This window comes from Heliconius melpomene, chromosome 6 (assembly GCF_056956725.1).
Source record: "Heliconius melpomene rosina isolate 202511_hmr_F chromosome 6, ASM5695672v1, whole genome shotgun sequence".
NCBI lineage: Eukaryota > Metazoa > Arthropoda > Insecta > Lepidoptera > Nymphalidae > Heliconius > Heliconius melpomene.
The window spans coordinates 11,794,059-12,028,904 of NC_140394.1; the positions used below are offsets into that span (position 1 = coordinate 11,794,059).

Genomic DNA, 234,846 nt, shown 5'->3' on the forward strand with positions numbered 1-234,846 from the left:
TGATAAAAAAAATAAAAAATATTTCATATTACATTTATACATTTATAAATAGATTTTCTTATATATCTTCTATGTACAGACAGCGACTAAATACAATTGTTTTATGTGTATAGTTAAAATAATCATAATAAATTGGAACGATAATTAAATATTCAATGTCATTGTGTTATTAAATACCATTTAATTAAACAATATTAATATTAAAATTTTACCCTATTTTAGATGTTAATTTAAACATTAATTTCATTTATTGCTAGGTATTTTTTTTTTATTTTTCATCTATTTACGTTCACACTGTACGCCACACATAGGACGCTAGTGTTAAGACACTCCGTGCTCATTGAAATACGGCTGTTTCCCTCTCCCCACCGGATTGTAGAGGCATTGTGTGTTGTACAGTTTGCTTAGTTACCAGAGAGAGAAAGTGAAAATGTTTAATATTTCATTCCCCCAAGTGGAAATCGAACCCACGTCTGTCGCGTTTACAGTCAGACGTTTGTCGTTCCTTGACCAATTGGATCGGAGTGTCTAAACACTAGGTTCTCAGGTTCTGTCTGCCTGCCCAGCTATGTGCGGGATACAGCATGAAGCTAAAAATCATTTAAGATTTTTCAGAAACGGTACCTTTTAAAGGTTTAAGCGCTTAAAGCTTGTTGATATTTCTTCTTATCTGAAGTTAAAATCGACTTTATTATATAGAAAATAAAGTATAAAATACTATAAAAGGGTTAGGAATGTGAACACAAAAAAGATTCAACCGGTTGCAGTGACGTCAGAATCATGTCGTGATATACAATATAAGTAACAGAAACCTCGCGTTTCTCCTGGCTGTATTCTAGTATGATCTTTGGCTTGCAGAAAATAGCTAAATACTTTTTTAATTATAAATAAAGTATAACTAAAGTAAATAAAATAGGAAAATAGGAAATAAAATATTGAATATTTTCATTTCTTCGCTCTGTTAAGGCAAAGCGCGGTGTTAAGTTCCGCCACTCATCACCTAATACCTCCAGAATTCGGCGCAAAATGGGGAGTTATTAGGTTATTAGTATTTAAGAGTGTATACTGAACACTAGGCTTCCTCTGTCTATGTACGGGACAAAATAAAAATATATTTTTTTATTTAATCGTAATTAATTTATTATTGTTTAGCAAATATTACTATTAATATTATTAACTATTAAACTTACTATATTTTATATAAAAAACTGCTTCACGTATCCCGCGCACAGCAGCATAAGCAGAGGGAACCTAGTGTTAAGATACTCCGTTTCTCATTATACGCGAACTCTGGAGGCATTGCTTGTTGAGTGAATATTTTATTATTATATTTCGTATAATAAATAAAATGATAGGTATAAGTCTATACGTTTTTTATTTTTTACTGTTTTAATATTCAATGGACTCATATGTAAACAATGTGTATAACATATGTGGAGTGAGTGTACTTTGGATTTCGCTCTGTTATAATAATACATACTAAATTAATTGAAATTGTTTCTTGAAAGAAAACATAAAAAAGAAAGAAAAAAATATTTTAATTTTAATAGCCATCCTTAATTCCAAAGGCATGTAATCTATAAAGCCTTATAAGGAGCCCACACAAACTTACATTTAAACTTCATCATCATCATCATCATCAGCCTGTCCTCGTCCACTGCTGGACATAGGCCTCTCCAAAAACTAAACTTAACTATAACAAATAAGTTTCACGCTGTATCACGCATTTAACAGAGTAGTTAGAGGCAACCTAGTGTAAAAACACTCCGATCCCCACACACCGCATCATTTCAAGACATTGCATGTAGAAAGCCAGAGCTACTAGTGCGGTAGAGATAATTTAAATATTTCATTCCCCCGAGTGGGACTCGAATCCACAACCATTATGTTTACAGTCACTCTGTTCCATCTATATTAAATTTAAATTTCCGTTACATTTTAAGATTTAAAACTATCTCACAGCGTCCAGGAAACCAGTTTTATTACACAAGTGTATGTAACTTTACTATACTACAACTACAATACGGCTGGTGAGTAATGGGCTCTGTAGGCTCATAGGCTCCCAATTTAATGTTAGGAAGCAAATATGAAATAAAATTAAAATAGACAGTAAATAAACAAAAATAAATAAACAGTCTCAACAGACATTCGTCAATCGTCCATTTTCTTAATTATAATTTAGTTTTCCAAATTTCAATAGACACAATAGAGTTAGATCCCTGATACGTAACAGTAAAACATTTTAATAATCTCTAAGAGGCCTCTCTGTGTTGGATCACCCAGGCAAACCTTTTAAATGACCAGGTTCCTTCCGCTTCAAGATCCTGGAGGAAAGACAAACATAATAACAGTAATAACGGAAAAAATTACCACACCACCTTTTTAATTATATTATTCCACAGTGTACAATGCACGAAAATACAGAAATCCTAACTTCAGGCCGGCCACGACTCGTCGACCGTACTGCACGTCCGTGTTCAAGTCGAGTCATTTGAAATTCGAATTTCGAATCACTTTTGTCCCGCCGCGGTCAGGACTGGCCGCTTACGTGCGTTAAAAGGATAGAAACTTGGCATAAAATCTAATTATAATATAAATTCATGACAAAAAGTATTTGTTATTTTAAATATTTCGTTTTATTTAGTGTCGTGCAGTGTTTTGTTCTGTTGTAAAGAAGTGAAATTTGTTTCTGGGATTACAAAAGTAGAGCGGAAGAATGGCGGTAAATATTTTTTTTTCATACATTTCCGATGTTACAGGATAAATTGCTAAATATAATTGGTTAAGTATTGTATTAAATTCTACGAAACGCGTTAAAGGGATAATAAATTACTTATGAAATCATAATAAAATAGATAAACTTAAGCATACATTTTCTAATTTAAAATATTAATTTTATTCTTAAGGTCGTATAATTTAAATCCTTTACCTTAATTAGAAATAAACATCGACGAGAAACATCGAAAACATATGATTACTATGAAACATATAAATTTATATTTATACCTACATACATAACAATAACAATACTACAATTAAGCATATTATTTTAATTTATAATTGTCACAATTATAATATACAAAGTCCACATATTAATTATTAAAATTGAATAATAACGTGAAATGAAGGCCTGATTACCAGAAAATAATTTTGTCTTATAGAATGGGATTACGGAATTAAATTAACACAAAAGGCGTCGTGGCGCAGTTGTAGAAGCGTGCGATTGTAACCGCTACTGCCGAGGGTTCGATTGCTACCCGGGAGAATGAAATATTTAATATTTTCATGTTCTCGAAGAAGAGCGGCTATAAGTTCCGCCACTCAACACGTAATGAGAATCGGCGGAAAGTGGGAAATAGAAATGTCATAAAGGGAACAAATTATTAAAACTAGGTTCCCAGCTTCCCTCTCCTTAGCTTAATACATGTGGGACACAACGTGAAGCTCTGAAAAAATCTACCAGTACTTCCTGAGATAAGCGCGATCAAGCAAACAATCTATTCAGCTTTTTAATATTAGTAAAATAGTAAAGATATCTCTTTAGTCTTGTTAACAAGAAACTTAAATGACCGTTGAGTTACAACCACTGGTGTGTAAATAACTTTCTCTTTTGTATACACATGTATGTACATTGTTCATTGTACAATTATATTTGTATTATAGCTTTTTAGAACGTATCGTAAATACTCATATTACTTATATACCTAGATAGTACTTCTTTTTTCTAAATATATATAGTAATAATATAGTAAAAAATTCGAAATTGAAAGACATTCGATGTTGAGAGGATGACAATAATATTTTTTGCTCCAACTACGTGGTTCTCTCTTGGTTCTTGACTCATCTATTGGCCGCGGTGCCAGTGACCTTCACCGTTGAACCTGAAGTTCAATACCACCTAGGGCTTGACATTGTAATGTTAGAGCAACTTTAAAATGGGTTTAATACAATCTATACTTCTGTACTTTTATCATTAAGCTGAACAGTGTGTTCGGTTGAACGTGTTAATCTCAGGAACTATTGGTTTTAATTAAAAAAATATTATTTGTTTTGGATAGTCCATTTATCGAGAAAGGCTTATATATAATATATAGCCTTACGTTATATGACGTTAACTGTTGTTGTTCGATGTAACACACTCTAACTTATTTAGTATTTACACAAGTCTTAGACTACTACATACTTAATAATTTCAACACGCAGGCGAAGTCGCAGATGAAAGTTAGTATCTAATATATATTTTAGAGAATAATGACTGAAACTACTTGTATGACGTTTTTCATATAATTTGTTGGGTAGTTCACTGACGTTATTTGACAATAGATTATTGTGAGACAGTATAAATAACGTGCGTCAGTGCCGTCAGTAGTGCGGGTTCCCTTCCGAGTCAGCTCCCGACTGTGCCGGTTGTGCACACTGCTCATGTCGACCGCGAACGACGACTATACTCTGGCATATATAACTCTTTCGTTACTGAGTGATTGAAGACAACGCAGTATATATTTAATGTTTTAATTTTCCTCGCTCTGGCAATGAAGTAAAATTGAAATTCAAATATTCAGCGCAATTTTTGATAATTTGGCGGTGCATGGTTTACGGAGTATACTCTTAATACTAGGTTCCCTCTCACTACCACGCTATATATGCGGTACAACGTAGAGCTATAAAAATAGAGAAATTAATAAAAGCTATAGCTTTTTTTCCACTGACCGTAACCGTATAAAAACTACCGATTTGCTTCATAGTAATGACGTCATACAAAATATATACATATTTACACATTCAATTACGTCCTCTGTTTTTGTAAGCTATCATATTTTTTAATAGAGTAAAAGATAAGATAAGACTTTTGCTTGTTCCTTCCCATATATGTAAGATGGTTTTAATGAAAATTTTATAAAAATTTGAATTTAAACGTTAGCGTTTGAGCAAATTAAAATTTGAGGCCGAAAACTTAGTTTATGTTAATTTGAAACGGTCGTGGTTCAGGGCACAATGGTGAGCCTGTAAACGCAAAGATTGTGGGTTTGATTTCCACTCGAAGGAATTAAATATTTAATGCATTTTTATCTAATGAAGGATAGCTGCCAGCTAATATAATAGTTAAACTATACCATTGAATTTAAAAAGAGCAACTGTTGAGTTTCTTGCCGGCTCTTCTCAGCAGAACCGGTAGTAGCTTTTTGTTGATAATATGTTTATTCAGCGATTCAAAATTGCTTATAATAATCTATTTCAATAAAGAATATTTTGAATTTGAATATTTTCATTTCTTAGCTTCTGGGGAACAGAAGTGTCTCAATGAGAACGGATTGTTTGACTGTTATGCTCTCGCATGTAGCGTGAAGCTAAAAAAATTAAGAGCTAAATTGAGATATACACATATATCTCGGTTTCCAATAAAAGTATAAGTCCATACTAATATTACAAAGCTGAAAAGTTAATTTGGTTGAACGCGCTAATCTCAGCAACTTCTGGTTCAGAATATACTTTTCTGTTGGTTAGGTAATCAATTTATATGGGTAGGCTATTTATTACATCTACCATATTAGGTACGTCATGACGTTAATTGTTTACCAGTAATCTTTTATTTCTGCGATCAGAGTTATCTTCCTATGAGCGTGGCAATAAGATAGCCCAGAATTGTCTTGTGCCCTAGAACCTAGAAATTTTGCTACCAAGTTATTAGCAGAAAGTTTTGAACCCGCTACTATCAGTTATAATCGACTTGGCTTGCCTCAGGGCCACTATGGCGCCAGTCATACAGCTATTTACTTAATTTGAAAACAATTTATTATACGTGTTTACGGCACTTGTTCTTTTCAATATAATTAATTTTCTGTACTTAATTTGTTTTCTTAGAGTTAGAGGCAGTCGTGGCGCAGCGGCACAAGAGTGTGACTATAACGCGACGGTTGTGAGTTCGATTCCCACCCGAGGAAGTGTAATATTTATTTACGTTTATATTTCCATTTCTTCGCTCTGGTGTCGAGGCAAAGCGCGGCGTTGAGTTCTGTCACTCAACACGCAATGCCTCCAGAATTCGGCAGAAAGTGGAGAACGGCGTGTCTTAACACTAGGTTTCCTCTACCTACCCCGCTGTGTGCGGCATACAGCGTGAAGCTGATACTAAGTCAATTCTATTATTACGCCGTCGTCGTCGCGAAGTGGGACAACGTTTTACTTTAAACGGAAAAAGGAATTAACTATTTATATTGCAGCGTTAAGTTTCGCCGTTCAACATGCGACGTATCGAAAGTTGGGTGGTGCGTGCGTCCGTATATCCGAAATGATTTAATACTCTCTTTGAACATTCTAGAAATAAACTGTAGTTGATATTTTTAAGAAAAAATATTTTTAAAAGAATACGTAATTTGATCGTACCGGAATTTTAACCTGTGCCTCTTGGCAACCATCCAAGCCCTCCACCACTTGGCCATACGTTTAGTAAGTGCATAATCTTTGTACATTTTCTAATAAAAAATTGACCATAATTTTACACAGATGTAATTCTTCTAATAGAAAGGATGGAGGAGGAGGAGGAGGAGGAGGAGGAGGAGGAGGAGGAGGAACGAAGAGGGATGGATTTGAATCTACTAATATAAATGTTGTCGTGTTGTAATTTTATCGTAAATACGTTAACAAAGAACGTTATAAATATTCATGTATTTGCAATTAGTTTTCCATTGAATTGTGCGTGTAAAGACCATTATACATACATAATTATATATATATGTATTATATATGTACTTATATAATTAATGTATTGATGATATAAGGTTGAGGTCAGTCGTGGCGTAGGGGCACAAGCATTCAACTGTCAACGTGACAGGTTGTGGATTCAAGTCCCACTCGAGGAAATTAAATATTTATTATTTTTATTTCTTCGCTCTGTTGTCAAGGCAAAGCGCGGCGTTAAGTTCAGCTATTCAACACGCAATGTCTTCAAGATTCGACGGAAAATGGAGAGCGGAGTGTCTTAACACTAGGCTACCTCTGCCTACCCTGGTAAATCCGAGATACAACTTTAATCTGAAAAAAAAGATTGAATATTTGGTGTTCACAACCTCAGAAGGAATGGATGCATTGTTTTCTATGAAAGCAAAGATATTCTTTGCTCAGTCAACAAGAGAAAACAAGGCGCTAAGTTGCATCTCAAAAAATGACTGGTGTCTGGGGAACGGAGTGACTAAACACTAAATGGTCCCTGTCTTCCCTGTTATATGCGGGATACAGAGTGAAGCTAAAAATAATAACAAACAAAAAAATCAACCAACTGTAAATCCTAAAACTTATCTATACATCGGGTTTTAATATGGAATGGGCTTCCGGTTAGATAAAACTATGGATAACTTTGTCCCGAAGCGGACACAGTTGCCATAAATTTTGACGTTAACAGAGACTCATTTAAATTAGTATAGTACGTGACAATGCTAGGGTCGCCAGTTCGAATCCTATTTATATTTATTTTATGATAAGAAGCGTGGGTGTATCTAGACGTAATTTCCGGACCTCCAGTGGTTTTATATTAATATGACACAAATTTTTAATACAATATAACTTTATGTTAAGACACTCCGTTTTCCATTATCATATTTCCGTTTTCTAATTTCCACCAAATTCTTGAGACATTGCCTGTTAAGTGGTGTAACTCAACGTCGCGTTTTGTCTCGTTACTTCAGCGAAGAAAATGAAAATGTTAAAAATGTCATTCCCCGAAATGGGGTCGAACTCACAACTGTCGAGGGACGAAGTGTGTTAATGTTAAAATAAAGCTAAAATTTTGGACTGGGTACAGACCACTCGGCTACCCCATCGATACGCATGAGCACAAGCGTGTAGCTGCAAAGGTCTACTCTGGGGAATAGAATGGAGTCATACTGGACTTCTCTGTCTACCCTGATTTACGGGAAAAAGTGTGAAACTGACAGTGAACATCTACTATATCAACTTTCGTTTTTGTAAATATTAGAAATCAAAATAAATTCTTTATTTCTTCCTTCTTTCCCTTCCCATTTTAGTAAAATTGCGCGATGATAGACTAAAGTAAATAACACTTTGTGTCTACCAGAGGGGAGAATTGAAAATTATTTAAATATAATCATTCCCACGAGTTAAAATCGAAACCATAACCACCACTTTTACAGTCAGTTGCAGCACTACTGCGTCCTTAATGTCAAATATATATTTTTAAAAATTTTTGTTCTAGTAAATACAGGAAATTGAAAACACTTAATTTTTTTTATTAGTCGACCACAACTTTCTTTGTATAGACTTTATTAAGATATAAATTTGAAAATTCTGTTTTCCCGTTACTGTTGTTACAAGAAATCCTATCTTAGAGCTACACAGGGTAGGTTGGGGAGTGTGGAGGTCCACAGGTCGTCTGTGCGTTGTCTGCCAATTTACTGAGTAACGAAAGAGTTTTATATATATGTATGTATGTATATGTGAACAGATCACCTTTCGCCATGTCTGTAAACAGGTTAGCCGCTGGAAGGTTGCGTGAAAATATTTACATAAATGATATAATATGTCGCTAGGGTGACTAATAATTTTCATATTTGGAGACGTTTTTTTTTTATTTTAGTTGTATAGAGAAAAATTTACTGAGATAATAACATTATTAAAATATTGGTTTTTTTTTAAATACATAAAATAATATAATGCACCCACATTAGATGTACATATATACTTTTTAGCTTCACGACGTATCCCGCATAGAATTAAGGCCTATAGTAGAGTACGCCTAATTTTCGAGTGGAACTAAACGTTAAACTTTGTCTTATTACCACGAGCGGAATTGAATCCACAACTGCCGCGCTTACACCTTTTGTTTTACCACAGAAACTGAAATATTTTAAATATACGCTTGCTTCCAAATAGAATCAAATTCCATAATAAATAATAATCCTTAGCAATATCCTATCCATATCCATATAAATAATCCAAGCAATTGTGTTTTTTTCCACAAAATTGGAACTTTTACTAGCGGAGAAACAAAAATAATAAATAATTACTAATTTTCGTATTTATCAAGTTTCTAAGACGTAGGTACGTATCTTGCGGCCACGTCTGATATGAATATGATTGACAAATGCAAATAGAACTTAGGTCTTAGCGTTATACTAACCCAATTTCAGTTCTAATTTTACTATTTATTACAAAAAAACAAGGTAGATAAAATGTTGTTACCGTTCTTGAGATTATAGTGTAATTTTTCTTTGTATTTATTTATTTAGGCCATATAATTATATACTAAATGATCCCCTAATTAAAAGTAATACTTTGTACTAGTAGTACTATATTTTGTTAGTAAAGTCCTTGTGGCCTTGTAACACTTCATAACAGGTTAAATTTTTCCTTATTTAAAGATGCATAGTGTTATATCAGAAGGCTCCAAGAAGTTGTCGTGGCGCTGCGGAATAACATCTGACTGTGAACTGCGGTGGCCGTAGGTTCAATTGCTACTTGGAGTGAAGAATTACATTCATCTCCTCGCTTTGAACAGTCTTAAAATTTAGAATACACCATGTCTTGAAATCTGGGCACTCTGTGAATGGAGTGCCTTAACACTAGGTTCCCTCGATCTACCCTGTTATAAACGGAATAGAGCGTGCAGCTAATAAAAACAATGTACGTTTATATTATTAATGTCAGGCTTTAATTTTTTTCCTTCTTTCGTAATTTTATACATATATTATAAATAAAACACAGAATGTTCCTGTGGTATATCTCGTCCTAGTTTATTTTTATTTATGAATATTCGTTTATATTATTTTAAGAAAAATATTTTTGCTCTATAAATATGTACTCGCTTAGTCACCCTACTGTCTATAAGCGCATTAACCTTGACGTTGCCATTTATGGCATTTTACGTCGGGCGACTTTTTAGTGACTTCTAAATATACTACGGAAGGTTCATGATGAATCCGGAAGATTCAATTTAAAATTCAAAAACAGACGGCCATTTAGTACTTCTTCGTTTTATAAACATTCTGTACCCCACTTTCCACCAAAATTTTCGTGTTTAGGGGGAAGCTCAACGCCGCGTTTTGTCCTGTCACTAAAGTTAAAAAAAAAAAAAAATTCATTCTGTGTTCAAAACACTGTATCCAGTATATGTTTTAGTATCAGTACATTAACTGTCGCAGTGCACAGCACTCGGCTGTAAAGGCGACATTTGTCGCTTCGATTCCCTCTCTTCAAGAATGATGAAGTTTGGCAGCTAGCATCTACAGATAGTACTAGTTCAGGAAAAAATCTGAAAACTATACATTTGTGGTTAAATCCTAACAAATAATTGCCTTAAAAAGGGGGCAAAATTTGGTATTAAAGCCGCTAGTTCAAGTGAGGTGAAGCTTGAATTTCAGAAAGAGCTCGAGACCTCCAATTTTTGTACGGAACTGTCGGTGGGCGAGCCCGACTCGCGCTTGTCACTCGTTTTAACGGAAACACATTGAAACCTAAGCTCTTTTGGTTACATACTATTATAAATATATATAGTTTTTTTATCTTTAGGTTTCCTTGATAAAACCACACTGTAACGTATCTTATTACATTAACTTTCACATTTAGTATCTAGTACTTTCGAATTGAGCTAGACTTTTGTATTACGTACCAACTTTTTAAGTAGGATATTTAATTGATGCAATACATTATTTTGTTTCTGTCAACAGGGAATGAACCTACGACTGGCATTTGCCATCGTATCCTCAGCGTGCTGGTCAGCTTTCCAACACGGCTATAACACTGGAGTTATAAATGCACCACAAACTGTAAGTTATTCTTCTTTGTAAAAGTCTTACGTTATAGTTCTTTTTAACATTTTGTTTTTGAGTGAACCCTTTTTAATATAGAAAATAATAATATTGAATGAAAATTGAAATATTAATACAAGCTTACGACAGGTTGTGGGTTCGATTCCCAGTCGAGGAAATCAAATATTTAATATTTCCATTTCTTCGGTCTGTAATTAGGCAAAGCACGGCGTTGAGTTCCACTACTCAACACGTAATATTTCTAAAATTCAGCGGAAAGTGGGGACAGAGTGTCTTAATAGTAGGTTCCCTCTGCCTACCCTGCAGTGTACGGGATACAGCGTGAAGCTGATTTTTTTTCTTCATTTTAAACATCTTTTACATCTTTTAAGATATTTTTATAATATATCGTTAATATACATGTTAACTTTTAAAACTGGAATATAAGCTTGCAACGTTTTTTTACCATTTATTTCATATATTTATATTACTCCCCTCTTTTTTTATCTTTCTCCAAAAGGTTATATCGGAATGGCTGCACAAACAAGCTTTATCCGATACAAACATAACTCTGGCAGCTCTAGACGACCCCAAAGTAACAACGATATGGTCTGTCGCTGTCTCCATATACTGCGTGGGCGGGATGATAGGAGGCATTATAACGGGGGTCGTAGCTGACAGGTGGGTGGTTTATTTTTTTTTTAATTTATTATTAACTTTCCAAAAATTCATGGGTTAAAAAGAGCTCGGTCTTTTGGAAGGCTGCGTGAGGGCACAAGTCCAATACTTAGAGGAACTTAAATTATAAGAATATATATTTTTAATGTTAACTTCTTTTGACGCGTAAGGGAAAAGTACCAAATAAGAGTATGAGTATATATAATGAATTCATCGAAACATAGTAAGCTATGTTGCCCAAGTTTAAATGGGCAAGGCCATACACATGATCTCAGATCCACACATGTGACCACATGTCCACACATATTATCACACATTTAATCACACGTCCACACATGTAATTTCCCCATCCAAATATATGAAACACAACTCACGGAGATGCTTCATACTTTTTTTCAGATTTGGTAGAAAAGGTGGTCTTCTACTCAACAATATATTGGTTTTTATAGCCGCAGCGTTACAAGGGAGTGCTAAAATAGCAAAGTCAGCTGAAATGCTGATTGTTGGGAGGTTTGTAATTATATTGTATTTTAATGAAAATGTTTTTGTAACTTCTGATTTTAAAAACACCAAAAATTTTAATTATTTGTGATAATTTCCCACAATAAAAAAATGAATATTTCTTGCAAGACAATGTGAAGCGTTGAGTTCCGCCACTCAACACGCAATGTTCCCAGAATTCGGCGGGAAGTGGGAAACGGAAGTATTTTTTCCTCGTTACTGATACTGTTGATTGAAATCGGACATGGGAAATAGTACTTGAAGCGTTTACGTACGCACGTACGTTGCCTCCGCGCAACGGTTGGTCTCTGATATAACACAAATATTTACTTACAAAAGAATCGAACTTGATATCCTCAAATAATAAGTGTTCTTTTACAGGCTAATAATCGGTATAAACAATGGTTTAAACGCCGGCTTAGCTCCGATGTACTTGGCTGAAATATCACCCATATCGTTACGTGGATCAGTGAGTTAATATTATTATATTTACTATAGTTTAATTTATGATTAACTTTTTTATCGTCATGCTGTATCCCGCATATAGCAGGGTAGACAGAGAAACCAAGTGTAAAGCACTCTATTCCTCCCTTTCCACCCAATTTACAAGATATTGCGTGTTGAGTGACGGAACCCATTGCCATGATCTGTCGTGCTACCAGAACGAGGAAAAGAAATTAATTCATTCTCCTGAGTGGGAATCACACCAACAACTGATTCTGTTCTGTCCTCATCTGGTCTATCAAGCCGTTGTGCCACCGCAAAATCGGCTCTGCTAGTTGAATTTATTAATTAATTATAATTTCAGAAAACGACGTAGCTCTAAAATTGCTAATTCGATTGTCGTAAAATAAATCTGAAAACTACCAAAATAAACAAGGTTTTTTTCGATTAAAAAAAAACCGCACTCGAATTGGTTCATTCATTTAGCAGCAACAGTGTCACAGACAAACACAGACAGACAGATGGATCAAACTTGCATGATGACGGTAGATAGATGAACCTACCCATATTTTTGCGTGGAAGTTAATAAAACTTTTACTCTCCTTCCTCCAACAATCTCCTTCGTGTGTTCTCCGTTCAACGTGACATTGGCGAAGTGATTAATGCATAACTGGCACGCTCGAACCGCCATAAATTAAGAACTGAACTGAACAGAAAACTTTTCCTAACTTTAATATTTTCTTCCAGATCGGTACAGTTTACCAGTTAGTGATAACCATAAGCATTCTTCTCTCACAAGTGTTGGGCTTAGAATCGGTCTTGGGTACAACCAATGGTTGGCAGTGGTTGTTCGTTATAACCGCGATACCTGCGGTTATACAGTGCTGCACTTTACCGTTGTGTCCTGAGTCGCCCAAGTATTTGCTGTTGAATCGTGGCGCGGAGTTGCATGCTCAGAGAGGTGACTTTTTATTTTTCTTTAAGTTACTCAGTGGTTGGGTGGAGTTTAACGCCGCATCTTGTTACGGTGGGATGAGATAATGAAAATAATTTTAATATAATCCTCTGATTGGGAATCCATGTCTATATCCATTGTGTTTATTAAAAATCTTAAGAGTTCCGAACCTCAAAAATTTGTTGTCTGTCTGTCCGTCTGTCAATACCATTATCTCAAGATCACGTGGGATATCAAGTTGAAAGAAATAAAAATAAATATCAAATACAATATTCCTTTGCAACGCAAAAAAAACGTCTAAGTAAGTCAACGCAATCAAAAGATACTAGCGGTAGTCACGCATTGTTTCTGCCGTATGTTGTATGCAATTTGCCACGTAATCAAAACCAGTACAAGCGCTTGACCAATTTTTTGTTTATAAATGGGTTTTTTTTTGTAATATTTCAGCACTGAATTGGTTGCGAGGTGATGTGGCGGTGCACGGAGAAATGGAGGAAATGCATCAAGTAATGTTGTTTTATATAATCTTACATAATTATTATTTTTGTATTAATTTCGGAAGTTTTGCACTGTGGCCAGCATATTATACCGCATATAGAAGAGTAGGCAGAGCGAGCAAAGTGTTAAGACACTCCGATCTTTACTTTCTGTTTAATTATTTCAAATTTTTCAAATTCAAAATATTCTTTATTCAAATAAACTTTTATAAGCACTTTTGAATCGTCGAATGAACATATGAAAAAGAAAAAAAGCTACCACCGGTTCGGAAGGCAGTTCTGCTGAGAAGAGCCGGCAAGAAACTCTATATTGAGATATTGAGATATTGATACTCTATATTGAGATGTATCAAGTGGCTAAATTAAATGTATCTAAATAATTTATTCCCCCATTGGGAATCGAACTCACATACACTACTGCGGACTTCAAATAGTACCTAATACATAAATTTATTTACTTCTAGGAAGCAGAAAAAAACAAAATAAGTAAAAAGGTGACACTACGCTCGTTGTTCGGTGACCGATCTCTCCGCCAGCCGCTACTTATAGCCATGGTGGTGATGGTCGCGCAGCAGCTGTCGGGGATCAACGCCGTTATATTCTTCTCTACAAGTATCTTTCAATCTGCCAATTTGAGTGAGAGCCAGAGCCAATATGCTACCTTGGGTAAGTCATGAAAAATAGTGGAAAAATATTTTTTATAGGGGTATGGGGGCGGTGTATTTTTTATATTTTTTAAAGGATGATTTTTTTGGTAATTTGATATAATTGAAAAAACAATCTTTAATTTCATGCATCTCCAACAACGAGAAACGTAACTTAACGCCACATTTTATCTCAATCTTACATTTATGTCTTCACAGGTATGGGCGCTATGAATGTAGTAATGACGGTAATATCACTTCTGTTAGTGGAGATCGCTGGAAGAAAAACTTTATTGTTGATAGGATTTTCTGCAATGTTCGTTTGCACTGTCGGTCTGTGTATTGCTCTTTCATATGTAAGTATTTTTTATTATTTTACTCTTTGGAACTAATTATTAAGTCAAAGAATTTAAGTCTGTCTTTTATTTATGTATATTATTAGTAGATATCTATTTTTTTAAGATTTTTTTTTTTGGAAGTTGAAAAAGTGATTCAGTGATTAAACACACACTTTTTTTGGTAAATTTAAGGGCATTTTGTTACTAGTCTGATAAGACAATAAATATTTATATTATGTTTATTTTTTTAGCTTCACGCCGCACATAGCGGGGTATACAGAAGGAACCTTGGAACGTAGTGTTACGACACTCCGTTCCCATTAAGGCACTTTTGCTTCCCACTTTCTATCATCAATGTCTCATAAATCTTGCGAGGTGGGCAGAGAGAACCTAGAGTGTCGAGACAAATTATATTATTTTTAATAAATTTTTTTTATATTTCTAAATAAAAACATACCTTATGTTGTAAACATAAAAAATCTTTTTTTTTTCACAGACAACCCACATGTGGGTATCTTATCTATGTATAGTGCTGGTCATTTTATTCGTGGTGACGTTTGCGGTTGGCCCAGGCTCGATTCCGTGGTTCCTTGTTACTGGTAAGTAGAATAGAATATAATTTTTACTTTATTGTATACTAATTGAATTTACAAAATAAAAATAAAATTAGCAGCTTCACTCTATATCCAGCATGTAGCAAAGAAAAGGAAACTTAATGAAAACTTAAGAGTGAGTATTTCACAATGCTAGAGATACTGTGCGTTGCGTTTTCTCTACCAGAGTGAAAAAAAATAAAATAATTTTAATATAATTTGCTCGAGACCGAATCGAACTCACAACCATCGCGTTTACAGTCAAAGAATTGAACCTATTCTAATGAAGTTTTTAGCTTTAAATCCATGCTTAACACCCATAACATTATTTGAGACATTGTCTTGTTACCAGAGCGAAGAAATGAACATAACTAATTATAATAACAACCAATTCGTTTACAATCACACGCTGTCACATTATCTAAATTAAAATTGGAACCCTTATTTTTTAGAATTATTCAACCAAACAGCTCGTCCGGCAGCGTCGTCAGTGGCTGTGACTGTGAACTGGACTGCTAACTTCTTAGTAGGACTTAGTTTCCTACCTTTAACTGTAAGTTTTTAATTATTTTATATAAAAAGTACTTTTTAATGTCGTCAAGTGGAAAATGAAATAATATTTCATGTGTGATATACTTAGGTACACATAAAATGAGATATTCAGGGAGGGGATGTGTGGGGGGTTAATTCTGACCGACTGACTCTGATAAGCCTTGATAAGATATAGCCTTGCTCGATAAATAAACACTAAAAAGTTTTTTATTTTCTAACCAGTAGTTCCTGAGATTAGCGCGTTCAACTAAATCAACACGTCAGCTATATAATATTATTATAAAAGTATAGATGTATGATGTACTTATAAGATTTTTTTTAATATAAATTAATTGACAAACACTAGATGTTTGTCGCATTTACACCCTTGTGCTACTGCGCCACAACGTCTTATTAAATCTTCAACATTATTCAAATTATTTAATAATAATTAAACCATTTTCTTTTTTTTTCAGCTAATCCTGCATTCGAACACGTTCGTAATATTTGCAATTTTACAATTCTTATTCATCTTATTCATATCGTTCAAAGTGCCGGAAACTAAAAATAAAACTGTTGAAGAAATAACCGCCATGTTTAGACAACAGATGTAAAAATATTTATATAATGTACTTATATTATTATTTTTTAAATGTCACTTTAGTGATAAAAAAACATTGGTGAAATTTACAAACATATTTATAAATATGTGTCGTAAAGTAAATTTTTGGTGAATATTGTATTTTTACAAATGGATTGAATTTTTATATATTCAATTGAAATTTTGTGATCAACTTATTATAAATTTTATGAAAATCATTATTTACAAAATAGATTTTTCTAATTTATCCTTAAAAGGTTTATTAAAGAATAGATAGATTTTTACATTTTGAATTGAATTCATTATTAACTTTTCATAAAATAAAAATTTCAAAAAATCATATACAAAATCGTTTTTGCAAAGCCGACGAAGACTTAAATTTTTAAGTTTTATATAATCTGTTAAATTTAATTGTTATAACATCACAAAAACGCTTTTTAGTTAAGAAATAAGTTTAAATATATAATTTCTCTAGTTTTCTTTTATGAAAGTATGGAAAAAAGCGAACAACGTAAAGTTGTAAGCATAATAATAAAATTATCCACTTATTTTTTTATATAAATAATTAATAAAATAAATAATATCTTCATAAAGCACAATGTTAAATTACACAGTTAAACTTACTAGGAATCGAACCCACCACCTTTCTTTCCAAGAGGTAGTTTAAAGAAACGTCCTTATTAGTTATTAATTAATACGTAAATAGTATGTTAAGATTTTTTTATTTTAGTTGCCTATGTACTTAAGCATTTACTATATTAAAAGCGAAATGAACAATGTTTTAATTTTTTTTTAATAAAAAACAAGTAATTATAAATATTTTTTTATTTCTCCATTTCCAGTTTTTCCATATTTATTTTTTCTTTATTCTTTTTAAGTTTTTTACATCCATCATAAAGAATCGAATATTTTCCTATTTAAACAGATCTATGCAATCAAACACTATCAAGTCCAAACTCACTAATCAATTATTTATTCATAGATTCCTTCATTTATACCCATATATATATATATAAAGTAATTTAAACTAAAAAATAGTTAAATGTCAAGATGAAACTGGGACCATTCTATCTTATTCTAATTTATATGCTTAATTAATTTATTTATTAATGAATTCATTTAATGCAGGCATATATTGTTTTCTCGATGCAGATAAGTTTAATTGTTTAAAGTAAAATCTATTTATTTGTGGATAAAATACAAGATCTAGGGCAGGACTGGACCAATTTTGAAGAAATTTTGAGAGCTGGAAATAAAAAAAATAACAAGTTATATGCTTATAAAAGAAGAAAAATAAAAACAATTGAGGCCGTCGTGGAGCATGTGACAGTGTTTGCCTGTAATCGTGATGGTAGTGTATTCGATTGTCCTGGGGGGGGGGAATTGAATGATGAATTGGAAGGTCCCCACCACGTGTATATATGAGATACAGCGTAAAACTAAAAATATATACATATAAGGCCGTCGTGCCACAGGGGGACAGGGTGTGACTGTAACGCGACGGTTGTGCGTTCAATCCCCACTCGCGGGAATGAAATGTTATTTAAGAATATATTTATTTCTTCGCTCTGGCACCAAGGCAAGCCCGGCGTTGAGTTCCGCCAATCAACACGCAATGCCTCAAAAAATTCGGTGTAAAGTGGAGAACGGAGTGTCTTAGTTGACACTAAGTTGCATACTCTAATGTGTAAGGGATACAGCGTGACTCCGATTTTTTTTATATGAAAAGACTCACTTCCTCTCCTTTTGTTTCTTCTTTAGATATAATCACTCCATCTCTCTTCAAGCCTTCGTTTAAATCCATTCCGAGTAACAAAGCTATAGTACAGTCTCTCTGTTCTAAGACTTTTGTCACGGATTCGATTGATTCCGATTTTTCAAGAAAATCCTTAAAAAATATATTTTTTTATATTTTTAAAGCCTTTTTCTACACTTATGAAATGTATTTTCACATTATTTAGAGTTATAAATACACTAAGCAAAGACCAATATGTTAAAAATACATAAAAAAATTAAATAGCGGGACTCGAACTCGCGCTTCTTGGAAATTGTTCAAACAGATGTATACGTTTCTAAAATATTTTACTTTACTTTAAATTTATTATCATTACTACGAGTGAGACGAACGAAGAATAGCGGGCGAAGCGAGCAGAGTGCAAAGCGAATAAAAGGCGAGACGCCCTTAATATTAGTACCTAACTAATACGTAAGAAAATTAACTTTATAAAACTCACCTTAGCCAATATAGGAAAGCTGGGCACTAAAATATAATTCACAATTTTCAAATCTTTTCTCAATAATTGTTCCGCTGATAATTTCGATACGTCACTTCTTGCTTTCACCAAATTTTCTAATAAAGTTTTTCTAAAAAAAAAGTATTATTAATATTAATTTAATAATTAATTTCTTAATTTAATATTGTCAAAACTTAGCGTTGAGTTCCTCCAAACAACGCGTATTTTCTCTAAATAATAAGAAAAACGGGCCAAGTGTGAGTCGGACTCGCGCACTCTTGGTTCCAAAACCTTTATCAGGTAGATTTAAAATATAATCATTATTTTTTTTGTTATTCAACCGACAACAGAAATATATAATCTGTGAGCATTTCAACAGTCTAACTATCATGGTTTATGCGATACCGCCTGGAGACTGGGCCTATCTTAGTAATAGGGTCCCGTTTCACCTTTTGGCTACGGAACCCTAAACAGTGGATGGCTTTGTACACCCTGTTATATCACAATAAATATTTCACAACTTTTCGCTCATTTAGAGATTTGTTGTTGTTTTTAGCTACCTAGCTTCACACTGTATTTCGCACATAGCAGGGTGAGGTACACCCATACATAGGGACCTAATGATAAGATATTCCGTTAAGATCCCATCCCATTAAGACACTTTTTTTCCTTACCTTCTCCAGAGTTCTTGAGGTATTGTTTGCCAAGTGGCGAAACTCAACGCCGCGCTTCGTTACTAGAAAGAGGAAATGAAAGTTATTAAATATTTCATTTTCCCGAGTGGAAATCGATCCAACAACCGTCGTTTACAGTTGCACGCTTGTGCCCCTGGCGCCATGACTGGCATGTAATTATCATTTCTACAAAACTGCTTATTTCTAAAAAAAAACTCTATTTACACTACGGTCTATGAGTCATGGGCTCTCTGAAGTTAGGCTTTCTGAACTTTTGTGCATTGTTCACTCGCAGTCAGAGAGAAAATGATCAAAAGTAAGAAAAAAATCTAAAATATAATCAGCGCCATCTACAGCTAACTTCAGGATCATAGTGTACCTACCTTTCATTCTCAAAATCATTTAATTTCAATAAACTCTCAAGATATACAACAATTTCATCATCAAGAGGTGTTGCTTTATTTACTTCTTTCGAAAAATTTACTGTATCTAATATAATAGCACCTAAAATAAAAAATAAATATTAATATTTAAATTACTGACAAAATATATATATTTTTTATAATTTTGCATACAAGTAGACATAAAAGATCCCATCCCTCCAAGAAAAGTAAATAAAAATTACTTACAATGCAACAAATTCACACATATTGGATATTTTTTAAAGAAATTTCCATTGTTTTCCTTTATTTTTTGACCAATCAATGTGGAGCAAGAACCTACTATGACTATTTTATATAATAAGTTGTCATTATATGACCATTTCTTTCTATCCAAAGGTCTATGATCAATGATTTCTTTGACAAATGGTAATAAAAAATCATATTTTGTTGATAAAACATGGTGATCTACTAAAATAAGTTTAATATTTTTAGTTTTCATTAAATTTTTGAAGTCAATTTCATTCCTGAAATAAAGCAATTATTATTTTATACATATATACATACAGAAATATACTGTAGGATTTACTGTCCATACTATGATTGTAAGTTTCGCAACATTGTGGATGATATTTGAATTTGATATATATAAAAATCATTGTACTTTTGCTGTTAATGCTGCACTGCTAGTGTTGGGTTAGATTTTTACTCATAGAGATGAATTTTTTTCATTGCTCCACTCTGGTAAACAGAGTGTGGAGTTGAGTTAAATAATATTAAATATAATACTGACCTAAACAACAAATAACTTTCAGATATATTGTATTTCTTCAAACAAAATTCCACTTCAGTTTTTAAAGGAAAATCTTCTCGTTCAACATCTAGGAATGGTATAAATAATTCTTTCTCTGTTTTCCCTCCATTTTTCCAGTTTAAGAATGAAGCATATACTATAGAACTTATAGCTGAATCTAAATCACAGCTTTCATTCCCCATAACAATTGTGAAGTCAGTGTAATCATTGGAATTCTGTAAAAAAAATAGGTGCATATTTTTGAAAAATTTTGCTTAGCTTTTTAAAGGTAGTTGTATTAAAATAAAAACTATATTTTTATTTATAAAACTATCAAATACTTACGAATCTATTGAACGATGATGATAAGAATTCTTCCATTTTTTACTCTTAAATTTTAAATTCTTTAATAAAATTATAAATCATTTAATTTATAACATATACGTTACTATATATTTATAAGTAAAATTTGATCTAATTTATTTTATATTTACAAAATATAACCTCTTGCTCATATTTGTCACATTGACGTTTTGACTTTTTGACAATTTCACTAGTTTTTTATTTCTATAAAAGGCAAAGGGTAACGAGTAAAAGTAATTAAAACTTAATATTAAATCATCAATCAATTTATGATGCACATTTAACATTTACTTTATTATGTTATTAAAGATATTCGGTACTTTTTTTTGTGTCATGTTGTATCCTGCACACGCAGGGTAGGCAGAGGAAACCTACAGCTTAATCGTCGTGTTACTGCGATATACTTGAGTGGTCTCTTGAGTTGTTGCGGTACTTAATAAGATAAGATTAGATAAGATAATAAGATGTTAAAGTTATTTATTTAGATTAACTATCGTAGGATACCAAATTACCGTATAATTGTATATCGCAATCATATTTATGAGCATAATTCATATTTGTATTGCATATATAATAAAAAAACATTTTATTTTATTTTTAATACTATTCAACAATATAGTTTCGCTTAACTTAACTATGCCTAGGCACTGAAACGAAAAGAGAAATTAAAAACCACAGTCGTAAACCGTTATCAAATACTATTGAGGCATGTCTTTTTATTATTCGTTTCGCAAAAAATACTTAAAAAAATGCAATTCCACTTTATAATAGTCTAAAATGCACTTTTTCTTATTAATTTATTTTATAAGTAAGTTAAGTTTTAAATAATTAATTCTATGTAAGCCTAACCATTTAGTTATATCACTTAATTCGAAATCAAATTAATTTTATATTAATCAGTAATTTTTCGTTATAAATGAGGTATTTAGAATCAAATCACTAAGTTCTTTTAAACTGAATGTGGTGTTATTAAAAAATAAATATTAGCGGGCTTAAATGAAAATTATTAAAGATCGTCATGCCACAGCGACAAAGCTCCCAGCGTAATACACGGTTGGTTGTGGGTTCCATTCTTACACAGGGACATGGTTTATTTTCATTTTCTCGCTCTGACAACAAGACAAAGCGCGGCATTCAGTTTCAACACTCAAACGTTCAGTAGAAAGAGAATAAAATGTCTAAACACTAGATTTTCTCTTCCTGTCTTGCTACATGCGATTAACATATGCGGAATTATTTATTTCAATTGTAATTTTATTTTACTTTCAGCAAATATATTCATATCAAGATCTGAAAATATAATGAAAATTAAAAATCTAAACACGTTCATTCAAATGAATCCGTTAAATTGTAAAAATATAAAAATACCACCCGTAGAGGATCCTGTTTGTGTAAAAATAAATTATAAAGACCACGGACAATTTAGAGAAATTTATGTTTTAGCGATTAATAAATATGAAATTGAATATACTAAGTGTAATCCAGGTAAGAAACAATACGATTCCATCATTAAAAATATACATTTTTTTATTTTTACCTTTATTTGTGTGTTAATTTTAATTTTTGTCGTTTTAGCAATACAAGCTGCTATAGTACCGATGCATAATTGTGATAACAAAAATACACGAAGTAAGTTCACAAATACATAGTATAAATATTATGGTTAGGTAATAAGTAAATAACATTTGGGAGCGAATATATTTTGAAATATCTATGCATATGAGCGGGAGTCAAATGTTATTACATAGCTTCACGCTGTATCTCGTACACGGCAGGGTAAGGCAGAGGGAACCTTTGAACCTAATCTTAAGACACTCCGTTCCTATTAAGACACTTCCGTTCCCCGCTTTACCGCCGACTTCTGGAGGCATTCTGTATTAAATGTTGGAACTTAATGCCGCGCATTGTCTTATTGCCAGAGCGAGGAAGTGAAAATGACGACGAAATGACGAAATGATGACGTATTTCGAATCTGGTAACAGATATGGACATGAGATATGGACAATGGAAATATAAAATTAAAAAAAATATATTGTTAACAATATATTTGTTTAATAAACAGATAGAATACACAGCAAACAGAGAGATATTAGAATTGGAAGTGGTTCTAATGAAAACAACGAAGATTTCGCACCACCTTTCATGGATGATTTAGAAGTCGAAGAAGAAGGAGAGACAGAAGTCTCTATGCCTCTTGTAGGCGCAGAATACGGAGATGGAGATGAAAATGATCCAGTTTATGATCAGGTATTATATATAAGCTATTATATTTAGATTACAGTAAAATATGGTAATACAGAGAATTGTCACCACCAGTTTAAATGAAACCACAATTTTAACTACTCTATAAAAGCCTAATACAATAAAAAGAAATTAGCCAAAAATAAAAAAATAATTTTTTCAAACAAAGTAATTTTAATAAGACTATCGTTGTAAAATAAAACACTATTTGTTAAGAACGACGCACGCACACATAAACCTATCCGCAGGGACACCGCCGCACACGCCTCATTCCGAAATCGAGTCGTAGGTAATGGCGATAAAGTTCAAAGTTGTTTAACCTTTAGTAGTATTTCTGTAATAGTAAGTGTTTACGTTATTGGTCTTTTAGGTATGTGTTTCAAATATTTTTCTCTATATGCTGCTCCCGTAAAAGGAGCGCAGACGCTTCCATCCTGTACAAATGCCGTCGTGTCAACTGTTGTGGATTCGATTCGGGGAAATGAAATATTTAATATTTTCATTTTTTGTCTTCCACATTTCCGCCACTCAACACATAATATCTCAAAAATTGAGCTGTGCTTGGTGAAAAGAATGTTTTAATACTGGTTTCCCCCTACCTTTGATTTTATATATGCAGGGTTACAGCGTGAAGTTAACAGATACTTAGTTATATTTTTTATTTGGTAGAACATACTTCTCGTATACGTTACTGATTACTCTTAATAAAAAAAAATACATAATAAATAATTTACATAAGGTCTATCTATTGCTTCAATTCGAACCAGTACCTACCTAGCTAGTACCTGAAATTAGAGCGTTAAACCAAACAAAGTCATCATCTTTATAATATTAATATAGAACTTTTGAATAGTATAGATAATAATTAATTCAAACCGTTTCAGGATAGCCAATCAAATATAGCGTTAACAAAATTTGAAAGTGGAAAAAATGAAGAAGATGAAGAAAATATAAAACAACTACCCGATGATTACGATCTTAATATTAAGGACTCTGGTATAATATTCATATTTTATATTTCCAACAGAACTTTTAGATTCTAGCAATGTTTCGGCTCATTGGACCAAAGAGCGGCGTTGGGTTCCGCCATCTCACACTTAGTGTTTCAAAAATTGAGCGGATAGACAGTAATGATTTAACTTTAACTCGTTCTTTATAATTATTATTCGTGTGTACAACGAGTTAAAGCTGACAACAAACAACAAGCGTTTGTGTGGATGATAGGTAATAGCTAAAATGTTATTTTTCCAATTTTCCCGTTCCTTTAGGAATTTCTAGAAATTCTCTGTTAGTGCTCTCCTACATCACAAGTCATGGAGGCAGCCATATAAAATGTTTTTAATACAAAAACGTCACTAGTAATGAGTAATTAAAAAGATTTCTCACAATATGTGAAATTATCTGTAAAAAGCGAAACTGCATACACTTGAGACATTTAATTTTAGCCTAAAAATGGGAATGTCTGGTAACGGTGATATAGACAAGTGGCCTGGGACTTTGGCCACAGGAACCTATAGTGTACAGCATCTACTTAACTCATATAGTCATATAACATGACGTTAAGTTATAACTCTCCTCCATAAATGCACTGTTCAACTCAACAATATTTTTTCAAATCGGACCACTAGTTACTGAGATTAGCGCGTTTAACCAAACACCCAATAGTATTAATTTATAAAAGAGAAAACGTAGTTTTTATATAAAATTTGATAATATTTTCAGTGGATTTCGATGAATACAAGAAAAGTTGTCCAACCGTCTGTCCATTCCGTAATAACATGGTTTGTGCAAAGTGTCAACACAATATATACAGATCTTTTCTAAGTGTCTGTCATCTTAGATCTTTTAGTTGCAAACATCCTGATGAAAGTAAGTTTCTTTTTTTATTTAAAATATTATTAAGAAGAGAGAGTGAGAACGTAAACGCGACAGGTTGTGGGTTCGATTTCCACTCGAGAGAATGAAATATTTAATACTTTCGTTTCTTGGATCTGGTAACTAAGCGCAGCGTTGAGTTCTCTCTTTACCCTACTAGGTTATATACGAGATACAGTGTAAAGCTAAAAATATTATTGAAATTTTCTTTTACTCCTTCTTTTTCGTCCGAATTACGACATAAGTTCTCACTACAACTTCACTAAGGGGGATGAATATAATATTTTCATTTCATCGCTCTGTTACCAACAAAACGCGAAGCGTTGGGTTCTGCCACTCAAGACGCAATTCCTCGAGAATTCGGTGGAAAGTGGGGAACGGAGTATCTTACTATATAATACTAGGTCCCCTCTGCTTACCCTTCCTGCTGTGTGCGGAATACAGCGTGAAGCTGATTTAATTTGATTTTAACTTATATTTATTAAACTTATTTTTATGTTTCAGAACTAGAATTAATAAAACGAGGCCCCTGTGTACAAGCATCTCCTTTCAACAACGATTTACCAAAACCAAAAGGAAAGTTGATAGAACCGAACGACGAAGATATTGTACTAAAATTCATAAATTGCAGGCAAAATGGAAAACTTTATAAGAGTAATAAATAGTCTTTTTAAGTGCTATTGATATTTTAGATTAAGTGAGAACATTTGATGGGATGGAGTGTATCACGTGGTCGTCGTTGTGTGGCAATAAACTTGACGGTTGTGGGTTCGATTCCCACACGGGGGAATGGAATATTTGATATTTTTATTTCCTTGTTCTGGTAACGGTAACGATGCAGAGCGCGGCGTTGAATTGAAAAGCAACGCGCTCGCATGATAAAACGTATTGGGATTTGAACTGAAAACAATTATACATCACTGTCTGTGGAGATGTTCAATGTACACAAAACCATTTCCTTTTTTATATTGAAATTTTAGTATTTGACTCAATGTTTGTTTACAGATGACCCAAGATGCAAATTTGAAGATGAAATTATAGAGACTCCTGCTCCTGAATAAAAAATATTAATTTATTTCTTCATCTTTTAATCCTATGTGGGATATCAATTTTTTTTAATTACCACCAAATTCACCATAGTGTTATCCTTTTTTAAATATTTTACAAAAACAGATCATTATTTTAAATTTACGTAAAGTTCTTCAATAACATAATTTATTTTCAATAATTGAATTTAAGTAATTTTAGCAAAGCTGAACTTTTGAGGAGTAATAGTCTAATATATAGTTAAGACTTACTAATATGAAAGGCCTTCTCAGAGGTAGCGCCAACTAAAAGTTTTAATTGTATTAGGATTTTATAAGTAGTGTGTACTGTGCTTTCATTTAAAGTGGTGAAGATAAAACACTGTATATTTATATAATTTTTTATTTCTTTTTATAAAAACTATGCAACACTAAATAATTCTACAAAATAATATAATGTTAAAAATATTAAGACATGCAATTATGTAGAATATAAATAAACTTTTTTATTGAATTTACTCTTAATTTGTTAGAAAGTGATAATTTTTTTTTATAAAGGTATCTAAAAATCACGACTCATATATCATTTCTGATTCAAATTTTATTTTGCAGGCCAATTTTTAAACAATTCCATTTACAATTAACTATAACAATTTAGCTATTTTTTAAATATTATATTTTTTGGGTTTGTCCCTTCCAGGCCCTTAATTTTTATTTTCTAAGGCACCTAATGTTATTGTTATCAATTAAGTTTTTTAAATCTATTTTTTTATCTTAGTTCTAGAGAAATTTCCAGATTAACAACTGTTTTTCTTTTTAAGTCTTTCACAATTGGTGATGTGCCTTATTTCATCACAATGTGATATTTCATCTTCACACAGAAAAGATAAATTACAAATTCTACACTCAATATGTTTACTATCAGTTCTATATAAAGAGTTTTCTCCAATAAATAATTCATAATTAATTTCATGTTTTAAATCTTTTATATGATCAAATTCATTTGAAGCTATATTTTTCTTACAAACTTTACAGTAAACGTAAAACTGTGTTACTTCTAAATGATGATGTACATTAGAAGGGGGTGAGTCTTCTTTATTAATGTTTATATTAATTTCATTTAAATTCTCATTTTTAACAACCTTTGTTTTATCTGTGAAAAATTCTGTATCTGTTTCACTGCTATATTTTGAACACTCAGAAATATGTGATTTATGTGTCAATATCTCTGTATTATTTCTTGTATTATATACATTTTTATCATTAATTTGTGAATCAGATTCTTTTTTTTTTATACTACATTCTATATTATCTGTAAAAAAATCGTCTCTATCTGTATACGTTGATATAGTATCAAATTGCATCATAAGTTTCTCATAGTTACGTGTTAAATCCTTTTCTAAAATGTCTACATTGCTTATTTTTTCACTATTTTGTATGTTCACATTTTTATTTTCTTGCACTGAATAATTCTTTTTGGAGATTTCATCACTTTTTTTGGCATTTTTATTGGATTTTTTCTTAATATTTTTTTTAATTGGTTTATCAATTTCATTTTCCGAATTATCCGAATCATCATCCTCACCATCTTTGGTGTATAAATTTGAAAACTCTGTAAATATTTTTTCAAGTTTCACCGCGTTTTTGTGTAACATTGATTTATTGTGCAATTTTTTCTCTTCCATTTTAACTGCTACTACACAAACTGGACAAAAATACAATGATTTGCAACTTTTTGTGCCTTTATTAAAAGTGTTTACAGACTTTTTTACTCTCTCAAGAGCAGTAGTTGCAATTTTCAAGTGAATTTTGTGTTTAGCACTATCATAGTGTTCATTTAGAAATGCCGAAGGTACATCTATATCACAGATATAACATGGCGAATAATGTATTTCCTCTACTACTTCAGTATCACTATCCTCAAAATTATCTTAAAATAAATTATGTATTATGTACTTTAATGGAAATTCGAAATATATTATATTCTCTATTACAGTAAAGTTTTTGATTGTACAAAGATAGATTGTGGGTTTGTTTCCTATTCTGGGCATTCGTTAAACTAATTTGATTAGAAATGAGTGGCGATGAGTTCCACCATCGAACTCATAATGACAACAAAAAGAATGATCATTAGGTTTTACATATCTTAAGAGAAATATTGAGCATTATGATGTTCTCGTTCAATCCTACGGACTCGCAATTGTGGGAAATTACCAGGTCGAAAAAAGAATATGGGGGAAAAACGTGAAGCTGAAAGAAATATGATTAAAAACCCATTATATTCAATGTAAACACAAACTATTATATAATTCTTTTTAGCCTCCCGTTGTATTCAGTACATAGAAGGTTAGGCAGAAGGAACCTAGCTTTCCTGTTCCCTACTTGTTTCCTACACTATTCCCTACTTTCCACTCAATTTTTTTGACTTTGCGTGTTAAGTGGCGGAATTGGACACTGCGTGTTGCTTTTGTTACCAAAGCAAGAAAATGGAAATAATTCGTTCCTCAGAGTGGGAATCGTACTCGCAACAGTTGCACATTTTTTTGATTAATAATATATATATCAAATATTTCTTACCATATTCATCTCTTTCGGTTGAACTAAATTTAAACTCGTAATAATCGTTTTTCCCCATATCAGAGTTGTTTTTGGTCCACAAAGGCTTTACTTTACCGTTTGGCATTTTGAAAGTAGTTTTTAAATAATTTAAATCAACACCATCCAATGATATTAGATACATATCATTTTGTTGATCCATTTTGTTTGTATCTATAGCCATAAATAGTAAATTCTACATTACTTCTTTAAGGTAAAAGTAATTTAATAGTCTTCTCTTATCCAGATATATCCAGACATTTAAGTTAAAATATTTATGAAATTCCTTAGAGAAATGAAACTGAAACAATATTTTAACCCATGCCTCTTGTATAATGCAAACATTAGACACTTAAGCTTACATTTTTTTAGCTTCACGCTTTATCCCTTTATCCCCTTAGCTGGGTAGGCAGAGGTAACCTAATGTTAAGGCATTCTGTTCCCATTAAGACATTTTCTTTATGAGCAATTTTATCATGATAATATGTTTTATTTGCTTAAACACATTCACTCAGTACATTTATACATCACATTATGTTGCGGTCAGTTGTGGCGCAGAAGCACAAGTGTGACTGTCGACGCATTTGGTTGTGAGATCGATCCCAACTCCAAAAAATGAAAAAAATATTTAAAATATATTTTTCATTTCTTCATTCCGAGTGTCGAGGCAAAGTGTGGCATTGAGTTCCGCCACCCAACACACAATGCCTCCGGAATTCAGTGGAAATTGGGGAATGGAGTTTCTAAACACTAGGTTCCCCCTACCTACTCAGACAGTGTAATACAAGTATTGTCACTACAGAGTATTTACATTCATACAAAAAAGTAACAGCAGTAACTAGTACAAATAGATTTTTTTAAATGATGGGCCATGGGCGTAGGAACGGGGAGGGGGAGCCTGGTGGTTCTTGCTCACCCGTGTGACCCATAGTCTTGTCATCCCTATGTGGCCCACCCCATAAATTTTACTTACAACAAAATTTACCCCGAAACATTGAAAAAACAACATTTATACAAGTCAATATCTATCTATCTATCAGTTCAAATCTAAAATCTGGGCCACCCCAGAAAATAATATTTTTAAAACTGATTTGGCATTTGATTTTACTTATTATTTCATTAATATTTAATAAGTTTTATGATAATAATCAAAAAAGCTTCATAATTTTTTTTGTCATACCTATTAATACTGAGACACAAAATCCTCAATAATGTAGGGTATCCGGCCTTTCTATTTAAATGTCCGGCCAAACTGGCTGATCTGTCTGGCTAATACACTTCGTGAACCCTAGAATAAAGTGTTTTGTTTACATTATGCGTAATGAATATTGAGATAAATATTTTAATCATCTACAACATTATATTTGCAAGCAATACTCATAAATTATCTTTTCTTTTATATCATAAACTATAACAAAGTTTATAGTTCTAAGGCTAAAATGAAAAGAAACGGTACCATACCATAATACCCAATAAATATTTTAAATTAAAATTGTTGTAGATACAAATACCTACTTTTACTGTTAATGTTGTATTTTTCAAGAAACAAAAGTATGTAAATTTGATTAAAAAATATATATATGCATTAAGTAAAAAACTAATGTAAAGCTTTAAAATTTAAAGCGTGATCAATTATTAGTTAAATTATAAAAGGATACTAACTTTTAAAAGTTAAGGATTTTTACAAGTACCTAGTTATAATATTCTAAAAACATTTGATAACTTCTCAATTGTTCTCAATATTATTTGAAGTTTGAACACTTTGAACACTTTGAAGGTAGGGACACGAAAAAAGTATCGATACTGTCGATACTCGATACCACAAGTATCGAGTACATTGCCTTTCGATAACGATACGTTTTATTCGATACTTGTACTTACCAAGTACTTTTTATAAGGTATCGTATCGAATAAATTATAAGCTTATTTGATTTTTACATTTCGGCTGGTTCGATCACGACGTGTGTTATGCTTATGGTAACGTAAAAGCGGAATGCCATCTTGTTGTTGATTAACTTCAATCTTCAGTCTTCCGGAATTCCGTACTCTTTCATCGTTGCTCGTCCGCTTGCTGTTGATAGGCTTGCTATCAACATATTAATGAAATGAAATATTGAATATTTCACTTTTTTTGAAATTGAATTCTAAAATAAACGAAACTTCAAAAACAAGCACTTTTCTTTTATCAATATATTGAAAATAAAATTAGTTGAGTAATTAAGAAAATGTTATAAGTGACTTACAATTTGAAATCTAAATAAATATGCAATATTATCATATTTTCATTTATTAACTGAACCAAATATATATTTATTATACTTATTAGTAACTACTAAACACTATACATTCTACTATTCCATCCATTAATATCGATAAAATATTTTTTTACGGGGATTACCCCAAAATACTAATATCTGACATGAGTAAAGCCTTACTTCCATTGCAAATAAGAAATGGACTGCAATGCTTAGGCGGCACGGACTTCTTTTAAACAAAATAGATTTACATTTCCACTAATAAAATTTTGTATTTTGCAATTAAAGCTAGGGAGCCCTAGCAGAGCGGAATGAGTTTATTTCAACTTTTTCTGATCGTTCGGTCATTTCCGTCCGACTCTTTATTGGTGAAAACAGAAGTATAGTATATAGTAGTATATAGTAGCTTACTCTTGTGCATCATCGTAGTTTTCATCCTCAATGGGTCCAGCATCCATCATATATAAAAATAGAATAAAAAATATATATTAGACAAGACAAAGCGTGGCATTTTTCTTTTTTTTTTTTCAATTTTACTTTGCTGTTGACCTGGACTGACAGCGTCACCAGGCGGCGAGAGTAGCTCACCCTTGAAGAAAAAGTTAGCGATTACAGGGAAATTTTCTGCGTAAAAAAAAGAGCGACATTGATTTGCGCCACTTTCCGTCTTTCTGTCGAATGGAACATTGCCTATAGGCAATGCCTCAACAATTCGGTGGAAAGTGGGGCACGGAAGTTTCTTAATAAGGACAAAATGTCTTAGTACTAGGTAACAATATTTTTTTTATATTAAATATTTTATAGTACAAAATTGATTACTGCACCGTACACTATATACCGTAAGCTATATATATGGTTAGCGTACAAGTGTAAATGTAGGTAGATTTAGGTGAAAAAGACAAAGCAGTAGAATTGTGTCAAACGGACACAGTTGCTTATAGGCGGAAGCCCTGATTGGCAGGTATCTAGTGTGTAGTGTATTATTGAGTGATACATGTCACTTATTGTAATTACGAGGAACCTCTATCCGAGAACGTTAAAAACATATAAACGGTATGTGTTTTTATCTTAAAACGTTTATTTAAAAACGTTAACCGCTTCCGTTTTCTAACAATATAATAATCTGTTACACTGAAATGTCACTGTCAGTTATCAATATAACTACGCTAGTCTCTATTGCTGTTGTTATTTATACGATTAATAAATAACATTTTTAATTAATTTCTTAAATTAAACAACGATGAGTTCTGTACAAGAACGTTTACAGTTAAAGCGCGTGCCACTAGATACATGGAATATACGTGAAAAGTTGTTTCTGGCATCCGCTGTAGTTCGAAGTGGTGATCAAAATTGGATGTCTGTCTCCAGAGCCTTGAAGACCATGGGAGAACCTAATAGGCCGCCTGACTGGTATTCTCAGAAAAGGTAATAATTATATATTTATCTTTATATTAATATTTATACCTCTATACTAATATTATAAAGCTAAAGAGTTTATTTGTTTGGAGTGTCTTATTTGTTTCACAGGAGCAAAGGAGTAAAGGAGTATATACTAAATAAAGAGATATGATTAGGTTATGCGTTTAGTTTAAAGTTCTTTGGAAAGCTGACTATTTTTTTAAGCTGCTTGAGAAATTAAGAAAATAATTATTTTCAGTTGTGCAGCCCAATATGGAGCACTACTGGAGCATGTTGAAACACCGAAACGCAAGAAACGTAATTCTGAAGGTGCAGTGGAGACTCCACAAGAAAGTATATTGAAACGTCTCATGCAACAAAGGGAGCATGAAATACAGGAGAATCTAAAAGAAATGGAAAAACAGTATGAACAATTAAAAGTAAATAATGTTCTACCTATTGTGATAAATTAGTTTTTAAGGCAATTTATATCTTTATGCTGTATGTTGCATATAGCAGGGTAGGCAGAAAGAACGTAGTGTTAACACACTCCATTTCCTGCTCATGACCCAATTTTTAAGATGTAGAAGAAATGTTAAATGGAGTAATTTGGTGCCCCATTGTCTACCAGAGTCGGAAAATGGCAATAATTTAAATATAATTATTCCCCCAAATAGGAAACAAACCCAGAGCCACCACATTTACCCTCACACACTGTCCTACTGCACTATAATGGCTTTAAATAATAAATATATATGTTAATCTGAATGGAGTGTCTAAATACAGGTTGCATCTGCCCACCCTGCTATGTGCAGAATATAGTTGGCGAACATGGCCTCGCACTGTATTCTGCACAGTGACAGGGCAAGGAGAGACAATGTTGAGACAATTAGTTTTACATTTTTCACTTAAATTTCTGATTGGGTGTAGGAATCTAATTTGATTATTTTGACTACTTAAAACTAAGCTTCAAAAAAACATTCTACTGGCAAAGTCCATAGAAACCTTTATAAATATGCCAATCTTTTATAAATATTTCACATGTATATGCCAGTCAGACACTATCTCGATTCATTACCAGAGCGAGGAAATGAAAATATTAAATATTTCATTCCCCCTCATGGGAACCCAACACCGTCGCCTTTATAGTTGCACACTTGTGCCACAATGCCCTTAATTTTAATTATATAATAAGTACATTTTTTTAGAATGAAATAATAGAACTTAGGAATCCACTAACCCCTGAAGACAAAATCCAACAATTATGGGCCGATATAGAAACAGCTAAACGGGCAAGAGAAAGAGAGAATGCAAGACGAGCTGCGTGGCTCAAAGAAAGGGAGGAAAGGAGAGCTAGGGCAGAGAGACCGTGGCGGCCAGCTCAGACACCGCCACCTAGTTCTCGTGAGTTTGATATTGTTTGCCTTAGTCTGCTTGAACTTATTGTTATATTATAGCCAAATTACAAATATGTTAACATTAATTTTAGCCTAAGAGAACAGAGGTTAAATTCGTGTTAAATTTTATTAAAATGTATTCAGTAGTTTTACCGTGAAAGTGAAACAAATATTCATTCTGATAAACTTTTAAATTTATTAAATCAGCTTCATGCTGTATCCCGAACGCAGCAGGGTAGGTTGAGTGGCAGAACTCAACGCCGCGCTTTTGCCTCGACACCAGAGCGAAGAAATGGAAATATAATCGTAAATAAATATTTCACTTCCTCGAGTGGGGATCGAACCCACAACCGTCGCGTTACAGTCACACACTTGTGCCGCTGCGCCACGACGGCCTCGATTTTAAATTTATATTAGTAGAATATTTAATTCTTCCCTCCTGAGTGCGGGATACAGCATGAAGCTGATTTTTGTTCAAAATAAAGGTATTTTGATAATTGACTTTCCCTTTCTAGCCACTACAGCACCGCCATCTTCACCTCTACTAACATCACTTCTCAAATCGTCACCAGTAGTGACAACACCACAACACATTCCGCACCCGGCGACAGTTGTCGGTAAGTGTATTTGTTAGTGCTTTGCTTGTGCTTGTGCTTGTTTTTTTTTATTTTCGGAAAAAAAAATCGTCTCTTTTTCCAGAAAAGACTATGATTTTTTTTTATCTATATGAATTGAATGATGGCATTAAGTCTTACAAATCGATTATTCTCCCCGCCCAACTCTTGAGGCGTTACGGTTGGAGTGATGGACTCAAGACCGCGTTTTGCCTCTTTTCCAGAGCGAAAAAAATTAAAATATTAAATATTTTATTTCCCCGAGTGGGATTCAAACGCACAATGATCGCATTTACTGTCGCACGTTAGTATCCCTGCGCCACGACGGCCATAAAATAAGGATCGATTAATTGATTTTTTATCACCCCATATTTTTTATGCCCTCCAGATTCCGTCTCACCATCAGCGGGTGCCCCCACTCTCTCTCTTCTGCTAGAACAACCTCACGCGGTTGAAAGTAAACACGCGGCAATAGAACATATAAAGAGTCAGCTGGTACAAATTGAGCATCAATTGAAAGGTTTGTTTTTATGATTTGTTTGTGCTTATTTAATAGGTATCATAAAGAATTTCATGAAAAAAATCGTTTGTAAATATTAAGTGTCGTTTATGAGTTATGATGTGTTCAACGCGTACTCGAGCGCAAAAGAGACTGACAGAGAGACACTTCCGTTCCCGACTTTCCGCCGAATTCTGAAGGCATTACGTGTTCTCATCCACATGTAATAACACATCCACGCATTCGAGCACAGACCACTACGACCTTCTTCTACTAGAGATCCTAGAATTATGACACTCCGTTCTTTCTTTCCATAAAATTTCTATACATTATGTCAACCAGTAATCAAAAACTTAACTCATAACTTAATAATAAATAACTATTTCCTCCATTTTTTTTTACAGCGAGCAGCCAATCAGGCGTGCCGTCAGTCGACATAGATGACATAGAAATAAAGGCGGAGGATGTTTACGCGTTCAGAGACATAGACATACACATACCGCCCGTTGCATTACATAAGGGCAGTGTACGGTAAGAATATTTTGTTTTTGATGTGTTTTTATATTTTTTCAGGTTATTTGGTTAATAGTGTGTATGTACTAGGTCTTCAAATGAGAATTGAACCTATTACCATTTTGTTTGTAGTCGTTTCTCCACTCTCTTACGCAAAGCACGGTGTTGAGTTACATTAATTAATTTTTGACTGTGTTAGGGGAGAGCGGGGCCAAAAGTTCCGATTTTTTTTTAACCTCAAATATTGCTACGAATACTTGATTTTAGTATTTATACAATATAATCAATTTCAACTTACATATCTAGACTTGCAATTAAAACAGTAATTTGGGGTATTCTTTGTAAGACTTTTTTATTATGATTTTTTTTATGACTGAAGTCGGAAAGTAACAACTTACCCCGACTTGGGGCAAGTTGTTAACAGACCGGGGTAAATTGTTACCATATTTTTAAAGCTATTATTTGCAAAATAAAAAACAATAAATAATCGAACAAAGCCTGTTTATTTAAGGAATAATCAACAGTATAATTATAACTACCAGGCGCAAAAGCAAATCTTTTGTAACCGACTTCTGTAAGAAAAGGAGATTATCAATTCGACTGTTTCTTTTTTTTATGTATGTTACTTCATAACTTTTGATTAGGTGAACCGATTTTGATGATTTTTTTTTTATTTGAAAGGTAGTGCTTCCCATGTGGGAACTAATTTTTATTTGGTCTATTTTTGACAATGGTATCTATGAGAAAATCACATAAGTATTAAATTTGTATTGGTACGTTTGCGACAAAATGACGAATAACTCAATATCACGCCAACCGATTCTAATGATTCTTTTCTTATTTCAAAGGATACACTTCAAGGACAGTTTGATGAAAGTTTGGTTAGGTTCTGATTATAAAATCCGGTCAAAATTAAGATTTTTTTTTTTTATTTTGGTAAATATTAATTATACTAGAATAGTAGAAAACAAGGGAAAACTTTGTTAAAATTATTGTCAGAAGTAAGATTCCCCATCGTTGCATTTCTTTTCAACCAACCTCAAAAAATAAGTTTTCATTTTCAACCGACTTCCAAAAAGGGAGAGGTTTCCAATTGGCCCGAATATTTTTTATGTATTTTCTTGTTAATATACCAAAATGTTAGTTTCCACAAAAATAATACCTAATTGAGTCAAGTATTACATATCACAACAAATGCCACTCGTTACCAACCACCACCACAACCAACACTCGTTTAAGAAGTATCCTTTTAAGGTTACTTATCTCTTAAAATCGTAAAAAGAATTAATTTTGAACAAAAAAAGCCGAACCGAAAAACAACGGGACTAAAAAGTAAAAGATAATTTTACATAAAATAAAACTTATTTTGATTTTGTTAAACCAAAATAATAAAATAAAATTTATACCTTTAGGTTTTCGCACTTAATATGTATATGTAATTCTTTGGTAACAGTTTTTATCTTATTCCTGCAATCTTTGAAAACTACATCCGCTGCTTTTTGCATCAACTCATATGACACATAACCTCGAGTTGATTTCCGAGCATAAGTCCGCATGTTACTAAATTACAATATTTTTTAGTATGAAAAATTACAATATTTACATCCCATTATTGGTACAAATGAATTGGCGAAAGTTTTTCGTCACAACAACAGGTCACAACATGCCCCAAAAAAAGGGAACATCTAGCCCCAAAAACACGTGTTGAAAAAAAAAATATAAATAAGATATAGAAAACAAAAATAGTTTACCAATAATGTTCCGAAATAGTAGGTAATATAATGTAAAAAAAACACTAACATACTCGAGGCTAATCGTTAAAATTTGTGAGATAGACCAAAAATATGAAATGCAAAAATATTTACAATCGTGCACCAACGACACCCGTGTGCTATTCCATTGGTTTCGGGTGCCACTGGATTGTTCAATATGCTGGCCATGGGTGCGCTATCACATTGCACTTCACTATATGTTTACTAAATATTCCCATCACTTTTCTCCGCGAAATTATTTCCATCGGAACAACTTACCTCGGTAACTTTTAGCCCCGCTCTCCCCTACTTTAGAAACTGTGTGTTACTTTTTTTAATTTTATTTTTTAATATAATCTGATAGCGGCGTCGAATTCCGCCGATCTTATCTTAACATAGAGGGGACATGAAAAAAATAAATTCCGCTCATTGGGATCGAACCTAGTACCGTCAGATGGTGTTCCATGATGGCCGTAACTTTTTTTTTAAATTTCAGTGTAACAGATAAACCTATTTCTAAAAAGGAGGAAGAAATTCAACCGGAACCGGAAGTTATTGCCGCTGTGGTGCAAGATATTAAGGTTTATACATATTTAAAATATATTTGCATAGTTGAAACTCGCGATGTCGCGCAGATCCCCTAGTTCGTTTCTTTCATCTTTAAGCAAGGATACGAACGATAATCGTATTTACTCAATTTATTTTTATGACAATGTCAATGATTTTATTTATTTAATAATTATTAATAATGTTTGTTATTTAGTTTTTTATCTAACGAAATTAAAAGAATACCTATAATCGTAATGCACGTTTTTTGTTTTTGAGTAAAGATTCGAATCCATGATTATAGTAAGTAGTGTGAACATTTTTTAAAAATATTTTTCCTCTTTGCTTATTTTGGCATATAGCAGGATTTTTAGCGTACAGAGCGTACCTACTCCGTTTCCACTGTTTTTTTAATCGTATCATTTTTAGAATCAAAATAAAATTATAAATTTAATTATTTTTATGAATAAAAAGGTTCAAATTGTGACAATTTGAATCTAAAGCTGAATTTAAACTTGTAGTAAACTTCACACTATATCCCACACATAGAAATGTTGAATGGCGAAACTCAACGCTGCGCTTTTGTCTCAACACCAGAACGAAAAAATGAAAATATACATTTAAATAAATATTTCATTTCTTCGAGTGGGAATCGAACTCACAACCATTCGCGTTTACAGACGCACTTTCTGCCCCTGTGCCACGACGCGATAAGTTTCTTTGAAATACTGATAAAGTTATTAGACTTCATTTTTAATTATCTCTTTGTTGACATAATTGAAAATTAATTAAAATTTTATTTTTTTACCTTTTTTGGTAGGAGGAACCAATTATAGAAAATCCTGTAGAAGATGAAGTGTTCACAAGTACCGACATTGAAATGGTATGATTTTTGACAGATATTTTTCGCTGGTTATATTTATATTAAAAAAAAATATATAAAAGTAAATAAAAAAATCGAATTTAACCTATCTATGCAGGGTTTCGTACCTCAAAAGTACCGCTTATAGTACCACTCTTGTTGACTATATGTCTATCAGTCTAATTCTCTGTCTGTTTTTTTAATCTATAAATCAGATTGTATTGTATAAATATACAATAATAACATTTTTCTAAATGCAGGCAGAACAATCAAAGGAGACAGAGAACGAAGAAAAACAACAAGAACAACAAGAAACACAACGACAAATTCAAATAGAAACGGAAATCAAGATAGCGTTCCCGGAAGTCAAATTTCCGACACCTGAGATTAAAGTCATACAGCCTGATGAACAAAAGGTATAAGAAATATATAAAAAAAACCATTTATAATAATTGAATATGAAAGAGATAAATTGTATTATATGCTGCTATATGCGAGATGCACCGTGATTATTCCTTTACGTATTAATATAGGTTATGAAAATTGTTTTCATCAACGTTTTTTATAAAAACTCTTTTAAAAGTAGTTCAATTTTTAAAACAAAATGCAATGCAAACAAAATTAATAATTAAAATCTTTTTGTAAGAATTTTTACTGTATTTTACATTCTCTTCTCATTTCAAGAATCATTAAACATGGCGGAGTTTACATTTCATTAATTTTGTTTTAAAAAATAATTATATAAAAATATTTCAGTATAAAAATCTGTAAATTTTAAACTTTGGGCTAACTTACATTTTATAAACAATTTAATTATGTAAATATAGATTAAAGAAGAAGTAAAAGAACCTGAAGAACCAGAAGAGAAAATCATAGAAAAGAAGGACGATGAAAAAAAAGCAGAAGACAATGTAGAAGAACCGTGAGTGTTATTATCATATGTATATATATTTTATACCCTAAAAGATATAACTAGCTTTTAGACTTTGGCAGCGTGGTCAAATGAAAATAATTAAGAATTGTGTATGGCACATGACACTTTGACACATTGACGCTGTATCTTAGGTGTATTCTAAGTATTTTTTTTAAATTTAACTCATTTTGTTTTTCGGGGCGAGGAATTGGAAAATTCCATACCTTAGAATTTAAACGAACCCACTACCGTTACGTTTACAGTTAGACACCGGTCCACCGCGCCACGACTGCCTCAAATAAATGTGTTATATATTTTAAAAAAAAAAGTCAAATTTATCTCTAGAACAACAACTATACAAGAAGAACAAAAAGAACAACCGCAACCAATAAACAACCAAGGAGAAATCAATAAACTGGAACCGGAAATTCTGGAACCGAAAAAACCGGAATTAGAAAAACCAGAAACGCAACCCGAACCGGAAACCAAGGAGGAAAAGGAAATAGAAACGGAAGTGGCTAAGCCAGAAAATATACCGTTACCGGAAGATAATGTAGAAGAGTTGGTAGAAAAAGAAGAAATAAAAGAAGGTAGTCTAATAATGTATAGTTTGATTATAATAGCGATAGTTGTTTGTTCGTTTCTCATTTGGGGGAATTATTATATTTAATCCCATGAATTTTGTCGCTGTGGCAGATTAAAAGTGGCGTTGAGTTTCGCCAGAACAGATAATATTTTGGGAATGGGATGGAGAATAAGGAATGACGTGTGTTAACACTAGGTTCCCTCTGTTTTATGTGTGAAAATGCTTTATTTAAATATAATTTTTACTTGTAATTTTTGTTTAGCTTTATGCTGTATTCCGCACGTAGCTGGGTAGGCAGAGGAGTCCTGGGAACCTAGTGTTAAGACGCTCCGATCCAACTAACACAATTTAGTTACCTACTTTCCGCTGTGTTTTGGGGGATTACGCAATTTCTAAAAACTCTTTTCATACTATGCATGTGTAAAAATTCAAACATAAAATAACAAATTGAAAAAAAAAAACATTAGGCTCTTACTTATTCTTTTTTTATTACATTAAATAATTATATGTTGTTAAAGATCAAAATCCTCCTCCAGAAGAAAATGTGAAACAAAAAGAACAAAACATACCAAAGGAAGAAATAAAAGAAGGAAAAGATGAGATAAAAAAAGAACCTGTAGATGATAACAAGGAAGTAATAGAAGAGAAAGAAGATGACGATAGCAAGAAAGAGGATGATGCTGAGGTATACTCTGATTTTTTTTATATTGTCTGTCTCTTGCCTTAGCCCTCCCCCGCACATAGCAAGGCAGAGGGAACCTGGACACCTAGTGCTAAAACACTCCGTCCCTCATTAAGACTCGTCTATTCTCAATATTCAGCTTCTTGATGCATTGCGTTTTGAGTAGCGTAACTCAACGCCGCGATCTATTCTTTTGATTAATTCTAAACGCTATATTATTATTATTACTTGATGATTGTACATTTCTGAAAATAAATGCAAAAAAGGCGATATTTATATATATACAGGGTGGAAGAGGCAGCGCTCCTTTTACTGAAACTGCATATAAAATATTTCAAACTCAGAACTAAAGAATTAATCAAGACCTCACAATTACCTAAACAGTCGTAGGATTTTTTTTTCATTTCACGATTTTTATCCATACCTGTATTTCGTGTGACGCACACATAAGTGTACGACGTTGCCGCTTTGAGAGGTGTGTGCGTGCCTATGTTATACTTTACAAACGGCGTTTTATTTTAAAACGATAATTTTATTATTTATTTTGTTTGAAAAAATATTTTTTCATTTTTGGGAATTATTTTTTTCTGAATTATATTAAGCTTTTATAGAGTAGTTAAAATTGTGGTTTCCTTTAAAGTGATGCTGACAATTCCACCCTGTATATTGTAGATAAATTTTCAAAATCGATTAAATTACAGGATTCGATTCCACTGAAGGAGATGATACGAGAAGAATTAGAATCGGTCAAGCGCGAAGTGGTTGAAGAAGACACTCACACTGAAACAGACGATGATACTCCCATGGAGGTAATTCGTTCACGAACGTCACGTACACGTTAGAAACCTAGTGTTAAGACACTTCCGTTCCTTTTCCACTCTCCACCGAATTGTTGAGTGTTGAAAATATTAAATATTTAATTTCCTTGAGTAGAAGTTAAACCCACAGCCGGTCGCGTTTATAGTCGCACGCTTGTGCCCATGTCCCACGGCTAGCTTCGGCACGAAATATAAGTTTTAATGTATCAGGATATATACCTGTACCTATTGTTTACAAGAATACAATAATATATTGGTTATTTTATATAAAAATATAGGTTAAAATTAAAATAAAATTAAAGACCTCAATTAATAACTTATTTATATGTATTATGTTCTTACTATTATTAGAATGATTTTCTTCTTTAGGGTTTTGTACCCATAGCGTAAAACAAGACCGCATTAACTAAGAGTCCGTTGTCTATCTGTCTGTCGCCAGGCTGCATCTCATGAAGTGTGATAATTAAACAGTTGACACTTTCACAAATTATTTGTATGTAAAAGAAAAATATTCTTATTATTTGAGCCCGTCAATCCCTCACCGCCTTATTTATTTATTTATTTATTTACACTTTATGTATGTCCTATGCTAAATATATATTTTACTTATATATATTATTAGTTTCTTAATATATAAATTTAAAATGAATTTCTTTTTGTTTACTTTTGTTTTATTTTTTTTTAATGGCAGAGAAGGAAATATTTGCTGTTTATTTATTTAGATTTCTTTAAAGTTTTCATTTGTTAAAATACAAATTTAGGACTCCACTATGGAAAGCTTGCCCGCACTAACCCCTGCAACATTCCATCCGCCATGTGCGCCTCTCGAGAAGTGGACAAACGAGGAATGTAAGAGGAGCCTCTGTGGGAACTCCGCCAGGGAAGCAGCGTGAATCTAAAAAGAATGTTTCGATCTAAATTGAAATAAAAGTACCTATTTCGATACTTTCTACATCTTAATTTGATTTAAAATATGTAGTTAATATATTTTTTAATTTTCAGTTAAGCAGGGAAGAAGAGAAAGACGGCAAAAAGAAAAGAGATTATTCCAGAAAGAAGAAATCTGATTCTAGAAGTGAGTTATGTTTTTTTAAATATTTATAATATATATCTTTAATTCCCAGGCTCCTTCTACCTACCCTGCTATATGCGGGATACAGCGTGAAGCTAAAAATATGATTAAGCCATAAAGCGTAACACTATTTAATCGTTTCATATACCAGAATTTATATAAAAATTCTTGCTCCCTAATAAGTATCGGAGCCACAACTCCTGAACAGTCACTAAGGGGCGCGATTTCGTGTTCCACTGCGATCAAAATTTTCATGTTTTCATTAAAATTTGTTATGATTAATTATATATTTTATTTCCCAGCGTGTTCGGGGTCAGAGAGCGCCCCGGAGTCGCCGAGCGGCAGTGACGCGGAGAGACAACACAGGCTGTGGAGGAAGAGCGTCATGCTCGTATACAGCAGGTTTGTGAAACTATATTAATTTTATTATAAAAAAAATAAATAGCTCTATACAGAATGTTTGTGAAACGATAATAGATTTTTTTAACTACTACTAATGAGTTGACCACTTAAACTTATTATATTATAGACAAATTATACGAAATGCTTACATAAATTGTAGCCTATGTGTTATTTTGGTATTAAGCTGAAGTTTCATCTGAATCGGTTCAGTAGTTTTTCGTTTTGCGTTTTGCGTGAAAGTTGAACAAGTTTATAATAGTAGGATATTTCAATATACGCTTAGAACTTTCAAACTGCAACATATTTTAATGCGGTTTTCACTAATAGAGAATGATCCAAAAAGTAGATTTATATGAAGATTTATGTGTATAGTAGTTTTTTCAATAATTTACGTGCATATTATATTTTAGTATTATGAATAAGTAGAGATTTTCAGATATTATTAATGTTTCGACGATTCAATAAAAAGTTTTTTCTTATAATTTTTGCTGGTTTTTTTACACTGATGAGTGGCGGTACTCAATGTCGCTTCTTGTATTCCAGCTCCGAGAAATAAGAAAAAAATATTCTTTCTCATGGGAATCGAACTCGCAAATTTCGCGTTTACACACAGACCCTATCTATCATTATTACTGATATTAATTTTCTATTTTCCCTTTCTTTTCAGATTATGTGCACACAAATATGCCTCACTGTTTCTACGACCCATAACGGATGAAGAGGCCCCGGGGTACAGCGCGGTCGTTAGGAGACCTATCGACCTCACGCATATACGCAGGGATATAGATGCGGGACATATACGGTGGGTGATGGCTTCCAAGATGGAATGGGGGTAGTTTTGAGGTCTTTTTGATTTGGTGGTGAAGTTCAGCGAAATAAAGTTAGTTTTAGTTAATTAGGATTTGATTAGTGATGGACAAAAGAGTTTATTATTACTGTGCTTTTTTTACATAAAGATAGTAAAGATGGGTGGCAGAATGTATTTGAACTCTTTTCGTGTTTTTTTTTAATGATTGTTTATTTGTTTTAAAAATATTTATCCTACACATGATAAGGGAAATAATCTTCGACCTGTCCTTCTATTTTCAGGACAACAGCGCAGTTTCAACGGGCAGTGCTGCTAATGTTAAGTAACGCGCTAATGTACAATAGCTCCTCGCACAGTGTGTACTCGATGGCTAAGGAAATGCATGAAGAGGTGGGTTTTGTTACTTTTTTTACATATTTTAAAGAATAATATCATAAGGTAAGGTGATTTGAAATGTATAAAAATGTTAACGTTACTAAATTTGAGTTCGCGCTTCTTACGTATTGCTTTAACCACTGAGCTATACGTTCTTTGTTTATCTTCACGCTGTACGCCGCCCGCGCCCACTTATAATAGAGTGAGCAGCCCACCGTGCGAATTTTAGGATTTACCTGTTAAGTGGCGGAACTTAACGCCGTTTGTTTTAGTAGAGCTAGAGAGATGAAAATAATTTAAGGAACCAACTCTCAATCGTCGTTTGTATGTTTGTCAGGTTAGACAGAAGAAAGTTTCACAGATAATGTTTTTTTAATATAAATATTTATTATATTTAAGGGGCTTCCATACAACAGACATGATTTTATTGCCGTTTTTATAAGATAACCGTGCGCGAGTCCGACCACCACTTGGACGGTTTTTGCTATGTTTTTATGATATTGTAACTTAAATTTTTTAATAAAATGTTTTTTCAATGTTTTAGGCGCACGGTCAACTAAGTATGTTGGTTGCTGCCCAAGCGCACGCCGGCCTCTGTGCGCCGAGACGTAAGCGACGAAGATACGCACTGGATTGAACCCACTACCACCTTGCTGTAATATGAAAATTGAAGATACATAGACTTTTGAATAAAAATATTAATTTTAAAATGTTTTCTTATTATTCTATACAATACGCTAGTAAGTAAAAATCACTAAAATTGTGTCAATACAGGGGCGAGGTTCTCTCGCCTCTCCCTCCCGGTGATACTGTAAACACCATTCAAGGTCAACAGCAGTTTAGCCCATCAGAAAAAAGCCATGATATGTTGTACCCTAGTTCGCGATTACGTCACACCTTGGTAAACAAATCAATTGACATTTTGTATTGGCAGATTACTCGGACGTCACAAGAGACGCCATGTAATTTCGATGCGTTTTGGTGCGATTTTTAAACATTAGATTAAAATTTATATTTTTATAGCAAATTTTCTTTTTAGAAATGTAAGGTTCCTCTGCCTACCTGCGATATCCCCTATATAGCGGGAAAATTATAATTATCAATTTGGGCTTTCAAGCACATGTGCTAAATTGAATATATTTTAATTGACTATGTACATAAAATATTGCAGAATGTAAAACACATCAAGACAGCCTTTTACATTTTAATGAGAGATTGCGTACCCCAATTTATTGGTACCTAGAAATCCAGTATTGGTGTGGGATATTGACGATCACGCATTTCTGGGGGGGATATTAATATAAACTATAGATTAATTGATAGATAGGTCAATCAAAAAGGCAGTTTAATCACTTATTATATAAATAAAACAAGTAATTCGTCTATAATATACACATTTGTTTATTTATTTAACGTTACAACCTTTATTTAGTGGTGGCGATACACGAAACATAACTCACGTACGACAGCTATTGATATAAATTCCTTACAAACTAACTCACTTCCAAAAATTAAATCCGTTGATTGATACATCAAGGAATTAATTAACCATTCAATTGTTCAATCGATTAACCATCTGATTTGATTGATCGATTAATTAATCAATCAATAAACCAAATAAGCCATTGGACAACCAATCAAAACTATGGTTGCCAAAAACAAATTATAATTATAATTAAAAAATTGTATTTGATATCTAAAATTTAATAATAAGCAGGAGTGGTTGTTTTTGACAACCACAGACGATTGATAAATTGAATAGGAATAGTCAATAATTTCGTCACAAACTATTAAGTATTTTCGTCAAAATCGTAATATATCTCTCATTTCTTTTATTTATTTCCTTCTTGCTTTTGTAAGTATGAGTCATCAATGACATTCAAGTCAACATTTCTCAAATGTATTTTTTTAGTCAAATCCTATTTATTACGTTTTTTTACAATCAGAGTATTATTTTTTTAATGCAAATAAACACTTTTCCTTATAATTAATGAAAAATAAAACTGAAAAACCGGTTTTTAAAACTATACATAACGTTTTGCTGTATATACATAGATAAATAATAGAATGATGATCAATATTATAAGAATTTAATCATTTTATATAACATTAAAATACCACTGTGTTTTCAAATAAAATGAATTTATATCGTTCATCCAATGAAAATATACTTGGACTTAACTATTAATTAATAAATAAATATTAACAACAAAAAAATTATAACATTATATATTGACCATTATATTTTATTTTTTATTAAGTTTCATTTTGATTTTAATATTAAAACACATGTATAAAGTAAATAACTGACAACTATATAAATTATACACCATGTATAATTTACTTTTCCTATTATATATATTTCTGTCTTAGGGCGTCCTACAAATATTATAATGTGACAGTTTGTGAGAATGTATGTCGGTTCCACTTTCTCAAAAACTACTGAACGGATTTAGATGGAACTTAGCTCCAGAGCAACACCTATGTGTTGCTACATTTTAAGTATACATTTTGTACAATTTGGATATAGTGAAACTATACTTTATGAGAACGAAGCCGCGTTTGGGTGGCTAGTTGACAATATTTTTATTGTTGGTTGTGTTCCAAGAAATAAAAAAAATGTCTAATTGGAAAGTATAGTAATTCAATTATACATGTATAATTATATATTTTTATTCCAATTTTTTTCTTCACTTCTGATTATGTCGCAACGCGTTAGCAATATCCCTAACGTCTAATTGAACCTTGGGTTTATGTTGTGGGGGCTCAAAATAGAAATCGAAACGCTTGAAAGACTCTATCTCTCTCTCTGATACTTCTAATGTTGATAGATTGGTTATTCTTCTGTCTGGATAGAATACGTTTGAATCTGAAAAAAAAGATATTATTAATTACATAATCTAAAAAAGCAAAAAAAGTGTAAATAGAGATAAAATTATGTAGAGACACTACATACTATACTTTTTTTTTCTAAAACGAGACATGTGTGTTGAGTAGCGGAATTTAACGTAGTACTTTGTTTTATCAAATCGGGAAATGAAAATAGTTCATTCCGCTTTTTAATATATGAATTCCCAATAATCGCGCTCGACATGAGAAAATAAATTGATTGTTTCAACAAAATAATCTACAGCATAATGCCCCAAAAAAGGATGTAGATTTTAGTAAATGGCATTTTTCCTTCTTTGCCTCATGCCCTTCCCCCTCTATCCCTACCCAATCGCAACCCCAATAATCTCCTCTACCTCACCTCATTCCCCGCAACACTGTCCTGTCCTGTCTTCCCCCTTCCTTTCTCTTTCCCCCCACTCACCTGGTCGGTGTTGTGGCGGAGAAGTCCCCCCACTGTCACCCGCGCTCTCGCAGTTGACAGACGACAGGGAAGATTGCATGCCTGGTCAAAAATAAATATACATATTTAGATTTAGCTTCGCGCTGTATCTCTCACAGAGCAGGGTATGTAAAGAGGTCTCTGGGAACGTAGTGTTGAGACACTCCATTACTATTAAGACACTTCCTGTCCCTGGAAGCAGGAGGAATTCTGGAGCCATTGCGAGTTGTATATTTAATTTCTATAATTATATTATGTTTACATATATTCAAATTTTTTATATTTGACTATTTTTATATCACCATTTTAAGGTCTTTTTTCATACTCATTTTATCATGTTATGTTAAATTAATTTCTTATTCGACGCTATTCACACCTTACCAGCAACAAATAAAAAAATATAAAAAATCCAATACTCACTATGATTATGATTAAGGTTGTGCACATGATTATGGTTGTGATTATGGTTATGGTTGTGGTTCATTTGCGGTTCAGGCCAGCATTGGGGTCTTGAGAAGAGAGATTCGTCGTTTCTAACTTCACATTGTTGCTCCTGAAAATAAAAGGTTTTTATAATGTTACAGTCTTGTGTATATTTTATTATATAATACTGCTAATAAAGGAGAACGGATTGTTTTGACATTAGGTTTTATTTTGTATAACTTGGTTAAAAAAAGGAAATGAGGCAAGACTAAAACACAATATACAGCAATATTTTTTTACTATTTGCAGCGTTTTCCTTAGTTATATTTTTTAACTTTCTTTCTTTATTAATCAGGTCAGAATACGTACTTTGTAATTTAAAATAAAAATAAGTGAAAACGTAAAATTTTGTCAAAACTCTCTCTTATGATATTGAAATCTATTTTTGAAAATTGATTAAGAATTATAGGCCGTCGTGTGACTGTAAACGCCACGCTTGTGGGTTCGATCGCCTTAAGAGCAAAATAAATAAAAAGGGAAAGTGAAATATTTAATATTTTCAGTTTTCGCTCTAGTAATGAACCAAACCGCTGCGTTGAGTTCCGCCACTCAACACGCAATGTCTCGAGAATTCTCCGTACAATACATCCATATAAATCTTTATTGCCAATAACACTGTCTGATTTGTTTTCTTAGCCCAACCCAAAATTAAAACCTACCTGCCCTTTATAAAACTTGGAGTCCGTCACGTAATGTATCGTCACCTCTTTATTCAACTTGGACCCAGCCCTCAACCTCTGAAAATACGGCAACTGGTCGCCATTCTCAAAATTATCATGGTTTATTTCGGTTTTATCATTAAATAAAGCATTTCTAAACACATTCCTGTCTTCTTGCCCGAATGGAGTGTAGAGACAGTATTGGTCATCTTTCTTTAATGGCGTCCCTATAGGTTCAGGTCGTATGGGATTAGTGAATAAGGAATTATTCTCAAAATTTCTATTTTGATCCGGCCTTGTACCTATGGGGTTTGGGGACACCACTTTCGGAGCTTTCTCGTCAAAATATTCTGGAGTCAGGAAACTTTTTTGGGTATTCTCTTCTGTGGTTTTGAATAGGGAGTACCCGTCATCATTTTTTTGGGTGAATGATGCCAAATTCATGATTCTATTTTGGAAGTCGTTTTCTTGGGGTTTTTGGGAGTAATTGGGATTGACGTAGTTGTACTGAGGTTGTTGGTACGGGTTCATTTGCCTCATGCCTATTAGGTTTTGTTGGTGCATCATAGACATCAACGGGTTTCGTATTGTATACATTCCGTTGGATGTAGGTGTTATCGTTGCTTGGCAAGGGGTCGGTGGCATAGGTATGGGGTCGGGAATTCGAATCTCGGACTTCTTCTGTGGTGGGGCAGTCGTTATTTGTACTGGAGGCAAGTTTGGATGGAACATTGGATTCCTAAGGGTAACCATTTTCGCTCCTTCTTGTTTTTGTTCGGTCGTTTCGTTCGCTTTTTTCGCTTTTTTCTTTGATTTCTTAGATTTTCCCGTTGATGGTTGTGGCGGTGGTGGTTCTGGGATAATAATGGTTTTTGCAGTTTCTGTAAAAGAAAAAAAATGTTATTCATAGAATTGAATATACAATCTTTGAAAAACATAAAGCGCGGCGTTGAGTTCCGCCATTCAACACGCAGTGCCGCTAGATTTTGGCGGAAAGTGGGGAACGCAGTGTGTTAACACTGTGCCGGAGTGTGTTAACACGTATACAGGCTTAGAACCGGCCATTCTGTATCCATCGTAAACAGGACAGCCACGACTCGTCGACAGTACTATACTAGTACTAAAAGTATATTTTTAAACTTTTATATTACTTACCGTTGGCAGGTGGCGTGTGGGCTGAGAACATCATGAGCGACGGGTCAGCGTTGATGACAGGCGGGGGACGCGACACGGGGGTGGGGGACGCTTCTAGTTGGTTGTGCTTCCAGAGGGGCTGGAAATAATTCAAATAAATATATCTTTAACTTGAACTATCATTTGTAGGTTTAATAATATATAAGTATGTTTCGAGAAAAAAAAATCGGGTATAAAAAGTAGCCTATATAATGTTCCATAACCTTTTCCATCTTTCAGTGAGTAAGGTGCCATAAAAATCGGTTACGCTATCGCATAAAACAGAAAAATTATAAAATTTTGTATAAATAACTATATACACTTGAAAATACAGTAGTAGTGATTTCAAATCACAGAGAAAATAATAAACATATAATAATTATGTACTACATATGTAAAACACCGCCTTTCTAAATACATTCGATTATCCAAATTCGTAAGGACAACAGTATTTATTAATACTTACAACAGATTTGATAGTGGGCTGTTCTTTCTTCTCGCTCGGTTGGACTCGCGTCAGTGTAATGCCGGGGGGTAGTTTTAGATCTGCCACCTTTATACAATAATATATATATTTAAATTAATATTATATTAATGTATTCAAAAAGGTTATTAGTTTCACGCTGCACGCTTTCAACTTCAGAGCTAAATCAATATGAATATTTCATAATATATTTAAGAAATTTATGAGATATTATAATTTTTCATACCATTACATTATTTTTTCTAGTGATTCTTATATATATTTTTTAAGTATACCTGAACGCCGCAACTAAGTTGTTCCATGATACTGCACGAAGCTGGCTTCTCCGGCTCAGTTGTGGACGGATTCTGAAGAGGAAATTAAAAACGTATAGCATTTAAAATCAAAATCCAGGGCTTTTTCTATAACAAGCAACCCGCTCGCGTCTTCGCTCGCCTGAACTACAGAATTCCTTATTTAATAATCTGAGTTACTTTCGTGTCCTAATACCTGTATCTATATATTGAAAACTAAAGCTTCAACTAATTAAATAAAACTGTTAATGTGTACTAATTTTGTCAACCAAAATATCTCATATTGGCCTAACTTTTTAAAAGCTTTTATTTATTTGTGAACCAATTTAAAGAAAACTAACACTAAATGTTAAGAGAAGATTCCGAAATACAGAAATCAATACTGTATTTAAATTTAAGAAATAACTGTAGTACTGTTTAACATAATAACAAACCAAAAAATTAACCAAAAAATTTAAATGGTAAAAGATATTTTTGGTAACAATTATATACAATGTTTTTGTCAGCACCACTTTAAATGAAACCATAGTTTTAACTTTTCTATAAAAGCCTAACGTATAAAGTACATATGTTAAAAGTACAGTCGAGTTCACACTATACGGTAGTCTGTACTTTTGTACTTTACTACTGTACTTTTGTACTCTACTGTACTTTTTACATTCAGGGTGTTTATATATAGAACAGCTGACTATTTTTTTTGTATAATTTTTATTTAGATATTTTTTTTGTATAATTGACCCTACCCTGCTGTTCGCGGGTACCTCCGACTATCATAACAATAAAAATATTATAACGAAAAACCCGACTGTTTAAAACTAAGAAGAAAAGAACAAGATAAAACAAGAAAAGCAACATTTTAAATGGTATAAGAAAGTTTTTATTTTATATTGATCTATTAACCCAAACACGGCTTCACTTAAATTTATGGTTGTATTATAGCTAATTTATATATTTTTTAGCTTTTGTAATTTTAGAGCGCGTGTAGCAGGGTGCCCAGTGTTAAGACATTCTGCTCCCCATTTTCTACGCACTTTTTACACGCAATGTCTCGAATTCTGGAGGCACTGCATGATGACTGGGGAAACTCAATGCCTGTGTTGTTCTGTGGTATAAACAATATTCTTGTAAAATTTCATCAAAATCTGTTCAGTAGTTTTTACATGAAAGTGGATACATACATCCTTACACATTTACAATTTTAAATAAAATATAAAATTTACCTGTTTATTAACAACTTCTATAGTAGTGTCGGCTGTTATATTGATAACTTGTGGTTTATTTTGATTATCTTTCTTCTTTTCTTTCTTATTATTGTTGTTTTGTGTTTGTTGACTTTTCGTTTTTGATACAGGCGGAGTAGCTGAAAATTTATATAAAATTTATAAGAATTTTTTGTCAGCCTTACGCTGTATCTCGCATATATCCGGGTTCGCATAGGAAATAGTTGGCCACTTTCCGCCGAATTTTTTGACGCATTGCGTATTGAGTGGCGAAATTCAACGCTGGGCTTTTGCCTAGTTGCCAGAGCGAACAAATAAAAATATTAATAAGCAAAAATTCGTTCCGAGTGGGGATGGAACAAATAATAACACTTGTGGTTCTGCGTCACGACGGCCTCAAATAAATGAAATTTTATAAAAGTTACTTTTTGTACGCATATCCTATAACTATAACGCACAAACCTAACGCCGAATCCTATAACTATTATAACAATCATTGCATCTAGCATACCATTCTTTTCTTGTTTATTCTCTTTCCCTTTCTTTTCTTCCTTCTTAACTTCCTTCTTTTCGTCTTTCTTCTTCTTAGTTTCTTCTTTCTTTATTTCTTTCTTATCTGTCTTTGTATTATCTACTTTTGTTGTTACTTCTGCCTTTTTCTCCTTTTTACTTTTAGTTTCTGGTTGTTGTTGCTGTTGTTTTTTTCTCTCTTCTTCTTCCGCCTGTGAATAAAAAAGAAAATTATATTTAAAAAAATAAAACTAAAAAACATTTGTAGAGTCGATACAGAAAATATAATAGTAACTTTGCTCTTATAAGTCGCATAGGCGCTTTGTGTGCTCTACCTTCTCTGCCATGTCAGAGGTACAGAGTGAGACTAAAAAAGACCCGTACCTGTTGTTTAGCAAGTGATTTCCTTTGTTTTTTGGACAATTGTTGTTCAGGTGTAGTCTTGTCACTCTGCTTGTCGTTTTGTTTATCTTTTTGTCGTGTTTGTTGTTGCTGTTGTTGAGCTTGCTGTTGCTGGGCTTGCTGTTGCTGGGCTTGCTGTTGTTGTTCTTTTTGTTTTTTCTGAAAATTGCATTTAAAAAATGCCATTGTTTATTTATGACCTTTAAAAAAAATAAAAGATCAATTTTAAGTAAAATATTCAGTAAATATAATAGGCGATTTTTAAGAGGCTCGAATTTAAATTTAATGTCAGGTGTCATGTAAAGCGCGTCGTTGAGCTCCGCCGTGACCACGCATTGTCTCTTAAATAGAATGGAGCGTGGAGTGTTGTAACACTAAGTTCCCTCTGCCTATCCCGGTAAATGATACAGCGTAAGATGAAATATGCCCTATTTCATCTAATAAAAAAAAAATATTTTTTACCTTTTCTTTAGCAGATCCTTTGGCTAATTGGTTGATATGCGCTATCGCTTGTTCCCATGTTTGTTTTTTTTGTGAGTCACTTTGTTTTTGATTGAATGCGTTTTGTGTGTCTTTATTTTGATTTATGGCTGACATTGCTGGAAAATAGACACACATTTTTGATTATACATTATATTTAATAAATATTGTACATTGTATAGAAACAATTTATTGAAAGCTATAAAGAAAATATCTCCACAGATTATTTTTTATATCGCTTCACCCCTGTATCCATCATTAGTAACAATAAAACGATTTTTTTAAAATAAAGAATAACATTCCGCTGTAGTAGCGCAGCGACAGCGTAAATTTACGAGTTCAATTCTCATGAAGGGGAACAAATTATTTATTATTTTCGTTTCCTCAGTATCATAATAAGACAAAGCATGGCGTTGAGTTCCGCCACTCCACAAGCAGTTTCGAAAATGCGCGTGGAACGGAGCGTCTTAGCACTAAGTAGCGTCTGTGGCTGCCGACAGACAGAATTACTAATTTGGTAGAGACATCTGAAGAGTCAGAATACTGCGTTCTACACTTTTCTTCGAAAACGCGTGTTGAGTGGCGGAACCTAACCAACCAACCAACGCATGCATAATTTATAAATATTCATTACACAACGTACCATTCATACTATTTCCAGATATAATAGACGCGATGGTCACCGGCGTTGCGGGAAGCGCTTTCAAATTCAGCGACGCTTGCATAATTTTCTCCTTTTCTCTCTCTTTAAGTTCGTGTATTCTCTGTTCGTATTGTTTTGATGGTTGTTCCGTCTGGAAAAAATAGATAGTAGATAGTTTTAAATCAAAATTAGAGTCTTAATAAAATAAGAATTTTAATTATTAATATCCATAGACATAGGTATACTAAGAACCCGGAATTGATAAGTGATATTAAATTGGTATTAGTGCAATGTATTTAGTTTTTTATTTTGTGTTATAATATCAGTTCAATAATATGAATAATATTTATATTTCCTTTTAAATCGCTTTTCATTCCTAAAATTTGTTTTTGTTAAATCATATATCGAACCTGTGTCTCCCCTCCTTTCCCTTGCAAGGCACGAGCTTCAGCCAATTCCCTCTCACACTCTTGCAATCTCTTAGTGCATTCCGCCACTCGTCTCTCAGCTATTTGTAGTTCCTGAAATAAACATAATTTTAAAACATTGGGACGGGTGTAGGTTCGGTTCCCACTTGGTGGAATTAATTATTATCATTTCCGCGCTCTGATAACAACACAAAGTGCAATATCTAGAAAACTGGGTGTGAGACACAGTGTCTAAACACTGAGTTCCCTGATTATCTTGCTATAAGGGGAATACAGCGTGAAACCAAGGAAAAATCTATGAAAAATATGAATCTCCATACCTTAGCAGTAGTGTTAACAAGTGAAGTACAGTCGGACAGTTGCTCGGCAACTTGTTGCATTTTCGCTTGCTGGGCGGGCGTCAATTTTTGTTTTTTACCTGTAAATAATAATTATATAGTTTGTATATGTAGATTTAATTTTTTTTAAAACATTTATACCAAATGTCAAAATAATTTATTTCCATGGATGGGAATCGAACTGTTATGCGGCCTTTTCATACAATCTTTTTTTAAACAAGGACCTTTTTACGACAAACTAATTATATTCACGAAAACACAAAACTAATAAATTACAATGGGTAGTGATGAGTGATGGGTATGATTACCCAAGATTAATGTGTAATCGCGACCGCGTCCAAGATCTAACTTACTTTATTAAAACCAGCTTCACGCTGTATCCCGCACATAGCAGGGTATGCAGAGAGAACCCAGTGTTAAGACATTCTGTTCCCCACTTTCCAAATATTTTATTTCCTCCAGTGGGGATCGAACCCACAACCGCCGCGTTACAGTGACACCCTAGTGCCGCTGCGCCACGACGGCCTTAAGCTAATATAAGCATGGCTAATCTCGAAATAAGGGTTGTAATAGAACCCACAAACGCCACTACGGCTTCAATAAAATATTAATACTAATAAAATATTTATAAATAAAATATTTTCTCATAAAAAAAACACATTACATAAAGTGTAGTATACCTTTCTTCTTACTATCGGTGGGTCTAGCGGGTCTTGCGTGTTTCAAGTCCCTGGCGGCAGCGGCGTGTGCGGCGCTTAACGCCGCGTGGGTCGCACGAGCCGTGCGTAACTCAACGCGGAGTTGTTCCAGCTGATGGAGGAGACGACTCTCCGTCTGATGAAAAAGAAATAATAAAGAACGATTACTTTTATCAAATAAAATAGTGTTAACGCCACCGATATTCGTTTTACCAAAGGATTTTTTTCATGTTTTTTTTTATTTTACAAATGTGCACGTAGAGGGACTTAAACTGGATGTTATTTTAGAAAACGTTCATTTATTTATTTTGTTTATTTTCTTAAGTGAAAATAACAAGTTAAATGACGAAACTCAATACTGTAATTTGTCTAACAAACAACACTCTATTATCATCTAAAATATAACTTAGAACTATTAAAATACAAAATGCACCTACTCTCATTGATCTCTGCCTCATTTTCTTTGCTCTTTTTTTCCTTCTATTGACATGACTGGAGTTGCATTCAATGTACTAACAGTAAAAGCATGTCACGTTTCGTCATGCAGTTTAAAAGAAAATTAATTTAAAACAATTAAAATACATAACGCACTCACTCTCTTTGCTCTCTGCCTTAATTTCTTAGCCCTCTTTTTCCCTCTGTCCACATGTCTCGAAGGGCCCTCTATGTACTGTAAGAGGGCGTCCAAATCACGAGGGTCCTCTGCCCTCGTTCCACCACGACCCCTCCAGCATGAACCACTATAAAAATAAATAGATAGATATTAATTATGTAACTGTTTCATTTATGACTTTTTTTTTTATTTAAAATGGAAATAGAATTTGTAATGGAAATGGAACGGAAAAAACCTCTGAATTGTGTTTATTTTGCGGTATTATGTTTAATTTACATGATAAAGTAAGCACGCCAAAGTTTGGCAAATTATTTTTTTACTTCACGCTGTATCCCGCATATAGCAGGATAGGCAGTAAGAACTTAATTTAAGACACTATGCAACCCCGAGTTTTCGAGACATTACACGTACAATGGCAGAATTTATTAATGGATTTCGGAATCGAACACCGTCACGTTTTCACCACTGCACCACGACGGCCTCTTATTAATGTAAACATTTAATTAATTGTTTTTTACATTAATTAGAGGACCTCAAAACAATAACAATTAAAAAGATAACACTAACCCAGAACATCCAGAACTAGTAGAAAACACACTAGTATCCCGACTGGACAGCGACACTGTTTTCTGTTGTCTGCTCTGTCGTTGTTGCAGCATTTGCTGTTGCTGTTGTTGCAACAGTTGTTGTTGTTGCTGCTGCTGCTGTAACAACTGTTGTTGTTGCTGCTGTTGTTGTAATAGCTGCTGTTGCTGTTGATATTGTTGTTGTCTTACGAACGCGTCGTGTCGCTGTTGCTGGAGTGGGGCAATAGAAAAACAATACCTATATATTAACGCCATCGCGGCCACTGATATAGCTAGTGCTTTATCAGTTACTTTTGTGTTTTAGTTTCTTATCTAACCTAATTCTGCACTTAAACACCAACAAAATCTGTAGCTGCGGTGGCAGTAATACAGAAATACCAGTATAATACGAAACTGTCACCGACAAAAAGAAGGCTTTCTGCAAAGAACCAGCAAGAAACTCGACAGTTGTTGGTGGCTGCATAGCGTTTTACTATACTTTAACCGATAACCCAAAAACAATAAAGAAAATTCATATAATATTGTGGTAGTTGGTTATATTTTTGGTAGGTTGGTTATAAAAAATATAATATGAAACAACAATTACACATATAAATACACAATATACAACAAGCCTATTGCAGTTACTGTTATGGGGCATCTTATTATAATACCCATATGCACATATAAGCTTAAATGGACATAAAACATAAAATGGTTATGGTTGTTGTGGTCATTTTATAATAACTAGAACCGATAACCCAAAAAATATATACATATAGTGTTGTGATTGTTGTGGTTGCGTGAATTTAAAATCAAACAACAATAAAACATATAAATAAACGTAAATAGAAAACAACAAGCCTGTTGTGGTTACACATTATAAATACACATAAACAATAAGCATACACATATAAATAGACATAAAACAACAAACAGCAAACCTGTTGTGGTTGTTGTGGTTGCTGTAGTTGCGGGGCGTGGTTGCTGACTGGCAGATCATATATAGGTTCGGGTTTCGGTAGTTTCGGTTGTGGTTCTGGTAGTGGTTGCGGTTGGTCGGTTCGGTTACGCAGTTGATTGTGCGTCTATTGAATACACACAGCTTGGTATTCATGTTTAAGTCAGTTAGTAACTAACTTTTTGTATTTTTTTAATATAAATCAATAAAAAAAATAATGAATTCATCACTATGTTTTTTTTACTCTTTTTTTTAAATAATTATGTATATAATATATTTATAGCTTCACGTATCTTTACACCCAAAAAAGAATTTGTGCATTGAATGGCGTAACCCAGCGCCACACGCTTCTCACAGGATATCAATCAGTAAATATATATTGTATGATATAAATATAAAAATTGTTTACTTCTATTATTAAAAATACATAAACTTACAAAAAATACTTAAAATAATAATATATAATAATAATAACAACGTTGAAAATATTAAATTTTCATATATATGTATTACACACCATAATTCAACATTATAAATTTATTTTATAAAAAACAACAAGAAAATCAACAATTATTGTGAACCCAAATTATCATAAGTAAATTGCGACCGATTTTATGATAATATCTCTATACAACTGGGTATTTGTTATTATTAAACATTATATTATTATTAGGGACTTTTATCAATGTTATAGAACCCAAAAAATTTTTTAAAATTATTTTGTCTGTTTATTGGATTATCTGTTTGTCTGTGCGTTGTGTATGCTAACCTCAAAAGCTACTTTGCCGAGTTACATACAATTTTCACTATTGTATTTAAACAACCTTTCTTTAACATTGAGAGTTTGTTTTATTTTAATTGGTTCATAAATAAAAAGTTTTGGCAAAGAGGCAGAGAAACCCAGAAACCTTGTAAAGACATTCCATTCCCATTAAGACACTTCCGTTCCCCCCTTTCGTTTTTTGGAGGCATTGCGTGTTGAGTGTTTAAACTTGTGTTACCAGTGCGAGGATATGAAAATATTAAATATTTCATTTCCTTAAGTGGGAATCGAACCCACAACCTGTCGCGTTTATAGACAAAATAAAATATTTCGTTAGACAAAATTGTTATTAAAATAATTGTTTATAATGATATTGTTTAAAGAACACGAAAGTAAATCCAGATTAGTAAATAAATAATTGTCTAGTTCAAGCGGGCGAAGCCACACTCGGGTCCCTAGTATGGAAAGTAGCAGGGTAGGTAGAGAGAAATTAGTATTAAGACACTCCATTCCCCAATTTATAATAATAAATTATAACTTAATTATTCTATATAAAAATCATAGTGTCTCAACGTTACCTCTATCTGCTTGCCCAATCCAAATTAAAAAAAAACATCAAAACAACAAACCTGTTGTTGTCTAATCTGTTGTTGTTGTTGAACTGTTAATGTAGGCTTATTGTGTATCGGAAGATCGTATATAGGTTCGGGTTTCTTTTGTTGATTTTGTTGCGACTGTTGTTGTTGCTGTTGTTGCTGCTGTTGCTGCATTTGATGCTGTAGCTGAACTTGCTGTTGTTGTTTAATTTGCTGTAATTTGGTAAATAAAGATATTTTTTAGATGTCTCTTATATTTTTTTGAGGAGAAAGTATTGATATTTCTTATTGCAACTGCGGCGAAGCTCAGAAGGAGGGTTATATTTTTAAATCGTATGTGTGTTTGTCTGTGGCTTTATTTCCTTGTAACTAGTAAACCTTTTTTTAATAAATGATACATCGTTGCATTTGTCTTGATGAATTCAAAATCATTGCCTTAAAATCTAATACATATTTTCTAATCGTGTCGCGATAGACTTAGCATTTTAATTTTTATATAAAATATAGATATAATTTGGATTGTCAGATTATGGCTGTCATGAATAAGTAAAAAATTCTTGAAAATATTTAATTCTTTCATGAAAAAAGTAAAAAGGACAAAATTAAATTCAATTTATTAGTCAACATAATTTTTAATAGATATATTTATCTGATTGTTACTGAAAAAGATATGAAATAGGACATTTCTTTTAAATATCCAAAAAATAAACTCAAATAGTCAAACATTTAGTTTGCAAAAACAGACCATAACCTGTAATCGTATCTGTTCCATTGCGTTCGGATTGACTTTGCCCTCTGTCTTTACAGCAGCTGGCATCTGTGTGGGTATCGAGCGTTGTAGAGTCTAGAAGAAATTTTTATGAGTAAAAATAAAGTTGTAAGTATTTATATGACAGTTATTTAAATAAGAAAAAGGTTTATTTTATAAAAATATGGTCAAATTTATGGTATATTATACGAAATAAACCGATTTTGTTTCCATTAATATATTTTTCTTATGACTTCACACTATCAGGCACAGCAGGGTAAATAAAGAAGGTATCAAGACGCTCCGTTCCCCACGCGCCATTTTATTTTCAAAACTTTCGCGTGTCGAGTGAGGGAACTCAACGCCGCGCTTTTTCTACCAGAGATTGATGATTTTTTCCCCTTTTTTTTTAAGTTTCTTTTTGTTTGATATTCTAATAGTAAAAAATAAATTAAAATGTATCAAGATTAGAACCTGCACATCTTGAAATCATAATTAGAGTACATATATTTCCCCAAAAACATATTTTTAACTTTTTATATACATAAAACAACAACAACAAACAGCAATAAAAAATTACATATGTGAAGGCAAAGTAAATTTGGTCTCAAGGCACTCCGTTCTCTTTCTACGTACCTTAGGCGCTATTTCCGGTTTCTCGGAAACAACCATTTTGGCCATTTTGTCCGCTAGTTGTTTCTGTTGTAACTCCATCGCTTGTTTCTTTTGTTGCGCTTGTGTTGTTAGATTTGGTGGCGGAAGGGTTTTGGGTAAAGCCTGGATAGACAGACAGTCAGACAAAACAGATTTTAGATTTAAGATCATTTAGATGTTTATTATATCCGTACCAGATGCGAATTCGTTGATAAGTCGATTATGTTTGTACCCTTAATATGAAAATTATTTAAAAATCAAACTTGGGTTTGTTCATGTAAAATCGATCTACCTTCTTGCATACAAGTTGACTTATCAACGAATTCGCATCTGGTACGGATATATAGATTGACAATCAGTAATTTCTTTTATAATAAAACTAAAATTTAGAATTTTATGTATAATTTCAATTAATTAAATAATATTTCAGTCTACAACTAAATTGCCTGACGACTAAGGCCCATATATTTATGATTTAGATATCAACATCGATATCAGAGTTGAGAGCCATTTATAATTACGGGCCTTCACTATCAATATCATATCGAGGCCGTCGTGGCGCAGCGGCACAAGGGTGTGATTGTAACGCGGTTGTGGGTTCCATTTCTTCGGTCTGATGTCGAGGCAAAGCGCGACGTTGAGTTCTGCTACTCAACACGCAATGCCTCCAGATTTCAGCAGAAAGTGGGGAATGGAGTGTCTTAACACTAGGTTCCCTCTGCCTACCTTGTTGTGTGCAGGATACAGCGTGAAGCTGATTTGATTTTACTATCAATATTGTAGTCTAACATTACACGTTTTATTTTTTTTATAACATACACAAACAAAAGCTATTAAAACAATAAAATACTTTTTTCTATTTGTAAGAGGGTGGATAAACCTTAAAAGATATGCATAGAAACAGACAAACATACTAATAAGAAAATTTATCTTTTTTGTATATTATTACCGGCGGCACTGGAGTCACTGGTAGTGGCGGAGACCTTTCCACTGGCGACTCAGATTCACCCTTAAACAAAGGAAACATATAATTTATAATAAAAAATACTTTACTTGTGTTATACAGTATTAATCTATATTTTTTAACACGCTGTTTCCCGCGAATCACACAATTTTTTGCGTGTTAAATGAAACTTCTTACCAGAAAGACAAAAAGGAGACAATTCATACCCTCGTGTGGGTATAAAGCAATGGGAATAGTAACTTATCAAACAGGGAGAAAATATATATATATATTTAATTAAATATTATACTACAAACACTTCGAGTATATTGTGGTAGTAACATATATTTCTTTTTCTTTTGCTATCTTGGCCAAATAATAAAAAATATAATGAAGAAAGAAACATCACAATAACATAAGTAAAAAGTTGATAAACACTAAAAATACGATTTCACATTCATAATTATAATATGTTTTATCCACGCTATACATTACCGCAGGATTATATATTTTTTACCGGGATTATTTTTAAGCCAATCCCTTTATCTTACCTCTCTCCATGCCATAAACAAGAACACATTTTTTTAAAAATGAAACGTCAACGATTATATCAAATCATATATACTTACATTGTTTTTGCATTTTTGTTTCTTATTCAATTTCGATCTTAAACGTTCGCGGGCCTCGTTAAAATTCCTAGGTACGGGTGTGGTCAATGGCGGCTGAAAAAAAATGTGAAAAAAATAAAAAAAAATCGCCATGTATGATGGTTGTACCTTCAATTGTTATTAAATGATAAACACTTTTTAACATAAAAAGAACAAAAATAAATTTAATGAAATCATATATTTCTTTTTCGAATACACATTTTTTTGTAATAAAAAAATAATAAAAGTAATAAACAAAAAAGTTTATGAAGTAATTCCAATGAGTAAGTGGTTTGATAAAATGTCAGTCAAGTCAAAAGTTTATTGATGACAAAAGCTTACTGGTGGACAATGAGTAAAACATCAACTTTTTATGTAAGAGAGACAAAAATTACTTATTTAAACAATATAAACTATATGGCATGGAGAGGGATAATTTACCATTCGTTAAGATATTTAACCTTTATTTGCATTCTTATTTTATTCAAAATAATAAAAAATACACACTACTACGTTAATAATAATAATAAATATACTTTATTGCACCTTAATAAAAATGAAATAATGTAAAATCTTAAAAAATAATAAAAAAGTACAATAAGGCGGCCTTAACGCTAAAAGATATCACTTCCAGGCCACCTTTGGGTGTTGGAGTTTGTATAAAGGTGGGTGGTGCACTAAAAATAATATTTACATAATTATATAATACTAAATGTATATTAAGTACATAAAATACAAATGAATACTTATATAATTATTAAAATACATACCTAAATAATACATACACACATACATACGTACTTACATACATATACCATACATATACATACATATGAACACAAAATATAAAAACACAATTAAAAAATAAAAAAGTAAATAAATAAATGAACCAATTTAGTAATGTTATATACTTAAATAGTGATTTTTTTAGCTTTTTTTTAAAATATATAAACTTTTGGCACGTCTGATATCTACAGGTAACGAATTCCATAGACGGGCGGCTTTAAAGGAAAAAGAATTAGAGAAAAAGGAAGAAGAGTGTAGAGGAATTTCTAGCAATAGATTATTGTCGGAACATAGGGAAACTAAGTTGTGAAGAAACATGAATTGTTTCTTCAAGTAAGGAGGAGCGGAAGGATTGAACAGCACAGAATAGAGAAGATGAAGTATGTGAGTATTCCTGCGAAGGCGGATAGGGAGCCACTTAAGCTTATTTCGAAATTCGGAAATGTGATCATATTTACGCACACGAAATATGAAGCTAATGCCATTTTGAAGCCGCTCAACTTTATTTAATTGCTCCTGATGTCGAGATAACATACATGCGCATAATCAACAATGACAAAAGCGTGCGACTTATTGTTGGTTCTATTTTTACTAAAGAAAATTAAATATATTCATTTTCTTTCCCCTGGTTACGAGGCAAAGCGTGGCATTGAGTTTCGCCACTCAACACGCAATGCCTCTAGAATTCAGTGGAAAGTGGGGAACGGAGGTGTGCTAATGGGCAAGTCGTGTCTTAACATTAGGTTCCTACTATGTACAGTGTGAGCCTAAAAATAAATAAACTTACAGCATGTCCAAACACAGTACAATAACAGCAATTACACGGCTGATCCGCGCCATCGCCCGCGCAACCCGCCCCATGACCCACTGAAAACAAACAAAAATATAATTAAAATAATATGTATCTAAAATTAATATTATAAAGCTGCAGCTTTATTTAATTGACGGCGCTTAACTCAGGAAATGAAGCCAATTGAAGAATTATTTTTATAATCGAAATTACTACTGTGATCTGCGGTCAGAGTTATGTCTGTTCTCTTCTTCTCATCTTCTTCTGTAACAGGCAAAATGACGTGTTGAGTTCTGCGATTCAACATGCAATGCCTCCAGTGGTGGGAACGATAGTGTCTTCATGGGAATTGAGTTTCTTAACACTAGGATCCCAGGTTCCCTCTCTACCCTGCTATGTGCGGGATAAAGCGTACAGCCAAGAAAATCGTGTAAATATATACTAATAATTGTTAACAATATCAAGCACCAGTGGAAAATTGCAGTTTAACATTTCAATTCTTTACAACAAGTTTGTCTACCACGATCATATCCACACACCAGAAAAGGAAAATGAAAATTGATTAATTAAATGTTTGAACCCACACACAACGCAATGAATACAATTTAAGGAAATTCTAAATGAGAATTCAATCCAAAACATCTGAGAACATAATAAAATCACCCTATAAAAGGATTAGTATAAGAATAAAATAATCTACAAAATTATTACTATATGCCATTTTGAAAACAACAATAACAGAAAAACACTAACCTTTACAAACATGCTGCTGGTGACTAACATTTTCACATTTCTGCTTACTCTGCTTAACACTTGGTGCTATCTTCTTAACCTCCTTCTCCTTCTTTACATCTTCTTTCCTATCTTCTGTCACGTCCACATTACAACTGTCACATATACAGTCGTTTGTAAACATACAATTAGTTTTGGGCGTGTCACAAACGTCACTTTCCGATTTAGTCTGTCCATTCCTTGTCATATTTCTGAAGGCAACTGCGTTTAATGTTTGCTTCGCGTTTCTTAGCGCCTGTGCTGAATATTTAGCTAATAATTCAGGATTTTGAGACCCTATTACGGATAACGGTGATTTGTTATCAGTTTGATCTTCTAACTCTTCCGATTTGAGTTTAAGAGTTTCTTCTATATCTTCATCAAGTAGTTTAGCGTCTATGCTCGAACATATTGATATAACGTGTTTCTTGTAAGTCTCGGGGACTGGTAGGCCTTGTGTTATATAGGATTTTATGGTGTAAAAGCTATCGAGGAGCGATTTTTCACCTTTAGATGTTAATATTGCTTCACATTTAGCTAATAGAGCATCATTTTTAGCCTTTTTATCTTCTTTTTCCGGTTCTGATTCAATTTCTCTCTTAATAGCTTTCATGTCTGGTATTTTCTTAACAGCTTTAACGTTTGCTTTGCCTATAATTTTGCTTAGACCTTTGCCAGCTACTATCTCAGCTTCACTCGCACTTTGAGTTTGAACTGCTTTAGTTTGAGGCGCGAGGTTATTAAGAGCGTCTCTTACTGTATCTTCCAATAATTCCAATCGATGTAAAAGTATCAACCATTCGTCACATGTTAAACCAGATTTGGGTAAAGTCTGCATATATTGTCTATTCATTTCTTTGATTTTAGCCATAAAGTATTCCCTCTTCCGATCGTTGGAAAGACTAGAAAAATCTGGTGCATTATCAATTTTCCTAACTTCTAAACCAGTCAATTCTTGTATGGCGTTAATCGCCGATTCGGGATCTTGTAATATCCAACTAACTAGCTGTGGTGATTCAGCACAGCGTTTAGTTACGTCGATGTATCGGAATTTGAACACTTTAGCCCCTTTCTTGGTCCTATCCGGCATTGCAGGTAATTTCATTATGAACATATCTAACGCATTTTCGGGATATACTCCTAACGCCATTGTAATTTGTTTAAATGTATCTCTATCAACTTCGTAATCTTCCTCGCGTTTAGTCAACTCATCTATCTTTTCTAATATTTTATCAGTTTCCGAGTTATTTTGTGATAAATATTGTATGTGTGCATAGAATTTTTCTAGCGTAGCTTCAATTTCACATTCTAAAATATCTATAGGTATACTTTTTAATTTAGCTGCCACGTTATGTTTCCATGAGTTACATCTTGTTTTCACAAGTTCTCTCAACTCATCCATACTTAAAGTATCTTTGACAGATTTCTCGAAAAGTTTTGCCTTCGAATGCATTTCGGAATTCCAACTAGTACGCTGTAAGTAAAAAAGCTCATTGACCTCCTCCAAAAATTTACTCAACTCGGGACTTTTATTCTGTTTTAGATATTCAAACACTTTATTTATGACCACTTGGGCCGAAGACGTAAATAGAAAATCTTTAAATTCCGTTTTATTTTTACTTTTCATTATATTCTGCATTTCTTTTTCGTCTTTGAGCAATTCCGATAAATCTTTTCCTTCGAATTCGAATACTGTACTATCTTCATTACTTCTTGTTCGTCGCGTTATTTTTCTTTTGGCTGTATGTTTTGTGACCTTTATGTTATCTCGCTTAGATAGATTTAATTCTCTAATCTGTTTTAAAGTCTCTTGAGTCAATTGAGCTTCGTTATTTACATCTGGCAAACTATTCATAATGGACGCGTATTCCGGAAACAACTCGAAACTGGCATTCGCAAATTCAGATAACTTGGAAGCAACTTCCGGCATATTGGCTAACGTTTGAGGCATATTTTCTACTAATTCAGTTAATTTAGTAATAGCTACATTCATATCTAGAGGATCATCAGCGACCATGTTTTCAAGAAAATCAGCTGAATTCTTATCTAATGACATCATAACTTCAACTATTTGCTCTAAAGAAGGCGGTTCTTCGACATCCGGCTTGTCGTCTTTGCCATAGGAATTGATCATATCTTGACATTCCTCCATTGCTTTCTTAATTTTAAGACCAAACGTTATATATCTGTATACATCTGTATCTTTATCTTCGGCTTCAGTTTTTTCTTCTTTCGGACCTCTAGCATTTAGAGGCACGTTTAAATCCGTTATTTGCGATTGAAAATCTATACTTTTATCCTCTTTATTAAAAATTTTATTGACAGCTATAATTCTTTGTGACTTTTGCGTAAAAGCGGGCGGTTCGGACGTCGTTGGCGACATTTCTTGCAACGGCGGACTAACAGATTCCGGATATTTGACATCCATTTCTCCATTATCCGGACTGCTTAGCGCGAACGTTGCAAATTTGGCTAAACATTCGTTCATCTCTTTGCACAAATCTCCTGATTCAATTTCACCTACTATAGTCTCCGCATCGCTTATATTATCTTTCTCTAATGAAAATGCTTCAGGAGGGTCCACTTCTGTTTTAACGTTGGGTTCATCGATTTCTTTGTACGGGGACTTTATGGCTTTACTTTTGAGCATTTGCAGTATTTTGTGGGGTTTGCTGATAGATTGGGGTAGTTGGGGGGCTTTGAGCTTTCTTTTTGGAGCGGATGAGATTTTAATATTTTTTGGGCTTAGCGTTCGTCTTTTGCGTTTCGGTAGATCTTCTACTAGAGTCACGTTGCTGTCTGGTAAACTGAAAAAAAAAACGATTTTTCTTAATTTTATATCTATTTTACATTGTGAAAGAGGATAAAAAGAAAAGATGTAATGTCACTACGCTCTTAACTTTCCGCCTACTTCAAGGCATTGAATAAATAATAAAATATAATACCAAAAACTTATTTCATTAATTATAGCAAAAATACTTAATTTTTTAATCAGCAATTGAATATATTTCGTGGATAAAAATTTACCGAATCACTGGAATCGTTTCTAAGTAAGTTACGGTACCTTTATTTACCACCTCCAATCACTCACAATATCTTTTCACTAATGCCTAATTCCCAAAAACCCACCATAACTTCAGAATACCAACCTCTCCCTTTCATGCCGTAACTGATCTTCCAACCACATTCTTAAACGATGGTAGTACAACTGCTGGTCTCTCATATGCATTACTTTACGTCGTACCTGTAAATCAAATAGGCATTGGGTGTTGAACTCAAATCTGGACGGTTTTATTATAAAAGGCTTTAATGTCTTAATCGTACAATATGAATGAGAAAAAATACTAAATTTGTTTTCAAAACACTTAAATTATAATACAATTAAAATTAGATTGTAATTTGATTCTTTATATTATATATATTTATGTTTTTTTTTAATTTAAAATAAAAAGAAGCAACAATTTAGAAGCAATATTTGAATTCGTATCTCTTGGATAAAATGACGCCTTGCTGTCAGGGTGAAATTTCTTAACCAATAAGGGCATTTAAATTATGTTACTTTGTAATTTTTTTAGTAAATTAACTACAAGAATGATTGTCTGAAATCACAAATTTAATTCTTATTAAGATGATTGTTTTAATTTTTTTATAAAATTATTTCGGACAGTAGACATGACATGAGTAGAAATGACTTCTGCAACACTTCTGAACTGATTTAAGAAACCAATAAAAAGCAACTAGTCAAACATACATAGATAAATACAAAAATAAATTTAAAAAATATAATTTTGTGAATAAAAAACATCTCCTTAACCCTCTCCAAATAATCATTCAGCACATAGAACATAGAACGATGTGCGGTAAACCAATACATGTATAAATCCATTTATAAAAATAACACACATTATTAATAAGAATTGGAAAATTATTAAGTTACCATAATCACATAAAAACACTTTTAAAAAAAGTCACCTAAACTCTGAACCGATTCCAACAAAAACAAAAAACAACAAAAACAAACAAGCATAAAATAATAAATCAACTTACCTCCTTGAACCTCTGCAGGTGGTACTCGGGGCACAGCGGGCGGCAGGGTGGCGGCGCGGACGACGGCGCGGGTGAGGCGGGCGGCGGGGGCGCGGGCGCGGCGCCGCCCACCATGCGCGTGCATGCCTGGGCGGTTGTTATGTTAGTGTACCCCAGAGTAAGGGAGATTCCACTCATTTAAAATTGGATAAACCAGACCGTTGAAATGTCTATATTTCTTTTATATAACTTTAATTTAAATATAAATGTTCATCAATACCGTGTTACTCCACCGAAACTTAATTTCTTTTATTTTATTTATATCTTCACGCATCTCCTACTTATAAATAATTCCTCTTCCTATTTATATATAATTCCCCCAGTGGGGATCGAACCCACGATCATCGTGTAGTCACTTTCCAACTGCACCTCGATGCTCTTAATCTAATTCAGTTCACAATTAAACCTAAAATACAAATATCACAAAATTTTATCATAAATGATGTATCTACAAAACTACTTTAACTATTATAAAATCTAAGAAGCAAAGTATAAACTAAAATACTTAAAAAAAATCTCAAACAATAGCATCTATATTAAAAAAAAACTAATAAACATTTAATCGGTTCAGAATACTACATGCGACTATTACTTTTTTATATTTAGTGACTTAGTGACTAGTTATATATATAAGTCGAATATAAGATATTACTCTTTTATATATTACTTATACTTATATATCTATATTTCAAACCTATCTATATATGTACATAACAACTATATTCAATTTAAATTCAAAATATGTATTATTAAAATAGACTTTCTATGACTGTAAACGTGTGACAGTTGTGGGTTCAATTATTATTATGCCTCATTATCTTATTACAGTACGGTCGATGAATTGTGGCCATTCTGAATTTAGCTGTGGATGGTTTTGTAGTTTTTATTATAGAATTTTTCATACTTTTTATTAATTTCATTACGAGTAAACAAAACGTTCAGATAACCTACCTTTAGGGCTGTCACGACTCGTCGGCCGTACTGTAATAGGCTATCGAATAATGAGGTCGTTGTGGCGCAGTGGTACAGTGTGACTGTAAACGCGACGATGAAAATAATACATTCCCCCTAATGTAAATTGAGCCTACAATCGCTGCGTTTCACGTTCCCTATTTACTACCATTTCCCCCTATTTACTTACCGTGGACAGTTTCTTCTGTTTCCTGTACAATTGTAGCTGCCGCCTGTGCACCTCTGGCAGACGGCGGTACATGGCCATCAGCTTGCGGTCCACTTCTGTTAGGCCGAGGTGGACGCGTTTTCTGTATTTATATTAAATTTTTATTAGAAATGTCGTAGAAGTATTGATTTATTGCTAAGTTGATTACGGGTAAGATATTTTTTATATAAGTAATAATATTATATGTTATATCTGTGGCATTGATTGCAGAATTTCTATATAAAGGCAGACAAAGGGAACCTTCTGTTAAGACACTATTAACCCAAACACCGCCCAATTTTCAAAACATTTCATTTGGAGTGGCCAAATTCAACGCCGCGCTTTATCTCATTACCGGAGCGATGAACATAAATCATTGCCCCCAATGGGAATCGCACTCAAAACCTTAATGTTAAAAAGTTAGACGCTGTGTGCTGCTGCGCCACAATTTTTAAAATATTTATCTTTAATGTTTTTATAAATATACATACGTATATCAGTTGTCTATCAATCAAATAAACAAAGTCCATTGCTGTTATATGAAAGTAGAGTCTAGCAATACTTTTATAAATTTAAAACATCCACGCGTTTTCATAACTATCTTTGTCCAACTTAATTAATCTTCATCTGTTTAATTGTCCACGGACTTATTAAATAAGTTCCCTTATGACTCGACCTCGACTGACATATTATTCATTGTTGCCCCTTTACGCTATTGTCTCCACAGTCCACGTGCCTGATCTCCTATCAGTAACACGCGGTATATCAACCTTTCAATCGCCACTATCGAAATCACAGATTCACTCAACCATCCTCCACTGTCCCCGTCCCCATTGTCATCGTATCTATCTATACTATCGTCCCCACGGTGTACTTACCTGGCCTCCCTATCCGTCCACCGGTCGCAATGCCGCAGCACGCGGTCCATCAACCTCTCAATCGCCGCTATCGACCTCATCAGCTCCCTAACGGATTTACTGAGCCGTCCCCCATTGTCACCGTCACCGTCAGTGACTATGTCATCGTCCATATTGTCATCATTGTCATCGTCCCCGTCTACAGCTGCGGCTGCAGCTAGTAGCAGTTCTGACGCAGAGTCCAATGATGACGAATTGCCTTCTGATTCAGTTACTGTTTTTTTTTTTGAAAAAAGTGTATAGTTAGGTTGTGTTTTGTTTTTGGTATGGAGGTAGCGGATTCAATTTTTAAATATACACGCATTAGTTAGTGGTGTGTTAAATTTGTATAAAGAAAACATTTTTATTATAATACTTTTCCAACCATATTTGAGGTACAAGCTTTGATTTCAGGTCACAGCATAATACAGTAAAAAAATAGCTTAAACAAATAATCATCAAAAAATCCTTATAAACATTTTTCCATAGAACATTATATTCTATTCATTTTATTTCTAAAGTTTTTAGATATAAAATTTATTAATAATGAATCCATTTTAAGTAATGATAACAAATTCACTCCTCCTCATGGGAGTCGAACCCACAAAGTGGCGCACTGTAATTATGCATAATTATTACAAAACAATTATAAAATAAACTTACTATCATCAAAATCAGCACTAAAATTGGAGTCGCTCAGTTCCAAGGGTGATCCGGATTTAGTCAGAGACAGCATATCTTCCAGACAGTCGGGTGGTCTGTAAATAAACAAGTAATGGCTCCCTTGAAGTTGGTTTTCCTGAAGTTTTGCTCGCTTTTGTGTGCTCGCCGTGGAAAATAAGAAACTTATCTAACTTCACCCTGCTACAGTCTCTGTACTACTAAGTTTTCTATGCTACACATGTCTGGCTATAAACCCGACGGTTGTTGATTCGGTTTCCATTCGGGCGAATGAATTATTTTAATTTTCTTGCTCCTGTAACGAGACAAAGTGCGACGTTGATCTCCGCCACTCAACACGCATTGCCTCGAAAATTGAGCAGTGCGTGAAGAACGAAATGTCTAAGCACTGGTTATGATCTGTCTACGCTATATGCGGGATTAGGTCATCATGAAACTATTTTAGTTTTCATTTATTATATAGGATAGATACATGTCGATCCAAATCAATTCAGGACATATTAAAATATACACATAAATATTTGACGCCGTCGTCGACAAGAGTCTGATTATAAACGGCACGCGTTCTACCTACTCAACATATGAATTTAGGCGAAAAGTGGAAAACACTCCGTTTTCCACCTCCCACTAAAGAGGTAACTTTAAAAAAGCTATAGCTCCACTTACTTCGCTCCAGTGCCGTCACCTTGCTGTAACTCTCTACCACTATCAGATTTCATGTCTAGGGCAGGCTGAAAAAAATTTTAAACTGTAGTCATGTCATGTCTAAGTTTTAGACAGTCATGTCTAAGTCACAAGTCATGTCTAAGTTTTAGACAGAGTATTGGTTTAGTTTTAAATTAAAACTAATGACAATTGATACCAGTCGTGGCGCAGGGACACAAAGTGTGACTGTAAACGCGACTGGTCGTGGGTTCGATCCCCACTCGATGAAATGAAATATTTATTTAAATTTATATTTCCATTTCTTCGCTCTAGTCTCGAGGTAAAGCCAGGCGTTGAGTTTCGCCACTCAACACGGAATGCCTCTAGAATTCGGCGGAAAGTGGGGAACGAACGTAGTGTTTAGTGTTAAATGTCTTAACACTAAACACTAAGTTCCCTCTGCCTAATCGGGATACAGCGTGAAGCTGATTTGATTTAATTTAATTTACTAATGATAATTTCTTTGAGAGCACTTAGAAATAATTCTAGCAATATATTTTGAAACATAATAAAGACATATTTCGTAAATATAAGAAATAAAACCATTAAGATTTAAATGTTAATAAAAAATCAATATAATACATAGAACTCTTTCATTATTAAGTGACTAGCGGACGCGCGCAGCTTCACTTGCGTATTTAGGGGGTGAATTCTTATAACCCTTGAAACATGTATTCAATGAAATATTTTTAAGAGTCTAAATTTCAAATTTTATAAAAATCGGTGGTGATTTAAAGATTTTTCCATACAAACTTTCAACCCCTTATGGGGTACCCTTAGGGGGTGAATTCTAGAAAACCATGAAACACGTGTTCAATTAAATACTTTTAAAAATCTAAATTTCAAATTTTAATCGGTGCTGATTTAAATTTTTTTCCATACAAACTTTGAACCCCTATTTCACCCCTTTAGGGTTAAAATTTTTCAAAATCCCTTCTTAGTGGATGTCCAGATTACGAAAATAAACATCTGTCCAAATTTGACGTTTCTACGCACAGTGGTTACGGCTGTGCGTGCGTCTTACCTCAGTCAGTGAGGACAAGTCCTTTTATATATATAGATTAATAGACAACTGCACAGCCTAACTAACAGCACAGCAAACCACGCGGCGTAGGACACTGAAACTTGGCAAGTAAGTTCCTTGTAGAGTGTAGATAAAAAAAAGAGGAAAGAGGATCTCTCAAAACCATGAACTACTATATATTAATTAATACCTTTTCTGAAGCATCTTTGCTACCATTGAACTCATTGACTGCTTGCATCATGCCGAAGAATGAAATCCTGAAAAAAAATGTATGAATCATATATATTGAATCTTTTTTTTAATATACAAAAAATATCCATATAGTGAATTCTAATTTTTATTTATTGTTCAAACTCGACGGCTATTTTTTTTAGAATATATGTGTAGTGTATGTATATATGCATAGAATGTAATGTAATGTTTATGTAGTTTAAATTAAATTAATATGTATAATTGTATATATGTATGTATCTATATTTGTCAATATCATGTTTCATCTGTTAGTATGTTTTGTTTATTATTTTCTTTTACTGTTAATTGCATTGTACTCTACCCGCTGTTTTAATGGATATCCACTTCCACTGTAATAAGTCCACCCTTGTCAACTAACTCTTCATTTTATATTACCGTATGTTTTGTTTTATGCAATAAAGATTATATATATTATTGGAAATTCTTTTTTCATAATTGACAAATTCTGATGGGAATATGGAGCAAATTTTCTGTTAGGCAGAAAAAACAATATTTTATAGGTAAAAGTGATTAAGAATTTAAGTTAATTGAAATTTTTGTTTTCATTGATGGTTGCTAATTCAAATCATAATAAAACCCATGCCTAGTCAAGTAATAAGTTTTCTCGTGAATCAAAAGCTCAAAATTTCTGTAAAAAGCAAATCTTATAATTAGCTCACTTTCAAACATAAATACGACACTTAGACCACCAAATTAAACTAAATTGAACCCACTATCACTGTAATACAGACCTGAGCAACTGTTTCCTCTGTTGAGCGCACAGCGTCCTAGGTGTCAGACAGTCGCAGCGATGCTTGTACCCCGACCACGCGGTTACTGCGAAATAAAAAACAACTCTTACTTAACTCCTATTATGTTTTTTTATTATATTCTTTTCAAATCAAATAAATCAAATCAGCTGCACGCTGTATCCCCGTTCGGTTCCCCACTTTCTGCCGAATTCTGGAGGCATTGCATGTTGAGTGGCAGAATTGAATGCCGCGCTTAGCCTCGACACCAGAGCGAAGAAATGATCGAACCCATAAAACTTTGCATTATAGTCACACCCTTGTGACGTTGCACCACGACGGCCTCATATATTCTTTTGGACCAAAGAAAGAAATAAAGCCTAAAAGTTTTTTTCAGCTTCACGCTGTATCCTGCACACGCATAGTAGGCAGCAGGAACCTAGTGTTAAAAGTGTGTTCCCCATGTACTGCTTAGTTTTTGATACATTAGGTGTTAGGACATTGATGGAAGGTCATGAATTTGATTTCCACTCAAATGTACAAATTATATTTAATTTTTAAAATACTTATATTTTCCTAGAGTTATAAGATAGAGCAGCATATTAGGTTCAGCTATCCAATATATAGTTTCTCCTTCTCTTTCTCCTCACCCTCTCCCACTCTTGGTCCTTGCTCGCTGGTTGATATCTACTGATATGGCGTCTCTTGGCTAGGAAGACTTTTACCGCTTCACTTCATGATCCAGTGTCACTCCCTTTCTCATATTCTCTTTATATTACCACTCTATCTCTCTCCCTCTTCCACTCTATCTCTTTCTCTCTCTCTTATAAAAAACTCTACTTACAATCAGGCGGTGCGGTCTTCTTAGCCATGTGCGCTAATCGTTCACTGGTGGACCTCTTCTGATGCGGCGCCAGTCTCTTAGCTAGGAAGGCTTTAGCCGCCTCACTCCATATACCGCTATCTTGTGTTGGATCTTGTGCTGTGCTGGGTGTAGAACCTGGTACTACCTCCACCTGTGTGGAGAATGGTATAATAATTTTGAAAAAAGTCTGATTTCAGTCACTGACTAATAAAAATCTGTATTTTTAATGTCAAAATTTAAAAGTTGTAAGTAATTAATAAATGAAACATTTTTTTTATACTTTGCTAAAGACAATTAAAATAATTAAACAAACAAATTCAAAACCTCAAAATATGAGATTAAACAGACAAAAGTGAATGAGATATTAAACACATGACTGATCACTATATATTATGATATAAATAAAAAAACACCAACCTTAAAAGTAATAGAAGAAGCAGTCTTGAAATTTTCTAGAAGCTTACAAAGTCTCTCCATTGCATATCTAAAAAAAATAAAGAACAAAAAATATTATAAAATCTTAAAAATTTTATCTTACTTAAATAATTAAAAATATTTCGTAATACATAACTATTTAATACATAAAAAACAGATTCTTGAACTAATTACATAAATATTCGACACCAAGGTCGTAGTGGACGGTTGCGGGTTCGATTACCATTCGGCGATTGATTCGAGGGATGATGTTCCCGCTAAAGTAGACAAAGCACGGCGTTGAGTTATGCCACTCAACACGCAGTGTATCAAAAAATGTGCTGTGCGTAGGGAACGGAGTCTTATGACTCAAATATCCTCTTCCTACCATGCTATATGAAGAATACAGTGTAAAGATTGATATATATCTTATTATTTAATGTCATAAGTGAAACAAGCATGTATTGATATAATGGTTAAGAATTGAACCCAATTCCTTTAGTTAAACAGTCACTTGATAATTTAATAAAACACTTGTAGGTACATATGGAACATGTTTACTTTAAAAATAAATCTTATTAAATATATTTTCAGAGATGCAAATTCAAATCCTTTAACAATATTTTGTTAGTGTAGTAAGCACTAACATTGGGAATATTGCGCAATAATATCAAAATTCTATTATGTTGAAAAGTAACTGTTGTATGTGGGTAGTCTTAATTATAAGAATAATAAAATGAGTTGTGTCGCTGACCTTGGTTGTTACTCCCTTATATATGGAACTATAATTATAATAATATCTAACTGTAACATAAAATTATACATATTGTACAATAAACTCGCCCCACCCACCAATAGTAAAAAAATAAATAAAACTCACTGTTTCTCAAAAGGCCTCTCGTACACTCTACACAAACAAATAGAATTAACTATGTGTTCGGATATTTCGTTTTGTTGTGCTAAATTATTTAGATGTTCGTGGATGATGGCAGCACCTGAAACAATAAAAAGAAAAAATAATATTAATAATTTAGTCATTTAATGATTGTGGGTAGAATCTAATAAAAAATAGGCGACTTTATTTATCTTTATTCTCTATATATACATTACTTATCAATATTATGTATAATAAAAAGTATAAGAATTTAATTTTGTTTTCATAGACCTATGATCCGGGATGTACCAATCGAGAATATTAATTATATATTATATATATTTAATAACAAATAAAATATAATGATTTCTACACTTAACTAGTAACAATCCGTCCGTCAAACAAGTCCGTAATAAGTTCGATTCCCATCTACTCACTCAACACACCAAATACCACTTAACGAAATCTGAGCTAAGTAATAGTATAAAACCTAACTTGAGCGCGGCCACGGCTCGCCGACCGTACTGTAGTAAAATTTATTAGTTCATATAAACATACCATCCTCCCCAACTTTCAACCGTTGCAATCTATTTATGTCCCAGTCGGTGGGTGTCAGTTCGACTCCCGGCGTCAGGTGTAGAGCACGCACCATGTTGGCGCCGAGCGATGTTGTGTTGCCATCTGCGAAAATAACTCAAAATTTAAAATCTTGTAATATAGAAAATTACTAAGGTTTGAATTCAGCAAAAGCAGACTTTTTTTCTTCTTTATAGAAAATGAATTATGTTCTTTTTGCAAATACAATTTCCGTTTCATAGTACTAAATAAATCTCAATTCAATACGTGATTTTAACTAATTTGAGATCTGTTTTAACAAAGTTACAAAAAGGATGTAAATACCCATTTCTAAAATAATGATTTAAAGAACATCAAAAACCTGTTACTACTATTAAATAATTAATTTAAATCTCCCTATGGGGAAGTGGGGAACAGAAATGCCTTAATGAGAACAGAGTATCTTAACACTAAGCTCCCAATTTTTCTCTGCCTAGCCTGCTATGCTACATGGATACACTGAGTAGAAAAAAATCTGAATGATTAGCATTAACAAACGCATCTTAATGATTAGCATTAACAAACTAATATAATCTTAATATTTTTTCTTCTTTTTTTGCATTTTACTCATTTGGAGGGTTGCTCGAAGAAACCAAATGTGTCGACTGGCGGTACTGAACACCGCGCTTTGCCTTACCAAAACTACTGAAGAAATTAAATATAATATTCCTCTTAGTGGGGAATCGGACCCACAGCCGTCACATTTACAATTGAACGCGTACTACAACGGCTTCTTAAAAATAAAAAATAACTCAAAACTAACTAACCCTGAGCCAAACTAGCCAAGAGTCGTTTCAAAAACAGTTTCAAAGGCCCCGCGCTGTCCGCCAAAGAGAGGCACAGACGACAATGGCAACCGAAACGGGCTCGATACGACCATTCAGATTTTACCATTTCGTAGCTCCTGTGAAGAAAAATAGAGTTAAAGCTTAACTAAACATTATAAAAGAATGACACCAAATCTGTTTATAATTCTAAGGTCCATATTTATAAATCCATCTCAAGTGGAGATCGTTCTTGATATGTCGTTGTCATTCTAAATATAAATGTGATGAGGGCGGTTATAAATACGGGCTTATAACTAATTGCAACACATATATCAGCCAGAAAAAATAAAAAAAATGTTATAAACAAATCAAAAATAGAAGTTTTGTACAAAAATTTACACATAAAACCAATTGCAACCAAATTGAGCAAGCACTTTAAAATTTGCGCATTGGTCACTCTCACTTGAGATTAAAAAATCTTTAAAATCAAATCTGCGCAACCATACCAACCATCTACAGTTAACTTCAGGGCGAGCACGACTTGTCGAGCGCACTATTAAAAATATAATTTCCTTACATATTAGCCCCAATCAGCGTGTACATAAGCGCACTGATCTCGCACCACGAATGGTAGACACCGAGCAACCACTCCGCCACGGGTTTGAACCCGTTATCCGACGACGACGCCCCGTGACCTACTTGAAGCTCTGAGGGATCAGTGTCTGTAGGAAAAAGAATATTATTTTATTAAATGACGAGGTAATATTATGAAATTTAGTTAGTATTGGGTAACACAATGGTTGTTGGTTTCGAAGTAATATGGCTCAGTTGAGAATGTGATTATGGATTACAAATCAAACTCAAGAGAATATTTAAAAAAAAAAAACAGCCACATAAACGTATAGCAGTTTTCTTGCATATTAGTGTAGGCATAGGAAAATCCACAACCGTATAACAATAGCATAATATAGTCATTTCTTTTTATTGTGACACATATAACACAGGGTATCATATACAATTATCATATACTCTTAGTTATCTAAGAGAAAACAACCCGGAGAAATCTGTCACTTACCGCAAACGTAGTGTAGTAGCGCGGCTTCGTCCTCCGGCGTCACTACTGGCTCTTCAAATTCAAATATGTCGTTACTTAATCTGAAAAAAAAATAAAAATATGTATTTTAGCTTAACGCTATATCCCGCACATGGCAGAGTATGCAGAGCCACACGCTTGTGCCGCTTCTCCACCATCTTTAAAGTTTAGAGTATATCTATATATTAATAATGTACTTTAAATCAATAAATAAAACATTACAGTCACTACCTCTGCTCTAAAACACAATAATAACGATATGGAAAAAGGTAGGGACGAAATGTCAATCACATCCTAATATTTCAATATTTAAACACCTGTATATAATAATTTCCAATACAAATACTTACACATCAGGAGCAGAATCTAAAGTTGCATCGTCTATGGGCATTTCATCTCTCACACTGTCCTCCGCTGAGGCTAGCAACTATGAGGAGAAATATTTAATTATAAGTAGAATATAAATAAAAAATAATTTGTATGAAGCGGAAATCAAACCTACACTTATTGGATATCAATCAATAAATCAAAAACATTTTGTTGCAAAAAAATCATAATATAAAGTAGGTATAACACATTTTATAAAGTTAACCGTTCTTTTGCAGTAAATGCGACAGATTGTAGATTCGATTCCCAATCGAGGAAATGAAATATATTTAATTTTCATTTCCTCGCTCTGATGACAAGGCAAAGAGCGGCGTTGAGTTCCACCAACAACTCAACACGTAATACCTTCAGGGTTTCCACTAAGTATGATCTATTTTTAATAACATTTGACAAAGTAGTGACTCAAAATCAAAAAACAAGGTAGTGACAAATCACCTGCAATATGTCCTCGTGGCGTATCAGAAAGTGTTCAGAGTCGGTGGCCGGAGTACTGAGCAGGGGCAGCAGATACTGTCCCATGGCCGGCGGCTCCACTTGCTATGAAAAAGAGAAAAATTCGAGCTTCACGCTGTATCCCACAAATAGATAAAATCTAGTGTTAAGGTTTGACGTGACTGTGTGTTTATACAGATACATGTCCGTGTCAACATAGCTAAAAAACAGATGTGTTTTAAATTCGTTTTTTTTTTGGTCACTTAACAGCAGCAGCTAACAGCAGCTTAACAGTTCTTAGCCATGCTTCAAATATACAAAGCCGTTTGAAGATTATCACCTCTTTTTTAGTTCTTTTTTTATTTTTCAAAGGTTTTTATGTTGGAGGTTTTTAATTAACAATTATTTTTTCCTAACGTCTGTCCGCGGCTCCGATTGCGTTGAAATTAATAATTTTAGCGAAAACTACCATGCGTCCAGAATTAGAATCAAAGTGGTGAGACATCGATAAAAGTGAAAAATGACTTTTTTTAATTTATTCGCACTTTAAATATTTTCAAAGAAAAAAAAAGGTAAATTCTCCACGCAACATATATTTTACAGCACAACTGTGCGACGCCTAGTTTTCATACAAAAGCTAAAAAACTACTGAACGGTTTCAGATGAAATTTAACAATAATATAGATTCTACAATTTATGTGCACATTTTTTATAATCTGACTATAATATAACAATAAGTTTAAGTGGTAAATATGTAAACCTTGTCTTATACTTACCGAGCCCTTATGATGATAGGTGGGACACTCCATGTTCAAACCACTGACATCTTTGCTTGATGAACTGTCAGTACTGCCAGCTGGATAAAAAAAATATTATAGAAAAAAATATTTATTTAAATTTGCTAGTGGTCATAATATGGCTTTTTTAGTTTCACACTGTATCTTACATATAGTAGGATAGAAAGGGGAAACTGAGTTTTAAGACACACCAATTCTCTTATACTGGTGCAAATGAAAATATAAACTTATATAAATATTTAATTTCTTCGAGTGGGGATCGAACCTACAACCAATCGCGTTTACAGTCACGCCTTGTGCCTCTGCGCTACGACTGGCATCTTGGTTTTCATTAATATTGGTGCATCGTTCAGTGCAGCGAGTGCATTTGTATTAAGTGCCCGTGCACTAGTAGTGGTGCGTTATTAAGTACGCGCACATTAGAACTGGTGCCTTATTAAGTACGTGTACACTAGTCCTGATGCGTTAAGCACGCGTGCACAAGTCCTGGAGCATCAATAAGTGCACCGAGTGCACGTGTACTAGTACTAGTGCGTTATTAAGAACGCGTGTACTAGTATTGGTGCATTATTAAATGCATCAAAAAATAAAGTTTCAAACAACTTACAATGATCATCCAACTCTGTCCATTGGTCGTCCGAATCCGAATCAGCACCCACATCGGACGCATCCGATAACACTTCGCAGGTGCGACCGCGCAAAGTGGCTGCGCGACGTGCGACGGCGCTGCGACGACGCGAGACCTGTGAGTAGGAAAAAAAAGGTAAAAATAATATTAAAATGCAGCGATAAATATGGGCAAAGGAACTAGGTGGACGGGGGAACTGGGTGAACCGTGCTCAGCCCCGCATAAGATAGCCTGAAAAAAATAGAAAAGACATTTACACAAATAGATCAGTTCAAAGTTGAAGTCAAGGAAGTGGGGGGGCCCACATGGAAAATATACATACTTACGCCCATCGTGATAAATACCAAAAAAAAATAGGTTAATATAACATTAAAATAAGTGAATAACAAGCACATTTTGAAAGAAAATCCTCAAATGTATTTCATTTCCTCGAGTGGCAATCGAACCTACAACCTGTCGAGCGTACAGTCGAACGCTTGTACCCCTTCACCACGACTGGCCCCAATAACAATATAAATGTATAAGATATAAGACTCACGTCACCCCACTCCAATAAGACGGGTTAAGTTCCGCTATCCAATACACAATTTCTCCAAAATTCACACAAAAATGTAAAAAGGACTTAAATACTATTTTCAGTAGTGTCTTTGGAGTGAGTGGTCACTACTAACCTCTTTTCCCTTAGCTATAGGTCGTTTCCGCTGAGCTCGCGGCGGACGAGGGGGTGGCTTAGACCGTCCCCCTCTTCCGCCAGACCAGGATGATGATGATGATCCACTGGCTGAACCACGGTGGCCTGATATCTGATGAATAAACAAAGAAAGGATTATTAATATACTACCATGGTACTTGAAGCTGACATGATGCAGTGGCACAGTGAATGACTGTAAATGTGACGGTTGTGAATTTGTTTCCTACTTGGGGAGTGAATATTATTCTTTTCCTCTGGTAAAAAAACATAGCTTTTTAAACTTGCCTGGTAAACTGTGAAAGTAAAACAAAATACTATATTAAACCCTTCCGTAACTGAGTGACTGACATACAAACTATTCAACATTATTTTTTTAACTTATCTCAGTAACTTTTTATCACATAAAAAAATTACTTACTGTAAAAGTGCTTCCAAAACCTCACGAAATTAACACCCTCAAGGAAAAAATATGATTACAAAATTGTTTACCTTCTATTCCTAACAAAGCAGTTAAAAATCTTAACAAAAAAGTATGAAATAAAAAAATAATTATAAAAAACATAAAATATGTCTACATAAAACTAAAAAGAAAAAATACAAGCCCAAAATTTTTTTAGAATTAACAGTTAGGACCCATTTAAATTTTACATAGCTCAAAGAATTATCCCTCCTGCTAATACTAATGAACTATTGTTTATTGCTTGGCTTGCTTGTTTTTTATAATTATTCTTTTATTATATATTATATAAAAAAGTGGCATAACCTAAAAAGGCTCTATTTCCCTAATTCAAACAAAATAAATACTGATTGGAAAACAAACCCAAAACCATCAAATATGAATACAACATATAAATCACTATATCAAGATTCTATTTAAATATATGAAATTATTCATAGTTTAACTTTTGAAAGTTGTTTAACATTTAATTATAGAGTGTAAATATTTAAGTAGTTGTCATGGATTTATGCCCACAATCATCTTTTTTTGTTGTTTGGCAGAAAGAATTGATATGTTTAAAATACCTGTAATAATAGTATTAGTTATTTTGTTCATGTGGACTTTAAAATGTAAGATCTTGTTTTTTCCCATTCCTTTAGGAATTTCAGATACCTTACTTTAAATAATTTATTTACATAATAATACTATATTTACTTATTTAAAAAATATATAGTAAATCTTGGTTATAGATTACTTTTTACATAGAAATAGTTCAAATTGTCAATTATTTCGTTGAATTTTAAAGAAATTAGATACTTATAAATATTCTCAAATAGAAATAATTATCAGAATCTTCAATAAATTGTATTAAATGGGACTTGTAACTAAAATACTAAATATAAGTATATATAGTGCAATAAAAAATATGATGAAATTTCTGTTAGTTATGTTTATCTTTTAATCATTTATTTTAAATGTACTTAGTAATTTAAGCTAATATAAGTGAATCTAACATAAGTGTTAAACTTTCACAAATAACTGCTAGTGTTATATTAGGCTGTCATTAAATTATAACACAATTAGAATATAGATATGCATAGATTTATAATATAAATAAATATATATTATATAAATATATAATATATTGTAAATAAAAAAATCACTTTGATGCTCTGTCATACTTCATTTCTGAGTATGTCAAAACAGCAGAGGTCAACGACACTGGGCCTAATAGCTTCTAATGATAACTTACAGCGATTTCGAAGAGTGATGGAAAATCTTGTTGCCGTTCATCTGCCAGCCCGGCGAGAAGCCCTAGCTCTGCGCTAAGGTCCGCCAGCTCAGCCCCTATACGGTCCGCTCGATCTGCGTCACCCAATTCGTCTTTTAGGATGTCTCCTATCTCATCAGACACAGCAGCTACGGCAGAAGCCAGTTCATCCGAAGATAGAGATCCCTTAACCAAACCGGCCTCAGTCTCCGCACCAGATCTACTCCGATCCGAGCATTTCCCCATCGAGAACATTATACAAACACCGTTCTGTACACCAAATGTTTTAATCGAAACATCTAAAGTCACAGCTATCAATTAGAATGTACAAACGGTTCTAATATGCTTTGTGTTAAAAAGAAAAAACATTTTTTCCTTCGCACCGATAGATTTGGTACTTTTTGACAATACCAATATGGCGACGGTATTTTTAGATATTTGTGACCAGTCGCGGTGAGTTATATTGTATTATTTGTTACGGCAACATTTTTTAAATGTTGTATATTTTTAGAATGTTGGAAAATCAGACGAATAAACTAAAATTACAACAAATTAATTATACTTATTATATTTTTTTTAACTTTTTAACGCTCATATTGATATAATTTACAGCTTCACGCTGTATCCCGCACTGTAGACAGAGGAAACCTAGTGTTAAGACACTCGGTTCCCCATTATTAAAATATTAGGCACATTATTACTTACTGCACTTAACTTAAATAAGTTTATGAACTCATTTTTTGTTTTATTTGGATCAATCAAAAAAAGAATGAGATTATGAGTAACTTATTTATCCACTTCAAAATAAATTTATACCTATAGAGGAGAGAGATTTTACTATAGAATAAAAGAAATAAATAGGTCTAAAATGTACGGTACCTACCAATTTCTTATAAATTAATTATTTGATTCGATATAAAACGTTTATTTGATTTTCTTTCAGTATATTTGATACTGAGTTTCGAAGGTCAACCGAGGCCTTTCCCTACCTCTCTTACCACTCAGTTTTCCATCATAACTATTTTTTTTTGCCATTCTTACATCACTCATTCGTTCGACGTGCCCAAACCAGCTGAGCACGTTCTTCTTCATTCTCACCGTGATATACTCGCCAGTATCTGCTATTCTGACTAAGCATATCCTCCGAAGAGATCCCATCTCCATAGCATTCATCTTTCTTTCATTCTTCTTCTGTAATACTCACATTTCGCTGCTGTATAACAAAGTTGGTACCAGCACTGCATTGTTTACGGCCAAACGCGCAGTTGTGCTGACGTTTCGCCGTTCATTAATATAGCTAATCTCGTATCTTTCATCTCTACTGAACATTCTTCCCAAGTATATCACTTCATTCACTTGTTGTAATATCTTACGATTTACACTGATATTGCATTCCATGCTCTCTTCATTTCTTTCGAATACCAGAACCTTTGTCTTGCTCGCATTCAGGCTTAGACCATTATTTTCACATCCTTCTTTCAGTGTTTTCATTAATTAAAACATATTTAAGTAAAAGGATGTATAGGTACATACATTATAGTGAATGTAAGTAATTATAAACGCTAAAAATTGATATCTTGAGAACGAAAAACCTTAAGAGGAAAGATATTCTTTATATAAAGGAAACTTAATGAATGTTATAGGTACTCTTTTTTTCGAGGTCATATAAATATAATACAAAGAATGGCTCTTGACCTTGATCTTTGCAATTCGCATAGGTGAGCATACGTGATATTTAACGCATTTAAGGACTGATTTAATTTGTAAGTAACGAGGGCAACTTTTATTGGCAATGGCAGCACTAACAAAGACGTCACTATCAGTTTTGACATTCTGACAGTAAGTAGACAGTGACTAGACATGGGCCGTAACGTCTTTTAAGCATAACCGGTGATCACTAGTTTCGGGGTTACGCGTAGCTAGTTTCAGAAACTAGTTATTTCTGTAACTAGTTACAAATGCTTCATAAGCAGTTGGAAGTTTAATACGATTACTTTTATAGTTATGATTGAAAACGTTTTAGGTTAAATTACAATATCTTGCTACTAAAATGTAATTATTTATTAATTTATTTTATATACAATTATTTTTATATATTTTTTTATATACACTTTATTATATTATATATTTTTAATATATAGAATTATATAGTTTTTTCGCTGATCGTTTTTTAATAATATTTGATATATTATTAAAAAACGATCAGCGAAAAAACTATATAACGATTTAATAATATTTGTAACATTTAAGTTGATTTGAATAAATATATTTGATTTGATTTTTTGATTTTGATTTCATTACGGAGTGAAATTAAAATTCCAAATTAAGTGAAAACAAAAAATTTACACACAAAATACATTCAAAAAGAGTAATTTTACACTTACAGAATGGAAAAAGAAATTTAAAAATACAAAAAATAAAACATAAACGCGAAACTGACACGTAATAGCAAAATATTATGGTTTAAAATTGGATGAAACTTGAGACCAAACTTGAGGTAAAAACCAGATGGTTATGGGTTCAATCCCCACTCGAGGAGATGAAATATTTATTTAAATTAATATTTTCATTTCTTCGCTCTGGTGTCGAGGTAAAGCGCGGAGTTGAGTTCTGCCACTCAACAAGCAATGCCTCCGGAATTCGGCAGAAAGTGGGGAACCTAGTGTAACAGAGTGTTACACTAGGTTCCCTCTGCCTACCCTGCTGTGTGTGGGAAACAGCAGTGAAGTTGATTTATTTATATAGTATTTAAATTAAAATTAAATTTTAAAATTTTACTACTGAATATAAATAAATAATAAATAAATAAAGCCTTTATTCGCTGACCATTTCAGAATTTTTGTTTGCATAATTAAAATAAAGTATACAATAAAAATTTAAAAGACTTAAAATTAAAAACATTTAAAAAGTAATTAATTTTAGCAGCCTGTACTATTGCTATATAGCTAAACATAAAACAAAAAAAAATAACAAAATACAAAACAAAAATTAAGATCTTAAAAAAAGTTATAAAAATTGTAAGCTCAGTTATGGGTTCTTTATTACGTATATAAAATATTTTTTCTGTTGAGCTTTATACAAACATTAAAAACATCATTAAAAACATCAAATTCAGATTTTTGCGCTAATTTATTATCAACATTCAAAGTTCTATGAAGTGATGGGTTTAGGCCTCAATTTTTTGTAGCGAACCTCGTTTCTCGGAATTCTTAAAAGTCTTAGTAGATCGCATAAAAAATCCCAATGTGCTTAAGATATACAAGTGTGAAGTGAACGTCGCAAGCCATTGTAACCGAACCTCTTTTAATAAATAATAAACATTAGGAAAGCTACGTCACGCTAAACAAAAAAAACTCGGAATTGGTTAAAGTCCACCGTCGTGGCGCAGCGGCACAAGGGCGTGGCTGTAACGCGACGGTTGCGGGTTCGAGCCCCAATCGAGGAAATTAAATATTTATTTACATTTATATTTTTATTTCTTCGCTCTGGTGTCGAAGCAGAATTTATTTTTTAATTATCGATATAAAATAATAATCGATCAAACTGCATTAATGCATACATATTAAACTACTGTCGTCTCTTTTTTTCTTGCGGAACGTACTAAAATAGAGCAAGATGCAACTACATAAGTGTCAATGAAGCTAATAAAAATAATATGGTTTTTTCTTGGAATTTTCATAAAACTATAAATAATATAGTTTAACTTCTGCGTTTACAGTTTAGAATCGCTTTTTCGTTTCATTGGGTGTATAATACAAAAAAGTACGATGTTTGTAGCTTTTCAATCAAATTCGCCTATTCTCGTCTCTTTTTTTGTTGCGGTACGTACTATAATAGAGCGAGATACAACTGTGCTAGTGTCGATGTAACTTGATTAGTGGTTACTGCTTACTCTCATGAAACTACGTATGTGAAATAATGGCTATGTGTACAGACACATAACCACAACGCAACATGTAAGTAGTTTCGAATAACCGCGTAGCTCACAATCACCGCGTAGCTCCGAATCATCACAATCACTAGTTTCGACGACAGCCCGAAACTAGTTATGCCGTGATTTGGCTTGTAAGCAGTTTCTGAAACTAGTGACGCTACGTAACGCCCATGTCTAACAGTGACATTACAATGCCTTGCGCGAATCGTTTACGATGCTTACATCTAATTATAAATTTTGCATGAAAATGTCTAATGCAGGTAAAATACCGCAGTGCGATCACAGTTTAAACGTACGCGCGATCATTTAGTTACAAAAGAACAACGAGTTTAATTCAATTAGTGATATATTAGCGTATCTGAGAGCTCCTCTAAAAGTTGGCACATATTATAGTTCTTGTATAGTTATAAATTGGTACTTGAAGTCAAGTTCGACAGGTCAAAACGTGGGTTAGGGCATAGGCTAATGGAATAAATGCACTATGGCAGTGCAAAATAAAGTTTTATATGCCTTCAGAGGGTGGATAGCTTTTGTAGCTTTTATGGACTTGGGTACTGCCGGGCGGTGTTATATCGAGAGGAGATCGTTCTTGAGCCCTAATGGGGATAATGAACAGTTAGATGGTGAGTAGGCTTGTTATGCTCACTTGTGAATACTTAGTGGTAAGCTATTTTTAAATAGTTACAATACTTCTAAATAAAGATACATATTGATAAGAATTGCTTCTAAAAATTATCAATGATACATATATTTCATGCTTTATAATATAACATTTATGTTTATTATAGTATGCACTATGTTTATAAATTGAACCAATTATATTTTTTCTTATAAAATTAAAGTATTGTTAAAAAGTAATATATTGTTAATATCATATATTTTTATTTCAGGAGATTTTGCAATATCCCGTATGCTGGGAATGTACTCTGTACTTAAAGCTTTGGCTTTGATTCATTGTACTTTATATATACATTATAGACCGTGAGTATTTTTTGTTACTGTTCTGCTTCACACTGTATCACTCATATGGTATGGTAGGCAGAAGAAACCTAGTGTTCAGACACTCGCATCATTGTGTTATTAAATGAAACACTACCCATATATAAGACAATTATCAATTTAACACCGTTTGTAAAACAATGTATTACACCATTTTTCAGTTTACTTTTTCATGATTTTTTTTTTGTTGGGAAGAATAATTAAAGCAAATAAAAATATATATCTATTAAATTATAATTTAATAAAAAAAGTCATATTATTTACAAGTGAATTTTCAACAAGTCCACCATGAACATAATATCTTCAAAATTGTACAGTATAAATACAAGAAAATAGTAAAGTAATCAAAGTAAAACATTAAGTTGAAGTAAAGAGAAAAAAATTACTATGGTCATTTATCATAAATCAGTAATATACTAAGAGACAGCATTTTTCAATTAATTATGTATATAATATATATTTCTTCAATGAATTTTTTATTTAATTTTTTCTATGATGAGATCTAGATTAAAATTGTGTAAACATCAGAAATAAAAAAATATATATTATTTTAAAAAGAAATAGGTTGATACAGAATATATATTAAATTTTTTTTTGCCTCGAATGCAATGCAAAGAAATTGAAATATTATATTTAAATAAATTTTTAATTTCCTTGAGTGGGGATTGAACCCAGATGACTGGCCTCTCTTTCTATATTAATAATATATAAAAAATAATCAGTATTCATAAAATGAGTCAATTTATCTTTTAATTGACAAACTTTTTTTTTCTCAATTTAGTGGGTGACCTGATACAAAACAATGGCATTATCAACTAAATAAAAGCAGGTGCTTTTGCAAAAAAAAGCATTGCATGTTGGGTGGAAACTCATCCCTTGGTCACAACTTTGTTTAAACCTTTGTCTAAGTTTGAGGAAAGTGACTCCTCAAACTAAGACAAAGGTTAATATCGAAAAATGTAAATTATCGAATTTATATATATTTTTTTCAGAGTGGTCTCAATGGGCTACTGGTCATTATGTCTAACAATCTTATTGTATATCACTGAGGTTTTCTACTTTCACTCTACTGACTTAAACTTTTATGTTGTATTTCCATGCATATTGAACAGTGAGTACTTTATTATTTATTTAGTATGTGAGTTAGTGTGTTTATTAATAGGAGAAAACATTTATTTACAGTGTTAACATTACTAGGACTAATATATTTGCCTTCGAAACTAAAATTATGGGGCACAGTTCCTGGCACATCTTGCATGGACCGTGATCTAGATGATGAGAATACACAAATTTTACGTCAAATGGGCAATTTTAGAAGAAGAAAAACTGGCAACCCTATAAAAAACAAACACGTTTGATTATTGTATTGCCATTGTGAAAACTTGGCTGTGGTTGTCGTTGCAATTGACTTTGAAATAGGGGCCTTATGGTTTTATTATTTTTAACATCTAATATGTATATACAAGTGTTATATATAGTGAGTTAAATATGACAGCATCCACTAATTGCCAAAATATATATGTTTGGTGAGAATGTTGTTAACATAATTCACAAAAAAAAATATTATTTTTTTAATTTGGCTTAATTTGACTTTACTAAGAGCTTGTATATATGTAATAGAAAGTGATAAGTTTTTAAAATTGTGATTCTGTTTTCCACTACCTATATCTCTGTTGATACGAGCCAAATACATATAGCATCAGTTAACTATCTCACAAACAGTATCATATAAGGAGGATATAGAACTAAAATGTACTAAGGTATTATAAAAGTCAGTTATATGTAAGGAAAATAACTTTATGATTTGAAAAAGTCAGTACAAATTATTGATCACTATAATTATTTAAAAAATGAATGTGAAAATATCAAAACACTTAGTGAATTTTAATTATAAAAAAAATACGATTAATAATAAAATTGATTTGAAAAACTCGATTTAACTCCTCCACCTCCTCCACCTCTAGTAACTTTTATTGTTACAAGAGGCAGTGTCGTGCGTTTTATACCCATCGAATAATATGAAAACATCAAACCGAACATTTTTTTTCTAAGTAGGAGTACCTTTTTGGTATTAAAGTCGTTTTATATACTAATATATATTTAGGGTTGCCTATATACATAACTTTTCACAGCGTGTTACCTTTTAAATGCACTCTATTGTATATTTGGAAAAGTAATGGTAAACAAAATCATTGAAAAAACGTAGCTACGTAGTAATAATGCATAATTTTTAATTTTAAAAGCTAGAAAATTTTAGACTAGACTGATATGATTTCTTTCTATCCATGAGATTTGTTTGATTATCGTCTTAAGTAATATATAAAGTAAGTAAACAAGTGCTTTGTAGGCAACGAATGCTTTAAAATAAAAAATAAATCTTACATATTATTACAGACAGATCTTAAAATTTTTGACATATTTTGACATTCCACTTTCCCCTAGTAGTATGGCTTTTAATTTTATTAGTAGATGAAAACTTAGTTTTACGACATATTTTCACTTAATATATTACATGTTTTACATTATTTTCTTTCATATTTAACTATCTTAAGAGATAAATTTCTTCATAATGAACACAACTCGCCGATCTTCTTATGAATATATCTTAGATATTCCTTCCAATTTTAGCTAAAATCCTGTATATTGTATTTATTATAAATATTTCTTAAAATTTTGTGTAAATTATTTGATTATCTTACTCTATTAGCTTTTTCAAGAAAAAAATTTATTATAATATTATGATACTCTTTTATGAAACCAAGTGTCCTACCTACTACCAATTTCAAATATTTATATTATATGTATATATGAAAATATTCCTTAAATAGTCAATCCGCTAGTGTTTTACCTCTATTATATTATATATAAGTAATACAAATATATCAATTTTAGTACAACTGGTGCCAATATACAAAAAAGGAATGTTAACAGTTTTAAATATACATAAGAGCAATAAAGGTTTTCTATACATAGTATAAACTAGAGTAGTTTGTTGATTTTAATAGATGTAAGTAGTTAAAGTTTCTATTGTGTAATGTTTGATGCGTTATGAAATCTTTACACAATTTTGAATAAAAAATAAATAAATCAGCTTCACGCTGTATCCCGCATACAGCACGGTAGGCAGAGGAAGACACTCCGTTCCCCAAATTCTGCAGGCATTGCGTGTTGAGTGACAGAACTCAACGCCGCGCTTGCCTCAACACCAGAGCGAAGAAATGGAAATATAAACGTAAACAATCTTTTAAAATAATTTTATGTCATTTACTTGGTCTTATTATCATTCAGCCTCTAACTATAATTTAAGGTTAAATAATGATGTCTCTTTTTCAATACACTTTTATATATTAATGTTTATTCTAAATTGTGTAAATTTGTCATATTATCATCTACTTTGTACCTTATATTATGCCATATTACGTAGTCCTTAATCTAAATACCAGTATACCTAAATACTGATACATTTAGGCTTAGTTTACCGAAGATGGGTTTTAAAAATGATTATAAAAAGAAATCTCTGAATCAGTGACTTTGAAGAAAGGTTGAACAAACTTCCTGATTACTCCCGTTAATATGTTTTTATTCTTAAAAAAATTGTAATTCTAACTTGTAATTTAATTAACATATTTAATATTTAACAACACAACAATGAATGAATGAAAATAATACAATACTTGTATTTTAAATCCACAACCACTCCGTGAGTCCATAATGGAGTTTATTATTTAATGGCTCTCTGGTTATAATTAACGGTATGCTATTATGTAATATGGCATTTTTATATTTACCGCGTGCTTTTAGTAGTGTGCGTAGAATTTTTTGATAAGACGTTATTAATGTATGGAGTAACGTATTTGATTAGAGAAAAATATTTTCGTACGACACTTTGAAGTACGAACATTGAGGCCAATTAATTGTATATATGGAAAATATTATATTGATAAATATTTCTTCGCTAATGGCTGTTAATAATGGTTTTTTGTTATTATTTAGCAAAATCTTAATGAAATTTTTACTGTAATGTATGCGTTTTGTTTTTGTAGTCTTGCGTATATTAATTACGACATCTTACGTGGATTATTTGTACAAAAATCTAATATATCATAACAAGTAAAAAAAATAATAGTGAAAAATTTTATTATGTCATTATCAAAAATCGGACATTTGGAAACTAGAACAAGATTTTAAATTTTAATTTACATTTTATTTACAATAAATAGATAAGGAAAAAAATATTAAATTGTGTGGGCCATCGTGGCCCAGGGGCAAGACAAAATGCTCGTCGTTACGTTCCACTAGTTAACACGCAATACCCGGAAAAATTCAGCGAAAAGTGGGAAACGGAGTGTCTTAACACTAGGTTCCCTCTGTGTTCGGTGCATACAGCGTGAAGCTGATTTCTTAAATTCTTTTCTTCTTTAATTCTTTTTGAACATTATTATGTCCCTCTTATCAAATTGGCACGACTGTTCAATGTATTTATTTTTAAATAATAAATAAGACGATCGTCTCTCGGATTACGATTCTCTTAGCATAGTTAAGTTAAAAAATAATAATTGGTCTTTAAGCATTCTTTATGTGTCTCTTAGACTATATTTATTGTATAAGAAATTTTATTTGTTTTTAAAATTTATACTTTCATTTAATTGTGATATTTTTATGGTCCAATATATGTATTTTAAATATATTGAACCCTAAAAAGGTACGTGGATTTGATTTTTTTTACAGTAATATGGATTTAAAAATGGTATATACTATTAATGATTGTAATTAATAAAAGAATACTCAATGTAATCATTTACTAATTGTAATAATAATAACAACATGTTCCCACGCAAGCCTTTCGAAAGGCCGGGTTCCTTTAAGCCCGAGGTCCTCAGGATAAGAGAAACAATAATAATAACGATAAATTTTTCTATAATCAAATAACTTTACTTATACATACATATTATATTGTTATTTTTACACGTTTTGAACTGACTACAAAAAAAATTGTCTGTTTTTTCCAAACTGATTTGAAACAGTGACCCTTCTATACAATAATATAAGCATCTTAACTTATAAAATCAAAATTAATTTACTCTATAATACTATGAAACTATTATTGTTATTATATACAACAAGTAGGTAAGTACTTCCATTTGACGACGAGGGCGAATCTACTAGCAAAAGCTAGTCTGATAAAACGAGGTCGAGGACGATTAATGTTACATTCAAAAGATTCTGTTTCAATTCCAAATACATTGTAATGTCAGTTTTGTCAGTCAATTTTTTTAGTTGAACGTGTAAAAGTAGCATTAGCGATCGGACCACGACCCTAGTGCCATATCATATTACAGGTTTGTTATTGAAGAATAAACATAGTTTTGATGAATGTTTTGGTGTTTTATTTTCTCTTTATATAAACATATCTATGCATATAATAAAATTGTAACAGATTTTTTTCTGTATGTGGAAGATGTATGAAAATCTATTATTATTGTATTTACTTCTGTAAAAGGAGGAGGTTTTCATTCATCCTTCAATAGCATTATGTTCTTTTATGTTATTCTACTTCTAAAGCGTCCACTATGCTACTTGTGAAGTTGACAGAAGTTGGGCGTAGTGTAGGCTGTATCCGCCGTCAAGAGACCGGATCCGAAGAAAACGAAATAAATATTAACCTTTAAGTATGGACGTCGGGTCTGACAGACTCATCTAGTTCTACGAATTCTACAAATCGGCCACTTCTCGGTGACCTCCGCCACTGAGTCGCTCAGTACCTTTCGTATTAATGACAAAATGAATGTAGATAGCAGTGGTTGTGTCTCTGGGTTCAAAACACGTGAGTATTTAACTTTCTAAACGGGGCCTGGGTCTGTCAGACCCGACGTCCATGTTTCCCATACATGAATGATTTCAAAACGCCATATATTTTTATAATATTACAAAATATACTTTAATATTTTAATTGTATTATTTGTATTCAAATGTTTTTATTGTTATATATCATATATTATTTTGCATTGTTTGTTATATATTTTAGTAATATAAATATTATTTACCTAAAAAAGATTCTTTTTTTTTCGTTTTTATGATAAAATGGAAAAAAATGATCGACCAAGCACGTCATGGACAAAAATATCGGTACTTTATAATCAACATCAAACAAAAGAATTGGACGACGACATTTTATAAAGAAAATAGCACTTTATCAAATAAAAAGCTGCGTTTCGTATACTCAAATACTCTAAGAACTGAGAATGACTTTGACTGGCGTTTCGCGATCTGATCTATCATTTATTGAACATGAAGCTAAAAAAATAGTTTTGGGTTCTTGAAAAACATGTACACTTTGCCCCCAAAAGATATATAGAAAGACAACACATACTTATGTTGCGTGCAATCGTCCTGTTTGCCTACAATGTTGAAAGCCATTGTGTATCGATCTTCAGTAATACCTTATCTTGAGGTGTTGTCAAAATTTTTATTTTATAACATAAGATGTTATTTGTTTACTTTTTTTATTTGTTAGACTTTATATTTTCTTAAAAAAATATTTATTTTATTATCTATCTTTTTTTTATAGTATTATTTTCTTAAGAGTCATCCCATGTGGCCAAAGACTGAAATTGTGACTTTAAGTTACTTAAATCGTTACGATGCGTAAACTTTAATAAAAAACGATTTTATTTATATTGATTTTGCTTGATTTGAGGCTATTTATGTAAACTAAAACATAAAATTGTCTTTTTCCTTTAAAAAACAGACGGAATATGAGCATTAAATGCACTGGTCTGACAGACCCGACGTCCATATGTGTGTTATAAAAAAATCACGTCCATAGTTAAAGGTTAAAAAAAATACTTTTATTCAATATTATATTGTTGATATAACAAAAAATGTCGAAAAATAGGCATGTTCCATTAATAATTTATATTTAAAGTTTTAAATTAATTTAATACAAAACGTATTTCTCACATATAGCAGGGTAAAAAGAGAGTTAGTTAGTTATTACTGTTCTCGCCCTCCTCTTTAATACGAAATCTCAATAATAATCAGGTACCGGAGCGCAAGCTATTTTGACGAAATCTTCATATCTCACTGTTCCATTGTTAGAAACGTTTGCTTCACGAAATATATTATCGACCTGTAATAAAGAAAATATATTGATCTATCGAAAATATATTAAAAAATAATTATTATTAATAAAGAAAATATATAGCTCGCGTGAAGAAGATAGGCAGAGGGGACCTAGTGTTAAGACACTCCATCCTTCACTTTGCACATAATTTTAGACATTGCGTTTTGAATAGCGGAACTCAACGACGCGCTTTCTCTACCAAAATGAAGAAAATTTAAATATATCAATTTATTCCAATGGAAATCGAACCCACAGCTACGCTTTTATAGTCAAGTACTGTCAATTCTATAATATAATAGAGGAGTAAAAGATAGAAATTAAAATTACAAATATTTCATTTTCATTTCTCATTCCTAGGAATCGAACCCACGACTTGTCGCGTTTACAGACGTACACTTGTGCCCCTGTCTCACGACTGTACCACAACAAGAAGTTATTTCCATATGACAATGGGAACGAAACCATAGATAAAGTATTTTTATGACCTCTCTAGAAGATAGTCCCTCGCCCCAATTCTGCAATAGGTTCCTTAGTTGCCGTGCTGGGATCGCACCCCTTTTGTCATTGTCACCTGCTTTAAATGCATTTACCACCTAAAATATAAAATTTCCATTACTTTTAATAATTCAATATAAGTAAAAAAAATGTTTTACAATATATAAATTATTATTAAATAAAAAAAATATATACTTTTCTTTCAAGCAGAGTAGGCAGAGAGAACCTAGTGTTAATACACTCTTCACCACAAAACACAGAATTATCTAGGCATTGCATGTTGAGTAGCATTATTAAAGACCATGTTTTGTCTTGTTATGAGAGATCAAACCCACAACCAGTCATGTTTACAGTCACCCTTTGCGCCCCTGCGCCACAAGTGGCCTCAATATTTTGAAATCTATGTATAATGTTCCCAACAGACACAGGTTCAGATCCTGTCTGACAATCATCATATATGTATATTGTACATACCAAATATAAATATATATACTTTTACTCAAACAAGTATATTTTTTTTAAACAAATTTATCTTGTTTTCTGAATTGAACCTAAAACAACATTTAAACAATAACTTCTCAATTTGTAATAAAATATTTACCTCATGAGGTAAGTTCTCAGCTCTGGAATGTATATGCATTACTTCTAGAAAGTCAGCAAATGACATTTTACCACCTTTGCCCTTTAGATATCCTGAAAAATACAATACATTATTATTTACTCTTATTATAGGCTTTATTATAAACACACTAAATTTGTTTAGGTAGAGCAAACAAACAATTTTTTCTCCACTCTTTACTCAAACTCAAGCCATCACTAGTTGGCTGATGGAGCTCAACACTGCACTTTATTTTTTTGAAGTGGCAAAATGAAAATAATTCACGTCTCCAAATGGGCATCATTACCCACAAACACAACATTTGCAGTCAAATCTTGTTCCACTGGACCACAATGGTCTACAAAAAATTTAAATTTTGTAACAATACCTAGGTACTCTATTAAAACTTTATTTTAATTTCAATGAGATGAAAACTAATAAATAAATAGACTAATAGAACTTGGCAAACTGCAATTGGACATTATCAAAAAAGTGCAGGTTTTTATCATAGTTCATTTCTTTATTATGCAGACACTTATAGTTTAAATAACTTATTTAAATATAGTTCAAACTTTGTGACTTTACTTTTTAACTTACTCCATCAAAAGTATTTAGAATGTGATAATAATATAACTTTAAATATTATATTAATCTTTAAAATAATAGCCAAATATAAAAAAATAAGATCTATCATTGTAAGACAACTTTAAACAAACCTGTCAGCTCCTGTATAGTGGGACTCATCCCAAGAGACCTCATTACTACAGTTAACTCATCAAGAGATGTTATTTGTCCAGATCTTGCAAATAGATAGAAGCATTCCCTGAATTCTAAAATATGACAATGGATAAAACACTTATTTTTTTATAATTTAATAATTTAAAAAATGAGTTTATAGCAAATTAATTGATTTGTTTAACAAAGCATCATGCTTAAAACTACATAGCAAAAAAGTTTTGAATGCTTTTATTTTACGATACTTTTAAGTCATAAAAATAGAACTTTTAAGAAATTTATTTTATATTTCATGATATTTTATAAGATACAATGAATGTTGAGGACAATAATATATTAGAAATCATTTTGACTAAAGTTTTCACTTTTCTGCCATATAAGAATTATGACGCTGTCGGTATATATTTAAAAGACAAATAAGAATGATCTCGATATATTATGGAGTACAAAATTACTAAATAATAAAATATTTTTCTACTTTAAAAAAGAAATAATGTCTTATCATTTATATTAACTTACCATCAATATCTTGTTCTTTGAAATAACGAGCCTGTAACACATACAAAGTGCTCAAAATATATTTATTTATTTATAAGGTATTAAATAATGTAATAATATAATTCAAAACTCACCATAATTATTACTTATTAAGACAAAAAGGAAAATAAAAACAAAAAGTTAAACGAAAGTCGTCGTGAAACTTTGTTCATTAAAGACAGTGACAGGTATATGTTTACGTCTAATATTCATTAGAGATGGATCATAAAAAATTATAAAATGAGTAATCGATTTTATTAATAAAAATATCGATTTGAACAAGATTTAATTTGTTTTTTATTTATTATACAAAGAAACATATAACAAAAAGAATATTAATAAACAATATTTAATATAATATTTATAGAATAAAATTACTTATTTTAATTATTATTGATTTTGACATAAAATATCTATACAGGGGTGGAAGCGTCATCGCTCCTTTTACGGGAACAGCATATAAGGTAAAATACTTCAAACCCATACCTAAGAAATACCTATAAGAAATTTATCAAGATACCTCAACAGTTTAGACGTAGGATTTTTTTTTGTTATAATTACAAAATAACGAAACAAATATAATTAATAATCAAAAACCAATATTGTCTATCAAAATTATACGATCCTGAAAAAGAATATTAATAATCTGTAAAAATAATACAATTATTCGACAATCTGTAACCAATGATAAGATGAAGATCACCAATCAGCTGACTGACAGCCACGACGGTATTACATATCGATGGTGTAATTAACTAAATTGACTAAATTATTACATAAAAGCTTCATGAAAAAGGGTCCAGCAATCAAAATATTTATCTTAAACATCACCATGATATAAATTATAATGGAAAAAAACCATTTACGGTAAGTCATGTTTTATTAGATTTATGTACAGTATGTTTATAATATAATATATTGTCATTTAGCGTGCACAACAGACATAAATGTTTAAAAAATCATTGTTATGAGTTCTATTCCATTGATAAATGCCCACAATAATACATTTTGCTATATATTTTCTATGTACAGGCAAAAATCTGTTACATTTTTATTATATTATATATAGATAGTTTTCTTATAATTATTATGATACATTAAAATTGATACTCAATGTTGTAATTTAATTTCTTTTCAATGTCATGTTTTATACATTATTTGCACATAAGACGTTTTTGTTATGGATATGTCTTTAATAGAATTGATAAGTGAAGGTTATTTTTTATTACTTAATTGTAATTTTTAACAGTATAAGTTCACACTGTATTTTGCATATAGCAGGGTAGGTAGAGAGAGCCTAGTATCAAGACACTGATTTGATCATTGCATTGTGGTTTTGTAGAGTGAAGTAATTGAACTAGTTACAGAGTGATGATTAGAAAATAATTCATACCCCTGAGTGTAGACAGCCATTATTTTTTATTTTGTTGTTGTATAATGATATATAGTATTACTCTATATTCATACTCTTATATGAATATTTAGTAGATTTTTTTTATACATATTAAATTGAAGCCATTGAACTAATATTTTATCACATTTGTATACATTGTAATTATCAATATAATGGTTTTGAAATGCAAAAATAAACCCAAAAAGGCATTTTCTTATTCAAAAATTAAACATTACAATGTATTTAAGGAAAATTTTGATAATTTATTAATTATACTTATTATTATTAACCTAGTATTATCTAATTTATATTGTACTTTATCTAATTTATCTCTTTGTATAAATTCCTTATTGTCCAAACATGTTAACCTACAAATTAGGTATTCAACCTAAATATTTATATGCTTTATGTATGTTAAACATGGATGTAAATATTTGTATACATTCTTTTAGCAATATATTTTATTTTCATTTATAGTTTTTATATTTTTACTTATTATATACTAACTTTAACTTTAACTACACAATTATTTATTTATAATCTATTTTAAATATTTTATACTTATTTAAAACACATATAAAAATATTAACCTGACATTCTTTCCTAAGTGTGGAATAACACTTTAAAAATGTTAAAAATATTTTTTTGTGTTCTTAAAATATCATTTTAAGACTATATCCATACATTGAAAGCTAAAGTTTTAGCCAATTCAATGAAACAGTTATATTGTAATAACATTGTCAAATATACTAAAACACTTTATATTGATATAACTTTTTAATTTATGAACTTATTTTAATAAAACCAACACTAAGATACTAACAAAATACAATAGAAAGTGAAACTGCATTTAAATTGCTTATGCTGTTTTTGACATCAGTGTGCACCAATCATGCGCAATCAATGCGCCCCAATAATAGATTTTATCACATATCTTCCAAGTTCCATGGACAACAATCAGTTACAATTTTATTATATGTATCTATAGATTTTAAAGTTTGTAACTTAATTTTTGATTAATTTATATGTTGTATTCATGTTTTCAAACACTGAAGCAGAGAACTGCTCTAACCATTTTTTAACATTGAAATAATAAAAAAATCTAAAGCACTATTTGTATAAGAATGTTGTGAAGAATGAAGAATACAATTTTTATTTTTACAAATACAATCCTAACATTGTTATTTAATTTATGTAAAATATTCGCACCATAATGGACTTATCTTTTTTTTATTAAGCATCTTTTAAATGTTTTAATATATTTTGACATACAATGTTAACCTTTATTTTTACTTCTTTTAAGTCACAAAAATGCTTTTGCTGATATCAATTGCAATTTTTATTCAACTGCCAGAATGTTGGAAAGTTTGTAGTGTATTACTATTAATAATAATAATAAACATTTAATGTATAAAATGTTTTATTTATCTTTATTTTGTTCCAGCTGCAATAAAAATTTGTAACGCCAGTATAAAAAAAATGGACGAACCGGAAACCCTTCATACAGTTATAAAAAAATATATAAATTGTAAAGTATCATAATCAGTTAAACAAATCGCTAGTCTAATTGTGTTATAGATTTATTTATTTAATATATAAAGTAAAAAAGAAAAATAATTGTTAATTAATTTATATTTAATATAAAAAGTTTCAATAAGATAATTCCACATGTATAAAATACAATGTTAGTATAAGCCAAAGACGTTATAAATAATAGATGCTATTAAACGTATGGAATACGAGGAAAGAGAAAGAGGTCGACAGAAAAGAGGCCAATAGGAAAGAGGATAAAATGGCAGCCACAATGGTGGAGACGCCCCCACCTCAGCTCATAACTAATATTGAATGGGGTATGATGGATAAAAGCAAGTTTTATCCGTTGTATACATTGAGTAGTTTTACAGGTGTGTATATAGGGTTTTAGTTAAATAGCTGAGAGAATTATATCTTTTGGGGTTTCAACAAATTTTATATTTAATTCCTTACATAGGTACAATTTGTCAGTCTGGTAAGAGAAAATTAAATTCCGCAAATTATTCATGATGGGCTTAAAATCATCGTAATGAAAATTTGGCTTTGTTAATAGTAATACGTTGAAGTAGTCATCATAATTGTCGGTAAGACGCGGCATTTGGTTCTGCATAACATAATATTTGAAATTTGTGTTTCACAATTTTTTGATTTTATATGCAGAAACATTGTATAAATGTTATCATTCTCTAAATCATTATAAATATTTAAATAATAGTATGAAATAGTGCTAGTTATTCTGTGACTCCATTTGCTACCAGCACATTTAAGTGTCTAATAAGTCATTATAGCAATTCTTTTAAAAGATTAAGTTTCTTACAAAAAGAAAGCAAAATTTTAATTCACTATTAGGTAAATCTAAATCTGTTCGTTCCCCACTCTTTATTAAAGAGGATAATATGGAAATTGGAACCCACAGCCACTTTAGACTAATTAATATTTAAACATTATTTTCTTTTCAGTACGCTGCGCTCTTTATCCCCTAACGTTAATCAAAACGCAAATACAAGTTCAAAGGAAAAAAGAAGCATATAATGGAGTATCTGACGCCATTTCCAAAATCTATAGAAGTGAGGGTGTGTCAGGATTATACAGAGGGTTCTGGCTTTCTAGTGTAAGTTTTTTTTTATTTTCGCTGTATCCCGCACGTTCCTACCCTGGGGTAGGCAGAGGGAACCCGGACACCTAGTGTTAAGACATTCCGTTCCTATTAAGACACTTCAGTTCTCCACTTTACGCCGAATTCTGAAGGCATTGCGTGTTGATTGACGGAATTCAACGCCACGCTTTATCTGGCTATACTAGAATGAAGAATTGAAAATATTAAATATTTTATTTCCTTGAGTAGGAATCGAATTGTGCCCGTTGGTACTAAAATAAATAGTAAAAAAAGGTGAGAGGGAATATAGTAGACGTGGGTAATGGGACAGGATTAATAATAGGGGAGATTTGGGTAGCAATCAAATCTTGATAACTGTGTTTGTTAAAGTGAATGTTTTGGACTTATATTGAATTACATGCATTTTTAATGCATTTACCTGTCAAAATTTAAAAACAAGGCGAATATTATAATTAACTATTTTCTGTATACAGTTTCAGATAATCTCAGGTGTATTTTACATTTCGACGTATGAAGGTGTTCGACATGAATTGGGCAAATACGATATAAATCCAAGATTGAAGGTACTTAATTTGTGTCTAATATTGAGGAGATTATTTATAGGTTCAATTTTAGCTAGTAACAAATATTCCTAAAAAACATATACTTAGATCTAATTTAGATAGTACTTTCATTTGAATTATATTAAACGGATGTTACAACGGATATACAAACGCTTAAACATGTACTTACTTACTCTCAAGTAGAAATCAAACCCATAACCACTACCGAGACTGTCCTCTGTAAACGCGATGGTTGTAAGTTTTAACCCGATTTGAGAGAAGAGTTATTTTGATTCGTCTGTCTGGTAAGAAGATAAAGCGCAGACTTAATCTCCGCCACTCAAGTGAAAATGTATCTAAAATTACGTAGTACATGGGAGTATCTACATTGCTTTATACAATGTGAAGCTGAAGAAAGAAATTTTCTAAAAATAAACTCAATATTTTCAGTCATTTATCGGCGGCGGCTGTGCATCCATAGTGGGGCAAACGGTCATCGTTCCATTCGACGTGTTGAGTCAACACCTGATGGTGCTAGGATTGATGAAGGGATCTGGATTAAAGAATTCTGTAAGATATTTCTTATTTATGTATTATTTTTTGATTTATTTCAGTTTTCATGTTTTTGCTTATTTAAAAAATAACAGCCTGTGTAAATATGAGAAGTGTTAAATTTGATTTTAATCAATAAAATCATTAGTTATTAGCTAAAAAAAACAGTGTATAAAGTGATTTCTTTTTTATTTTAGTACTTGAAAATTTTAATCAAAGTGAATAAATGATGTAGGAATTAAATGACTTCCGTTCAATATACAAACCCTAAACTTATTATAATAAATATATTTTTTCTAGAAAATCAACCCCCTCGGCTTAGACCTCGAGAAGCGTTTGTCAAAGGCAGCTCTCGCCAAGGAGGTTGCAGTTCGAGTCTACAGATTACACGGCCTCTTAGGCTACTACAGAGGTTACGCGGCCTCTTTAGCCGCTTATGTACCTAATTCTGCTTTGTGGTGGGCTTTATACACTGCGTATCAAGGTAAGCTGTAGAGATCACGATGGATTTTGATAGATTTGAATTGAATTATTTTGTTAGATTTTCATTAAAATTAAGATTTCTTACTATAAAAGATATATAGTAACCTTATCCGTAAATATGTCGTACTTTTAATGATATTGGTTTGGATTTTGATAAATTTTAAGGATTATACATGAATCTGTTATAGGAGACAGTTGCCTCTTTGGCCGCATGTGTAATGAATTCTGCATTATGATGGGCAAATCATTTTTTTTAATGGTCTTATTGAATTTTGGACGAATGATTTTGAATTTTTAAAGCAATTGTTTTGAATTCTGCTTAAAAGTATACCATAATTTAAAAAATAATGGTTTCAATTCAAATAAAAGTGTGATTCTTTTTTCTAAAAAACTGATGTGACAACTGTGGGTTTACTCCGCATTCATAATCACTCCAAATTATCTAGAGACTTATTAAATCTCTTTTTGTTCAATTTTTACAGACGAACTCCTAAAAATCAGTCCTCACTGGATATCTCATTTGTTTATCCAGTGCGTGGCGGGCACGCTCGGTGGGTTCACTACCACTATACTGACTAACCCACTTGACATAGTACGGGCGAGGCTACAGGTAAGAGACTGTAGACACTGAATTCTCCGCTTTTTAACTCCCGGTAAATAGAGGGTGTTATAAGTTTGACGTGTATTTGTATATCTGCATGTCTATATAATTTCAATTTTTTTTTTATTTGAGAAGGTATTTAGTCAACAGTGCTCTAAGCCATGATTCAAAAAATATGTTTAGCCATTTGAAAATTATTATCAGCTCGTTTTTTAGTTGCTTGTTTACGTTTTAGATCTTTTTGTGTAGAGTTTTTAAATTTTCAAGTATTAGGTTGACTAATCTTGGTAAATAACCCGTTCTCGACTTTTTGTTAATTTGGAGATTTTAAGTGTTAAGTTTCGGAAAATACTGATGCATACTGTGAAGCAATACTATGAAATAATATTGACATAGTATACTTCCATATGATTACGCAACTGATTTAAATGCAGTTTTTACTAATACACAGTGTTAATTAAGAGGAAAGTTGATAAGTATGTAAAATACATTTATATTGAATTATATTAAAGCTGAAAATATTAAAGATTTGTAATGTTATATTCCTCTCATATTTTTTTAAGATTTTTATTATTACATAATATATTTTTTTTTTTTATTTAATCTCTTCAATTTGGCTACCAAGTAAATTCGTTTTACCGTGACTATAGAAAACTTTCTTAAAAAACTTAATTTTAACCAACTTAAAAAAAAGATTTTTCTTTTACACTAACTTTATTTTTTAAAATGCAAATTTAAATCCGTCCCAGGTCGAAGGCGTGGGCACAATGAAACAAGTGTTCAAAGAGCTGTGGCGGGAAGAAGGCCTCATAGGCCTCTATGCTAAGGGACTTTCGGCGAGGCTGGTACAGTCCGCCTGTTTCTCCTTTTCAATTATCTTAGGATATGAGACCATAAAGCGGGTGTCCATCAGCGACGAGTACAGAACGAGAGTACGATGGTGAATAAATGCTGTTCTGTTAGTGTTTTTGTTTTATTTCTCCTTGATAAAAAAAAACGCTTAATAATTGTAGTATTTTTTTGGCGTTGCCCCCAATCTCTCAGCAACGAGTTTAGACCTAAAGTGCGATGGTGAATAAATAACGTTGGTAATGTTTTTTTTATTTCTATTGTAATATTTCATATAATCTTTAAAAAATAACAAGGGATAATTTGTGTTTTGAAACTAAAATAATTTACAATACGAGTATTTTGGGGTTATTTTAATATACAATGAAATTTAACAATATATCTTTATAAAAATGCTTTAAACTACACACACTTTTCCTAATATCTTGTATCTATCAACGAGGAGAATAAAAGTCATATGATGTGCCGCTGCGCCACGACGGCTTCAGACGAAAATGATAGGCAACAACTAATATGAGGTAAAATATTTAAAAATATAACGTCATATAACAATAAAATCGGTCTGATAACAATTTGAGAACCATCGTACGATCGTTAGGTTATTGACTTTGTTTATTTAGCTACTAACACAATCTTAGTTCGTGGATCAGCTGGTTCACGCTGTATCCCGCATGTGGAAAGATAAGCAGAGAGCACCTAATGTGAGGGCACTCCGTTTCCCACGCACCTAAAACTCCTCTGTCTGTCCGTCTGTCAATGATACTGGAGGAAGGTCACGTAGACAGAAATAGGAGGATCCGCCAGTGCTTCTGGTCCGTGTCCACTCTAGAATAGTCTTGTGGGTATGTATAATAATGTCTATTTTTTAAAAACAATTTTAAGCTTAAGTCGTTTTTTTAGTTGACAGTTAGCAGCACGCTAAGCTTGACTTTTGATGAACCACAATTTCGAAACATAGTATTTATTTTACACGGGTGGTGCAAGGATTTTTCAAAACCATCTCTTTCAGCCGCGCTTTCCCCTACTTCTGCTACAATTTATAGTTAGTTATTTCTATAGGATTTTCTTTCTTTTTATATAAATTGCGCGGACATTGAACTTGGTCTGACCTGCTGTAACCGTGTGATTGTAATCAAATGATAAAAACACGCGACTAATATTTGCCTGATTACTCTATTATATGTTTTTGTCGAAAAAGCAAATTGAGGCTAAGAAAATTTTGGCTATGGCTTAGAAATATAATATTACTTAGAAATAACTTTCTTAATGTGATGATTATAAAAATATTTTTAAGCTTCATGCTGCATCCCGCATACAGCAGGGTAAGTAGAGGGAACCTAGTATTAAGACAGTTTAGCCTCTACGCCCTGTACAATTTTGTAGGCATTGAGTGGCTGAATTCAACGCCGCGCTTTGTCGTTACCAAAGCGAGGAAATAAAAAAATAATCCTAGTGGGAATCGAATCCACACCCTATCTCGTTTACAGTCACATACTTGTACCTCTACGTCACGATTGGCCATTTTCATTCAGGGACAGGGAGTATATAATTACGTAGGTATAACCTACGTATGACATATCGTCGATACCTTGTTTGACAAATTAAGGAGAAAATTAAATGCTGGGAAAACGCAATAATAAAAAACACAGATAACACAAACAATATCTAATTCTAAAATTCTTTAATTCACAGACAGAAAGTCATACAAATATTATTTTATTACTTAATGGCATAAAAATTATTTCTAAAAATTGCGACAATATTTACTTAAAAAAAACATAATTAAAAAAAAAAGCCTCTAATGACTCTTTAGCCAGACTTATTGTAAAAGTGAATACATAACGACTTGTTAAGTAAATGTTTATACTTAAAGCTGAAGAGTTTGTAAGAACGCACTCATCTAATGTTCTAATGTACTACGCACTATCTCTGGTACCAATTAAACAAAACTCTTTGTTGGATAATCCATTCATCGAGGAAGGCTACATCGAGTTAATCATCTCAATTTATCTGCGTCAATTTCCAATGTACCTGAGGTCAGTTACTTCGAACACATAGAATGTGTCATGCCATATACAATTCTATAATTTAATTTGACTAGGGACACGAAGCCGCTAGAATGTGGCTGAATAAGGTAGTCTAGCGACAAATCTTCACATTTGAATTCAATTCAAACTTGATTCTAAACTCATTGTTAGGAAAAAATATCTATATTCTAAAATATTGGTACCGCTCGTGGCTTTGTCCGCGTTTTTTACCCAATTATAGATCTTTTGGTATTTCCCATTTTGGTGGGTAGGCGCACAAAAATATATATTCTACTACCTTACATTATCAAGTCTTAAAACATTCTCGGCTTCAATTTAGTATAATAATCAAGTATTATACGTATAAGCCTTACTACTCGTGTCTATTAGTGAATACCACACCAAAAACAGTGAAAAGTAACTTTCACTTTTTACTATGTAAAGATATATTCGGGATACAGCGTGAAAAAATATGTTTTAAAATTTAAAAACTTCTCAAATCTCAGTTGACACTTTTACAATAAGCTTTATACAAAATTTGTTAAATACACAGCGGCGAAAATATAATTGAATAGTTTTTTTTTTTAATTTTAAATACATTTTTTAAACACCATGTGCATATATAAATTTTAAAAAGTTCGAACAGTTTTACATCTTTTAGATTAAAATTTCTTTGTTTTTTTTATTAATACAATTTCATAACAATAATAAGGTCATCTTTATTATTAATTTTTAAAGTGTATTTTAACACTCTTTTAGTCGAGTACATAGAAATTGATAATGCATTAGAGAATTTTAACGTAATGGATTTGAAGCTGGACTATTTGGACATTTTTAGTAATTAACAAAGTTTATTATTCTATACACTAAAGGTATATATACTATAAAAAATACTGCATGAAATTTAAGTTAATAAAACAATGTCTAAACATTGTTTGAATACTGATTATTTCAGATTCACACTGTATCCTTTATATAGCAGGGTAGAGGTTATTTTTATTTCCTCACTCTAGTATGGAGGAAAAGCGCGGCGTTGACATCCGCTACTCATCACGCCATTCCTCTAATTCGAGCGGAGAGCGGAGACACTAGGTTCTCTCTCTACCATGATATAAGCGGGATAAAGCGTGAAGCTAAAAAAATATTGATTTGTCACAGAATACTTCTTTCTGACATTATGGATAATTCAGATTTAATTGATTATGGACATTATGGTTGCAAATAAAAAATATATTAATATCGTCGTTTTCAAACTAATATAAACCAATTTACATACATTTTTACACACAATTACATATATACTCGAATATGAGAAATAAACAATACCAACGCAGGAAGTTATCGCGAGTGTACAATGTGGTACAGTATTAATAACGTTAATGATTCATAAATTCCATACAATTATATTATACATATATAAATCTCTTCCGTTACTGAGTAACTGACAGACAACGCACAGACGAAACTAAAGGACTTGGAGACATGACATTTAGCATGTAGCTAGGCTAAGCAGTAGGTATATAGGGAGCACTAAGAAATAATTTCGCAAAAATACTACGGGAACGGGAAACAACGGGATTTTCCGTTCTCAGGCCTAAGTCCAGCAGTGGACAAGGACAGGCTGATGATGATGATATATGTACATAGTTATAAAAAAATCAATACAACATTATTTTCAATTAACTATCGCTATTGCAAATATAGACTGAAAAAAATAACAACATACATTTTTTCTTTCTTTATCTTCAAACAATTGTTAAATAATTAAAATAGACTTGGGTTAGATTTTTACTATTTTCCTAATTTTTTTAAATTAAATAAAAAATGTTAAAGGCTTGTTATCGCTTAGGTCGCTCTAGTCTCAACACTAGGCTCTCTTCATCTACCTCACAGACGCTTGGATTTAAAAATTGTGACCCACAAATATAAAAAAGTCCGAATCTAAAGTCTTTAGCCATTATTATAAAATTGATCTAACTCAAAAATACAAAGTAACGATATAAAACATGTGTATCTGTCTATATATATTTTTTCACATATATCGATTTTTTAAGTTTTTCTGAGGATGCCATATTTAGTCAATAAAGTCAATTTAATAACAAATAATTATTTTTCAAGTTCCAGTGGTATAAAGTCTGACTGTAAACGCGACAATTGTAGAATTCGATTTCCACTTGTAGGAGTCCTTTCATTTTCTGCTCTGATAACAAGACAAAGTGCGGCGTTGTGTACCGCAACTCAATACGGAATGTCTCAAAAATTGAGTGGTGCGTGAAGCTAATAAAAGAAATTCAGGTTATTTTTATAAAAAATGTACGGAAGTTGTAGTATGTGTATTTATTTTAACTTTATAATATCTATTATCTAATAACAATAAAATACTATTACATAAGATTTTGTTTATTACAAAGAAGATTGCTTATCAGGTAGCAACCAAAAAGGTTTTGAAACCAGCTTAAACTGGATATTATCAGTTTGTTTTATATTAACGTTAAAAAAATATTTATCACGCTGTAGGCAGAGAACTTAATGTTAAAACACTCCGTTCTTCTACAGATTGCGAATTAACTGGCAAAACCCAACACCACATTGTCTTATTACATAAGGATAATCTTTCCAGGTCGTCCGGAATGAACCTACAATTATCGCGTTTACTATGTAAAAGGGAAGAATATTTTTTTAATTTATTCAAATTATAGAGCAGTGGTCGCAGCTTCAAATCCATTTCTGTAAAATTTTCAAAAACCTATATCATTTACTATTATTTGTTGCTATAGTATTACTTGTTTTGTTTTGTACCTATATTTCATCATCACATTCACATTTAAGATTTTGGTTACTTTAAATTTATCATTAATATATTTGACGGCATGAATGGCCAAAGATGATATGACACAAAATTTGAATTTTGAGATAACTCATTTGAAAATTATGCATAAACATTTCAAATATATATATATCCACTTGAACTAAATGTCCAATATTTTTTATGACATTTTTTTCTGCTATTTAATTTTACAAAAAACAACATTGAATATAACTCTTTACTCTATAAAGATATAAGAAAGAAAACAGCAAAACAGTTGTTAAACAGCAAAAAAATTATAATTGTTCATTATAATTGTTTTTACGCAATTATAGACTTCATTCACGCATTAAATTGTGTAAAAAAATACAAAGATGCGTCATATCACCTTGATGCATTTATGTTTACAATTAAAAAAATATATTTGTCCAGCAAAGTTACTATATATACTTCTTTTTTCAAGTTGAGCCTTTCAATACATTTTATGATAAATTTAAAATTTAAGTAATAATTAAAAGGTTAAGCATAATATTATATAAAGAATATTTTTAACATTTTGATACCTTATCAATAAAAAGTATGCCTATGTGAGATCTTAGGGTCACTTTTTTTGTTAATACTTATATAATTGAAAAACATGCTATATACTCTTAAAACAAAAGTGGTGCAATAGCAGGATAAGTAGAGGGATACCACGCACAGCGCAATTTTCGAGACATGACGTGTTGAGAAAATGAAAATAATTCATTCCCCCTAGTGGGAATTGAACCCACAACTTGCGCATACACAGTCACACGGTGTCCACTGAGTCATGACCGGTCCAGCAATAAAAATAATAAAAAGCTAGGCCATTTTCAATCTTAGACCGTGATAGGTCAAAGAAAGCTTAAATTAAATATAATGAAAAAATCCAAATTGTATGATTCATACAAAAAAATAATATATTAATTTAATTTGTTATACAGTTTTTGTTGTATGAGAGAAGTAATAGCTTCAAGCATAATTAAACATTAGAACAGATCACCACAGTCAAAGAGTAACGGTAAAATATAATATGAATAACCACCTATAACTGACTTAACCAATAATTCATTTTTGCAAACTTTATTAGCAATATTTTCTTAGTTATTTTTTGGATATTTCTAATGAAATATTTATGGAAGAAGAAAATAGTAAGGGGCATGAAAATATAATACTCTGCTCTCCACATTCCACAAATATAATTAATCTAGGAGATTGAGTAACATAAGGTTGAAATGATAAATTAGTTTGTAAGACTATCTATATTAAGAAAGTTTTTATTGTTAAACACGACATCGACTGGAAAGGCATCCCAATGACCTTGCATCTGCCCTTGTAAAACGAAGTTATGCCAAAAGACTAAAAAGAAATGGTATACTCTATTAACATAAATATCTATATAAAATAAATAATCTATATAACATAAATAATCTATATAACATAAATAATCTATATAACATAAATAATAATAAAAGAATTGTATTAGGTAGATGGCTCATTGGAGTCACGCCTTTAAAAGCCAGCAGCATGGCACACATTTGCTAAAAGTAAAGAACTGATTGCAAATACATCTCAAAAAAAAAAGAGTAAAAACATATTTATTTTTGTAGCTTTACACTGTATCCTGCACTTAGTAGGGTAGGCAGAGGAACCACTTTCTGCTGAATTTGTGAGACATCATGTGATGAATGGCGTAAACCAACATCAACTGGAGATATTCTATTTAAATTAAATGTATGGTATGGTTCTTTGACTATGGTGTTCCGAGAATGTCAGTTGAGCACATATCACTTCACCAATGTCACATTGTGTGAAGAAGATAAAATCAAATCCATCTCTTTGATTGTGGCAATGTTGTCAATTTGGAGGTGAAGAGAGTCTACCCACATTTTACGAGAGCTAGATTATGTTTAAGAAAAAAATATAAATTCCATAAAAAACCAAATCCAAATAAAATCTTAAGAAAATTTGAGTTCGTTTTTTTTATTATTATCTCATTAAGTATATGTAGGTTAACTCTCTTCAACACCTAAGCTACCAAAAAAAATCTATCTTTAATAACATAGTATTTTCTTTTCATTATAAAGCCATTTATAATATTTCGGTGGTTGTCTTACAACGCTTAGAACTAACAACTGTACTGCTGAGCACACATACACATATTAAATAGCTATTATATAAATATTATATTTTTTGTAGACTAAAGTGTTGCCAGTATGACATATAAAATAACTGCCGCTTGAACAATGTAAAACAAGTCAGCATAAACTGGTCATCTCGACTGTTCCCTTGACGTCGCTGTCAATGCCTGACCTACAAGAACCCTTTCGCCAGAATTAAAATCAAATTTAAAATCAGCAGGAGCTTCAAATAATAAAATTATGGTACTTCCCATGTTAAATTGACCGAATAGTTCACCTTTTTTGTATGCTACTGTACACTCAAGTTCCTCGATTCTGTTTCTTTTGCCTTTAGTATTTGTTCTTAAGTCAGGATCACTGTATATTTCTATAGATCCAACGTTAGTTGCTCCAACTGCGGTCATACTAAAAAATCCATACTTCCACTCGCCTATGTATACTGCTCTTTCATTCATTGTAAACAGACCTGGGATCAATTTGGCCATCCATGGGTTTACTGATAGGAGTTTGCCAGAAAAGTGTCTTCTAAAACTGGAAGTCCAATCACATGGGGAATGAAATCTATGATAATCACCTGGCGCTAAATAAATAATACATTGATGGAGGACATTTTTCTTATTTTTTAATAGAGAATTGTAATAATTAGTATCTGCTTTCTTTGACCATTTATTCTCTCCAAGAAATTCCTCAAGACTGTATGTTACACCTTTAACTTGCTCTATTTTGTCTGTATCTGCTGGACCACAGTTTAACACCACACCATCACAGGGCGACACGCAGGGCCCTTGAGATATATACCTAGCACCCTCTCTCAAAGCACGAGTGAAGAAAGCAGACAAACTCTTATAATAAGTCAAATCAGTCACCGCCGCATCATTTAAGTTCACATTAAATAATTTAATGTACGTACCGTAAATGAAAGACCGCATCGACACAGGAAGCTCACAAGCGGCCAATTTACCCCACAATCGGCTTGTTATTCGGAAAGGAAACATTTCATAAAACTTTATTTCGACTTTCGACACCTCGTAATTCACACTCGCCCGTATATAGCACCAACCGACGTAAATAACGCTGCCTAGAGGCACCCATCTTGTAAATATAGCGCGAAAATTCATCCATTTAGTTTTCTGTAACTGATTTTGTGTTGTAAGGTTCTTTGTTTGATTATGAATGGTTCTGAAGGGCTTGTGTGGTTTAATACGTCTAAACATCGGGTTTATGACTGGAAGGCAACTCCGAATGCGCGTCGGCGGGAACATATCGCGTCCGGGCCTTCGAAAGCGGTGTAAAAATATATAATGTTTATCTAATTATTTCGAGCAATTGATTTACGTTGTAAATTACTAACGTCTGATAGTGGAATAGAATTAGACATTACATTATACGTGAAAAAAAAAAACTAAATTTCGTTCAATAACTTTCTTGTTGTCTTATTTATACCCTATTTTTATGTTATAACATTTATTATGTTTTTTTTATCATATATACTTTCTTAAACATTTATAAATTAAAATTATAAATAAAATAATTTAACATTTTTTTTTTTTTTTTTTTTTTTTCATTTATTTATGTACCACACAAGAAAGAAAGTACAGAAAACTTATAACAATAGAAAAAATGTGTACAAAGGATAACTTATCTCTAATAGAGATCTCTACCAGAAACCCTTGATTGTAGGAGATGTCAAAAGAAATGATTCGGGTGCGGTAGGTAGGTAGGTTTTATATAAATAGCAAAAAATTATATACTAAAAGCTTCAGATCAGATTTAATGACTGAGATTTAATGATTGATAAGAGGCTAAAATATCGATTCTTAAGTAAGAAAATCGATTTCATTTAATAATTTACATTTAATAAGTTTTTATAAAAAATTTAAACATGTACTAAAGGTTTCTGTTGTTTATTTAAGCATTATTATGTCTACGAGTTACTATAAAAATCCAGATCTACACCAAACATTTGAACATTATTATATATTTATATATGTTTAGTCCAACCCTATCCGTTGTTTCTTTTATTCTTTTTTCGTTTGCACTTGGCAGTTCGTATGTCATGGCTATTTGTTGACGTTTCTCATAAATATTGTTGATTTTTGTGTTTATTATTTAATTTCCCCCCATTTTAATATTTGTTCAATGTCTTTGAGATACAATGTTGATAAAAGTACGGAGAATCCGTTACACGAGCAAGAAGAAGAAAAGCAGTTTTCTAAAAGTCCTAATGAAGAACTTAACACTTTAGAGAAAGAGTTTCGCGGCTTCGAAAAGGATCCTTTAGTTGTATGCGAACGTTACGATATAACACCGTATTTGAATAAAAACATGAGTTGTATGTTGTATAAAAAGGGCTTAAAGCCACCAGATGCTAAGAAAATCGAGTACGCGCCAAGAATTTTCAATGAAGCGCAATTAGCTAAAATTTTACATGAATGTTCAGTTATTTTAGTACGAGACGATTTGGAACAGCTTATGGAGTTGGTCAAAAACAAATCGCCTATTTTAAATGACGCCACAGGAGTGAAATGTAAGATTTGCGGCAAAGAATATTCCAGTGATAAGAAATTACAAAATCATATAGGTAATAAGCATATTATATACAAATCTCCAAATAAAACTCCAAAACGAGTATCGTTCTCAGACCATGTAATTGTTCATGAAGTAAAAGAATATCACAGATGTAGGAAATGTCCAAAAATATTTGAAGACTACAACACTTTAAAACATCATATGAAGCAAAAACATAAAAAACGTAAATGCTACATTTGCCAATATTGCTCAAAAGACTTTGTCGATCGTATGCTCTTTAAAGTACATATAAGACTGCATTGTGATGTCTGTGGACTGTTCTTATACAATAGGAAAAAATATTTGGAGCACAGGCAGCTAGTGTGTAGAATATTGAAAAAATATGAATGTAAAACATGTCTTATGCAATTCTTCCATTTTATGGACTTAAAAGATCATAGCTATGACCATCTTGGCATTTTCTTCATTTGTGATGTATGTAAAGATCAATTCAGTAGCAAATGTGCTGTAGCCCATCATTTTAAATTCTTACATTCCAATAATAGACCTGACTCATTATATTTAACGACAACCGTTGGCAGTGACAAGGTGTTTATCTGTAATTTCTGTGAAGTGAGTACTATAGAAGAAGAGATAATAGATAATCATGTATCGCTGTTACCAAATTTACAAAACAGAGTTACAACTGGATATAATGATTATTACTTCTGTGATCACTGCTTGAAAAAATTTAACACTGAAAAAGACATGCTACAGCATAAGTGGTTGCATTTTTTAAAAACTAGCGACACTGAAAAGACAGAAAATAACAAGAAATCTATAAAATTGGTTTACAAAATGAATGAAAAGTTACCCAAGTTATTACAGCCAAATATAGTTTTGGAAAAGTTAGTATTGCCTAAAGAGCAACCAATGGTAACTAAAGATGTACAATTTAAAGCTACCCAGGGATCAGAAATGACTTTAAATCTAAATGAATCTTTGAAAAAAGCAATTATAGATCCAGTTAGTAAGAAAACTATATTGTCGAAGCATCAGTGTGTGGTATGTATTCTTTTTTCATTGAAACTATAAAATTCCTCAAAAGCTACAAAAATATAGGTATTGTTAGTAAATTAACTGTTTATACTTAGATTTGTTTATGATACCTATTTAAACAGTGTCATGTTGTAAGTATCATATTTAATAACAAGTTGTAAAAAGTAGTATTTTTACAGCATGATATAAATAAAGAGACTGACTTTGGCAATGGCGCAATGACTACATGCGATGGATTTAGTCCCCACTTACGGAATATATATATTTTTAGTTATCTCTCTCTAGTAAAAAGGCAAATGTGGGTTAAGCCCCGTTACTACAATTTCTCCAAATGGAAAAGTATCAAATCAAGTGTATTAACATAATTCTTTCCTTTATTTACCACTATGGTATATACTACATTGTGTCAATCTAAATAAATATATAAACAGAACCTACACATATACATATTTATGAAACACAAATTAACATCTATAGTTTACTTTTCAGAAATGTGGCAAATACCTGTCCTCAAACTACTGTTTAACCCGTCACATGCTAAACATTCATAGAATTAACAAAGACGGAACAGAATCCAACCTGCAATGCCCATTGTGTGAAGAAATTTTTGTTTGGCCGTCCCTACTAAGATCTCATAAATGTATTCGATTGAACTTTCCAGAAATGCCATTTGACGATGCTAGGCCTGAAGTACACTTTGATAATCTCAACAGTTACATACTTGATAATTTAAACCAAGATTTGGGTATGCAAGACGATGATTATATGAATTCAGTAGATTTCGAAATCCCAGCCCCCATAGTGGAACTGACGGAGTATGATGATGTAAGTATAGTAATAAATGGTGATACAGGACCTTTAAATTTAATGGACAATGATAAAGTAAACAATTTAAGCTACAAAGTTATGTTGCAAGAAGTTCCGATTGAATTTTAGATAAGTAAATGTGCTTTAATTTTATGAATTGTAGTTTTAAGAGAGAGTGTGGTCAGATTTGATTTGGAATTGTTTTATTTTTAGTATACATATGTTAAATTTTTATTTTGGCTATTGGTTATTCATATTGGGTTCTTTAAAATGACAAATAATTTCTGTATATATAAATTTTACAAAAACGAAAGTTGGGTCTCTAAGTTATATTTATCTCTTAATTGTTAGACAATAATTTTATCTTATAAAATATTGCTGGGCGAATGTTATTTAAATTTTAAAATTTGAACATTATATTTTATCATTTAAGCAAAATATTTAGACAACACTTATTGCTTTTCTTACACAAATAAATCAGTTAACACATATACAGAATATTAATTTAATAATTTAATTTAAATAATTAAATTAAAGTTCTGTAGATGATGCGTGGAGTTGAGTTCCGCCAGTCAACACTCAATGCCTCCAGAATCCTGCAGAAAGTAGAAGTGTAGTGTCTTAATGAAAATGGAGTATCTCAACACTAGATTTCCAGACCATTCCCAGATTATTGGTTTCGAGACCTATAAGGTGTGTAACATGAAATACGTCATCTATAGTGTTGCATGTACAACAATTAGGAGAATTAGTTTATTTCATTAGAAATGCGAATTTATTTGATAGAATGTGTCTCTAACACACGTCACACAATCTTTTCTATTTAGGCAAACAGAGTCAATCCACGATTTTATTGAAGATTCTGCTTGAATAGTTCTGTACCAAATGTTTGGTAAAGTATAGACTTATTATATTATTATTACAGGACGTCGTCGTCCGATGTCACAACGGTATTGTAGGTTCGTTTGTGGACTCAAAGATTCATTTCCTTGCTATGGTAACTCAACACACAATGAATCGAAAATTTGGTGAAAAGTGGGGTACGGCAGAGTTTCAGTGGCGTAGCTAGGCTATTTGCTGCCCGGTGCGGCTTAGGGGACTTGATGCCCCTTTCCTTTGGATGAGTTCTAAAAAAAAAACAAAGTGATCGTCGATTGTCATGCCCCTTTCCTGTTGATGAGTTCTAAAAAAAAAACAAAGTGATCGTTGACTTTGATGCCCCTTTTCCTTTTGATGCCCGGTGCGACCGCACCGCTCGCACCCCCCTAGCTACGCCACTGCAGAGTTTATATACACAATTTAGTGTTAAGATACTCTGTTTTACTCATATGAATAAATATATTCATATTTTAACTTATATATAGACAAAAAGGTGGTTGTCAATTTATGTAAATATAATATATTTTCTTGTAATTTCAGATCTAAAGCTTAAATTTTTAAATTAATGAATATATAAAAATATTTAGTTATGTATGTTTAAAACGCACATTGTAATATATGAATATTGTATTTAATACTGTGTACACTGAAAGATGTTATTGTAAATTTCAAAATCAAATATCAAACCTTAAATTGGACAAATTTTGATGGAAGTATGTACTTTAAATTAAAGTACATAAAAAAATATGGTAAAATAGAGTAACATTTAATTTCTTTTATTGCTCCCAAGAATTGCCGGATAAATCTATTTGTTTAAAGTTCAAAATAAGTTCTTTGTTACATAAAATTTGTCTATTTTTACGTGATAAGAGCCTAAAATGACATTGTACATAAATATACATATTACTCATCTGGTGCAACAGTGACGTATATGCGTATTGCCATTGCAGGAGACGCCACAGAAAAAAATTGTAAATAGTTCACATATTTTACTTCAAAAAAGTGTAATTACGTCTTTGTAGCACCAAGTAGCGATATTGGTAGACAATATAAAAGTGTAATAAACATCTTTATTATCTACACTAATATTTTAAAGCTGAAGAGTTTGTTTGCTTGAATGTGTTCATCTCAGGAAGTACTCGTTCCAATTGATTAGTTATTTTTGTGATGGATAAAGATAATTTTACATAATGTTGATCATTTCAATGATTAAATTGGATTACCACTGTACTTGCGGTCAGAGTTACTTTGGAAATTAAAATCTGTCATGTGTCATACAGTTCTAGTTATTTATATTGGACTATGGGGCGAAGCCGCAAGAAACATTTGGTACTTTATTTAATAGTATGTAAAGAATAAATATTTTTTGACTTATCAAAAAATGCATACCTTACCTATGTTTTCTATTTTTCAAGGTATCTATTATTTTTTTTATATAAATTTAAGTTTTAATTGCGTTATAAAAACAAAATTTAAGAGGTCCATTTTACTGTTTTATGTTGATTTTGACATTAAAATTTAAAATAAGTTTTGTCTTTTATTATACGTGTCTAGTTTTATTCACCTTTTTCCAAAAACAAACAATTGAGGCGGTCTTGGTTATGGCGCACTGCAAACGCCTCACCTGAGGCCTGAGGGGATCAAATATTTTTATATCCTCGGTCCCTAACACAATAACTCCAACATTGGAAGGTGCGTAGGGAGTGTAGTGTTTTAACACTAAGGCTCCCTCGCCCTACCCTACTTACATGGCATATATGGCATGGCATTTGCCATGAAGTTCAATTAACAAAAGAAAATAAGTGGTTGGTTGGTGATGGTGGTGTTATCAATATTATACCACTAACCAACTACTTCATTTTTTTTTGTTTTTTATCAATTTTATATTAAATATATTCCTTTCGTGAATCTAAAGACAAAGCGCAGCGTTGGGACAGGATATCGGATACACCTGGTATAGTTATCCAACTATACCAAGTAGGAACGCGATGAGTGCATCAATAAAATTATATGAGCGTTACGTAAAATTAATATATAATGAAAATAAAATAGTAGACATGGGCCAAATAGTTTTCTACTTATTTTGTATTTTTTCTTAATCTAGTTTAAGCCTGAAATAAATATTGACGAAAAAACAAATAATGACAATATTTCCTTTTGTACAATGGTTTTTTTAAAATAAAATATCACTTTTATTTCTAAACAGAAAACATGTATAATATGTACTTATTTAGTATATTTCTAAACGGATGTGGGCGTCGTCGTTGCCGTATTAGTCATGATTCGAATGAAAGCTCGATATCATAATGATATTTTTACAATCGTTATAAAAATGTTTACTTTTTTTCATTTAATAATTTAAAATAAACATTTAGTATAATTTTTCGAAAATATATCTTATGGTGTTAAAAACAAATAAAATAAGTATATAAATAAGAGATTTTTTATTTTTTTGTATATAAAATCGATTTATAATGTATTCCTTTCTGAACGATTCATTCTAAACATCACTACTGCATAATGTTTTGCTGTCATTAATCGCGAATACATATTATTTCCTGCAATTAATGAGATATTACTTAATTTTCTATTTAAATACGTTTATTTTAATACAAACATCAATATATTTGCACTTTCCTGTTATTCTATAAGCTCGGAGTGTTCTGAGATACTTTTATTTATTTAAAATTGTAAAGTTATATTATAACTATATAGTTATACTTAATATATTTTTAATAAAATAATAAATAAAAATGTCTGTAAGTGAAAAAGTGTCGCTTTCTGATGCTTTAAGCAACGTCGATGTCTTGGATGAATTAACACTACCCGGTAGGTTTAGTAATATTTGTTATATATTATAGTACTTATAACGGAAGCTATTCGTCATTAGTTATTTCTTCAATAAAAATGATAAAGGAACGTTATTTCTATATAATTTGTAGCAATTTATTACATATTTTATAATTTTTTATGTGGCGTTATATTTGGCCACTTGCACTTAATGATAAAATGATTGGAAAGCGGAGAAAAGAATGATTTATCACTTAATTTTCAGTTCTTTTATGTTTCGTTACCAGATCTTTGCCTGAAATGAATCCTTAATTAGGTGTTGTTGCATGTCAATGCTTATTTAAAACAGGTCGTCTTACTTCCTGCTTTATAACTCAGATTGTTGTGGTACATAAAGACAACATTTAAATATGGACATGATAGTTGTGGGTTCAAAACTTAAAAGGCGGATGACTATACTACTTTTAATACTCTGCTCTCCTAAGAGAAGTACAGCAAAGACTTACTCCATACAAATTAATTTAGGTGGAAAATGTAAATCAGAGTGTTGTGATACAAGATTCTCTCTACCGATGCCAAAAAAAGTAATTAACTGGCAATTAAAGCAAAAACATTGTTCTTAATATTCTGCTTCTTGACATACATTTTAAAAAGTTAGATTTGGAGTTGTAACCATCACTTTACTTGCAATTTAGACATAGCCCAAATAACTTATAAGAAAATAAAAAAACCTAAATTTAGATTTTTTTTGATAAATAGTTTTGCCGACAAAATATATTCTTATCTATTCTGCTATATTTTATACTGCATAGAGAAGCTAGTGTTAAGCCATATTACATTCTCCACATTTTCCACCAAATTCAAGCTACTGTTGAAAACACTCTTGAGTAACACCAATATTATAAAATATATCTTACTAATAAAAGAAAATGAAGGTAGTAAATTGTACCGACAACCATCATGTCATGCACATTTGAAATCAGACACTTTCCCATTGTCACATCAACTTTACTCAAAGACAAAAAAATAATATTGTTTTAAGATTGTTTATTAATGATTAAAAATAATTTTTTTTTAGATGAGCAACCCTGTATCGAAGCTGCACCATGCTCCATACTGTACCAGGCCAACTTTGACACCAACTTTGAAGATAGAAATGGCTTTGTCACTGGCATTGCCAAATATATCGAAGAGGCCACTGTTCACGCTAATTTAGTGAGTGTATTTATTTTTATTTCAAAAGTGTAATATAATATATTATACCTATTATAGGTATATTGTAACTGATAGTTTTAATTGTTTTTTTTAAGGTAAAGTGAGGGGAGAAAATAAACCTATAAAGGTTTATCATTTTGTTCACATATACATGTGTGATCATATGTAAATTTGCAATCTCAAATTTGTTGATTTTGAGAACTTGTTGATGTAAAAATTTTATATGTCTTTCTTAGAGACATAGGTATAATTTATATTCACACGCTTGCGCCACTGTGTCACAACGGCTTCAATTTTTTTTATTTTATTTATTTTTCTTATAGAATGAACTTCTAGAAGAAGGCAACGCGCATGCAGTCATGTTGTACACTTGGCGTTGCTGCAGCCGCGCCATACCTCAACCCCGCTCCAATGAACAGCCGGACAGAGTGCACATATACGAACGGACTGTCCAAGTACTTGCCCCGGAGGTGGATAAACTGTTGCAGTTTATGTATTTTCAGGTAAATTTGTGAATTATCCGATAATTGTTTAAATATCTTGAAAAATTTGTACAAAAGTTTATTATTAAATCTTCTCCATATTAAATATATTCTATGTCATTTAATAAAAAAATCACTTCAAATACTTGTCTTATTACAAATGCGTGGATACCAATATCTAAAAAACCACAAAATTTATTTTTATAAAACTTGGACTGTTGTAATATATCACATTTAAATCATAAAAGATAATTGGTATACCTTTAGTTCTAAGACTTTTTTGGACAAACACACTTATGAGGTTTTATTTTACTATAGATCTTCATACTCAAATATTTGAGTATGAAGATCTATACTTAATTTACGTAATTGGATAATATTATCCAATTACGTAAATTCGTCAACATATTGTAATCTTGATAATCTTAAAAAATCTAAAATATATTTTATGAATCGCGGCTAACATCACTCGAGTCGCCGTTTAAACAAAAAACAAAGCTCATCCGATTGGGAGCTACAATCTCACAGACAAACAAACAGATACTTTGATTTCGTCGGGGGTTAAAAATAGCGTTTCTTTTTCAATTTTTCAGCGTAAAGCCATAGAACGTTTTTGCGGAGAAGTCCGCCGCCTCTGCCACGCGGAGAAACGGAGAGATTTCGTATCGGAGGCCTATTTACTGACGCTGGGCAAGTTCGTCAACATGTTCGCGGTGCTAGACGAGTTGAAGAACATGAAGAGTTCAGTGAAAAATGATTATTCTACCTATAGACGGTGAGTTAATAGAATTAAGAAAATAATTTCATGCTGTATTTCGCATGTAGCGGGATAGACAAGGTACCTAGTGTTAAGACTATGTTATTTACATAGTACTGTAAAATTATGTATAATAGAAAAATGGAGGTTATGAGTTCCTACACATTCAAAAGTATGCCAGGCACAATACTGCGTTGAGTTACGCCACACGATAATGCCTTGTAAATTGGAATTGTGATGAATGGAGTGTTACCCTGCTATATGCGGAATACAGTGTGAATTTGAATTATAAAATTATCGGTAAATAATTACAATTTTTTTTCAGCGCCGCCCAATTCTTAAAAGTAATGTCAGACAGTCAAAGTCTACAAGAATCGCAAAATCTTTCAATGTTCTTAGCGACTCAGAATAAGATACGTGATACAGTGAAGGATGCTTTGGAAAAGATAAATGGTAAGTGAGAGTTTTGTTTTTTTGTTATTTTTTTTAGTTTCACAATGTATCTAGCAAATAGCAATGTAGGCCGAGAGGGTTTCCATTAAGACACTTCCGTTCCCGCTGAGTAGCGGTACTCAACGTCGCGCTATGTCTTGTTACTAGAATGAGAAAATATTATTTATTTCATTCTTTAGAGTGGGAATCGAACCAACAAACTGTCGCGTTTACATTCTCATTGAATAAAAAAATATATGTAAATAATTAAAATATTAAATTACGTATTTTTTCTTTAATGTCAGGTTATGAGGACTTGTTAGCCGACGTTGTGAACATATGTGTATACATGTATGAAACTAAAATGTATTTAACACCATCCGAAAAACATATGCTTGTTAAGGTAATATAATATATATTTTTCATTTTTTCAGAAGAATTTTTCAGAGAAAATTCACTACACATCTAGTCGTTGTAATTTTGAAAAATTGTGTTATAATAGTGGACCATAACTATCTTGATAGAGTGAGGAAATAAAGATAATTTCTGTAATTCATTCCCCCGAATATGTATCGAACCCACAACCACAACCATTACGTACAGAGAGAACAGACTCACTACTATTATATAAAAAACACTATTGTCTCTAACTATTATCCCACTGGTACTAGTGGTTTTTTATATATTACTAGTAACCTAAAGTCTGTCGCCCTCTTAAACTTATTGTTATATTATAGCCAATTTCTTTAATATGGTAATGTTAATTTTATCTTATGTGTTATTCTGATATATAACATATATTGTTGTTAAGTTTTTGTGTGAAGTGGAACAATCATTGATAGTCACAAACTTTCATATTTATAATGCACATTTATAGTAGCACTTTTCTTTTTTTCTTTCAGGTAATGGGCTTTGGCTTATTTTTGATGGATTCAGAAGTTTGTAATATAAACAGACTAGATCAGAAAAAGAAAATAAAATTGGACAAGATTGATAGGATTTTTAAGGTTGGTTTATATATTTTTTTATTTATGTTGTTTTTATTTTAATTAGTGGCAGAATAGCATTAAAATAGCTATGAATGGAACAAAAATAAATGGAAATTAATAATTATTTTTTAGTAATGTAATATTGAATAATTTTATAACTATCACTCTGAATAAGTAATTGAAATAATTTTAAATTATATTTTACGTATATATACGTATGTATGTAATACTAGCGACGCGCGTGCGGCTACGCCCGCATGAATTACACAATTATTTTATAACTAATACAAAATACTTTTGCCTTCTAATAAAATTTGTTTTTAAAGACAATATCTACACATTGAAAACTGAAATTTCAGCAAATTCGATAAAACGACTATTTTACAGCAATTTAGTGAAACAAAATACTTTATATGTATATAACATGTTTATTTATGAACCGATTGAAAATAACACTAAATGTTATGTTGTTATGTTGTTTACTATATATTTTTTCTTACATATGTATGTTTTTCTTGTTCTATCTATTTATTTCTTTCACCATATATAATACATGGCTATCTCTTTTTCAGAACTTAGAAGTTGTTCCGTTATTCGGTGACATGCAAATAGCTCCCTTCAATTATATAAAAAGATCGAAGCACTATGATCCAAGCAAGTAAGTGTAACTTTTACGTTACATCTTAGTGGTTTACATGATATTAAACTGACGGTAGTGAGTTCGATGTTCACTTATACATATATTATTTATGTTATAAAAAGTAGCTTCACGAAGTAAAACAGAGTAGGCAGAGTGAAACCTGGTGTCCATACATAACCATTGTGTTCTCGTCAGACACTGTCGCATAATTCTATAACACTTAGCTTATATTTAATTTTTGTTTCAACTATATTCTATATTCCACAAACAGTCTAACATCCGTTGTTAGACGGCGGTACTTAACGCCGCGCATTGTAATATTTAATATATTAGATACATTAAATATATTTTATATAAAACTTGAACCTGTGACTCATTTCCTCCAGGTGGCCTCTCTCCTCGTCTCCGAACCCTCCGTCTCCACAAGCTGACCTGATGGTCCACTTACCACAGATAAGGGAGGAACATCAGAACTATATATCAGAGTTAGCAAGATATAGTAATGAGGTAAGATTGTCTTTTTTTGCTGCTTCACGCTGTATGCCGCGTGTAAGATTGGCACAGAGTTAAGACACTCTGTTTCTCACGCGGATGAAATTTTAGAGATATTGTGTTCTTAGTGACGGAATCCAACGGCGGGCCTTGTTTTGTTACCAAAAATAAAAATATTAAATAATTAATTCTATCAACTGAGAAGCGAATTCACAACCGTCGCTTTATGTTGAATTATTCAATCATTTTAGGTGATATTAACTTTCAAGGAAGCGGGTTCGGATACAGAAAATAAAGCTGTTTTAGAACTGTTTTCGAAGCTTATAACTTTTGTCCTCCTAGTGTTAATTTTAAAAATATAAAAAATATATTTAAGTGAGGTGTGATAAAATTATCAGAACATCTTTTAAGATATTGTTGTTTCTTCCTTTCAAGTTTGGGACAAAAAGAGATACGATAAGAGATCAAAAAGAGACTAGAAGTTGGAGCTTCACAACAAATGACATTTTTGCGCATTTAATACTACTTTTTCAGTTTTCGGCAATTCTAAAAACGTCTTTGAAATATATAAAATTTTCCAATTTCCAATCGCTTTAGGTGACAACAACATTCAAGGAAGCAGGTTCAGATACAGAAAACAAAGCTGTCACAGAGCTCTGTCTTCGTGGTTTACAACTATTATCATCTTGGTGCTCAGTTTTAACGGAACTATGTTCGTGGAAACTCTTACATCCTACCGATCATGCTACCAATTCAAGATGCCCAGCTGATGCTGAGGAATACGAAAGGGTGAGTGGATAATTTAAGTTTTTTTTAGGTTCAAGTTGTATTCCGCATATGGCAGGGTAGACAGAGGGAACCTGGGGAACTTAGTGTTAAGAGAAGGTACAGAGTTTCTAATTAAGTCATTGTTCCCTACTTTCCACCGAATTCTTGACGCATTGCGTGTTGAGTTACTTTATTTCCAGAGCGAGTAAGTAGACGAGAGTTTAAGTTTCAAATTACTATAAAAGTAAATAATGTAGAAAATATTAATGTATAATAAATAACATTGACACATTTGTGGGTTTTGTTAGCGTTATGAAATATATCCGTAATTAAAAAAGTTTTTTTTACTTCACGCTGTTTCCCTGCATATGGCAGAAAGATATATAGTGCTAAGACGTACCAGAACGTGGAAGTAAATCTTTCTCTAAATGGAAATCGAAGCCACAACCAACCTGTTTACAGTAACACGCTTGTCATACTGCGTCGCGACGGCCTCTTCTCAGACTAATAATGAAAATGTATATCCATTACTGCTTCACGTGTTGAAATCAAACCCAAAACCTATATTCACAGGCAACACGTTACAACTACACATCAGAGGAAAAGTTCGCAATGATCGAAGTCATAGCAATGATCAAAGGTCTCCAGGTTCTCATGGCGAGGATGGAGACAGTCTTCGCTGATGCTGCAAGAAGATCTATTTATGCTGAACTCCAGGATTTTGTTCAGTTACTTCTTAGGGAACCTTTGAGGAAGGCTATTAAGAATAAGAAGGATTTGATAAGGAGGTTAGTCTAAAAAGTATAATTTTTTGGTAGGTAAATAGTATTAAATATTTTTTTACAAAAAATATATTTTTTTGGTTTTTCATTAATAATATATCTTATTATTTAGTAATTGATTTCTTATTAGTTATGTCGAACGTCAATATATAGATCGGTGAATACTAGATTAATAATAATAAAAAAAAACTGTCTGTAAAAAGTTAATAGATCAAGGTAAAAAAAAACACCTTATATTTTATTTCTGCTTAATTCTACATATGAATAATTTATCTAACTTAAAATGTTCTTCCCAGTATAATAGTATCAGTCCGCGAAACTTGCGGTGATTGGGCGCGTGGTTGTGAACCGCAACAGGACCCTGCGTTGCGAGGAAAGAAGGATGCGGAGGCTAGTTTTACTATTAAAGTGCCGAGACGCAATGTAGGTAAGTAGGGGTACGATTTTTTGTGAAGGGGAAGTCTTGGTTTTTAGTAAATATAAATTTAATTTTATAATCCGTGTTTTAACCAAGAACCACCGCGAATCCATCTATATTTGATCAGAACTCAGTTCAGAAGAACTCCACAAGGACTTGGACGCGGCCACTCTATAGCAGTTTGAGGCTTTGAAATCTACTGTTATTATATAGAAATTATAAAACTCTTCCTTCCCTTATTATTAAGAAGCATCGGTCAAAGCTATTTGATATAGGAAGTTGAAAATTGCCATACATTTTTCAAAGACACAGTCTCTAAATCTTCGCGAAGTTAAAAACCTAAAAACCTGTAGTATCATTTTTAGATTAATGATTAATTAATGGCTTAATAATGTGCTATCTCTTTCACTTAAAGCTGTATAGAATAAACCATATATTATACATAAAATTACATAGAATCCTTAGGTAGAGTAGGGGAGAAAACCAGCTCCAAAATCCCAATAAAATATGATTTTATGTTACTTATATCTCAAAATGTATTTTAAATAATCTGTATTTCAACCTAGGACCGTCTTCCACACAACTATACATGGTCAGGACTCAGTTAGAAGCCCTCATTTCGGACAAATCGGGAGGACGGAGGACTCTCCGTAAGGACTTGGACGCGGCCACTCTGCAGCAGATTGAGTCTTTCCACAGGCAGAGTTTTTACTGGGGATATATGCTTAATTTGGCTGGTGAGTTTTTTTTACTAAAGCATATGAAAATGTAAAGAATAACTTTATATAGGGTTCTTTATCTCTAAGTTCATTTGTCCGTCTATTCTTTTTCTCAAGAACGCATAGAGCTATCAAGTTGTCAATTTTTATGAAATATTTAAGTCTACTATCCGTTGGAGCGTAAAAAAACAAACTTTTAAATCGGTGCAATCAAAAGATATTTAACCTCCTTTTTACCGCATTTGTATGATATTGTATGATATTCGTAGCATAACCATAAAATTTGGCAAAAAATAAAAATATCCTGTAGAAATAGGACTTGTCCATATGATCACGCCAAGAAAAGGGCTTTTTTACGTTTTCCACTTTTCGCCCGATTTTTGAGATATTGCGTATTGAGTAACAGAACTCAACGTCGCGCTTTGTCTACAAGAGCGAAAAAAAATAATTCATAATATTCCTCATTCATTCCTTCCATTGGATATCGAACTCAATCATAATTATATATCGCGTTATAAACGCATTTAGATAAAGATACGCTCGCTCACTTTTAAAAGTGCAATGTTCAAAAATTTCCACATCAGCTGATAATAAAAATGTGAAGCTGAATAATTTATAACTAAATTATTTCCACGTATACCCAATAAGATTCCGTAAATATAAAACAAAAACAACCATTTTTCAACAGATTCTCTACAAAAATGCTGTGATCTGTCCCAACTTTGGTACAGAGAGTTCTATTTGGAAATGACGATGGGAAGGAAGGTTAACGTAAGTATTAATGATTTTATTACTATAAATTTATATATTATTGTACATAGCAGGGTAGGCAGCGGGTACTTGCGAACCCCATTCTCATTAAAACACTGCAATCTACCTGATTGCCTCCCGTATCCCGCACAAATTAGGTTAAGCACAGGGAATGTGGGAACCCTAATGTTAACACTCCATTCCCATTCTTTAGGCATTGGCTATACTCAACGCCGCAATTTGCCTTGTTCTGGTCGTTTAAAATTAATAATAAACTTTTTATATGTAATCAAAATGTATATATTTTTTTAGCTTTATCCTGTATCCGGTATAGGGTAGGCTAAGAATTTTGTCAGAAACAGTTCGTTCCGTATTTTCCGCCCAAATTTTGAGACATTGCATGAATATTGACATTGTGTTGAGTGTGCTAGTTTTTTTTTAACTTCCATACAGAAATGCACGGTCCGCCATCAACACAACGAAGAATGCAACGACCTAATCACAATGGAAAAAAGGATCCAGTTCCCCATAGAGATGTCCATGCCGTGGATATTGACTGACCACATCCTAAAGTCCAAAGAGCCGGCCATGATGGAGTAAGTCGATTTTTTTGCGAGAACGAGGAAATGAAAATATTTTATTTATATTTCATTTTCTCAAATGGGAGTGGAAACCATGATCTCTCATTTTTTAATATGTATCTAAATATTTTTTATTAACAATTTATTTTTTAATTCAGATACGTCCTCTACCCCCTGGATTTGTACAACGACTCAGCACAATATGCGCTGACAGTATTCCGGAAGCAGTTCCTCTACGACGAGGTGGAGGCGGAGGTCAATCTGTGTTTCGATCAGTTTGTCTACAAGTTGTCCGAATTGGTCTACGCTTATTACAAGCAGCTGGCTTCTAGGTGAGTCTTTATAGACTTTTTGTTGTATGAGAAGGAATATTTGTTTTAGTTTTTTTTAGTGCTTTATCTCAAGATCGCGTGGTTAGATGCATAGAATTCATATCAAATATAAATATAATTCCAGTCGTGGCGCAGAGGCACACAGTGTGACTTTAACGCGACTGGTTGTGGGTTCGATTCCCACTCAAGAAATGAAATATTTATTTATATTTATTGCCTATCGCTTCGCCCTGGTGTCGAGGCAAAAGTGGCACTCAACACGCAATGCCTCCAGAGTTCGGCAGTGCGGGGGGACGGAGCATCTCAACACTAGGTTCCCTCTGCCTGCCTTGATATGTGTGGGATATAGCGTGAAGCTGATTTAATAATGTCACACATTAGGTTCCATTCGCACAAGCCCAAACAAGTTTTATGGATTAAAAAAAAAGTCCTGTTGTGTTTCTTGCGCTGCTTCTTCTCAAGTTTGAGATATTAACTTTAGTGGACTGATTGTAAATTATTTGATGTTTAAAAAATTAAGCATGTAACTTCTTACTTTGAATAAAATTATTTCACTTTAACTTTCCCTTCCTATCCCCAGCATGTTACTAGATAAGCGTTACCGCGCAGAGTGCGCGGCGCGCGGCGCCAGCACGGGCGGCGGCGCGGGACGATACGCCTCCCTGCTGCGGCAGCGGCACGTCGCGCTGCTGGGCCGGCACGTCGACTTGTGCGCGCTGGTGAGTGGGGGAGAGATAGAAGTGGCGTGGAAGGGGTGGTAGTTTATGAAGTACGTCGATGTGTGCGCGCCGTAGAGTGGAGAAGTGGTGGAAGTAGTTGGAAGTGTTGGTAGTTTAGGAAGTATTGTGTTTGCGAACTCTTTTAGGAGTTCAACTTTTGTTTTATAGGACTATTAAGAGTATTTCTTCAGATGTAAGTCCAGTGTTGGTTGACGAGAAATCTTGCAAATTTTGAAAGTAGTTATATATGTATATTGGTATATTGGAGTTCATGCTTTATATATTGTATTTATTGTTTTCCTTTGTAACTTAAGACTGATAGCAAGGAATGAGTTGTAAGGTGCAAATATAATGATTTATGATGATTCAAATGCTTTTTCCAGTCTAGTTGTAAATACGGAGATATTTATCTTCATTGAATGTTATTAGTAAAATAATAACCTACAATCGAATCTCAAACCTTTAGTTAAAACTTATAATTATAATTCCCACAATACAGGTGGCGCAAAGAATAAACGCGGATATGCACCGCGCCCTAGACGCGGCCGTAGCTAAGTTTGAAGCTGGTGACATAACCGGTGTTGTCGTAAGTATATTTCATTTGTGTAGAAATGTAATGTAAAGTAATATAAAAATATAAATTTTGTTTAGGTTTTTATATATATTTATAAAAATTTTTTAATTCTGTAGTTTTTATTTGTGTAACATAATTTGAATCTGCTTCTTTTGAATACTGTTCAAGCGCTCTATTCACATGAGCATGAGATTGTTAGATAACGCTACATTTTAGTTTTAAAATTTTCATACATGTATACTTATTGGAAATAATTTCTACCCAATAAATCAAACTAAAAATACTCCTCACAACATATGTTTAGTGTTCAATATATAATAGGTTTAACGGGACATCGGCATATGACTTAGTTATTAAAAATATTAAAAAATCTCGCCAACAGTAGTAACACATTCAAAATATTAACACGAATTTTCAAAATCTCCAGGAACTAGAAGGCCTGATCGCAGTCAACCGTCTCTGCCACAAACTCCTCAGCAGATATCTCTCCCTCGACGAGTTCGATGCTATTCTGCGTGAATCCGATCACGGCGTGTTAGCGCCGTACGGCCGTATCACGCTGCACGTGTTCTGGGAACTGAACTACGACTTCCTGCCGAACTACTGTTATAATGCTGCAACTGATCGGTAAGTGAAAACATCGGACTTAATGGATGATATTTTTTTTATTTCTGAATGTGTTTGTATATTGAAAAACGTAGACAATGTTTAAGATGATTATAAGTTCAAATTCCAATGGTTGTAATATTATGATATTTCATTTTAATGTACTTAGAAATGTGTAGTGGTCGTACAAGCCAAATCGGGCTTAAGACCTTGAATAAAACAAATTTTGATGTATTATGTTATGAATAAATAAATAAACAAATAAATATATATATATATGTATATAAATTAGATTCACGCAGCATCACGCTGCACATGTTCAAACTATGATATCCTGTCTAATTACTGTTACAACTTTGGAACTATTTATTTATTATTATTATATTTAATATTGACTATTAACTAAAAATCAGATTCGTAAAATGCCGCGGTATACAGTTCGCGGCTGGAGTGCAAAGGGAGAAGCCTCAGCAATACGGACATGCCATGCTGTGGGGATCCAAGCAGCTTAGCTTGGCGTATTCCGCTCAGTATGCACAGTATAATGGTAAGTGGAACGGAGAGAGTTGTCACAAGACATTCGTCAATTTTGTCATCAGTAGACATTTGGGAAATAGTTATAAAAAATTAATTTAATTTAAAATAAGAAGGTACATTACATGCGTGCTTTATAACATTAATAAATAATTAATGTAGATATTGAAAAAAATGGACATTCTAACCAAACTAACACAATATAATCAAAATATCAAATACATCCCTATGTATACAAATTCTTCTTTACCTTACTAAGCTTTTTTCACTTCCAGGCTTCGTAGGTCCCCAGCACCTCCACGCCCTCGTCCGCCTCCTCGGCTACCAGGGCGTGGCAGTCGTGGTCTCCGAACTCCTGGGCGTCGCCAGGGGTCTTCTACACGGCACCCTAGCGCAGTTTACGCGAGCACTTGCCGCCGCTATGCCGAGACATTGTAAACTGCCGAGATACGATTATGGATCTAATGGTAAGTGATTTTAGTGGTTAAAGTTGCTCGCTTCTGGTCGCATATCTATGAACATTTTTAAAACGTTTACTACAGTCATGGGTTTAATGAGTTTTTAGGGATTATGCTCTATATAAAATATTTATTAGATTTAGATTCATGATTTTAGTAGCTAGTGAGACTTCGTCTTTGTTTCAGATATTTTGTAGGAGAGTGACAAATGAATCTAATGACTGAATGTAGTCGTCGGATTTCTCCTTCTATACTTTATTGTGTATCTCATTGTACGAAAATATTTATTTTACTTATAATTTCTATTTTACCCATAATTTTTAATAACTTAGAGGCCATCGTAGCGGAGAGAAACAGCCTCTGATTGTGCAGGCGATGGTTGAAGGTTTGATCAGCACTCGGGGGATTTTATTTCCCTGCTCTGGTAGACAAGCGCGTCGTTGAGCCCCGCCAGCCATTACGCATTTCGAAAACTTGATGGTGCTCGTTTTGAAACTAGGTCCTAATAAAATCCTAAACTATCCTGCTAATAAAGCGTAAACAAAAAAAATTACACATATTTATATATAATCGATATTCTCTTATTTTAGGAGTTCTTGGCTACTACCACGCCCAATTAACCGACATAGTGCAATACCCGGACGCACGAACGGAATTGTTCCACGCTTTTCGAGAACTTGGAAATATCATACTGTTCTGCATGTTGATTGAACAGGTAGTGATTTTTAATTATTATTTTTTGTGTGATGTAACTCTCTATTTATGAATTTTGTGTGGGGTTTCTAATGAGACTTGTGATTTTGATTTACCATTATAACTATCTAAGTTAAATTGAAGTAAAAATATTATTCATGATATACGTATAATATATCTATATATCTATTAAATGTATTTTTTTTAATGTTGAATGTAATAAAGAATATTATATATAAGAAAAAATGTATCTCTTTTATGGTTTTGATAATTTTAAATAGTAATTTTAACTGCTATAAAAAAATGATTAACTAAATCATACTATACTAAATAATACTTAGCATTTTTAAAGTTCTATTCAACGCTTAGGAAGGACTACTCAGTGCTTTATTTTTTTAAAAGAAAACAAACTACTTTAGTTCTTTCTAGGAAACATTAAAATTTATATCCGCGCCTCTTGTACTACCGTCCAAGCACTCTGATAACTAAGACATACGTTCTCATTCAAATCCCGCTAAACGTAATAATGTAACTAACGTAATGATTCTTCATATGTATTTTTTTTATTATCTCTTTTTCTTTCTTTTGTTTTCTAGGCCTTAAGTCAAGAGGAAGTGACAGACTTGCTCCACGCAGCACCCTTCCAGAATATTCTACCGCGTCCTTATACAGCAGGTATGTTTTTAAAAAATCAGCTTCGCGCTGTATCCCGCACACAGCAGGGTAGGTAGAGGGAACCTAGTGTTAAGATACTCCGTTCCCCATATTCCGTTGAATTGTCGAGGCATTGCGTGTTGATTGGCGGAACTCAACGACACGCTTTGCCTCCGCATGTTTCTAATGATTTTTTAAATTATATTCATATTCTTTTGTAAGCGTTCAAAGTATTAAATTATAAGATTGAGATATGGATTAATTATTATTGGGAGCTCAGTTTGGATACGTTATCCAACAGCAATGTCGATTTTCGAGTATATCGAATCACAATAAATAGATATTTACTTTTTATATTATATACTACTAAACTTGCTTTTAGGATATAAATTTGATATTAAGAAAAACGATTTTTTCCGATTCACTCTTTTAGACTAATCCTTTTTTTTCAGAGGGAGAAAAACCAGAGACAAAGCAGAAACGTCTAGAAACCAAATACTCTGCTTTACAAATCGTGCAAAATGTGGAGAAATATGGCACTGCTAAGGTATTTGGTTTTTTTTATGACGAAGTGATGAAGTCCTTTTGATAAAGGATTATGATTTATTTATAAATGTTGCGACAAAAATTAAGTAAAGGCAACTTTATATAAATTAGCATACTTTTTAAATAATAAAATAATGGAACACACATGCTGTTTATTAAGCGCATGCTGGAAACTGCAGGTGGTGACAAATGGAACCAAGTGTGGACAGAGGAAACTATTGCTTGCACACTCCGCTCCCATTAAGACGCTTCGGTTCCCAATTTTCCGCCCTATTTTTGAGGCATTGTGTTTTGAATGGCGGAACTCCACGTTGAGCTTAGCTTCGTTACCTGAGCGATGTGGAAGTCGGTCAATGTATTCTCGGTATCGGCGTGAAAGAATACACAAATTAACCAAAAAATATTTATATTTTTCAATTTAGTCCCCTAATAACATATAATCTTATATCCTATAATCTTAACACATTTTTTACATCATGATATTAACAATTCCCTGTACAAATAACTTTCCTTGTCTGAACACCGTACATTTATTTCCGCCTCCAGCTCTTTATCATCTTTGTTTATAGGTTTTTACTAATATAAATACATTTGAAGACCAACTGACGTCACCAAACAATCAATCAACATGACCAAGCATGAGCCAAAATCGCGAAACCTATATGATTGAATTGGGAAACTCTTCAAAAATGTATCGAATATCCCATTATCGAAACAATTCTGTTTTCATTTTATAGCAAAGTCAACTATCCCGGGAAGGGGACTTACTGACCCGCGAACGTCTCTGCTGTGGACTGTCGCTGTTCGCGGTAGTACTACGTCGCTTGCGCGCCTGCCTCACCGCGCCGCAATGGCCCGCGCCGCCCGCGCCCCCTCACCACGCGCCCCTCCACACCGACGACACCACCGAATTCCACAGGTGAGTAACGTGCAGTGTGACGTTTTCACATTATATTGCAAATATTTATTGTAAGAGTACAATAATAATGAAAGAAGCGTTAGCTTAAGTTAATAAGCAAATAATATTTTATGAGATATTTATTGAGTTGAGTAAGTAAAATAAATTGTACTTAGTTTATTATATTAACGCCGTACAATCTCATTAAACAAATTCTCTGAAATTTCTTTTGTTCATAAATTAAAATTCTTTTCTTTTTCAGATTGTGGTCTGCTCTACAGTTCTTATACTGTATTCCAGTTGGTGACACTCAGTTTACAGTCGAGTGAGTATTGTGTTTTATTTCTTAACCCTCTAACACTCATGAATTCTATTTTTTGAAATTTCTATATAATGAAATAAAAATAAAAGTTTTTAAAGTTTTTTTTTAAATACAAAATATGCATACAAAATATTAATTACAAAATATGGAGCGTTATAATGCGTTTTTCATACACCCTTCTCTGACACCCGAAAAGTGCTATTTTGGGATATGTCTGTATTTAATAAAAGTGTGTCCAACTCATGCAGATCAGAACTTAGGATCTTCTTTCCTGTGAACATGAGCTGCTGTTCACCCAATTCAAAGTTTTTTTTTCCCTCTTAAGTTCAGTTTAGGTAGCTTCTTCTAACCAGCGGGTGGGCTTGGTTACTCATTTCTTGTGACGAAGTATTTTGCACATCAATATCCGTCTCTGAAACAGCGTTCATCCAAAAATATTTTAATCTAATACAAAATTGGGGTCTACGAGTCGAAATCCAAGCCTTAGTTAATAAAAACTTAATACTGTCTGCACCCGCAAACAGAGTAACACCAATATATTTATCTTAACTAATAACGTCTGTAAATATTGTAGGTAAATTTAAAATATGTCACAGAGGATTAAATTTTTGTAATTGTGACATAATGCAACAATATTGCAACTCTGTGACTCGTGTGGTAAAAATTGTTTTAAATTAATATAATTTAGTTTCAGTTGTTTAATTTTATATTTTTTTTATTTCCTGAGTTCAATAAAGTGTTTGCTAATAAATTCCACTATCCATGAATAAGAAAAAATACAATTTAAATCTAATGCCTTCCTGTAGAGAGTTATTCGGTGAAGGCCTCCACTGGGCCGGGTGTACTCTCATCGCTCTTCTCGGACAACAGCGCAGGTTCGATGCTCTGGACTTCTGCTATCACATCCTGCGTGTGCAACGTGTTGATGGCAAAGATGAGCTGGTTAAAGGCATTGTGAGTATAATAATGTTCCACATGATTTTAGGATTTTTTATTACTTTTGATTATTTTTTCTCGGGTGACTAATGTGCAAAAATTCAAAATCTTTTTTAGGGCAGCCATAATCGTACTGTACATCTATGTAGATCAGAACTTTCGATTTTTAGGTGAACATTTTTGTAAAGAGAATTAATGATTAGGTATCGACGAAGCAATTAAATATTTTTATTAGTTTTTTTTTAAAGTTAGGCTTGAGAGATATATGATAACACATATGATTACTTGTAGGCTATTCATGTTGGCTTGAGACAAAATGTAACCCAACAAAACAAATCAACTTAATCTTTTACTGACGTCCTTATATCCAAATTATTCATAATAATATTTTTATTCTTTTCAGCCACTAAAACGAATGGTAGACCGTATTAGACGATTCCAGGTGCTAAATTCTCAAATATTCAGCGTCCTCTCCCGCCATCTTGCGGCGGACGATGAACGGGCTGGTGTCGAACACGTGAGGTGCTTCCCGCCTCCTGCCGCTCATCACCATAGTTAGATTGATTGATAAGATGATGTCAATCCATCAATCAAGCTATCAATTATATTGCACATCGTATAAGGCAATGAAGCTATGAATTATATGAATTGACAAAATTGTTTCAAACTATCAATCAAGATGACAAGACAAGAAAGTGTTACATCAAACTCTATATCAGTCAGCTCCTTAACAACTGATCTAATTGGCAAAACTATGTTAAAGTAATTGAAATTCCTTTTCACCATATTTCGTAATGCAAATAAAAAAAACACAATTACGTAATTTCCAATTCAATTCCAATTAAATTTAATATGTAATTTAGTATTTTTCTTTATTTAAAGCATCAATCATTCGATAGTTGATTGTCAAGTATTTCGACATAAATAAAAAACTAAATGTCTATTAGAATAAGGTTCATATACTAAGTATTACATAAAATATTATTTGCTTACTTATTTAAGTATAGTCTATATATGATATATCGTATCCATTTCTCTTTACTATATTAAGAATTAGAAAATTAAGAACCATAAGTTGAATAATCCATTGTAATTCTTATTATGAAGATTATGAAGTTTGGATCTTATATTTCAATTTCGTAACGTTTTTAATAATAATAATATAACACTTTACAAGTTTTCATTTCAATTAGCTATATATAACTTAACATAATATGCGCAATGGCACGTGATTTCTTACAGGCAACCACTATACGTTATTTACCGTTTATTTCTGTTGAAAATTTTTTAGGGTTTTCATTTGCTTATCTCATTTTTGATATTTGTTCATAGAAAGTACCTTTTAACAATGTTAACTATTTTGATAATTTATTGGATTTTACTTTTTTTTTTAATGCTTCGCTTCTTAAATTTTAATATGGAATCTGAACATTTTGTTTTATTTGGAAAATGGATAATATAGTTTGTAATTTTTTATTTATATTATTATATGTAATATTTTTAGCATATAATATTATATAAGTAACTTTAACTTTTCGTAGTGTTAAGACACTCCGTTATTAGTAAAATTTTAGAGTAACTGCGTGTTGCGAAAATAACGCCGCGTATTATTTTACCAGTATCGAGGGAATAAATAAGTTTGAATTACATTAGTAATGAATAGTTATCTATAATAAATAAAACTCTGATCAATCCGACTAATTGTTGTGCATCCGCATGATGTAAAAATATCCGGAAAATCAAATGTCGAATTTTGCGACGTATTGTAAGTTGAGTGGTGGAAGAAATGAAAATATTAAGAAATAATAGTTTACACCCTCAAAAGGGAATCGAACCTACAAACGTCGCGTAAACAGTCACACCCTTATGCTCCTGCACCACGTCGCGCCGCCCTAATATTTTATAATAGTATTAGATATCTCTATATTTAACATTCTTAATATAATCACTTTCGTGTAGATTTTATAGCGATGTACTATTTAGATACTTTAAACATAAATGTATTATCTTTTCTATATGTAATTGTAAGATTTTTTTTTAATTATATGAATTGAATTGCGGAACACAACGCCGCTCTTTGGTCTCGTCAGAATCGTAAAATGAAATAATTAAAACGTAGCCTACAACCATCACGTCAACAGACACACGCTGTTTATGAATTAACAATTGAATTTTTATATTAAGAATTGAGTAGTCGAATTCCAAGTAAAAGTAACACATTTTTACATTTTTTTATTTGACTTGCCGAGTTAAAACTCAATCTGACCCACTTCCCTTTGGATTGGATTCGGATTACGACTTCAGTTGTGAAGGCCAAAATGGGCGCTGCAACAAAATGCTGGATTACAAAATTTGCACAACTTTTTTTGTTAACCTATTTAGTTTTTAAAGTTTCTCATTTAGACATTCTTTTTTTATATTGTAATCAAAATAAGTTAGTTGTATTATCCTCTATGTAATCAATAAACGAAGAGAATAATAAAACTGTGTTTAATTCCAAATCCTTTTAATAAACCTTTTATTTTGTTTTTAATGAAAATGATATTTTTGATGAATTAAAATATTAAAAGCAAATCCATGATGACATGAAAATATTTAATATTAATATTTCCACGCTCTAGTAAATCCATGACAACTGCAATTTCTCCAGCTCTCGAGACATTGCATGTTAAGTTGTGGAATTTAATGCATTCGTCACAATAAGATTTATTAATTTTATATTGTTTAAATATCAGAGAATATTTTACAAATATAACACACTAAAATTTGAGTTGTTTAAAACCAACAAAAATGGCTATCAAAATAGTGATTCTACTTTAGCTTTACAGACTTGGTTCAGGATTAATGAAAACAAACAAACAGCCACGCTAAGTATTTATTTATTTTAAAAAAATCTTAGTGAAATGCTTTACCCGTCGCCTAAGTAGTCCCTTAAATATTATTTTATTAGTAGCTATTTATTATTTTTTTTTATTAACGCAACGCTACACAGAAAATACGCACCAAAATACAGGGATTCACCTTTCAAGAGACAACAATATTATATTTTTCACGCAAAATTATATACAAATTTGAAAAAATAAAACAAGGAAAAAAATTGTTTTTCCAAAAAAAAATAGGGAAAATATTAGAAAAAAAATTGTTGTCTCCAAAAGTTATTTGCCGACAAATAATTATTAAACTTACTTTTAAAAATAACTTTAAATCTAACATTATTTAGTGTTCAGTTGATAATTTTGGTTGAAAGGCTTCAACTGGAGAAGAAATAAATCTTTAATTTTTTAAATATATTTTTATACTATAAAGATAAGGCTGAATGGCAGTATATGTTTTTTATATTTATTTTTCTATAATCGCTTTTTTTAATCAATTGCACATTAAAAAAACTAATTATTAACATTTATTGTACTTAAAAAAATTACATATAATTATTTAAGAGAAATTATTTAAAAAATACTATAAATATATAACTATTATTATTATTTTTTTAATTAACCAAAATACCAGTTGAAACCTTAACAAAATTCATATTTTACAATTTGTACTTTTATTTCCAAAAAACGGTTGATTCTTTAAAAACTTACAAACTATCTTAAAATTAGACATAAATATCTAAATATATAATATATTACAGAAGAAAAAAGTTAATATTATTTATTGCAACTTGATTTTTACTTCGAAGAAGTATTTTTTTAAGCGTTAGTGGCAACACCGAGACTAAACTAAACAAAAATGGAATATTTTATAATCTATCACATTTTTTTAATAGAAAACAAATTATCTATCGAAAGGAAAAAAATAAAAAAAATGTTTTGTTCCGATCTGCCAACAATTTTTGATTTACGTTGTAAATAACATGTATTATGTGAGAATATTTTTACGTTTTTTTAATTCACTCAAAAAATTACGTAAAATCAAGAAAAAAATTATACATTGTGTTCAATTTAAAGTTTCGTATACATTTAAATGGAAAAATCTTATGAAAGCACATATAAGTGACACATTTTATAGCTTTTTTTTAAAATATCACATCGCTAATTTGATGCAACAATGACTTATTCTATTTTTTTTAATAAGAGGAGACTTAATCAATGTTTGTAAATAATCTTTCCGCATACATTCACATATTTATTCTTTAAGAAAAAAATACAATTACGTCATTGTTGTACCGAAAGAGCTGGTTACAATATGTATTCTCACTTACTTTTCTATTTAAAGAAAGACAGCGTTAAAACTACTTTTGTGTTATTTTAGAGGTGTAAGCCATTTTTTATTATTTTTATATATGTATAATAATACATAAAACTGGACATATTGTTTGTTTGTTGATAACTCGAAATCTCTATATGTACTTCAACTAAAATAATAATAAATATTGTAATATTGTGTTTTTAGATCAGTATAAATATTTTTTAATTAACTAATAAGGTCATTTTGACCTAATTTGACCCAAATTCATTACGTTTTTTCTGAGATCTCCCTCAAAAGAGAAATACTATATAAAATAACAATTACAACTATAATTTTCGAGTTATCAATAAAAATAATCACCAAACTCACTAAATAATTCACATACAAGTACAGTGCGGTCGACGAGTCGTGGCCGCCCTGAAGTTAGCAGTAGATGGCTGCGCAGAATTGATTTGAGGATTTTCCCTCTGAGTTTACAATGCGCAAAAGTTTCGAAATTCTAACTTCAGAGCGGCCACGACTCGTCGACCGTGCTGTAAATAAGTAAAAAAAAAAACATTTATCTCATAAAGGCAATAAGACAAACATTTTTTGTAGCGTACTAAAATATGGAAATAAAAAAATCTGCACTTTTTTATATATTCTGCAATAAACTTGGGTGTTTGTTTATATAACTCTATATATATAACGTCTGTCCGTGTGTAAACGTCACTGTTCGTAGTTTTTAGTTTTCCTGTCCATCTCGTCGTCGGATGTGCGATTCATTGGATGGTCTGGAATAGGAAAAATATATATTTATTTCTTATATCTTTTTTAGGTTCACGCTGTATCCCACATATATCAGGGTATGTAGACGGAGCCTACAGTGCACAGCGTCAAGCAAAAAAAAAAGGAAATGATTAATAATATTAATATTAATATACCCCATAAAAAGTATTTAAAATATTTCACCACGAGAATATTAAGTTTGCTTTACAGTCAATTTTACACATGTTAGAACTTTATAAATGCATTTATTTATTTTAATAATTTTGTAAAATGTCAGTAAAGTCTCTATCTAATACGCGAGTTGAAAAAATAAATATAAAGTAAAAAAAACAGCTTAATTAATTTTTTTAATAGCTATTTACAGGCGGTATTCAATGCCACGCATTGTTTTGTTACTAGATCTAGAAAATCAAAATAGTTCGTTACATTAGGATAATTGAACCCAAAACCATCGCGTTTACAGTCAAACGCTGCTGCACTGCCAAATATAAAAACATAATAATAATTATATACCGTGATGCATTTTGGGCACAAGCACTACGTTCCCATCGGCCGCCTGTTGCAACGAGAACTGAGTGGACGAGAGCGGTCTGCCTTCTGGATCGCGCAAGTTCTAAAAAAAATAAAAAATTAAAGCAAGCATTCAATGAATGAACGAATTGTTCAGTAAATGAATAAACGAATTGATCATTAAGTAAATAAATTAAATATTAATTAAATCAATAAAAAAATACGAAGAATATTGTTTAAAGAGAGAAGTGGTTACGATTGTTTTTAATATTTTGACGTAATAACTATGTATGTATAAGCATTTTGACCAAGACATATTTCTTATTTTAAATTCATATTATAATTTATAATGATATGCATTTGTTTGTATTATTTTGTCCTTAACTAAGAATATAGAATCAACCAAGTACCCTCGTACAAATATATAACCATAGTACTACACAACGTCCCCCTACAACATCTCAATGCCACCATACAGATGTCAACGCCCCCACACCAGCTCTCACCTGGAACACGTGTCGGTAGAGAGCGGCAAACCTCTCCTTGACCCTCTGCCTCTCGGCGAGCAGCGTGTGGTGGTCGCGCTGCGTGCGCACCTTGCGGTCGCGCACAGTGCGCACCTCATCCGCCAGCGACGTGATCTGGTCGAGCTTGCGCTTGCGGCAGTTTTGTGCTGCCACCTAGTGTTGGAAATGAGGTAATAATAAATAACTACTTTTAATTTTTGCTTAAGGTTGACGTTTTATTACGCATAAAACAATATACAGAGGGAACCTAGTACTGTGATATTCTGTTACCAAATTTCCACCAAATTTTCGAGACATTGCGTGTCAGAGGCGGAACTCACGCCACGTGTTGTCTACCAAAGCATGAAATTATTTTTTGTAAATATAATAAAAAATAACTTAAATGTAATCCCCAAGTAGGAATTCAACCCACGACCATCGCATTTCTAGTCAGCTATTTCATATTTTATTACCAATAGTTTAAGTGTATATGAATATCAATTTCATGCTTTTTCTGGCATAGGAAGGTAGGAAGTTGAAACAGTCCATATCTTACTTTTCATTCAATTTTCGAGACATTGTGTGTTGAGTGGCGGAACTTAACGCTGCACTCCGTGTTCCAAAGCGAAAAAATTAAATGGAGTCAAACCCCCAAATATCGCGTTTTCAATAATAAATTCGCGTGGAATAAATATATTCGTGGACGATTTATAAGAGATTCAGATCCCGCTGTGTAATAATTTTTATAAGTTTTCAAACAAAAACATTATTCCGTCCCAAGTATGAAATAACACTTTAATAATTTTAAAATAATATATCTCTTTATTAACAGAATTTAAAAAGGAAGAGGACATCAATGCGACTGTGTTTTTTTAAAAATTATATATACCTTATTCTTGCCTCTCCTTCTGATATCTCTTATAAGTGAGAGTTGTGCTTCACTTAAATCGTGTTTTGAGAGACGCTCGTTGAACTCATCCATGGGCAAGTTAATTATATCTTGTACTTCTAGTGGAATACCTAAAAAAATGTATGTAAAATATTACAAAAATGATAATAACGAAGTAGCTCCAGCATATAGCAAGGTAGACAGAGGGAACTTATTGTTAAGACACTACGTCCCTCACTATCCGCCAAATTTTCGAGACATTACGTGTAGAGTTGGCAAAGTTCAACGCCGCGCTTCGTTTGCTTTTACCAGAGTAAGGAAATTAATATATTTCATTCGCTTGATTAAAAAAAAAAATTATAATTTAAATATCCAAACACTAGGATTTTAACTATTATCATAGTGGCAAAAACATGCCACCTAGCATCATGTGAATATTTCCCTATTTCCATATGTTATTATATACTTACCAAGTGCCTTAGCTCTCTTCTCGTCGCGTGAAAGATGTCCCGCAGTACTTCCCCCATCAGACGTACTGCCGTCTGTTAGACGACGGACTAAAATAAAAGAAAATAAACATAAAAATAATTTTTACAATTTATAAAACATAATATGGAGTCTTTAAAACAAAGGCTTTTAATTATAAAGTCGTTATTATGTAAAACCAGAAAATAAAATGTTCAACAGTTAATTTATAACTCATTTTGGAAATGAAAATGTTTATATGTTTAAATAAAAGATAAACAAACTGACACAAAACAAATACACACAATTATAATACAAAAACAATCACTATTTTGAAGTCAAGAAAAAAAAATATTATAAGAAAGCGATAATGGGGAATCAGAGCGAAGAAAATTAAAATATTTCCCTCCCCGAATGGGAATCGAATCCACCAACATCGCGCTTACAGTCACTTAGAGACTATGGAATTTTATTTATTCAAAAAGAAACAAATATAAAATTACAATGGGTATAGTCTGAAAAAAAATGAGGTTAATTATGAAATCTTACTTCGTTTGTCTCTAGTGTGCTGTCTCGAGTCCGCCGGCGGCACGGGAGCGCTGTATGTATGGTTGTGTCTCACTCTATCTCCGGAATTAAAACCGAAACGTGGCGGACTCACTGATGGCATTGTGTTCTGTTAAAATAAAGTTTAATTTGTAATTATTTAATAAGAAAAAGCTCTTTATAATGATATACAGGATTTTTGTCTGAGAGTAATCGTCTAAGCTTGTAAATCGTTTTTTACTACATTTTTTTCTGAGAAAGCAGAGATAATTTAGTCCTTTAAGTATTCACTATGGCCTTATTTCTAGAAACTATTGTATCTATATCACTATTCTTATTATAACTTAAAATATGTTGTCGGACAAACAAAATATTATAATATTGTAAAACATTTACTGATAATAAATTATCCCATAACAAATAAAAAAAATAAAATGAAATGTTATATAATAAATAACTATCATATAATTACCTGTAAAAGGGCATGGCTAGAATGTGGTGTGTTTAGATCCATGGCGGGCTGTAATGTGGTCACGTGTGGAGGGATTTGATGACGAGATGGATAGTCCACTGGAAAAGTTATTAAAATATTAGAAACAATATTTTTTTTGTAAAATATTCAACGTACTGAGACTCAAACCTGCGTCTCCAATCCAAGAGGACGGTATTTATAAAACATGTTTTTGTCTATTCTTAGTGTGATATTCCACACTTTAAAAATAAAATATAATTAAAAACAGAGGAGTATTGTAAGTTTCTCGGACCTATCTGTATATATTGTTGCGGCAGTTCCCAAAACACCAAGCTCCCAAAAATACGAATTTTGATTCAGTTTTTTCTGTTTGAAATGTGACTTAATCAAGAGAGTTCTTAGTCATGATTCAAGAAAATATGTCACCCGTTTGAAGATTGTCAGCTCTTTTTCTCTCTCTTTAGTTTGTTTAAAGTTTCTTGTTTCGGGGTTTTTTAATTATGATAATTTGTAAAAAGAATCGAAAGACGACATATTTAATATAAAATCATGTGAAACAAGACACTTACCGTTATGCATTTGCATATTCTCGTGGTATGGTTGTTCACATTCGTATTTGACGACGGGCGGTCGCGGGACCAGGGGCTCCAGGGGCGCGGGAGTTGGCTGTTCCTAGAGATACATGGAAAACTATTATATTAGTATAAAATATAATTTCATTAAAAAGCAGTTCTACAATTTTTCCCGGATGGTAGTTTTCTTAATGAGTTATTTAATAATAAGATAGCTTAGCTACAGATTTTGATCGTTCGTACCCTTTTTGCTAAGTTAAGTTATTTTTAGTTTCTGTTGAGTAATTTATTTATAAAGTATTTTTTAATATTTTGAGTTTTGATTTGACATTGAGTAAAGAAATAAGTTAAATAAGTTTTAATAAAAATATATTTTTACGCATTTTATAAAAGATTATACTCGATTCTTACCTGAAAACATCTCTTCCCGAACATATGGTGTTTCTTCTGAGGCGCGTGAGATGCGCGATCTCTTCCATATGCACCTTCGTAGGGGCGGAATTTTGAACTGTTAGTGAAGAAAATATATTAGTTTATCTGTTTTATTTTAATGGATTATTTACTGAATTCGACGGTACGTGAGGAACAAGAAAGTGAAGAACCGGAGAACGTGGGGATCAGTCGTGTTGTGAGATAAGTAGAAATAAATTTATGAAAGATCACTTTCGTTTTTTAATTTTAGCCATCCCATACTATAATTACACATGTGGGAATGACTACTAAAATATTAGTATGTTTTTGTTACTTTGAATCAAAAGAAAAAACCATATTCGTCTGTCTGTTATCTAATGTTAAGAGATTTGGGTCAAATTTAGCTGACAGACAATTACTTAACCTTCACAATTTTGTGAAAGATTGTTATTTATTAATTTTAAAACTAATGTTATTCATTTATTTTCGTTTAAATCTAAGGCTAAAAGTAGAAGCAAGTTGTAAAATAATATCATCATTTAGCTTAGCTTAAAAAAAACAAATCGAAAAATCTGTTTATAGACATTATAAAACAACTCTTCATAAAAGACTTTGTCACCAAATTTTATCTTAATGGTTTAAATGATTCACATATTTATAAAGTAAAATGCTTGATGAATCAGAAATTTTTGATTTTAATAACAAATAAAATAAGCATCTACACAGAGTGCGTAGGAAGCTGGTAATTATTGTATTCTGGTTGTCATTTTCAATAGATCTATATATAAATTTCATCTAAAACTATTATTTAAACTTATTATATGTATTGCATATACTATCAGGGTAGGTAAATCTAATGTTAAGACACTCCAGTCTTTCATCTAATTATGAGATATTTAATATTGAGTACTGGAACCTAACGCCATTTATTTTACCAAAGCAGAATTAAATACAACCAAATCATTAACTGTACAATAAAAATGCTTCAAAACGTTGTAACAATACTAAGCGCGGCGTTGGATACCGTTATTCAACATTCGGCTCCTCTTGTCTACCCTGGTATATGCAAGATACAACATGCTACAAAAAAGTTTATAAATTAAAAAAAAACCGCATACCTATGAAACTCCTGAGCCGAGTCACTGCCATCGCACCACTCTCCGTCAGATAGTGACGGCACTCTCTCCGACCCCATGGAGGAGACTGCGCTGTCCGACGCCGAGTCCCTCTCTGTTATTAAACGTAAAATTTATCTTAAGACAAATAGACTATCTTAGAAAAGAAATGTTTTTTTTTTTATTAATATTACAATATTTTTGCGGTTAGATGAGAAATAAATATAAGGTATCTGACTACACACTGTAAATACTATTGGAAATTGTTTTTTATTTTTTCTAAAATAAATTTTAGACTAAGTCATAGAACATACACTAGTTTAATAATATTACATACTGTTGATAGTATTAGATATGTTCTTATTTTCTGTATTTGTAACAAAATAAATCATAAATTAACTTATTCTACTCACCGTTAGTAACAGGCATGTGGGTGTGGCTGTGGGCCACGTGGGCCGCTGACGCGCCGTCCAGCATGCGCATCGTGTACATGCCTGAAAATTAAAAACATGCACATGTTATTAAATGAATTATGACTTATTTTAGAACATTTTTAAAACTATAATCAGATTTACGCTGCACCTCGCACACAGCAGGGTAGGCAGAATGAACCTAGTGTTATGACACTGCGTTCCCTATTTTGGTACCGAAATCTGTTTTCATGTGGAGTGGCAGAACTCAACGCCGCGCTTTGCCTCGACACCAGAGCGAAGAAATGAAAACATAAATTTATGTAAAAATATTTCATACCTTAGAGTAGAGATAGAATCCACAACCGGTCGTATTTTATTTTTGATTATTTTAAAATTTACCCTGTTACAAAGGTTCGTTTTGTTTTATTTATTTCGATTTAAATATTATATTATTTTTATTTGTCGTTAAATATTAAAATACAGATTATTATAAAAACATGATTGAGTTGTGACCACACAGTCCTATCTATTCTCAGCTCATATCTATATTCGGGTATTAAGGACTATAAATTCGATACTGATAACTGAATATATAAGGTGCATAATGTTTTAAATAATTGCATTAAAATAATTACCATGGGGAACGGAGTGTTTTAACACTAGGTTTATGTAGACATTGTATTTGTATAAAACTGCTGTTAAGAAAAATATTATTCACACAAACTCAAAGTGTGACTGTAAACGTGACTGATTGTGGGTTCAATCCCCACTCGAGGAAATGAAATATTTATTTAAATTTATATTTCCATTTCTTCGCTCTGGTATCAAGTCAAAGAGCGGCGTTAAGTTCCGCCACTCAGCACGCAAAAGTGGGGATCGGAGTGTAATAACACTACGTTTCCTATGCCTACCCTGATATAGCCCGAACCCGTTTCTTTCAAATAATGTACAATACAATATATATTTTGAGACGGTTATGGTTTGAATTATTTTCAATTCACTCTCCTGTTAACAACAAAGTTCGGCGTTGAGGTATCTGCCTTCCCATCTACATATGGGGCATATCGTGAGAAGCTAAAAAACTATTAAAACCGAGTTAATTTTGTGCAAAAATTCTCATAGTCATTACTACTTGCAAAATTATAATTGACATTTTTTAAACGCGTTATCATTGTAACAGCTTTTATTTATTTTTGATAATTTCGCGATACGCCAGTCTCGTATCTCAAATATATGAAAATTTCATAGATAAGAACAATGAATGTCACGATGATGTTCATAAGTTTTACGTGCATATTTATCACGTCTTACATAACTTCGCAAATTTTCACTATTTAGTTAAATTTGAGTAAAAATAATCAGCTTCACGCTGTATCCCGCACACGGCAAGGGAGGCAGAGGGAACCTAGTGTTAAGACACTCCGTTCCCCACTTTCTGTCGAATTCTGGAGGCGTTGCGTGTTACGTGGCAAAAATCAACACCGCTCTTTGCATTTGAATCATATTTTTTAAATCAAGCTTTTGCTTTCTCAGACACGTAAGTATATATGCATAATATGTATGTCTAAAGTAGAAAGAAAACATGTTAAATAGAATAAGAAACGTTTTTTAAAGTATTAAATTCTTATTTAAAGCTGACATTTTGTAAGTGCAGAATAAGAAAATTATTTGTTTCTTCTTTTTTAACTGTAAATGTTAATTTTATAATTATTTTTGAAGATCATTCTCAATTAATATTTTTTACATGTACTATTAACATTAATCAAATATCTATGGTACAGCAAGGTCCAGATACTGACGCCTAAAATATGGAACAATTATCATGAAAATGATAAAAATAAAAAAATATATATATACTCACAACAATATGAAAAACTCAATCACAGATACAAATAACCAATTAAAAAAAAATATGAAAATTAAAAAAAAGATGCAAAAACTTTTTCATGTGTGACCAAACTAAGCAATTACTAAAACAACTATCAAAAGTAATCATTACTAGGATGTTTTGATAAGAATCGTCAGTCATGGTGATAGCGTGTAAAATTTTATCTTAATAAATGCCTATATATTGTTCACACTTATTTTCATCTTATCTAGTAACTAGTAGAATAATGACTCGTGACACTTACAAAATAAGGGTAAAATTCACTATATCATATTGTTATCACTACATTTTTTATGGCCTTTGAGGAGGAAAGAGAAAGATTGCTGAGCTCTCCTTCAAACACGATTAAGTATATATGGGGCATACTTCGTTAATTTGCGTAATTCATCAGGTGACGCAGTTGAGATGTGACTGATTGGTGACAACGATTGTGGGTTTGAAGCACATTGTGGGAAATTTATACTCGTTCTTAATATATTTTATCAAAAAATTTTCAAATATTAAATTGTTTGTTATTAGGTTGCTAAGGTCTTATTCGTGGAATTCGGAAAACACTTCAATACATGCCCTGTTCACACTGCGCTGATGTGAATCACCAACACTCTGCATGTCCTAACTGAGTCAATCACCCCTACATGCTACAATTGTCAAAAATTTAACAATAAAACTAATAGTAATCTAAACTGCGAACACTCCGCTATGTCATATTCTTGTCCAACTGTTATTTACATGCAAAACCAAGTTAAAAACAAAATTGATTATGGTTCCTACTAAAACCAAATGCGCCTTCTATTTGTATATATATTCGCATAAATTACTATAATTATGTTATAATTTTAGTTAATAAATGTACATACAACTGTATTTAAAACAAGCAAAAATTGTGTCTCGAAATATAATGTTATTAAAAATGTTTATAAATATGTATAGTATTAAATTTATGGTTTTAATTATATGTTTTGTATCTGGTTTGATTTGCTCAATAGTCGGTAAAACTTTGCACCCTTGAAATATTAATTTTTATTGTTAAGTAATATAATTTATATTAACAGCATATTTTTGGTATTAGTATTTCTCAATTTACTTCGATACATTATGATATAGTTTATTAGAATGTCTCCAAATTGTATTTCTAAGTCAACATACAACAGTTATATAAAGAACATTTCTAAGAAGTGATCTGTGATATAGTGATATCTTATTTCAGTATCAGTATGGGTTTTTCCGATCGTGCGCTATGTGTGGTATTATTCACTATGATTTATAAACGCAGTTATATTATCGTTTAAACTTTGATATGATACCAAATTACCGGCAATATAAACTGTTAAATATATAAATTCATTCATTTTAATCCATATTATTTTTTTTGTTTGGAAAGGAAGTAATGAAACGTTCCTTAGTAATCCATTATAGTAGAATTTTTGAATTCCATTTCACAAAGTACCCATAATTTTATCCCCAATGATGGATACTTTGTGAAATGTAACAAAGTATAAAGGCATTTTGTTTATAGATACACAACTTACCATCGTAATACTTATAGTAGCTAAAGTAATCAGGCTCTAGTCGAAATATGGGGTTGAAATAAGTCGGTATCGGATAGTAGGGCGGTGGATATGGGTAATGTATGGCTGACATGTGCATTTTTACTTTTATATTTTTACAATGTTCTTATTGTTTTTGTAAAAATAGTTTTTATCTAGACAAATGCGTCACAATTTATCTCGTGATAACAAAGATAATAGTTCTATCTCTCTCACTCAGTTCACGTTCTTCTAACGTCATACAAACAATTGTAAAATTATTTGAACAAACTTTATAGTTTAATGCCACATTAAATATGCTTTCTTTGCATTGGCATTAACAAATACTGAAATAGACACATTGGAAAATTTTAGATGCCTCATTTTGGGCTTGTATTGTTCCGATACTTGAAAGACCACAGACAAAATGTATATCTCTTCAATACAGCAACAGGAACTTTGATCAGGGCCTCGCAAGTGGTCCTCGGTCTTCTTAGAGCGCAGCAAAAAGCACATAAACAAATACAACAATCGTTGTTGTGCACCTTTCTACTCTTCGATGTACGTTTGTTCAAAAAGTATGGCATATGTAGGCTTTTAATATACCGAGTGTGGAAAGACTCAGAAATGTCACAGAAAGTTTTTCTATCCACAAAACTACGATTTTCATACACGATTACAGTTTACACACACAAATATAGAAAGTCCACACATAAAAAAAACTAATAAAAGTTCACAGACGTAAAATGTTCACAGATACGTTTCACCTCACAAATCACTTCACAATGTTGTGCTTCTTAACGAACAAACGATACACGTAGGAAAAAATGCCCATTTTGATAAAAAAAAATAGGTTATTTTAACAAAAATCCGCTGTTTTTAATAAATTCAAAACCGATAACACAATCAAGCGATAAAGTAACGAAAACTCAGCGAGCGACGCAAAGATAGAATGTCATAGAATCTTATCTGAACGTCTAATTAACCGCTTCCAGTGCAAATAACGTTATCGGCAACACATACATATGTATGTATGTGTATGTGTTATTAATATTTACATGGGGATTTTTAATAATCTCACCGAGGCGTCCATTGCGCGACGCGACTCCTTGTGACTGGCCCGCTTTCTGACCTCACAATCGTAGGTCACTCGAGCGATAATTGACCAATTCGTTTATAGTATTACTATAATGAAATCTCTCGTTACGTTGTATTTTATCTAATCGTCACGTATTTGTTTTGGCTATCGCGATTATATCTCTAGTGTTTAGTGTTGTTAGTTTGTTAGGTCGAACGCGCTAAGCTAGAGACCTAGGTAAATCGAAATCATTTTTTTCTTGCAATGGATTCATCGTTCATCAATGAAAACAATAGGCTATGGACCAAAGTTATCTCAGGTCATACGCAACTTGTAGATATTTCTATAATAGACCACGTTACCTCCGGGGTAGCCCGCCCTGGAGGTAAAAGCTAGTAATAAATAAAGCAGATTCATAGCTAAAATACAAGTATATACAATATTTGAAAATTAAATTGACTATATTTTGGTAGATTTGACGATTCAATATTATAGAAAAAAATTAAGAATACACAAAATCACAATCCTAGATTTTTGTAATTATATAGACAACTTATTATTTATAAATTACATTAATATCTGTAATAACTAACCAACCAAAGACATAGGTGTTTTACCTACCAAGTTCTAAGTTATGTTTAAAATTGTAAAAGCAACCTTAACACAAGTTATAACTTAAATGGGTGACCTAGTTCATAAAGACAGAGTATATCCTGCAAATAGTAGGATACACGTATCCTACATATATAGCATAGTAAGCAGAGGAAACCTAGTGTTATGATACTCTGTTCCCCACTTTCCGTCGAATTTTCGAGACATTGCGTGTTGTGTGGCGGAACTTGCCGCCACGCTTTGTCTTTTTACCAGAACGAGGAAGTTAACATATTAAATGTTTAATTTTATTTAGGTAAGAACAACAACTATGCACCACATGACAAAGCTAAAGATAATTAAGTAAATATAGAAACATTACTGTCTACATTTTAAAATCATCATAAGGAAAATTGTATATTTAATTTATAATTATTTGAGATTGGATCGTATCAGTTGATCAAATAATTGTATGCATATTGAATGTAATCATGACAAATTCGATGTTTTACTTTAAATTAAATCTTTATCAATTTTTGTTTATTTAATATATTTGAAATCTGAGATTTCATGACTAGAAATAATGATTCTCTCTAGGAAAATAATATACAGGGTGTCCCAGGAGTCAACGATAAAACGAAACCAGGTGATAGACCAAGTCGTGACAGTTATGAGAAAAATATAAAAAAAAATCTTTGTAGTGTATTTTTCGTATTATATTGATTTTAAAAAATATCGGAAAAACCGACACCCTATGATGATTTTTCAAGTCCTAAGACTACAAATATTACTCTTTCTTCATTTTTTTTTCTGTAATGTAATCATGAGTAACCCTTCTGTGAATTACAGTTTAAAATTTAAACATGCCTGCATCAATTTTCAATAAAATGTGGTGTTTTTGCCAAACATTAAATTCAAAATATTTAGTACACCCAACTTTAAACGACTGTACTGTAAAAAAATTGTACTACACTGTTTTTGCAAGTAACTTTAAAAGTTGGCGCATTTAATCTGGATTCCGAAATGGTACAATACTTGCTGGATTACTTCTTTGTTGAAGAGAGAAAAATCGAAATACACGATAATCGGGATGACGTTCAGCGTTTTGGTATCTTTTCCAATACATTCTAGCTGCAGCATTAGCATTACATAACCACTCTCCATGAATGAAATGCATATTGGCAATGTGTCCAAGACCGAGTATATGGCCTGCGAGAGCTCGGACTCGAGCACTATCCTTATAAGTCCTGGGCTAGCCCCTAACTCGGAAAAGTTCATGTTTGGACGGTATCCTGCGATCACAGACCACACCATTGACCTCCCGCCACTTAGCCCAGGCAACACTTATCCGACCATGGAGATCGTGATCGATGCCTCTAGACTAGGGCATGACGGATCTAAGATACCTGAACTTTTCCGACTTAGGGGCTGGCCCAGGATTTATAAGGATAGTGCTCGAGTCCGGACTCTCGCAGGCCATGTACTCGGTCTTGGACACATAGCCAATATGCATTTCATTCAGTGATGAGATACTCCGCTCCCTACACTCAGTAACTCCACTTCCCACTGAATTCTGGAGACATTGTGTTGAGTGGCGGTACTCTACGCCGCGCTTGAGACGCGCTTTGAGCGCTACCAGAGCGAAGAAATGAAAATGTTTCATTTCCTCGAGTGAGAATCGAACCCACAACGTGTCGTGTTATTTGTCACATTTTGTACCCCTGTCCCGGGATTGGTGTCATTATATAATTCTATAGTAAAAAATCTATATAACGATTATTTTTTTATAGTCTTATGTAATATTCGTACATAAAGACAATATTATAATAGGCCTATTATTATTATATAAATATAAGCCTAAACAAAGAGACATATATATCTAAAGCATTAGTTGACATTGAGATCTTCTCTTATTTTGGGTATAATTCAAATAGTAACAAGACATACCCACTATTTACACGTTGACAAGAAAGTGTACAGAATAATAATAATGTAGATAAATGTTATCATTTTTTTAAGACAATTTGAAAAAATATTAAATATGTAGTCGACTGTTTAAGCTAAAACTATGATATTAATAGTGATGTATCCCGGATAAAGGGTAAGGAATATGATGATAATATAGGACACTTCGCTCTCCACACTCCGCCTAATATTCGGGATATTTAAATATATTCCATTCCTCTAAGTGCCTCATTAATTTCGTACAAAATTTTAAATCATTGGAAAATCAAAAACTAAGAGACTATTTTTTATCTGTAAGGTTGTTATTACAGAAATATGTAAAACCAATTTTATTGAAAAAATAGAAATTCTAATTTTATTTAAGAAAAAATTAAACTACAATTACTAAAAATCAAATTTTGTATGTAGGTTTAAAAATTAGTGACCGTATTATACAAGTAAATAGATAAATTACCAAACTAGGTTAGGATCCATTCTTGATACAATTATATACTTATTCAAAATATAAAGGCCGTCGGGGCGTAGTGAATGGTTGTAAGTTCGACACTCATCGAACTCGAAGTTGAGGAGTCATCATCTGATGTACTCCACACTCAATATCTCAAAGACCATGGCGGTGCATGGGGAGTGTCTTAACACTAGTTTCCCCTCGCGTACTCTGCTGAATGCGGAACACAACATGAAACAGAAATAAAATATAAACATACCCTCATTCATCGCCATATCCATCAGCTGCAAATCTTCATCGTTTAGAATGGACTGTAGAAACCCGTCTTGGTTGGGCGGCGGCGCCATTTCAGATGTGGAGTTCTGTAAATTGTTTAACAGACCTTAGTGACAACTTTCTGTGTTTTTCCACGAAATATATACACATCAATAGTAATATTATAAAACTGAAGTGTTTATTTGATTGTATACGATTATAAGCGTCTACTGCAATACTGAAATTGACAAATAATTTTTCAGTTACTGCATTTATCATGGAAGTAATTAAGGCTACATTACATCGCGTTAGTCGTTTTGATGTAACCTACTGTACCTGCGGTCAGAGTGACCTTGGGCTCTTAGAATTATTTCCATTTGGCGACGGACGCGAAGTGACGGATAAAAACTTGTATAGAAAAAAGGGAAGTGTTTAACAAAATGTTAAATGTGATGATGAAAACCTATTTGAGCGATACCTCGGTTGACGTTCGAAAACACAATATACTCGTAAATGATACTGGACGCAGTAGGTGGATGACAGTTGACAGTGGAGGACGCGAAAGAAATTTAAAAATATATATAATATTTAATGAATAATTTTCAATGGGGCTAGATTTTAGCCTTTCTTTTAGTTGAAAATTTTTTAACTGTTCAACCCGTTGAACAATTCGTCCCGTATATGTCTATAATATTCATTTTGAGGAACATGAGTCGCTCGTGGCAGGTAGTCAATTAAAAACCAATGAAGTAGTGAAACGGAAGCAATGGAAGGAGACCTTAGTCGAAGCAGTCATACAGAGATAAAATACGTAGTGAGAAAATAATCAAAAGTAAGCAACATCCTAGAATCATTTCTGCGCACCCATCATCAGGGTGGCTACAATCCGTAGACCATACAGTATACATTGATTTATAAAAACTCATAACAACGATACTAGAAAAAGACACATAATAAACCAAAGCTAAGGTAAATTAGGCATCCTTAGTAGTTACCTGATAGTACACGGGCTCATGTTGTTGCGGATGATGAGCAGACTCTACTTTGTAGGCATTCTCTAGTGGAGCTGCTGCACCTGGAGTGAAAAAGAAAATAAAATATGAGAAAAGTCAGAAGGCAACAAAAGTCACTAGCCTGCGACTATAAACGCGACAGTTGTGGATTCGCTTCCCATTCGTGGGAATGCATTATTTAATTCAACACTCAATCCCTCAACAATCCGGCGAAAAGTGCCTTGAGACGGAGTGTTTAGTAGGAAATCGAATTTCATCAAAAAAATTAAGTTTGTAAATTCTTATTAGGAATAAAAATTATTTGACCTTGACTTTTACCTTTAAGCATTTAGGATAGGAAGAGGAAATTTTTATTAGGTTCTTATACTTCTTTTCTGACTTATTATCTATTTTATGATACCGTGTTTTTGAGGCAGAACGCCATACTTTTTCTATGAGGCCGTCGTGACTCATCGGCACAGTATCTGCCTGTAAATGATGTACACTTCCTTGCTCTGGTAACAACAGTGCACTCAGTTTTCCGCCTCTCAACACGGAATGTTTCTACTAATTTTTGGTGGAGGGTGAAGAATGAAGTTTTACTTAGCTCTAGGTTCTCTCTGCCTACCCTGCTATAAGTGGGATACGTGAAGCAAAAAAAAATACAATTTTAAATTTTCTTGTAAAATCAGAAATTACCGTAAGGTTCGTGATGCTTCTCAGGAACAGGCGGAAGTGGAGCGTGATAGTTGGGAGCGTAACCTGCCGCGCCATGACTGAAAGGAAAATAACTTTAATTAGATAGAGTAAAAGTAATTGGGACCAGTAAATTCTGTGAGAACTATCTGTCTACAAAGTTGTTTTTCGAATTTACTCTTATGCAAAATATTTAGGTTACTTCTCTTTAACCATGCTGGTGAAACCGTGAAATCTATTTTTTTAACATATTCTAGAATTAATTTAACGATTCAAAATTTACCTAATATTATGAGGATGCGGATGCGCGTGTGGATGTTGGTAGTGCTGATACTGGTCGGGCGGTGGAGGTATGGTCAGAAGAGACGCCAGGTCTTGCCATCTCTGCTCCACTGACATGGAACGCATTAACGACTGTAACAAAAAAAGAAGGAAAAATAGAGGATATTATCTGTAATTTCATATAATAAAATTTTAAATTATAGTTTGTTCGTTTTTTTTTACTAAAATTTGTTTTATTTTTAAATTGTTTATACATAAAACAGAAAACAAGATATCTTTATACTAGGTTCTTTCTGATGTCCATGGGCGTATCTATTAGCGATATAGAAAAAATATATAATTATATAGATATTTCCACAGTAACAAATTCAAATTTAAGTAAAAACTATGCCAATCATTCTTGACTTTAGCTTTAAACTGATAATTTTGTCCATTTAGTAGTTCTCGGATGTGGGCACCAAGCTTTTCTGGGGTAGACATGGACCACGTTTCTCTCATTTCTACACTCAATCTGTTTACCCTGCTACTAGCGAAATATTTATAAGAAATATATTTTTTTAGCTTCACGCTGTATCCCGCTAAGATCAGGATAAGCAGAAGGAACCTTAATACACTCCCTTCAGACATTACGTGATGAGTGATGGAATCCATTTTAAAGGAAATTAAAATATAAAATAAATCATTTCCCCGAGTGGTACTCGAACCCACAACCATCGCGATTACAGTCACACGCTTGTGCCACTGCGTTACGATGGTCTCTACAAAATGTTCATATTATAATTATCTACTTAAACCACAAAATTATACGCTATAAGATGTATAAAGCCGTTGAAATACTTTCATTTACAAAATATCTAAATATCTAAACTGTCAGAAGCAGTGAAAAGTCGCGGGCAATCGACAAAATTGATCGTCCATCGCAAGAACTGTGTGTACCGTTAATAAATGCGTGTTAGTTCAACAAATATTGCTCTTGGAAAGTTCATTTGTTTACGTGATTTTACGTTTTTTTTTTGTAAGATTACGGTGAAAGACATCTGTCTATGTTAAATACTAATTTACAAAACGTATAATTTTTTTTTCACGTAACAGGCTTTGAATCCGCGCTTCTTTTAAACCGTTCAATAGGCGCTGGTTCAAATCCCGCTTACGTTCAAATTTTTAAACGTTTGCTAAATAAATATTTTCTTTCCTATTTGTAGAATAACACTTTACAAATGTCAAAAATAAGGTCTATGTTAAATTTATTTTGTCATATTTTGAAAATAAGTTAGTAGAGAATAGTGATATTTAAATTTTGGTTATTTTAACACGTTCTCCATAGGTCGAGCTGTAACTAAGTAACTAACTATGTAGATTAGGTGAGAACACAAAATACGATATCGACGAGCTGGTTTGATGATGGAGCCAGGACCTGTAAATTAGAACTTTTTACAGGTTTCTAGTAAGCCAATTGAGTTGAGTCTCATACAATTTATTGTTCTGAATACATTCTTTACCACTTGTAGGTATCACTTAATATAGGAAAGCGTGCTTTTTAGTTTTTTTTTTAACTTTATTTTATTAACTATCTTACACGCGAGATGCAGTGTGAGGCTGATTTATTTTTGTTTGTTATTAACTTTTAGAATTTCTTGAATTTTCTTAGTCTTCTCAGTCCTTATGCCTAAATATTTAAAACTCTTCTATTATTGATTGACTGACAGACAGGGTAGGCGATTAATGGAACCCGAACAAAAAAGTGTCTCGACGCACGCGTGCGTGCTATGCGGGAAAAGCGTGAAAATAAGTAAAAAATAACACTTTCCAATGTTTTCATAAATCCCGAACAGGTTCGAACCGGTTCTTACCTACTTTAGTGCTATTTGCGTAAACACAGTTACTTAGAGTTCTTAATTACAGTGTGGTGGGTATAGATCATTTAAAACGGGACTACTACTGGAAAGGCCGATGTGAAATTATCGTTAAAACTAACGATGTTACGAGTTTTAATGAGAGATAACCACTTCAAATCCTTTGTTGATTTATTAAGCACTAAAAAGGTAATATATAAGTTACTTTCAGATTCTTCCGCGTGGTCAAACAGAAATGACTACTCACATTCTAAGTGCCCGAAGTAACCCTGACCTCAGGTACGGCCATCCTTTAGTCTGTCGCGATAAATCGATTATCCAATACAAAAAATATATTTTCAATTCGAACCAGTAGTTCCTGAGATTAGCGTGTTAATATGAGTATAGATATAGGTATATAAATACGGCGACATTTATATGTTTAAATAGTATATATAAAAAAAAAATCAGCTTCACGCTGTGTCCCTCGCACACTGCAGGGTAGACTGAAGGAAAGTAGTGTTAAGGCACTCCGTTCCCTATTTTCCGCCAAATTCCAGAGGCTTTGCGTGTTGAGTAGCAGAATTCAACGCGCTATGCCTCGATAACAGAGCAAAGAAATGAAAATATAAGTTTAAATAAATATATAATTTCCCCGAATGAGGATAGAACCCACATCCAGTCGCGTTTACAGTCATACACGCTAGTAAAGTACACTCAAGCCTCGCGCCTCGCGTGCCGTATTCTCTAACATTTTCACATTAAAAGTGCTAAATAAATATTAGTTCGAGACGAACCGTTCAAGATGTATTGCCAGCTCTTCATAGTTGCAAAAGAAAATTTCTTTGTGTTTTTATTAAGAAAATGATACAACCATCCAGGCATCGTGGTGCAGTGATTCAACGTGCAACTGTAAGCGCAACGGTTTTGGGTTCGATTTTGAATTGGGGGAATTCATTATTTAATTTAAGATTTTTATTGTTGTTGTTGTTGTTTAGTTCCGCAACTCAACATCCAATGGTTTGAATTCTCAAGACGTTGGATATTGAGAGAAGTTTGTTTCTCTGAAAAGAAATAGAATTCACAATTACGCTTAACACGACGGCTCATATTAATCGAAGCATAACCATAACTAGCCTTTTTATTTATTATATTTGTTCTACAATGTCAATAATTTAATACTTATTAACATATCAATTACAAATAATTTATCTCAACTGAGAATGGAATCACCAACTAATATAACAAAATTTCAGAAATATATCAGTAAAATATGAAAAAAGCGCCATTCAATACCGCTAAAGGTCTAATTTAAATATTAGTAAAACGGTAGAATCTTTGTAAGCGTCGCGTTAACATCATAATTCGTGATATCAGCATGACTGACCAAATAAATAAATAGAAATTTCTAATTTTTGGCCATAGTATCGCAGTGGCCCATCCTATTCATTTCTTCATTTTCTTAAGAAAAATGCGGCGTTGAGTTCCGTTAGTAGCACGGTATGTCTCTAAATGGGCGGAAAATGAAACATAGTGAGGTGAAATATCTGCCTGTGTACCTTAAGTACTTTTAACTCCGAAACTAACGTCAAATTCACAATTATTGTGCTCTCATTCTTTCTAACTGTACAGGAAAAGGAAAGATTTTTTTTCATTTTATATGTACGTATGGCTAAGCGAGGTTATTCCTCAATAAATGGATTATTTAATACAAAATAAGTTTTAAATATTTAAAACGAGTAGTCCCTGAGTTAAGCGCTTAAAAAACAAAATACTTCTTAGACCATGAGCGTATGTAGATTTATTTTCTGACGGGAACCTGGACTTGAGCTTTGAATTCATATGTTCGTTTCTTTTATTTGTTTGGTATTCCTACGCCCTTGTCTTAGGCCTACCTAGAAAGGAACCTTCAACCCTCTTCACCTCTAATAACCTTTACCACTGCATCAGAACGTCTAAGATAAACATATTTCACACCTTAACTCGTAAAACTTTATTTACCTAACTTTAAATTTAAAAAATGTATAACATTTTAATTTGTTTATGTCAAATTCTTTTCACTCATTGACATGTCCATAAAAAATGTATGGACACGTTAATTTATTATAATGTAGAATAGTTGCGTGTCGCTACCGTGACACTGTAGAAAACTTATAGATTGAACGCGATGGGCGTGGGTTCGATGCCCACTTGGGGGGATTATATAAAGATTATATTTTCATTTCCCATGTCTGGTAGAAGGAGTGTGGGTTTGAGTTCTTTACACGCAATGTTCCCATAATATCCTTGAGGTATCCTTGATTATAGGGGAGCATTAAGAAAGAGGATCTCCTACGACTCCTAAGGGAACCGGAAGAACCAAAAAAAAAATTAAGTATCATCAAACTTTCTATAAAAAATTGACGACGTTGAAGCCGTCGTGGCGTAGGGGCACAAGCGTGTGACTGTGAAAGTAGGAAAGGGAGTATTTTAAACTAAAAAAATATCCACGTGAATCAACTGCCTAAAAAACTTCAAAATTTACAGAGAGAGAGAGAGAGAGAGAGAGAGACAGAGAAAAAACCGTATACACCAAAGAACTAAAACAGTTATTAAGACGCGCGAGTTATTAGAAAACATCGCGTGTCACAAATTGCAATATGGCATGTGTAATTTACCCGCCTTGAGGCATTGCAAGGTCGCGACCGCGTGTAGGTAGTGTTAGGTAATAGTGGTAGCAGGTACGATGCCAGAGCACCTGTGCAGGAGACTGCTTGAGGATATTTGACTGTACACACGACGGTTGCGGGTTCTATTTTCACGGAACCCTGTTTAATGAACTATCTAATACAAGCTTTTTTATTCAAGTTTATCCCAAACACTTTTAAAGTAATAGTTTACCATCAAATCTAATCCAATACAAAAAACCGACGGCATACTATGATATAAGTACCTTATACATATATAATATATGAGTAGTTTTAACCTGCGGCTCTACCCAAATAATAATACAGAAACAACTATGACACATGACACATTCTTACTGACGGCAGGTTCTGATGGCAGGTACAGTGGGTTACATCAAAACGATTAACATGCAATATATCCTATATATAGACTTCCTCGATAAATGGGCTATCCAACACAAAAAAAAAGATTAAATAGTATCAGTACTTCCTGAGATTAGCGCGTTTAACCAAACAAAATCTTCAACTTTAAATTATTAAGTATAGACTTATATCTAACATCAATCAAATAAACAAAAAGTAACTAAAAAACGGTAGCAATTTGGTGATTTTTTTGTATACAAAATTGGCAGTCTCTACGCTATTATTGTGTGAAAATTATAAAATTACCATCCGGGGAACCGAACCTAGGACCTTGAAGGTTAAATTGCTGGTTTTTGTCCAACGTATGAATGAATGTCAAATATTTAATTATATCTACTGGCTTTTTGATGTTATTAGACCGTCGCCGTCGTGGCGTAATGAAATTCGATCCAAATGAGAGGTTTTTTGGTTTTTTTAGTTTCGGAAGCGTCCTTGGGAACCTAGTGTGAAAACACTCCGTTCTCTTGAAGACACATCCGTTCCCCACTTACCGCCGAATTCTCTAGGCATTGCGCGTTAAGTGGCAGAGCTTAACACCGCAGTTTGACGAGCCGGGACGAGAGGGAATGATATTTACATGCAAAAAGTGTACAAAGTGGCTTAAAAATTTATTTTCCTTGCTCACTCTGTTATACGCGGAAAAAAGGGTAAAGTGAAATTTTTGTAGTAGATTTAGGTTCAAATTCAACCTAGAATAAAACAGGCTTCAAGCTTTTTCCCACATATCAGGATAGGCAAGTGTCGTAACGGAGTGTTTTAACATTAGGTGCCCATGTGCCATCTGCCTACATAGCTATATAGGCCCGCTGCGTCACGACGGTCCCATTATATTTTAATACCTACATATATCATATTTCTAGCAAACATGGGAAGTTACATAAACACAATTATGTGACATATTAATTCGTAAATGCTATTAAATGGACATATATAATTATAGTGGGTTCAAATCTTATAATAAAAATGTATAGTATTATTTTTATGTCACGTATTTATTTGATTCTTTCCAATTAAGATTAGCATTACGGAACTTAACGCCGCGCTTTATCATATATACTGAAGATATTAAAATATTTAATTAATACAAAATTCAAAAACACTATTCAAAGTGATTTTCGTACTTATTACTATTGACTCAGCGGTACTCTGTAAATCGGTATACAATTGTCTCTGAAAATAAGTCACTATCACTACTAACTTACTGACTTAAAAACACAAATAAGTGATCTCTTTTTCAAGAACGAAAAAAGGAAATAACACTCACCTGATATTCAAACAAATCCATAACACTAAACTTAAAACACTATATATTGCACACAAAAATAACACTAACAACTAAATAAAAAGAACTAGAAATATTGCACAAAAAACACTAAAAATCAGGTACTTCCGGTGAAAAAATAGGAAAAAAATCACATTATTTCAAAGGATTTTTGCGGGTTTTCATAGATTTTAATGGTAGGCTGCGCGTGCGCATAAAAAACGTGCGCGCAGTAACGAAACATATCGTGTAATGGGCTCGCTTCTTGAGTGTGAAATTTTGTATGACATTTTCTAACGGTGCCTGTGGAATACTGCTTTCTTCAAGCTTTTAAAGTTTAATTGGAACCGTTGCTATATGTGTGTTCGCGTGGTTTCACGCGTTTTCACGTTGGATTTTTTATAAGTATTACTTGAAATCAATGGTATGTGTGCTTCACGTAGCGTTGTCGCGTCTTAAAGTGATTGTATACGATATTTATAGTTCTAGTCGAAACTCGACGAAAGAGATTAAAAAAGTTAAATATCCTTATACATAGGTAAATAACCTATACTTTTCATTGAGGTTTTCGTGGCACAGCGGTGGACTGTAAGCGTGAAGGTTGTGAATTCGATTATCACTTGGAGGAATGCATTATGCAGGAACTTGCCCAGATAACACAATAAAACGCGGCGTTGAACTCCGAACGTCAATACTATGAAAATAGCCCGAAAAGTAGGACGGACGGATAGACGGAGTTTTTTTTAACTAAAACAAACAGACATAAAAAATAATATTTCAAATACAGTGAGGTACATACATATACTTCGATTGATTGTCAGACAGTTAGTTGTATTGTTATAGAAATGAAGAGAATATAATTTTGCAATTACTTACTATTTATTTTTTGTTAATTGTACAAAACTAATATATGTATGTATGTGTAATTTTAATAGAAAGTTCTTTTTGTATGAGCTACCGAACTCGAGCAGTTGGTTCTTTAAAAGAAAAAAAAACAGTTTAAAGTTGTATTCCGCATATAGCAGAGTAGACAAGACAAGACATTGTGTGTAGAGTGGCGGAACTCAACGCTGCGGTTAGTCTACCAGAGGGGAAAAATGAAAATAAATTAAACATAATCTTTCCCATTTCTTCCAAATCTATAAATTGTTTAATATCTTTATTTCTTCGCTCTGGTAACGAGGCAGAGCGCGGTGTTGAGTTTCACCACTCAACGCCCAACGCCTCAAGGATTTCGTGGAAAGTTGGGAACGAAAGTATCAGAATGTAGAACGGACTGTCTCGACATTAGGTTCCCAGGTTCCTCCTAACTACCTTGTTGTGCGTGGAATACAGCGTGAAGCTAATAAAACCTATCCCATGAGTGTGAATAGAATCCACAACCATCGCGTGTCCGGTCACATGGTGTACCACTGTGACACAAAAGCCTCGTGGTCAAAAGAAGAAAAATTGCTATATAACTCTACATACACCCATATAAGTGTTATTAGATGAAAATAATAACCCTCAACACTTTATATGTAGGTACATGGAGATAAAATTTACAAAACATAGAGGGAACCTAGTGTTAAAACACTCCGTTCCGCGGAAGCAGAACCGCCAAAGTTTTGAGACATTGCGTGTAGAGTGGCATCACTCAACGCCGCGCACCGTCGACTGGAGCAGCTAAACAAAAACGTTTAAAAATATATATACCTAATCATTCTCCTTATTTATCAATGGTCTGTAAGAGATTACTTGAAGCCATAAGAAAGAATATTTTCACAACTTTGTGTTATTTGTGTCTTTTGTGTGCAATAAACAATATTCTATTCTATTCTCTTCTAAACGGGATTCGAATCTACAACCACGGTGATTGTTATAATAGACGCTGTCCCACCGCTCCACGACGACACTAGAAAGTTCATACATTTTAAAGTGCAACGGTATATAATACAAACCAATTTAAAGCTTAAAATCTCAATACACGCGAAAGTGGCCAAGCGATAATTGTCACTTTACTTTTACGCTGTATCCCTCATATAACAAGTTAGTCAAGGGGAACCTAGTGTTAATACACTCCGTTCCCCACTATGTTATACTTACCTAGATATACGTAAATTTGGAGGACATCGCGGGCCACACGCGATTTGTTCGATTCTCACTTACGAGATTTCGCTCTGGTCACAAAGTGCGCCGTTGAAAAAGAGAATTGAGTGTCTAAACACTTGGTTCTCTATGCCAATTCTGCTGTATGCGGGTTATATAGTGTGAAGATAAAAAAAAGAAAATAGAAAGTCTATATGTATATACATATATTTCATAGCGCAACAGTTATTTTTAGATTAATTGTTCCTAGACATTGTATAATGTAGGTTTATTATGTGTTTTCCTGTTATTATTTTTTACGGCCATCATTCAGACGATAGGTCCGGGTTCAAATTCCGGTATCTTGTTTATTTTAATGTAAAATATTTAAAAAATCTGAGCTGACGTTTACATTAGTCCTTTATTCCACAGATTGTACGTAAGACATTGACAGACATTTATATATTATACATCAACAAGTATTATAAAGCTGAAGAATGTTTGGTTAAAGAAGCCAATCTCAGGAAAAACTGGTTCAAGTCTTTTACTTAAGATGGAAGGAAAAATGTAATATTGAGGTACTCCACTCTCTAATCTCTCTCTAATGTTAAATGGTGGAATCCAACGCTAATTAGACTAACCGGTTAAGATTAGAGATACTTACTTAAACAAAAGGCAAATATTGGTTTATATAAGATCAAAATTGAACCTACTTCGCTCTTCCAGTTTCCACCGCTCGCGAGCATGGAATCCGCTACCTTAATCTGTCCATCATCAGTCATGTCATAACAACGTGCAGCAAAAACGTAGATCATTGATCGATACGATCCATGGATCATTTGCGTTATGCCCATAATGGGGTGGATTTAACTAGTTTACACTAGTTTCTTGTTGCGGATGCGCACGCGCTATTTGACAGTGATATAATAATTCCTTGTATAAAATTAGTCATAGGGGATTCATAATTCAAATTATGATTAAGGGAATGTTTTTATTTAAATATGGATATTTATATAAGTCCTCTATATTGTTGTCCTCTATGTTGGGTAGGAGATATTTGTATTTAATTATTTTTTAACTTCACGCTGTATTTTGTTTATAGCGGTAGGTATAGGTAGCGGTAAACTAGTGTTAAGACACTCCGTTCCCCACTTACCGTCCCATTTTCGAGACGTCGTGTGTTGAGTAATTGAACTTAATGCCGCAATTTGTCTTGCTGCCCGAGCTAGGAAATAAAAAGAAGAAAGAAAAGTTCATTTCCACGAAAGGAGAAATGGAACCCGCAACCGTTACGTGTATAATAGTAGCTGTGGCGCTGCACCACGACTAGCCACGGCCTCATTCGACAACAAAAATATTATTTTTTAATAGCAATAAGACAACGCGCGGCGTTGAGTCCCGCCATTCAACACGCGATACCTCTAAAATTGTTTTGAAAGTAGGGAACGCATTGTTTTGTACTGGGTTCCCTTAACCAAACCTACTATATGCCTAATACAGTGTAAAGCTAAAAAAAAAATATAGCATACAAAAATTATCTGGGATACGAATCCAAAACCTCCGTAACATAAAAAAAAAGCCCAAAAGAATAACATCTAGTTATTTCAGACGGAATTAAAAGCTGACCGTTAGTTAGCTTTAATATTATAACGCGTCTAAAAGAAAGTAAAGTAACACTTGTACCGGCGTGTTACGGTTAAATTACGTCAGCGCCTAACAAAAACTGGACATTTGACAGTTTTTATGGACGTTTTTTCGTATGAAATTTTGTTAAAAAATAACTAAAGTTGTTAAAAAAAATAACTCAACGCTGTGTTCTACCTGGTATTTTTAGTGGAAAGTAGAAAGAACAGGGTGTCTTAACACTAGGTTCCCTCTGATTAACCCTAGTATGCGAGAAAAATTGTGAAACTGTAAAAAAAAACATTTATCTATACAGGATGTCGAACACGAACGGTTCAAATAATTTAATTTAAATCAAATATACTATAGTACAGACATTTTAGAAAGCATCTAACAAAACCACTCCAACCACTACATAATCATATAATGCTCTCCACAAGTGAATAGGAACGTAATTGCTGCGGCTGACCCCCGCGATCCACCGACCAATGATCTATAGATCAATGATCCACGGATCTATAGATCTGTAGATCAACGATCGATAATAAGGATCGGTATGAAAGTCAACGTTGGTATTCTTTGGTTTGGATTTTGATATTTATATTATAGTGTATCTTGGTACAGTTAGATTGTCTGTATGTTGCGGTGGTTGCAGATTTAAATTCCACATAAGGAAAGATTTATATCTACATATACCTACTAATATTATAAACTTGAAAAGTTTTGTTGATCGCACTAATCTCAGGAACTACTAGATCGAATTGTATTTTTATTCGGGCTAAGTTTGAAAAGAAATATCTCGAAAATGTGGTTATAAACAAAATACACTCCACACAAGTGTTCTTGGTGAGAATAGAATGTACGACCTTCAGTTAATTTAACTATCTACTAAACCTACAGGAAATACTTAACTTGATACGTTTATTATTTATATCTATATGTATATAACATCTAATAAAAGATGCGTCAGTATTATGATCTAGTATAAAAAGAATTATAACTAGAGGTCATCATAACACGGCGTTAGATAGTAAGCGCGAAGGGCCCCCACTCGAGGGAATAAATTACCGCGACGTTGAGTTACGCCATTCAACATGCAATGTCTCGAAATTTGGCGGTATAGGATACAGCGTGAAGTTAAATAAACATAAAACTATAATATATTTTGGTTATCTTCACAAATCTTCCTTATTATACCTATTGATTTGAATGAGAGAACCAAGTGACACATCACTCTGTTCTGCAATTCAGCTAGTTTTATAAATGAAATATCTCTGCCGTTACAGAGTGATCAGCAGCCACCGTACAGACAAAACTACTACTACTTAGAAAATTTCAAATTTGGAACGTAGAAATTTCTACTGGGACGGGAAACAACGGGATTTTCCATTTTACGTCTTAAAGTCCACGCGCCTCAAAGTTGCGGGCGACATCTATTGAACTATAATAGTAAAAGTACATAACTAAAAATGTATATATTTAGAAACCATAATTAACATGAAAAATTATACAACCGAACATATATAGAACATACAAAAATTAATTAGAAATTTTGTCTATCAATAGTCAAATGCGAGAAAAATTGCTATTTCCAACTCGAGTGTAGTGAAAGTCTCATCAAAATCAGTTCAATCACATATGATAAAGGAAAGGCGGAATCACTTTTCGATTACATGTAAAAATATTTAAGAGATCGGCAAAGTTTATTTAATACAAGAGACCATGTTCCGTACATTTGTTTAATATTTATATTTTTCCCGCATTACTATGCCTATGTAGGGTAGGCTGACATTTTCGAAAATTGTATTTTGAGTAGCGGAACCGAACGCCGGACATTATCTTAGCAGATCAGTGCCAAAACACTAGGTGCCTCACGCACCTATCAAATACGAAACATCGCGTAACGAGTGGCGCAATTCAACACCGTGCTTTGTACCAGCAATAACGGGAAAACAAAAAATATATATAATTATATCATCATTCCGCGAGGGTGTATCGAACCCACAACTGTCGCGTTTAAAGTCAAGACGCTCTTTCACTGTGCCACGACAGCTTCTATAGAATATTTCACACGTGCCCATACAAATATAATTACAAACTTACTTTTCTATTAATCGAGTCTCTAATATTGACATTCGATGACTAATGATTGTAAATAGATGTGAGTTTTTTGAAAGTAGTTTTAATAATTTCAAGCAACGGTTAGTATTAAATTTATTGTTTTTTTTTTACTACGTACACGCTTTCACGTTTTTTTCCGTACAACAGGGTAGACAGAGAAATAGTGAGCGCAAAATAGGGAACGGAGTGTCTTGACAGTAGGTCCTCTCTGCCTACCATGGTATTTGCGGAAGACATGAGCAAGTGACATTTTTTAAATTAATTATTTGCAATTTTGGCGCAGAGGCTTTTTAGGGGAAATTTTATTTAAGTCCTAATATTTTTATAGTCACGCAATACAAAATTATCTATTAAGGCTTCATGTTTCGTAAGTATATGTATGTTTGTGCACAAAAGAACGAAATAGTTTCTGATTATTAGTTTCATCAGAATCGGTTCAGTATAACCTAGGTAATCATCATTTGACAGATATTTTAAGTCGATTTCGTGTTGAAACATAGAACGCTACCCACTCTGTTTAAACCAAAATTCCCATGAGTTTAAAAATACTAAGTAATTTTATTTTAGCAGAGAATCTCTAGAGAATAGTTTTCTGTATAAAGAAAAAAAAATACAACCCATACAACATACATACATATTCTACTAACAAATTGTATGAAATGTTACATACTAAGTTAGAATAAAGAAAAAAAATAAAAGCGACCGCCTCATTCCCTAAAGAGTTACAAAAATTTGACGAATGATATAAATTTTTACGCTACTGGATACTTTTAGCCTTTGATGTACCGATTTTTTTTGGGCAGAGTGGGACAGTGCGTGTCTATAAAAGCGACGGTTATAGGTTCGATTTCCTCTAGAGGAAATGAACTTTTCATTATTATCATTTCCTCATTCTAGTAAGTGCCAAAGTCCGACGTTGAGTTACGCCACTCACCTTCTACCTATCCTGCTATAATCGGGATACAGCGTGAAGCTAAAAAATAATAATTTTGCTATATGCTATATACGGGAGGTGTGAGACTATTCGAGCATTATGATTAATGATTTAAATTTTGAAGCTACTGGATACATTCGGCTGAGGTTTTGTTTGAGGAAACTTTTTTGTTTAACTAATCTATACTAATATAATAAAGCGGAAGAGTTTGTTTGTTTGTTTGTTTGTTTGTTTGAACGCTAAGATCTCTGGATCTACTGGTCCGATTTTCATTGTTTTTGTTTTGTATGAAAGCTGCATTCTTCAGAAGTGCTATAGGCTATATAACATTACATTACACATACATACTAATATATTTTAAGGTACATTCTAATTTGACATGCAATTTATTCTGCCATGTTAATAACAACCGTCGTTGCTACGCGACCGCTACCGCGACGTTTTGATATTCATCCTTATGAAAATAAATATAATAGTCACTTTCAGCATTTTATCTAGATTGAAATTATAGTTTGCTGTATAATATTCAAATAAATAATTAAGGAGATGTCACTGATTCCAAATGACCTAGCCACCTAGCGGGCGGCATAGTATGACCGACGCGAACGGGCAGATGACGTTGACGGTTTTATAAATTTTCATACATTTTCGAACTTTATTTGTTGTTTATAATTAATTTAAAATACACTTTGATTCTCTTCTTCTTAAAATTATCCTACTTAATAGAGAGAAATGTTTAGTTATTTCGTAGAGTCGATATCTATGTACGCACGTACGGAAAACTTTAGGTACTTTTTCTAATATTAAGAATACCTATCCTTTAGTTACTTTTAATCCTTTTGTTAGTTCATTTCAATAACTCAGATAATTTTTTCTACTAATGTGTATCTACTTATTATTCTTTTTGATTATTTGAGCTTATATTTTCTTACTAATTCTATTGAGAATTGAAAATAATTTCATGAATATATTTAATAAATATTCTTATAGTTGAAGCAGGCGTAGCCGCGTCCGGGTCCACTAGTATAGCATAATATGGTTTTATAATTATACCTAAACTTTAAAACAATAGAAAGAGAATTAAAAAAATACAAATTCTTAGCTTATTTTTATTTTAATTGTTTAAAAGTTCTTTTGTCTGGGCTCGTCACAGAATATTGTTTATAGCAGGCTTATTTATGTATTAAGAGATGTATATAATAACCAAAATCAAAATCCAAACCTAAAAATCCATCAAAATCCTGAAAAAAAGTTCAAAATCAATTAGCGGTGTCGGGACTAGTAGAAAGAGCCCACAATACTATTGAAGTGGGGAGGAATGGTGGATCAAAAAAAACATGTACCTGCGTATAGCCGCAAGTGTCAACGCGTCATTTGTCAAATTTAATGATTGTTACTTTTTTTTACAGTTATACAGCGTGTTTGGAATTGTCTAAATGTAGCTTTATTTAATATCGCTCTTTTATACATCATTTGTTACATTTTAATAAAAACAAAAATAAAGAGATATCTTATTATAGTATTTATTGAAAATGCAATATTAATAACATATATTTAAAGGTATCTATGATTCTCTTTTAAATCTATTTTATGTTTTAATAAGAAAATAGATAAGTATTTCTATTAAAAGCTGTTACAGATATTATGTCAGGGTAAACAGAGGGAACTTAGTGTTAAACTCTGTTACTGAGCCCAAATTTCGAGATATTGTGTGTTGAGTATCGAAACTTAACAGCGAGCTGTGTATAAAATTCTTGAAGAACAAAAAAAAGTACTATGAAAAAGCAAAACAAAATACTTGATGTCCAATCTTTCTACCTTCTTTAACACTTTCAAATAAAAATTTGGACATGGACATAAAGCTACCAGCTCGGAAGGCAGTTCTGTTGACGAGAGCCGGCAATTAATTCAACAGTTACTATTCTTAATACAAACTTTATAATTATATTTATTAATAATTTATTATTTATATGTATATACCGTACATTATATATGCACAGACAAAACTGCTGGACTTAGAAAGTTGAAATATATTTTAGGTTATGGAATGAGGCGGAGTGCTAAGAATTGATTTCTTAAAATTTTAACGGGAATGGGAAAAAGGACTTGTACTATAAGCTTATTATAATTATTTATTAACTTTTAACATTTTAAAACACCTCTATAACAATATACACAGGTTTTATAAAACAATTTGTCATACATCGCCGGTGGCCGGGCGTCACCTGTCTAGTACTGTCCAAATAACATTTATCATTTGAGACGATTTTTTGAGAAATCAAATGAAAAATTTTGATAATTGTTAATATTTAACTTTAAGAGCTGATGGTCGCGAGTTCAAGTGCTGCAGGAATATTTTTTCTAAATGGTTGTTTTTGATGTCAATAGAAAAAAATATTATATAAAACTAGTTGTGTAGTGAGTTATTTTCCAGGAGAGGCCTTGACTTTAAATTTGAACAGATTAATGAAAGTGAAAGGATTGTTTTTAATTTTTTAGGATTATTTCTATATCAGTTCGATTTATGGGATGGGCACGGCCCATCCGGCTCTCCCCATTGTTACCCCCATGGCTATATGCATTAATATATAAAATAAACACAGACAAAGCTACAACTCAACCTTTAATTACAAAAGGAATGTACACAAAGATGCTGGCGGCAATATCAAAGTGAGATTTAAGATAAGACGTTTAATCAACTGATTGTAGGAATGTTACTGAGAAAATGTATTTGAGATCGTTTCGAACAAGTTGTGATAGCCTGTCTCACTATACGTTGATAGTAGGTACGATTCGCATTTTTGTTAGGTTCACGCTGTATCCCGCATATAGCAGAGCAAAAGGAACCTAGTATTAGGATGCTCCATTTTTCACGCACCGCTTAATTTTCGAGACATTCAAGTGTTAAGTGGCGGCATTTAGAGACATTGTCTTTTAATACATGCAATACCCCGCTTTGTGTCGGCTACAAGAGCGATAAATAAAAACTAATGTATCCCCGTGAGTGGGAATCGAACTCACAACTGTCTCATTTATCGAACCGCCAAGTAAACAGCCACATACTGTCCCATTGCATCACGTAGGCTGTATAACATAAATATAACAAAATAAAGTAAGTATATATAGTAAAATGCATTAAATATGATTCAGCGGTCTCGAGGACCACGCCTACTATGCAACTGTCAGTCTGTCTGTCCGTCGATATCCTTTGATTACGCTCATTTGTAAGGAACTAGGTAGATACGTATTAAGTATAATATAGATATTTAATAAGTTATTTGTGGTGGGTATATTAAAATCGTGATTATGCGAAATTATTATTTCGTGGTGTTTCATGTATGGATGGAAGTAGACTTGTACAGTACGGTTGACGAGTCGTGGCCGCCCTGAAGTTAGCTCTAAAGTTAGATGGCTGTGTGTTTGTGATTTTATATTTTTTTCTAACTTTTGATTATTTTCTTCACGAGCGAGAGTGAGCAATGCGCAAAAGTTCAGAAAGTTCTTTAGGGCGACCACGATTCATCAGCCGTACTGTATTGTTTTTTTTTTTTATTTTAATGTATTTCATGAAATAATATTTTTTAAATTCCTTATAGAGCGGCGTTTAGTTCCGCCACTAGATCTCAACAAGGTAAGTGATCTTATTCTGTCTACCTGCTTTATATTATGCTATAGGTATGCTTGAGATTCGCGATGATAAAAATATAAATTATAAGTAAAACTGAAACTTTAAAAAAATCTGCGAATTGAACTGACTACCATTGGAAATTGTATTTTAACAGGTGACATTCAATATTTTGTCCTACTAACTAATCTGTAGTGTTTATTTAAGAAATGTCAACAATCGACGCGCGCATACGGTAGCTGGATTTAACTTGTCTACCTCTATAGAGAAGTTCTTATATAAATATGTTGCTTTATCGATACAAATTATGTAAATACTAGTTGTCGACCGCTACTTTGTTTGCATTTAATAACGTAAAGTTCCTGTTTTTTTCCGTTTCCGTTGAAATTTTAAGCTTTTCTCTATAAGTGCTCAACTACATGCCCTTCTCTACCCACATCCTAAATTTTAACTTCTTCTGGGCATTGTCCGTTAATCACTTAGTGACAGAAGAGTTCTATAATATATCTATTCTCAACAAAGAAAAATAAATAACTAAATAAAAGAAATTACAAAAATATTTCAATCAAAAAATCTGACGAAATTACAATGAAGTAAGTGGGTGAGGAAAGAGGCAGAGGAAGACCTCGATATAGTCTATACGGCATGTATGTCCGGGTTGATGACAGTGGACGAGGTAAAAGAGGTATGCAGAGACCGTAGCGTTTGACGCCCCATTTTATCTGGCTACCACGCTAAGGATATAACAAGAAGAAAAACTCAGCAAAAAGTTTTAAGTCATTAATCCACTATCGACAAATCGAGTTTAAACTCCAAGACACATCACTACACTCTACTTATTTCCTATACGAACGGAATGTTATTTACTTAGGCTCCACTCGAACGTTTCAAGATTCGAAACTGTCCGGTAAAAAAATTACTAACATTATTCAAAATTATAAATTTAAAGTAAATAGCTGTAAAAAATGAATGCACATCCCCAATGTCACAAAATTGAAAAGAAAGGCAGAAAGTAATATTTTTTTATTGGTTCGCGTTCATATTCATACGCTGTGCCGCTGAGCTACGACGGCCTTAAAAAAATTACTTTTTTATAAGTAAATTTAAATTATATAATATTATTTTATCATGTTGGAACTGGAAACTATATCAACCAATAGAATGTTGGCAGACAAGGCGAAGCGTTGAGCCCCGCCACTCAACAGAAAATATCCCATAAATTTGGCGGTGCGCGGGGAGCGGAATGTCTCAAAACTTGCCTTTGACTTTACCTTGCATATGCGAGGCAATCATGGGCGTAGGAAGAGAGGAGGACGAGTGGTACGTACTCCACCCAAAATAAAACACCATGGCAATATTAAAAAAGATTCCTTTACACGAACAGATATGTTCAAAGCTAAAATCTAGAGCCCTCTGGAAAATATACCATAACTAACGTACCTATTTCATTAAATTATCTTGTAATTACGCAAAGAAATAAAAAATATCCAAAACTACAAAAATAATAATAATATAGACAATGTGTGTGGGCATTTTAATTTTGACACCAAATCATTTGTCAAACGTTTTTTTTTACGTTTTAGTTTTTTTTTATACTGATGTTGCTTATTCGATCGAAATCTTATATATTATTCGTTAAAATCTTATATATTATTCCTTATATTATCGTTCCTTCTTTGTTTTCTTGATTCCCTAGTTTTAACATGTTTTATGTAACTATATAGAAATGTATAAGCTAGTCTAAATAAAAAGAGAGAACGAAGTAACGGCTCATAATTTCCTGTTTTAACATTGCTTCTAAACTACAAATTCAACTCCTTGAACAGCTTCAGCCGAAAACTGGGGGGCGCGTGAGGGATAGTGTCTTAACACTAGATTCCCTCTGCGTGTACATATAAAAAAAAAAGATATATATATAAAACTAACCTGATTGTGATAATGCGCGAGCGGGTGATGCGGTACGTGCCGCATCGCCGGGTGCAACATGGTGCTGGCAGTGCTGCTACCCTCTACCGCCTATGAAGAGAGTTTTCATTAGAAGGAGGGAAAAAAATATTCTGTAGGTTTTTAACCACATCGTATCACATCAATCTGATCTGCTATAGCCTCTTACCGGAGTCTGTTCATCCTTCTTATCAGTCTCGTCGCCAAGTTCCACAAGTTGGAGAGCTTCCTCGAGGAGATCGAATCCCGTCTCCTCAGTGACCAGCTGCTGAGGGAGTTCACCTTGGATCACGTATTCACCTAGAAGGAGAAAAAATAATAGTAAATTGTTTATATTTAGATATTTTCCCGTAGATGGCACTAGACTAGTACTAAATAGATACAATAAATTAGAATAACTCTTAGGTCTTTAGATTTATAATTTTAAGTAAATAGACCTCCAGTAAAAAAAAATGACATGTACACTTTAAATTTCATGTAATTATTTTGAAAATACGTACCTACATAAATTGTACACAGTTTCGTTCGAATTATGTTAGTTCTTTTTTTGTTGAATCCAGATTTAATTTGAAACGTTTAATTCAAAGAAGCAAACGCAAAAAGTGATTTATGCAATTAACGAGGTACAAATCAGTCGATTATTTAATACCCGTAAAAGCCGTCGCAGCACAGCGGCTGCCTGTGAACACAACAGTGGTGGGATCGATTCCCACTCGGGAAAATTAATTACCTCGAAACATATCCCAAAATATTACTTATTGATTTTAAGGACCTCGAAATTAAACAAAAATATGTAAGCTTTAGGCTAGCCAAATAACTCTTTACCCACACATTTTTTCACTTCCTTTCCGTACCTACCTCATAAAATGCTTATAGAAAAAATAAATATCTATAGAAGTAAGTTATTTTTAACCGAAACAGTTAAGCCACATTGTTAGCGACAGGACAGTAGTCAAAAGAAAGACTTGAGGTTAGAAAAGACAGTTAAATTTGAACTAATCTTGTAATCTTGTTAACCGTGAAAAGGGTTTAGTATATAAATGACAACAGAGACGAGACATTTGGGTTTTTATTATTTAGTTTTGGGGTAAAAATGGTTTCTATTATTTTTCCCGCATATACCGTATGCGTGAAATATTAATAGACTTATAAGTTTATGTGGAAGACTTTCGACCCGCTTGCGGCTTTGTCCAGTTGAACTTTTATTAATATTACTTTTTTATTGAAATAAAACAAAAACTAAATGAAGTTTATCTACAATATACACAAATAAAAAAAAAAGTGTACGGTAAAACTGTCAACACAAAAAAAAGGTTTAAAACAAAAAAAAAAAAGGAAACGACAAATTATAAATATAAATAAATTATTATTCATCTCAGTTTGGTCCTGTGGTCAATTATGTACTTAAACTAAACCCTTTTCACGGTTAACAAGATTACAAGATTAGTTCAAATTTAACTGTCTTGAACTAACCTCAATCCTTTCTTTTGACTACTGTCCTGTCGCCACAATGTAGATTAATTGTACGGTTAAAATTGAACTATTTACATAAGTTAGTAAATGGGACCGTCGTTCAATTTGTTCACTCATAGTGTCAGAGTTACCTTGAACATTTAGAATGATGACACATTCCGCGTGTCATGTGTCATACACGATTCTTATCTACTTAAATTTAACCACGCAAGCGGCGCCGCAAACAAGAACTAGTTTCAAACGTAGTCTTTCCTCTAAAATAGCATTCGAATCTATATCTATCATCTAATTACAGAACACCCCTAAACAAAATAGAATCTCGGACCTCCGTCACATTAGAGGAAAAAAACACGACTACTTAACACAACTGGTAGCAATGTACCGTTGCCAGAACAAAAGACGGATTAGGCTTAATACCTCAATTGTTTTTTTTTTGCTGACCGTCGTCACCGCTTAAAATTTTCGTTTTTGTTTTTTTTTTCTTATAATACAGCATTCTGATAACATGGTGTGATAAGAAACTGTAAACTGGCTGTTTAGAATAATTAAAATTTTTGTATTTTAATTTAGTCAATTAAGATACGGCGTTGAGGTCCGCCTAAACAAACAATGTCTCGCAAATAGATGTGGAAAACGAAGATTCCTCTTCCTACCCTGATGTATGCGGGATACTGCGTGAAGCTGTTTTTTATTAGCGCTATTCTTTCCTGCGAGCTACGTCTATTTATTTGTACCTACCTACCTATCTAAAATAAACAAACTATTAATGGATCAAAATGTTCTTTAGAACGGCCATTTTGATTCATTAACTAAAGCTAAGGACTAAAAAATCTAAATATATACACATTTATACTAACGCGGCGTTACTAATTTTTCCTTATATAGTCGGCTATCCTCTCTCCGATTGGTCAGCCGTGAAGGTCGTGCCAATATGGCGGGTCTAGTGTTTTTTTTTTTCAGTCCGGATAATCGACGAATCGAATTTTTTTGTTCCGGGGCATAAGGAAAAATACATGTTTGTAGATATATTAGGAAAATAAAAACCCTCCCGCGGCTTTGCTCGTATCAACTTAATGTTATATTATAGCCAAAGTAAGCAAATTTTTTACACAAATTGTAGCTTATGTGTTATTCTGATGCATAAGATATAGTACTACCTATAATGTTTCATCTTAATCAGTTTACTAGTTTTTGTGTTAAAGTGGAACAAACATCCATTCTCACAAACATTCACATTTATAATATTAATAGGATTCGTTGTACCATTATTGGGAAGTGACAAGTATACATACACTAGCTGTGACTGTAAGTTCAGTCAATTTTCTTTATATGTAAAACTAACTTTCTCGTAGGTTTTTCTTTGAAGTTATAAAGTTATCTATAATATTCAAAACCCAATACACACAATATTTCGTTACGATCTAAGACTTTAAATTTAAAATAATTACTTTGGAAACGATAGTTCATAAAAAAATTCAAATTATTTTTTCTCATTTTGAAATTGAAAACATTGTTTATTCAAATATAACTTGGGAAACATTTTTGAATCGTCGAACGAACGTGTCGCCACCACCGGTTCGAAAAGCAGTTCTGCTGAGAAGAGCCAGCCGGCTCCTTCGATGGGCACACTGGCGTCAAAGGAGCATAGTTTTTTAGCTTCACGCTGTATCCTGCACACATCAGGGTAGACAGAGGGAACCTGGTGCTAAGACACTCCGTTTCCCACTTTCCGTAAAATTCTGGAGGCATTGGCTTTTGAATGGCGAAACTCAAGGAGTAAATTTTATTAATTAATGTCATATAGATGCGTTCTTCACTACTCATATAGTTATCAATTTGTCAGTATGACGAAAACACATGACGCTTTACAAGTGGATAACTGACTATACAATGGGTCACACAAGCAATTATAAATATATGGGATACCCCAGTAAATGGACTATCCAACACAAAAAGATCTGTTCAATTTGAACCAGTATCTACTTCCCGAGATTAATTCTTCAGCTATATTATATTAAAAAATATTATATAAGTATTAATAAATGACAACAACAAAAATATTCAGAAAATACAAAACATAATATAAACGCGTTACAAAATATATAAACTATTTTTATATAGCCGTGATCTATAGATCTATGATCTATAGATCAATTCACTTTCATAGCAGTCATTGTCAAGGTTACAATTGTGCTTGGTTCGTTATTAGGTAACCATTAGTTACGGTAACACGATTTGTACTGAAACTTAAATTTAAAATGGATTTTGTTCCTATTTTTAGAATTAACTCAAATTTAATGGGTAGGTAGTTCATTCAAAATCTACTTATATAGAATTACGCCTTATTATGAAATTGACATGTTGACGGAACTCAACGCTGCAAGCACTGTAGGTACCCTAGGTACCCTATGCAGTGCTTTTCGGTTATGAGGCCCTTATTTATAAACCACTCTCAATTCTGAGATCGATTTCAGAACTCTGAGATTTGTCATAGAGTTTCCTTAAGGAGTATTTATACTACCGTACTGACAGAGGATTTTCCAAAATTGCTAAGCAAACGAGAAAAAACGACATTTTACCATTTACAATCCAGGCAAATGAAGTTACAGTTAAATTTTAAAGGTGTTATTTAATATAAATATTTTTTTAACCTCACGCTGTAGGGTAGGCGGAGGTAACCTGGGAACCTAGTGTAAAGACACTTTCGTTCCCCTCTTTCCGCCGAACTCTGGATACGCTGCTTGTTGAGTGGCAAAACCTAACGTCGCGCTTTGCCTCGTTACCATATCGGGGAAGTGAAAATATTAAATATTTTATTTCCTCGAGTGGGAACCGAACCCACGACCTGCCGCATTTACAGTCGCACGCTTGTGCCCCCGAGAAACTACTGGCATAAGTAATAATACAACATAATTTCATTTAATATAATGTGAAACTTTTCAATTGCCCTCAGTAAAAGATAATCATCTCTTAATAGAGGTTTCTTAAGTAAAATTTAATTTGCTTGTGAAAAGTGAAATTTATGAGAAGTGACGCTAATGCAAATATGAAGCGGCGTTAGATTACGCTACATATACACTTTATAAATGGTAGGTTTCCTAATATTTTTTTAAATAGAAAATGACAGGACACAGATATCTCATGAAACACAACTGATTTTGATATGATTTTCACTAATAGACAAACGTAATTAAAGAAGATTTATTTGTAGCAGAGGAAATCTAGAGTCAAGACACTCCGTTCCCCAAGTACCGCTCAGTTTTTCCACCATCTCTAGAAGCTAGTAAATTAAAATACTTAGCATATAAATCATTCTCTCGATTGAGGACCAACAAACAACCACTGTATATTTTTCTATCAATACCAAAAAAGGAGATGCAAAATCCTAATGTTCTAAAAAGAGACAAAAAATCAATACATAACCAAAACCATACATAATATAATACATAAGTAGGTAGGTACACCTTTTCCCATAATTATATCCATTTTAAAACAGTCGAAACCACAAAAAACAATTTTTTATAAATAATTTTACTTAGAAAAAATAACCCGCCTATCAGATCAAATTTGGTATCCCATGGCGGCGCGTCAAAGGGATAGAAAGAGACAGATAGCTACGGCTAAGTATAGCTGTCACGTTTACTCTTATGAGAGATAGAATAATTGTTGTACTGTCCATGGGAATTCTTAGATGAGAGCTTTGATATGAGTTAAGATTGCTGAATTGCGAGTTCGATTTCCGCGTTATGCAAAAGTTTGTAGGGTTAGTATCATGAATATATAAATGATTACTTTCAAATCACTCTATGCAAAATACGAACATAATATGTTATAAACTATTATATTTATAGGTACCTACTAGGTATATAACTATTATATATATGTACATGGTATACGTTTATAGAATTCTACCGGTACTGAGTGAGTGATAGACAACGCACAGACGAAATTGCAGGAGTTAGAAACGCTGACATTTGTCATACAAGTATGTTAAGGGATGTAGGGGAGTACCTACAAAGTGGAGAAAGAGAGAAACAAAGACTCGTTACCAGAGTGAAGAAATAAAAATATTAAATGTACATTAGGTAATTATTTTTAATTTCTTATATAATCTTTTGTTTATTTAAAAGAAAACGATTATTTATTTAAAAAGAAATATTTTTTTTCAATTCTTTATTGCACTAAATTTAGTAGGTACATAAAAATGATACTATAGGCGGGCTTAACGTTAAAAAGTATTTTACTTTATTATAATAATTTTAAAATAACAATTTCAATATTTTCCGATATCAACACGTTTATATTTAAATACGTAACTAAACTAGGCAAATTTGTGAAGCTAGAAAATAAATCAAATTCCATGTATGGTCATCGTATCGTTTGAATCAGAGCGAGGCAGGTATAGCAATAATGCAAAGAGAGAACGGGATGGAAGATATGAATCTAAAATGGCTGCTATGTATCCTTAATTGGAGTAAATGGACTCTATAATTGAAAAAGACAATCTTAAAAACCTTAACAGAGTGCAATTCTATGTTTCTATGGTTTATTAATTGTTAGAGGCCATCGTGGCGCGGTTCGAATCCCATTCAAGGAAATTAATTATTAATAATAATTGATTGATTGGGAATGCACGCACCAAAATAACAAAGATTCTGCAACCAAAATGGAAAAAACGAAATAGCCATCATTTGTTTTTCACTTCATGTTGAATGGCGGAACTCAACGCCGTGTCCTGTCATTTTACCTGGGCGGGATAATGAAAATAACTCATTTCCCCGAGTGAAAATCACACCTACTTACAACCAAACGAGGCCTCGAGCGAAATACTACTTATCTACTAGAAATATACCTACAATAAAAAAGGGACGAATTTGTAACAGACAGACAGACGTTTGTTATGTAAAATATAATAATATATTCAAGCCTAAGGGCATAATGGGTGCGTGTTCACTAAACAATTTAAAAGGAAAAAATATCTGTTATTTATTGAACTTATGGGTCAGTCACTACATAAATAATAGTGACTAAGACAACTTCATATAAAAAAATATTAGGATACTAGAAATCCTTGCTATATTAGAAATATTTCACATTTTCATTTCCTCGCTCAACACGTAATGCTTCAAGAATTCGGCGGAGAGTGGACAACGGAAGTGTCCTAATGGAAACGGAATAATCGGAACGAATAGACAAATGCGACGCACTTGACAGATTATTTTCAGTTTAAAGCTTTTAAAGTTTATAAGTTCAATTCTTAGTTATGACCATACTAAATATAAAGTAAGTTTGTCAGAGGTTTACAGTCAGACAAACTAGGAAAACAAAACACTGTACAAAGTCAAGACAGAAAGGGTCGTAAGTTCAAAAAAAACTAACAAAATTGTATCACGCCTTTAAAAAAATAAAAAGAGGTTAAAGTCACAAAGAATCACTTTAAAGGGAAACTCTTGAGCGTTCTTATAGGTACGATACTTATAGAATTATATTTAAAATTACACCTTATCACTGAGATATAAGGTTAATTTCCCAGTGCGGGAATAGTTCAAAATTTTTTTGTCAAACAGAATTCTTAAACATGGAGGACTTGAATGTTGTTTTGGGTTCACTCCGATATTGAATTGATTTTTTATTTGAATTTATAAAAATATTGATGACTCGAAAACTAAAGTTATTCACGCAGTTACACGCTTTTGCCCGCTTAGCAAGGTACGCAGAACCCAAAGTTAAGATGAAATCTCTAAGTAGAGTATGAAATACATAGACACTTGCAGGTTTGGTCCATAGGTAAAGAAATCTTTAATACCTATACGTATCATAAAGTTAAAACTGATCGCTGTCTGTACCTACAAGAAAGATATTTGATAAAAATTACCAATAAAAATAGTAAAATCAATAACAATGATTTAAAATGGTTGCCTGGTTGTCTGTGCATTTGTACACGCTAATCACTGAAACGGCTTACCCGATTTAAATGCAGCTTCCACTAATGTATTTTGGCAAAATTCCTTTAATAATTAGTGTTTATTTTATTTAAACCGGTTCATAAATAATGGTAAGTGTACTTTATACCCGCAAAATCAGTTAGAAATGTACCTACCGATGGTAATATAAAAAATCTTATTAAATTAAGATCAATCGATCAAATTCATGTAGCTATATATAGTCTGTCACATTCAATCAGATCTATCAAAGTGACATATGAAATGTCAAAATATTACAATTTTATACTCTGGAGTGTTGGTTTGTTTGAAATCCTCCGGGGTATTGCTTTCTATGAAAGTATAAATACGCGGTTTTTTTGGCAATTGGATTGCATTACATATCTACAGATAGGTGGTAGGTAGGTAGGTACATATAAAAACTGTAACTGATTACATATTTGAAAAATCTATTATTAGAGGCATTTATCAATGTAATGGAACCCAAGCAAATGATGTTTAAAAATGTTGTCACCCTTTGCACGCTAATGTCAGACACGGATTAACCGATTTAAATGTAGTTTTCACTATTTCACAAAGCAGTTGGTATTTGGTTCGACCAAATTAAATTTGCTGATACTCCAGTTTTCCATGTAGGTATGGATATTGTCTTTAAAATGATATTGTTATTACGTCAGCAAAAGTAATTCTGTTAAACAAATAAATAATTGTGTTTGGAGGATTCGTCCGACACGAGTGGGTCGCTAGAAATAAATATAAATGTTTATTTTATTAAGATATGAACTTTATACTAGTCACCTTAGGTATTGTGATCAAGAAACGCTCATTGCGTATTTTTATAAGTGGCTCTACAATTGTTATATGCCGTCGGCAAAATTTCTGTAGGTACTAGTATTTGTATCTTATAACTGCTATTAAACTTTAGCTTATTAAAGTAAAGTATATAAACATTGTATAAAAAACATATAGGTATAAAGTAGTTAAATTAATTATAAATTAAATTAAAACTATATTTTAAAAGAATAATATTAGACTTGAATATTGTTCTTATACCGAATCGTAGCGTCTCTATATAGGTAGCATGTAATATTAAATATTAATTCCCATTCATGGTAGAAATCGAATCCAATGGGCACACGTTTGTGCCCATGCGCCACGATGGTTTTTCATATCTTCATTTATTCTACTTCATTAATTATTTAATATCCTAATTTCCTCGCTCCGATAACGCGGCAACGCGCGGCGTTGAGTTTCACCATTCAACACGCAATACCCCGACAATTCCGCGGAAGTTAAGAAGCCGTTCCCCACCTTCCGCCGTTTCTTAATGGGAATAGAGTCTTAACACAGGTTCCCTCTGCCTTTCCTGCCAAGTGCGGGTTATAATCGGCGTGAAGGTTAAAAAGTAACAATTTCAAAATAAAGTAAAATCAAATAAACATGTCTCAGGCTTGGAAAGCAGTTCTGCTAAGAAGAGACGGCAAGCAACTGAACAGTTGTTCTTTTCAATATAAGGAATTATAATGTTATTGTTTAATATAGGTATATAACAACACAATGATGTGGTGATCGTGTATGAGATTCTAAAGATTTTAATTTAAAAATTTTTTTGGCTTATCGTTTTTTCTCATTTTCCTCCCTATTTTCTAGACATTGCGTGCTGAGTGGCGAAAATCAACGCCGAGCTTCGTCTATTCAGATTCAGAAATACTTAAAATATTTATTTAAATATTCGTTTTTATAAAAGGGAATAGAATGAATAACAACCTTATACAACTTTACAACTTTATATTAAAATTACTTAAAGTACCTAAAAACAACTTCACACTGTATTCCGCATATAGCAAGGTAGGCGGAAGGAACCTAGTGCTAAGACACTCCATCCACGCACCGCCTAATTTTCATAAGACATTGCGCGCGGAACTCAACGCCGTGCAACAAAACCTTAATAAGTTAATACTAATAATAAATTATGACTATTTTTAATCCTAAAAAAGGGAAATAAAAGAACATACCTCGACAATTAACAAGAACACACACAAAAACACAGCACACACAAAAAACACACTTTTATACTGCAAAAATCATCAAATTACACAATCTGTACCATCAATATATTATCTGTATTCGACATATATATTTATATAGTCTGTGCATTATTTTTTTAATTTTCTTGAGCACAGGACACACTTCTATACAGGCTGAAGGCAAAATGTAGAACCTTTTTGTCCCTTACCTTACACACGCTGTTTTTTTTAAATTTCCAACCAATAAAGCCTACGGGGCGGGGCCTACTTGAGACGTGACTGACAATATATAGCTATCTTTTTCCAACGTATGTGGGTGTGAGTATTAGAAAGAGATAGGTTCAGAAGGGTCTCGAAATTACTTTAGGGAAAAAATACCTATAGTGTAATTGGGGTATTGTATTTTTACTTTTGGGGGAAACAGGATTTTTAGTTTATTTCTTTTTATGTGTGAAGCTTATATAAAACCTATAGTGTCCAGTCTTAATTCACGATGTCTAAGATAAAATATAGAAGAAAAAAGAACATTAATAACAATTGACATGGAATGTGTAGTGATTGTGCACTACTATTTTTCTATCTACTTTCAATTGTTTTTTTTGTTTTTTTTATTTAGTTTTATGCTGTATCCCGCGTTAACACGAAGTTGGGTAGGCAGAGGAAACCTAGTGTTAGGACACTTCTATTTTCCATTTTCCGACGAATTCACGGGGCATTTGGCGGAGGCTTTGAGTGGCGGAACCCAATGCCGCGATTTGCCTAGTTATCAGAGCGAAGAAATTAAAAATATTAAATATTTCATTCTCCGAGTAAGAATCGAACCCATAACCGTCGCGTTTACAGTCGCACTCTTGCGCCAGGACTGCCTCAGTTGGATGTCAGATATTAAAAAAAAACAAAAAATTATAAAAGTTAGGTACCTACCTATCAATGTTAGAACTTCACAGTTTATCCTGAACTTTTATTGAAAAGTAAAATAAATAAGTAGAGCTATTTAGTAATACATTTTTGATAGGAACTAATAAGAAAAAACTTAAAAACGACATCGTGGCGTAGTATTTAATGTTTGATTTAAATGTGATATATAATCCAGCTTAGGCAACAGTTATACAGGTATGACATACGTTTATATAGGGTAGGTACCTCCTACTTACCCAGGTAGGTTTTTTTAAAACTTTTTAGTTATTTAAATAGCATCTTTGTGTGTGTGTTTTTCCTTTTTTAACAAAATTGCCTTTTTTCATATTTAATTAGGAAAATATGATAGTTTTGTGCCACATTTTCATTAAGCCATGTAAAAACTAGAGGTCAACTCCCCTAAAATATATCTGCCAAGGGAGAGCAGAGAGAATGTTCACTACATATAATACAATATAAAAAATATCAGGCCGTCGTGGTGCAGGGGCACATCGTGTAAGCCTGAACGTTATGGTTTCAAATACTAGTCGGGGGACAGTTTTATTTTTATTTCGTCGCTCTGTTAACAAGTTCAGTTCAGAACGTTCAGTTCCACAACTCAACAGACAATGTCTGAAAAATTTTGCAGAAAGTGGAGAACGGGGTGTTTTAACACTAGGTTCCCGCTGCCTTTCCAGCCTATATGCGGGATACAGCGTGAAGCTGAAAAAATCACTGTTAAATAAGCTTTAGTCCGAAGCTTTTCAAATAAACGTCAGTCACGATGACGCCCTAAGGTCACATCCATGTCATCCTCTAGCAGCAGTTTTTAGTATTTTCGTTAGATTTCATTAGTTTCAGCGGTATCTTCAATAAACCAGAGTAGGCAGAGGGAACCTAGTCCTAAAACATTCCGTTTTTCGATTTTAGGCTGAGTCAAAGTCAAAGTCAAGTCAATAGTTTTAATAGTAACAAGGAAAAGTGCGGCGATGACCTCCATCCCTCAACACGCATCGCCTAAAGAATTACGCGAAAAGCAGAGAGGGAAATGTCCTAACACTAGGCTCCTAGGTTCCCTCAGACTACCCCTGACTATATCTGCTAACGGATAAACGTGAAACTATCCGATAAGAAATGAATTTAAAATCCATCCATATAAAACTGAAGAAGTTGTTGGGCTAAGCGCGCTAATCTTAAGAACTACTCTTTTGTATTGACATAATATTTTTGTGTTGGTACTAGGCTCCCTCCCGCTCGCTGTATCCTGCACACAATTAAGACGCTCCGTTCCCCACTTTCGGTCGAAATCTAGAATTGCCTGGCATAGCGTGTTGAGTGGCGGCGGACTCAACGCCGCGCTGTGCCTCGACATCAAGGCGAATAAATGACGATACATATAAACTTAAATAAATATTTTATATTTACTCGAGTCGCGATCAAATCCACAGACAGTCGACTTTTGAGTCACACTTTATGCCTCTGCACCACGACTAGCCTCAATAAACATTTAAAAGTTTCACTGTATTCCGCCTATAGTTGGGTAGACAGATGGAACTTAAGACACTCCGTTCCTCATTTGCCGTCGAATTTTCGAGACATTGTATGGTGGAGCTACGAAATACTTAGTTGAAAATATTTAAAAAATCGCCATTTAATTCAGCTTTCACAATCATTGTGCATGTTTTAAAAACACTTTCTCCACCGGAAGTAGACATTTCGAGTCACCGTGACATCACAAGATGGCGGCCAGTCATCATCTGTCAGCGGTTTTCTGAGCCGCGGCCAGTCTATGAAAATGTTTATAAAAAACATTTACTATACTATAATGTCTAGTTTTTGTAGTTGTAGCAATTGTAGGTCACATCGTCTAACTGTAAGCGCGACGGTTGTGGATTCGATTCGCATGCGAGGACATTAAATATTTGGATATCCTCGCTAATTCTGGTAACAAGGCAAAATTTGGGCGTTGCGTGGGGAATTTAGTGTCTTACCACTTGGTTCACTCTGTTTATCCTACCATATGCGGGATACAGCGTGATGGTAAATAACAATGTTATATTTTTAGGTACCTACCTATATTACACGATGTGATAAGCCTAAAGGCAGAAAGATGGTGAACAGAAATCATAATAGGTATTTTTTCTTTACTTTCTTTTAAGTCTAAGATGTTGATACAGAGAGTGTATTAATAGTAGGTTCCCTCTGCCTACCCTGCTGTATGCGGGAGACAGCGTGAAGCTGATATAGTAGCGCCTCTGGTGTTACACAGGGTCGTGGGCGGCGCTGATCCCTTACCATCACCTGATGGACCCGAACGCTCGTTAGCCTTATATTTTCCATAAAAAACAAAAACCTAGTCTAATACAAGTAATGTCAAGAGTCGGCCATACAGTAAGACCATGGACTGCTAAAGCTATAAATACACTACAATTTTTCTAGTACGCTACACTACGTAGCGGAATATTCATGTATGTAGAGATGTTCAACACTAATTCAGCCCGCTTTCCTCTACGAAAGAGAAATTAGTGGGTAACGCTCAAGTGGAACGGACTCCTTCTAAATAAAATAAAGGTTTACATTTCCACCAACAGAGAGTCCACCGCTTAGAACGGAGCGAGTTCGTTTCAACTCTTTCTCCTCGCTCGGTCCTTTCCGCCCGACTATTTAGTATGGAGTTTACTCTAGTGAGTTCAACGTAGTCCTTAATGGGCCAGTCCGCTTGCTGTGGAAACCGAGCTAAAAGTCGTGCTCAACGGAACCCCCTGTTTGAAGAAACCTAACCAAGTGCTCTAGATCTATTGTAGTGTTATAGCAGCAGCGTGAAGCCAAATACATATCTTATATTTAGAAATGTATCCGAGTGGCTCCAAGTCCTGTTAGGTGGTACATAAAAAAAAATAAAAACACGAATATTTTTCTAATCACTAAAACAAAATTAAGCGGCCTACACTGTGAAAGATATGAGAAAAAACTACTAAAATCACCAGTCATCTAACTACTGTAGTGCCTACAACATCTTTTGAAGAAATCCTTTTGTAAAACAAAACAAAAGGCGACTTTTATGTGAGAAAACCGCAAAATTACTGTCATTAACACTTGAGGTACCTGAGTTCAAAAAAAAACTGCTTCTGAGATAAGATACTTTTAGGGAAAAAATATGTCGAACTTTTTAGTTTCACTAATGGTTAGAGGGCTACTCTAAAAAATTAATTTCGTCATGCACGATGAATATGGTGCACATAGTAGGGTAGGCATAGGGGACCTGGGAACCTAGTGGCAGGACACACCGTTCCGCATAAGACACTTCCGTTCCCCACTTCTTGAGGCATTGTGTTGAGTGACGAAATACAATGACGCGCTTTGTCTCGTTACCAGAGGAACCTCGAACGAAGGAACCTCGTTACCAAAGAAATATTAAATATTTAATTCCCCATAATGGGAAGCGAATCCACAAGCGTCGCAGTACAGACAGTATCAGCTACATAATATGAATATTATTAATGAGGCTTGTAAATGTATTTGTTACATTAAAAAATATATATATGAAAAATATATATATTTTTTGTTTTTCACGTTATATTCCTCATACCTATGCAGGATGGGCATGGGATGGAAAACAGCGTCAAAAAACGCTGTTTATCGCTGTAACGCAGAAAAACTGCAGCATTAGATTTCCTCTTCAATACCGTAGTAAATAGAAAATAGAAAGGTTATCTTCTTTCTTTTGTTAATAGCTTCACACTGTACTCCTATCATAGCATGGTAGGCAGAGGGAACCTTAGAGCATAATGTTAAGACACTCCGTTTGCATAAAGACACTTGCATTCCCCACTTTCCGCCAAATTATGGGCATTACGTATTGATTGGCGGAAGTCAACGCCGCGCTTTGCCTCCTTACATGTAGCGTTCACAGTCGCACGCTCGTACCCCTACGCCACGATCGGTCTGGCTTAGACTGTAGCGTCTAAGTTCAATCAATATATTATTCGTAGAACCGTACATAGGTACGTATATACCTACATATTATGTAGGTATATACGTATATTCGTATATAAAATATATAATATTAAAAAGAAAATCCAAAAAACAATCCTAGTATTGATAAAAAAGTAATAAGATCCAGAACAAAAGGGAAGATTAATAGAATCGCTGTTTTTGTGATATCCTGCTGGTTGTAGAGTACGTTTCACATTAGAGGGATGTGGCAGTTTCATAATTTTACCTTCACGCTTTTTCCCGTATATCTCGATAAGCAGATGGAAGTTAGTGATAAGACACTCCGTTTTACACTTGTAGTATACTTAGAAATAGCATTATTGAGTGGCAAAACTCCAGGCTTTATCTATCTTTACAATGTACCTTATCAAAAAGGGTGATTTTAGATAATATTTTGCTTATTAATAGTGAAAATAAAATCTAAATATTCTTATTGCAAATTATAAGCACTTCGTCAGTTATACGTAGAGGTATATCAGGCCTAAGAACTATATCAGAAGAAAGTGCTTTTCTATATCGCCCAAGACGTCGATGTACGATATGAGAGCCTATAGACTTACCATTGAGGATCATGAAGACCGAGCAAAGTAGATTAGAGTGTGTACGAAAACAGATCTTGGTAACAAAAGACGAAATATTGAACCTAGTGTTAAGATGATAACATTTAGCAATAGATATAAATGCGTGAAGAATCTTTAGAAGAACGATTGATGTTAGATATCATTAAAAATGTGATTTTTTTGTTAATTACGCCAAACTAAAATATTTAAATGACTCATTATATTCATTAGTTTACAAAAATATTTTTGTCCAAAGTAATCAAATTATTTCTAATATAGAAACCAAATTAAAACGAAAAACACAAAAACAATCCCTCTAATGTAGATATGCCCTAAAAATCTATTTAAACGGACCAAGACAAATTCATCCTTATCTGCAACACATAAAGTCCAAAATCCAACACCAAAAACAACCAAATTCATTAACCACCATAGAAATACACCTGAAAATCATCCACACAAATGTAACCCCTGTATATAGAATGTAGAGCTGTTTTTACCACCTCCAACCCTATTCTAACAAGAAACACCCTTATTTCACTCAAATTTAGTACAAAACGCACTTTATTTGCTAGAAATACGTTCCAATATTGTATTGTCCATACAACGATACATACAAATCATACAAATTGAAGCTCTACACACAATTAATACGACCCAGAATCGTCCGACAAAACCTACAGGCTCACAAACGAACGATTGTTAGACGAATATAAGTCTAATTCTTAGGACAATATGGATGAGAAGCTTGAGATAAAACGTTTTAGTACTGAGATGGTCTGTATTGATTAAACAAAACGACCAATGGGAGGGCAGAAGGAGGCAAAATGGCGGCCGGCATATTGGATTCTACATTGCTTTTAATTTATTACGTATTGTGTGGAGGCATTAATCTTTTTCCTTTTATAAATGGTCTGGTGTTTTATTTTAATGAAACTTGGGGGAACGCCATTTTGCTACCGATATGGGGAATTTACTTGTTGGTTGGCTGGTTATTGAGTAAATTAATGCCAAGGGTCATAGGTTCCTTCATTATCTAGGAGTGAACATTTTTGTGTGTTAAAGTTCTGGCACTCAATACGTGTCTCTAATACTAGGTACCCATAGGCGTAGGAACAGAGGGAGCCGGGTGTGACGTGCCCATCCCAGAATAGTCTTGCCCACCCTACAAATTTTACTTATCAAAAATTTGGCTAAATAAATAAAAAATAACATTTATATTTAGATATTTCAAAGCTAAAGTCTAGCCACCAGACCGTTGCCCGTTGAAAAAGCAACTGTTGAGTTTGTTGCCGAATCTTTTCAGCAGTAGGTACCTACCTCCTTCCAGGAAGGTGATATGAGTGGCGTTATGTTCATTAAACGATTCTACTAAAGATTTCATTTATGGAAAATTAGATGAAATATTTCATAAAAAAGAACTACAACTAATAAAAACTATTACGTAAGTTATTAATTAAAGCGCGGTGTTGGGTTATGCCACTCAATTGGCAATGTCTCTAAAATTATCAAAAAGTGGAGACGGAACGTGACTATTTTACAAAAAAATCCGGATAAGGTTACAGATATTTAAAACTAATTAATAATCTAAGAATGAAAACGGCATCTCAAGACTGATCTCCGAGTTGAGAGGGGGGCCTTAGTTTCTTACTTGTGGTCTTACTCACGTGATCAAATGGAGATACGAATATCTAAGAGCTACGCTACACGCACTATAGTTTCTCCCGTTGTTGCTATATTTTATTTGTTGTCACTCTACTCTTATTGGTCGTAGCGTGACTATACGGCACAAAAATAATTTTTCAATTCGAAAGAGTAGTTCATGGGATTGGCACGTTCAACCAAAAAAACTCTTCAGCTTTATAAAATGAGTATAAAAGTATATTTATACCCACAAAGCAGTCGTCTTAGATAACAAAAGTGGGATATGGAGTGTCTCAACACTAACTTCTCTATACCTACCTCACCTACTTCTACCTATAAAAGAACACGTGTTTCACTACCTATAGTTATTTACAACAATTTGTTGTATTTTCACTGTTAACAAGCATTTTTTTCATTTAACTCACGATGATGTAACAGTTCGTAGGAAATTGATAATCATCACAACAACGAAGTTCAATGCACCCGCCTACATGGGTGCCTAGTTGTAACTTTATACTAGTTACTACTATAGTATACAATAAAAAAAAACCATTATAAATTTTCATATAGGTATGCTTTGGGAAAGAAAGAATTTCCCGTACAAATCTTTCGCATGGCAAAGTCACCTTTATGCTGTATCCAGCGTATAGCTTTGTAGGAAGAGAAAACATAGTGTTAAGACACTTCGTTGAGTGATATAACTAAACGTTTGCGTTTTGTCTTGTTAATAGAATTAGGAAATGAAATAATTATATATACCGCAGAAAAGTCTTGTACCTACTAAATCAATTTTAAATTCTACTCTCCGCCCATTTTAGATATATTGCGAATTGGTGACGAATACAGAACCTAACGTGCTTTCTCTTACAAAATCAGGTAAAATAAATAATTTTCATACAAGCTTTTCATCGAGTTGAGTTTTAACCTACTATCGCATAGCAACTTTTAAGGCGTAAATGGATAATCCTATTTTTCCCGTCTTCGTGACTATTTCGGGCTTTCTTAGTGCTCCCTTACCCCTCCATTGCCTAATATACATACCTATATTGTATTACGCTATATACCGAATATCGAAGTAGGCAGAAGGAACCTGATATCAAGGTTAATTTTCACTCCCCGAATTCATGATATGGTGTTTTTTTTAGTTTCACACTGTATTCCGCACATAGCAGCAGTAGGTAGGTAGAAGGAACCTGGAGACGCAATTTTAAGACACTCCGTTCCCATTAAGACATTTCCCCACATTCTGCCGAACTCGGAAGGCATTGCTTGTCGAGTGGCTGACCTCAACGCCGCGTCTCAAATAGAGGGAAATAAAACAAAATCAATCCCAAATCCCAATCGAATCGAACCTAGAACCACCTCGAACAGTAAAAAAAACTTAAAAATAGTTGTTCAACTTTAACAAAATTCATTGATTCGGGCAAGTTACTTTGTATAGACGATTCCCCTATTCCTTTTTAAGTATACATTATATATAATAATAATCGTACGTACGTATGTATGTATGTTTTTGTATACAATAAACATTATTAATGAACGCAATCTCATGGGATTGAGACGTCAGTGTACCATTAATCACGGGGTTTGTCATGGTAGCTATTATTGAAATGGATTGTAGGAAGTACCTATTGTTAGATGTTAGAAACTCAGGAATTTTGTTAAAAGAGGATAGTTGCATATTCGAGTCCGAATTCGGGGTTCTCTAATCTTGATATACGAAGATACTACTAAAATAACTTAGAATTTTGAATAAAATTTTAACTAAGCGATCGATAAATTGTTACTAGGACCTATATTATAACTAAAAACACGTTTTTCTAAAATAAAAAATATAAAAACATAAATCGGAGTCATACATTATGTGCACCTAAATCTTACTAAGAAACTTTGAAGAGTTTCACTATTCAGGTCCTTGCTTCATTACCAGCTCGATGATGACTCGAGGACTTCGAAGAGTCGTGGCCTCCCTGAAGATAGGTTTTGTGAGCTTTTGCGCATTGTTCACTCCGGAAGAAAATAATCAAAAGTAAGAAGAAATCCTAAACTCAAATCAGCTAACTTCATGGTGGCCGCCATTCAACACGCTATGTTTCAAGAATTCGGCGGAAAGTGGAGAAAGGAAGTGTTTAATGGGAATGTAGTGTCAAACATTAGGTCTCTCTGCCTACACTGCTATATGCTGTACCTATCCCATCAACCTGGTTTGTATTTATTCGTATTCTACAGCGTAATGCTTAAAAAAGTACAAACGAAAAACAATTATAAATAAAATTCAACCAGGTGCCACCATCATAATAATTGAACACTCGAATGATGATATATAATTTCATTTTCATATAACTTTAATAAGAAACCCATTTCACATGTAGGTATCCTTAGTTGTAAAAAGGAGGATAAAAAAAGACAATAAGTCGATTATCTTTGAAATTTCGAGGACGACACGTTTGCGGCGGTTATAATAAAGTTGAATTGAGCCAGTTTAAGTTGAACTCTATCTTTTTGAGTAAAAAGTTGAGTTGCGAGAGGTAAAAGTCGCAAAAATTGCTTTGAAAAGGATCATACTAAACCATATAGAAAACTGACATGTTATATTATTTTTAAGCATTTTTCTTGAAAGCTAATAAGTAAAAAGCGCAATTTAACACAGTACACGATATTAAATTAAGGTTGTGTTTACATACTTTAGATATAGCGTCAGTAGAATGAGAACGTTCGAATGAAAAGTGTTTATTTTGTTTGCCGGAGTTTAACGCTGTTTATCGTCTAAATGTTTTTCAAAAATATCCATATTTCAAACAATTATGTCATTGAGGTCCTTCCATCTTACATGGGTTTTCTGCTCTATATATGCAAAGTTTAGAGTTTGATCACTATAATTAGTTAGAGCTCAAGTATGCGTTTGGCTGGACGCTCTAATCTCAAAAACTACTCGTTCAAACTGAAAAATAATTTGTATATTAGGATAGTCCATATAACCTCTACCTTAGCTTAGAAGAAAGCTATATGATATCACGTTAAGCCATATAATTTAATGTTCCAGTGGTCAGACTACTACATAGTTATCTACGGCGTTTAGAAAGAATTATGCGTCCTATAGGTACACCACGCAGGCAAAAGCTAGTTAGTGATAAAACACTCCCTCCTCCCCATTTTCCAATATAATTCTTATAAAATTATCAATTTCATTTGGAGTCCCGAGTAAACTGGTCTTCGGTACGGAATGACAGGCGCATACAAAATTTTTAAAAAGAATTTTAACTTTTCGTCAAGTCATCGCAGCGGCCTGTGTTCTTATGATTAATACTTTGAACAGTTTTTTGGGGATCCGCATTGGAATGACCATGGGAGATATTTTGTAAATATAGATATATTATATTTGGCTGTCTAATAGTAAAGCGAAGATTGTTCGTTCGATTACTTCTCGGTGAAATGAATTATTTGCATTTCTTCGCTCTGGTAACAAGACAAAGCGTGGTATTGTTTCCCACCACTCAATACACAATGTCCTCAAAACCCTAAGTTCGATCTGCCTAAGCTTCTTTCTACGGGATATAAAACGTAAAATTCATAAAGAAAGAAGATCTCATATTTGAGAGTCGTAGGTCAAACAGCGTTTTGTCCGACATCCACCACACAATCAATTTTATTTTGTGAGTCTAGACACTATATGGAGAAAAGGTTACTTTTTCAGTTATACATTTTTACATAAGGATCAATGTCGACAAATCGATATATATCGCTTCTTTCCGTCCCGCCTTCTGTGACTGACAGACAATGTACAGACGAAACAACATCGCACAGGACACAAAAATATTGCATGTAACATCATTGGGGTGTACATGGAAGCACTAAAAAAAAATTCTAATGAAAACTAGATGGTCCGTTCCCATCACATAATACTATAGTGCTCACCTTAAATTTTTACTAACAAAAAATTAAGTCTGAGAAATTAAACTCAAAAGATCAATTTCTATTTCAGTACTTTAGCTTAAAATCGAGGTTCACCCTGGAAAATACACCGAGCAGTTTAAGCTTTATAAAACTAAAATTTCTAGATACGCCCACGTACATTATTCCCAACTTACAAAAACACAAAAAAAATTACCTACAGAACCTCCACCTTAGAAAGAGAACACGCCTAACAATTTTTTCCTTTTTAAAATTGGTGATATTATGGATATATTGAATAATAAAACTTCTATTGTTAGTTAATGGTTTTATAAAGTATTATATACATCTGCTTTTAAATAACATAATATAAAGATGTCAGTTACATTGTGACGAGTGTGGATTCAATTCCCGCTCGTTTTTTATATATTAGAAATACCTGAAGGTTATGGCTTCGATTTTAATTTGGGAAAATTATATTTAAATTACTTGACGTTGCCCTCAACTTTATTTGCATGAGCTTTAAGACGTTAAATGGAAAAATTCTTTCTTTCCCGTAGGAATTTCGCGAAATCCTACTCCTGGTGCCTACCTTACATTACCCAAAGTACATACATGACAAAAGTCAATTTTCTAAATCCAGAAGGTTTATCTGTGTATTGTCTATCAATCACTTAGTAATTAATGGAAGAGTTTTTTTTATATATAGATTTCATTTCATAGGTTAGTGGGAAACTGACTGTCTCAACTCTAGGTTCCATCTGCCTATTCTGCTATATACGAGATACGGAGTGAAGTTAATAATATTAATAATATTTTGACTTCCTTTTAATGTTATTAATAAATTCGCATCCATCATGAAACCTATTAATAAAAGCAAAATCAAAAACATCAAACATATGTATAGGTATATAACATACATGAAGTACCTATAAAAAAATAAAAAAGAAATGGAAAAAAATATTCAAATCAAGGGTTGGTTACCCCCCAGCGGCACAGAGCATTTGTCTCATGACGTAGCGTTTTAACTTTGATATACTAGCCCGCGCCCGCGGTCTCGCATGAGAGGACTATACCATTATTGATAGGTATATATCGATATCGATATTATATCGATTATGTTATTAAGACGCATTTTGAGAGCCGCCTAAAATTTCTTTTTTTATTTTACAAAACGCCTACATACTCGTAAATTGTAACCTATGTGTTATTCTGTTGTGTAAGCAATATTACAGTAAAGTTTCACCTAAATCTGTTCAGTAATTTTTACGTGCAAAAGGAACAAACTTTCACAATTATTATATTAGTAGGATATAAAATATAGAACATTTTCCAACATATTTCGTTAAGTCTTATACAAAATCAACTAATTTAGTATAAATATACGCGTGCCGACTCAGGAAGTAGTCATATTATAGTATAAGAGGGCTAAAGTTACATAAGGGTTGAACCCTTATGTACTTTGTATTGCAGGGTTGTGTGATATCACTAATAATATATAGGGGTATTGAAATTTGTGTTTTTTTTAGTACCGCCTACTAAACGTAGTGAGAGTGAGTTCAAAATTTTAAAGTTATAACTTTTGACTGATTCCAAATTGTGTTTTTAGAGTTATTTAGGTATACCTACCGCAAATAAGAAAAAAAACTTTCTTTAGAAAAAATCTACATCTAATTTCTTTTACCGACGCATGATAAGAATGTATAGGTAGATTTGTCGTCAAAGCGCTTTTTATAGGCGTGGGTTCAAAGCCAGCTATTAAATTCTACAATATTAAAAATGTTGAATAGTAAGTAGTAATTTTGAAGTTCTTAAAATTACTTTTAATATCACTTTAAATATTAGGACTGCACTTGTTAAATAAAATGAATGATGAGAAAATCAGTTTGGTTTTTTAAATCTAGGAATACTTATATAAAAAGTACTCACCAGTTTCAGTATCAACAGTGTAGGAGAGGCCGGCCCAGGGATCATCCTGTTAAATAGAAAACCATAAACTTTTAACAGCTTCAGCAGGGAAGGCCGAGGGAACCTAATCCGTTCCCTCGGCCTTGGCTTTCGAGATATTGCCTGTTAAAAAGAGTAACGGAACACAACGCCGCGCTTTGCCTTTCACAAGAGTGGGAATCGAACCCAAAACAGTCCTACGTCAGTCCTAGTCAGTTCCGCTGCGACGCGACGGCCTTAATTTACTACAATTTTAAACGCATAACAGATATTTGAAATTGTAATAGGAGTTTATTCCTAGAATTCAATACATTAACATAATAAAATATACATTTAAGAAATACCTCTTTCTCCGGTTCTAGAAGAGAAGCCTTCACTTTTTCTATCTTTTCGGTTTCTTCTTTCTTCTTCTTCTGTATCTTCTCTTCGGCCAGCTTAAGTTCCTTGTCAATCTGATCGTCCAGCTCCACTTTGGTAGCGTGGGGACCCTCCTGTTGATATAAAGTTTGGTGTTCATTTCACGCATTATCACGCATTTAGCAAGATAGGAGATGCTAGCGTTAAGATTATTACGTGTTGGGTGACGTAACTCAACGCAGTGTTTAATATTACTAGACCAGGTAAAATAAAGGAGAAAAAAACCTTGCACAAAGTATGCAATATATAAATAAATTGTAATTTTATTTTGTGTTCTATACTTTTATGTTAAGTATAAGGAAAGTATAGATTGCTTGATAATATGGAAAATATATTTTTTGTTTTTTCATCAAGTGGGAATCGAACCCACAACTTTCGTAATATACCTACTACAAAATCATATATATAATGGGTAAAAAAAGATCATACCGGTTGCATAGGATCCTCGAGGGAGAAACCCATATCCACATCTTGCTTCCACAGCACCTCGATCAAATCCATGTCCTGGAAAGAAGAAAAAAGTTATTGATATTTATTGCTATAGGTTACTAGCGACCCAAACGCGATTTTGCCCGCATACAATTATTGCAATATCTTAGCCAAATTATACTAAATGTTTACATAAATTATTGTTATTCTGATTCTTTTCCCGCTTTTTTAGGAATTATAAGATCCTATCTTAGTTCTCCCGTACACTCTCCAAGGAACCAAGCGAAACTTCAGCGTTCGTCTGTGTGTTGTCTGTCAACTGACATCACTGACATTTATACTTTCCTAGTTTCATGCTGTACCTTGCACGTAGCAGAGCAGAGAGAACCTGGGAGCCTAGTGATAAGACACACCGTTCCCCATTTTCATCCATTGCGTGTTGAGTGGCAGAACTTTGCCTCGCTTCCAGAGTGAGGAAATGAAAATATGAAATATATCACTCTCCCGAGTAAGAACCAAATCCGCAACGGTTGTCGCGTTCACAGTTGCAAATTTGTGCCTCTTTGCCACAGAGGTCTCAATATTACTTGTAGGTAAGTAGAAGAAATCGTGTAAAACAGAGATAACATTATTTATGTAAAAGAAACCCACGGTATTATCAATGATCAATTTGATTCAATAAGTATATACTTATTGTCTTTTTATATAAAGAAGACTAATTTTTACCCGCGCCTTCGCCCCCGTATTCAAACGGAAATAACTAAAAAATGTAAAACATGAAACGTGATGTTGATGTTTTTAATACATTCTGAAGCCTTCCTCAATAAATGAATCTTACACAAAAAGACAATGCCAATTTGTTCCAAAACCAGTAGTTTCTGATATTAGCACGTTCAACCAAATAAATTCTTCAGCTTAATAATATTAATGTTAGTATAAATATAAAAGTATTACACCGCCATCTTTAGGAAAAGTCAAGAGTTTAAGTTACCAAAAATCTTACACAGATGGCGCTTTATCAATTTTAAAGTTACTTGTAGTATCCACTATTCGCCGATAGGTGGCGTTTACTATATTAACTAATTGGAATATTTTTTTCTAGTAATAACTACAACAAAATAGTAATAAACAATACTGTTAATCACTAGCAACTAATTAAGCAAAAGAAATTAAAGCGTTGGTTAACGTCCTACTTTTATTTTATCTATACAGACAAAACAAATAATAAATAAAATAAACAACAATAATTATTATTATACTAAACAGTATAAAATAGAGTATAAAATAATAATTAAGCACACAAAATGTTGCCAACGCTGTAGGTACATAAACATTACATTACATTAATATTTAATTAGACACAAATGTCACCACAGATAAAATAAAAACAAACACAGTATGTGTTTTGCTTTATTAATTAAATTGTGTACAAACACTTTATTTTATTTGGCACACTAAATAAGAGCCTTCGTCTCGTATCATTTTTAATACCATCATGTAATACAGAGATGGCGTTGACCACAGATGAAAATAACATTCTAGAGCATATGATTTGTACCGGCAAGGTCGCCACCGGTCAAGGTACGGCAAGGTTGTTTTTTACGACAGAAATACATAAAAAAACGTAAAATTTTATATTATATACTAACTATTAACTTATAATTGAATTATGAAATTATATTCATTACCAGCTCTGTCCAGCGGGTTTGCTCACATGGTCAAATAAAAATGACTACTTGTTGTAAATGATACAAGATTACATCTTGTCTTATTACTAGTGCGAGGAAATGAAAATAATTCATTACACGAGTGGGAATCGAACACAGAACTTAGTTGAAGACGGATTATACAAATGTTAAACAAAACTATTTATTTTTATTTTTGTAATGAAGTAACTAATATAGTACATAATCTCAGCCTATATCTCTGTTACATGACCTGCTTTGTTATGACTCATTCTAAAACATACGATATTGGTTTCTTATTATTATCCATTATTAAATATTGCACAATTGCTGCGTTTGACACTTGAGTGGTGTCAACAACAGCTGTTTTGCTTCACGCTCTTTCCCGCATATAGCAGGGTAGGCAGGTCAAAACGAAGTGTTAAGCAAATCATTCCCCACACACTGCCCAATGTTCGAGACATTGCGTGTTGATTGGCGGAACTGAAATTAACATGACGCATTGTCTTGTTACCAGAGCGACGAAATGGAAATAATTCATACCCCGGGCGTGAATCGAACTCGCAACCGTCGTAGTGACGCTGTCATTTAAATATTGCAGCTTTCATTTAAATATTGCGCAATTATTGAGTACGATACATATCTACATAGGTTATGGCAACAACAGCTGTTCTAAACACGTAATAACACAGAAATAGACGGACAGGTGGAAAACGGAGTGTTTTGACCCTTGTTCCGGTACTATCTTCATACCCTGCAGGATGAAGCGTGAAGCTTCACTAAATATAAATAATTAAAAATAATAATTAAAACTAATGAATCAAACGTGGTGCAGCAACACAGCCATGGGTTTGATACCCACTCGGGGAATTTAATTACTTCTAAAAAATACCCAACTACCAAGAACAGTCCACACTGCAGAAAATGGTATCTAGTTACCTATATCATACATGTTGATACTCATATCTTAAAAACTGCTGTACCTACTGACCTAAGTTAAAATACACCACATTTAAATCAAACATCAATAAAATACTTTTAATTTTTGAGAAATTTTTAGACAGACAAACATACACTCACTCAATTTAGCACACGTGGTTGGAAACCTAAGCAAATCATCACACTCAAATATTATCCAATTCCAACAATATCAGATACTGTATGTACATACATGTGAAACTCATAACCTATTTTTTATGAAAGCGGTTAAAAATAAAGTACGTAGAAACTTTAATATTGTATACGAGTATGCGACGAAAGCGAATCGGTGAAGAGTGCCAATTGTAAAAACGAAAGTAAATGTGCCTCTATAGTAAGTAAACACGTGGTTTTATCTATAACTTATTATAATAAAAGAAGTGTGGGTTCGATCCCCGTGCTGTCTTTCCTAATTCACAACTGTGAATTCAAAACGTAGTGTCTTAGCACTACGTGTCTTCTGCGTACACTGCTAAGTGAGAAAAGCGTTAAACATTTTTATACCTTTTCTAAATAAATATTTTTAGGTATATTTATTTACAGTTATATTTTATAAGTAATTTAGGGCCATCGTGACACGACAGCACAGCGTCTGACTATGACTATGGCGGATGTAGATTCGATTTTTCCTGCATTTTGCATTTCATGCGGTAACAAGACAAAGCGCAGCGTTAAGTTATGCCATTTAAAATTGGTACGAAAACAGAGAATGGAGCGCCTTAACCCTAGAATCTCTCTGCCTAACCTGCTTGCGGAAAAAAGCTCGAAGCTGAGGCTGTACTATAAACATCCCAATATCGATTCTAACATTTCAGACGTTTATTGAACTGCAGTAGACAGGCAACGCTCTGGTCACCTTTCGACCTCAACAAAATGGATAAATCTGGATATACAGTACGGCCGAGAGTCGAGGCCGCCCTGAACTTAGCTGCGCAGATTAGAATTTAATTTTAGGATTCTTACTTACAATTTTCTTACTTTTCATTTATGAAAAAGCTATCTTCAGAGTGGCCACAACTCATCAGCCGTACTGTAAGGACTGTACCTAATTATACTATCTTAAGACTAACATTAGTTCTATAATTTATTATTTATATAGATTATTGTATATATTTTTATGTTTTTATGTCGAGTTACAATTATGTAACAAAATGTAAGAAAATGAATTAGACCATAAGATCACGAAACCTCCCAGATATACGTAGAATAGCGACAATACGAGAATACAGTATCATTGAGCTGGTCTGATGACGAAGCCAGGACCTGAATAGCTGAACTCTTCAGAACCACAAGAGTTATTAAAAAAATAAATGATATCTTATAAAAATCGGTGGCGATTTAAAAAAAATCCATACAAACTTTCAACCCCTATTTCATCCCCTTAGGTATCGAATATTGCAAATTCTCGTCTTAGCGAGCACCTACGTCCTATAAGTAACTCCTATGCAAAATTTGAGATTCCTAGCACATGTAGTTTCTGAGATTTCGTGATGAGTGAGTGACCTTTCGATTTTATATATATAGATAAATGAAAATTTAAATGAAATACTGCTTTAAGTAACGTGAAGTTAGGTCACATGATACGTAACCTTGCTTTAAAAATAATAATAAAAAAAGAAAAATATAACTCAAAAAAACGAAACACGTGAAATTAAAACATCCTGTACGAAAAATACATCCCATAAGGTTTATAGGAATTTTCTTTAGCCAGCCTTACGATGACTAACGTTAGAAGGAGGTCATATCCATATATAGAAACGGGGTCAGAATATACCAATACAAAAGTGGTATAACCTGACAATTTTAACTAAGTAAATATTATCTCGATAATAGTTTTGTTATAGGTTCACGCGGTATCCCGCAGTGTTACACACCCCGTGCATGTTGAGAACATGAATAGAAATCGAACCCACACCCTTCGCCTTTACCACCAGACGCAGTTCTGATCCTTCGTTTCAGTTGTAGAATAACTAGATCTATAGAGAACCAATTGACGTCAGCGTTGCCATAGCAACGTGTATGCCACTTTATAAACTAAAGTGTAAATATTGTCAAATGAATAGTGTGAGTAATGTTTTATTTACTGATTTAATTTACTTTATAAGCATTATTATTGCGAAATATAAGGGTTCGGCAACTTCTACAAATAAATAATAAGTGTGCCAAATTTCATACACCTCCATCCGCGCAAATGCGAAATTGTGGACCAGCGAAAATGGGTCCAAAGTTGTGGCTTCACGTATTAATATATAGAAATAAGTAATTTTAATCAATTTTCCCCTTAATTTAAAAATATTGCTCAAAACCCGTGAGGTAACCTTTAACCCTTTGATTGTTATCTCGCATTATTATAAGAATTTCACAGTGCTTGCAGGGTAAACTAGAAGCGCGAGTTCGACTCCCGTAACGTTCAACTACGTGCGTCCCTTACTTCATATGAACTTTCATTTTATCTAAGTTCATTCACCTCCTTTATCAATGGCAAAAGAAAATTATTAGCAAATATTACGAATGCTAAAAGTAACCTTATCTGTTTAGTGATAAAATAATATAATAAAAAATATATACCCAGGTAACAGTGTCATATTTTAGACTATCTAATGGTTCAGCGGCACAGATCTGACTGTAACCGCGATGGTTGTGCGTTCGATTGCCACTCGGGGGAAAAAAAAATTTTCATTTCCTCGCTCTCGTAAGAAGACAAACCGTGGCGTTGAGGTCTGTCACTTAACACGCAACGTTTCAAACATTGGCTGGGGTTTGAGGAACGAAGTGTCATAACACTAGGTTCTTTCTGCCTATCCTAATATGCGAGATATAGCGTAAAGCTATAAAAAATAAATCTAACACGCAGAATCAGAAGATGCGTGTAAATAAATATATAAAAAAAAAATCAATTCGCAATGCGGGAAAAACAAACTGTTTACCAATTTCAATTCAATGTATAAATAATGGAGTGAACTTTGAATTCAGCTATCATTGTCCAGTTACGTGCAATAACATTCAAAATAACATGAAAAATTACATCTAAATACTAACCTCTTGTGTCAGTTCGTCACCACTGTGATGACCTTCATCAGGCTCCAATTTCACATCAGGCACGTCCTTGTCAGACGATACATCCATCTCGCTCACACCGCTAGAGCTCGCTGAAATGAAACTAGTGCTAGCTCTTTCTCTCTTCACTCCTACCACAAGTTCCTCTTCAAACATCGGTGCCAGTTCGTAGACTTCTGCATCAAGAGGTGTGTTCTCTAGAAGATATTGTTCCAAGTTTTCCTGCTGTTGTTTCACGTCCAAGAATTCCAAATCATTTTTGAGTTCCTTTACATCATCAAACAGTTCTTCATAATCCTGAAGGTCTGCTAGATTCTGATGAAACACTGAATTTGGTTCTCCAAGTTCCAACTTTCCAGCTTTCGCTGAAAAATATGGCACGAAGTCGTCGATCGCGTTATCACTGTACAGGTCATCTTCTCTCTCCTGTTTTACACTCACAATCAAATCTTCTTCAGATTCTGGTTCTTTTTTAATCTGCATCTCGTTCGGTACCAGGAATTCGTTTACATCGAAAGAGCGACTCGATATTTCAGCAAATATATCCGACTCGGTATGATTCTGTAAGAAGTCCGCTGAAAGCGTGACAACCGCATCTGGTTGTTCCTGGTTGTCTTCAACTTTTACTTCCTGAGCGACGTTGTCATCCGACGAAACGTTATCCTGAACGGTTTCATCGTGGACTGCCTCCTGGGACAACCCGGGCGCGACTGTATCGGTCGCAACATTATTTAGTAAATATGTATGAATCGAACCCTGATTATACCATATCCGCTCATTGTTTTCCAAGTAGTTATAACGGCCGAGGGAGTTGAGCTCTTCGAACAGTTGTCTTTCGTAGTTGACCAGTATGTGATCTAGCGACTTGGGATGGACATGTCGTGGTCTTATCAGGGTCCGAGCCTCGTGTTCCAAAGACCAGTCCGATCCATTGGATATGTGAAGGCCAGCAAGCTGCTGCGTCTCCAGCTCGAGGTACTCCTCCGGGTTTGCTTTTAATAGGCTAAGGACTAAAGCTAGGCGGAGAAGCTCATCTCCGTAAAGTTTTTTCAAGGCGATCATGTTTACGTTTCGAACCTAAGTTATTCAGTCTTTATAAGGGTTGAGCACTAAAATAATGAGATCATAATCAAATAAGGTTTTAATAATAATTTTATCACTGGGCTGAAGTCAAGTCCTTGTTTGATGATTGTTTTTGTTAATTTCGTTGATCTTCTTTTTACGTTTGTCGGGAGACATTTTGGTACACTGTCACGAATGATTTACATCATGTTGGTAAATATGAACGCACATCTTGCTTGGACACATTTTCACTGAGTCACTAGGATAAATTTTCAGTTTTTTTGGCTGTACGCCAATGAGTCCACTAGTTCTCGGGAAACCTAAACGAGAAGATAATGTAACCTTGAAACGGCAGTCTCAAATAAAGGCAATAAGAAAGTAATCAATGAAAGATTATCATTAACTCAAAAAAAAAAACAAATTTAAAAATAAAGAAAGAAAGAACCGCCCAGCGAAACTGAACTATTTACATATATTTAAATTCGAAACAACTAAATTGAATTAATTATACAAAGAATACGCTTAACATTTGACATATTGCTAATTAGGCTCACGTTAATCGATCGCTTGAACAGGGCTTAAAATCCTAGGATTAAAAATGAACGCTTCAAAAATTATGGCGTTTTTCAAATTTGCTAGATATATAATCTGTTAAATCGTGATCCCGCGTTCCATAGATAACGGATATCTCTTTGTTTACGAACGGCAACGGAACGCGCGCGCGCTTGCCGACGCCCCGTATAGTACTGCGACGAAAGTCGAAACAGAAAATGAGAATCGAGCCGTTCATTGACCAGAGCGCTTGGCCTTTAAATTTTACAGTCCACGACAAATCGCACTTGAAAATATGATAATCTTTCTTTGGTCTTACACATTTTTTTTCAGCTTCACATTTAATCTAGCATACAGCGAGGTAAGCAGAGAGCATCTAGCTAGTGTTAAGATACTCCGGAAAGATGTTCATAGATAGCACATCATGGTAGATGTCAGTGACAGAGCTTTATTAGAAATAATTTAAACTATTGTATCGCAGTTGGCGAGGATTCGATGGTCATGCATTTAAATCCTATTGGGACAATAAATATTACTGTATCTAAGGTCTAGTTACTTTTATTTCCTCGCCCTCACGTTCGCATTGGTAACAAGACAAAGCGCGGCGTCGAGTTCCGCCACTCGACACGTAATGTCTCGAAGAGTGGGAGTGCCTAAACACTAGGTTTCCTACACCTTACTATATACGGGACTCAGAGTAAAGCTAAAGATCAAAATAACACAAAGAAAACACTTCTCTTAGCCGAGCCTAATAACAAGTGCAGGCCTACTTTATACTAAAGATGGACCATTCTAAACTGGTCGTTTAAGTCAATTGTGAGTCATATGACGAAATGATTAAGGTAATAAGAAAAGGTACTTGTTTATTTTACTTTATATTGCGTTTAATTTTTTCTTCATATGTTTCAGTTCTATCCAGAAGATAGCAGGTCACAGGTTCATTTCCTAATTTGCATTTGTAACTATGTCAGGATATTTTTAAAATAATTTATTCCAGTTTAACGACCTAATGGTCGTTATTATTATATTACGTTTATAATTTTCATGTAATTCAGTAATTTCCAATTGTCTATGGGGGCGAAGCCGTTCTAAGAATTATTAATATACCTTCTTCTTCTTTAACTGGACTATCCAAAGATCCAAACTACACAAATATTTTTTCGATTCGACCGAGTCCTCAGTTTCTGAGATTAAAGCGTTCAACCGAACAAACTTTACAGCTTTATAAAAGTATGTATATCAGAATTTAAGTCAGCAACTCTAATGAAAACAAAGAAAGATATTTTTCCGCGGGGTGAATAGAACAAACCTAGTGTTAAGGCTTAAGACACTCAGTACCCAATTCTTCGTCAAATATCCAAGACACTTCGCGTTGATCGGCGGAACAGAACGCCGAGCTTTGTCTACCGGAGCCTACAATTCTGTATGACACATAACCATTACTATCTATCTATATTTATCTATGGTACGTCACACGTGTTTATACTAGTATCAAACGCGTACACGTGGCCATTGTTAATGCGATGTAAGTGACAGATCTTTATTATGTACGAATTGAAACTATCGTGGCTTCAGTCCGTCGAGCGCGATGGTTGTAGGTTCGTTTTTGTTATTTTATATTTTCTTTTTCTCTCTCTGGTAAACAGACAAAACGCGGAATTGAGTATCGAAGTTTCACACAAAACACATAAAAATATGAAACTGAAGTTAAAAAAGTAATAATAACGAAACAGGCGATAATAATTTAAATTGTCTATAATAAACGTCAAAGATTAATATTAGTCGGTTAATTATTAAAAGAGAATGGAATAACGGATATGGTTATAATACTTATAATTTAAAAAAAAATTTAAGTGTTTGAAATCTCAACACCAGTTGTGAGTCAAGGGCACAAGCATGCGACTGTAAATCCGACAGGTTTTGGGTTCGATTCTCACTCGAGGAAATGAAATATGTAATATTTTCATTTTCCTTACTCTGGTAAGAAGATAAAAGAAGACGTCGAGTTTAAAAAAAACAGTAGGATTGCTCTGACAAATCGGCTATAAGCGGGATATACCGTAAAGCTATTTTAATTTGTAAGAAAACACTGAAAATTATTTCCCAAACAAAAAAAAGACAACAAAAGAAATCAAAAAGACTCCATTACCAAAACATCAAAACCCCCGAAAGATGCCAAGAATATGGTATAAAGCAGCAGCGTTGATGGATCAGTCATATTCGTGTACGGTCAGAAATAACCAGAATGCATGTGAGTTTACTGCCACTGCGCGTCGTGCCTTTCGTTTGACACAGAGGCCGTTTGCACATCATGGCGTGCATCCAAGACGCCATGTCAAAATTTATTTTTCCTGAACAATTTGGGGTATAAACGCAGCGATAAATGATATTTTCGGAGAATCGGGCCGAATGTTTTATGTACGCCCAAATTTTTCAAAGCATCGGACAGAAAAATAAATTCTCTCGATTTACCGAAAAGAAAGAAGGAGAGATACTCAGTAGGAAAAGAAGAGCTTAACACAGGAACTGAACCTGTTATTAATACAAAAGATCAACCAAATTAAGATATCGATAGATAGTTTGAAAGTCATGTCCTTCTCTGTTTACCAATACAAATACGAGCCACGTGTCGATCATCGTAATAGGGAAACGTAATCATAGATAAAAATAAAGTGCAATTTGTTGCGCGCGCGCATTAAGTTTTGTTTAAGATTTATGTTTCTTTGTTTCGCTTTTGTTTGTTTCGAACGAATTAATGTTCTAAAAGGATAAATCTCTGAAAATAATGAGCTTCTTAAAACCCTGAGATGTTTCGAGAGCGTATTATTTAATGTAAGGTCAGTTTTATTTTAAATTTGCCGTTTCCTCCGCTTTCAGGGTTGGAATTGAAATATTTAGTTGTTTGGACTGACATAAACAGTGTCTGGAGTGTCTTAACACTTCCCTTTTCCTTTGCCCATATCGCGATAAGCTGGATACAGCCTGAATCGAGGACTGACATCGCTAGTAGGCACTGCGCTTTCAGCTAAATATCTTTTCACGACAGATCTATATCTACTTAATATTTGAAATGTTAAAAGTTTATTTGGTTAAACGCGCAAATGTCAGGAACTACTGTTTTATAAAAGAAAAAAAACTTTAGAAAACTAATCACGCAGCTTCACGCTGTATCCCCCACACAGCAGGGTAGGCAGAGGGAACCTAGTGTTAAGACACTCATGAAGTACACCAAATACCTCAGCGATAATCGAACCTGTGCTCCGTCCATCTTCGTTTGCCAGAGCTAATAACATTTCAACGATTATCCAGCACCTTGACTGACATTGTTTATCTAGAATTGAAGTCGGGTCATCGATTTCTACACTACCGATAGGAGAAGGTCGAACGTAAAATATTACGACTTTTGGGAGAATACACACGTTATTTTTGGCGCTTCTTAATTTATTTTTAAGTGTTTACGTGAAATGCGGAATGTTATATATCTATAAATATATAGACCATATAGAGACAGACGTCAGTTACGTTGTATTGTATATGTACTTATATACTTTTAGTTTCACACTGTATACCGCATACAGCAGGGACGGCAGAGGGAATATAGTATTAAGACACTCCGTCCAATTTAAGAGACATTGCATATTGAGTGACCAAACTCAACGCCGCGCATTTTCTTGAGCGATTAATAATAATGCCGGATTCGAACCCATAATCGCCGCATTTACAATCAGACGATGATCTTGGACAAGATAACACAATGATAACTCAAATACGAACATAAGGCGATATTAATTAAAACGCAGTTAACGCACACGTCACCATATCTGTTGATAACATTATCACAGCATTTTCGTTTAATAGGGTATGCAGATAAAATTTAGTGAAAACGGAGAATGGAGTAAAATTTACTCCGTTCTTCGTTTTCAACTTGATGGAACTACTTTGTCTTATTGAACAGGAGAAATTAAAACAATTTTCTTTTTTAGCTTCACGCTATATCATCCCGGACATAGCAACTCTGCTATGTTGCGGGATACAGTGTAACGGTTCATTAGGTTCCCGGTTCATTAGTGTTAGGACATTCCGTTCTTGTTAGATCACTTCCGTTACCCAATTTCCGCGGAATTTCGAAGGCATTGCGTGCGTGAGGTGGTGTAAACGTCGGGCTTTTCCTCGTCACCTGAGCAAGGAAATCAAAATATTAAATACATAATTTCCCAGAGTGAACTCACAACCGTCGCTTTTACAGCCACATCTTTGTGCCACCGGGCCACGGTCACTAACTGCATATAAAACTTGTAAACGAAACGAAATTTTCCATTTATTTTTTGACGTATTTTACGCTACGTACACATGTATAATTAATATGTGTTTAGAAAGTTTGCGAAAATTTGCGAGAGTGAATAATATTGCTGTTGTAAGTTTAAACTACATTAGTAATTTTCACATAAAATGTTCTCATGCGTGACCGTACGACTATCTATCTATCGAAATAAGACTAGTCTTTTATAAGTAAAAATAGCAGCATCTCATTTTTTCGCGTACATAACCAAAAGAAGATCAGGAATCACTAGTGTTAAGACACTCCGTTCCTCACGAAGTGCCCAATTCTCGAGCTATTGTGTATTGAGAGGCGAAACTCACTACCAAACGCGAGCAAAATAAAATCCTTCATCTCCGAGTGGGAGTCGAACCCACAACCATCTCGTTTACAGTCAGACTCTCCGCCCTTCCTCTCATTAATAAAAAAAACATTACGTCATAATCTTTATCTACATTGGCCATTGAACTGCAATTTAAAAGTCTAATTGTAATGTCGATATTATACGTTCCGTTTCGCGCCGAAATTTACGTCATTAGAATGTTTTTTAAACGCCCGGCAAAGGTTCAAGGTTATACAACCAACGCATTCGCACAACAACAAATCCTACTAATATTATAAATGTGGAAGTTTATGAGTATGGATGTTTGTTCCACTTTCACACCAAAACTACTGAACGGATTTAGACCAAACTTCACAGTAATATAGCTTATAATTCAGGATAACACATTTTGCTATAATATAACAATAACATCGAGCGGGCAAAGCCCCAGTTGGGTCACTAGTAGATTATAAAGACTTCCACGCTTCGATAGTTACGCTAGACCAGAAACGGCGTAGATGTATATTGTTTTTAATTTATTCTATTACTAACAAATAATTTGCCACGATAAATTAAAAAAAAAACAACGCTTACACGAATATATCTATCTATATCTGTTCAAAAGTAAAGTCCAAACGTCCAACCTCCAAAAAAAATCTCTAGATAAGCTAATGATCGTGGGATTATTTTTTTAAAATTAAAATGATAATTATTTAAAGTGTTATTCACCTATCACAAATACTATAGTAAATTATATACAAAAATATTTTTTCGTGTTAAAAGTCTTAAAATCCTAATAGATGTTGTCAAACATTACCATAACAAGAAAATGAAAATGGTTCTTTCCCCCAATTGGGAATCGAACCCACAACCGTCACGTTTACAGTCAGACGCTGTGCCGCTGGGTCCATGACGACCAGAAACGATAAATCTTTTCCACAAATATTTTATTATTATTTAAGTACCGATTTTGCACCTCGTACAAGTATTTGTATTGCTATCTATATAGATAGCTGTAGTATCACACTATAGTAGCTTAGTACAATTTATACGTCAACACTCAACGACATCGGTCGCAGTAAACCACCTTGTAATACAAGTTGAGGACATCTCATTGAACTATCTTTGCCCTGTTGAGGAAAATAAGTATAGAAAACTAATATAATCAGGGGTGAATCCTATACAACTAATATTATAAATGTAAATAAAACAAACAATAAGTTTAAGCAAACGAAGCCGCGTGTGGGTCACTAGTACCAAATAAAAAAAGATAATTTTAATAAGATATATTAAGGAAAAAATAAATAAATAAAATAATACAAAATATACTTTCATTTATGTCGATCATGGAAAGAAGGAAGGAAATAGATATTTATTTTTAAATGGGATAATAAAATTAACTATACTTTTCTTTATCCTGTTTAAGTATATAAGGAAAGGTAACGGGTTGACGCAATAAATTATTTCGTATTTATAGTGCAGCCCTAAATAATATCTACCATATGTTTATCCTTTTTAATCTATATTTGATTTACCATAGATTATATATGGCGTGAATGTGACAATAGCGTATATGGTCAGAGATATATAATAGTAGCTGTCACATTCAACTTATGGTTTAAAGGCTGTGCCGTATTATAGCTTGTTCCATTTCCTTATGAAGATATGGTGAATATTGTCTTACTGACACTAAGGACGATAGTTATGAGTTCGATATAGATTCGGGAAAATTATTTTCATTTACCAATAAATGACAAGACAAAGCTCGGCGTTGAGTTCCGCCACTTGACACTCACCTGGCCTCAAGAGGATGTTACAACAAAATTTGGCATAAAATTCATGATAATATTTAGAACGATTATTTTAGAGTGCAGCATACAAGCGTTGCATCTCAAGGCTTACACTGCCCTTCAAGCCGTCCCAGATTTGAGAGTCTGTTTAAAGTGTTATAACCTACATTTTCAAATATACTTAAAAAAGAAACTGTATCCCGCATATTACCGGGTAGCCAGTTGAACCAGGCGGCATGTGGTGTTCCCCATTTTCAGCCCAAATTTTATTCATTTGCATGTTGATTATTGGAACTCAACGCTGCGCTTTGTCTTATTACCAAAGAGAGGTAATGATAATTCATTATCATGAGTGGGAATCAAAGTCTACCTTTGCCTCTAAAGTAAGGTTACTTTATGCAAAATACAACTTGAAGAAAAAAAATTATTGTCGTTAAAAAATATTTTTTAAGTTATGCCACTGTACCCTATACCTATATAAAAATTGTTAATTACTCACTAGTTATCATTATTATGACTTAACGTTATATTAGTGTTATGTATATTTTCTAATCTTTCATTAAAGAACAATCGAATTACGAAGGTCGCCAGTTCAATGCCCGCGTAAACCAAATATTTGAGTACGGCGTGTTCATTAGAGATAATAAATAAAACATGAAAGCAACAATTAGCTTAAGATTAATATATTTTATGACATAAATATAATAAATACGATGAAAACACGTCAAACTTATCACTATTCCCAATCCACGTCGCACTTCATCAGAGCGAGGAAATAGAAATAGATTATTCCCCCTGGGGATCAAACACGAGACCATCGCGTTTTCCAATAAGATGCAGTCCCACTGCACCATGAGGACCTCATTATATTGAACTATAGTTAACAAGTGCAGGTACTTTTGTTATGACTATTTGATAAGTTCCCGGGAAATCACTAAACAAGTATACATATATTGATATATCTTACGTGACAGATAATTTTTATCGTGCAGCTTTTTTATATTAAAGATATCACATTATTTAATATTACAAATAGCAATTAATATTAAAACTAGCTTTTCGCTGTTAGTTCCGCCACTCAACACGGTATATCTCGAAAGTTTGGCGGGAAGTGGGGAATCTAGTGCCTCAACATAAGGTTCCCTCTGCCTGCTCTGCTATCCAGAGGGTATATAGCAAGATATAAAATACAGTGACAGAAGTATTATTTATAAAATTTTCCTCCTAAAACATTTAATTTATACTTATACCCTTTTACTACGGAAAACTCATTTAATATAATAACAGAAAGTAGGGCAAGTAAAATATATTAGTAAAATTACTTATACTCGTATGTGGCGCGTGTCCTTACAAAATAAGGCAAGGCCGCGTGTTTTATGCATTTGAGTGAAAAGGAACTTTCGTGGGTAGTGGGTGACGACTCTTATTATTATTATCCAGGCCATCATGGTGCATGACTGCTGTGGGTTCGATCAATTGGTAGCTAGATCTTTCGTAAGAAGGTAAAAAGCGAGGTGTCGATTTCTGCCATTCATCACAAAATGTCTCGAAATTCGGTTGGGGCGAGAATAACGTAATGTCTCAATACTAGGTTTCTTTTGCCTACCCTCGTAGAAGCTCAATACAGCGTGAAGCTAAAAAACACAAATAATGTATTTGAAACAATTTACAACTACCTACTTTTGAATCGTCTCTTAAATTATAAATCTCAGTATTGTCAGTCTGTCCAATCGCTATCGGTTTGAACCGGTTCAAGGCAGTTTTGCTGAGAAGAGCAGGTTGAGTGACCGAGCTTAACGCCATGAGAGCCTCGAAATGTTCAGAATATATTATAACAATAAAGTGAATCTTCCAAATCCAATGGAATTGAAAACATTGGACATTGGTTGTATCATGAAAATTATGTTTCGAAATGATTAAAACGCAATAAATTTAGCAATACAGAACAAAGGTTGCGGGTTCGGCGTTGCTTTCCGCCACTCAACACACAACGTCTCGTGAATTCTCGGAAAGTGAGCAACGGAAGTGTCTTAACAGGAACAGGTTCGATTTGCCTACCCTATGTGTGGGATACACAGCGTGTAAATAAAAAAGAAAAAAATCATATCGCGGATTGACAAATCGAACCCACAAACGTCGCGTTTACATTCACAGTGCCATTGAAGTGAATAACCACTGCGACACGTTGCCCTATGATGAGCATCTGTTTACCATATTCATGTACGTTTATATCACTTCCAGAAATAATTCATAATATTACTTCCTTTTAGTTTTGCCAAAGGTTGCTATTAGATGTTATAATAATATGTGTAATAATAATAAACACTCAAATATGATAAATGTAAGAAGTATTTTACAGGTTATTTAGCTTCACTGGGTTCCACACATTTCGCCCAATATAAAATATTGAAACGGTTTGTCTTGTTATCGAAGCGTAGAAATAAAAATAATTAATTCCTCAAGCCAGAATCGAACCAACAATCCCGCCGCATTTACAGTCACACACTGTGCCGCTGCGATATGACAAAACGTCGTGGGTTTGACTCGCTACGGTAACAAGACAAAGCACGCTATTGAGATCCACCACTCAACGTGTAATGTCTCGAAAATTGGGCGGTGCACGGAGAACGTAGTGAATCAACACTTACTTTTCTCTCTAACGCGACATACACAACATGAATAATAATTAATTTTATAAGATAAACAATAAAAGATGACGGCATATTACAAACAAATTAAAGTAACGATACCATTCCGCACGTCCTTTAAACGCCTCGGCATTAGGATATTGAACCTACGCCTACTCTTTAACTGTTGTAATTAGCACTTTACCTTTATTTGAATGTAATGACGTGGATTCGATTCCCATTCGGGGAATGAATTATTTTTATTTCCTCCCTCTGGTAACAAGACAAAATGGGAAACTTTTTTTAACACTTAAAAAAAAAACAAATATTACTAATTAAAATACTATAATACCTATATATTTCGAAACTTTTCTTTCAACTTCACGCTATATTCACGATAGGCAGACCCTTTAGAATTAACCCACATTGTCGATTTATATTTTATTTGCATCTGTAAACGCGTGCGAAGCCGCAGTTAAAATCTAGTATAGTATAAAAATCAATGGGACAAAAAAAATTAAATGGCATGACTCAAGAGTTCAACAACCTAAACACAATAACTTAATGTACTAATCAAATTTTGTCAAGAAAATATATATTTTTATATGAAATGAACATCTTGCTCTGACTATGTTTTATTTTAATAAACTGGTCATAGAAGCCATCGTGGCGAAAAGGGACATGCGTGTGACTGTAAACACGATGAGTGTGGATTCGATTCCCACTCATGGTAGTGATATAATTTCTTTTCCTTGTTTTGCTAACGAGGCACTAGTTTCCCAGATGGGAACCTGCCTACACTAATAGGCTAATAATGATATAAGTAATTATGCGACAGATACTTTTCCCGTTTTATGCATACATTGTGTTTGCAAAAATAAAAACGTAATTTAAATCAGCTTCACGCTGTATCCCGCATACACCAGCTTAGGCAGAGGGAACCTAGTGTTGAGACACTTATACCGACCCTACTTTCCGCCGAATTTTTCAAGGCATTGCGCGTTCAGTGGCGGAACTCGACGCCGGGCTTTTTGTCTTGGCGTGAGAGCAATGAAACTAATAAATAATAATTCATTTCCTCGAGCGGGGATCGAACCCACCACCGTCGCATTAGTCACACCTTTATGCCCATGCGCCACGAGGGTCTCATTGTGTTTGTGTAACTTCTAATAATATATTTAGACAGGCGGTTATTCAACTCACAACGGCCGACCGTCCGCAAGGACGTTTCAAATACGTTTCTTAAAAAAAGAAATTAGACTTTGTTCTAAATTCTCTAACATAGTTATATGGCTTTGATTATACAAGTTCATAGAAAAGTGACGTAAAGCTGAACTTGAGTCTATCGCGGCGCAACGGAACAATGTGACTACAAGCGCGAAGGTTATCGGTTCGATTCCTACGCCAGGGAAACAATTATTTTAATTTTCTCGCTCTGGTAATAAGACAACTTAAATTCTGCCACGCACAATCTGATAATTGGGCAGTGCGTAGGGAAATGAGTATCTTGGGTAAACTAAAAAGAAAGTTGGGAGTTGAACCTACACCATTGTCAATTACTAGTCATTTGTGCATGATTACCTGTTAATTACCTGTTAGCTATAAGATGCTCATTATTTTATATTATGTGTGAAATGAATATAACAGATAGATAGTAAGAAAGAGATAGATAGATATCCTTATTAACACTAAGAACATGCCTACTCCACATTTTATATAGTTGCGCGTTTTAAAAGAAAACTGTATAAAAAAACAATTTTTAAGTCGCATCTTTTTATTACATAGCGAATAAACGAGCGAAAATGCTTAACAGAATCGGCCACTGGCCTTTAACGAGTACCGTTAGTTTAAACTTTACTTGGTTAACCAAAATATTTGTTGCTATGTTAGATTTTGATTCGAAGCCTTCGTGCCGCAGGGGCACATGGTTGCGATTGCAAGCGCGACGGTTGTGGAACGCGCGTTCGATTCCCACTGGGGCAAGTGAAATATTTAATATTTTTATTTCCTCGCTCTAGTAACAGGTGCCTGCCGTCTATCGCAGCATAGAGTTCCGCAACTCAATAAGCAATTAATTAGGAAATCGGCCCACTCTGGTAATATAAAATGAGGAGTGGAATTCCGACACTCGGGTAAATGGGCAATAACTGAGTGTCTATACACTAGGCTCTTAATTACTACTGAGCCTTGTTGTATCCAAAATTAGTAATAATTGGCAAAAAGTCTCATCATTTCTTTCGAAAAGAGTGATGGAGTATCAAATATAAGAAAGTATAAGAATGCCACTCAAAATACCATATGTCTAGTATTATGGCAGAAGTTGCTGATGTTAGCAGCTTAACACTAGCTTCTCTTTTCCTATTCTATTATGGAGGATTAAATGTAAAGCTAAAAAAATCATGACTCAAATCCACAACCATTGCCTTTACGGAGACACTGAGAGCGGGATAGCCACCACTGAGTCACAATAATGTCAATATTACAAAGATAGCATTTAATTTTCTATATTGTTTTGCAGAAACCACTTCCATTGTTATAACTTTTATGATATGTAAGCAAATAAGTAATATAATGCATACTTACAGCACAGATACCGCTAAAAAAATATTATTACACTGCTAATTGCAGTATTAGCAATAAAAAAAATAATTAAAAAAAAATTAAGATCTGTAACTTAAAAGAAATAAGAAATGAGTACTAACATAGAAGAAATGAAAATAATTTTCATAGGATTAGAAATTTCTTAGGGCCTATTGTTTCACAGGGTGCACTAGCTCAGAGTAGTGCCTGGAACTCGTAATCTAAGTATAGATCTCAAAAAGATCAGTGTCCGAGCTCCTGTCTCTACTGACACCAAAATCAAAAATTCTAAATTTATTTTAGAAATTATCTGATGATAATTCTAGACATGCCGCAATCTTTTACCAAACTTTGGAGGTTTTTGTTTATATACCTGTGGCATCTTCCATCACCTACAAAAAACAATTGCTATTCTATTCTTTGGTATGTCTCAAATACTTGTATACTTTGATATTATGATGTTTATTTGTTTAGGGATGTGATTTGTGTGCTTAGACTTTGAAGAATATAAAATTATATATCATTGTACTAATGCCACCTACAAAATAACTGTTAAATTATTCCTCATTCAATTAGTGAGAATAATATTAAAGTGGAGAACAAAGTCACTATCACTATCCAAAATGTTAAAAATGCATAAAGATAAAAAAAAAACTTAATTAAACAAAAATATACACTTTAAAATTTCCTAAAGAAAAACATCTATTTTTTTAGCTATTCTAAAGAACCAACTAATAATATATCTTTTTTTAGTTTTTCTCTGTATCCTTTATTATTGAGGCAAGCAGTATTAATATGCCTAGATACTAGTATTAAGAATCTCTATTTCCTACACATTATCCCAATTGGGTATTGACAATATATATAATAAATATATTGTCTATTTTTATTACAAAAAAGGCTATAGCATATTGGTTATAATAATTATCACTTATTTTAATTATTGAGATGCACAGCAAGTTTAGGCGAATGCCCTTCAAATAGATATAATGTAATAAATGATATATTCAAGTAACAAAGCATCAAAGGATTTCAATGTTATTTATAATTATTACATTCTCAAGATGTTTATCTTTTTTTATAACAATAGCTATATTATTTGAAAATTTTGCATAATTTATTTTTTTATATTAGCTTCATGCTGTATTTCATGTATAGCAGGGTAGGCAGAGGGAACCTAGTGTTGTGACACTCTGTTGACAATTTTCGAGACATTGCGTGCCAAATGTTTTTCTTTAACTTTTTAATATGGCAAAGACCATAATAAAAGTATTAATAATTTCATCATGCTAAATAAAATCATAATGCAAATCAATAATGACATTTATAACCTAAAGAGTGAGTAAAAAACTTATTATAACAATTTAACAATTGTACATACAGTTAACTACACTATCGCTATTTACATATCCCTATTCACCACAAACTCGCACTAGATTCTGATAAGAACAGATAAGATTCTTATTTAAACACAGCTACAATTTTGATATATTAAAATAAATGTAATTAATAATTATTTGAGACTGCCGTATAATAAATTTTACCGCTCTGTTGCCTACGGGGAAAATAGTAGGTGATGTAAAAACACACAGCCACTGACTCGATCGAAGTACGATTAAAACAAGTTTAACAATTATATAATCACGTTTAACTATACACACTTTTATAATGTCTTTTGTTTAATCAATTATATTTATTTCACAATTATTTGTCAGTGTTTTAAACTAAAAAATACTGAATACGACAATATTATAGCGATTACAACTTGTGACTGACTTCGCTTTGTACGGGGACACGTCATTCTGACAATTGGAGCGGGACAGCTTAGTGTTAGAGCGAGACAGCGATGGTGTAATACAAACAAATATACAGCCATCATTAAAATTATACAGATTGATTATTTTATTTATATATATTTTTTTAAATAACAATGTAACGATTATTTTACATTAAATTGTAGATAACTTTATTTTATCTATTATATATTTATTATATAACATAGTATAGAATGTAATTGCGTAGTATAAAATATATACAACCATATATTATAACCGATAGTATTCAAGTGGATGCGTAATAAACGTTATTGAATGCTAGAAACCATTAATCATTGCACAAATTACTATGTGCTCGTTAAATGTAATTTTGTACTGATTTCAAATTAAAATTATTTAACAGCGCCATCTCTTAACAAGAGGAGGTACTAAGTTATAATATATTTTATTTTATTTCACTAGAGGGCTGAGAAGCTGAGGATCGAGTGTGGTGGCGAGAATTGGGGAAGGCCTATGTCCAACAGTTGTCAAAAGATGGTTGTTGATGAGAGGGCTGAATACGATATAATTTTTTAAAATATTTTTAAAATATTTTTTTAATTACTTCGAATTTGTTATTTTTTTGTTTTGTTAAAGAGACAGTATATAAAAAATATAATTCAATATTTTATGTATAAATTGTCTTTGGGATTAGATCTGAATTTACTACAAATTGAACATAATATCATGAAATTCAAGCTCATATGTCATATAAATAGAATAGTATGATTAATATAATCATCCGTAAAACAACTATACAAACAACCAGTTTTTACCTTTTAGAGAACCTAGGAAACTCTCTCTCTCTCTGTCTTAACACCAAATTTCCACTCACCAGGTATTAACACTAATTTCTCCACTTTTAGCAGACTTCTAGAGAGATTATGTTTGTAGGGAACTATTATTTACATTTATAGTTTATTTAATATGTGTCTTTTATATATTTCAATATTGTAATTTATTTTTTTATCACTTATATACAATTATATATTTAATATATTTATATTACATTTTTCACTCTTACATCCTCATCCAGTCCGTAAGAATGGTGTCCTAACTCCCCCCCTCCTTCCCTTAGCTCCCTCCTTCTACCTATCCTACCCCTTCTATTTTCCTCTCCCTTCCTCGGTTTTTCCCCACAAAGGGGTTTTGGAGGTCAGACGGCAGTCGCTCCATTTAAAAACCGCCAACCGCCACTTATATGGACCGACAAAAAAACAGACTGGGTACGGCTAGGGCGTCGCCGCAAAACGACGCGCAGGCACATCGCCCTACACCTGCGACAAGTGGGCAAGGGCTACCGTGTCATGTACGGGCACGGCTAAAGACGCTAGTACCCAGAAGGAAACTCCGCTTTGCAACGTGGAATATTGGCTCTCTGACCGGACGATGCAGGGAACTCGCAGATGTACTCATGAGACGTCGGGTCCAGTGTGCTTTCCTCCAGGAAACACGTTGGAAGGGCAATAAGTCCCGTAACATCGGACAGGGTTACCGGCTTATATACACTGGGTCACAGTTAGGTAGAAACGGTGTGGCGGTAGTGCTTTCTGAAGAGCTTCAGAATGGGCTCCTTGAAGTTGACCGTCGCTCCGACCGCTTGATGCGGGTGAGGGTACTGATTGAGGGCGTTACCACAAACTTAATCAGTGCCTATGCTCCCCAGGCGGGATGTAGCGCGGCCGAAAGGGAGACATTTTGGGAGCAATATGAAGAGGTTCTACTTGCTATACCGTCTACCGAAGTGGTCTTAGTTGGGGGGGACTTGAACGGTCACGTTGGTAAGGCTGCTGAGCCGTATGAACGTGTTCACGGGGGTTTTGGGCACGGTCTTCGCAATGCAGAGGGAGAAAATATTCTGAGAACCTGTATTGCGTCTGATCTGGCCATCGTGAATACGTTCTTCCAAAAGAATCCTCAGCACCTTATCACGTATAAGAGCGGGTCCCACTCAACTCAAATTGACTACTTATTGACCAGACGGTGTCATATGGGCAGGGTAACTAACTGTAAGGTCATTCCAGGCGAAAGCCTAACGGCCCAACATCGTCTTCTTGCCATGGACTTTAACGTCACTCCGAAGAAGAAAGTAGCCGAGAAACGTAGCCCTCGGATCAAGTGGTGGTTGCTGAATGGACCGATGCAGACCGACTTCCTGGCAGAGGTGAAAAGTCATAATCTTTCGACTACCACCGAGACTGCTCAGGAGGCTTGGGATCGGGCCCAGTCGGCAATCATTGCGGCGGGCAGGCGAGTTCTTGGCCTTTCTAGGGGAGGACGTGTCATCGACAGGGAGACATGGTGGTGGAATGACGAGGTGCAGGAGGTGACTCGTGAAAAGAAGGCTGCCTTTAAGAAGTGGCAGGAATCCAACTCTCCTGAAGACAGACTGGAGTACACAGTAGCTAAACGTGCCAGTAAAAGAGCTGTAGCCAGAGCCCGCAGTGAAAGTTTGTCACCATTGTATGATAAACTTGAAACTGTGGAGGGGCAGAAGCTCATTTACAAACTGGCACGTTCCCGGGATAAAGCGACGCAAGATATCGCAAAATGTCTTTGCGTCAGAGATTCCCAGGGCACGCTACTCTGTAATCATGACTCTGTGAAGGAGAGGTGGAGAAGCTACTTCCAGGAGTTGCTGAATACTCAGCACCCATGCAGTCTTCATCACGACCCACCGCCTAACCTCGGACTTATTGCCCCAATAACCCTTGACGAAACACGTAATTGCCTTCGACGCATGAAGAACGGAAAAGCGGTGGGACCTGACGACATCCCGATTGAAGCGTGGAAATCGTTGGGCTCTCGTGGTGTGCTCATGCTTACTGACCTTTTTAGCCATATCTTGAACACTGGTAAGATGCCGCATCAGTGGCGGCTTAGCTTTATTACCCCTATTTACAAGGGAAGGGGCAGTGTTCAAGATTGTGGTAGTTATAGGGGCATTAAGCTTATGAGTCATACCATGAAGCTCTTCGAGCGCATGATCGACCTCAGGCTCCGCCGAGAGTGTACTGTCTCTGAGTCTCAATATGGATTTCAGCCAGGATCGGGCACCATGGACGCCATTTTCGCCCTCAGAACTTTGATGGAGGCATACAGGGAAAAAAGGAGAGCTCTGCACGTGGCCTTTTTAGATCTGCAGAAAGCCTTTGACTGTGTGCCTCGTCAGTGTATCTGGTGGGCATTGCGATCCAAAGGGATCCCTGAGGCCTATATTGAGATTATCAGAGGCATGTACCACGATTCACACGAATAATTGTATATAAGTGTTTAGTATATTTGTATGAAAGCGCTCGCTGCCGTCGACTGCACCGGTATTCACTCCTACCCCCTTGTTGACGGCATATTTTATAAGAGTCGATGCTTGCCAATCGATACGCTTTCCATATGTTCCTTTATTTTTTAAATATTTCTTTCCAAATTGGTATTTATCGTGTTCTGTTTTATATATATGTTTGTGGTTGATTTTCTTATATGTGGTATGTCTGTATCGTGTTTAATTGTGATTTGTGTTATCACTATGTACATTTAAAGTGATGTTGAATATACTCAGTGTTAACCGTGAGTAGAGTTTTTATTATTCACCATCAACACTACAGGTTTTTAGTGGCGAAACTCAACGCTAAGCAGCACCTCGTTGCCAGAACAAGGAGATGTATATTTTTATAATTTTTATTTCCCGTAGTGAGGATCGAACCTGCAACCCGTTTGTTAACAGTAAGCTATTGCGTCAAAGCTGGCCTCCACTTTCAACGCAATTCCGCATTGCTCATTGGTATTACAAAATACGTTGGTGAAATGTTTGTGAAAATGTTTAGAAAACGTATAAACAATTTAGCGAAATTTGATTTTTAATAGAATAGGATAGAATATATTTTATTGCATATATAAAACATAAATAAAAAAAAGAAAAACACGTATGCAAAGGCGGTCTTATTGCTTTAAGCAATCTCTCTTTAATAGTTACGACACTTATATTCTTCATCTTTGAGTAGGTAGAGTACGTAATTTGTAAAAATCTGCTTAAATAGTTGTAACAAATTAATATTTCGACAGTAGGTCCGTGTGCCTGCTCTGTTTTATTTAAATATATATTAATTTATTACACAAATATTAAATAAAATTTGCTTACCGATCGAGTCCATCCCTATGTTTAGTGAGGAAGCACATCACCATAATTTTTTAACGTTTCGATTTTGAAAAGTTTATTTATTATACCGCCATTTTGTATTACTATAAAAATTTATATTACTAGGATTAATATTACTAATATTAGGTAAATAGTTCTAAAAACAATAACTTAGTACCACTTATTTGTAAGGTATTTTTTAATTATTAACATTAAAGCAAGAACAATGTCGAAACAATAAGAATTTTTATATAGTTAAATACTTCAAAATATAAAATGGTGAGTTCTATGCTGTAACTATGATATTTAAATGTAAGTTAAGGTTAAATTTGTCACATATATATATGCTGGCGATAAGACTAGATTTCCCTACTGATTAAATAAAGATATTAATCTTCCATATTCGTTTATTTCCTTATGATATATTTTATTAAATAATAAAACAGGAGTTGCGTTTTTTCATTATTATATAATTGAATTAAGAATCCCTGTTGTATTTTAGTTGTTTTTTAAAAAAATATATGTTGTAAAAAAAGTTTAATCAAATTTAACGCGTAGTATCCGTTTCATATAAGTTTTAGTAAAGATTATATATAAGAATAGTTATTATTATAGTAGGTGGAAAACAAAACTACTGATTTGTATATTAATTTTTTGTGTTGGATAGTTCATTTCTCAAGGAAAGTCATTATTACCACGTTATTCATTTGATCACACGGGCGACACCGCAAGTATTAGCTAGTCTTTCATACAAATGTATGTACGTACAATACTTATACTACGTATTTTACAATACTACGTATTTTACAATAACTTAAAGATTATATTTGATATAGTATAATAACTTACCGGTATATATTTCTTATTAACCGCGACAATGTCCACGGGGTCCGGACTGAGACTCCTCATGGTGGGCAGAACGTCGTCTATCATTGTTGCTTTTTTATTGATCTGTGACAAAAAAATAATGTGACATTTAAAAGACTAACGTTAAGGCGTTGTGGGTTCGATTTGTATTCGAAAGAATGAATTATTTTCAATTATATTATATTACATATTATAATCTCTCTAAAACGAGCAATGCGTGAAAAACGGGGAGACTCAACACTAGCCTTTGCCTACCTTGTTAAGCGGGACACTAAAAAAACCGGTATAAAGTCGGAATTTAGGATTGTATGTCAACAGAAAGTACAATTTATAAAATAAATAATTGACAAATTTAAGTTTGTATTCCTTCGTATGCATTCATTTGGCATGAAATTAACTTTTGGAATTATTTTCTTCTATGAAATATCTATAAACAATATAAATATATATAAAAAAATAATAATAATTATTATATTTGGCTGATATTTAAAAACCTATTGAAATTAAGACAATAAGTAAGTAGTAAGTAATACTTGTACACCCTTGTATATTGAACAAATACAATAGTTAAAATAAATTTAAAACTTTATTTTTATTGTAAAAAGTTTTATTTTTCTTTAAAATTGCTGAGACTATTTCTTAGAACACAACAAGATGTGTTATTACTTATTATAGTGTAATTATGTATCAAGTTGGTAGTAGGCTGAGAGGCGGTTTGTGTTTTGTTCTTATTACATATTTTGTTATATGTATATGTTAACGGCTCTAAATGAATAAAGCCGTTATTCACTGACCATGAGATAAGTTTAAAATTTTAAATTACAATCTATCTAATAAAAAACAATGTTACGTAAAAATAAACAATACAAAAGAATAATAATCTTCAACAGTCACTTTATTATCCAGACGAGTATCTTTCACTGTTCTCTTCTGAGTATAGTCATTATATGAAGATTATACGCGATATATTATAGAGTACACGCGTTTTTCCAGCTTTACTCTGTATCCCGTATATAGCAGGGTTTCATGAGAATTCTGCCTAAATTTTAGATATTGCGTGTTGAGTGGCGGAACTTAACTCCACGCTTTCTTTTCCAGAGCGGAAATGTCAAAATTTGTATGATTTTAAATTTTATTATTCCATGATTGATAAAATCTTTGAACATACATATAGTACTATTTGTCAGTTTAACAGATACATATAGGTCTAAATTATCTAATCAAAATAATCTATGAATGTGCGATGATATACAATTTTTAAAGATATGTGTTTTATCTAATATTATATATTGTTAGGAGCCAAATACATATTAACGGTTGTTCAATTATCATGGTCGATCAATACTCGAAAATAAATCAAATCAAAGTGTCACTTTTAAGATATCATAGGATAACTATATAAAAAGAATAATTATTGCATTTTTTGAAAAACTTGGTAATTCTAAATATAGAAGTTAGATCTTCGAGAAATTTTAAAGAGAAGAGTTACAACAAGTATTTGTAATTACAATTACATTGTATTTAAGTTTACTCATTCCATAATTAATGTTATAAATTTAGTAAAATTCTGCTTAAAAAAAGTAGATAAAACATTGTAAATATTATTAGTATGCTTGTTGTGTTGTGTTTCTATATTTTTTTATTACTGTCGTAACTTTCGCAGATTTAGGTAAAGTTACAGTATACGTGTCTATAGTGTAATTCCTATATTTAATATAATTTATTCTAATATTTCTAACTTTGCCACAGATAGTTTGAAAAAAGGCCCATTCGTTCTCGTTACCAAAGAAATTACGAGAAATCTTCTCTTAGTGCTTCCTTATACTCTCCAAGGAATTTGCATACCAAATTGCAGCTATCTAGCGTAGTTGCCCGGATGCCCATTGTAAGTATGCCAGTACATTGGCAGGATTCATTCCTCAGTCTAACGACACACTCTTCGCCACCGTAAGAGGCAGCGAGGCCAGTCCTACCTCACGGCACGTCCGCGCCTCGACGTGACGGGGTCCAACGGTCAAAATCCCCCCTACTTAGCAAATCCTCTGCAATCGCCAACCCTTTACGAGCATCCATTGAAGCTCATACATTTTCTTCAGGGCCAAGCTACTCTTGCCCCTCCCCAACCGGTGACGCTGTAAAGACCATCCCAGGTCAATAAGGTCCATTCGAAGAAAAATGTATATATGTAATTCATATAAGCGTGACGTAATATCCACTATCTAATCGACGCGATATCTAAAAGTAAACTTGGTACTTCAGGTGTAGTCCATAACTCATAAGCTTACATCTTCCATATTGAGAGAACGGAGAAGTATATCACTACGTACCTTAACTAACTGGCGCCAGTTATCTTATAGAAATAAATATTTTTTGAATGCTTTACAAATTAAAACTATCTTGAGATAAAAATTTAAGCATTTTTCACAAATTTACTTGATAAGATAAGATTATAACGACAATAGTAGCTACATTTAAGAAATTTCTGACAGAGTATGTGTGTAAACGTAATAATTTTACTGATATTTTATTACCTTCACGCGGTATCCCGCATCTAGCACAGTAAATAGAGAGAACCTATTTTTAACACTCTTTGCCATCCACTTTCTATCCTATTTTCGATCTCAACATCGTACTTTGTCTTATAACCAAAGCGAGGATCTAAAAATAATTCATTCTTTAAAAAAATAATTCAATTTCCAGTATTTACATTTATAGGATTAATTTAAGGATAGACACAGTCTATCCTTTATAAATGATACTCAAGAAGTTTTTTCTTTCATGTATCGACGTTAAATTATTCATAACTGCGTGTAATTTACTTAATGACTTACGTCCAATGTTAATAATGTATCTCCTATCTCCAGTTAACGTCAATCTTGTATTGTTCGACATGTCTATCCAATCACTAACCTGCATGCCGTCTTCCATCTCTGTCTATTTCAATCTATGGTTGCAATTTATGGATTAGGATTGATTATTAACATTGGGCGTAAGAATATATCATGAAAAAGAGATATTCAGTTTAAATGTGTTGACAAGGTTTTTAATAATATAATTCTATATATAGATACAAATGGTTTATCATTTAATTACCATAAAACAAATGTGAGGTCGTCATGGCCAAGAGGCACAACATCTAACTGTGAACACGACGGTAATGGATTTGTATCCCACTCATGGAAATAAGTTATAGCTACTTTCTCGCTTTAGTCACAAGTTAAAGCGCGGCGTTGAGTTCTGCCAGTCAACACACAATGTCTCGAAAATTGGAGTCCGCGTGAGGAACGGAGTGTCTCAACACTAGATTCTCTCTGTCTACTCTACTGTATGTGGAATATGGTATGAAGCAAAAAAAATAAGAATTTCACATTTTCAACTATCTCTTAGACTATAAAAGTTGAACTTGAAGTTGACTTTAATTGAAGATAACCACGAGACACGTGTACAAAGTAAATAACACGTCAGTTTGTAGGTTACAGGTTCATTCCTTATTCCGTAATAACTATGAGAATATTTCATCAAAAATATATATTATTTCTCCTGTTGCAGAGAGAATGTAATAATACATAGGTCACTGCGTTTTCCACTTTTTAAATAGGTACCTATTGGTCGCTGGATGGTGGAACTAACACTTGTTTTTTTACAAATACAAATAAACATTAGTACAGAGTTCATTCCCCGAGTGGGTATACCTACTCGTATGTATATTCGCAAGCTTGTGCCCCTGCATCACTCTGGTTTAAAAGGTTTGTGCTAAATATAAATGATAATGGCTTCTAAATAACAAATAATTATAAATTTTATCAATTATTCTTATCTAAAATTAAAATCAAATTGATAAGATTACTGACACAAGTATTAACATTATATATTCTATACATATTACAAAATAAAAGCATTTCAATTTAACGTATGATAACAGATTTTTATGCGGTTTATATGTGTATGTACATTATATAAATATATATTTTTAGGTTCGCGTATGTAGCAGTGTAGGCAGAGGAAATTTAGAGTTGAGACACTCTCCACTTTCCGCCGACTTTTCAAGGCGTTGCGTATTAGGGGATGGAACTCATTTTACATATATTTATTTATAAATATTTGATATAAGAGTAAAAACACAAATGAAATGTCATTCTAATGAACTTTGATAAACTTACTAATTTGTGTGATAAAATTAGTATCTATCTATTAGATATTTAGTTTTTTCTATTTGTATAGGTACGAGTACATATCGGTGTTTATAGGTTTAAATTAGACCTACATAGATAATATTTACATTTATGAAAATAAATAAATATGTATGTATACGCGTTATCGACCTGGCAAAGAAACACCACAAAACTTTGTTCCTTTTTTATATATCTTCACACCACATGCTGCATAAAGGAGAGTGCCTACTCTCGGGAAGCATCACTACGTGGCTGATGATGAGCGTTGGTCCAGTCTACGGTAACGCACGTTTGCCTACTAAATACCTACTCACTCTATTTTTACCCCCCACATTATACAAGTATGTCATAGGAAATACGTATGCCGTGTGTGCCCATTCCCTCTCTGTGCGAATGAAGAACATAGATTCAAAGCGTTTCGACGTTGTTTTAGGAATTTTCACCATGTACTCATGAGGTGAGGCTGTATTCCTGGAGGTTCTATGGTAAAATAGGAATAGAAATACGAAGACACATCCCGAATTCAATGGACTCCAAATGTATGGCTACGTTCTCCATCTCATTAGAACATTAAATTACAGCATGGAGTTGTTGACTTTTTTACAACTTTTGATTGACGAGAACGTATAGCTTAATGGTCAGAGCACTCTGGACGGTTTTCAAAAAGGCGCTGGTTGGAATCACGCTACTTTGAAAATTTTATACGTTTTCTATAAAAGTTTTTTTCCTAAATGTTGAATAGATAGATAGATAGATAGATAGATAAAATTCTTTATTGCATACACAAGCTATAAGTACAATAAGAAAAAAAGAAAAACGATAGCTATAGTAATATAACTAGCATGCAAGGGCGACCTTATCACTATTAGTGATCTCTTACAGGTAACCGTGAGCGTAAACATTTACAAAAAAATAAGTAATAATATAAGAACTGTGTGGTGCATAAAAAGTTTGTTAATAGTTACAGTAATAGCGAATCAGAAAATAAACATACAACATTACAAATGTGATATAATTTACATATATTACTAATACATATAATAAATAATTATATATATATATATATACACATACATAATATACAGAAAAATAAATATATATATACATATATAGTTACTTTAAAAGAAAACAAAAAAAAAAATGTACTAACTGTTATTTTGTTTTGCCAAATAGTAATGCTTCAAGGATTTTTTAAAAACGTGAAGCGATTTACAGTGTCGGATACAGGATGGTAAGTCATTCCACAAAATGACGCTTTTAAAAGTGAAGGAATCATTAAAACTTAGTGTATTGCACATTGGTACCTTTAACTTGTTGTCGCTGTTGGAGCGGAGGTTGAGATGAGTCGGAGTATCGGATCCAAGGAATGTGAAGCGCTCCTTAAGGTAGTGAGGAGTGTTAGGATGGAAAAGTATAGAATAGAGAGTGCAAAGAACATGGAAATATCGACGATGCCGAACTGTTAACCATTGAAGCTTATTGCGATATGAGGATATATGATCAAATTTTTTCAAATTAAAAATATATCTGATACACAGATTTTGTAAGCGCTCTAGTTTATCTAGGTGTAATTGTGTTAAGTCAAGGCAACAGGAATCGGCATAGTCGATAATAGGAAGAAGGAGGGAAGTGGCTAATGTTATTTTTGTTTTGTTGAATAATACTTTAAAAATGTTTAAAATTTCAGAATTCTTCTAGAAGTTTATTTGTACAGACGTAACGCAAAATTTGACACTTGACTTTTGCTCTTTTATCAACAGTTAGGTAAGAGGTTACTTGAGATTATAAAAATAATATTTTTTATTTGTTTATTTATCAGTTCACTAATTTTATGATTAAAATTTTATTATTTATTTACTAAGGAAACGGTGCAGCATCAAGTGCCATACTTAACACGCAATTTCTCTAAAATTGGGTAATGATGAACAGATAGTCTTAACTCTAGGTTCCCTCTGCCTACCCTACTGTGTCCGGGATACACCGTGAAGCTGATTTAATTTTTTTGACATTTTAGTATTTGTTTCCCCAAAAATAATGTTGAATTCTATAATAAACGAACCTAAAATCAAAACTATAAATTTCCTCGTTATGTCTACATTCATGACATGTTTTATTAAAAGCTGGTTGAACAACTTCATATGACGTAAGTATATCCTCATAGCCAATCGTATCCTTTACTTCTACACATCTTTATAATTATTATAAATCTAAAGAGTTTGTTTGGTTAACCGTACTAATCTCACGAACACTGAATTGAATTTTATCTAATTTGATAAAAAAATTTTTGCTATTGTTGGATAGCCTATAACCTCCCGAAACTAGATTGTGTCAAGTGTATGGGGATAAGAATGGGGGGCGGAAGTGGTCTGTGCCCACTCCAAAATAGTCTGGTGCCTACCCCAGAGCAAACTATTATAAAAAACATCAACATTTAATATTGAAGCCACCATATTTGTTATTTCTTAGAACGCTTACAAGCAATTGTAGGAAAATTAATATAATTATATCCGTTTCGCAAACAAATATTATTATAGTAATTTATCGAATGTAAACATCGTCAACATGTAAACAAGAGGCCTGTCATGGCGCAGAGGCACAGGTGTGAGACTGTTAAAAGCGACTTGTGGGTTCGATCCCCACTCGATTTTTTTTTATTTATTTCTACGCAGATTAGGGAAGGGAAGGGAACCTGGAGGAATGGAAGGGAGTTTAGGAACAGACGAAAAAGGTGCGGATATAAAACCTACGAAATAATCTTTCGAATCTAATAGATCATTTGAAATAATTTAATATCTATAACCGAAACCGATATAGCATTTTTCTTATATTCGTATCCATATTTAGATTTTTATTGTATACTGCGAACTGCGAGTCCCTTTTTGAGATACAATAACATAGAAAACTAACTCGTTTTATCTCAACCATTATAAAGATAGTCAAGTCTTGTAAGTTATTTCCTTATTTATCTTTGTATTACCCATACATACATTATGTATGTATGTATATAAAATTTTATCTTATTGTAAACAAATGATAAACTTCAAAATAATTGCAACTAATATAAGAATATACGTAACAAAGTCCGAGGCCGTGCCCGAATGGGACAGGGTCTGACTTTTCTCCATAGCTTTCGCGAGAAATAAGTCATATTGAGATGATCCTTTTTAACCGACTTCTGTAAGAAAAGGAGGTTATCAATTCGACTGTATTTTTTGTAGCTTCACGCTGTATCCCGCATTTAGCAGGGTAAACAGAGGGAAACTAAGGTAAGGCATTCAGTTTCCCACAAGCCGCCAAATTCTCGAGGCATTGCGTATTGAATAGTGGAACTCAACGCCGCGCCTATATTTTTCATCAATATCAATTCAGTAGTGGATAGGCAGAGAACACTACGTCCTTCGTCTGCCTACCGACACCCAGCTAAAAATGTGTATTATATCGCATAGGTATATTAATATTATTGAACATTGAAAAATCGTTTTAGTATAAACTAAACAAATTACTAGAACTGTTAAATCAGCATTGAAGGTCAAATAAATTTGACTATATTATACATTCATTGTTTTGTTTTCACGCTTAACCCGCATATAGGAGGGTAGCCAGAGACAACTTAGTGTTAAGACACTCAGCTCTCAACTCTACGCCTAAATACGAGTCATTATTGGTTGAGCAGCGGAACTTAACTCCGCGCTTTATCTTTACGGAATGAGGAATTAAAAATTATTCTATTTCCCGAATGGGAAACGATCCCACAGCACCTCTCAAACATTTAAAACTATAGTGTTAAATGATATTACCCGTAGAGATATAAATACACCGTGAGTCATGGGAAATAACATCTTGTGTGAACAATTTAATATATTTTCCTTGTATTGTTTATGTGAATGGAAATTAACGTATTGTTCAACGTTTAGTTTTGTTTCTCTTTGGTTTTCGCTTCCCCTCTCTGGTAGATAAAGCGCGTTGAGTTTCGCCACTCAACATGCAATGTCTCGAAAATCGGCGATGCGTGAGAAACGGAGAATCTAAATATTAGGATTCTTTTGTCTATTGAACAGAGTCTGTTCTGGTATTTTAGAAAAAAACGTGAAAACGCTCAATTGAGTATTTAGCATTGTGACCCATTTGCAAATCTGGCTAACTTAATATCTAAATAAATAAAAGATGTTATAGGTTAGATCCCCACTGCTGGAATGATGATTGTATATAATTTATTTTCAGTTCCGCACTCTGATATAACGCGGCCTTGAGCTCTGCCGTTCAACAGGCCATGTCTCTAAGATTAGACTAAAACTGAGGAATATTACTATGTAGTAAATATGGTTAAACGTATTTTTAAAAAGGTTCACACAAATTCTCCAAGTTAAGCAAAAAGTAGAGAAAAGACATATCACTAAGTGCCATATAAAAAACATTATAGGCCTATAAAGATAAATAAAAACGTGTTTTATTATTTTTTTTTAGCTTCACGCCGTATCTTGCACGTTACAGGGAGACACTAGTGTTAAGAAACTCCGTATCCGTTAAAATACTTTCGTTCCCCATTTCCACCAAATTCTGGAGGTATTGCATGTTGAGTGGCGAAACTGTACGCCGCGCTTTATGGCGCTACCAGAGCGGGGAAATAAAAATATTAAATATCTCATTACCTAGAGTGTAAATCAAACCCACAACCGGTCGCGTTGCCAGTCACACGCTTGCCCCTGCGCCGCGACTGGCCTCATAAAATAAATATATAATTATCACAATACGTCATCCTCTTGAAGTAGGAGATATATAGCTAGTGAGGCGCGAGAAGGTGTTACGATATGCATAGTATATTTATAAATATATAATATATATACCTAGATAAGTATTTGTGTTTGTTTGTAAACACACGTGTTCAGAGGCGGAATTCAACGCCGCATTCCGTCTGCCACTCTGCCAGTGCGGATATCTGATATTAACGGAACGATATAATGACCTTGGGTTCCGTTCCGTTACAAGTAAGCAGTTATGATATAAAATATATGTTGAGTAGGTACTTAAGGCTAATGAACGAAAACTGTGTGACTTTCACTTCCATTGCAAATTACAGTAAAAAATTACTATATTGCAATTTTTTTAGGGTTCCGTATCTCAAAAGAAATAACAAAATTCTTATAGGATCATTTTATTATCCGTATGTCTGTTTGTCAATCAAGACCCTTTTTCTCAAGTTCGGCTCGCTCTTGACTAATTTTTTTTTATAATAACAGACAACATTATTTTTTATCCTCCCATTGACTTTCACTTAGGTAATTACTATTGATAATGCAAATTATACTAAATATTTTTGATATATTTTTTAAAACAGTAAAAATATAAGGATAGGTACATTATTTGATCTTCTATTTATTCTTTGATTTATTAAGTCATTGCAATTTAACAATGTTATTATAATTTTCCTTATTATACTCAAGATAGATGACTTGTCAAATAGACTGAATAACACACAACCTAATAGGTTATTTTAACTTTTTAAATTGAAGAGGATGTAAAATATAAGGTTTTAAGTCTAAAATTAAAATTTAAATTAATATTGCATCAATTGTTAATAATGTTAAAGAACATTAAAATAAAGTTTTACGTTTTAGACAATTAAATGAATATTTTCCTCACATCATAATGATATCCACATGACAGCTCTATTGATGTCATAATACGCAATAGACAGATAAATAAAAAAACTAAAAACATATGTATAGCTAATAATATTTACAATAGTAGCACATGTTTTGTTTAACATTTTTTTCAGTTTTTTTAATGCACAGATTAAATAGACTAAAATATTATACGTCTGGGTTTTCCGATCAAAGAAAATCAGTAAGAAAATTAGTCAGTATTTCCACTTCACAACTTAACTTCATATATTTAAATGTAATTAAACTAAAAAAATAAAATTTAAGCCTAAAATATGATAAAACAAAATATTTCTTACAAGTCCACAAACTTTTAAAAATAACCAAAGCAAATGTCATGATTGATACAACCCAAGTTATATATTACATCACAAATAAAAATACTTACCGCAATTTATTATTGTGGAACGAAAAAATCCAAATTACACACTTGAAATCACTTAAATTACACAAAAAAATGTTTATTACAGTGAATAAAACAAATAACTTTTGGGTATCGCGCCAAAATTGTTATACGGATAAATTAAGATGGCTCTATGGCTATAGAAACTGAAGGTTAATTAATAACTTTTTGAATTGGTAGGATTATAGCGGTAAAATTGACGTCAAGTCCACACGGTAGCTAAATAGAAACTGAGTGTTAAAGTCCATGCTCTCGAAGCGTGATTAGGAATCTGATAATAATATTATCTTATCATTCGCAAAACACTGTTTTTGAGATACCTTGTATGTTAAAAGTTTGTATTTTTAGTATTAGTTAAGAAAGTAAAATAAATTACGTATTATTTATCTGTAAAAATATTATAAATCTAAGGCTGTTTGGTTGAACGTGGTTATCTCAGGAACCACTGGTTTATTTTTGTGTGGGATAGCCATTCCATTCCATTTATCGAGGACGAGGAGGCTTTGTATTTTTTTTTACCTTCCCGCTGAATCTCGTACATGGTAGATAGGCAAAAGGAACTTGGAACGGTCCCCTTAAGACACTTCCGTTTACTATTTTCCGGCGAGCTCTCTAAGCATTGCGTATTGAGTGGTGGAACTCAGCGCCGCACTTTTATGGTTACCAAAACGAGGAAATGAAAATATTAAACATTTCACTTCCCCGGG

The 234,846-nt window shown here is 33.0% G+C and overlaps 13 protein-coding genes across 32 annotated transcripts; 7 read left to right on the forward strand and 6 right to left on the reverse strand.

The window, feature by feature from the left end:
• Window positions 1–2,504: 2,504 nt before the first annotated feature.
• Window positions 2,505–17,359, forward strand: LOC146538521 (solute carrier family 2, facilitated glucose transporter member 1-like). The gene is made up of 12 exons (XM_085186382.1): window positions 2,505–2,722; window positions 10,680–10,778; window positions 11,281–11,441; window positions 11,838–11,948; window positions 12,321–12,408; window positions 13,131–13,344; window positions 13,786–13,844; window positions 14,300–14,501; window positions 14,699–14,835; window positions 15,314–15,416; window positions 15,863–15,963; window positions 16,418–17,359. Exons 1-12 carry the CDS (start codon window positions 2,717–2,719, stop codon window positions 16,553–16,555), a joined length of 1,419 nt encoding a protein of 472 aa, XP_085042508.1. The 5' UTR covers window positions 2,505–2,716; the 3' UTR covers window positions 16,556–17,359.
• pn (exopolyphosphatase prune) lies at window positions 17,352–21,405 on the reverse strand. 3 transcript variants are annotated; one of them, XM_085186392.1, is made up of 8 exons: window positions 21,307–21,405; window positions 20,969–21,027; window positions 20,624–20,859; window positions 20,080–20,357; window positions 19,834–19,954; window positions 18,777–18,906; window positions 18,278–18,430; window positions 17,352–17,788 (listed from the first exon to the last, which is right to left on the reverse strand). In XM_085186392.1, the coding sequence occupies exons 2-8, from the start codon at window positions 21,002–21,004 to the stop codon at window positions 17,642–17,644; spliced, it is 1,101 nt and encodes a 366-aa protein (XP_085042518.1). In that variant the 5' UTR covers window positions 21,005–21,027; window positions 21,307–21,405; the 3' UTR covers window positions 17,352–17,641. The 3 variants fall into 3 exon arrangements, with proteins under 3 accessions (XP_085042518.1, XP_085042517.1, XP_085042516.1); XM_085186391.1 differs by having other exon boundaries at window positions 21,128–21,393; XM_085186390.1 differs by having other exon boundaries at window positions 20,969–21,392.
• A 753-nt stretch (window positions 21,406–22,158) lies between these two features.
• LOC146538523 (uncharacterized) lies at window positions 22,159–26,177 on the forward strand. The gene is made up of 7 exons (XM_085186393.1): window positions 22,159–22,471; window positions 22,562–22,615; window positions 23,049–23,233; window positions 24,112–24,223; window positions 24,950–25,096; window positions 25,607–25,756; window positions 26,108–26,177. The coding sequence occupies exons 1-7, from the start codon at window positions 22,288–22,290 to the stop codon at window positions 26,161–26,163; spliced, it is 888 nt and encodes a 295-aa protein (XP_085042519.1). The 5' UTR covers window positions 22,159–22,287; the 3' UTR covers window positions 26,164–26,177.
• A 337-nt stretch (window positions 26,178–26,514) lies between these two features.
• On the reverse strand, window positions 26,515–30,536 carry LOC146538524 (uncharacterized). Of its 7 annotated transcripts, none has more exons than XM_085186386.1 (4): window positions 30,385–30,536; window positions 29,903–30,010; window positions 28,705–28,896; window positions 26,515–28,057 (listed from the first exon to the last, which is right to left on the reverse strand). In XM_085186386.1, exons 3-4 carry the CDS (start codon window positions 28,883–28,885, stop codon window positions 26,925–26,927), a joined length of 1,314 nt encoding a protein of 437 aa, XP_085042512.1. In that variant the 5' UTR covers window positions 28,886–28,896; window positions 29,903–30,010; window positions 30,385–30,536; the 3' UTR covers window positions 26,515–26,924. The 7 variants fall into 7 exon arrangements, 6 of the variants coding, with proteins under 6 accessions (XP_085042512.1, XP_085042509.1, XP_085042510.1 ...); XM_085186383.1 differs by having other exon boundaries at window positions 28,705–29,023; XM_085186384.1 differs by having other exon boundaries at window positions 28,705–29,023; window positions 30,414–30,531.
• Window positions 30,537–31,892: 1,356 nt separating this feature from the next.
• Window positions 31,893–44,923, forward strand: Brd8 (Bromodomain containing 8). Of its 2 annotated transcripts, XM_085186240.1 has the most exons (19): window positions 31,893–32,030; window positions 32,245–32,402; window positions 32,635–32,815; window positions 33,584–33,779; window positions 34,288–34,389; window positions 34,775–34,906; window positions 35,290–35,416; window positions 37,646–37,730; window positions 38,516–38,578; window positions 38,818–38,973; window positions 39,385–39,479; window positions 39,816–40,060; window positions 40,575–40,741; window positions 41,440–41,547; window positions 42,559–42,631; window positions 42,931–43,030; window positions 43,698–43,832; window positions 44,120–44,228; window positions 44,758–44,923. In XM_085186240.1, exons 2-19 carry the CDS (start codon window positions 32,332–32,334, stop codon window positions 44,848–44,850), a joined length of 2,238 nt encoding a protein of 745 aa, XP_085042366.1. In that variant the 5' UTR covers window positions 31,893–32,030; window positions 32,245–32,331; the 3' UTR covers window positions 44,851–44,923. The 2 variants fall into 2 exon arrangements, with proteins under 2 accessions (XP_085042366.1, XP_085042365.1); XM_085186239.1 differs by lacking the exon at window positions 31,893–32,030 and having other exon boundaries at window positions 32,109–32,402.
• A 667-nt stretch (window positions 44,924–45,590) lies between these two features.
• LOC146538526 (uncharacterized) lies at window positions 45,591–83,380 on the reverse strand. Of its 8 annotated transcripts, none has more exons than XR_014878037.1 (46): window positions 82,979–83,380; window positions 81,268–81,399; window positions 80,576–80,711; window positions 79,948–80,027; window positions 79,175–79,276; window positions 78,703–78,779; window positions 78,335–78,414; window positions 77,837–77,981; window positions 77,260–77,396; window positions 76,436–76,558; window positions 75,884–75,998; window positions 75,007–75,073; window positions 74,569–74,740; window positions 73,728–73,812; window positions 72,935–73,001; window positions 71,682–71,746; window positions 70,998–71,092; window positions 70,317–70,569; window positions 69,421–69,541; window positions 68,241–68,366; window positions 67,343–67,437; window positions 64,176–67,000; window positions 63,420–63,499; window positions 61,829–61,921; window positions 61,206–61,265; window positions 60,239–60,379; window positions 59,600–59,698; window positions 58,888–59,067; window positions 57,479–57,622; window positions 56,536–56,765; window positions 55,951–56,095; window positions 55,338–55,491; window positions 54,640–54,737; window positions 54,302–54,412; window positions 53,892–54,042; window positions 53,231–53,367; window positions 52,751–52,927; window positions 52,368–52,578; window positions 51,857–51,996; window positions 50,619–50,690; window positions 50,326–50,412; window positions 49,842–49,959; window positions 48,691–49,567; window positions 47,965–48,097; window positions 47,527–47,607; window positions 45,591–47,082 (listed from the first exon to the last, which is right to left on the reverse strand). XR_014878037.1 is itself a non-coding variant. In XM_085186232.1 (46 exons), the coding sequence occupies exons 1-46, from the start codon at window positions 83,249–83,251 to the stop codon at window positions 46,904–46,906; spliced, it is 9,267 nt and encodes a 3,088-aa protein (XP_085042358.1). In that variant the 5' UTR covers window positions 83,252–83,379; the 3' UTR covers window positions 45,591–46,903. The 8 variants fall into 8 exon arrangements, 7 of the variants coding, with proteins under 7 accessions (XP_085042358.1, XP_085042357.1, XP_085042362.1 ...); XM_085186232.1 differs by having other exon boundaries at window positions 48,687–49,567; window positions 59,606–59,698; window positions 82,979–83,379; XM_085186231.1 differs by having other exon boundaries at window positions 48,687–49,567; window positions 82,979–83,379.
• Window positions 83,381–87,266: 3,886 nt separating this feature from the next.
• LOC146538527 (uncharacterized) lies at window positions 87,267–93,303 on the forward strand. The gene is made up of 4 exons (XM_085186244.1): window positions 87,267–87,553; window positions 87,821–87,911; window positions 88,922–89,040; window positions 89,112–93,303. The coding sequence occupies exons 1-4, from the start codon at window positions 87,412–87,414 to the stop codon at window positions 89,285–89,287; spliced, it is 528 nt and encodes a 175-aa protein (XP_085042370.1). The 5' UTR covers window positions 87,267–87,411; the 3' UTR covers window positions 89,288–93,303.
• A 1,452-nt stretch (window positions 93,304–94,755) lies between these two features.
• On the reverse strand, window positions 94,756–97,635 carry LOC146538528 (calmodulin-like protein 4). The gene is made up of 6 exons (XM_085186245.1): window positions 97,513–97,635; window positions 97,400–97,430; window positions 96,862–96,975; window positions 96,149–96,240; window positions 95,538–95,645; window positions 94,756–95,058 (listed from the first exon to the last, which is right to left on the reverse strand). Exons 1-6 carry the CDS (start codon window positions 97,513–97,515, stop codon window positions 94,957–94,959), a joined length of 450 nt encoding a protein of 149 aa, XP_085042371.1. The 5' UTR covers window positions 97,516–97,635; the 3' UTR covers window positions 94,756–94,956.
• Window positions 97,636–98,102: 467 nt separating this feature from the next.
• LOC146538529 (solute carrier family 25 member 44) lies at window positions 98,103–104,601 on the forward strand. Its single transcript, XM_085186243.1, has 8 exons — window positions 98,103–98,284; window positions 100,255–100,714; window positions 101,303–101,454; window positions 101,934–102,023; window positions 102,453–102,572; window positions 102,855–103,038; window positions 103,520–103,647; window positions 104,388–104,601. Exons 2-8 carry the CDS (start codon window positions 100,528–100,530, stop codon window positions 104,580–104,582), a joined length of 1,056 nt encoding a protein of 351 aa, XP_085042369.1. The 5' UTR covers window positions 98,103–98,284; window positions 100,255–100,527; the 3' UTR covers window positions 104,583–104,601.
• A 1,536-nt stretch (window positions 104,602–106,137) lies between these two features.
• On the reverse strand, window positions 106,138–112,883 carry Pisd (phosphatidylserine decarboxylase). Its single transcript, XM_085186242.1, has one exon. The coding sequence runs from the start codon at window positions 112,742–112,744 to the stop codon at window positions 111,614–111,616; it is 1,131 nt and encodes a 376-aa protein (XP_085042368.1). The 5' UTR covers window positions 112,745–112,883; the 3' UTR covers window positions 106,138–111,613.
• A 614-nt stretch (window positions 112,884–113,497) lies between these two features.
• On the forward strand, window positions 113,498–118,262 carry LOC146538531 (uncharacterized). The gene is made up of 2 exons (XM_085186241.1): window positions 113,498–115,055; window positions 115,539–118,262. The coding sequence occupies exons 1-2, from the start codon at window positions 113,622–113,624 to the stop codon at window positions 115,983–115,985; spliced, it is 1,881 nt and encodes a 626-aa protein (XP_085042367.1). The 5' UTR covers window positions 113,498–113,621; the 3' UTR covers window positions 115,986–118,262.
• A 1,010-nt stretch (window positions 118,263–119,272) lies between these two features.
• Cyfip (Cytoplasmic FMR1-interacting protein Sra-1) lies at window positions 119,273–138,306 on the forward strand. The gene is made up of 28 exons (XM_085186247.1): window positions 119,273–119,564; window positions 120,604–120,740; window positions 121,064–121,243; window positions 121,816–121,997; window positions 122,305–122,432; window positions 122,717–122,814; window positions 123,314–123,418; window positions 123,973–124,058; window positions 124,427–124,547; window positions 125,130–125,321; window positions 125,874–126,088; window positions 126,379–126,509; window positions 127,067–127,237; window positions 127,908–127,990; window positions 128,423–128,565; window positions 128,709–128,882; window positions 129,463–129,601; window positions 130,101–130,187; window positions 130,603–130,802; window positions 131,195–131,328; window positions 131,591–131,782; window positions 132,364–132,488; window positions 133,063–133,141; window positions 133,573–133,667; window positions 134,404–134,585; window positions 134,827–134,889; window positions 135,693–135,840; window positions 136,226–138,306. Exons 1-28 carry the CDS (start codon window positions 119,489–119,491, stop codon window positions 136,379–136,381), a joined length of 3,822 nt encoding a protein of 1,273 aa, XP_085042373.1. The 5' UTR covers window positions 119,273–119,488; the 3' UTR covers window positions 136,382–138,306.
• A 375-nt stretch (window positions 138,307–138,681) lies between these two features.
• On the reverse strand, window positions 138,682–234,367 carry LOC146538533 (segmentation protein cap'n'collar-like). 4 transcript variants are annotated; one of them, XM_085186251.1, is made up of 22 exons: window positions 234,125–234,367; window positions 223,887–223,988; window positions 198,121–198,195; window positions 197,619–197,765; window positions 197,257–197,302; window positions 175,067–175,197; window positions 174,880–174,969; window positions 156,403–156,533; window positions 156,123–156,199; window positions 155,427–155,506; window positions 154,436–154,538; window positions 146,681–146,761; window positions 146,271–146,382; window positions 145,153–145,249; window positions 144,739–144,841; window positions 144,170–144,267; window positions 143,701–143,827; window positions 143,157–143,243; window positions 142,687–142,817; window positions 141,798–141,971; window positions 141,295–141,394; window positions 138,682–140,786 (listed from the first exon to the last, which is right to left on the reverse strand). In XM_085186251.1, the coding sequence occupies exons 2-22, from the start codon at window positions 223,968–223,970 to the stop codon at window positions 140,722–140,724; spliced, it is 2,139 nt and encodes a 712-aa protein (XP_085042377.1). In that variant the 5' UTR covers window positions 223,971–223,988; window positions 234,125–234,367; the 3' UTR covers window positions 138,682–140,721. The 4 variants fall into 4 exon arrangements, with proteins under 4 accessions (XP_085042377.1, XP_085042375.1, XP_085042374.1 ...); XM_085186249.1 differs by lacking the exons at window positions 223,887–223,988; window positions 234,125–234,367 and adding exons at window positions 203,823–205,222; window positions 218,753–218,876; XM_085186248.1 differs by lacking the exons at window positions 223,887–223,988; window positions 234,125–234,367 and adding exons at window positions 203,823–205,222; window positions 218,636–218,863.
• Between the last annotated feature and the right edge of the window lie 479 nt (window positions 234,368–234,846).

Bases quoted from the DNA above. Each gene is read 5' to 3' on its own strand.
- Pisd (XM_085186242.1), bottom strand. From the start codon at position 112,744: ATGTTCCCGCCGACGCGCATTCGGAGTTGCCTTCCAGTCATAAACCCG.
- LOC146538533 (XM_085186249.1), bottom strand. From the start codon at position 204,902: ATGATCGCCTTGAAAAAACTTTACGGAGATGAGCTTCTCCGCCTAGCT. The intron at 197,303-197,618 runs GTATTTCTTAAA...TCTATTTAACAG, and splicing joins TTCTAGAACCGGAGAAAGAG to GATGATCCCTGGGCCGGCCT. The intron at 145,250-146,270 runs GTATGCGGTTTT...CTTCACTAACAG, and splicing joins TCGGCTCAGGAGTTTCATAG to TTCAAAATTCCGCCCCTACG.
- LOC146538524 (XM_085186383.1), bottom strand. From the start codon at position 28,906: ATGGCTATAGATACAAACAAAATGGATCAACAAAATGATATGTATCTA. The intron at 28,058-28,704 runs GTAAGAAATATT...ATTTATTTTAAG, and splicing joins AACCGAAAGAGATGAATATG to ATAATTTTGAGGATAGTGAT.
- LOC146538526 (XM_085186231.1), bottom strand. From the start codon at position 83,251: ATGTTCTCGATGGGGAAATGCTCGGATCGGAGTAGATCTGGTGCGGAG. The intron at 77,982-78,334 runs GTAAGTGACAGA...TTTTTCCTACAG, and splicing joins GCTACTACACTACGTTTGCG to ACACTGATCCCTCAGAGCTT. The intron at 71,747-72,934 runs GTATTAATTAAT...AATTTTTTTCAG, and splicing joins GCAAAGATGCTTCAGAAAAG to CCTGCCCTAGACATGAAATC.
- LOC146538523 (XM_085186393.1), top strand. From the start codon at position 22,288: ATGAAAATTAAAAATCTAAACACGTTCATTCAAATGAATCCGTTAAAT. The intron at 22,472-22,561 runs GTAAGAAACAAT...TTGTCGTTTTAG, and splicing joins ATATACTAAGTGTAATCCAG to CAATACAAGCTGCTATAGTA. The intron at 22,616-23,048 runs GTAAGTTCACAA...TTTAATAAACAG, and splicing joins TGATAACAAAAATACACGAA to ATAGAATACACAGCAAACAG.
- LOC146538528 (XM_085186245.1), bottom strand. The intron at 96,976-97,399 runs GTAAGTTAATAT...GTCATATTTTAG, and splicing joins CAAAGAACAAGATATTGATG to AATTCAGGGAATGCTTCTAT. The intron at 95,646-96,148 runs GTAAATATTTTA...TTTATATTTTAG, and splicing joins CTGAGAACTTACCTCATGAG to GTGGTAAATGCATTTAAAGC.
- Cyfip (XM_085186247.1), top strand. From the start codon at position 119,489: ATGTCTGTAAGTGAAAAAGTGTCGCTTTCTGATGCTTTAAGCAACGTC. The intron at 122,815-123,313 runs GTAATATAATAT...TTTTTCTTTCAG, and splicing joins AAAAACATATGCTTGTTAAG to GTAATGGGCTTTGGCTTATT. The intron at 124,059-124,426 runs GTAAGTGTAACT...CATTTCCTCCAG, and splicing joins AAGCACTATGATCCAAGCAA to GTGGCCTCTCTCCTCGTCTC.
- LOC146538531 (XM_085186241.1), top strand. From the start codon at position 113,622: ATGTCTTTGAGATACAATGTTGATAAAAGTACGGAGAATCCGTTACAC. The intron at 115,056-115,538 runs GTATGTATTCTT...TTTACTTTTCAG, and splicing joins TGTCGAAGCATCAGTGTGTG to AAATGTGGCAAATACCTGTC.
- LOC146538521 (XM_085186382.1), top strand. The intron at 14,836-15,313 runs GTAAGTATTTTT...TTTTTTTCACAG, and splicing joins TGTGTATTGCTCTTTCATAT to ACAACCCACATGTGGGTATC. The intron at 15,964-16,417 runs GTAAGTTTTTAA...TTTTTTTTTCAG, and splicing joins TTAGTTTCCTACCTTTAACT to CTAATCCTGCATTCGAACAC.
- LOC146538529 (XM_085186243.1), top strand. From the start codon at position 100,528: ATGCTATTAAACGTATGGAATACGAGGAAAGAGAAAGAGGTCGACAGA. The intron at 100,715-101,302 runs GTGTGTATATAG...TTTTCTTTTCAG, and splicing joins TACATTGAGTAGTTTTACAG to TACGCTGCGCTCTTTATCCC. The intron at 102,573-102,854 runs GTAAGATATTTC...TATTTTTTCTAG, and splicing joins GATCTGGATTAAAGAATTCT to AAAATCAACCCCCTCGGCTT.
- pn (XM_085186392.1), bottom strand. From the start codon at position 21,004: ATGGAAGAATTCTTATCATCATCGTTCAATAGATTC. The intron at 20,860-20,968 runs GTAAGTATTTGA...TTTTTTTTACAG, and splicing joins CATCATCGTTCAATAGATTC to AATTCCAATGATTACACTGA. The intron at 19,955-20,079 runs GTAAGTAATTTT...TTTTTATTTTAG, and splicing joins ATGTGTGAATTTGTTGCATT to GTGCTATTATATTAGATACA.
- Brd8 (XM_085186239.1), top strand. From the start codon at position 32,218: ATGAGTTCTGTACAAGAACGTTTACAGTTAAAGCGCGTGCCACTAGAT. The intron at 32,816-33,583 runs GTAAATAATGTT...ACATTTTTTTAG, and splicing joins AACAGTATGAACAATTAAAA to AATGAAATAATAGAACTTAG. The intron at 43,031-43,697 runs GTTTGTGAAACT...CTTTCTTTTCAG, and splicing joins GTCATGCTCGTATACAGCAG to ATTATGTGCACACAAATATG.
- LOC146538527 (XM_085186244.1), top strand. From the start codon at position 87,412: ATGGCAGTGCAAAATAAAGTTTTATATGCCTTCAGAGGGTGGATAGCT. The intron at 87,554-87,820 runs GTGAGTAGGCTT...TTTTTATTTCAG, and splicing joins GGATAATGAACAGTTAGATG to GAGATTTTGCAATATCCCGT. The intron at 89,041-89,111 runs GTGAGTACTTTA...ATTTATTTACAG, and splicing joins ATTTCCATGCATATTGAACA to TGTTAACATTACTAGGACTA.